Source organism: Chrysoperla carnea, chromosome 1 (genome assembly GCF_905475395.1).
Source record: "Chrysoperla carnea chromosome 1, inChrCarn1.1, whole genome shotgun sequence".
NCBI classification, from domain to species: domain Eukaryota; kingdom Metazoa; phylum Arthropoda; class Insecta; order Neuroptera; family Chrysopidae; genus Chrysoperla; species Chrysoperla carnea.
The window spans coordinates 41423452-41648252 of NC_058337.1; the positions used below are offsets into that span (position 1 = coordinate 41423452).

A 224801-nucleotide genomic window follows, 5' to 3' on the forward strand; every position below is an offset into this window, starting at 1 on the left:
AAACCCTATGATGGAACAAGTTTATGCATTAAATTATTGTTTTACCGAATACAAATAGCTTACAAAGGCCTTTTTTTTTTATTTTTTATTTTTTTTTTTAAATTTTCTTGAAATTGAAAATAAATCCACAAAAATAATTAATTCGCAATGACATGATAATAATTTCATTGAAAAGCTCATTTTTATGCCATTTGTGCTTAAAAATGAATTAAACCCTAAAGGTATCGTAGTTGACTCCAACGAAACGTAATTTGGAAGTCGTAATATGTTAGATTTTAATATTTGTGTCTTGTTTATCGGCGCAATATAGCGACTTCACATATCCAGAACTTCATAGAAAATAGTCTATTTTTGGTGAAATAAAAACCTAAGTCTATTTATGATGAAATAAAAACATATTGAGTCCAATTAATCTGCCAGGTGTGCAATCACGTCTCGTTAGAAGTGTGTCATGTGTGATTTTCACCATGCATGTACACTTTAGTATTCGAACCAGACACGGAGCTTTTAGATCCGACAAAAATGGTATACAATATCATTGTTTAAACACAAATGGTATACAATAAGCTTTGAAACGAAAAGCACCCTTTAAAAACAATAGCCGGAAATAAAATTTTTTTGGGTCATGAAAGACTTTCTTTTTATCGATATTATCAGTCTTTTTTTTAACGTTTTGTTGTTTTGTTTCCTATTTTCGTAACCTCATGATAATAAAAAAAATAAAAAATTTTTATCATTAAAATTCAGGATATTGTAATATTACAAAATATAACTAATAAGATACTTTAACAATGTACAATTGGACTTCCAATAGATTCATTACTTTTTCTTCAAAAACGTTCTAAACGTAATTTATAAATGACCTATTTTTTAAATACTTTCTTAAACAAAAGAAAAATGACTAAAATTATACGAAATAAGAAAAAAAACCATTAAAGACAAGATTATAATTGCTATAATTTATGGAAAATTTTTATGACGGAAACGTATGGAAAGAGAGTAGTGAATAAATGTGTTTTTATGTTAAATATTTATGGTTCAAATTTTATTTATTTGGTATGTATGTAAAATAGGTAGATACCTACCCATGTTAGGTTTATATTAAAAAATGTGATGTGATCACCACATGACTACCTTGTACGCTTATAAATTAGTCAAAATGGATTCACAACATGTCAAATAAACGGTCCGAAACATCGAACAAGACTTTATTATATTATAAAATTGATATATTATTCTTGTAATATTTTGATTGAAAGCAGCCAATTGTAAGAGTTATTTAAAAACAAGGAAAAGCTTTAGTTTCTTAACTTCACTAATTTGCCTTAATTAAGTTTTATTTATTTCTTTATTTGATTATGTGAACAATTTGAATAATTATACGATTTTATGATGCGATTTTTGAGGTTTTATTGCACTTGCAGTTAAATTTCCTAAGGGTGTGGACCTTCTCGAATTTTCCTGGATATGTAGCCTATACCAATCCTAGGAACACCTTAAGGTCTAGCCTTGTGCCCAGTTTAATCGAAATCGTTAGAGCCGTCTTTGAGAAAACCCAAAAAAAAGTTTTCCCCAAGAATGTGGGCCTTCTCGAATTTTCCCGTGTATGTGGCTTAAACCAATCCCAGGAACACCTTAAGGTTTAGCCTTGTTCCAAGTTTAATCGAAATCGTTAGAGCAATTTTTGAGAAAACCCCAAAAAAAGGTTTTCCCTAGGGTGTGGGTCTTGTCGAATTTTCCCGGATATGTGGCTTATACCAATCCTAGGAACACCTTAAGGTCTAGCCTTGTGCCCAGTTTAATCGAAATCGTTAGAGCCGTTTTTGAGAAAACCCCAAAAATCCTGTTTTGGCCTAGAAGGAAGTACCCTTAAAAAAGGTCTAGGGAAAAAATGAAAAATTGTCTGGAATTATGACCAAACTGAACCTATGTACCGAGTTTGAGAAAAATCAGTTGAAAATTGAAGGCTCCAGCTTGGTAACCGACAAACCGACATACCGACCTACCGACGGACGCAACATTTTTTAAAAACCACTTTTTTGAAATCAGGGACCCTCAAAACGTGTATTTCCGTTGAAACCCCGATATCAATTTTTTTTCGAACACAATACTTTATTATATTTATAATATAATAAAGTAAAAAGTTAAAAATCGAAAATATAAATTGTTCTACATATAGCTACGTACAAAAACGTAAGAAAAGCAGATTTATTACTAGGTGTTACTTTAGATTGAAAACCAAAATTTCAACAGGTGACTGACTATTGGTTTATGATTATCCATTAATGGTTCCTAAAAAACATGGCTCCCATCTTTCTGACAATGTGTACCTTCCATTTGACAATTTTTTAGACAAAATATCTCGTTAAACAAACAATCCTGATCCTGAATGTAATATTATTAAAACTCACAATTGTTTCAAAAGTATTTTGATGCTAAGACGTAAAACAGAATGAAAGGCAGATACATGATACATGATGTATGGCAGAGGCATACTCTTACATCAGTGAGCAGCAATCCATTAAATCTAAAATTTAGTCTATTAAATCTTCTTTTGGCAATACATTAGAAAGAATAATCAATTCGTCACTTTGCCATCTTTTGACACCTCAATTGTCAAAATAGAGATAAGTTTTTGAACTACGATAACTGGTTTAAGACAACACGCGTATATATTGAATGAATCAAATAACTTTCATACGTATAGTTTAACAAAAAACATTCGATAAACCCATACATTACGTACAAAGCCTATTAATTTCTTCAGCCTTCCTTATAGTCTAGTCAACAAGTTCACATTGGTATGATAGTTCGTTGGATTCGGGTTAATGTCTAGAAAAATGTGCCTGAGACGTTTTTCAGCACAATAAAAAATTCAAAAGCTATAAGGAATTGGCTGACCCGCCGATTTTCGTACCGCCTAACAGTCGATTCTTTATTATTATTATTATTTTTTAAATAATTTTCAGATTTCTTATCTGTAAAGGGAAAAAGTATATGGGCTATAATAGTTATGATTAATAAACAAACAACTGCAAACACTTATACAAACCTTAAAAGCTGGCATGAAATTTTCCCGAACTTCTTTTGTTGCTACAAATGAAGTCATTTGAAAGCAGTCGTTGTATTGTTTTGCTTTCACGGAACCCCTCTACTAACACTTAAACTTTATGGTATGGTAAATTATAGTTAAAATTGAATTTTAATTATTATTACGAATCTTCTGTATGGAAATATAGAAAAGTGTTGTTTTTAGACTTTGTCAGGCAATTTTTTAAATTTTTCTCTCCAAAAGGACCATCCTCGTACTTCAGGGAATATTATAAAAAAAAGAATTAGTGAAATCGGTTCAGCTGCTCTCAAGATTTGTGCTTAGCAACACATTCAGCGATTCATTTTTTAATTATAGAGATTTTTAAGAAAAAAAAAAGGCACTTCGTTTTCGCTAATATTACATAAAAAAGTATTTTCGCTAATATTACATAAAATAGAAATTTAAGAAAATATTCTTTAAAAGTAGGAAATTTCCAAAAAAAATCATAACTCCCGGAACACTGTCTATATTATTTATAATTTTAATTCAGATTTTTAGTCAGTCCGCCACCAAATTAGCAAAGAGTAACATTCACTAGCTAATTCTTACTGATGATGACTACTTGGTAGTCGAAAATACGTATTTTAAAAATACAAAAAACTGATCTAGGAATTGGGGCAAAAATCGAAATTTATTTATACATAAATGAATATTATTCTGCCTACGTCACACCAAATAAGTTTTTTAAGGTATTAAATATAAATTTGAAAATTTAGTATTAGATCAAAAGCAAATAATTTTACAAATTTCATAACGTCATCAAGAACAGTGATTAGTGATTCCTTAATTAATTCCAATAATTGTAAAAACTATAGGATAGCCACTATTCCACAACAATATTCAAAAAATGTCATCTTGTAAATATAAAATGTCATGTTTAAAAATTGAAAATGTGTAAATTATTCATCAGTGTACTTATGTACTATGTAAGGTTTGAAATGTTTACTTATGCTTCTTTTACCAATGAGCTAAATAAATCTAGATATTTCATCGAAGCGTCTATCAAACACAGTAATATAAGTTGTGTAAACAATTATTATTTTACAAACCCCACAGTTTCTATCTAGTGATAGATAATAATTTCTCCGAAAAATGATAATTTTTTTAAATAGATTTTCGATAAATGATAACATATCTTTAATGAGATAACAATTATTCTATTCAGAATTCTAAAGGTATTTATTAGTATTCAAATTATGAAAAGATTGAAACGACTAGTCTGTTTTCAATGAAAGTAGAGAGTACATATGCTAAATAAAGATTTTATTCTATAATCTGGAATGACGTAGGTAGAATAAATATCATTTATACTATTTATTTTGAAAATAGCGTAATTTATAAAAAATAGTCTACGAATATTTAATGAATTACCATAAAAAGCTTTTAACAAAAATCCTGTGTGATGCCAAACAACTTCTATATACATAAAAATCATCCAATATACCGACCGAAATTATACAAAAAGATCTCAAAAGACACAACGAATTAAATGCATTTAAAATGAAATATTTTCATCTTGGCTAACTCTTCTGATATCGTTTAGTTCATTTTTTGTGTAATGTCTTCACTTTCCCATATCTAAATTCGATTCCCGAGAGCTCTGTAGTTTTTTCACTTGTTTTTGTTTATTTATATTACAAGTAAAATTTACAAAATTTAAAAACCCCCCGTCAAATTTTTCGGCTACGGAACCCTAAATTCGAATTTGAAACATATCTAAGAACAGGCTCCATTAAATTGCCTTTTTCCTTATAAAAGCTTGTTCCAAACTGAGCCGATTTGGAAGATTACGCCAATTTTTAGTTTTCGGGTACGGAATCCTAAATTCGTAATTGAAACATAACTAAGAACTCTCGCCATTAAATTACCTTTCAAACAAAACCAAAACAATCAAAATCGGTTCATCCGTTTAAGCGCTACAGCGCCACAGACAGACACAGACACACACACATAGTTTACTTATAACACCCCTTATTTTTTTAGTTCGGAGTTTAAAAATCGAAATGTTCGTACGTCCATTCAAACGTGCAGCCTTGCTTTCATGAATAAAAAGGTATAATGTTTAACATAGCAAGTCTACTAAGATTACTGGGTGTGTAGCCTCGAATTATATCAAAAGGTTCATAAAAAAACACCTCGAATTAATTGCAATTAAAATGAATGACATTTTCATCCGGAATTATCTCGGCGTTTATGTTTAGTAACAATAACATACATCTGTTATTAACATACATAGCAATGACTTAAAATAGTATCAATGGATCCAAAGGAAAGACATTATGGAAAATACGACCTCATACATAGAGGTAAAAAACATTTAAATAAAATTTTTGTAACTATAATTCACAAAAGTTTTTTTTCCATTCTATTTTGATAATATACGATTGCAAAAAAATCTAATAACCTAGAATTACCTTTAAAAGTTACCTAACATTGTTCAAATTAACTGTAGATATACATGTATACGAGTTTAGATAAGGTATTGATCCTACAAAACTTTCAACATTATACAATAACATATAACATACACATACAATGATCGTTTATGTTCGTATATTTCCGTTCAATATAATACAATAACATCTCACCTATATATCTGAATGTTTGTTATTATAGTAGGACGTATGTCGTATATAGAACTCACTTTTATAATACCACCACCGAGCACCACGACGACCATCACCACCTTACTACCTCTCACCTTATTGACCTTACTCCTCTACCTTCAATGAACGTACAGACTACACTCGTCAGCTCCTAAATCTACATGAAGGTACACTATGTGCTGTGGTACTGATGTGTGGTTGTATGTATAAAGGCCAAGCATGTGGAGTGAGTGTACTATTGGGGGTGAACTGTCGTTTGTACTTTGTACTAGGTATACTACTCTACTGTATGTTTGTGTACTGTATCCAGTATGTTATGTTATTATGAAAACAGTAGTAGTACCATCAGTTATGATGAATATGACTGAAACTTTTACCATGGGTATGTTTTACCACCTATTTTGTGCAGACGAAATGTTTTTTGATATTGTATTTTTGGGTACAGTCCTGAAACTTTGCAAATCATTTATTTGAAACTATAATTTGAAATTTCATTAGATGTGACACAACTTTTTTCCAAAGAAAATGGTCATACATGCTTTTGTTTCCAAATGCATTCCGAATTTTAAGAAATGGAATAGACAAGCGATTGAAATAACATTTCCACCAATTCCTCTTTCTTTCCATTTGACACCTAGTTTAGTATGGGGAATTTTTTATCGGAGAATATTGAATAATTTTCGATAAATGGAAAGAAACCATCATGAAATGTATGGACCTTGTGCATTTCGACGATGGCCAGTCGAATAAAACCACCCCAAAACTCGCAAATGATAAACATATTGTTACGTTCCACCCCCGTAGATTCGATTTCAATACAAAGTATAAAAAGTCTCTTCCGTCTGTCTGTCCCTAATCCTTATGTATGCTTAGATCTTTAAAACTACGCAATGGAAGTGGTTTCGAATAGATATAGTGATTCAAGAGATATTGATTCAAGAAATGAGGGTTGAAAGGTATGTACTTCAAAAGCTTAAAAATAAGTGCATCGATTGAGCTCAATATTGACAAAATATACATCCAACTTCATGGATCGTTTTCATCTATTTTTAAACTTTGGGGGGTGGAAAAGTGGGGCAAGAAAGTGCGGATGAATAATCAAATATTTTCAAATATATCCAAGAGGGTATCAAATAAAAGAGCATGACCTGTACATTACAAAACTTTAACTCCTTTGCAAAGGGATATGGGGGAGAGGTGAAAGTGGGGATGTTGCCCATCAAAGGAAGTAGATCGCAGCTAGTAGATTATTATATAGTATTAATTATTATAGTATTAATTTTTTGAAAATTCAGATATATTTTATAGTTTATTGCAAAGTTACATGAATTCTTCAGCAAAATCAACTGTATAAAATAAAGTCAACTGTTCAAACAAAGTTTTCATATGGCCTGTTCTTTATTTCCGCAACATCCTACTGGTTTTACAACTACTGGTTTTCTATATACTGATTCAATTCAAACCGCATAGCTACCTCATACTCGCGACTTACTTTAATAGTTTTCTAAAAGGGACCCTGATAGCCACCCGATATACCAGACTCGTAACAATATTACAAAGTCTGTCGATTTTTCATTTGGGATGTTCAATTCTTACTATAGATTTGGTTTTATTTTTAAAAGTATTACCTTTTTAAAGTAAACCACACTAACTAAAACTAAAACAGTAAAGGTAAAACCACTCAAACAAGTTTAAAAACAGAACTACTATTTACCAGGTCATTATTGGTCTGAGTTATTGATATGTTTAGTTTTGAATATATACTATTATGCAGTACCTACCTACCAAAGTGTTCTTTTTCATTGATTCTAAATACAACACCTAATAATATTAAAGTATCTAGTTGTATATGCATAATTTTAATTTGTATAATTACATGTATGATATGGATCTAAATATAAAAATTATTTGATCATTTGCAATGAATAGATTCTGTAAAATAAGGCCATATTGATTGATCAAAACATTTGATAACTTTGATTTTATATTTTTTCTATAAATGTGAATTTGTTAATTAATTAAAGTATGTCAGTATATGGATTTTAATAGCTTGTTCAACAAACACACATTGATCAGCGCACATATGCTAGACAGATTACATCAATAAAGGTACACTTCTACAAATATCCAAATTAATATATTTATTAATTTTTAAATATATTCAGCTTTTAATATTCTAACACATTCTGGGAACATAGGACCTTAAGGAGCATTCTAGAACATTAAGGAGGATTCGGACCAATAGGGAATATCGATCTTTTTTTCTCATTTCATAACAAAATATGAAAATACGGTAAAAGAGATTACGAAAATAAAATAAAAATTAAAATCGGTCAAGATATAAGCATTCTAACCTACTAATTAGACAAATTAAAGCGTATATTTTAATAATCTTTAAAAGATACAAAATTACGTAAATACAATATAAAATTAGCTGATTAAAAAACCAGTCAATAAATATAAGACTGCGGCTTATCCAGGGGGCAATATCAAATCGAATGCAGATGTCTATGAATTTAACTTCCTTGCTAGTCTCATCCAGGACCATCAAGTCCAGACGGAGAGTACTTGTTTGTTGATGTTCAATACAGCACCTTTCAGAAGACGCGATCCGCGAGCAAGACGGAGTCTTGAACAGCGTTATGCCGCCGTTACCAATTGGTTGAATGGATGGTTCAATGATTCAGAACGTGTGGTAATGTCTCATTGAAATAACCACAACGTCGGAAACTATCCTCGTTCCCGAATAGCAGGTGTTAGACAGAGAGATCAGCATTGTCATATATTTGTCATATGAACTTCATGCTAAAGTCTGGGTTGCTAGAAATTGATACAAACAAATCTTTACCGATAGTGAATGTCAATTCTGTACCGAATTATATAAAATAGAGTTTAATCTTGAATCAATGAATTGCTTTCGTGTGTGGTCTTTCGTTAGTAATTAATCTCATAATTCAGGTGTTAGTATTTCATTTCTGACAGCATTTATCTTTTAGTTTTATATTTATTCTTGATAAACGATCTAAAAATCGTATAGTATCGGGCGATACTTCTAAACTAATACACGCCACATGTATAGGTAGGAAATTCATTAATTATGTATTTTCTTTAAGACATTTGTAATTTTAACAGAGCAAAGCTTACGTGGTGGTATTTTCTTTTAACCCCCGAACATAAAAAAGGGTTGTTATAAGTTTGACCGCTATGCGTGTGTGTCTTTGTGCTTGTCTGTCTGTAGCATCGTAGTGCCTAAACGGATGAACCAATTTTAATTTTTTTGGTTTCATTTGAAAAGTAATTTAACGGAGAGTGTTCTTAACTATGTTTCAAGTGCGAGATCAGGGTTACTTACCCGAAAAAAGTAAAAAATTGGCGATGATTTTTAAAATTAATTTAGTTTGGAATTGGCATGACATATTATTTTAACATATAAATAATTACTATGGAAAAGAATGGTCAAATAAACCTGGCTCAATTCATTTCGAAAAGTGAAATGGTAAAATAATTAGGTAATTCAAAACAATAATTCAAATGAACGAAGTCAACTCAAATATTTCAATTTTAAGTATCCTTTTCATTTCATCTGAAGTCCTTGACCATCACTTTATTATTATACTCTGTACCTATATATATAAGATAGCTTTAGAGCATTTTCTTTAGACAGATTTAAGTCGCCCTATATACTCTTTTACAATATCCAATAGTTAAGGAGTTATGTGCACTATTATGTCCCCAAAGATAATAATTAAGAGGAGTTAATTGTTGAAATACCATGTTGAAATACAATAAAGAAAGATAGTCACTCTTATACATAAAGTAAGAGGAATATCTTTCTTCTCACTCGCTCAGTGGACATAAACAAATAAACGCATACATATATACAATAAGTGTATAATTGTGACAATACAGTACATAAGAATGCCCTAATCTTATTTTCGCCCTTACGGGTAAACAGTGATGTTTACGAAAAAATGTTTCAAACAAAAGTTGTTTATTTTACTATAACATGTATATGTATATGAAATATATCAATATATTCTAAGTTTATTATACCATGTGTATATGAAATATATCATGGTTAAATCCCAAGTGTGCCACGCTTAAAATATTGTTGCTACGAACAAAATTTTAAGGTATTCGTAAAATCTTTTTCTGGTTGTCTGCTGGTGGACACGGAAACTCATTAACGAAATGAGATATCTAGCAGATATTTTTATAGAGTGCTCAGCACGTAAAGTGAGTTCGAGGAAACCGAGTTAAGAAATAAGCAACATAGGTCTATTGGGTCTTTTTGTAAACTGTTAGAGATAGAATAAATATAAAAAATATTTCTTATAAACAACTTTTGTTTGAAACATTTTTTCATAAACATCGCTGTTTACCCGTGAGGGTAAAAATTAGGAAAAAATTTTGGTGTCCATCTTCTCTAAAACTTCAATTGGTAAGGAGTTGAAAGTTTGCTTCATTTAATGGTGTTGTAAAAGATTCTCGAAAAACGTAAAAAAAAAAAAAAAAACATAAAACCGTTAGTCAAGAACTCAGACTATGGCTCACATGATAAAAATTGAAAGACACTACTTGCATTATTACCAATGTCATTACCAGATCCTAATATAGACTGGAGTTTTGGAGGCACATTATTTCAAAACTTATCATAAATATGCGTTTCGTACTAGGTCATTTTCGTCACAAAATCTTTGGTTTTCAGTTTTACAGCTTTACTTAAAATAAAAATTTTACATTTTGAATTTAACTTACGACTTAAAATTTTCGAATCTAAAATTCAACATTTAATCTGAATTCCTAAATTGCTGTAACATTAAATTCAATCATTATTTAAATTATAATTTCGCGTATTGTCTGTTTTCTCACATTGATTCTTCATTTCACACTTAGAGAGTAACATTGCACTTAAAAAATAAAAATATATGTCACAAAGCATAGCGAACAAACGTTATTCAGAATCAATTATTATGATAAATTAATGTTTGTTGCTAGAGAAGAATGAGAAAGGAAAATAAGGTAAGCAAATATTTGGATGGATATTCGTTTTGTCATGATATACTATCATATAGCTTGTATTCAAAAATATTGTATTGCACAAATTACTGTATTTTTATACCATTTATATATGTAATATACAAGGTATACTAAGTTTAGTCCCAAGTTTGTAACGCTTAAAAATATTGATGCTACGAACAAAATTTTGGTATAGGTGTTCATAAAATCACCTAATTAGTCCATTTTCGGTTGTCCGTCCGTCCGTCCGTCTGTCAACACGATAACTCAAAAACGAAAAAAGATATCAAGCTGAATTTTTAAATCATACTAAGGCCGTAAAAAGTGAGGTCGAGTTAGTAAATGAGCAACATAGGTCAATTGGGTCTTGGGTCCGTAGGACCCATCTTGTAAACCGTTAGAGATAGAACAAAAGTTTAAATGTAACAAAGGTTTCTTATAAAAAAATTAACAACTTTTGTTTGAAACATTTTTTCGTAAACACCACTGTTTACCTGTGAGGTTGCAAATTAGGCGCAAATTGTATTGTATATATTATATGGGAATATTTATAGCAGTTATGTATGTATGGCATGTATGTATGTGTAATGTGATATTCATCAACACTGTCTAAAATGGTATTTCAACAATTAACTCAGTCAAATGTTTGTTTTCACTTGTTCAGAAAATTTTTAATCCATATGACTTGATATTCAGTTTTATTTAAGTTCCTGATTTCAGAAATGATCAGTTGAGGTATGTGTACACTTGCGTTAGAATAACTACAGCCAAGTTTTTGGTAGCGATACTAACTTGTGTCTAAGTAGCATCATATACGTCAAAGCATTATATACGTTAAAGATTTTGGTAGCGGTTCTAACTTGTGTCTAAGTAGCATTCATTATATGCATTATATACGCGAATACTTTTTTTTTATCTTGTGTTTAGAAATTAACTGATTGTGACTTAAAGTTTACAATATGATATACTGTTATTATGAACGGTGTTTATAAATTAGACTCTGGTTTTTACGTAAATTTGTGGTACTTTTACACACTTTTGGACCATGCATATTTAAGACCATTAATAATCTCTACCTTAACTGTGATTGTTAGTATAGATGTAATACTTGCATTTTGAGCCTAGCCCAGTGTAACCCTGCAGGGACTTAAATAGAGCAAACTAGTGTAGTAAAGCTAGAACGAGTTACATTGTGTGAACTCATTAGTTGCTTTTCTACTGAGAAAAGCTAGCCTGCCTGGCAAAAGCTAGAGTAGGTTTGTTTCTTAAAAGTACTTACAATGAAAAAATCTGACATACTCTAATTGGCGTGTGATGTCACTAAGAGATTTCAGTTTCGATCATCTCTGGAATGGTAAAATCGGTAAAATTTCTGAAAAACCTGTAAAAATAATATTTTTATTCTTGATAGAAATTTTTTAATGATAATTCGTAGGTATGTGAGTAATTTTTTGTAGAAGTGCACCTTCATTTGTTCTAATATTGAAATAGTTATAGTGATCAGTTAGTATTCTGAATTTTAATTCCGATAAGATGAGCAGATTTAGTGCATATTTAGCGGATACTTAAGCCTTCAAATTGACTTCCCTAGTGGTTTACTAAAGAAATATTTTCAGAAACATTCCTTTCCTCAAATTTTATGAAAATATATGGTTGAATCAGTAGTTTTCGATAAAAAATAATGATACAAATTTTTACAAATTGGGGAAAAGATCCTGAGCTCTCACGAATTTGGTATCTTATTATCCTTTTTCCGATCCTGAAAATAATTTTTTCCTATTTGTCGTTTCAATTTATGGATTCCACAAAAAAATTGACGTTTCATGGACAAAAGGTTACAGAAAACATGAAAGGAATAGAAAATGTGTCATTTATGGTACTGTTTGCAGTTTTCAAAGAATAGATATCGAATAAAAGACAAACATAATTACACAAACTAAATATATTGACTAAAGAATGCAATTTCCGAGTTCCATTGTGTCTATTAAAACTTTCTTGCGTCATAAAAAATGTTGGTCACTGACCATTGGTCATTGGGTCAGATTGTAGCAATAATAGGCAGCTTTAACAAGCAAAATATAGTATCCAAATTCCATAAATTTCTATTTTCAAAGCTTAAAAATACAATCTGTCAATGTATTATATTTTACTTCACTTTCAAATATGACAAATGACATACAAAATTTTTTCGTCAGAATACTTTATATTTGTTATATAATGATAACAAAAGAATGGAAGAGAATTTTACTAGAACTGTCAACATTTTTTATTTTCAAACAAAATAAGACAGATATTTATTTATTTATACTCATAAAAATGGTATACGCTGCGTTGCGCTTTATATGTTTCATAAAAAATAAATGGAACCTTAAATGATGTAATATGTAATATTTTTATGTAATATATATATATACATAAAATATGTATATGGGTAATAACGAATATAATGCCCTTAAGCCTTTTATGCGTAAGCACACGTTCAAAATAACTTGAACTTTTTTAACATGATTTTATTAGCTTGGTATGTCTATGTAACGGGCTCTTTGAACGCGATTTTCATTCATCTTCAAAAGTTTGCTCACTTCCAAAAATTCAAGTTTTCCGATTATCCAGATCAAGATCTTCACTTCTTTGATGGTGGAAGCACAGATAACATTCTATAATATTAATAAATAACTAAAAATACGCTTTTGTAGGTGAACTAAAAAGTAGAAAATAAATAACAGTTCCAAAAAAAAAAAAACTTTTATAACTAGCTGCATTAAAAAGTAGTAAATAATTAAGTTAACTTGAATAAAGTTATAAACAAGAAATCATTTTATTGTGAAAAAGCATGGGGCGCTTTTAAAGATATTTTATAATGATTTTACTTTTACTTGCTGAACTAAAAGAAGAAAATAAATAACAGTTTTAAAAAATTTAAAAAAAAAAACATGCTTTTGTAACTAGCTGAACTAAAAAGTAGAAAATAATTAAGTTCAACAAAAATAGAGTTATAAAAAAAAAAAACATTTTATCGTAAAAAAACGTGGTATGCTTTTAAAGATATTTCATAATGACTTTACTTTTACCAATATCGTCAATGAAATTTTTACAAGAATTGAAATCTAGTACTCCACTTGTTTTTATTAATCACTCTATATTTTCTTTAACTTATTATTTTCCACTATTTAATTCAGGTAGTTACAAAAGCATGTTTTTCTTAAAGATTTTTGAGTTATCCCATAAAAGCTGTATTAAAAGGATAACTATAGTGGGATACTTGAACTAAAACAAATCTTAATAAATAAAAGAAGGGAGGGAGAAGCGATTGGAGGTAAAATGTATAAAATAAAAGTAATTTTAATTGAAATATTAATTAAATTTAAAGTTGAAAAGCGTGAGGAACTGGATAAAATCCAATATTTAGATTAGATATGCAATTTACACTTCTTAGTCCACATTAAAAACATGATCAGTTAAAAAAAGCAATTAAATTTAAAAAAAAGATTGGTATACTCAAAAATAGATGAAGGCGATGAAAGGCGAAGATATTTTTTTAAATTATATTGGACAATATAATATTCAGTAACAATATTTTATTGTCCAATTAAGTAGCAACCTGTAACTGTCAGTTTACCTAAAAAGAAGACTGTTAGAAGAGAGAAATGGAACGGATTTGACAATAGGCCAATCAAATCTTATGGAATGAAAGCAACCCGAAAAACTACGTCCAATTTGTGGCCGGAACATGGTGTTCCTCATTACACTCTACAATTTTTAACTGATTGGTTAACTACATAATGAGCTATTAGCCATTGTGGATTAAAATGGTCCACGCTGTATGTAATTAACTAGCAGCCTTTTTTAAATGTAGGTAATTTAAGAATTTTTGTTCTTAAAAATCCAATAATAATGAAATGTATTTCACTTGAAAATATAATTTATGTTATTTCTTAAATACTTTTTAAGAATTTTAAAAGAGACTTTATGACGTGAAGAGCTCGATTTCCCCAATTTTGGTGGTATATTTCACTTTTCAGAAACTTTTATAATTGGATATTTTTAGCGCTAGTTAAAGTAATGAGAGATAATAGGTAATGTTTTATAGAAACGAAAAATTCAAAATGTTAGGTAAGTATATTTATAAAGAATGAAAATTCTCTGGGCATAAGCAAACTTGATAAATAGTTTGCTTCACTTTTCTTGATTCGATGTGTTTTATATTCTGTAACCGTAGTTTTTTTCTTACCCTTCAAGTTTTGGTGTTTTGACTGGAAGGCAAATGAAATTAACTTACAGAAAAGGTATTTGAGAGCATTGTACTCTCTTTAGGCATCCATTTGATAAGGGATCGAACATGACGATATATTTAATGAATAAATTATCGTAATATGAATTAAATCTCCAAACGTACTGTTGTAAAAGTTATACAACCCGTGCCGCTAAACAACAAGGAAAGTCACATAATGGTCGACTACAAATTTTTATGGTTGTACTTGGATATCCTTATTAAGGAAATGTAAATTGGAATTTTCTGATACCCTGCCCATAGCCAGACAACAACCTTAGGTTAACCTAGACTAGTCTAAAATAACCTTTGTTGATGTCCTGCATATAAGGTAGGGAATGTACAGGAAAATGTTTCAAGAACAAGTTGTTCTTTTCAAAGAGAGGCATCTCATACAATTGGTCAAATTCTAGGTCAAGGTCAAGGGTTTTTTAATTGGGTAAATTTTATCTGTTATAAATGTCAACTTTCTAATTTAAGTTTTAGTTCTCTTTCTTTTTAGTTTTTAGATCTTTTACCTGTTACGAAATCGAGTAGAGCTTTGCTTTGATGGTCAAAGATCAATCATACACACAGGAACTACTTTTGCCTTAAATATGGCTTACCTTAGAAGAAACACCTTGTTAAAGAGTGGCTAAGGACTTCTGGGATAAACTGTATGTTTAGGTAGGAATAAATAAAAAACATTAACACTGTTAATAAAATTTATCGAATTATAACTGAAAATCTTTTTTATTGTAAAATATTTAATAACTTCTTACATGAAAAGGCTTTTATATAGAAAGCTCTACAAATGTTAAAATAAAAATTTAATATAAATTTAATTAGATAAATACGATATATTATATGTTATTTTAAAACATATTACTGGCTTTTATTTATAAGAACTGTTGCGATGAGTAGGAATATTACTCTACTAAGCGTATGAAGCTCTAAGAAAGGTCCAAATTCAATATGTTTAGATTTGAAATATTTCTATGGTTATTTTATGTCTGGAAAACTGTAATATTAGTTAATATTTCTCTAATTCTACGATTTCAAAGAAAATATTGGGTAAATATAGTACCTTGATATAAAATAAATAGAGTCGATATGTATCTTGAATCTTCTGTGGTTTCTCGATAAATACTGCCATTTGCGTGATAGCATTGGTATTAAAATAAAGGTATTTTATGGCAATGCAGGTAGGCTGAAGACTGATTGTCAATGTAGTTTTATTTTCAAATAAACTAAACAACGAAAATAATTGATTATTCGTTAGTAATGAGTTGATATACGTACCATATTTCAGTTTCTAATTTAACATATATATCTATGCGCTAAATATTACAATTATTACTTGCGTTTTATGGGTTTCCGAGTAATAAAATTGCTACAAGCAAAAAAAATTTCCATTGATATGCTATTTAAATGCATGTCTATAAAACCACATTAATATAAATTTGTATTCTATGTACTACAATATCCCCCGCATACCAACAACTGCCTTGATAAATTTTCGTAGTGTTTTAACTTCGCTCATTATTATTGATGAAATGCCTGGTAGAACAAAATGTAACTACATACTAGCTAAACAGCTACAAAATTTTTGTACCAACACTTACCTCCATCTACAAGAGCGAGCGTTTAGATCGTTCTTAGAAAATATCTTGCGTAGAATAACGGAAAAACATAAACGTTTCAAGCAAAATATGTAGGGCTCAAAGGTTGACATTTTTTCGACACCTTGAATTAAACTTTGACAAACAGGGTCATCTAAAATTGACCACGAGCTCGTTACTGATAAATACTGTTAATTGATAAAATACTACATTAAATGAGAGAGTGTTCCTTAAAAAAATCAAATATCTTTAGTTTCAAGTATTTTTCCGAAAATAGTTAGTCAGTAAAAACTAAATGCAAAACTAGAGGAAGTTTGCAAAAAAGTAAAACATCTTCACAATTAGAGACCATAAAATGTTTGCAATACAATTTATGAATTTGGTTAGCTTTGTGAGTTTTTAACCCCTGGACTAAAAAAAGGGTATTATAAGTTTAACCGCCATTTTGTTTAAAAGAAAATTTAAAGGAGTGAGGTGAAATTAGGGTTCCGTACCCGAAAAAACTAAAAATTTGCGATGATCTTCCAAATCGGCTCAGTTTTCAAAAGGCTCTAAGAAAAAAATCAATTTAATGGAGAGTGTTCTAAGGTATGTTTCAAATGCGTTTTTTAATTTTTGTAAATTTTACTTGTTTTTAATAACTTTTACCATACTTGTATCAGAAATTGAATCAAAAAATATATACTTACATGTATTGTTATATTCATTTCTTGGCAAATTTATTTAATTTAGGAAACAAATTTCCAACAAAATATGTTTTCTTCTCTCTTGCCATTGACGAGCTCGAGATGTGTTTTAGATGAGCCGGAGGGTCAAATTTAAATTCAAAGATGCTTAAAGTATAGATTAAAGTTGTTCAATCCGTATATCAATTACATGAAATAAGTGTAGCAAAGGGGCGACTTCGTGATCATTAATATTACATTCAAACTTAAAACGATAAAATATTTTTCGAAATATTTTATAAAAGGATGTCATACAAACTTGTAACAAAAAAAAACGTACATACTGCATTTACAGGTACCCACTACAAACAATTTTGAATATATACTTAACATTAGGTACTTGACTTAGTCAAGTGCTTGTCTAGAGATTGTTTTAAACAACCATTTTTATTTAAAAGAAAATTCTTATTGAATATTGTATTCTATACATATGCTATGCTGCTCAATTTATACATAGGCGCAGGTACATCAATTTGTTTGTCTACGTGACACGTGTTACTACTTCAATATTTTATACATTTATAGTTCCATGTAAAATTATATTCATTAATCAATTTTTGATTGAATAAATTATAGTTGGTACAAATATAAATATGTAATAATAACAGTGAAATGAAATTTATGATAGGTATATTTGATGTGCAATGTAAAGTGTGGGCAGACCACAACTGCTATACTTTAAATTAATACGCTTGACCATTAAGTGGGAAAGCCCTTGATTTATGCTTCAAATAAGCCTCGGAATTGAAAATATAAGGGGATTTAAGGGTTTTCATCTGCAAGTTCAAAGCTAACTTTAGGTAAAAAAATTCCATGGAAAAACAAAAGATTAACCTGAGTACGGTGGCGTGTTGCTCGGAGGGGTGGGGGGCTTGAGTCAATTTCATTGAAATACAGGGCGATTTGTTATATACTGCGGATCGTTGGTCTACAGAATAAGTTCGTAAAGACGAAGGAAACAGTTATTTATCAATTTTGGATCTGAGGCCTACTTTGCGAGATAATTAACAAAATAAAAAATAATATAATATTAATCGAATCACAGTTCAATAAAATTTGAATCGGTATTGTACGAGTATTATTACATAAACTAAGAAATAATAATAATAATAATAAGAAAAGAAGAATAAGTAAGATGTGTTAGCTATCCATTGTACATAGATACAATCATTCCCACTTCTATATTATATAATTCACACCTGCTTTTTTGAGTGTTTTTATTTTATGTATGTAAATAGAATATAGGAGAACCTCGTACCATCTTTCATTATTTTATTGGACTGTGATTCGATAAAGTTATTATTAATTTTATATTAATTTATTTTGATAATTATCTCGCAAAGTAGGCCTCAGATCAAAAGCTGGAAAATTACTTTATCCTTCGTTTTATGAGTTTATTCTGTAGGCCAACGATTTGCAGTCAATAACACAACGCCCTGCATGTAAAAATCCTAAAGGACAGAATAATGCATAGTTTGCTGAGTGAAGTATCGATAAAGTAACACTATTTTGGTTTTTTTTCTCTTGGCAATAAAACTTGGTCACTTATCTAAAAAAAATGTAAATGATTGTTTTCGATGTATAACTTTGTGCATTAAAACCTGACAATTTAAATTTTTAGACTAAAATAATTTTAGACATATTTCAATGAGATCGAAAATAAGTCTTTTTAAAAGGTATAAATCATACTGAACAAAGTATATTATGTACTTTGAAGTCAAGAATTAATATTAAAACTTTTAATGTTGAATTGTTAACAATTTTACATTTATTAATAAAAAAAAAAAGTTAGATTGAAAGAAAATTTATTTATTATTTTGATTATATTGTACTAAACAATTTTCGTACACCGTACCTTCGTAATCGTGTATTCAGTACTTTGAATAAAAGCGGTAGAAAGACCTTCAAATTTATTGCATTGTTTTTCTTTCATTTAGAAATACAACAGTATAAATTTTTCTACATAACCCTTAACCGTAAAAAATAAAATCAATATAATAATATCTATCCGAGGTATGTACACATCTGGGGTTTTATTGACTCAATTAATTTTTTACAAATCTAGAATTTGTTATTTTATATGTAAACCGTATTTTTTCTGATAATAATTCTTAAATAAATTACCTTTTAACGACTATTATATTGATTTTCTGATTTTTCTATTTGCTTTATTTAATGTTGTTTTAATGTTGTATTATTGTTATGATATTGAAAAATCAGTGGGTAGCTGTTATTCTTTCCAACTAATGAGCTGAAAAAATTAATATATAAAAATTATAATATTATTTATTGACAAAACAACAATACAGCTTATCAAGAATGTCAAGGATAATGTACATGAATGGAACAGGCTTTAAATAAGCCAAGTATTAAAAAACTTGGAGAAACCAATATTTTTTAATTTAATGTTAAATGGTCTTCAGAGTTGTCTTAGTTTTAAAGTCAAAGTTCAGACCAGTTTTGGAATCAGTGTGATTCAAAAGTTTTTACAAACTGTCTTGTTTTTCGAGTCTTACAATATATTGAAGTAGAGCATCTTTAAGTTTGATATTTCTTAAATGCATCTTTAAGTTCAAACTTAAATGAGCTCTGAAAGAGTCTAAAACCACTAAAGATTACAAAGTTACATGCCCGCAAACATTGTGAATTTAAGACAAACAAAATGACTTGCTTTTTAGTCTAAGCGTACTACTTTTTTTAAACAAAAATTCGTTACAGGTCAAACTCAGCAGGAAAGGGTCGATAAAGGGGTCACAAATGTGGGGAAAAAAATCCAACAGCTGAATGTTTGCCGGTGAAGAGGGGTGGTAAATAGTTTTTTATGATTTGCGGCGTATATACTCGTCCTATTAAAAAAAGTTAAATGTTATATTTCTACACACAAAAAAATTTAAAACTTTTATTTTTATCACATGTTAACATAATCTCAAAACTTTCGAGTAAAATGCCAAAAACCATTTGTAACCTCTTTATCGACCCTTTCCTGCTGAGTTTGTCCTGTAACGAATTATTATGTAAATTGACTACTTTTTCAGGTAGTACGTACGCTTAGTCATTTCTTGTTTACTACTATTTGTAAAATAGTTTTCAACCAAAAATTGCATTTATGTTGGGGGGTCCTATAACAGTTAAGCTTGTTGTTTTTTTAGTTATACCTCCACCCTTGTTTAAGATCAACCAATATATGCACATATACTTAACATAATACATTTCTAGCGTTTGTATATTTATTTCCCATGGGATTCAAGTTAATTCAACATTGTAGTTCGTATGCTATATTATGGTATACAAAGCACAAAAACAACAATCAGTCGTCAGTCAGAAAGATTGTCATGATGATCCCACCCAATAAATTGTCCCTATTTCTATCCTTAGAGATAGATGAATGGATACAAACAAATATACAAAACATAGTTAAACACTTTAAACTTCAAGTATCAACAACAACAAACAGAACAAACATTGACATTAAACAAAATTGTATGCAGACAATTGTACACGACGGAAAAAGACAATAACATGTATAGTCGCAGAAACGAAACAATGAAGTTCGAAAAATTTGAACAGTAAGTCGAATGTGAATGTGCTTTTCGGCATTCGATTAGTTAGAGCGTTAGAAAATTTTGTGACCTAATTTGATTTATAAGAAGTAAATATACTAAATTCACTATTTAATTCGATTAATAGTGCTGAAAATAATAACGACTTTGGAAAGATTATATAACGAATTTCCCGAAAACTAAAAAAGCCGACGGGGATACTGTTCACTCTGGACACCGTACCTCAGAAATCAGTTCTCACGAGATATTCATATTCAGTGACACCAAAAACTCCCAAGTAACAAGTTTGGAATCATTTTTATCACTACTATATATTAACCGAATTATAAAATGCATATTTTTTATGCAACTTGAATATTATACCATGTATATGAAATATACCAAGGTATACTAAGTTTAGTCAAAAGTTTGTAACGCTTAAAAATATTGATATTATGAATCAAATTTTGGTATAGATGTTCATAAAATCACCTAATTAGCTCATTTCTGGTTGCCTGTCTGTCTGTCTATCTGTCTGTCGTCTGTCTGTCCGTCTTTCATCACGATTACACAAAAACGAAAAGAGACGTCAAGCTGAAATTTTTATAGCCTGCTAAGGACGTAAAAAGTAAGGTCGAGTTCGTAAATGAGCAACATTACAAGGACCCATATTGTAAGCCAAACGTCACTGTTTACCCGCGATAGCGCAAATTGTATGGTATGTATTATATGTTAATATCAGCTATGTATGTGTAACATGTATTGTGTAATGTCATAGAGTAATCAACACTGTCTATACATGGTATTTCAACAATTAGCTCAGTCAATTGTTAGTTTTCACTTTTTTTAAATTTCTTTTAAATCAATTTAGGTCACAAAATTTCCTGGCGCTCTAACGAATTGAATACCGAAAACTGCATTCAAATTTTTCGAACTTTGACCGTTTTTAGCGTTTTGTTATATATACCCACCTATGTATGTATAAACATTGAAATGGTACGTGTAGCTCTAAAGACTTATCAACTTCTTTTTTAAGGGATGGTCTTGTACTGCTTATTATTATTTTTAGATATGAACGAAAAATAAAATATCATTCTACCTGTGATTCACCTTTAAAAAAAACTGTTCCGCTATTCATTCCCTGACAGACAACGAAACGAGTCTAAAGTCATGACTTTAAACCCTTGAATTGTGAACATGATATTTGAAATGCTTTCTTTAGAGGGCATAGAAAAGTTCTAAGAAAGTATCCTATCAATCTCTAACAATTACTGTTAAGATGGACTTAAGCACATGCCTTTATTTATAGTAACGTAAAGTCAAAGAACGGTACATGCTTCGACAGTAGGAATAGTATAACGAATTTGTTGTTTTCATAACATCTTTTCCTTTGTAATATCATTTTGGTATTACTACCCTCTGTTACCATTTGTTTAGGTGGTATTTGTTTTAAAATTGATGTTGAAATAAAATACGGTTTGTACTTTTTGGATGATTCCAAAAATTTATTTAAATTGTTGATTCCAAAAATTGTAGAATAGCAAAACAATTGAAATTTAGGTTATAATGACTAGTTTATGTATTGAATTCTTGAGTAATCGCAAACTGAATTCAATATGATCGAAAGAGATCACATGTAAAAAAAAATCAACACTTTTCAAACACAAAAATCAACAAGAAATCAGCCAGTAAGAAATGACTTCTTTGTTTGTTTGTTATTTTACAAAATTTTAAGAAAGTTCCATAACTTATGTGTAGTTAAAAAAATCGTTTTATCGGCGTATACAAACAAAAGGATGCATTTTCAATTTGAATTAAATTTTACTTATTAATTGATTTATGGTATTAAATTGGGTTTTGAAAGCATTTTCCCGCTTGAAATTAAATAAAAGAATTAAATTTTTAACATTCAAATAAAAATTTGGCATTTTTTGTTTTTATCGTCATTTTCCGCCATCATTTATACTTTTTAAGGTTTTGTTATGACACCCTCTGATTTAAACAATAACCTTACAATAGCGATTGGAGATAACAATTAACTGAGTTAACTGTTTAAAATACCTGAGTATTCAATATAAGCAGGTATTCAATTAGATAATTATTCTTATTTTCTACCTCAGATTATTTTAGCTTGTATTTTAACTTGTACAATTACCAAATTCTTAAAAATTTCTAGATGCCAAACATATACATCGAAAGTCAACAATGTAAAAGGTATTTAAACAATTAAGTTTGTTAGATGTTGTTTAATTTAAAAAAGTAATTTGTTCAATTTCTTTTTTAAATTAAATTTTGAGTTTGTATACGAAGTAACAATTTACCATCAAGTTAAATATTTGAGATGTTGAACAAATTTCATTAAAATATCAGTCTATTTTCTTGTCAAAGCTAACGAAACTATTGGGAATTCATATTTTAGATCTCTGAAATACCCACCCCTGCGTATTTATAAAAACAGACTGAATAATTAATGCAAAATTAAAATGGAAGTGCTCTTCATATACATAAGATGATTCTTTTAATTGTTTCCACCCTAATATTTCTATAACGGAATGGAAATCAAAAATCGGGAAATCGAGGGCACGGCAGTGCCTCCGCCAAGTCGAGCTGGAAGCAAACACTGCCGTACCATCCTTTACTGGAACCATTTCAGGCCCCTATTTGAGAATATCTGGATAAGACCAGATCGCAAAAATTTAACTATAATAATAAAAATCGCAGTAAGGAACCTTAGACTTGGCACGACTTTGTCTAGATTTCATTACTTTTTAGAGATAAACAAGCAGCTCCATCGAGACTTGACTAGTTTTTTACAGAATGTTTTGTGTTATTGATTCTATCTTAAAGAGAAGGAAAATATAGTATTTAGTTTTCAAACGAGAGAGCCTTCAAGGGCAAACAGAGCTCCGTTTCTTAAAATGAAATACATATTTCTTGCAAAATTTCTTATTCTTATTCTAATAGCAATCATAATCAGCATAATCAGCAAATAAAAAAACTCTTTTGTATGCAAATTTTTTTCCCTAGACCTCAATTTTTGGCACCTGATTTCAGAAATTTTCTGTTTAAAAAGTTTACTCCGAGAAAATTTTTAATCAGCAAATGCTCAAGATTATAAGTTTTGTTCACAAATTCAAATTTTTTATAAAAAACAAGTAACTTTTGCCCAGAAAATTTTTTTTAATACTTTTTACAATCTATTGCCTGAAATGGAAGAGCAAAAACTTTTTTCAATTTTACTCATTTAAAAAAAAAATGAGCAGCTCTGCCATATATATCCCTTATGCGAGAAAATCCTCTATACATCCACTTAGGAGCTTACTACGCGGCAGAGAGTAATGGTCCATGGATTTTTTTACGTGTCATATCCTGAAATAATAAGGGTGAAAATTTAAAAAAAATCATGCTATATATTTTATAGAAATATTTTGAATGAATATAAGTAATATATCACTCTTGATTATACCTAGTAGTTTTATGATAATAGTTTTCATTGTAGGATATTCGGTATCTTTGTAGTTTACAACGGAATGGTTGTATAAAATGTAGGTGCTTCTACTTCTACGTTTTTCCCGACGTATCTAAGTATTACAAGTTATACACTATTACATTAGTTTTACATAACTGCTATAAATAAAGGTATCTGTATCTGACATTGATACTTTAGTATAAGTATTAGAAACTGAAATTTAACTTGAAACTAGTTAAAAGTATATGTCAAAGTAACTTTTAGCCATGAGTGATTGCTGCGAGTGTCTAGAAATTGCAAAAATAACATTTCTGAAAATGTAATTAAACGTCATTTTCCAAAATTTCGCATAGAGCATAGCTAAAATACTATATAGAATGGTATAAGACAGGGTTATTTAACTGGTTACATCTTTGAAGGTAAAATTTCTCCTATTTGATGAACAACCCCGTATAGTACTGAAAAACTTTACGGGCTCATAAGTAGATGCAACTTAAGCAGATGCAGCTTTGCCAGCGATCGTAAATTTTATCGATCGAATAATATCGAAAACGTAATCTGCTTACAGATAATATATAAAAAGTAAATTTTTTTCCAAAGCCGTTATGAAGACATCTATTTTTTATGCTGATTTCTCTTTCCATTTTTATTATTCACGTTTAAAACAGCTAATTAAACTTAGTGGCTGGTCATTACGGTAGCTTTTTAAGCTTTTTGTAGAAATAAATTAGGGATCCATAATACACCTACAGCCAGATCAGACAAAATTGTTTCACTACTTGTTCTACAGAAAATTACACAATCCAAAGCAGGTAACTCTCTGAATTGTTCTTAAATTTTCGTATGAAGTCATTTTAATTGAATCCGATTGTTTCAAAAAATTCTTAAGTGTCTTAAATATCATGATATTAAAAAAGGTGTTTCCAGAGGGGAATGGGTTAGAATTTTATGAAACACAAAAGATTTGTCGAAAGTAATCAAAATCTGTTATGAAAAAATAATTTCGATACCTTCGAATTTCGATAACCATATATATGGCTGAATATTGAGATCTATGATAGAATTTGAAGACAAACAAATAGCATTATTAATTTCTTGTATAAGTTTCTCTGTATAACGTGTTTATTTAATATTTTACAAACAAAAAACTTGCCTTGTAAAATAATAAATGAATACGTACTAAAGAGAAACTTACACAAGAAATTTATACAAATAATTTTCGTAATTTAGTAAAAAAAAAAAACGAGTGCATTTTTATTACCTAAAACCAGTATACCACGACATGAGGTATCTTCAGAGGAAAAAGGTTAATTGCCATCGTGTGATGCATAAAAATCTACCTAGTAAAAATTTAATCTAGGGTTGCTTCTGATATATTGAATATAGCTATCTCAAACATTCTTTACAAATATCTGATATTATATTTGGTCACCATTTTTATCAACCATTCTGTATATACCACAAGGTATACTATAAATAATTAATATGAATGTTTTTAGCCTCTTATGACCCCTTTTTCAATTTATTGATTGCACATACAGGACATGGTTTTATTTATAGAAGAGACTAAAAAAGTATTGAATCATGTATATCTATGAAAATAACATCAATGAAATGATAATTAATTTCTTTTTTTTTACCACTGATATAATTAATTAATTTAACTTCTAAATTAGAAAACTTTTATAAAAAATCGAAAAGAAAAGTAATTATCTACATCGATAAAGATTCAATATCGTCACAAATTCCTCCTCAAAACTTTACTTAGTAAAAAGTAACACAAATTTTGTTTGAAAAGTTTTTTGAAAATCCAGTAGATTTCCCAGTGAAAGGATTTTGTTCAAAAATAAAAATTTCGTCGAAACATACAGGCAAGAATAAAAAAAAGGGCTTGTGAAAGATAGTTTTTACCGCCAACAAACTGAAAATAAAACATAATCCAATATATAGTTTGAGAAAAATGATGAAGCTTTTGAGTAACGAGAATGGGATGTAAGTGTATTTTCAGTCTGTATATAGTGCAATCAATTTTCATAATGAAGCGACTCAAAATTTACTATAAACTGTTTTCCTTTGGGGCTTTCAGAAATAATCTGTATGAGGCCGAACATCATACAAATCCATAGGGAATATTTAGGTAAATCAAGAGAACCAGGCCACATCACAAATCAATGATAAGAAGTAAATAAACTAATTTAAATGTGAAAGTAGGGAAGTTTGTTTGTTTGTTTGTTACGCTTTCACACAAAAACTACAGAACGGATTTGAATGAAACTGTACAGCTATATAGCTCATACATCAGAATAACACATGAGCTTTAATTTACAAAGATATATTTAAAAAAAAATTAAACTGACATTTTACTGCTCCATCTTTGATCAACACTTTAGACAATAAATTAAAGATTTCTGTAAAAATGGAAGTAGGATAAGTGAGATTAAGAGAAGTGGGGCTACTAAACAGTTGTTTTTATTTTTAAGCCCAGTGAACCTGGCGGGTATCATGCTAGTACTTTATATAACTGTATATCCAACTACTTTGCATAGTTTTAAAAAGCATTGGTCAAAACAGGCTTAAAGTTTGGCAAGTCAAGAATGGGGCTACGATTCAAAATACAAATAAACCAGTGATTTTAAACCAATATATGAAACAGAAAATATTTTCAAATCTTCGTTATTGAATAAAAAAGGTTGACAAATATTAAAAATTGACAGATAATTTATGATATACAAATCTGTAAACTACCATTCTTTCGAATTACTGAGGAACATTTCTGTTTGTTTATGGAAGCGGTTCAAAATTTATCATGAATCCAAGAGATCCGTTCTCGACATCAGAAAGTATTATTTATTTGTATAGTGTACAGATCATTAAGTTGAAAAAGTTGCTCACTTATTACATTATCGGTCGAGCTGGTAAGATGTTTGGCATCAATCTAAGAGATCGTGGTTGGATTCTTAGTAAATGTGTATTTTTTGCAATGTTATCGAGGCTCTACGGTAATACAAAATATTATTTATCAATTATTCATTTAACAGCAATAAAGTTGCATTTATATTAATTGTGAAAATGTATTATTCTGTTTTTATAAAATATAAAATTATAAAATATTTTAACATTAACTTCATTATTTATTTTAGTATTTAAACATAAAATATAAAATGAAATATTCAAGTTCTATCGAGTAAAATAATATTAATAATAAATAACATTCGAAAATTGTTATATAAAAGTGTTTTACGGGAATTTATAATTATCTTCACAGACTTCATTATTACTTATCTCATCGAATATTGTTAAAAGAAATTAGATAATTAAGTTAATTATGAAAATGTTATTATAGAGATGCTGTTCGCATACAGGGTGATTTGTAAAAAACTAGAGAGATGAAAAGTAGAATATCCTGGGAACGGAAATTATTCAATCTATAGACAGCTCTAACGACGGACATACTACATATTAGACTACGTCAGCAATTATGAGATGTTCTAGCGAAATAATAATATATATACATAAAATATATAAACCAAAATGTGGCTCACATGCTTTACATAAAACGAAAAAACTGCATACGTATTGGAAGGTACACTGAAAAAAAAAATCTGCATACCATCCGATATGAAGTTGTCTTAACCTCATCGCGGGATCATATATGGCGAATGGTGCCACGAATGTGATACAATCTCCGTGCGGGGTTGAGTGGTGAAGTTGACACAAACACATGTGTTGTTTGTATGAAAGTAATATACTGTCTTACAAATTTCAAATATTGTTTTTTTGAAGTGCAACATAGTCGTAAACAATCTTTTTTTTATTGGTTGTACCACTCATAAATATTATAACAAAATACTGATGTGATTGTCACAACTACACGAGCAGGTAAAAAAATAAAAGGTTTATTCCTGCTAATAGGTTTATTTAAAAAAAGAGACATATGAATTACGATGCTTGTTACAATGTTCCATAAAATATGGTAAATGTTATAAAAATGATTAATATATTTATTTCAAACTCTCTGTTAACTGAAACAACAATCTTTATGAAGTTGTCTCAATCACATATGAACTAGACATGATAGATATGCGATCATAATAAGCAAATACTCTATTCAAGATTTATCGATTCGCTTTATTTACACAATTATACACTCTAACTAAGTACAATTTTATTTTCAATAAAATGCATGAACAAAAATCAATTGCTTTCATAGAAGTAATGATTTTGTTTGTTGAACTTCAGTGATTCAGTGATTGTAAATACAAATATTTAGCTGTACTTGTTCCAATCGTTAGGCAATTGTTTGAAAGTATTTTTACTTTATTTCAATATGAAACGGCCAACTTCGGGATGAGGTTGTCATTATATTAATTTTTTTCAGTGTAGATACAAGATAATAGAACCATATCGTACATATTTACATTTAAATGCAAAGTTATCTGGAAAATTGCCATGTAGAGTTTTTAAATTAATTGAGATATTAGATTAGAATATTATAGAAATATAATGTTTCGTAGAATTTTTATTGGTTTAATTAGTACAGAAAACTTTATTCTAATGATCAACTGCAATGCGCTTATATTTATTAAAATAATATTGGACTTGATAAGAAATTGATAAAACTTGTGGAAAGGTCGTCAAGGTCAATCATAATTAAATTTTTGTAAACTTACGTTTAAGAAAGAACTTTTGAGAAAACCAATCATATTTGATTGGATAAAATATGAGAAGTTTAAATACATTGAACGACTTCATTAAGGATAAACGATCAATGATAAAGTATTTTTGGTACACATTATAAAAAAAGACATATTTTTTCAATTTTGATGAATTTATACAACTTGAGAAAGTTAGACGAAAATTAAAAATAAAATTTTTCGATATCTGGCTTAATTTTGAAAATATCGTAGTTTAGTATATATTTTAGTTTATCGAAAATTTCGATTTAATAATTCAGTCTTCAGTATTTCGAAAACTAATCGAAATATTAAATTTTATAACAATATTGGTAATGAAAGAAGAAAAATGATAATGATAAACAATTTTAACTGTTAAACTACTCTGCTCGTACTTCGTTAAATAACATTTATTATAAAAGAACGATTTTTAATAAATTTTCATTTCCAAATAAATTTTGACATAACTGTTCCATCTGGCCCCGGTTTTCCCTAAATTACATTTTCAAGCGGTATAAATTATAAAAAATAGATCATTATAAATACATTTGAATAAATGATTAGATAATTTGACAAATTGACTTTTTTGATAATATAGTTGACTGCTCTGAATAATAAAATTACGTATATATATATCGTCTAAAACGTATTTAACCCTTTTTATAGAAAACATAAATTTGTCATGATTATTTATTATCCTGGTTATATGTTGTACCCTATGTTTATGTACGCATGTATACACGTATACTAATATAATTGTTATCCTTATCCAGAGTACATACATAAATGTAGCTGTATATTGTCATACTGGTATCTACACTTATATTAACATCCGTACTTATAACAATAAGTTACCCTTATCTTTGATTGTATCATTGTCAATTTAAATTGGAAATAGTAATTTAAATGTAATAGTTCTTTTTTGAATTTTGATATTAATGTATAATTTTGGATTTCGCATGTATGAATTATTATTCGATGGCATTCTATTACAACAAAGGGGTTACTTCCAACTACATTGAACTGTGGTATTTTTCTTTCGAGGTTTTACACCTGTAGCCTTTGGGATCTTTATCCTTACCCACAACGCAGTGGTGTGTTGAGAAAAAATTCCTCAACCTTCGAGGCCGTTAAAGCTTAAGTCAAATTTCTCAATGTTGTGAAAACTCCTCACCTGGCTGCTTAAGAGGTAATGCCTATACTTATAGGTGTGCTATTTCACCATTGTAGCCATTGGGAGTCTTCGACGTTATCTGGAGGGAACCTTCATGAGGGAACCAAATATTTTTAAAGAGATGTTTCTCCTCTAGCTCTTCTTTTTATGGCTAGACCGCATCCATGCTTGTCATCGACAGTGGCGGAGGTTATATGATCAATTTTATTGCCCGACCGATCGTGGATATGACAATAATTCTGGTTCCCACGCAGAAAATCATGGAATATTAAAAGGGACTATATTATCGGGCCCCATGATGGTATTGAAGTAAACTCAACGAAAATTACTTTACATCATAATGAGTACTGCCATATTATCAATGCCAGAATCTGCTAAGTTGAAGATCTGGGGCTAATTTGGACACAATTTTGAATTTGTTATGAATTTAATAAATTTATTAGTTATATTTTCTGATAAAGTGTTATGCTGATGCTTCGTATGAAACATAATCATATCAATAAAGCTATGAAAGACCTGACCAATCAATCAAATGCTTACGAGCTGGTGATAAGGGCCAATTCTTTTAGTTTGATAGACTGAGGTCTTGATTGTAGTTAGTGAGAATACAATCCAGTTGGCCTTGAAATGAATAACCTTATAAACCAACCTGAGTTCTAGTTCTGTCGAGGCCCAGTCAAGATCTTGACCATTCAAGTCTTAACAGATTGCTATTTAGTAATCCTACTATGAGTCCTTAACAATAATTTGCAAGTTTTAGAATAAGGACGAGTCCCGAAATCCATGCCCACGGTTTTTTTGCGTATTTATGATTATGAAAAACTTTTGTTTTTCGATAAAGGTGAAATATAATGATGGGTAGTTAAGGCTTTGTTTAGGTGTATCAAATTTGAATGCAAGTGATTTAAATTTATTGTTCTCTTACAAATTTTAGAAATACACTGCATATTCTTTAGAAATGCAAATTCAAGCACTCGTATAATAAAAATTAACATTTATTTCTAATGAATAATTAGCAATTAATAATATAATATTTTGGAAGAAAACGTCAGTTTAAATAATGTGTATCAACAATCTGTATCAACAATATTATTACATAATAACAATTATAATATGATAATTTCATTTTATTTAGATATTCATCATAATGAAGATTATATCATATTATTTAATTGCTATAATTAGAGAATTTACTTAATTTAAAAATTATTTTATATTATTTACAAAATTATACAAAAAAAACTATTTTTGTTGTGGATATGACCTATACTGTTCTGAACTCATCCGTGAAAAATGTGAAAAATATTTATGGTAGCATAAAATGTAAAAAATTAAATCCGTAACAAAATACGAAAAAACAGTTGTAATTGTTACTCTTCTTATAACTATATCAATAAATATTCAATTTGAAATACTTTTAGAGACATTAAGATTTGCCAGAATTTGTCAATCTAGAATTCAATTTATAATGGTATTTTCATTTGACCTTTCAGGGAATCTATTAGTTTTTCATTAAATAATAAGTTTTCCTGCGGCTTTAAATATGTAGCACTGATTATAATTAATGTCAGATATCTATGTCAGATATTTACTGCCAAATCTATTCGACTCAGAAAATATTTTTTCAATAAAATATTTATGATTTCAAACAATTTTATTATTTAAAGTGGTAGTTTTTTGCCTCTAGTTAGTAAAAACAATGAGGATTAACTTTGAAAAAACTCTAAAGATGAAAATCAAATGCAACGTAACTTTTACATCCTTTCAAACCTAACAACTGTTTTGACATCTAAGTCACTATACAAGGTTTTGTCATAAGAAGTGTGGCGATTAAGTCTTTTTTTACTCATAAAGAATAAATCTAATCTTAGTGAATGCTGCTTCGTTCGGTATAAATTATTGCATATTCCATCAATTCCTCACAACCATCGACAATTTGATCTAAACGAGCAATTTGCGACCGACAACTATACTTATGATTTAAAAAAAAAATGAGTCGACCAGTACTCGCAGAAACAGAGAGCAGCATAATTTAAACAAAACTTCTGTATATGCTTGGACATTTTATTTCAATTAACTACATAGTATTTGAAATGTTCGGAGACATGGAAAGAAACATTCGACTTTTTTCTCGGTATTATTTTTATTTTGATTTTTAAATCAATATTCTTAAACGATTTTCCATGAGATGAAACTTAAATTTTTTAACGAATAATAAATATTTCATTTTTCAAGAAAGTAAATTGATATGCAAAACACGCGATAATTTGCATTATTTTTAGCTTTCGTAGTAGTAAGCATACTTAGTTGTACGAATAATATAGGTACCTACTAACAAAGTAGGTCAGTTAAAAAGAAAAGCTGTTTTCTTTATATAGGTACGTCATTAGACGATAATACCCTAACATATTCAAGTATATGTTTACTGGGTGTATACAAAAATTTCAGTAATAAACATAGCATGTGTGGCTATTATTTGCCACACACCAAACATTCGCATGGACGTAATCTTGAGGTAGTCTTGCGACACTGAGCAAGGTTGGCAACATTTATTGAACAAAGTTGTGCTTTTCAACCAAGAGTGATTAATTACAAAACAAACGATAATCGGTGAAAATAATTTTTATTTTCTTTCAAAAGAACAGATTATCAATAATTTACATCTGGTGGATGCTACGAAGTGGCTTTCTGAGTAACATGCCTATTCAGTGTTGTCAAGCTACCCAAGAAAATGTACAATATATCCACTGACATATCTAGAGAGGGGTAAGGAAAAATCTACCCCTGATTTGTGTACTTAACAATATTAATTTGTGATCCAAAAATCTTATATTTACTACTGTAACTATTCATTTTATAGACAAATCTTGATATAAGGAACTTAAATGATTTACGGAAGTTGGTAAGAAAGGAATCGCTTCTTAATCCATCTCGTTCGATACAAAACTTGCAAATTTTCGTCGGGTGTAAGATATAAAAGAAGCGCAGTATAATAACACAAAAATAGCCAACAGAAACTGAACTATAAGCTTAATTTTCATTAAACATATAATATAGATGTCATAATTAAATATTAAAGGATCCGAGATAATTGATAAATTTTCACAGACAGACGGGGGTTATTTTAAATAAGATCCGGAACAGTTAAAAAATTTAATGATAGAAACTGGATTCCTTTATATAACTTTCTCCAATCAGATGGTTTGTATTTTTATGCCATAAAACAATAAAAGTGAATTCAAGTAAAGGAAGTTTTGCCAATTATTTTTTAACCAGCCTAGACATCAATCTGATAAACACACTTCAAAATTTTAGTTATATTTGCCCAAATCCGGTATGTATGGTTGTAAACAAGGTAGGCTGATGTTTTTAAAACGGGGCTCATTTCAGCGATTTCGCGAGAAATGGCATGGGGGAAATCTTTTTTTGGCGCTTTTATGGCCTCTGTACTTAATTGGACATAACATCTGTACAGCCTTTGTACATTAAGCTGTTAACTTAGTTAACTTAGTGTTATAGATGTGCCTCTTAGAGTACCAACTTCTCAGCCTCATCAGACCCCTTTTTACTACAAAATCATGCTATTTGACAGTATTTCAGGATCAAGGCTGTATACTTTCACAGTCCCTCCAAACTGAGTGAGCAGGTTGAAAATCGGTATGTAAGTTTTAGTGGAAAGTTTCCAGTTTTATTTTTCACCAGTGTTTATACAAAAAAATAATCCATTGAAAATACTGGTAAAGATACAGTGTCGAGACTTGGCTTAAAATCCGTAGTTTGGAATTATCTAGAACTTTTCAATTTAGTATTATCAGCGAAAATCAGTTGTTTTCCCAAAAAACCCAAAAACCCGCCTTTTTTCATAATTTTACCAAAAACCCGAAAAAAAGAACGTTCCGGGACTTTTTGTGCAACTTTTTTGGATTTTAGTTTCTGATAAATTACGAACCCATCCTCGGTGATCACGACGTGTGTACCTCAAAAAAGGTGGCCTCCAAATAGAGGGATTGAACTACTTTCAAAATAGGTAAGTGTGCAAAACTGAGAGATACCCTGTTACCATATATGTTTGCATGCACGCGAATATACAGAAGAATTTAAATAATTTCTCAACCTTTCTATGTGTTCGATGTTTTGGTGTTTGTGGACGTGTTACATATATAAGAAGAAAAAAATCGTTAGAAATGTTATAAAATCATTTTAACAACACAAGCAATAGAAATTTTTTTATCACACTATATTGTGTGATGCGTAGTGAAAAGAAAATTTTCCATTGGCATACATTTTGTCACATTGTTAAAAGGATTTTCAATCTTAAAACTTTTAATGGGTTTTTTTGTTTTTTTTGGTATATTTTACAAACATACTCTCCAAATTTCGCCTCTTGTTAATGCTACCTTTATGTAATATATATATATATATATATATACCGCCAGCTTCACGTATATGGATTATCGAAAATAATAAAATATTTTGTATATTGTGTTTATTTTTAACAAAATATACACAAAAAGTTAACTAGAATACAGGGCGAGGTGTAAGTGGACACAAATTTATAACATTAGTTTTATTATTTATAGTATTAGTTTCATTAATATTAGTCGTCGATTTATATCGTGTCTTGATTATATCGATTTAATCAAAACGATTTGATCGAAATGAAAAATAAAAAATTTTGAATTATGGTTTGCTATAATGATTTGACTCAAACACTTTTGATGGAAATTGCAGAAAAATGTAGTGTTTTGATTTTGGTGTTAGGAAGACCAACAATCCAAAGAACCATGCACAGTATAAATCAACCATAACCAATAATAACAGTTATTTACTAGTAGCATAACAGCATTGTTAACATACGCCGGCGAAACTTGCAAAATGAGTGCGTAGCAGAGTTGGACATTCACAGAAATACATAACTAATGCATTATCACAAATGTATCGAACAAAACTTTATCTACACCCCTAAAATGTGAAAATAAACGATCTATATTATTTCAAAATTTGTAAGGGATATTGAAAAAAAAAAAAAAAAAAAAAACAGAAAATTAAAAAAGTTAAAGTTTGTGAATTCATTTCAATACTAGTGCCGTAATGAATTCATTACCACTCTAGTGAGATGGTATTAAACTATTTTTTCAACGCATACTGAGTGAGAGGAGTACTTATTACATCACGGACATAGATAAAGGTAATAGTACTATCAATAACGGTATATCCACTTAAGAAACCTATTTATAAGAAATTGGGAATCACATAACTAAAAATTAGTTTTTTCAAAAAGGTGGTCAGATAGATAGGAAGACTTACTGTTTTTTTTTTACTATCACATAGGGAAGCAAAAAAACCATAATTACTTGTAACAATTGAAATTCTTGAATTGAATTACATGCAAAAGTAAATCAAAAGTAAAAATTAGTATACATTTTTTTGTCCGTTATAAAAACATGGTAACTTAAAAAAATTTTTATTTTATTATTTTTAATGCATTTTCCTTGTAGATCAAATTTTGCCAAAACAATAACATTATTTATTGTATTTTATTTATTTCGCTCTTTTTGTTGAATTCAAACAAAACAAATCTATTTGCCAATCAAAATATATGAATATCTTTAACGGCATACAACTTTACAAAAGTTATTTTTATTAAAAGAGGTCATCGAATAGATACACTCGAATAAAACCAATATCCTGAATTTTAAAGTTTGGACAGACTATTCAACTCATGTGGTTTTAGTGTTTAACCTATTGTACCATATAGAACATGATTTAATTAAGTTAAAAGTAGATATAGACAATTTCCAAAACAAATAATGTACTGTTACTTTGGTAAGAAAGCTTTTTATTGATTATCGGTTTTAATTCAACCAAAAGTACTTACAAAGTTTATTTTTTTCCCAACTTTGTTATCATTTATTTAAAATTTTGAGAAATAATGTCTAAAAATGTCAAAAAAATTGGTGAGTATTCAGAAAGCTTTCACAAGTCTTTCAAAATTTTCTTCTAAAAACAATATTTTTCTAAAATCAACATCATTCTTTTGATAGCAAGAATTATTTTTTACTATTAATCAACCCCGCTACCCAACACTATGACTTTCTGTGACTGCCACTGTTTTTATCTGTATTTTCGAATCAGATGATGGTCAGATGAGTGTAAATGTATCATTTTATGGTGATAAGATACTAATTCGAACCCAGAAAAAATGACTACACGAACAACGAAGTACTATAATTTGGTTAGGAAACTGGTAAGAATATTCATAGAATTAAATAAACCTATCACTAAAATTAACTGCCCGCATTAAAGCCCGAGCCTGACACAGACATTAGACAATGCTATGAATCATAAATAGGTTGAATAGAAAAGTAAAGAAAACCAACGACGTTGAGATCTGGATACTTTTGCTAGTGCATTAGTGGCAAAAATACAAATTACGATCAATATAGATGGCTTTATTCCATTGAATAAAAAAAAATTTGAAATAGAATCATGGGTCACATAAGTTATTTCCACGACATTTTTATTTTTTTGAAACCGTTCACCGACATAACAATAATATGAAAAATTATATCAAAAATAAAAATAATAAAAACCATTTGTACAGCCAAAAACATTTATAAAAATAACAATGATATTGTTCAAACAGAATGTACATCTCAAGCTGTAAATTTTCATAAAATCGGAACATAAAAAGTTTATAATAAATTTACTTCTGTATGGTCGATTTATTTATTTGATAAATATAAAATTATTTAATAAAAAATCTAAAAAGAAAATTATTATACAGCTCTTGTCTGTTTGTAGCTGGCTGAAAATATTGAGCTTTCAGCTAACAATTTTTATGTATACTCATTGCATCTATGTACAAAACACACACATTCTACCATAGTAACGATTCAAAAAGACGAAAAACTAACGATGAATCGTTATACAGAAATATAATTTTGTATATGAGTGTACCATATATAATTTTATATACATGAATTCATGATAGGTCCCTCGGGCTATGACGTCAATAGTATTAAACACGCCTACCAATGAAAATATTTAATGCAGTAAACGCACGCGTCATGCCCTGGTAATGTTATGTTATATGAAATAGCTCTGGAAAACTTGGCTGGAGCTATATACATGTTGTATACATTATATATTTGTGATGTAATATCCTGCGCCTGCTCTTTATATATTATCAATGTTATTCAAAGTCGATCAACGGGAGTCACATCAACGGAATTCCCTATATCCAGGGGTTCCCGAAACAATCAAGCACCTACACATTTCAATTCACATATCCCGGGAACCCGTGTTTTATTTTTGAAAATAATAGGAAATATTCATTAAAAATTAAATTGAATTAAATATTTGTGATTAATTTTAAACAAAACATAATATTCTTTTTTTAATAACGTGTAAAAATTCTTTTGAATTTTATAAATTTTGTGTGTGGAATTTGAACTCAAAAATTAATCATCGTGGATTCAAGCAAGATTGATCAGGAGGGGGCCGCCAGTGGAGGAGCGGAAACGCATCTTCTTGGTGGATTACCGGAAACATTATTAGGAAGTTTATCAACAGCAGCTACTACGGCGTCACCACAACGTGTAGCATCCAATATTCGAGGATTTTTTGCGAATAGAATTGGAAACGCTATTCCAGATACAGGTAAAAATTATTTATTTTTTTGGAGTAATATTCTAATCGATATTCGTATATGATCTCTGACAAAAACTTGTATAAAACAAAAAGAGTAAAACGAATGAGTATACCCCTCACCCCCTTGAAAATATTCACACCTAAAATTTATCCAGAATATCCGTGGTCATCCTTCTATATGTATTGATTTTCAACGGCCATAGAAATCTAAATTATAAATCAATAATTTCAACTCATTAATTTGAATTAAATGAAAAATACATTTATTTTTTTATGATATCTATTTTTTTGCATACTTGATTATTTAATATTAATTTTTATTTGAAAAATATGAAATTAGAAAAATGTTTATGAAAAATAATAATCATATTTATAAAGCTTTTTATACACATGGTTCAAATAAAATCTAATGGAATAAATTAAATAAAAAAAGTAATTTTAAAATAAACAAAAAAAAAATATTTATTAAATTATGCCACACAAAAAAGGTATAAAACATGAATAAGGTTAAAAAGGAATAAAAGAAAAAAAATTATTTGGTGTGAGGGAAATCAACAAAAGAATGAGAAGTATTTTCTTCTATATATTTCTTTTTTTTCGGAATAAGAAAATATAGGTATTATACTTGTTTGTATTGACGAAAATAAATAATTGACCTTCTTTCTGCTCACGATATTTTTTTATTTAACTATATGCGTCGGTCGCAATCATATACTTTTGTTAATTACATCGATTAAATTAATATGAAACCAATTATCAAATTTTTCAAAAAATGGCTGAGTATAACCTTATTTCGAAAAATGAAATAAGACTCCAATTGGGATGCTATTCATATCAATAAAACTAACAGTTCCAGCCTTATTATTCGAGAAATTTTCGTTCACATTTACTTAAAAAAAAAACGATTTTTATCCGGCTGTTTCTCATTCGCAAACTGAATCTAAATGAATTACATACATCAAGCTAAATTGAAACACAATGGATTTTATGTTATTAACTTGATATTCAAATATGACTTCTACCCGTTTTAAAAATCGGTTCAAATTCAAAACACAACGATCAAAAATTCAAGCCGTTATAATTCTAAAAGTAAGCATGAATGAGAGTGCGTGAAGTACAGATTAGAGAGTCGACAATTTTTAAGCCTAGATACAAATCAAATAGGTGGAAATTGCTTGAGGATTAGTTTATATTTTAATTGTGTATACTGTATATGAAATATAAAATTCAATCGATGAGTCCAAAAATATTGCCATTGAATTTGAAAATTGCTTAAGTGATCAAGGAGCAAACTTGGTCTAAAAATTCATTTACAGAGATCTACTCTCTGATTCCTTTATTATTTTTCTCATTTTTTAAATTTGTCTAAGTAGTGTACGCTACTTGATAGTTTCAAAATAAATTTAGGTACTTAACAAATTGTTAAGTGGGTTTTCTACACTTACGGGTAGAAAACATTTAATTAAAACACTTACAGCTAAAGTTACGGACAGAATAAAGTTCAGCAGTTTGTTTTTAATAAAGTTTTATTTTGGCCGCATCTTTCAACCTTTATATGTTTAAATCACGGATAAATATGACAATCTAGAAGGATAAATATATAATATTCTCAAATTTAATACAACATAAAAAAAAACACATTTTTTGTCAAAAAAGTAGGAAAACATGGCTGCAGTTGAAATTTAGAAGCATATTACTGTACGGTGTGTGCGGTAATAATGGAGAAAGTAGAACCAACTTCAAAAGAATATTAATAAATTCAAAATAAATACTTATTAGTAAGCCGGGGCCAATCATTTTCGTAGCAAAAAATCGATACAGTATCATGGACTTAAAAAATTATATTGCTCATATGGAAATTATTAAGCGTTTCTTTTAAAATTATTTATTGTTTTTTGTACTATTTAGTAATTTAATCAAAGAGATTTTATATTATATATAGAGTGCATATTCGATTTAATTCATGTTCCAATATTCGAATGAGATACAAAGAATGCCTACGGTAGAATCATCTCTACTATAGATTAGCTCTACCTGAGATCAGAGGATGTCTCTTTCTAAAGTCTCTTTATACAACTTTTTAACTTAGAAATTATATGAATCGCGCAGTCTAGTATTACTATGTATTTGAATTTCATTAACTTTTCCATACATAAAAATATTGTTCCAATGGGTTTAACAGTTTCTTCCTTTTTATAGCCGGAAAATGTATCATTTTTTATAGTACTAAACCGACGCCATTCATATCTTTAGATAGAAATCGATACAGTATTGCCAACTTTAAAAAAGTTTATTCCTCACATGCCAATTATTAAGCGTTTCTTTTACAATTATTTTTTCCTTTTTTTGTACTTTTTAGTGGTTTTATTAACTTTTTCAAAAATATAAATATTACTCCAATAAATTCAACATTTGGTTTCTTAGGTAACCGGAAAATAGATCACTTTTTGAAGTAAACTAATTCGTTCCTTCCAAAAGCATTGCCGTTGGGGAAAAATCGATCGATGTACTATTGAAAAGATGCGTATGATTTTGGAATATGATTTTGGATTAGTAAATGTTTTTTGAAATCAGAAGCTAGCAATTTGTGCATTATTTCTACATTTCTCTAAAGTTTAAAAAACGAATATAATTTACCGGATTCTGGACCATAGATCCGATAAAGTACTCACGAATCTAACTCTTGGGAATCAAAGTTTACTCAAACATTTCTGTTGCCGCGTCTGTGTGTAGCAAATAAAATACTTTTATACATGTTGGCTTTAACCAAATCAAAAAATTAGACTTATAGGGCATACTCAAATCAAACTACTGCCGGTACGATGTAGCCCAATTGGAAAAAAATTCAAAAACATAATATTCTATGGACTTTTTGATTGTTATTGTTTTCACTTTGGTATTATAATAGTGAGACTAGCATAATTTAAAGGTTCACTTTTTTTCGAGTCGTCTGCAGTCTAATTGCCGTGGGTTCTGATAAAAATTATATTTAAGCGTTTCAGTTGAAAACAAAAATTAAAAGTTTTAAGGAAAAAAAATTACCAAAATTGGATGGGCCTGGCAACTTGCATTTGGCTCGCCGGTGATACGCCGACAAAATGTGAGTTAATAAATACAAATGAGGCAAAACAATATTTCGTTGTGGCTCACAAACTGCTTAACCGCCCCTAAGTAGTAATAAGAAATTACATGAGTCCCAATATACACTATTTATGTATAAGATTATATCATAAATAACAATCAATGAATGCATTTTATAGAAGAGGTCTACTATTTTGAATAGAGAAGAAGTGACTATTAAAGCAAGCGCTAGAAGAAGTTTCAAACGAAAAATTTATGGACCGTTTCTCGTGCATGGACTCTTATTCCTGGAGAATGCATCTCTTGCTATATACAGCTAAATTTTATGTTTTTGAACTAAGTAAAGCTATTTAAGTTTTTAAGATTATTTTTATCTTGATAACGAAAATTTACAGTAGACCTTTTTGGGCGAATAATAACCCAAAAAACCTAAAGTAACTATGCTTGGCTCAAAAAACTTACATTTGACTGTTTTAAAGCACCCATTTATTTATTTATGGCCCGGAACTAAATGGGTGGCCAAACAAAATAAGATTTTCCATTTTTGAAATACTGACTTGTACAAAGATGTACATTCAAGAGCTCTTCACAGACAAATACAGACCTCCATCAAAAGAGACCCAATAAAGGATTCGGAAATTCGCAAAGAAGCGTTGTACTTTCTCAACGCAAAAATAAGCATCTCTAGAATAAATAAAAATTTTAGCAAGTTATTTCTTACACTAACCGTAGTTTTTCTTGATAGGTCATAAAAGCGAGAAAAAGATTTATTAATGTTTCAAGTAAATAATTTTCAGTATAATAAATGTTAACATATTTACTCGTATTAAAGTTAATTAGATTGACGGTCAGAAATCGCTAGGGGTAACAACATAGGTACAACATATTCATTCATTTTTGTTATATGTCTTGGAAAACATGTGTGTTATTTCTGTATATCATGTCATGTCTGTCCACAATGATTTACACAACTAAATAATATAAAAACATGACATGAAAATAAAATTTTTATTCATCAATTCTTTTATTTTCCTACTATAATCTTCAGAACAGTGATATGACGACTTGCCGAAAGCATATCATGAAAAATTTAGAATTTTCAAGTGTACATTTTCCCTGGACCTACACCATATCTTGTATATCACGAATAAAATATAATAAATATATTTATCACGATTAAGAGCTGTATTTTTATTTGTTTTTACTCGATTTTTTAGCTGTAGTTATTCGTCTTGATACGACCAATAGAACCGAAGATATGGTTAAAATCGTAAACAAAAATGGTAGTGTATAAGGTTGGCGCTCAGCGCTTGGTTTGAAACGTAGATTGGCCAATAAATATTATTTTTGTACTTTAAAGTTCTCATTTTAACGATGTTCCAGCATGGTATTTGCAGTTTCTATGTTAAAGCAATGGTACAATTTTTTTTTCGACAGAATTTAACGAAAAATTAAATTTAAGAATTTAATAATGCTTACTATTAATTCCCAAAGTTTCAGAAATTTTGAACGTTTAAAATGGGAAATAATTATGCCAACGTCCCAATTTCGATCAATTTACGTCAAAATTAATATCTCGAAAGTGAAAATTAATTTCTAAATTTTTTTTTTAGAATTGTATTGTATAAACATTTTTTTCTACTTTTTCTTCAATATATAATAATATCATAAAAAATAGTTGGAGAGACCGGACATTTTACATGCTTTAAATGGGACATGACCCTCAAAATCGCGAACTTTGTCTTTAAATATCTCGCGATCTAAACGGTCAAAAATTATGAAATTTTAGGAATTCATAAATAAAGCTATTATAAACCCGAGAAAAAAAATTCGGCCAAATCTGTCGAAAAGTGATTTCATGCTGGTACTACCTTAAAGCTATGAGTCTACATTTTAATGTTATGTACATAGAAATACGTTTGATATAATAGCAACGAAGCTAGCACGATTGTAAGTATTAAGTTTTATCATTTTCCGCCTTTAATTTTTAAGTCGAAAGTGAGCCCTTAGCGAAAGAAAATCCTACATAATTATACAGAAGAAAATTGCAAATTTGTTCAAGTTTATGAATATTTTTTATTTTTTCAAATATCTCTATTAAAACTTGAGTTATTTCAAACGAACGCGAATGAATTAATCAATTCTAATTCAAGCAAATTAAAAAGGAAAAGGATGAACGTTGCATCAAATCCAAAAAACCTCCAAAATTTGGACCTGATTTCATTTTTTGCCGATTTTGACCTAGCAGGACTGGTTTTTCATCAAAATTTATTTCTATTTTATTTATTTCCAAAAAAGGAAAAAATTTAAATAATTTGAGATAAAGCCGGTTTTTATAGGACCGATAGTTTCGGAGATACAATTTTTCAAAGTTTGACTATTTTTAAGTTACACGTTTTTACGCAAAATTTCATCATACATTCACGTCATCATACAGCTACAATAACTAAAGTTTTAATCGAGATATTTAAAAAATAAAATAGATTCTTAAACTAGAAAAATTTTTCAATTTTCTCATATATAATTATGTGGGGTTTTCTTTCGCCAAGGACTCGTTTCGACTTATAAACTAATAGCGGGCCGGAAAAAACGTTAAACGTAATACTTACAATCGTGCTAACTTCGGTGCTATTGCATAAAACTTATTTTTATAAACTTAAAATGAGTATCTTAAAGTACAAAAATATTATGAAGAATAAAATGGTAGACCATTGTTAATTAAAATTTTCAATAGTTTAGGAGCTATGACCGTAAAAACAATTAATTTGTTGATAATAATTCCCCCCCCCCCCCCATTCTGATTAGCAAGATGGAAATTCAGATTCAGGGGGTCAAAATACGTCGAAATACACTCCTTGTTCGGCAGGACCTTTAAAAGCATACAAAGAGCCTAAATGGCCGAGCGGTCTAAGGCGTTAGTCTTTTACCGTTTGACTACTAAGACTTAGGTTGCGGGTTCGAATCCAGACGGCGGCAGTGTGAACAACCATAATTGATGGGGGTGGTAGAATTGATTACATTTTCGTCGCTTGGGTAAGAATGAAGTAACCGATTCCACCCACATCATAAATGAAATTGTAAAATATGAATGTAATTGAATAAATAAAGATTAACAAATAATGATGTGGGCGACCTTTGTTATAGGCGTATGTCATAAAAACGGAGGTTAAACTCTATTATTATTAATATAAAGCATAAAAATCCTCTCAGCGCCTACTACACAGTAATTAATTCATTTTAAAATATATGAATTTTTAATGATTAAGAAAAACATTTGGGTGTATGTATTTGTCAGAAAAATATACAGAGAACTAACCATAAGTAAAGTACACAAACACACATGCAAATACATTTAATTTTACTAGGTATCTACTTTGAAAAGTACCCTTCTATTTACAACAATTATTACATTTATATTCTATGTTAGGGGTGATTGTGGGAGTAAAAACAAAATATTATTTATTCATGTTTCTTAGTTTCACATTTTAAGATTATCAATCAAAAAATTACAATTACATGTCGTAAAAATTCGTAATCATTCGGTAGTTTTTTATATCCTACTTGCTTCATACTGGCCCGCTTCACTGGGATTAAAAATTAGAACCACCGCTTTATACCCTCCAGCTCTCTTGATCTCTCTTATCCTCATTCCATGACACTCGAAGGGATTGTTTCACACAACTAAAATATACGCACAGTTTTCAATTTTTGTAAATGTAAAATAGTCATAATTCATCGAGTATATCAGGCAATTTTACAGGAATCTTTAATTTACGGATTAAAATGATAATAATAAATGGAGCAGTAAAATGTCAGATTTAATTTAATTTTTTTAAATCATAGCTCATGTGTTATTCTGATGTATGAGCTATATTGTTCTACAGTTTCATTCAAATCTAACCGGTAGTTTTTGCGTGAAAACGTTACAAACAAACAAACAAAAATTTTTAGGGAAACATATAAAATATATAGGGAGAGCAAAGGTTCGGATTGGTAAGAATGATTGTAACAACTCGTAAAATTATGTTTGGAGGCAAGGAAAGGCAGTATATAATCGGGAGTTTAAGAAAATAGTTCAAAACTTAAAGTTCAAAACATTATTATCATTTAAATTGGACTATTTTTGGAGAAATGAGAATAAAAGAACAAAAAAAAAGACGGTTTTCCACCATTTCCTCTGAAATTATGAGATTATATTTAAAATGACTCATATAAAAGTTCTATATTTTGGCGTGATCAAGAACTATTCTTTTGAACACATTTCATTTTTTTCAGCCCCCAAAAACACCCTTCAACTTTTAAAACACCCTTCAACTTTTCTGCTGGGAAATAGGCTTATTTTATATTCCTTATAACCTCCTTCACCATTTCCAATCGTTTAACTGCTGTTTACAATTTATCTTATTTTTGAGTAAAATTATGTTAAAACATCTGGTCTATGTATTGCACTAAAATAATTTCTTGAACTATTAATTTCACTGATACTAAGTATCTGTAATCTGATCTAGAATTTGCTGGGGGACATCATGTTCTGACATCAGATTGGACCTAGTTCTTCGGGTTGTTTTCATACCCAATGTAGATTCTATACGGTAAGAGATAGAATAAAAAAAAATTCTTAAATTAGTAAGTTGATTCTGATAGAAAATTTAACAATTTTTGCTTAAGACATTTTTTCGAAAAACGTTAGCTTTCTCGATAATTGTAGGCCAAATAACTAGGTCTAATATGATGTCAGAAGATGATATCACCCATCAAACTCTGTAACTTTTGTTAAAGTTATTTTTTGATTAATTAACTACAAAACAAACTATTAGCCATTATCGATTAAAAGGCAAACCACCCTGTATAGGCAAATGATAATTTAACAAAATAAGGAAACTTGCTTGAAATGTAATATCATTATATTTCAGATTTTATAACAATTGTTTTTAATAAATACGAAATATATTATTTCATAAAGCAAAATTCTATTACAAAACGCACCAGGAGTTTTCTTCTAAAATGTTTATTATTAACTAACGTTTAAATTTTTTTTTTTACAATTGAATTTACCCTATCAAATTCAAAATTGTATGTCAGTTACACAACTACATTAAATTAAATAACTTTTGTAGTATAGGAATATGAGAATTGAAATTTGATGTGTAATTTGTAACGAAATTACATGTCTGTATCAAGGAAAACTATTCTGGTATCCATATATGTATATCATATGTAACATGTACGATGCCGTAACGAGATTTGATTTTGTTTGATGATATAATGTTGTATAACCTAGGGGATGCATGAATATATGAATGAATCAATCAATTATTACAGTCTATACCTATCACCAATTTTAACTATTTATTGATTAAATTGACATGGGTATAGGTAAGTATTCGCAAAATAGGAAAAAAATATAATATATTATTAACTTCTCATTATAGGAAGTTATTGTAAAGGGTCCGACTTTCAAAATCGAAATTTTCAACATATCTTTACGTTTCATGGTTAGGATAAGGTATTAACACTAATTTGAAGAAGTATGTGCGCGTGTAGACGTTTTGTACGTCGGCAAGGATTCGAAACGAATTTCATGGCATTCAATCGAGCCGTTTCGAGCCGGGCGAGCTTTTTCTATTATTTTATCCTTTTTGATATATTGATATAACGCGAACAAGAAATGATATCGACTTCGTTGAGGTGTCGATCGATGCTAATTAAAAGCAATATGATCCGAAAATAATTTCATAACATTAGGTCGAACCGTTTCGAGTCGGGGGAACTTTTTCATGAATTTTATCCTAATCGATATCGCGTGAACAAAAAATGATATCGACTTCGTTTAGGTGCCAATTCAAGAGTATTAACGGCAGTATGATCCGGAAATTGTACGGGGAAGTTCTTTGTGTGGACCTCTGGTGCGACCCGACTCCATCTACTTGTTTCTCTAGGTTTTAGCCACGGGTGAAACACTGGGGAATTCTGCACTAGTCGAGCAAGTAAGGCATAAAGCTAGTGAGTATTTTTTGAACTTATCGACAGCAAATCAAAATGCGTGAAAAAGTGGCCTTTAGATAGTTAAAAAAATCAGAAAGATTATTACTGAGAAAGCTACTATTTTATGTTTTAGGCGCCCACCAAATTTTAAATTACTCTCCCAGCTTAAAATTGATGAATATTCCCATTTTCCATCCTCAATAACAACCTTTCTTTTATTACAAAAAGCTACTTGCACACTTGCTTTTGGCTTGCTCAAACAAGTCCAAAAAACGAACAGAAGCTTTATGCTCATATGTAGAATTCGAGTCATGAATTACTTGGCGGAATTTTTTAATTAAAAATTGTTACTCAAAACTACGATGTCACGTTCTTACGACGTGCTTTATAATTTCTGATTTTAAAATAGAAAACGGAAAATAATGATTTAAAATTGACATTTAATTTCTAACTTTTATAACATAAAGATATTGAGCTTGTTACAGTCGGATACTAACTAAGCTAAGCTAAAATCTTTTTTGACTCAAAATTACACTTACATCTTACCGGTTAGTTAAAAACTTAATTCTAAAGTTGTCGCAACGATCAAAGTTTTTGGTAAATTCTTATTGAACTTTTCCAGGTGTGAAAAATTCTTTTCAAATTAAAATTACTTAGATCATCTGTTTTCACATAAACTTTCAAAATAGTACCTACTAGTTACGCGAGAAAAAAATTTCAAAAATTATGTTGGAAAACCAAGATGCTTCTAAGTACTGTCTCCACTTAGGCTACTTTAGTTCATTTCTTTACTATCCAACGATAAACGGTCTCTAGAAATATTCTCTAGGTCTCGAATATAAATCTAATAATAGATCCTATTACGCTGGAAGAAATATAAAAGACGCGTTGGTAGTTTTGATAATTTCCTTATTTACGTGTTAGTCATTTCCGACTTTCATGTAAACTAATTTACTATATTTATACCAGGTCAAAGTCAAACTTCACGAGATTATTGCATTTAAATAATAAATACCAATGAAAAAAGTGATTTATTATATGCAGGCTATAAATTTTTCTTGTGTGATATGTAAACAAACCATCATAAAAAAACTATGTTAATCACGCATAGAAAATGGTCATTAATTTGACCTACTTTCCAGCATAAGTTTAATAAATTGATAATAAAAATCAATTATACAAAAGATTCAATTTTGCAATATAAGCTTTATTCATTTCTAGCTTTATTGACATTTGACAGATCCAAACCAATACTGAATTGACCAACTTTATGTTAAAGGGCTAACATCTTTGTCTCGCTTATTGGTCTTGGTCTAAGTCTTATTTTGATCTTGCATGTGTGTAAGTTCAACACCATCATGCACGCTAAAAGCAGTTTATTATAGTTTCAAGACCAATGTGTAGGAAGAAGAGCTAAATACACTAGATTTGTAGGAAAAAGGCAAATAAGACTTGTTTTAGTTTTTATCACTAAGATCGAGTGAGATTTGCATTAACCATAATTCGATAGAATATGCTAATTATGGTTAAAATATTTAGTGTACAACGATTCGACATTCATTTGGCTTGATCAAAATATTTATTATGACAAAACATACAATTTCCTTGTCCTAACTCACAACTCATTTTTAGAATGAAAAGCATAAATTTTGGACAAAAAATATAAATTGACAGATTTTAAATTATTTTTAAAATATTTTCAAAATTCATGGCAAGCTGAATCGATGAAAAAAAGTTTCATAGGGAAGTATCCTCAGATTTTGGTGTCGTTTTAAATTGTTTCACATTTTTTTGGTTTTACCTCCCAACCAGCAAACAAATTATAACGTGCGATAAGGAACATAGCACCAAAAAGTTGTTAGCCTAGACCAGCTACTTTAACATTGCTACAATGGCTGAGGAACAAAATGGACCTAGAACTTATGCTTTGGAAAGATCATCCAAATACTTGAGGAAATCTCTTTTGACAGGTGGCAATATTTCACTGAAAATTATTATTTTGTAAGATTTATGAAAATTTTCGACGTATAATATTTAAAATAAATAATAACATACTAAGCTATATGCGGTATGTTTAGAGTAGATGGGTACATATTACAATGATGACATTACTATACACACATCGTTACCTAAATAATACGAAGTGAAAAGTGCGTCATCTGTGACGTGGAATGAACCGTAAATTATGTATGTGAGGAGATACACACAATAATAACATTATTTATTATTATTGTATATGATAATAATATTGTACAGGGGGAACCAACTTTAAATAAACAGAGTAAATTCGTCCTATACTATCTCTGATCAGCTATGTCTAACTGTCAGATAACAGATGCAGTTTGATATACAATATTTCTGATTATTCAATGCCGGAATAAAAACAATTTATACTACTCCCAAATCTTACGAAGAACTTTGGTGATTTGGAAGAAGATTTGAGACAATATTCGGTCCCAGAGGTTCGAGGAAACAAAAATTATCGGATAGTATAGCACAATATAGCCAGTGTTGCCAAGTAATAAAAAAAAAAACCGGATTAAAAACCTAACAAAAAATTGAAATTTTCAATTTTTGTACCTTGTAATGATGCAAATCTTTATTGCATTTTTGTTTTGTTATGTTTCGCCTCATAATCAGGTTTTGAAGAAAACTGAAAAAAAGTTAATATCCGATGATTTGCCTGAACTGTACGAGCTGTTGAAATTTTTCAGACAAATTCGTTTTTCTCAAAATTGAAGTTATGTGTCGGGCTAAAATTCACCACAATTGCAACTCAATTCCTTCATTTTTCGAAAATTTATCATAGACTGTCTAAAATATGAGGTTTTCTGCTATGTTCAAGGTGCCATACCAAACAAGATCGAAGCAGAAATTCTAAACAAACAATTTTTTATTCGTCTAAAACTTTTTTTTTATTCGCCTCAATTCGATAAATAGAAGCAGCGGTATTCAAGAAAAAGTCACGAAAGAAAACAATGTGGAGATAAAATTCGCGTGCAGAAGGTCGTGCGGATCCTTCTGGAATCGGAAAACTAATTTCTTAAGAAACTAATTTCGAAAGAAACCTATTTAAAAAAGTTTGCCATTTCCCCCAATTTACCGAATTTATTATCAAAATCTATATATATTTATCCAACTAATAACAGAATCTTTGAATAAGTATCATTTTTATCAATTTAGGATGCTTTCTGTGTGATGAAAATTAGAACTAACTTTTACTGCCTTAATACTGGACTATTATTCACATTATTAACTGTTAGTACCCATATATAAGTAGAAATCATAATTTACTATTTTCGAATTCCATTGCACGTTAAGCGAGATTTACTATCTGAAACTAAGATTTCACGAGGAAGAGGGTGCCATAAATATTCTTCTATTTTCTGCTTATAAATCCTCTATTGAGGTGACTGTTAGAATACGCCATGGGTAAAAATATGCTCTTTAAGCTGTTAAGAATATAGTGAGTATTTCACTAAGTTCTTAATAGCCAGTCAGTCATTCAAAAATTGGATAGTATTATTTATGCTGTTACTTGAGAAACCTACGCCAAGACATTACATGGTAAAATATGGAAAACATTCCTTACAAGTCACATTTTTGTAACATGCATTTAAGACAACTTTATACGCCTAACTAATAATTAATCTAGCATGAGTGCTCTATCAATTGTTCATGCATGACAAATAAACTTTTAACAACATATATTTAAAAAAAAAAAAAAAAAACCTCAGATTATGTAGATTCTCTTGTTATTCTCTATAACTCAAAAACTAGATTTCGATTTTCCTAGAATAGATTTCATATGGCAGGTTTTATACCAAAATGTGCTTCTTAAAAATGCGATTCCAATGAACTATATATAAAATTATAAGGAATCGTTTTCTAGAAATTTTGAATAATATGTGAAAAAAGTTTTGTTTGGAAGAGAACATTACTAAGATGCTATTTTTGGAATCAGGATATCTAAAAGCGTAATTATTCAATAGAAACTCCTCATCGTATTTGCAGGTATGGAAAACTTTACCACTTCATTACTACATCATATATGGAAGTAAAAATATTACGTGTCATTTTTTGCACAATTAAAGTTCACAACGACTAAGTTTACATAGTACAACGACAAATATAAAATAATTATAACTTTGTTTAAAAATAAACATTTATAAATTTTCCACGAAAAAAAAAACACAGTTTTCCTTTTCTAAATCATTCTGTATACCTTCTATACATACATATTATTGATTGAATAATATGAATGGGAAAATGTTGAAAAATATTCTATAGTTATAACATCTGTGTTGTTATATTATTATTATTTTTATTATTAGATAAAGATGGAGTAATATGAATAGTATAGTTAATAGGTTGAGGGCCAGGCGTTGTATCTTACTCTTACTTTAGTATACTTAGTACACTATCAACTAAACTTTTACGCTACCAAAATTTTTAAAGCAGGGAACTTTTTTCTTCATAGATTTAGAGTGCGCAGCAAGTTTTCATACTTAAAGAGTGGCTACAAAATTTTCATGAAGACGAGCACCCCACTTTGTTGGGTGCCGAATAAAATTATTTTTATTGTAAGTGTTTCATTATTTGAATACTCTTGGAAACTACGTATTTTGAACCGACTTCAAAAAATGGAAGGTGCTCAGTTCTACTGTATTTTTTTTTTATGTTTGTTACTTCGTAACTTTCGACTGGGAGAACTGATTTTGATGATTCTTTTTTATTTGAAAGCTGGTGCTTCCCGTGTGGTTCCATTTCAATTTGGTCCAATTATGACAATGGTATGCATGAGAAAAACATATAAGTCTTAAATTTGCGTTAAGTATGTGGCAAATGGACAAATGTCTCAATATCACGCCATCTGATTTCGATGATTCTTTTTTTTTGTGACACATTAGTTAGTGTACTTCAAATTCACTTAAAATCACAAAATAAAAAAACTTTTTACAAAAAAAAACCGACTGTAAAAAGTAAAAAAATAAAAATGCACTAAAAAGTAAACAAATTACGATAATATAATGTGGTTACAATTATTGTTGTTTTTGAACCAGCCAAAATAATGTAGCAAACTGTTCTGCCACAGTTGTTTCCTTGGCAGACCCCGACTTAAAAAATAACAACAATTGTAACTACATTATATTATCGTTATTGTTTTACTTTTTAGTGCCTAATAATTTGTTTTGGAATAGTTGCCATGTCATTTAGTCTAATTTTTACCTTAAACGGGGGACACTTTAATTTAACTTTTCTTTATAAGATATTTTATTAAATTTGGAATTGCACGTGAAAGAAATATTTACAAATAGTGAAAAAATGACAACCCTTCTACAAAATCAATTTTTACCAAAATATTTAAATGTACCATTCGAATTCATTACAACCATCCAAGGGTTAAATTTAAAATATTTTTGTTAGATAATTTGAAAATTGGAACACTTGATTGTGAAAAATTAGTGCATAATGTTGGACTTTTAGAAATACTTTCTCTAAGAAAAACATACTATAAAGATGGTTGGAAATATCTCAAACATTTTTAGAAATTGTTTTATAATTTTACAAATAATTTGAATCTTTTTCTTTGATGTTATGTTCATTTGTATTAAGCGTCCCAAATCTGTTTTTTTCTGCTCAATAGATGGCAGAAATAACTTATCTTTCAATGAATGTTTACGCTTGCCAAGAAAATAATAATTTCTAGCCGATCTGAAATGACTACCTTCACTACACTTGGCCCAAGTCCTATATAAACAGAGATAGATATTTGATACCATTTGTATTACATACCATGACTATATGATATAATGTAAGCAGTACTACATAGTATGGAAAACGTCTGGTAAACTTATAAAATTTTCACACGCCTACTAAATTATTCAAACGTTTAGTTTATATAATATACCTTGGTACAGTATTATAATAGTACACTCTACCTACTCCTTTTGTATAAATAATAAACAACTACAGCTGGCTGGTCTGTCTGTCTGCCAGTCGCTTTCGTTCGGTTTGTATTTCGTTATTCTAAGTTCTTATACGAACAAGATCATCTACTGGCTTTTTACACGCTTTTAGAAAACTTGTAAATATCTTTATAGAGTTTCTAGAAGTAAAGGTATTATATTACATTTTCTTAGTATAGTCCAATTTCTTTGACATAGAATGAAAACAGTTTTCTACATTTCTAATATCTGTTTGAAAAGAAAGTTGATGATTTAGGAGTAGTTAAAATCCAATATAATGTTCTCACCAGAATATGTTTTTTAGTCAGAGAGTTTCTAAATATTCATAAAATGAAACATGAATGGACCCAAAGATCTAATGCTAAATAGCTTTTACAACAAAAGTTCTTGTTATATTGTTAAGGTAGTTCCTCCGCGACCGTCCAGTCAAAAAGTTTTGGACTAATACTATCATTCAGTGCATTAACTGTGCTATGACTATTATACATATACCATATATTATTTTCACAAGACTGTAGTTCCTCACTACTGTTTCTAGTATACATATAAACACACACACTATGACATATGCCTTTAACATTAGTCTTCATATCTTTTCCACAAAAATCATCGCTAAAACGAGTTATTTATTTAAGTTTTTTATCGAAACTATATGGTAAATAATTTTTATTTTTATTTATATATTTTCTAAATATAGTATTCTACATTATATTAGTTTTTCATAGAGATGGTGGACGTCATTCATTGGTAAATAAATATAATATTTGTAAATTTGTGTATTTTTATACACTTCTCCCATGTACACGTACAAATTGCGTCACTTTTAATTGCTAATATCTCATGTATGGCATGGTAAATCATCTTCTAATTTTAACAGCAAGTGTATTATGAATTAAATATTTTATATTCTGAGTTTTGAGAAATTCTTGGAATATCACTTTCGTGTAGGTACTACCTTAAATACAAGGTCTCTTCAAGGCGAAATAATTTTGACAAGTTTTGTTAACAATTACAAAAGTTCTCCAATACAAAAACGCATTTTTCATTAAGAGAGTATTTTCTCAACGGGAATATACTCTTAGATGTTTGAATAATTTTATAATTTAAAAAAATTTTTTTAGTATTTCGTAATTGTGAGTTCATGTTCCCACAAGATCTTCTACTTTGTAAGTTCTACTCTACTTGACACGATTTAAGAAAGCTAGTAGAAATTTATCGAGTTTCTAGTAATAAATTTACTATATTATACTTTGTCGTATAGTCCAATTTTTTAGGAGATGTAATGAAAATAAATTCCGAAGAAATTTTTCAAAATATTAAACAAATAAAACATTAATGAGGCAAAGTCCGTTAGGGTGTAGTTTGAATTTTACTAACAGCTTATTTTAAGTATTTTGTTTTTCTTCAAGTAACAAAGCAACTCCTCCGATAAAATTTAGCAAGCTTTTAGTAGAAATTAATTAATGCAAAATATTATTTGTACATGATCAAATAGTTTTGCTAAAATAATAAGGATGAATATATTGATTAATGTATGATTCTGCTACACGATAGATATACATTATTTCGTTTCATTTCTAAACACTTTGTCACTAAAAAATAAGTTAGAAGCAGATTTTCACCACTAAGGCAATATTCTAACCTGAAATGAATGCTACGGATTTTTATATACGTTTCTTATTACTGGATGTTTTTATCGAAATGTATTTTTTATCTCTCCCACTCTATAAAAGAACTCAATTCACGTACATATTTTAACCCTTGAAACCAATTTGGAACTGAAATAAAAACCAGGATTTCCATAATTTCAATTTTCAAAATTTTTAACTTCCGGACATCGATTCTCTAACGAATTTCAATATAGATGGATAGATATCAAAATTTTCGGGTCATTTTCACTTCGACCGGACACTGGGAAGAAATCAATAATTAATAAAATATACTCATGGGCAGGAAAATGTACGAGAAAAATCCGAGTGAGGTTTTTATATCAGTCAATCTATTGTTTTAATCCAAAATTCAACCTTGAAATTTCAGTCAGGGAAGAGCTATAAATCACCAAGAACGTAATAATTGCGGGAAGGTTTTTCCGATATGTAGGTATGCATCACGAAATGTGGACAAATCAGTATAAAAGATAACCTAACTCTTTATCTATCTGGCCAAAACTCCCAGGAGTTTTTTTGCTTTTGGCATTTTGACTATGGTAATATTGATTCAAAACGGCAGATAAAACGGTATCTTGCATAGATTTTTCTCGTTCATCTCCCGGGCTACAAAATTTTAAGAATATATTTTTTTGTGAAAATGTTAACGAGTCCATTACATGCACTCGCTAACGTGACTTAAAATTGATGGTTTCCTCAATATTATTTTGTTTCTAGATAGCAGGCTGGATATTAACTGCAAATAGAAAAAAAAAACACAATACTCTTTGATAATAAACTATGTGACAGCTATTTTAAGGATAATACCAATTACTTACATGCAATATAATTATTTAACAATACCGACATAGAACCCTCAAAAAGGAAAATCATCTACAGATAATAAGTAATAAAGTGTAAAGCTTTAGGCACTTTATGTGTACAAAGCTTTTTAAAGTTTATTTTTTGTCCTGTATGTTGTAAAAACTATAGATACGATACGATATCGGTGATATTATGATAACAAAACGTAGGTAGTAGGTACTATGTATTATTGTAGTATATAGGGTGACTTTATAAATTTTAAAGCTTTTAAACATTTACCGGTTTCTTTATCGAAAAAGCTCGACTTCCACAATAGCTTCTTAAATCCGTGTTGAAGAGCAACCTAAAGACGCCTATCTATCTCATATACTTTATTTTAAGCCTTATACATCGGTTAAATGTCGTTGGAATTAGCCAGAAATAACTATTGAACCATGAACATACTGTCATTTTATTATAAAAATACACCCCTCTTATAACGCTATTGGCTATGGCCATCAAAATTGTTGGTCCCTTCAACGTCGATATAATCAAAATGTATTACGGGCCTGTTTTCTTCCCGGGTAAATAGTAGTTTGTTCTAGATTGCAATATGTCGGCAGTTGTTGTAGATTACGTGTACTATTTTCAGTAATGGAACATGCCTCTTTAGTGTATAAGTTTGCCTTTGCATTAATAAAGAAGAAACTAATTTTATAACGCTAAGAAAAAAGTTTCTCAAAAATTGACAAAACTTACGTTATCACTTAACTCCCTTCGATTTATCTAGATGTTTACTTCTTGTTTGAGATATCATACAATATTTTTTTTAACACGTACTTGGTAATTCATACCATATATTTATTAGGCTAAAACTCGAATGTCAATGTAAAATAGTACAATTATAGTAAGTTGTGGGTAAAAATATGGTAGAAGCGTTGTGAAGGAAATACCAATTTACAATTTTTAAATTCTACAACAACAAAGTATTTATACTTGAAATCTGAAGTGAATTTATTATTTTTCTATCGAACTTTCGCGGCCATTATTTAATTTATTTTTCCACAATATTTATAAAATATTAAATTGTATATTTTCATATTATTATTCAAATCAATAACATCTAAGGCATAGTATAAATCAATGGTAATTAGTTAATGGTTCTTATGGATAAATTCCTATAAATTCATTTGTAGCAATAGAAAAAAATCCGATGATATTGCTAGCAAATTAATTTTCTCACGAAAAGGTCCATTGATATTACAATTAGTTCGTTCAATGCACATGGCTAGTCTTATATATAGTACGACATGATTTTTTTAGAGATACCCTGTATCTATTAAAATAGGGATCAAGTTTTTACCTCACAATAGATAGACGAACGACTACATGAACTCGACACGGGCACGGTTGATGATGATGAGTCAGTCAGTCTCATCACATGTACCATAACTGTAGTGTAGTGTTGTTTTTATAAGGTTGATTGTTTGTATTTGTACAAGCGACCCTTTTATGTATTGTTTTTGTATGAATTTGATACGCCTATGGTGGTGTATGTATGAAAATATAGATAGATGCCCTTTGTATACTTTATAAACGCATCTAATATAGTACCTATGGTAACCCTTATTATTATATTTATTGTACATTTAGAGATGTACAGTGAAATAGCTCTATAAAACAGACTATACAAAACTGAGAAACTCCCTTTTTGTTTATTTTTAATATAAAAAGTTAATTTAATTGTAAAAAATCGTTAACATCAAATATTATAATTGGATCATTGGTCGCTATTTAGCTATACCTACATTCGTTCATTGGTCATTATAAAAATGTAGTAAAAAAACATCCCACGCTCTTTTACAATCAAATTAATTATTTTTTAGTTTTCAAATTTTAGTACGCGGGACAACACTCTTTTTGTTAAATGATACTTAAAACATACATACAATACATACTTGAAACTTCGTGAGTGACTTCCTTATGGCGAGTCTACCAAACTTTCTCCTTGCGACTTTGTTCGGCTGAGCTGCGTTTTCAAATGAGCATGGTAATGTCATATTTAAGATATCGGTCTGAATATTCGCCTAAAAAGAAAAGAAATCTGCTTTTGATTATGTAAAAAGTACCATACTCTATATCTTGATTTTCCATTGACGTTTTTTCTCAGACGAATATTACGCCAGATGTGGATGTATTATTACCTACATTTGAACTTCGACATCCCAAATCTTAAAAATCCTTGGGCTATGTGCCTGTGATTACTTTTAAATACTCATTTAGAACCAGCAGAGCTCATAGTTTGAATATTTAAACATATAAAAACTGACCGTTTTTACAAACGATTGTAAAATTTAGTCCCTATATGGCAAAAATCATGTTTAATCAGCATCGGATAAGATAAATATCTTTCCATTTCTTAGCCAATCAACGAAAGGCAGAAATTTTAAGTATGACTTATAGACTAGGAAATTGTTTTTCACAAGAAAACTTACCTTAATCAGACTCGATTACTCGCATTTTTTTAATTATTGAATTCCTCAAACATTGAAGGAGGGAAAATTATGTAAAATTGTGCCTACTAATAAGAAAAGACTTAACTTTGCCGAAACTGCTATACATTATTGAGCATTATTTCTCAAGCTAATTGTTTTTTATACTTATCTACTTGTTTTTTACTAATTTTCCTTGTGTCATTCAAAATATTTCTCTGCATTTTGTGTCGGTAAAATAATTTATAAAATTTATTGGTAGGCGAGCAGACAATGCTTTCCAGTGTTTATTTTAAGGCGGATGATTTTCGGATATTACTTTCATTATTTCGGATATTCCTGCATAATTACTAATGCAGGATAGTAGCTAAAGTAGCTAGTAAAGTAACTGGCAATTTTTATTCAGTTTTGAATACATAATCTGTATTTTTTAAACAGATTAATACAGGTTTTACTATAAAGAATATGAGATTTACCCTTGAAAAATAATTCACCCTATATGAAGTTATTTACATTAGAAGTAGAATGAAAGGTGTACTGTGTTATAATAATATTGTGTATATTGGGTACAGACTATTTTATTTACAATGAAAATAATAAATAATTAATTTGTAATACATACATTTTTAATTGTGATTATAAATAATAGATGATTACATTATCCGATATAGGACTGAATGGGAAATAAAATTGTTTAGTATTGTTGAATACTAGCTCACGTGCCAGATATACCTGGAAAATATTAAATAGTAAAGCTCTGTTCTCATAAAAGAGTGGTGCCATTATAAAGCGACCTGTATAGGCATTGACAAGGTCAGGCAATATACAAACTGTATCTGTAGAATTATAAAAACCTCGTATCAAGATCTGGTGTAGGCTAATGTCCGAAACCACGCTTCCAATTTAAAAAAATTTTGTATTTGTCTTTGCTCAAACTTCAGAGATAGGATCGTTTTTACTCTATAAGTGATATTTTTTATTGCGAATTTTATTGTCACAATATTTTTTGTTACGTTTAAGTATTTAAATATTTTAAGTTATTGATTTAAAAAGGTAAAACCGTTTTACATACAGGTGAGATGGTACAGATACAAAGACATCCGCTCCTCATGCGGAAGGTCGTGAGATCAAAACCCAAGAACTACAATATAGTTTTATTTTATTATATTTTTATTTTCTTTCCATAGGATAAGCATTATTAATATGTTTCTAAATTAAAATCTAATTCACTCAGAGATATTTTATAAATAAGTATTAATTTAAATTTGTTAGATAAATAAGTTTAATATTAATTTAGGCTATTATAACCGAGCCACAGCAACCTGTGGGCGGGAAAATAGTAGTGTGTGCATAGAGGCGGTTACATCACAACTGCTAAAATCCATTGCTTAGGGAAAGAATTCTACACGTCCGGATAAAAAATCACATAACTAAAATTCACATAAAAAGTACCATCCTAGTACATTAGATCTTGGAGTAATTTTTTTTCAGACATAATTCTAAATCATGGAAGTTTTTAAGTCAATTTCTTTTTATTCATCTTAAAGCTAGCGTTGTCTGTCTTGAATACCATGCTTTGATAAAAGGATGTATCCTTGAAAAGGTATAGGTACTTATTTGTATTCTGTTTTAAGTCTCCATATTGCTGTATTATATAAAGTGTTGTACAGTTTAAAATAGCATAGGGCTTAGGGTTGGCTTACATCTTTCATTCTATTTTGATAGATTGGAGTCTGATTTTCAAACATGTGTATGACGATATATTTTCCTCATAGTCATAAAGGTGAAAGTAATAAGGCTTTTTTTCTTAATTCTTTTTTCTATTGTATTGGACCTGTATACGCCATTATATGCCAGCATCATTGGTGCCAAGAGAAATTTATCGAATTTCTTTTTGTTCTTAGAAATTCTTCTTTAAAAATTCTTAGCTTCAAAGCAATTTACATTTGTTATTTTACATGTGTCAGCGTCATTGAAGTTACTACAAGTCTTATCAGAGCTTAATCGATTTTTCGATAGTGAAATACAAGATTTGTGGTCAAGAATAAAAATTTGATTCTCTTAAGCACTCTATGACCTATTCAAATATAACTAACACTATTAAGATGTCTGCATAAAATAACTTCATTAAACTTTCTGGATTCAAAAATCATAGCAGTCCTACATATGTAATGTTTATAAATATATCAATTGCTAATATATCCACACAAAACCTGCTCTAGTAGTCTACATTGGAATAGCAAGCAATGCCATTATCAAGTTAAGACTGCATACTTTCTACGCTTCGAAACATTTAGAACGATTCTGTTTTAGAATTCATGAATCAGATTTTTTTACTTTAAATTGGTAGTTTCTATCAACAAAGCCCATTTCAAATTAATTTAGCAAAATAATTTTAAAAATTAAAAATAACACTAAAAGTACAAAATTGAAAAGTCATCGTAATTGATTGATCATTAAATAAATCAAAAAAAACCGTATAGGTATATAACAAAATAAATTGGTTTAATAGAAAATTGGAAAAACTCGTGTACCATTACAACCTAAGGGTTTGTTTGAGGGCTATTCACATACGAGTACGCACCTATGTATGTATGTTGTGCTTGGTTAGGCAACAAGGGGGAGACCATAATGACTGACTAACAAAATATAATGTGTTTTTTTTTTATAGAAAATGAAGGTGTATTTATTTTTGGTCGAATATATATATGATAAGAAACTTGAGACATGCAATGTTTTTTTAATGATCGAAATAGAAAATAATATAAAATACATATAAACACACTACACAGTTTAAAGCAAAAAAATTGAATCATGTCAAAGTACATTCTATATGTATAGACAAAACTATTGTAATTGGTTCGAAATTCTAAATCGAAACTTTCAGCAACAAAATAATGTATTAACATCATTTTTAGATTGATGCCTGTTTGTACGCTCGTTTGTTTTTGATTCCTCGTGAAGAATTTTCTGTTAATATTAATAAATTCAAAATTTTCATATTTAGTAAAGTAATAGACAATCATTTTTTCTGTAAAACTGATATTTACACAAATATTTACAATATAATTTTTTGAATTTGAGTTATAAAATCGTTCGGATAATACACGGATGTTCCTTTTGACAGGACACAGAAATTAGAAATAAAGCTAAATTTTTAGTGTTCTAACTAATTTAATAAACCTAATCTTAGAAATGCAGAATTGTAAACAATGTATAGATGGGCATCTAGTTTTTTAAACACAATATTTATTACATTATTTTGTTTGATATATCAACTTCTGACCTTTATAAAGGATCAACGCGATTTTGTCTTGATACAAAGCATTTAGGAAGATAGTTTTTATTTATTTTACTTCTATAAGAAATTTCGGGAGTCCTTAGTGACACTCTTCAATAAGAAATACGTAATATTGTGAGTAAGTTACTCACAATATAAATTAAAATATTCCAAACTAAAGTGGGATATCTTAAAAATGTTTTTAATTTGACGTTTAATGAATAGATTCGGTAGAGTTTGAATCCATAATTGGCTCCTTTTATATTATGCTATACTTGTTTGATTTATTTCAAATATTTCAAGCAACAATTTTGTATCTAAAATATCCTACAAAATATTCCTGATTAAAGGATTGCGAAGAACTGGTGGAACATATTTCATAACCAGTACCGAACATCCCAGCAACTCCATCATAAGATACCACATGTACTTCGGTATAATTATGAAAATGAAAACTCGAGCACCTTTTCATGGCTTTGAACTTGATCACCCCATTCAGGATTAAGAGTGTGAAAAAAGTTATAGCTTATTAGCTATAAGTTTTGATTATAGTTAATAACCGATAAAGGATAAAGATAAAGTACCTAAGACTTTAGATTAAGTTTAAGTATGTTCCCAAAAAATCACGTTTTCTTAGGATCATCTACAAATCGTGTATATGCATTCTCAATAATGCCCTTTATTAACAGGTAAATGTTTTTATACCCCTTACGGCGTTAAATTTATTGATTTTATCTGTTAAAGTTTGCTTAAATTTTAGTCTTTATTTTCATCTAATTTTCCCAAGTGATTTTATCTGTTAAAGTTTGCTTTTTTTTAACATGGAAATCTTACTTCTAAAAAGGTTAATTTTTTTAAGATTAATTTGTAAGAGTATTATTCATTAGTTAAAAGCATGACAAATATTTTCCTATCAAGAAAATTATAACAAGCGGCACTCATTTACATTTATAGTGATGAAATGAATGTGGCATTTGTGTTAATTTCTTCGATAAGTGATTTTCTCTAAATCTTTAGGCATCAAAATTTCAAAAACTATGGTATATATCGGAAAATTTTAGACTTAATTTTCATCTTATTTTCCCAAGTGCAAACAGAACCAACCCTCAAAATATTTTCATTATTTTGGGAACGTCCTTTTCTAAAATATATAAAATCCTGCTCGGTTCAACTTTATTGATTTGATTGGTACATGTATGTATAAAATACATACTTAAAAACTCATTCATTTATACTAGTTTTAATTGATGAGTGGCACATTTACGTGCGTGAGTGAAACGAGTTCGTGTCTTATGCATATTAACAATAAAGCAAGTCCAACTCGTAACCTTTGTAGAAGACCAAATTAAAAAGAGAATAAAAATAAAATTGAAGCTATAAGTATGAAAAAAGTATTATTTTAATTTTTTCTATAAGGGTTCCATACCCTTGCACAATAATATTGTCGATAAAATAAAAGTGTATTTATTCAGGCAATTTTTTTGGTTGATCCAACTAAGTACGCATAGTTTTCTGTTATGGGCAAGCTGATTAGATTTTTACTCAGTCTATTATAGATTTCTGATTTAATTCGCGATTTACTTTGCGTCTGGGTGCAAAGAGGGGCTCATACCCCCCTAAAACCATTAACCAGTGATTATGTGCATAGCTGAAATAAAGCAGATTTACAAATCATCCACAAATGAGCTGATATAAAAGAAGAAAACCACTTAAATCAGCAGTTAATAAATAAATCAGCAATAAAACTTTTATTTCTATTTTTCTCGAATACAAAATGACATCAAACGCCACCCACATGTTTCTTTACACTCTAATAAGTATACTTTTTCTTAAAAGTTTCGGTCTCGTAGACAACATCTGTCAAGAAACTGAAGAGGGATTCAAGGTATCTTTTCATCAAGGCAGAACAATGTCCCTATTTTTAACGTACATAAATTAATAACGTGTACATTTAAGAGCTTGATATCGACCTTTACAAATAACAACACGTGTACACAATTTTATACCTCAAAAAATAAATGATCATTAAATAGATAATTTTGATTAATGATCAAAGAAACGAACTAAACACATTATATTAAGGGAGTAGTGAATATAATTCATTCTATATTTAGTATATTTTTATACTACTTTGTCACTTCAACTTTATAATTTAACATTATAAATTGATTATTTTAAATAATCATGACTTTATGAAATTAACTAAATTTTAATGACCAAAAATTAATTAATTACCAATTAATTTAAAATCAAAGTCCATAATGTATGAATTCATCATAAAATATAATCGATAAATATAATTATAGAACATATTTGAATACAACCACAGGCTCAACGAGAGGTAATCAGGACAATTATCTCCTAATTCCAAAAAGTAAAGGCAAACAGTTTTAAGTAATAAGCATATAACTGCCGGCTCCGAATATAATGTTCTTATATTTGGATAAAAATAAGTATTTTTTAACGAAGCTGTATTATTTGCGTAAAGAAAAAAATTTCCATTTAAAATAACTCTGCATTGTTTTAATTACGAATTGGTTGGGTTGAATTTTCGACAATAGAGGAATTGGTTGTATTCTGAAGTTTTTAGCCCATGCGTTCAAGAATGGACACTATTATAGAAAATGCATGTTAAATCTTAACTTAAACTTGTTTATATAGTCTACGAGAATATCTCCGTTTTCTGTAATAGTGTTCCATTTTTGGAATGCAACGGTTAAAAACTTCGGAGCCCAAGCAACTGCTTAATAGTCAACTCAACCCAACCAACTTGTCAATAAGGCAATACAGAAAATACAGAAAATCGTTTGGTTGTTTTTCCTATAACACTTAATTAGCACTTTATTTTGATGTTTTATGTAATGTACCACGCTTAGTTTATATTTGATTAAGCATTCGTCCTATTTTTAGAGACACCTGATGATTAGATCAGTTGTTTTGCGAAATTTTTCATTTATTTATAAGGTAATTTCACAATCCTGACCGTTTAGACACGGGTAGACTCAGATCCTCGAACTAATGTAAGCACTGCCACATCAACTCTTCAACATACATACCTACCTGTCTAGACTCAAAAAAACAAAAATATTTTCGATGAATGGATAAGTAGTTGCTGACATATCGATTAAAATCTTAAACGAAAAATGATATCTCAAAGAATTTTCTTTAGCTTATTTAAGTAACGATTAAATTACAGCGTGAAGATAGTCTTGAATAAATATTTAATTAAAGAATTATATATAGAATATTTAAGAAAAAAATAGCCCAAAATATTTCCAAATAGTCAAATCTGATACTGTATCAAAGAGCTATCATATGCAGTGATAAATTTTTGAAGGATTTTAATGAAATATTTCTTTCAGGAACCACGGTATTCAATAACATTGACCTTGTTTATGTTGAAACATGTCTTTGCAATACGTATAAATAATAAACCAACATTTAATTATACATACATACATAAATTTAAACAGCTGATAAAGTAACCCCGTTGTTTAAGGGCGTTGAAATGGTTTCGTTGCTGTATTAAGGCTTTATCTATATTATATAGGTTGTTTCGTAAATAAAGTGATAAGTTTCTACAGTTAGGCAACATAAAAACACAAATTTGGATCGAATCAACCTAAAAAGAAAGCAGTATTAATTTTTCCAAAAATAAAAATATAAAAGTAAGCTTTGCGAATTTCTGGCAAAGAAGATGGTTAACTGATATGTTCGTTCAAAAATAGAGGACAATTAATTCATAGGGAAAAGCTGTTGAAAAGGTTAAGATACAATAAAACATCAGGTGGAAAGAGATAAAATATATTATACATTACAAAATACTAGATTAGCTTCTATATCCATGCGTCAACATTCTGAAGCACACGTAGAAAAAACTTCGGAGTTAAGATATACCGAAATAAAAACACGAATTACACGCATGTGAATGTAGGATTCATAATATAGAAAGAGTAAATTATACAAGTGTAACTCCCTGAACTCTTATCGACTTATTGACCATACACAATTGTTAAATGAACAAAATATCCTTTTGTATATTTTCTTTTTAGCCTTTTATACGATGCTAAATCTATTGTGTGTAAAAGATTTTTATCCAACAAAAGCACATTTATATCCGCTTACAAATTTCGTGTCTATCTATATAACTATTGAACAATATCCGGTTTATAAATTGTGATAAGATTTTGTAAAGTGATATATTTAACTGGCTGTTATACTCATGTAACAAATCATATCGATAATGTTTCTGACAAATTCTTGGAAATTCTTTAGCGTCAAAGCCAAAAGAAATCTAAGAAATATTTTAATATATGAAATATATCAAGGTATACTAAGTTTAGTTCCAAGTTTATAACGCCTAAAAATATTGATGCTACGGGCGCAAATCAGGTGCAAATTATACAGTATATATTATATGGGAATATAAACGATTCCGTAATCAATACTGTCTATACATGGCATTTCAAAAATTAACGCAGTCAATTGTTTGTTTTAACTTGTTTAATACTGCAGCTTGACCCTAAACAGTGATCTAAAAATGAAAAGTGTACTTGTCGTCAATCATTTAAATGCACAAGTGAAATTTACAAAATTTAGAAAAATCCCTACAAATTTTTCGGGTACGTAACCCTATACTCGCACTTGAAGCATATGGAAGAACACTCTCCATTAAATTACCTTTTTCCTTAAACCCTTTTCCAAATTGAACCGATTTTGAAGATTATCGCCAATTTTTTAGTGTAAGAACATCATCAAAAATCGGTTAATCTGTTTAGGCGCTACGATGCCACAGACAGACAAATACACACACATAGCGGTCAAACTTATTACACCCCTTTTTTTAGTTCAAGGGTTAAAATGAGGAGAATGCAATTAATAAATTGAAAAACCATTTCGTCTGTAATTAATATTTGAGCTTGGGTTAGGCTCATTTTTGTGAAAAACTTAAATGATTGTGTGAAAATCTCAATGTTTTCGATATCTGCATAATTACGTGAAGAGAAATCATGTCGAAATGAAAATTTTGTAAAAATGGCAATTGAGGCAAAAATATGTGTATACTCTCTTGGGCATTTTGGCACGTTTCAATTGGTGCTTAAAACCAAATTCGTTTTAGGATAAGCAATTGATTGAACCTAGCCTGGATCAGTTACCATATTTTGGGCACTTCAGTGGTTGCAATGGTGATAGACTGCAGTACCATTTCTTAGCGAATCTCATATTGATAATATAATATTTTATAGATTGATAATTGGTAATCTCATAAGTAATGGCGACTTCCTTTAAATAATATAAGAAAAAAATAAATAAATATTCTATCTTTAAAGACCACTCAATAAAATCGTTCCAACATCGGTTTTACAGAACGTATACCATGCTTTTATAGAATCGAATATAAGATATGATATTATTCTTGGGAATCATCCTGTTATGTCAAGTCCCTGTTATTAATTCAAAAGCTCGCTGTTAGAACTATAATGAAAGCGGGCTTCAGAACTTCATGTAAATCTTTATTTAAAGACTTACACATATTAACAGTTATTATTATTATTAATCTATATAGACCGTGGACACAACGGTTTTTTTGAAATTATAAAAACAATCTTGAAACTTTGGGAGTGACTTCCTCTACAACTTTTTTCGAAAAACACTATGAATACTTCATGACACTAATAAATATAATTCAAAAAATATTTTCAATACATACATAGTTCATTTTTGCTGAATTTTTTCATAATTATTAATGTTATCAAGTGATCAGAGTATCTGACCAATTCCTTACTGGGTTTCTTCAGACCGGTAGCAGAAATATGACTTTATAGTACTCATTTGAAAATACAGCACTTTCAGAAAAAAGTCATATAGCGAAAGTTTAGTAGGCTCGTCAAAAGAGAGCCATTCACGAAGTTTCAGGTATATATTTATCGTTTTTTAAAAACCGTATTGTCCCACGGACTAATATCGCACTGGTACTTATATATATTTAGGCAGTTCATAATATTTACCAAAATTATTTGCCCGAAACACTTTTCATGGAAACGTTAAAAAAAAACAAACAATTTGGAATTTAAAATGTAGATTATTAATAATAAATAAATGTAGATTATTAATAATAAACTAGCTGTTAAACCCGCTTCGCTGGGTTGTTTTTGCACATTTAAATATCAAAATTGTTAAATGAAAGAATTAATGTCATTAGTTTCTGAAATAACTAAAATATCTGTGATTGGTACAGTAAAAAATATATGTTTCTGTTTTGCAAAAAAGAAAAACAAATTAAATAATTAAAATTTTAAAGGTCAAATGATATTCATTAATTTGGTCGGTTCGATTTTAATTATTTTCGATGAAGAATTCATGTAGGAGGTATCTTATTTTATGTGTGTATATATTATTATTATTTACAGAAAGTTGAAAAATTATCCTTTATAAATTTATAATGAAGCAGATCATTAAATGAGAAAAAAGTTCAGTTCGGCCTAGAGAAACCATAAAAAGTTGTTATGAGTTTTAAAATATTATTAGGAGAACATGTATTAAAATTAGTAATTATATGTCTAGAGAATTAGGAGAGCATCTGTAAAAACTAACATGTTTGCCTACTAATATTTTGAGTATTATATGTCTATAGTATTAGGAGAGTAACTGTAAAATCTAACATGTTTTCTTAGTAAACTTTTTCGTTCAAATTGCTTGCCTAGCGTGTTTTTTCCTATGCGGTACATTTTTAGACCGTTAGTATATTTTTCGTTAAACCTAGACATAATTAGCTTGAAAATGAGGCGTAAATCATGGAATTTGAAAAAGTAATAAGGAAGATAGGGGTAGGAGTGGAAAAAACTTCCTAGAGTAATAATATATAAGATTGAGATACCCTACGAAGGAGTGGTACCACGAGATGCCACTATTTCTAGAATAATTTTGAATTATTCAATAATTTAATCGCCACTTGCTGTCTTAGATGAAAACAATATTTTAACATAGTGGATAGCAACATCGTTAGTATAAAGTAATGAAATCCAAATTTTGCAGCATTCTGTATAACATAGATATAACAAAAACTTTCAAAAGCGTACTAAGTGTATCGAATATTATGTATGCTGCCATCCCATCGTTAATAGTTGTAATTTGATATTTTGTAGTATAGATGTTTGTTTTATGTACGTAAAATTTTCAATATATTTTCTATTTTCAACTTAAAATATAGGATGTTTTTAAATGCTAGTATTTAGTTTCACATTACGTATACTTTCACCCCTTCCTATACAAGGGGAGAATTTAAAGGTAAGGGTACCAAAACACTAAACCTAGCTAGATTTGGTATTGCTAGAGCAGAGTGTTTTTTTTGTTAGACTAACATAACTAGATATAGGTTTTTATTGATATTCCAACGTCCGTAGCTCAAAACTGCTTGTATTTGGGTCATTGTATCCATTGACATTTTTGAAGAAAGTGTCAAGATATTTAAAATATATTGCGATATAAGTAAATTTGTCCGAAATCTATTTTTCATAAAATTAGTGCAAGATCCTTCCCCACTTGTCATCAAATATTAAAATCTCACTTATAACACGCTTCTTTTACCAAACATGTTTGAAGTTCAAGCGAAAGAAACCAATACTTTCAAAAAATATATTGATTAATATTGATTCAGCCTCAAATGAACCTCTAAGAGTTACGCTTTATTAATCTGAAGACAAAATATATAGGGCAATATATTTTATATAAAGGAAAAACAAAATCTTTTTGAGTACAATCTATTATAATCAGAAAATCTGATCCCGTATATCTATACCTCAAAACTAGTGGGAAGTTTTGAAATTCTGTTTAATCATGACATGACGCTTTTATAGATATCTCTTTCTAATGGTTTCCCAGTTTTGTCTAATTCGTCTCCAAAAACTTAAAATTGAGGAGCACATACCCCCATTAAAAAAGCAACAACCATTTTGTAATTTATTAATAGAAATAATATTAAAAAACAAAATTGTTCCTTCCATTAATATATAAGTAATACAAAATGGAAGTTTCAAAAGTTAGAGGCACTTGAAACCCAATTTATAGTTTTAAAGGAAGAAAAAGAAAAATGAATCCTGCCATTCGACAGTCTGCTTCAAGAATCGATTATTTTTTTTATTTTTCAATGACGATAAATTTGAATTCAAAAAGCAACTGTTATATTATGTTCGCCGCCCTTAATTAATTGTGAAAAGTCAATTTAATTTTAAATAGGACTGTACACTTTTGAGCCAACTTGTATATGAATGTATATACAAACAAATTTTTTGATTTCATAAATAATGTAAAATATATTCTAATAAAATGATTAAATCCAAATACTTTGAGAGACTATGAGAGACGAAGAACAAAGCTTATAAAAATGTATTTGCCTTCCGTTGATATTTAATTTTATTAATCCAGATATTCATAATTATTATGTTTTGTATAAAGATTAAAATAACATATTATTTATAGGTTGAAAATTAGATGAAAATTTATTATTTATTTTCCACCAATATTGTTGTAATTCAATATCATGAAAATGATGAAAATTCTTCCTGTTACCTGGTACAGAAATACCTACACTACATACATATATAAAATTTTATACATATATATTCGACCATCTATATATAAACCATATTATCTATCTCTTACCTTATCCTACATCTATCTTTGTCATGACAATAACATTATATAATAATTCTATCCTATATTATTCCTTCTTGTTGGTATAGCCTTGTTTTAACAGGTTCTTCCGTTGTGTGGCGTTCGTGTTCACGTCGTACGGGTGGGAGCGAGTGTGCTGCACCTCACAGTGCTTTTACAATTATTCTATATTTGTGATGACTGAGTCTCTGAGATAATAACATAGCGGCGATAAATTTTTTATATTTAAGAAAAAATTGTAAATTATTTATAATTTTTTTATTCAAAAAAAAAAAGCTGCTGTATAAAATCGATCCCACCCAGATACAACCAACACACACACACACAAAAAACGCAGCTCTTTTGTTTTTCTTAAACTTAATTAAACGCACATTTCAAATTAAATTCAAAAAAACCGAAAAATTAATATAAAATTTTTAATGTGTGTTGAAGGTCTGATCTGTAGCAGTTCGTCACTGTGAGAGATGGCACTCGTTTCCACACCAACCCACACCAAACCCACAACAACAAGAACGACATCCATCATCAGCTTGCGGAACAACATCACCACGGAAATTATCAACATGGAAGAAATTTAAATTAAAAAAAGTGAATTACTAAAAAAATCTTTTAAATCAACTTTTAGAAACGTGTTGTTTTTGTTCTTGATTCTGTTTAAATAAATTTTGTTCAAAATGTCGTTCACAATACCGGTGATCAATTTGGAATTTAATGAAGTTAAAGATATTGTATGGGATAAATTAAAAGAACCGCGATATCAGCGTAGATTAGTGCTGGTAATCGTTTCAATTGCCTTGTTATTGGATAATATGTTGTATATGGTGATTGTACCAATCATTCCGGATTATTTACGGTATATTGGTGCGTATACTGATGAAGATGATGTGAATGTAACAATGCTTGACGGAACGGTACATAAATCACATCATGGACAAGATTCTGCGACGGGTATATTATTTGCATCCAAAGCAATTGTACAATTAATGGTGAACCCATTTTCTGGTGCATTAATTGATCGAATTGGCTATGATATGCCAATGATGATTGGATTAACTATAATGTTCTTGTCCACGGCTGTATTTGCTTGTGGGAGGAGCTATGGATTGTTATTTTTTGCACGTAGTTTACAAGGTATTGGCTCAGCATTTGCTGATACATCTGGTTTGGCTATGATTGCTGATCGTTTTACTGAAGAGAATGAACGATCTAAAGCACTAGGTATTGCGCTGGCATTCATCAGCTTTGGGTGTTTAGTTGCCCCACCCTTTGGTGGGGCCTTATATCAATTTGCTGGGAAGGAAGTGCCATTTTTAATATTAGCATTTGTTAGTTTACTTGATGGTTTTATGCTGTTACTGGTAATGAAACCCATCAAACAACAAATTAAAGAAAGTCATGAATACCATGCACCTACCATACCAATTTGGAAACTATTAATCGATCCATACATTGCTGTGTGTGCTGGAGCTCTAATGATGTCAAACGTGGCTTTAGCATTTATTGAACCAACAATTTCATTATGGATGGAAGACAATATTACAACGGATAATTGGAAAATTGGTATGATCTGGCTACCAGCATTCTTTCCACATGTGCTTGGTGTTATTATTACAGTCAAAATGGCTAAAAAATATCCTCAACATCAATGGTTAATGGCAGCCGGTGGATTGGCTTTAGAAGGATTTTGTTGTTTTCTAATACCATTCGCAAGTACTTACAAAATGTTAATGTATCCAATATGTGGTATTTGTTTTGGCATGGCGTTAATTGATACAGCGTTGCTTCCCACTTTGGGATATTTGGTTGATGTACGTTATGTATCGGTGTATGGATCAATTTATGCAATTGCTGACATATCATATTCGGTGGCATATGCAGTGGGACCAATAATAGCTGGTGGACTTGTCGAGTCAATTGGTTTTACAGCGTTAAATTTTGCCATAGCATTCTTAAATTTAGGCTATGCTCCAGTATTAATGTATTTACGCAATATTTATGATTTTAAACCATTCGAAAACGAGGCAAATATTTTAATGTCAGATCCACCGGACAAAGAATATCAAACATACTCCATGCAAGATCAGAAACCTATTAATAATGGTGCAGAATTTAAGAATCATCTAGAATATTCACAATATCAAAATATCGATGATCAAAATACAACACAAGAAACGAACATAGATTATGCTACTCAGGCTAATGAGGGAGGTTATCAAGGTGGCTATCAGCAAACAAATCCATACCAACAGCAACAGCCAGCTAATTATCAACAAGATTATGATTATCAGCAACAAGGTGGATATCAGCAACAGTCGTCATATCAACAACAAAGACCACAAGCTGCAGTAGCACCACAGCGACAGCTACCACAACAGCCAGCAGCAGCTACTAGTGATGTAAATCCATTTAGGAGGCCTGATCAACAACAGCCTCCAATACAACAGCAACAACAAAGCGCTATTAAGAATCCTTTCCGACAAGGATTTTAAACTTAAAATATTTTTATATACATTTATCAGTTATGTACATAATAGACTATTTAAAAGCTATGTACAGTAAAAACTGTTTTAAATGGTTATTAAACTACTTTTTATTATTAAGTTTTACTATATAATTTATTCATGAATTTACGAATAACCGATACCAAAACAATTTCGAAATATTCAAAATAATTTTCAGTTAATTTTTTAATTAATTATTTATAAATATTTTTTTTTTTTTTTAAATTCGTGAATGAATTATAATCAAATAGATAGAATTTCGAAAAAACTTGTTTTTATTTGTCTTGTTAAACTTTATTCAAATTGAATTGTTATATAAAAATTCTAAAAAAAATTCTAAAAAAATACATATCATATATATTTAAAAAACAAAATAAATAAATCGCTTTTATTATAAAATTATTTTAAAAATAAAGTTTATATTAAAACGAAAATATATAAATTATATATTAGTAGCAAATTTTAATTTTGTAGAATGCAGCATTTTTTTCATCCGAAATTTATTTATGATTAAATTAAAAAATTTAAACTTACTCCTGTGATCATGTAAAATTGTTTTTGTATTTATTTTCTGCAACAAATATAAAATTCTCAAACTAAAAAAAACGTTATCAAAATAAATTGTAGAATAGAAAAAAAGTGAACCAAAAAAATTAAACCTACACCATGCCTAGCTTTAAGACTAGATATATACTTGGTGCTTGGTTTTAATCTATCATGCTGAATACTTCTATAAAACTTTTTTTATAATATTATGACACGAATAATAGTTGTCTTTCTTGGAAGGGAAACCTGACATTGATTGGCTATTAAGGTCGTTAAAAAATCACCTTTTTATAACATAAAAATGCAAATATCGTTCTTGACAAATATTCATAAATTTGAGAAAAATTTAACCAAAAAAAAATTTTAAAAAAATCATTAAGAGAAATAAATAAAAGCAGAGAAAAACTTAAAATCAAAAATTTGTTCTTAAAATAATATCAAATTATTAAAAAAAAAAACCAGTTTTTGCGAGAAATATTTTTTTTATAGTCTAAAAAAGCGAGTTGATTTCGTAAAAATCAAATGCAAAAACAAGTAGAGAAAGATTTTAGCATTCAATTTTCAACAAATTATCCTGTTTTATTTTAAAGAATTTCTATATTCCGCATTCTTATCAGAGGTGACTTTTAAACTGTCTTGAAGGTCACTACAAGCAGTAACTTATACGCGTATCGTTTAAAAAAATATTAGCGGTGAACGATTAAAATCAGACACCCTGTATATAAAAATATAGATGTATTAATATAATTAGCTATTATAATATTGTAGATATTGTATTTATTTTTCATTTTCGTTGTTAAATAAAAATTAAAAAATTACAAAAAAAAAACATATTTTTTAAATTATAAAAATAAAAATCGTTTTTAAACATATTAAATATTGTACTTATTATTTTTAAACTAAGTATGATAAAAAAATATCAGCCAAGACCACATAAACATATCAGAATCGTAATGATTCAACAAACACATATCGTGATATTTCGATATAATTAATTATAGGATTAGGTTAGGTTTATTAATAAAGGTAATAAATGTATATTGATTTTAGGAGTAATTAAAAATTAACAAATTATTATTGAATAACAATAGTTTATTATTTGAATTAATTTAGGTAACATCGCGCTGTTTGTAAATTAGGGTTTATTTTTAAAAATATAGATACAATTTGAATCACCATACTATTTTGTTCGAACTATTGAAGCCACTTAAGTATAATAAAAATAAATTGCTAATTGTTAAAATAGTCCAATTGATCAGATCCACAAAACTATAAATGAATCACATTTCAAATTCAAAAATTACTTTATTTGTAACTTTTAGATAGTTAGATAATGAAACTGTTTGAAACAAAATTTTTAAATATCAAATTATTGAAGAGCAAAAAAAATATTATTATTGTCTCTGCATTAAAATATCTAACTCAGTATTTGCGCGAACTAGAATTAATATCTAGTTGCATCAATATTCCAATTTATGACACATCTATCTATATACATATATTAAAATATTGATATTTTTCAAACATGTGACAATATCTCATGAATGACTACAGCTCTTGAATGTTGTACGATATAAAATACGAGGGTACAGTAAATGTGACTACAGATGGACTTTTCGAATATAGAAAATACCCTAGAGACTGTCTATACTGTGTTGGGACAAATATTAATTTAATTTTTGTTTTTTTATATTTTAACGTCAACAAACGCTAATTTTATAACTAAATTATTTTAATTATCCTAATATTCATAATTAAATTCGTCTTTCATATTAAAATAAATAAAAAAACATGCGGAAAATTTAATTCGCCTACAAATAGAATTGTATCTATATTTATATAAAATTTGCTATAAAACGACATGATTTAACACTTCAAACCATATCAATTAAATTGTACATACATATAGCATGTCTATGAAGTACATTAACACATTTATTACATGTTTACACAGAACAGCATTTTTACACCATGAGAAAGAATATTTATTTCATCAGTTGATCCTACGAGCGAACTTAATCAGATTGGATTTTATTGGAAAATATAAATTTTATATAAAAATTTTGTAGATATAAAATATATGACGTATTCAACATAACAGAATACATTTTCAGTTAAAAGCAAATTAGTTGAAAAAAAAATAGTTAGTGTGAAATACGTTTTTTGGAAAAACCGCCGGAAATAATTGCTCAGCTATTGTGTATAGATTTGACAAAATTTTAAAAATATCAGCATGCGAATTAATTCCCCTTATTTAACCAAAACCCCCTTTTTTGAACAAAATCACACACATTGTATTGCATGTGCATTACCAACGAAATAATATTCACACCACCTATTATCCAAATGTAAATTTTCCAAAAATCCAAATTTGATAATTTAATAAATACTTAAAAACAAAATGTTATGGAAATGTGTAATTAAAAACATTGTATATGTTATTATGTTATAAAAATCACAACAGCAATAACTAACTACAAGATGATTTATGACGTTCATTATATTATTTATATGAACATCAATTATCATAGATCATTCTGTACCTTATATAAATTATAAATAAACTGAAAAATATTTTGTATTATACACATTGCGTAAAAAAAATGTTAACCATTCGAGTTTAAATAAAACATCGAAATTATAATATTAAATGTAAATTTGACTAAGTGTCCTCCTATTATAAAAAAAAATAAAAAAAGGTGCCTGTAGCGTTTAAAAATAACTAAAACAAAAGAAAAATGAAAAACAAAATTACACAAAATTAAAAAATGAAACAAAAACTATTTTCACTGCTCTTTCAGATTAAAAGAACATAATTATTTTGTTAAGTGTTGGTTTTATTAATTTTCAGCATTTTTTAATTTATTTTTTAATGTATGTATAATCTAAACATAATTAATAAAATATACTGAACTTGTACTGAACCGTTTTATCTTTATTCTGACTATGTTTAACGATGCAATTCTATGTCATTCAAGTCAGTAGGTATTTATTTTATACCCAACGAAAATGCATTGTCAGAAAGTTTAAGCACGTAAAAGATAATATCCTCATTCTGCTGGGGATTGCTTTTAACCAGCTTAGCCTTAGACAAATCGTACCAGAAATTTGAATTTTTGTGGAAAATTTCAAACCAAATAACGGAAGTAAAATTTTATTTCGAAAATGAAAAACTAAGGAATCTTCCTACTTCTTAATGGCTAATTGTCCGTTTTTGTGATTACCAGGAATCATTCAGTATGTATAACAGTTTATGGTCGAAACGTGCTTTTTCCACTTGTGCAATTATTGGCTTATGTTAAAATGGATAATTAGCTATTGACGAATTGAAAGGAAGTGGATCAAGTACAGGTACCTACTGAACATAACAAAAGAGTTTATGATCTTCTTTCTTGAATCACACAAGGCTCGAACTAGGAATATCAATAATTTTCCACTAAAATCTAATAACTACGTTTCGTTCCTTCGAATATTTATGAATCAAAACGGTCTCTCATTACTGCTACCTTTCACTTTTGACTTAAAAAATTTTGAGTAATTGTAATTCATAAACTTACTACAGAAATTTGAATCCAATCGTTATAATTTTTTCACTAATTTTTTATACCATCAAATACTCATCTAATTCCTTGGAGCTCTTGAATTACAGGCAGAGCTAGGTGTGGTTGTTTAAAAACATTCTATGTTTATAAACGTATTCTTACATAAGTAAGTTTAATCTCACTTGGAAATGCACTCACTTGGGGACTAAATAATCGACTACAAATAAATCCAATGTGTTTTTCCCTTGAAAGTTGGCATATCCTTGAGAACACGTCCCATGCAATTCAAATACACATTTCAATTCAATGCGATACGTGTATTAAAAAAGTTTTTATCTGTATTTTAAAGTTATACATAAAGTGAATTTTAGTTGGAGTCCTTTCACAAATTAATTTTATTTCTTATTTATCTGTATACCAGCATGACCTGGGTAAAAAACCTCACAGTAACTCTACTATTCTAATCCATTGGAACATTATATAAAAAAAATCAAGTATGAATGAGAGGTCATAAAATCCAGAGAAAGAACTTTAGACTCTCATAAAATTCAGAGACAGAACTTCAAAATTATGTTTAGATTTATATGTGCAGTTAAAAAAATAATAGATTTTCCTGAAATTGTCAATAATGTAATTAATAAAATTAAGTATTAAAAATGAAAACAAGATGTTATAATCAAGTATTAATCTCATAAAAAAAAAAACCTAGTAGTTGTGAAATTTTTGTGTCGCATTTATATAATATACTAATTATATATTATACGGCCTATTTTTAGTGAAAATTTACTTCAATTTTAAGTTTTCAAAGTAAAATCACATATTATACCTATACAAACTAAAAATAGAAAATATGCTCATTTATTTGGGATAAAAAAAATGTAATGACAAATTCGTTGTTTTGTCTTTTTTGTATAATGTAAAAAAAAATCTTAGTGAGGCTGGGAAATATATGCAATTTTCACAATTAAGTAAAAAAAAGCTTGTACATTAATATATAGATAGTGAATATTATTTTAAAGATAAATTAATTCTTATTTTCATCATATCTCTCTTACTAAATGTATGTTAATATTATATATATATATAGATTATAAAATAATATCTCCCTTATCACTAGTTTTAATTTTTGAAAATTATTGTGAAAAAAAAACTATGGTTACAAAATAAAAACAGTTGTGTAAAGTAAATATAAATATCCTTAAAAAAAAAACTTAGTTACAAAAATTTATTGTTGTTAAATTAGTAGTAGATCCTAGAAAATTAACTTTTAACACGTGGATTTTCAAATTAACACCAGAAAGCATTTTAAAAGGTAGTTGACTGTTTCCAAAATGTTAATTTACGAATATTTAGTTTAAACAAAATTAATTCGATTTTGGTATAGACAAAAAAACACTAGCTTCCCCGTGGCGCAGTATTCTACATACAAAATGCTCTGTAATATTATTTCCCCATTTTTTAATATGAAAATGAATGTAGGATATTGATAATCAAAACAAGAAGTGGACATGTTTTTAGTAGTTCCAATTTTGAGTACCAAATAGCAATATTTGTACTTCCCGTTTTTGAAAGCCAATAAAAATATTCAAATCAGATCAACCCCGCCAACTGGCGATAATAATTCATACTAATTAAAAAAAGAAGTGGGCCCGCTTTCAGTAGTTCCAATTTAGACGACCAAGTTACTTACCATTTATCAATACACAGCACATTTAATACCTCTAATAGTACTTCTACGCTCACTCTGTATATAACTTGTTAAAAATAACTTAAGGTGTATGGAGCGCCTTGCAGAAGGTGAATCCTCTAAGTACTGAAGCAGCACAAATGCAGTTGTTTGTTTGCATTCGCATGGATATGGTCCTTAATGAGTAAATGAATAGTCTTACACAAAGTCCTTAAAATTAGTATTTTTGATATATGGTAAGACAAAGTTTAAATGTAGGAAATCCTCCAGGATAAATGGCTTATATAGTGCTAAATCTTGGTGAAATATTCACTTAGGAGGAAAGTTATTGTTATATATTTTTCCCATTTCGATCATTGAGATTCCACACAATGCGATAATTGTACACGGTTATCACAACTATATTTAGCTTACTTGCTGTACCAAAGCCAAATTAACGTAGAAAATTTTTTCTTTTAAAGCTATTATTTTATTATTATTGTAGATATTATTGCATTTTTGTAACTAGTTCTAAGCAATTACCTTTAAATGTCTTGAAATTCACACTTTTTTCATATCAGCAGTATCATTTTTATGGATATTATTTCGTTTTTATATGTTAAAAACTACCATTGTTTCAAAATGTTAACACTTCTTCACTGTTAAAACTGTCTAAATACACAGGCATGCGTACTAAACTGCAATTTAGATATTCCTTTTTTTGAACAAAAAGATAACTTTTTAATGTAATTCAAGTCTACTAGAATTGTTTTATTTGACTGGACTAAAATATAATCAATGTTTTTTTTTTTTTTTTATAATTTTTTTTCGTGAAAGCGTATATGTGATCCGTATTTGTAAGGTAGTTGTTCAAACTTGTTTTCTGTTTTTCCTTCTTCGGAAACTTGATACCTTTTATAACGAAATAAAAAAATATAAAATTGAATGAATAAATTCTTTGTTTTAAGAGCTTTTCCTACAGAAAAAAAACTTCTAAGTAGTTGTTGTTAATAAGTTTATTCTATTTTATTTAAGTTACTTTTGGGAAAAGAAATGTTTACTTCTCTTTAACTAGCGTATTTTCTTCCCTCTTCATGTCATACTGTGTAAAATATTTTTATATACATGTTTTTCTTGAAATTTCGGAGCAAATTCTCTCTGACTTGAATGACATTTTATTATAAACTTCAACGTATCAAGAAAAAATATAGGAACATGTGTAACTCAAAATAGATGTATTCCATAACCTCTTTTATCTATTTGCTAAAACATAACCTAACTTATCATTAAAATTAATTATTTAATTATGTATGTATGTATCTTATTATGTTAAATTATTATTAAATAAATACTCTTATTAAAATATAATTATGATTAAATGAGAAAAGAATTTAATTTTATTAATTTTAACACCTGCAGTACAATATACTATTATATTTCAGAAAGAGGCAGTATTAAGCGAAGCAGCTTGGTTGATCAAAACAGATAACCCGAGAAAATTTGAATCATGAAGTGCGTGCATGATAGGACATAAAAATTGTTTCGAAGGAAATAATTTCAACTTTGAAAACTTAAATTAGATTGAAAAGAAACTAAGCACTAATTAGATTGAAACATGGTTATCTTATATCTAAAACCTTTAGAGCTTTTGACACCTTAACGTCTTACATGTAAAGCGCCCCCCACACACATTGAACTTGGTTGACAACATAGTTAACAACCAAGTTAAATTTCTTTGTATTACACGTACAAACCGAGTTGACAGCTTTAGTATCAACGTTATTTTTTCCAAAGATTCCGTAATTATAACTTAATGACTCATCCAACACTTCCTAAAGTGTTGATTATTTTAAATATTAGATTTGGACTATTTTAATTATTGAACTTCTATTTTCGAATGTTAAATGGCAATTCACAGAATTTTTTTTAAATATTTTACAATTTTTTTTTTGATTCCCAAGGAATTTTCTCGAATATTCTTCTTTTATAACATTATTTGAAATATTCTTGATGTAAAACTTGCAGAATATTCAATAAAATTCAATAGCAAAAGTTTCAGATAAGTAGCTGGCAGAATTTTCTGATATAGTTTCGAATCAAGATTTTCAACATGCTAGAAAAAACATTTTAAAAACATTAAACATTATAGAAAAAGTAATTACGAAAATTAATTAATAATCTGAAATATATTGAAATCAGTTTAGCCATACTGATTACAGCAACCAAAGGCTTTTTTTAATTGTTTTGAGAAATGGGTTTATTAACTAAAGAATAAAAATTTTACTTTTGCTAGAGTCCCGTTCATTCTACACTAAACTTTAAAACTGATGTTTACAACAAAGTTGTCAACCTATAGCCACAGACGCATCAACATTGTTGCCAATATAAAGTCACTTCTGCAAAAAATGTAAACTTTTTGATTTTATTCAACATAGTTGACAACATGCAATTTCAATCATCAACCTATCCACACACGTTCAACTTGGTTGTCAATATTGTCCACTATGTTATCAACTAAATTGAATGTGTGCGGGGCGCTTAAGGTAAGTATTATCGGTAATAGACTTTGCATTCAGACTTTAATGAAACTTGGCATAATTGTCCATATTAAAAAGTTAAATTTTTAGGAGCCTTCAGAGAACTGAAAAAAAAAAATATTTTAAAGATATTTTAACATTGATCCTTATGGGAAATCACAGATTTTATTTTATTTTACAAAACTGGACGTTCATATTTCAGTTCTCTGAAGGAACCTAAAAATTTAACTGGTTAATTATGATATAATAATGGACAACTATGCCAAGTTTCATTAAATTCTGAATGCAAAGTCTATTACCGATAGTACTACCTTAAGTGTTTTCATCGAAAGAAATTAATATAAGTGTCTTCATTTGCTCTAATACCAACCCAATAACCCATAATAACCCCATACTAAATAAACTTTATTCTGTTAAATAATCTCATAAAAAATTGATTTTCTTTCACAACTAAAATAAAATATAGAGCACTACTGTACCTTTACTAGATAGACATTAACTATTCCTACAAAAGAAAAAGAAAATAATAAAAAAGAAAAAAAATTGTAACATGACCTTAAATCTACTTGAGTCTTGTTAACAAGTATAAGCCGTACTAAAACTTCTTATAATTTTAATTACTATTATGTACATAACATATTATCTAAACCATACGTTAAAAAAGAGTACATATTCATATTTTCACACAAGTAAAACAAGGATGGTGGTATATAAATTTAACATAATTTAACCCACAATAATTGTGTACCAAAGTACATTGTACCAGTAATATAATATAAGATGGAAGCAACACTTTGAAAATAACAATTTTATATACATAAATTTTTTGTCTTTGCATTGGAAATTATTGTTCCATACGATAAAATGTTAAAACAGATTTCAGCAGGCGTTGAATCAATGCATTAAGAAACCATAGTAATTCACAACAATACTGTTCAAATGTATGAATTCAATATCTAGTCGAAAATAGCCCACTCGTAGAATGGGGTAGTCACTCATCTACAGTGCGAGCGCAGGCTGAATAAATATCTCTAGATAAAGTAATTTGACTAATATTGTACCATTTAATAAATAAAATTATTTAAAAAATAAAAAAAACCGACTGACTCGAAATAAATATAAACTGGAAAGAAAAAAACAAGTCCAGCAGTTTAAATTGCGACTTTAACAGTTGGGACCTATTATTGAGAATATTTGAGCCGGTGTACATTTTAATGGGTCCCGTCTGCTAAAGTCGCTAGACGCTATGTAAACTACTGGACTTTTTTTTTCTTTTCAATTTATATTTAATTCGAATCAGTCGGAAATTTTGATTTTTTAAATAATTTTTTTATCTTACTCTTTTTAGTTAGGATTTTCAAATACCTGTTCAACGAGACCCCACTTACCATAGTTTGTCGACTTTCATTTTCAGCCTATATATGTATGTATATGTATGTTTGGTTCTTTGAGACCAAATGCGTGAACCGATTTACGTTAATGATTATTACATTAATCGATTTGTCTATTTATATTAATACTTAGTCAATGATACCCCACTTCACATAGTTGGCATAATTCAATATGGCGTCTGTTGGTCGCCATATTGAATTTTCATTATTGCCATATCTTCAGTAACACTTGCAAGGTTAAGACAAATGGATTGACGCATAGAATCATCAAAATCGGCCCACGCGTTTGGTCTCTAGTGTGCCATAACACATATAGACTAATAAACACATTACCACTCCTTTGCGTTGCTCAGTTGGGTAAAAAGTTACATCTGTGTCAAGCTTTGTGACATCACTTTCATTGTCTATTTACTTATGCTGTAAGAATTGATAAAATTTCGTATTATCATTACATAGTATAAAACAAAGTCGCTTTTTCTGTCCCTATGTCCCTTTGTCCCTTTGTACGCTTAAATCTTTGAAACTACGCAACGGATTTTGATGCGGTTTTTAATAGATAGAGTGATTCAAGAGGAAGGTTTTTATGTATAATACATCCATATTATAGTAGAGTAAGGGGTTGAAAGGGATATGCTTCAAAAAATAAAGAAGTTGTGCATCGATTAAGCTCAAATATTGACACGATATACAACCAGCTTCAAAGATCTATTGTTTTTATCTAATTTTAACCTTCGGAGGGTAGAAAGGTGTAGCGAGAAAGTGGGAAGGAATTATCGAATATTTACAAATATACCTAAGTGGGGTATCAAATAAAAGAGCATGACGTGTACATTACAAAACTGTTATCCCACGCAAGGAAATGTGGAGGGAGGGGTGCAAGTGGGGATGTTGCCCAGCAAAGCGGGCAGTTCACAGCTAGTTATTACTATAAAACAATTTTATCTTATTTTAAGGAATTTTAATTTTAAATAAAAACACAATATTCACACATTTCATATTTCTTACCCATAACCTATGATAATATTCATGTTTTACTCACCATATTGAAGAAAATCAAAGTGGATATTCGTAGAATTTCTTACTATCTTTTCATGGCACCTTTGCAAAAATATATATTTGTATGCCTCATAACAAACACTTTTATTTGATATGCCAAATGAATTACTTGGATGAAGTTTTTTTTTTTTTGTCCTAGCTCCATGATAAACCTACCAAAATTTGATTTTGTTAGTTTATGCAATGATATTTCATCTTCATTATGCAATGATATTTCAAACTTCAACTTTAATCGGAGCAAATCGGCAAAATTTATTCGGATGCATAGATAAACTAACACTAGGTCATTCTAGTCCGGTTCCATTTTTTCATCGCTCATCCGATCTAAAAATATTTGAAATGAGAGGATATTAAAACGTAAAGATCCGCTGTCAAACTGTTGCACAAGGTGCAATTTTACAAGCAGACAAACGGATATATCAGCGCAATCTCAATGACCATTTATTGAATAACAATTTCCACAGTTAGAATAAGCCTTCTTTATCAATCAACATAAAAATTGCTCATTTAAATAAAAAAAATTTGACTCTATTTTATTATAAAATTAAATCCGGTGAAGGCATCCGATGGGTTACCCATTTACAATGTTCACAAACCTACAAATATTGTTAGTTAAATTATTTATTGTATTGTGCTTGTAGCCCTTTTTACAATGTATTAAGGGTTGTTAGTTCATTATTTAACAATGTATAATTTCGTTAGCAATGTGGTTCTTATACGTACATACGTAGTACCTACCTACTATTGTATACATGTATGTATGTGATGTATTAAAATGTGGGTTTTAGTACGTGTAGAGTAACGATGTTGTATTACCTCTATATCTTTTGTTAGTTACAAGAATTATATTCAAACGTGTTTACAATATTTAATTTTATAATATACAGTATGAATGAAGGAAGCAATAATATTATCGAGTCCGTGATAACAAGGATTTTAACGATTCCTTCTAACTTTAAGTAATGGACTTAATGAAGTCAAAAATAATTTGTGTTAACTTTTAGAGTCCAACACATAGAGTTGTATAGTATAGTCTCGATATCTGGATACATTTTGCATATATTCGCAGAAACAAAACACTAAAAACGTTCGAAAGTTCGAAAAATTTTAACAGCAAGTCGAATTTGAATGCGGTTTTCGACATTCGATTCGTTAGAGCCTTAAGAAATTTTGTGACCTTAATTGATTTATAAGAAATTATAAATATGCGATTTGCATAAATAATATGCATTTTATAATTGTATTTTAAATTAATAAAATATACTAAATTCACTTAATTCGGTTAATAGTGATGAAAATGATTCCAAACTTGTTAGCCAGAGGTTTTTACGGTGCCCAAGCTGGACGGTATCCCCAGTTTCCGGGAAATTCGTTGCATTATCTGTCCGAACGCGTTACTCAAGATTTTGTAATCACTGAACATGAAAATCACGACATAATGGTACCTCGTGCCCGGGGTACCCTGTGTACCCGGATTACCCTGGGCATCAGGTACCTCGGAGATCAATTCTGTCGCTTTATATAAGCGGTTTAGATTGATTATACAACGAATTTCCTGAAAACTCGGGATACCGTTTATCCTGAGTGCTAGGTACCTTGGAAACCAATTTTGACGCGCAATTCGAGTTCAGCGTGCAATTATAAAATGCATTTATACAAATTGCATATTTTTTATTTCTTATAAATCAATTTAAGTCACAAAATTTCCTGACGCTCTAACGAATCGAATGCTGAAAACCACATTCAAATCTGCCTTACTGTTCAAATTTTTCGAGCTTCATTGCATTGTTTCTGCGACATATAAAAAGCCGATTGCAAAAAGTAGGTGTAGCAAATTTACGAACTAAAAATTATTTAATGATAACTTCTATAGCAAAGAATACAGAATACGTTTGTATTCTTTGCTTATAAACAAAGGCTTCCAACAAGATAAGAAATAGTTTTCTTCTCATCAACTAGTTTTTTATTCCTTTTACTCCTCACTTTTTCTTCTTTTCAGTTTCAAGTTAATTATTCTAGTTTACTTATTTTATAATTTAAATTAAATGAAAATGTACAAACAAAAGACTTTTTCATATTAATTGTGTAAAACAATTAAATATGAATAACAACAATTATTTTCATTAGTGCATGGGCGTAGTAGCGCTATCGCTTAGTTTATCTAGAAATGACCTGGTAGGTTCTGATAAAATTGAATTGTTTTCTTGATATCAACACGAGTTTATTTAAAATGCTTAATCAACGAGATTTGAAGAGAACAATGTACAGATTTTTTGGTTTAAATAATTTGTTCAGATGAATGCATCTCTTATGGACTGAAAATTATATTTATATATTGTTCTGAGCATAAAACATTAAGGTATTTTCTAATAAAATTGGGAGATTGAAAAAGTGTCATTTATTTCACAAAAGTGTTTCAAGCAAATTTTCAATTATCTGAACTGTTTATATCGCATTAAAAGAACTTTGCTTTAAATTCTCGAGTCTATTATGAAAAATCCCTATATAGCAAAGTTAAACAAATTTTCATTATTTTCTACAAAATAGTTGTAATAATAGAGAGACATAATGTACAAAAACGCAATAGAAATTTTTGTTGGATTGATACATATCGGGCACACGATAGTGCCCCCGCCAAGTCGAGCGCGAAGCAAACACTGCCGTACCATCCTTTACTGGAACCATTTCACCGCATTTTCAGGCCCCCATTTGAGAATCTCTGAATAAGACCAGAACGCAGAAATTTTCGTCATCCAGTAAGCTATAATCACATACTTAAAATCCAAAATTTCAACTCTTTATGGCCACATAAAGGGAAAACTATAAAAGCTAGGATAATCGAAGAACTGGAGTAGCTGGTGACCCTGAAAAAAATAAATTAATATGCCCACGTTTCTACAAAAAGAAATGAAATACCACCAAAAACATTATGTAAAAAACTAGCCAAGTCTCGATGAAGCTGCTTGTTTATCTTTAAAAAGTAATGGAATCTAGACAAAGTCGTGCCAAGACTAAGGTTCCTTACTGCGATTTCTTTATTATTATAGTGAATGTTGTGTGACTTGGCCGTGGACGTTGACGTGGTCTCAGATTGGTGCAATGGTGTCATGGAGCACCTGGTTTTGTATCCTTGTGTACCCTTCAACGGTCAAGTCACACAACATTAACTATAATAATAAAGAAATCGCAGTAAGGAACCTTAGACTTGACACGACTTTGTCTAGATTTCATTACTTTTTAGAGATAAACAAGCACATCCATCGAGACTTGGTTAGTTTTTTACAGAATGTTTTTGGTGGGATTCGAATTTTCTAAAATTAGTTACCATTTGACTGTTAAAAGAACAAAATATTCATCCATATAGATAACCTGTGGCTGAAACCTTTTAAATTCAAAATAAAAGTTTTTTTAAATACATATACATACATAATGATTGCGTTAAATATTGTACTGTTTCACAGTATCATTAAGTGAATAAAACAAACTGGAAAATTGAATGAAAATGTTTTTCAGAAATAAAAGCACATAAAGCATTATAACAAACATAGCAACCCAAAAAGAAAAATTAAATAAATAAATAAACTAAACAAATACTAGGAATAAACATAATGTTTAAACACAAACAGACACTAACAATGATGAATGCTATTCATTCTGATGAAGTTGGTAGTACCGTCACTAACTACGGAGTGTACTTATTATTAAATATTTATTTTAATGAATTGTAAATAAATATAGGGAAAAAATATCATTCATACATTGGTGATTTTAGTCCAAGAGCTTTAACATTATTATCGATATTTTTATACCATGTACATATGAAATATACATAGTATATTAAGTTTAGTCCCAAGTTTATAACGCTTAAAAATATTGAAGCTACGAAAAAAATTGTGTAATAGGTGTTCATAGAATAACCTAATTAGTCCATTTCCGGTTGTCTGGCCGTCTGTCTGTCAACACGATAACTAAAAAACGAAAAGAGATATCAAGATGGAATTTTTATAGCGTACTCAGGACGTAAATGAGCAATAAAGGTCAATTGGGTCTTGGGTCCGTAGGACTCATCTTGTAAACCGTTAGAGATAGAACAAAAATTTTAATGTAAAAAATGTTCCTTATAAAAAAATTAACTTTTGTTTCAAATATTTTTTTGTAAACAACACTGTTTACCCACGAGGGCGCTAAAAAGGTGCAAATTTTATAGTATCTATTAATATGGACATATCAGTTATGTGTGTGTGGCTATTTAAAAGTGGATATCTTTTTTTATTTACGTGACGTCAAAAAACAAACGATTGCGTCATTAACACTGTCAATACATGGTATTTCAACAATTAACTCAGTCAATTATTTGTTTTCACTTGTTTAAAATAAAAACGATAAACTAGAGCCAAGAACGAATTAAGTACCTATGCAAAATATGAGGAAGATTTTCTGACTGATTCATATATCTGAGTCTTTCAAGGATCCAAAAACCAATGTTGCTACTCTACAACGTTAGGAATTTGTATAAACAAGCATGCCGTTAAACAGTGGCATTATTTTTTTTTTCATGATAAATTGTGATATTTTGCCAGTTATTGTACTTTAAAAGAATTAACAATTGATTTTGATTGAATTATTCATTACAAAATTTTATGTTTATAATTCGCACATGCACTATAAATATTTTAATAATTCACATTCATTCTTTTCAATTCATCATTCAATTTTTATGTCTAGCAAATAATAATTTGCCAAACATATGGACAGTAAGATAGTAGCGTGGACATATTATGAAGTTCCACTATTTTTTGTGGTCCTGATACCGCTATTTCTAGACGGCGTCTAAATCATAGAAAATTTCAATGTTTTCTTATAAAATCACGTCCTTGTTAGAATCCTTATATTACTTTATGCTTATCGTTTTCCGATGCAAGGTTTGATCATATAATTCATTGAGTGGATATAATAGAGAATTACTTTTCAGCTCTCTCCCAGGCAGAAACCAGAGATCGTTCGATCGTTTTCTGTAGAGTTTTTATTTAAGGACCATAGGATTCATCTATCAATTTTCATAAAATAAAGATTGTATCGCATGTCGGCACAAACAAAAAACTTAATTTGTTATTATATTCTAGCTTTTTTGTAGATTCAAATACAGCTTTGTGGTAGACTCAAATATTAATATGATGTTTTATTCTGCGGAGTTAATGGCAGCAAATAAGAGTTCCAATTATCTAAGAGAAAAATAAGTCTCTTCCCTTTAAAGAGTAACTGTTCAAAAAACCAGAAAATATTGAAAGAGATCATGAAAGTTTGTCTATAGTTTAAATAGTCGAGAAATCATCCCAAATACCGAGATTTCTGGATCGCTGTAGCACTTAGCAATATTTCAAAGGAAGTTTTATGCTAAAATTGCTTTGGTGTAAATTCCTTGGATTCAAATCTTTATTTATTTTTAACCCCCGAATTAAAAAAGGGGTGTTAAAAGTTTGACCGCTATGTGTGTGTGTCTGTGTGTGTGAGTGTCTGTGTGTGTGAGTGTCTGTGTGTTTGTCTGTCTGTGGCATCGTAGCACCTAAACGGATGAACCGATTTTAATTTTTTTATTTTCATTTGAAATGTAATTTAACGGAGAGTGTTTTCAAGTGCGAGCTTAGAGTTCCGTTTTCGAAAAAACTAAAAAATTGACGATGATCTTCAAAACCGATTCAATTTGGAAAAGGCATGACGTATAATTAACATAAATAATTACTATGGAAATGAATGGTCAAATAAATCTGGTTCAATTCATTTTGAAAAGTCAAATGGTAAACTAATTAGGTAATTCAAAACAATAATTCAAAAGAACAAACTCAACTCAAATTTTTCAATTTCAATAAAAATATTTAAAAAAATTTATCCCAAAAATTGATAGGACACTAAGTATCCTTTTCATTTCATCTGATGTCCTTGACCATCACTTTGATAATAATTTAAGAAGGAGTGTTATAAGTTTAAAATGTTGATCTGTGCGTCTGTGTGTTTCTCAGTAGCATCGTAGCCCCTAAACGGTCGAACGGTCTTGATTGAGAACATTTTATAGATAAGTTTCCAAAAATCGGCTTACTAGGAATAAATCGCATTTGTCGGGGGTTTTTTAAAGTTTGTAAATTTCTCTTGTAATGCCATTTCATTCGATATGTTCATCTATCTTTAGGGCTGAATCTTAGACTAAACACGTTTACACAGTACGTTATATATCCTCTACAATTGTACAGTATCGGTTCATTCATCCAATCAATCAAAATAATTTAATTAATTAATTGTTAGCTTGCTAGGTTGTTAATAAATATATACACATGAATTTTTTTTTTATCAATATATGTTTTAATGAATACTTTGAACCGCTATTTGAATTTTATCTCAGCTCTAAATAATTTAATTTGCAATCAATCTGAATATACAAAAAATAATAATATTTTCGAAATCAGAGCTTTTTATAATAATAATAATAATAATGGGGGTTTAACCTCCGTATTTGTGACATACGCCTTATCACAGAGGCCACCCACACAATTATTTGTTAATCTTTATTTATTCAATTACAAACATATTTACAATTACATTTTTTGATGTGAGTGGAGTCGGTTACTTCGTTCTTATCCAAGCGATGATAATGTGATCAATTCTGCACTCCCATTAATTATAAATTGTTCACACTGCCGCTGCCTGGATTTGAACCCGCAACCTAAGTCTAAATAGTGCATCGTTCTATGACTAACGCCTTAGACCGCTCGACCATTTAGGCTCTAGAGCTTTTTATAAAGAATAATTTTTTTCGTAAACCTTACTAAAAAAATAAAAAAGTTTTCCATATGTTGCCAACTTAGCTAAACACTCTATATAAGAAATATATCAAGGTATATGTGTTCATAAAATCCATTTCCGGTTATCCGTTTGAATGTCTGTCCGTTCCTCCGTCGGTCTGTGAACACGATAATTCGAAAACGAAAAAATATATTAAGCTAAAATTTTTATAGCATGCTCAGGACGCAAAAAATGAGGCTAAGTTTGTAAATGAGCAACATAGGTCAATTGGCTCTTGGATTCGTAGAACCCATCTTTAAACCGTTAGAGATAGAACAAAAGTTTAAATGTACTATATTATTGCTATACATTTCTTTATGTGTTGTTTATAAAATTTATTTATCTTTACTTTAGATAGATAGAGTAAAAATTTCCCCTCGATTGTTTTTGTACCAAACTTGTTTCATATATTTCAAAAAAATGAAATAAAGCTTTAATAAAACTTCATGAATATTAATAGATTGAATATTAATAATATATGTACCTAGTTTGAATGTTAACGTCGTAATGCCCGGAAGGATTTTCGTGGTGCATACATTACTAATATATACCTAGTGCACATACATATAATAATAGTAATCATATTTTCCGTTTGTATTGTTGTATATATTATTAGTATTCCACCCTCTATCAGATTCACTCCCTAGCATAACACTTGTGTAGAGCAGAGCTTCATCGCTAGGGTCATATTTTCCCTTCATTAGATGCTTCTTAATAGTTTTCTATTATGGGGGTTGAAATGGCGAAACTTCTCAGAGGCACTTCTTAAACATTAATAAAATATAAAATTTTAAACCGTTAGCCTCAATTTGGAGAAGTTTTAGGGGTGATTAAATCTAAAAGGCGGTGAATATACAAAATTTTTCCACAAAGTAAAATGGGGAGGGATTCGTCTGTAACTGTATTCCCCTAAAAGGCTCTTCCTTGACAATAGCTGGTTTTATAAAAGATTTTCATCATCCTTACTAAATTTCAAGTGACTGTGGAGGCGTACAAAGTTTATAGCACTGTTAACATCAGTGATATTTCACACAAGAAACTTTATAAAATACCTTGGGCAGCATCCTCAGAATTTCATAAATCGGGTTTTAGAAGTCATGTATTGAATTTATAACACGACCGACTTTGCTCCGTTTATCTCCGAGACAGAACAGTCTATATTTTCAGAGGAAAAATGACTAACATTTGTACTTACTCTATGCGTAGAATATGTAGTATATACATTAAAAAAGTATTAAACGAGATTTATGAGAATGGAGTGACAATCTAAGAATCTTCAAATACGTTAAACTCGGATGCTATGAAACAAAAAATACTTTAACTTTCGTTTAAATATCAGACTAGATATTATTAGTATCTCTAGTATTATAATACCTGCCAGAATTATATGAATTAGTTATATTAAAAAATTGTTAATCCTTAAGATCATGATCACGATTAAAACATCAAACTTAAATTAAATTATTCATACCAAGCAAATAAAAGCATGTTAAGAGCGCAAAGTATCCCAAGCCCAGAAATTAAAATGTGCAGCTCCTTCCTACACATCACCTTTTTCAGGCATCTATAGTAGAATTTTACTGTTTGATGTTCAGTTAAATTTATTTTGTGTCTAATTATAAGCTTGCTTTTATTTCCTGGTAGGAATAAATCATTTGTGTACTTCAAATGCTGATAACCAGTCTATACAGAGAAAAGAAGTCACCACACCGTGAAGTTTTAAAGAATTATGTTGCATAGCTATAGTTTCTGTGGATACAACGTTTCTAGGACAGTTATAAAATTCTCTAGAATAGTAAAAACTTTAAAATTGATTATCTCTTGGGAGCTAGTTTGTATATGAGTTTTATAATACCTATTGTATATTAAAACTCATTTCTTGTTGAAATTTCAAAGTTTACTCACCATTTCCTCTTTCCTACGATAAAAAAAAAACCCAATATAAACAGTATACAGGGTGTCGCACAAAAGTACAAGAAGCTGGTGATTTAATGAAACATCGAATTCTCACCAAAAAGTGCATTTGCATTTTTCGATATACTATTAATGAGGTAAATTATCGTTTCTTATTTTGACAATTTCTAGATTCACCATATACTGTTTATCCTTTTAAGATTTTTCCTTTTAAGAACTTTAATGTTTATGAAGACGTTTACATTCAAAGTTGTAAAATTATTAGCTATTAAATAATAGTTATTTACGAGACAAGTGAGCGGTGTGAGAGCATTATTAACGTACGTATATTGTACAAAACTTCATATACGCCTTTAAAATGTGAAAATAAACGGATAATTATAATTTAAAATTTGTCATGAGTTATTACGAAAAATAGAACAAGTGAAAACAATCAATTGACTGAGTTAATTGTTGAAATACCATGTATAGACAGTGTTGATTACGCAATCGTTTATTTTTTTTAAGTCATGTAAGTAAAGACAGATATCCACTCCTCTTACACAGAAATACAATACGTGTATACATACTTAACTTACATACAAGTATACATACTATATGTTCCCAACCAAATTTGCGCCCTCACGGGAAAAATATGGTATTACAAAATAATATTTCAATTATAAACTCAACGAAATCGTTGAGTTTATTATATGGAACACATTTTACATTTAAACTTTGTTAAATGTTAAAATAAAAATTAAAACATTTTTATATCTCTAACAGTTTACAAGATGGATCCTACGGACCCAAGACACAATTGACCTATGTTGCTCATCTTCGAACACAATCTCACTTTTCACGTCCTGAGCATACTTTTAAAATTTCAGCTCGATATTTCGTTTTTGATTTATCGTGTTGACAGACGAACAGACAGACGGACTAGTTTGGTGATTTTATGTATAACTATACCAAAATTTTGTTCGTAGCATCAATATTCTTAAGCGTTACAAATTTGGGACTAAACTTAGTATACCTTGAAATATTTCATATATACATGGTATAAAAACACAACATAACATCTGACATAATATCCTACTATGAAATTGAAATGAAATACTCAAAAACTGTAAAAATCTGTTTTAATTGAAATTTGATTTAAAATTGCTGGCTATCTTCTGCCTGTAATTTTCTAAGACACTCTGTATAAATACAATATATTTACATTTAAAATGACATACACACGTACATAGAGCTTACATATAAAGTTATAATAATAATAATATAAAAACCCCCCTCGGGTTACAGTTTTACTATTTTCGTTTGTTATGATGTTTTGTCCTTTCTTTGCATACAACATCCATTTCACAGAGTGTCTGAAAAAGGCATATTGTGGTTAATGTGTTCCTTTACCAAAATTGGCGTAGCAAGTTATACCATTCGAAAATCAAACCTGTCAATAATTGTGATGATGTTTAAATATTTTTGTGGTATGTTCAAAAAAGCATCAATCAATCAAAAGTCAATTTTAAAAAAATGTGTAGACGGTGCAATACTAAGAGACCAAGCTGTTGCAAAGTTATTTTTCAAAGAAAAGCTCTGGAATATTTGAAACCGATATAGCCAAAGAAATTATTTCAATAAAAAAACAAGTGAAGCGAAGCAACTGACTGAATACATTGTTGAAATACCCTGTATATGTTGAATATCAGTGCTTACATTATTTTTAATTAATTAGCAAAGTTTAAATAGAACACATTTATGGCAGCCTCCATTTGTTCTAGTTTTGAAGTAATTTCTAAGAATTTTTTAAAAATTTTTCGCAAGAATCATTAGTTGAAGCTGGCATTAAAGTTTTTAACTCCCTACCTTTTACAGTTTTGGAGAGAATGGACACTAACTACGACACTACGACAAAATGTTTCACACAAATGATTTTTATTTTTTTACATGAATTTAAACGTCATTTTTTAAACGTCAACTTTTCTTCTATCTTGAATGGATGACAAAATGGGTCCTACGAACCAGCATCCGATTAACCTTCGTTGCTTACTTGCGAAATCGAATTTATTAATACGTCCTGAGCATGCTATAAAAATTTTAGCTCGATATCTCTATTCGTTTTCGAATTATCGTGTAGACGAGTTATAAAAATTTTCCTAAATTGCTTAAGGTGTTTCATTAGTACCCAAATGAAGCTTGTATCTCGAACTGACATAGAAATAAAATAAATTATCATTTCTTATATTTATCGCACGGTTTAACGGTTTGACCACCCGAAATGTACAACTCTGCGAAATTGAAACAAGTTTTTGTAAATGAAACACAGCAAGCTCAAAATAAATGTTTTATATTTCGAAAGTTTCATCGTATCCTAAAAAGAGTTACATTTTTCACTTATTCCAGCTCTAAGCCCATATGACATAATCTTTTGAGACAACTTGTACTATATATGAATGATAATAGTACATCATTGTTACCATCGCATCCATTCATACATCCATCTATATATGTACTGTGCAGTATGTACTGTACTTCTATCCTATCCATCCACAGGGATTTAGTGAGACTAGAGGATATATAAAAGCATATTTATATTTTTACACTCAGCGGGATTCCATGAAATTAAGTTTACGTGTTGTAGGTAACCTACACTTTGTTATAAAACCAGCCATCCAGTCAGTGTGTATATGTATATGTACTTGTATTAATATACAGAGTGGGACATTTGTCGATATACAGTAGCTATTTTATTCAACATTATAAAAAATGTATTGTAAAAAGTATTTTTTTAGGGGAATAAATATATTTTTTTATTTCGATATTAAACACATAAAAATAATATTAATCGTCCCAATATTGAATTTCATATGTCATTTGTGTTTAAATTTGACTTTGGGCCCAGGGGTACACACACCGAGTCTGGTCTGAATGAAACGTAAAGTAAGCATGATGCGATAACCTCATATTATTCATTGAATTGACAGCTGACAGTTGATTTATGCTCAATACGTTTTATTATTATACTGTAAAAAGATCTACGCTAGGAACGTAACAAAAATGTGAAAAATTGCAGCATTAGTCTCACCCCTATGAACTATTTTCTGTGAGGAAAAGTCTCTAAACCCTTGTCGTAAGACTAATTGGAATACAACATTTGGCAAGATATTGCCGAAATACGCCCATATCGAGTCGACCGAATACGACTTCCAGATTACTCTTCATTGAAATCAATCGCGGAATAGCCTTAGGATCAACGTCATATTTAACCACAAATGGCATCAAATTAGTTTTCCAATGATCTCGATAGAATGGTGATTGGTAATGTTTTATTGCCTGTTTATATGAAATATATATATCAAGGTATAATAATTTTAGTCCTATATCTGTAATGCTTAGGTATATTGATAATACAAACAAAATTTTGGTATAGGTGTTCATAAAATCACCTAATTAGTCTATTTGCAGTTGTTCACCCGTTTGCCCGCCAACTCGATAATTATAATACAAAAAACGTATCAAGCTGAAAATTTGATAGCGTGCTCAGGACGTAAACAGTAAGTTTGAATTTGTAAATGAGCAACATAGCTCAATTGTGTCTTGGTCGTAGGACCTACTTTGTAATTAGAGGTAGAACATTAAATTAAAAAATGTTTCTTATAGAAGAAACCACAATTTTTGTTTGTGACATTTTTTCGTGACTATCACTGTTTACCCGTGAGAATGCAAATTAGGGCAAAACCTTGGTGTCCATTTTCTCCAAAAATATATATGATGAAATTGAAAAACGAAAACAGTTCTAAAATACTTTTCGGAAACCAAATAATTCTTTTGGTTTTTTAACTTCTAAAGTTTTTTAAAAAAATTTATAGAAAATAATGCAAGCACTGACATTCAATACTTTCTATACCGAGTATTTCATCAATTAAATTAGTCAATTGTTTGTTTTCTTTTATTTTAGATTTAATTTCAATTTAAGGTTGATTAACAACATCCGTTTCAAGAAATTGAAAAAATTTAGCCCTTGACCATGTGTGTTTATGACATATCTTTACAAAAAGTTATTCATTTTTTTAATTTTCTTATACAATAAGTACCGTGGGTTAATATCAATGAATACAATTGTACATCCCACTCTGTATGTATGAATAACGAGCATTGCCGTGTGTAAATTTTATCATCAATTTTATTAAAAAGGGAGAGAAATTTTTAATTTGAATATTATTATTTATTATTAATATATTTTATGCAAGGAGATTATTATATCTTTCAACTGGAATATATGTTGTTTAATATACTTTTGTTTGAGTTGATTATTATCAACACTTCTTCAATAGTATTAAGGTAATAAATAATATTTCTCTTGAAATTTAAAATATATAATCGGAAAAAAGCAGTAATGCTGCTTCGTACGTTTTACTTGGCCCGGTCTCCGAATAGAGCGAGTCTTACTCTTAACAATTCTACCCCGTTTCCGCAACTAATAACCGCTAGGCTATGGTCCAAGGTGGATATTTAAAGTTAAGTAACGGTTTTATTTGGGTGAATAGGATTGTTTAAACAATTTGTTCACTCCCTGTGTTGTGTGAAAGTGGGTGGTGAAAATCGTTTCAGAATATTTTCGAATAGATTCAGATGAAAACAAAGGTGTCGTTGTAGGAGGTAAAGATTTATTAACATGATAGGATCTTCTTATCTAAAACTGAACATTACAGCTAGTGGATATTAAAATTCGGACAAGAAAGCGCTTTTTAATTTGATATACTATTAATGAATAAATCGTTAATAGAGAAGATTTTTCCCAAATTATCATGTACCCTCGTTTTCATTTCTATGGTTATTATTTGCACTCTTTTGCGCTATCAGCAATAGATACTAAAGTATTTCAATGAAAATAGTGACGTGGCTACACTACATTCAATGTATAACGTTTATTAACAATGTTCCATTACTGGTATATCACAGCAAAAAACTTTCAAGAACTTCATTGTATTACTCTTACAAACAAAAGATGTTTGTTTTCTAATGAAAAATAACTTTCAAATTTGTATTATTATTCATTCTATCTCTTAACAATAAAAATTCTGAGGTAATTTTTAAGTAACCCCGAAGGTAAAGATTTTTGAAACATATTTTTTCCATATATTTTAGCTTCCTTACAAAATTTGCTCCCTCAAATAAAATGTTAAAAGTTGGCAAATCTCAAATACGAAGATATTGTAGAAAAATCGGAATAATACATATGATTAATTTACTATTTGTTTTATATCTTCAATTAAATTACTTACCATTTGACAGGGTCACAAATAGCAATATCAATTGAAAACTTTATTTTCTACAAAAATTACTGATGAACAAAATTGGTCTCGGTATTGCAATCTTGACCTTGGTCTTGCAAATTTTTTAAGACCAATATCAATACAGTATTACTTCGGCAAGATCAATACCAAGACCCTATCTATATAAATAAAGATCAAGACCAAGACCCAACTCTGTAAGATCGAGATGTAATTTTGCCCCCCTAGGGAATTTTTCAAGAAGATCAAGATTAAAAGCAAGACCAAGACACGATTCTGAAAGATCAAGCCATGACCAAGACCAAGACTAAAACTAAAAATGCAAGACCAATATCAACATATAATCGTCAAGACCAAGAAAACTGTGGACTTGATCCTGATCCTTGTCTCGTTCATCACTGACAAAAAATATTTACGGCCATTACAGTTTTTACAAAAAATGGGTAAATTTAACAGCATCTAACCAAAAAAAGTATTTAAATAAATTGCTGGCTCTTAGTTCATTATCAAATAGAATAAGTTTGTTTATAATTCCTCCGTAAAGTCTTTTCATGTAGAATTTGAACTTAAATAAAACTTGTTATGCACAAATTTCCATATAAATTGAACTGCAGAACCAATATTATTTCTAAACCATACCAAATAAATTGTAAGTCACATCTCATATACGTAAAGTATACTTGATCCTATTTTGTCTTTTAAGATTTTCTGTCGTTAACCATTTAATACTGATTAATACTGACAGTATTGACACATGCAGCGTATGGGATACAGATCTATCTACATAGTATCGTATGCTATTTAGTTAGATTCGATACACATTGGTGTTATGAATGAGTCAGTTAGTTATATTATGTTTGAAGGTATTCGAAAAACTTGTGTAAACTCAATTGGCCGTAAGCAATACGAAACGGCTTTACTAGGCTTTACTCTGTTATATATATGTTTTATTTTATAAGGGTTGTTGTAACCAAAACACAGGGTTGTTAAGTAAAACCACACAACCTACCACATACAATAATATAGACACACCATCCATCCATATATGTATATGTTAATGGGGGTAGTATATGTTGATTCTACCGAGTGGCTCGTATAAAAGCGTAGCGCGATTAATATTCCTAATATGTGAACCGCTGAAAGCATATTGAATTTTTACTTTTTACGCTATACCAGTAGTAATAGACTGGGATTCCAGAAACTCTTATAGATATAAAGATATGTCAGTAAATAGGTAATTTAAAAAATACAAGTGAAAATAAACAATTGACAAAACAGTTAACTGTTGACATACCCTGTATTAATACAGGTAATATAGAAGCTCATTATTGTTGTCCATAATGCACTAAATTACAGGAGTTATTTTTATATTTGCATAGGTTCAGTCTCACGTACTGAATTTAAATGCACAAAAACCTTACAAAAATAGGCGGGAGGCACTTCCCTCCATTTTAAGGAAAACCATTTTGCACTATTTCTCCATAACCGTGCACTTTAGGCCAAAAATGGCAATGACCTTTATTGTAGATAATAAAATTTCCTTTCTTTCCTGTATTATATTTGTATCACTAACCGTTTATGAGTTATACGACTATGACGATTTACTTATTGATAATTTGACCGATACTTTTTCTAATATTTGTTTAAACAATAAAATGCTAACAACTTAACTTTTAAACCTACAGATTTTCTAAAACTTTAACTTTAAACTTTTCTTTCTAAAATCAACCACCAGATGCAAGTTTAATAATTAGCAATAAATTTTTACTTGCAAAGGCAGCAATCGCTCCTTGAATTTTTTTTTTTAAAGATTAAGAAAATTAAGAAAAAAATTGACTAAAAAGATTTAAGTATCTACAAACAAGGTTATTACCATTTTTGGTTTAAAGTGCACGGTTACGGGGTTACAGTCCGTAACGGTTTTTCTCAAAATGGTGACACTTCCGTCCTCCAAATTTGTAAGAAATTTGTGCATTTACATTCAGTACGTGACAATAAAGCTATTTAAAAAAAAATAACTCCTGTAAATTAATGCAAGAAAAATTCTCAATTATTTGTAGCTGTAGTTCATCATTGAACGCGTTAAACTTCATAAATATTGATTTAAGAAAGAAAAATTCAGAGTAAAAGTTTTAGAATATTTGTAGATTTAAAAGTTAAGTTCTTAGCATATACTTTAGGATATTTATAATTAAATTGAAACAAATATTTTAGGATATATCGGTCAAATAATCAACATGTAAATGGTCATAGTCGTATAAATCATAAACGGTTAGAGACACAAAAAAAAAAAGGAAATTTAATTATCTACAATAAAGACTGTTATCAATTTTGGTCTAAAGCGCACGGTTATGTAGATATAGCCCAAAATAGTTTTCCTTAAAATGGAGGCATTCTCCGCCTATTTTTGTATGAATTTTGTGCGCTTACATTCAATAAGTGATATTGAACCTATGCAAATAAAAAAATAACTCCTGTAATTTAATGCAGAAAAAAATTCCCTGTAGTCTGAAGTATAAAGACAGTATTGAATATCAGTGTCTGCATTATTTTTAATAAATTAGAGTTTAGTTTAAAAAGTTTTCTTTTTTGGCTTTTCAAACATGCATGATTTTTCCTAAATCCATTCAATATAACTGGGTTCCGAGGTAAAAACCAAATAGTACTGGACTAATTCGTTTTTAACAATATAACAACAATATAAAAATGACGCAAACAGACCTGCTTTCAGCTAAAATTAAAAATACAGAAATAGACTTCCGAAAGTGGTTTTTTATGGGAAATATTGGCGAAAAATGAAGTGAAACTTTTTTTTTCATCTATAGTTGTATATATATAATTTTTGCAATTTTATGTGCTGAAAAACGCGTCTGGAACAATTTTCTAGACATCATCCGAATCCATCATTCCGAATCCAACGCGCTATTACACGTATTTTTACGAACATTATTGCTATATATCACCAAATTGTCCTCTTTATAACCAGACTACTTTAAATGTTAATTGAAAGTATGAGACACGTAAAATTTTTCAAGTATTCTAACAGATATATGAACTGTCACACAAATTCATTTATTTTTTGCATTGAAACTATTCATTTTTATCGATTGAAAGAAGCTGCCATTATTATATTCATGACATAGAAAACGTTTGTACAATCAATATCGTATCATATGATACGAACTTCCGACTATATTTATAGGTCAATTCTTGAAATATAAAACGTATCGATTTACTGTTGTTTAAACCCTGGTATAGTTAAAAGGAAAAGTAAAAAAAAAGTACGTATACCTTTAAAATTGTAGATCTAATTGACTGGATAATATTAAATCTATCGCGATGTATAGTCGATTTAGTACTATACTGTGTATGAATACTCTTTGCATTATCATACTTCAAAGGTTTCACATAATGACTGTAATAATACATGATTCTTTTACGATACGTAATATAATATATTGTACCTTTCCTTCTTTTCGAGAATACGCCCGAAATTATTTTATTTATAAAAAATACAAAATTTTATCTGAACAAAATTATATACAGGTTAAGAGATGCTATAATAATGATTCATACTCAACAAACTTCACATTGAAATTGTATATAAACGATTTTTCTACGGAAATTGGGCTAGCTCACCATTAATTTCTTAGAAGGGGCCCATAGAATTGCTAATAGAGAACGAAAAATCATTGCTGTGGCTTAAAGAGTATTATGATATCTTTTAATAAATTTCAAAATGTCGGACTACAGGCACGACACATTTTTGAGTGTTGGGCCAAACAATAGAGTAACAAGAAAAACATCATAGTAAAAAGAAAACCTTTTTACTTACAACACGTGCCTCATAAACATTCCATTAATATAATTATGTCATAGGTAATGGAAACAAGTTTTTTTACAACATAGAATCCAAATATTGTTTTTGATAAGATTTTGTAGTATCAATTCCAAAATGAAAATGAATACAATCTCCGGCTATAACAAGAAATCCACTTTCCTTTAATACAAACAAGAATACCGTTAATGAAATCGATAATAGAAACAAAAGGTAGTGAGGAAATAAAGTATCTTCGGTCAGTGAACACAAAATTTAAGTTTCCAGTTTGAATTATTAGTTTTTAAGAGATTTTGGGAAGAAAAAATGTTGCGAATTGAAGTAATTATCAATTGTAGAAAAATAAGAATTCATTTCTAGAATAAACTAAATACAAAAAAATTCAAAACTCAAATTCGGATTTTGGATTTTACTATACTCTTTCTCTCTCCAAATAAAAGAAATAGGTACCCTGAAAATCCAATTTCAAACATATGCAAATAGTAAAAATATTCAATGATAATTTTATACAAACACACAAAAAACGCAAAATATAAAAAACAAGTGAAAAAAAAAACAATTGTGTGTTAATTGTTGAAAAACCCTGTATAAAAAATGTCAATGCTTGCTTTTTTTTAAATAAATTAGAAGAGTTTAAAATAGTAACATAATTATAGCAAATGTATAACATGATAACCAGTTGAAGTTACCTGCAAATTTTCAACTCCCTACCTCTAATACTTTAGGAGAAAATGGATACCAAATTTTGTCTTAATTTTCGATCTCACGCGGGTATACACTTGTCTAAACTTTGGAACATTTTTTAACACTTTTGTCTATAAGTTAACAAAATGGGTACTACGGACCTAAGACCCAATTGATCTATTTTGCTGATCTACAAATTAAGCCCACTTATAACGACCTGAGCACGCTACAAAAATTTCAGTTTATATATCTTTTCGCTTTTGATTTATCGTGATCACGGATAGACCAATCGACTCACAGACTGGCGGACAAAAATGGATCAATCACTCTTGTATTTGCCTATTTTCCACTTGACGAAGATGAAATTTGGTACGTGTGTAGAGTTTAGAGTTTAGACACCCAATCACGTACACAAAGGAATTCTGATTTAGGAAACAAACAAAAAAATTGAACATTCTTACACTCCATCACCGAAACTGTTCAATTTAAAATTTTGCGGAAACTACAAAATATTTTCCATCACTCATTTACGGGAAACTATGAGTGAAAATCGTATAGCGGTAGTTTAATTTTTTGGGGGTGATATATTAAAGGGAGTAAAACTTGTTCCTTATGTATTACGTAACATATCAAATGAAAAATATCATTGTGCAAACACAGTTACCACAAACAATTTTGGATCCATTCAGAGGTTTAAAAGTGATTCATTTAGGACCCTTCTTTTCGTGAGTTTAACTCGAAGTACTTGGCCCGTCTTTTTTTAGATTTATAATTTCTTTTTTCTTTTCTTTTTTCAACAACTAAATTTAAAAATAAAACATTTCACCTACTCATACTATGTATGTTTAATGATCTATTGTAAAAATAATAAACATAAAAGATGCACCGCTATATTATACCGGAACTAAATAATGGAGCTTTGTACTTAAATAATAATTTATTAATGTTAGAAAGCATAGTATAATATAACAGATGTTATAATAAAGTAACTGTCTCAGTTCCGTATTAAATGGGGGAACGGAGTTTATGTGTTTATGTACACTGTTCAAATTGGCAGAGAAAATTATGAAGAGGTAAAGTAAAATATACGGCAGGTGTATCTCTAGGCGATCAGTACTCACAAAAATAAAATGGTGGCGACAATAACATCATAGATAACGTTAACGCAATATGTTACAGTGTGCGAGAAGCCCAGCTCGATATTATTGCTGCTCCTCAGTCTTCACAGTTTGGGTACGCAGGATATCTGATGTTTTTTTAATTTCCATTAACGTAGTCTGTCACCTTGATGCCCTTAAACTCGTTTTATCTAAGACTAAGTAAGTCTCGATACGGGAAAAAATATCCATGTATTTTCTCCTATTCTACGTACCAGCAAATTTATATGTGGATGGTTATTCGATATATATATTTCGAGTATGAAGATGTTAGTCACTGTAACCCTTCAAAACGGACGGTGCGATTTTGATGGTATTTTTTTATGTTTTCAAGTTAATCCAATAACGGTTTAGATTTACAATTCGGTCCACTACAACTGTTTTTGAGGGTTCCGCAACAAAATTATATTTCATTAAATGGTGGGAGCGCATATAAATCGTATATTATTACATTATATTACAACTTACTATGTACTACGTTTTTTTAATAGTATTGAGATATTATTTATTACTATTCAGGTATTGTGAATAGGTATTTATTAGAGCCATATGTGGGCGCTCCACTGCCGAAGGCTCCAGTCAGACTAAAGGTCACGTCGTGGTCTGTCCAATAGATAAGAGTAAGATTTTGGTAAAGTGGGATGAGATAAGGTTTAGCGAGATAGGTTTGGGTTTAGCGGAATAGTTAAGGACAACATCTATCGGGCCCGCATGTATTATATATGCTCTCCCAATTACAATAATAACAAAATTTCTTTCTATACAACTGCTAGCACTACAACTCAATTGTACTGCATCTATAATAAAAATAAAAACCTGTAGACAATACAATAATACGATCTCTATATCGGTGAAAGTGTTTTTTCATTGAGTTAATGTTTGAGAATTTTTTTTTGCCCTCGATTTTCGTCACCCTGCATATTCTCACTGAAATTTTTATGACTCACGCAAAACATCTTTTTAGAAGGATTAGTTTTGTACCACAATGCACAAATAAACAAAACGAGTTCTATACATCAGCAAATATCTAAAATATTTTTAACATATTATAAAACATCCCTTTCATATATTTATTTATACTTTGATGAAATACTATGATCTCATTGTTATTACATATGAAGAATATCTAGCTATCAAGTGATGTTTCTTCAATCCATAAAATTGTAACTTGTGTTATTATAAATCATATTAACACCAATTGTTTTCTTTATTATTTGTTTATTTTTTCATAAAAATAACGAAAGATTTATGTAAAAGCTATCAATTCATAGATGGTAATTATTCATTCTTATATGTTACCATGTATATATGAAATATATAAATGTATACTAAGTTTAGACCTAAGTTTGTAACGCTGAAAATAATTGATGCTACGAACCAAATTTTGGTATAGGTGTTCATAAAATCACCTAATTAGTCCATTCTCGGTTGTCTGCCCGTCTGTCTGACAACACGATATCTAAAAATCGGAAAAAGGTATGAAGCTGTAATTTTTACAGTGTGCTCAGGGCGTAAACAGTGAGATCGAGTTCGTCAATTGGGTCTTTGGTCCGTATAGAACTCATTTTGTAAACCGTTAAAGTAGAACAAAAGTTTAAATGAAAAAAATGATCCTTATAACAAAATAAACAAATTCTGTTCCAAATATTATAGTATGTATTATATGAAAATATCAGTCATGTGTGTGGGACATGTATGTATGCCGGGCTATCGAAGAGTGGCTATCTCTCTTTACTTATAACACGTGAAAAACAATCGATTTCGTAATCAAAATTATCTATACATGGTATTTCAACAATTTACTCGGTCAATTGTTTGTTTTCACTTGTTATATAGAAATTGTGTATTATTATTTTCGTACAATTATTATTAATACAGATAATAGAGAGGCCCGTTACTCTTGTCTGTATTGCACTAAATTATAGTCATTTCTTTAAAATAGGTTTAGTATCACGTACTAAATTGTAAATGCGCAAAATGATAACAAATTTAGAGGGTAGAAGTGACTCTTTTTTTAGAAAAATCGTTTCGGCTTATGTCTCCGAAAGCGTGCACTTTAGGCCAAAATGATAAAAGCTATTATTGTGGATAAAATATCCTCTCTTTTTTGTTAAATTTTTTGTTGTTTTTTTTTTTTGGTATTTTTTTTATTTGGTTTGTTAAATTTTAAATGGGTAGTCCTTGTTTTAGCAGATAAGAAGGTAAATTACTTATTGCTTAATATGCCATTCTCAGTAATATTTTTTTAGGTATTTCTTGAACTTTCATCATTACGAGCTATAAGGAAATCCTAATACTATATGCACCTTGTACTTATGTATAGACAAGCATTTATAATGTGTGTTGTACTACTCACGGTCATCACATGAATTTTAACACGTAAAGTATAGAAAAAAGTTTTCCTCAATCTGAATTCAAATACTGACTCATTTTTCCTTACTTTTCTCATACAGTGAACTGGGAATGACTAAAAATCTTCCGCTATTCGAGTTTTTTTGTGTACTTACACTTTATAATACAGGTTATATAGAAGCTAGTTCCTCTTGTCCATAAGCACTAAATTACAGGAGTTATTTTTTTATTTAATCCTTACAAAAATAGGGGGAGAAGTTTCTCTATTTTAAGAAAAACCGTTTTAGGCTATATTTCCATAACGTTGCACTTAAGACCAAAAGTAGTAATATCCTTTATTATAGATAATTAAATTACTTATCTTTTTTGTAAAAAAATTTTGTTTTGTATCACTAACCGTTTATGACTTATACGACTATGAAGATTTACTTTTTGACTATTTGACCGATATCTCTTCTAATATTTGTTAAAACATGAAAATGATAATAAGTTAACTTTTAAATCTACAATTTTCTAAAACTTTTACACTCAAATTTTTTTTTCTATCATTAATATTTATGAAGTTGTAACGCGTTTAATGTTGCAACCACCAGGTGCAAGATTAATAAAAAAGAAGTATACATATAGTGTACTGATAAAAATTCAATAAATATATGAAAAATGTTAATGTTAGTGACATAATTATCAATAAATAATTTGCCTTCTTACCTGCAAAAGCCGCGTAAATTGACTAAAAATTTGCCGTTGTCAGTATGTAATCAAATTAAATTTGTCATGCTAGTTCAGTTCCGATTATAATGTCACTTTCATCATATTTGATAAATGTTTTACACTAGCTTTTTTTTAATTAAAAAGTAGAAAATAATTATTTCCCTTAGTTCGTAAAAGCTCGAGGTACTCATCCCAAATATTTTTAATTGAGCGACTCAAACTTTTACAAATAATTATATCCGACTCAGGAAGAAATTTTTATTTATTTTCTTTAAGGTCGCTTTTAACATCTAGATCATTAGAAAGAAATTATTTTATACGATTTTTAAAGCTTGTCCCTTAAAAAGCATTTTTTATTAAAATTTTTTTATATATTGAAACAAATTTTAAAGCATGTTATATAATGAGTTTAAGGTTAATAAAACTATATAAAATGATAAAATATTATTACATATACCAACCACAATATTATTAAATTGTATTTAAGATTTATTACGATTAAAGGATCAAACTTAATTACATTAATATAATATTATTATTATTCAAGGGAAGAAAATAATAATATCATGTATATACTACTATTATGTTTTATATGTTATCCTGTTGTATCCTATTGGATTTTATATGATATTACAACATTGTACCTATAATGTTACGTTATTAAATATCGATATTTAATAATGTAATGTAAACTATCTATAGTTTATAAAATTAATTTTTTATTTTATATTTATAATAATATTATCTAAGGATCGAAAGAATGCTGTAAAGAAAATGATATACAAGTATGTGCTCAAAGATTGAATAATCTTTTTCTTTTTTTTAACCGACTTCAAACAAAAAAGGAGGAGGTATATTCGTCTGTATTTTTTTTTTTATGTTTGTTACCTCAGAACTTTTGACTGGGTGAACCGATTTTGATGATTCATTATCTATTTAAAAGCTGATGCTTCCCGTGTGGTCCCATTTCATTTTGGTCCAGTTCGGAAAACGGCATCCAAAAGTCCAAAAATTAACTATGTATCGATCCAATGTATTCAATTGGACAGTCGTTATGCCATGGAATAAAATTAAAAAACGAATCCCGATTTCTATAAAATTAGTAAAAGAGTTAAAGAGTCTATGCGTAACAGTTTGAAACCGGTCAATTGTATTTCATGCTTATTGTGGTCATTATATCTCAAGCTTTTGAAAATAATTGTGCCCTGTGCTGTGCCTTACAATGTGAGAGATTGCAAGGAATCTAGTCTAGATAATCGTAGAAGTATTTACATGACACTGTTTTGATAAACAATTGATGTGTCGATGTTTGAAACTTGAAAGACGACTTTTTTAAATTTTTGGACAAGGATTTTAGCCAATTGCCGAAGGAACTGGAGCTATTGGTTTTGCACTGATGGTGGAATTTTTAAAAAAATTTCTTCAAGTGTTCATGGATCCTGTTCCACCTAATAGATATAAAAATTACCATTGATAATATATATATATACATATTTTGTGTCTGTAAACTCTCTAGCGATCGCAATTTAAGTCCGATTTGAATACAAATTTGGTAACAAGAACGGTTTTGGTATTTGAAAGGTCAAGTTCGTTAATTAGAAAAATCGACAGAAAAACAAGGGGTGAAGAGGCTCAAAGTTGAATTTTTTCAAAATAAAATTTATTTTTTTGCAAAAAAGTACTTTTTTTCACTCTCTAAGGGAATTTGCTTAGCTAACGTAACTCCTGTTCTACGAATTTTTTTTTTAATAATCTTGAAAAAATTATGGTTATGAATATCGAGACAATAATGAGTTGCGGTAAAAGCTCAAAATTGAAAATACTTATTGAGTCTTTTAATTCAGAATAATTATTATATAGTTCCATACACCAATTATTGATAAAAGCTTTTTGATCATTTTAAATTCTAAAACAGTAAGTGTTACAAATTTGGATGAAAAACTTATAAACTAAATACTAAATAGCAATATAAAACCAGAAACCTTCTTCTTTTGTAAAAGTGAAGGCATGAGATTGCTTTGTTATTTATTACCCAAAATACAAAGACTACATTTTATGACATGCGGTTTATAAGAGGGAAAGTGTTTCATTTACTGTAAGCTGTTTTAATATTCAACAAACGTTTTTATGTCTATACTGTTGTTTATGTTTAAAATAAGTATTTATTATTCTCAAAAATGATTCTCCGTTTGATATGTTCATTAACCTACAAGCTTTAAGATAAATTAAAGTTCTTAAATTTTTGTTTATTTTTTTCATAAAATCTTTTGATAAAATTCTCGAGATATTTCACATATTTATAATATTATATTCTTTAAGTTATATTGTTATCTAATTTTCTTAAATATTACTTTAATAACAATATTAGTTTAATAACAATAAATTCAAATCAATCCATTTTAAACAAATTTTATGTTACTCGTACCCTACAATATCAGATCAAACCGGGGTGTGTGAGGATCAATTTTTGTGTTTTTTTTTTGTTTTTTTTTTTTTTTTTTTGGATAAAATCAACCATACTCTAAAATTTTGAAATAAAATTATACTCTATCTATAAGTTAAATTAATAATTTGCTTTTGTTGTTTTGTTTTGAGTGACTGTTGAAGTAGATTGCGAGCGTAGCAAGCTCCAAAGCCCAAGCTAGACAAAAGTTCATTTAGAAATGGAAGTAACGATTTTGTTTAGTTGATCAAAAGTTATAATCCAATAAATTGTAGATGAAACATCATCGGCTCCTATCTAGTATTCAATATACATAGGGTGTATTAGCCTAGACAAATAACACAAAAATATGAAATTTCAGGGAGAAGAATCTAAGAGTTTTAGAAATTAGTTTGATTTCACTTTGACACTTATTGTTATAAGGTACAATACATATGGTAAAAAAGTTCCAAGTGTTACAAGGCAAGCCAAGGGCATGGCGACTTAGAAACAAAACGGTAATATTAGGTTCAAATATTAATTATACTTTTTGGGTAAATTTTAATGCAGCACAATGACAAATCAACAACCACTTTAGTTCAAGATGATTAATGATCCCAGAAAACAGCGCATCTATATTTTCCAACATTGAGATGAAGCTAGGTAGAATTATTTAAATTATTAGAATATAATACACAACTTCTAAGACAATGAAAAATAAATCGAAGATAAAGTTAAGTTTCACATAAATATGAATATAGAAATTTGACATGAAAAGAAAAATAAACATTTAAAAACAATTAAAAACGAGGAATAGTCCATTTTAGAAAGCCTCCATGCCTCGCTTCGCTTTCTTCAGTTTGAAACTTATAAACTTGAATATATTGCAGTTTAAATACCATAGAGCAATTACACTAATTTCCAAAACTGGTATTTCCTTCCTTTGTAAAACTTGACTAGATCTAAGAATACAAATTATCCTAAGATTACAAATTATTCAAATTACTTTTCATATTAATTTGCAGAAAGCGATTATAATATATCGCCAAACTGTAAAATAAATTGCATTTCATTAAAAAAAAATTATAAAGGTATATATATAATAAATAAGCTGATAACTATCTTGTAATCTGATCTGAATAAATCTACATTGATTTGAGAAAATAAAAAATATACAAATAAATAGACTCATACATGCATACACTCAGAAAAGTCAATTTCAAATGTTAAAGCATTATATATTTTTCTCGTAACATGCACATAATAAATATAATCATATAAATGAGAAAACTGTTTCTTTGGTTAAGATATATAAAAACTTGAACAACATCTAGTCTAGAATGTATAAAGAGTGATTCTTTACATTCACAAATATATACCAATTGCAAGAAGAGTTTTTATGAACGTTCTTATGTATAAAACAAAGAGAGAATGTGTACTGTGTGTTATAGATTTGTGTTACTTTGTGTGATTGGTATTGTATGTGTTGCACTTCAAGTGATTAGTCTGATCGGCTAGGCTGTGTTCATGTATACACATATACAATCCCTCTTTGTTTTCTACATAAGAGCGTCCGTAAGAACTTTTTTTTACTTCATATATTATAAATTGCTAACAATATGGTTTACAAATTGTATATATCGGTAAAACGAAAGCCAGTGTCGGTGACAATCATTGACTTTAACCATTGTTATTTTCAACACGCCTTTATTAGCTTGACTTGTATTTAGAAGCGATTGCAATACATTAATATTGTCCGCTATAAGTGATATTTTATATGAAATTTAAAAAGTAAAAACAAACAATTGACTGAGTTAATTGTTGAAATACCCTGTATAGAAAGTGTTGATATCAGTGCTTGCATTATTTTTTATAAATGAGTAGAGTTTAAAAAACTACCAGAAAAATGGCGTCCGAAAGGCTAGTTTTTTTCAAAGTTGGTTTTCAAAGATTTCGAAAATTTTCTAGAATTTGTTTTCGTTTTCGATTTGATTTCAAAAAAACACTAGTGAAGCTACCTGCAAATTTTCAACTCCCTATCTTTTATAGTTTTGGAGAAAATGGACACCATTTTCTCCAATTTTGCCCTAATTTACGCCATCATGGATAAACAATGACGTTTACGTAAAAATGTTTCAAACAAAAGTATTTTTTTGTAAGGAACATTTTGTATTTTTGTTCTATCTCTAACGGTTTAAAAGATGGGTCTTAAGCACTCACTTGGTCTATGTTGTTCATTTACAAGCTTAGCCTTACTTTTTACGTCCTGAGCTCGCCATAAAAATTTCAGCTTGATATCTCATTTCATTTTTGAGATATCGTGTCCACAGACAGACGGACAGACAGACAGACGTGCAGACAAGCAAAAATGTACTAATTAGGTGATTTTATGAACACCTATAACAAAATTTTGTTCGTAGCATCAATATTTTTAACCGTTACAAACTTGGGACAAAAGGGTATAAAAATATAATACCAACTAGAAGTACGCATAGTGGATGTGATGGACAGGCGGTTGCATCCTCGCGGGGCAAAATGATATTTATGAAAAAATTGTCCAACAAAAGTCTTTTGTTTTTTCATATGGTATATTTTTTGTTTTTAAAATCTTGGCCTATCTCTTACGGTGTACAAGATGGGCTGGGCCTTAAGATTGGCTTAATTGATAGGTATGCGTTGATCGTTTACGAGCTCAAAGTTGCTGTTTACTTCCTAGCACGTTATACAAATTTTCGCTCTATATCTCATTTATTTTATGAGCACCAATTCCAAAATTTTGACGGTAGCTTCATTATTTCTAAGTCACAAAATTGGTAGAGATATACATAAATCTCATATATTGAAATGGTATAAAAAGAAAATTGATGTTATACATTGCTTTTGTCCACCAATTACTGTAAAAAATAAAGCCGGAATAAGGTCAAAACTGCAATTCTACGGAACAAGGTGACTTTTTATGGGACCCGGCTGAAAATGATTGTATAAGTGTGTAAAACAAAGTCATATTAATTAGGAAGTGTGCTTTTACTATGTACGCTTAATTTGCCCAAGCTAATTCTGCTGAAAAATTTGGGTAAACACTTATTAGATCTTATATTTTAGGGCATTTTTATTTCGTCACATTTTGTTTCCTAAAACTCACCGTTTATGAGATACAAATGATTGAAAGAAAAAAAACAAAGCCTAATTGTAATGAAAATTTGAGTTTGTCGAGATTAACGATTATTTTTTATTTCTCTTTTCCCCTCACCTCATCGTTTAAAAAGATATAACGTTATAAACAAAAATTTGTAAAAATTCACATTGGGTAATGTATGATATTTAAAAATCACTCTGTATAAAGTATGCATGTAACAGAGCAAATAACACAAAATAGGTTAAGATGTTGTGAATTACGTGTGGGGTAAAAATGTTGTTGGAAATAATGAAGAAAGGAAAATAAGAATTGTAAGCACAACCGGCACACATACATACACATACCTCCACACAGACACACACGTGCAAAAAAGGGCTATTACATTTTTATTCACGTACACACAATCTTCTATATATTGTAGCAGGATAAGCAAAGCATTACATGAATTTCTAAGGGTGTCTGTGGTACTACCGTCTTACTTTACCATGTAATGTGTGCTATGCATAACGTTCAAGTTGGGAAAAGGAAAATTAAAGTTGGATTGTATTTCAGTGCATAAGGGATTCGATATATAAAGTATAGGTATTTATGAGTTAATTGACTTTTGTATTGAAAAAATATTAAACCATTTTCTCACAAGAAAGTTACCCCAAAATAATTACGAAAGCTATGCGTGATTATTTGCAATTATCGTTTCAAATTCTAGAAAAACTAAACGAAATTAAAGGACTATTTTGCATTAAAATAAACGTAGCTATATAATTTAGAGATCAGATAAGACTCATTTCTATAAAAATGTCATTCCAAATAATTTTTTGAATTTTCCGCGCATTTTGGCCATTAGAGGTTATTAGACGGAGAGTAGTTTAATTATATAGCTTTGTTTGTTAAATAATGGATTCTAGTAACCATTAATGATTTGATCAAAATCTGGAAAGGCACAAAACATAGACACTAAGAAACCGTTCATTAATTACATCACAAATTAAATGGGGAGGGGGGTTAAAAATTGTAAAATAGATGTGACGTAATTTATGGATGGCCCCAAATACACAAATAGCCTATCTAACGATATGTCACTAAAAGGGGGACAAGATAATGCAAATATTGATTTGTCAGTTTTCTGTTAATGATTTTTTCTGAAATTGATTTTTTCCACTGATCCATTGTGTGGGATATGATTTGAAATTTTTTTTAAAAGGCCTTATAAGTATTTGCCTCGATAGTACAAAATATAAACTGTAATGGTTTTTTGTTCTCCAAATAAAGTTCAATATGCATACTGTTACGGACTCCTGAAAAATATTACAAAAATTTTCAGGTACACAGTTTATCATTTCTTTTATTCTACACAATACATACACAAAATTTACGTGAACAGGTCATATAGTAAAATAAATACATAGAAAAACACGTGCTCTTTATATATATTTTCTTGAAGAGAAGAAAAATTCTTAACATTAAAAAATGAAGTGAACCGTTCATCTTTGAAGATGAAATTGAATAGGCATTTAATTTTCACGGTAATTATTCGAATGTTAACAATTTTTTGATAGTTAAACAATTTTAGAATAATATTATGTACAGCGACGTTAACATTTCTTACAAATAAAAAAAATTATTAAAAAAAATCAAAAAACCCGAAAGTTAAATATAAACTGAAAAGAAAACAAGCGAACAAGTTCAGCAGTTTACATAGCGACTTTAACAGTCCGAGCCCATTATTGGGAATATTTGAGCCGGTGTAGATTTCAATTCCTGATTATTTGAGTCCCTATGTATACTGCTGGACTAGTTTTTTTCTTTTCAGTTTATATTTAACTCGGATTTTTTGATTTTTAAAATTTGTTTTATTTTACTTATTCAACAATACCCCACTTACCATAGTTTTAACGTTTATTACGTTCATCGATTTGTCTATTTAATAGCTATTCAATGATACCCCACTTTAGTACCACCTCATCCTTGGATGAGGTGCTATCATCCTTGGATGACATATCCCAACTTAATAAGAGAAAATTGAAATAATTATCGAAATACGTATTGCAATGGACATTAGGACTTAACTGAATTTATCGTGGAAAACTTCGGAAACTTAACTCAACCAAACTTCTAAATGATGATTTACGATTTTTATAGGGTTGCTACAATGCTTACTTTACAAATACCAATGTTAATACAATAGTTTTCACAATGATCACGCTAAGAGTAAACGTAGCTAATGATAACATAAATTTTGTATCAATAAAGTTCAAAAACTCAAACCAGAAGGCAAACAGCATAGATTTTACCATATGAATGCCATTATAATGATTGAACACAACTGAATGAAATATTCAATGAATATAAATAGAGCTTTTAACTAAAATAAAAAAGCTTTGGAAATGATACAGCAACATTAGATATGATTTAGTATCATATTTTATACAACATACAATATACATTAATATTAATTAATTAATTTGTAATAATATCAGTACCTACAACTGTAGATATCATAAATTTAAATTAATTAAATAAAACAAAAAATGGGACTGTTGGTTTGAGAAAAATATGATGTAAGCAACTCGATTTGTATTTGAAACTGCCATAGTTGAATACTGACCAGCAAATATTTTTGCTGATCAACAAATTATATTGAACTTCAATCAAAAATCTCAGGGAAGGAAATAATACAGTAACATTATAGATATTGTCGATGAAAAGAGGATGTTTGCATTAAATCGCAGTACCAAACTTGTTCGATCATGAATCGGACATGAATAGAGCGTGGATGGAAATTCTTCTATCGTGTTTTGTATAATGAATGAATTAGCAGCTTTTGCTCACGTTTTATTGTTAATCTGCTTGACTTCAAATGATGTGAAGGATAAATAAGGGAAGAGGGTATACTTCTAGAAATTCAAACCATGTGGCTAGTTTGTTGGAATTTTTCACTTGACTAGATCTTGGTAAACCGCTAGCACGAAGGTAGATAATAATCCAATCACTTTACAATGTATCCAAGAATTTAGTTTTTCGGTTTTCAGAAAAAGTACGAATCGAAAAAAAGAATCTGAACGAAGATCTATAAAAATAGAATCAATTTTCTTAATCTTCTATAAATTTTAAAGATTCAAAATATTGAAAAAAGTAGAAATAGTATTCTAAATAGTTCATCAATCAATATTCACAAAAAAATATTATTCATGAAGCTACCATTATTGGTTTTGCATTCTTTACTTGATGAATATATAGTGCCTTGATATTAACTATACTAGTTAGACTCCTTTCGAAATTATTCATAATTAACACTTAATTTTTTCTAGCGCTCATTTTCTCTAGAAGTGTTCGGAAAAAGAGCGATCAACTTCATATTTTGCCTTAATTCATTGTACAGTAAAATAAACCAATTATTTTCGTCTTATTGAATATAATATAATAGGATTTAATTGAATTACAGTAATAAAATAAACACAATATTAATTACAAAACGTGGAATGTCTGTGATATGGGTAACAGTATATGTGACGGCGGTAGTCTTTAGTGATACAAGTCTCATTTTTTCTTAAAACGCAATTCCTCATGCAACATTCACCTAATTAGCATTTGTCGTAATTGTCTTCGAGAAAGCTTAATCTTTTACTTCACGATTTTTTAATATGTAAAACCAAATTTTATTTGTTTAAATAAAAATAATTCAATTTTATATTGCTTTTCCATTGTGGTGTTAACAATTAACACACACATACAGTACAACTAGAATCTCTAGACAATTCTAAGAAGAAACAAACAATATCGTTTTATTGTAAAATATATGCAATAGAACATAGTTGGCAGTTCTAGAATTTGCTAGACTTATATATGCAATAGAACATACGAGACAGTTCTAGAATTTGCTAGACGATACGATAACAATAAATTGTAACTATATAAACAGCAGGTGCAATACCGTCAACACAGAGTACAATACGACAGATTACAATAGGTCAGATTACAATACAGACACTTCAAATTAACTAGCCAATATTTATAATCTATCAGAATAACACCAAAATAAAAGTATTGTATTTGTATGTAGTAAAAAATAACTTAACAATAAAAATTCGTGTATTTGAGTATAGACAGTTTATTCATTACACAAATTTGATTACGTTAGGTCCGCTACACCATTACTTCGACAATGGTAAAATATATATTTACCAATATTAACCAGTACATATCAATAATTTTATTATAACTTAAAAGCACATTTTCATTATTTCCTTACAAATATAAAAAAGTTACTTGTATCACTAGGGTTCTACCGTTCCCTTTTACCATATACTAAAGCTGTGTGTAACAGTACTAACACATACCAGATTTTAAATAACTTGATAATACGATAGAGTACTTCAATTTGCAAAATGATAATTTGAATGTAATGTATGATAGAAAATTGAAACTAGATAAAAATAGCAAAAAGGAAACTATTGTAATTCGATATTTAATTTCAAATAGACACGTTTGGATTTCGTAAGCGTAAGATCTAGAGAGGTAAGAACTTATAGCCGGATAGTTCGTGGCTGTAATGGAATAGCTAAAAAAAATTCAGATTTTATTTTATTTTATAACTTTTAGATTTTTGCAAAAAATATACTAATCGAGGGCCTTTGACGGCTGGACGTTGATTTCTGAGCTATTGATTTATTAGTTAGAAACTAATCGCCGTATTCGTATATAGTAAATGAAATAGATTAACGTGTTTTTTTTCTTCAAATAAACCAAAATTCCAATCCAATTCCATGTCAGCAGACATCAAAATGAGTTAAGAAAACGCAGTAATTAATAATTTTATCTGGGCCAACGCCTACCCACCCCCCCGCCCGTGCTTTAAATACTATCTGGACCCACGGTTGACTTTAAGCAAAGTGTTCTAGAGCCACTTTTTACCTTTTATCAACATTTTCTTGGTCTCTGTTTAACGAAAACTATTCTTCTTCTACTTTTCTCTTCTCAAAATTTATCTGTTGGTTAATATCCACCTGAGGCAATCTAGAATATCATTTAATCTTAAAAGTTATGATGAATATCTTCAGAGGGCTGAACAAATTTTTATTTAATAGCTAACAATGTTCATTCTAGCAGCTTCTAGCAGACTGTTATACTCCTAGGAGGGAAATTGCTTTCTCGACTTTTTTATGGCTCTGCACATCTTTACATCCTCTCAAATTTCTCAGAGTATTAAAAATTGGTATGTAGATTGTGTCATCATCTTCAACTTCCAGTGCCACACAATCTCCTTTTCTGTACCACAAAATCGTGTTTTCCCGTGGTTTTTAAGCACATCTTCACAACTCCTTTCAAACTGAGCCTCAGAGTAAAAAATTGGTACGTGACTTGAGTGAATATCAAGAATATACCTTTTGGTGCTGTCAATTTTCCAGCACCTTTAACCCTTTTTCGCTATGCGTATTTCACTACAAAGCATTTAACAATATGAAACATTAAATGAGGAGGAAATACGACTTTAGTGGTGGAGTTCTGTTACTTAAGAGTGATTTTCCACTCCCAAATATATCAGAAAGAATCAACCCAATGGTATCGTATTTATATTGACAAAATATATTAACTGTTAATATTATTTATGGTATGTTATGTGTGTGTAAAATAAAATGATGAAATATGTTAGTGTTAGGTGTCAACAAATATTTAGATACATAATCGTAACACCATAATAATACCCGTGTAACATAACGAATTATATTTGTTATACATATAATACATACATACATACATACATACATATACATGAATTCGAAACTGTAAGGGAAGAAATAGACAGCCAGGGATATGGAATAATACGATCATTTAACGAGAGCGAAAATAATTCGTATATTCATATCATGTCTAGTTTGCATGAATATGAAAGTAACATACCTTTACCATTACTATAACAAACTGTTTCTTGAACCTTATTAAAAGTTTTTAAAATTTAATACATTTTCTTGAATGCTTTTTTAGGTAATTTAACTGTAAAAAATTTCGAAAGTTTTGAAGCTTTCGCAATTTTTGAAAGTATTTTTGAGAATTTTTTTTTTTCGAGAATGATATTTTTGAAACTACATACAAATGTTCCACTCTTTATCTTTAATAGTTTTGGATAAAATGGCCACCGAAGTTTTAAACTAATTTGCGCCCTCACAGGTAAACAACGACGTTTACGAGAAAATGTTTATTTTTATAAGAAAAAATTTTTATATTTGAACTTTTGATCTATCTCTATCCGTTTACAAGATTTACATATTTTCATTTGATTGAATTTGCAAATGAATTTAAAATGACGAATAATTTGGCGAATTTAAAATTAGCAAAACTCAATTTTGAAGCTAAGAAATCGAAAAAAAAGTTCACAATTACTTCAGCTAGACCTTTTATTTGAACTTCTTTGGAATTTTTTAAAAACTGAAAACCTCTTTCAAATTTCGCATTTATTTTGCTCCCAAAAGTTATGCATATCTTCTGGGATTGGGAAAACTCGGATTACATGTATTTTGGGCCAAATGAAGGTATTAAAATGATTAACAGCTTGCTGAAAATTAATTCTTCGAAAAATTTTAATTTCATTTGCCTATTTTCTGTACTTTCAGAAAAAATAATTTGGAAAAGTGGTAGGTTTTACATTATATTTTAAAATTGAACAGAATTATATCATCCAAACTTTTAAATATGTAGACAATATCTCTGGCTCATAAAAAAATAATGTGTATAATGATAGTGGGTGAAATTTTAAAAATAAACCGCAGTCATACTCGCACGCGAAGGATTTGTACCAACATTCTCTGTTCTTTTTATTAAATACTTTTGCAAGAAAAGAAAAAAGAGAACTCTTCAAGTGCGTGTCCGACTTGCACTTGACCATAATACACACTCTGACAAAATTTCAGCTGTCTTATTATTGGAATTTATCAGTTTCAGCCCGATAGGTGGATGGGTAGACGGATTGACAACGTATACTTAGTAATAGTTTTCCGTTGGTTACCATTTGAGTACGGTATCCTAAAAAGGTTTTCGAAAACAAAATGCCATAAATGATTCGCTTCCCAAAGTAAAACATTGCTAATGTCTGGAAAAATTGTTAACTCATAGAAAAACATTTCTATCTAGCAATTCTTTCTACACGAGAAATAGGTTTTTTAAAAAATAAGATAAGTAATCTTTTCAGTATAACTAACTTAATAACTATAACCGAATTACATTTTTCCTATTTTCGGACAAATTAATTTTAAACCAGTTATTATACGTAACACAGGTTTGTGAGTTTTACTTGCAACATCTACCTATGGTGTTTGCGATGTATTATACAACAGAGATGAACAAATTTCGATCGATAGTTGATATATATGATAGCATACCTACTCATGTAGGTATTATCGTTTAAAAACTACATTTACCCTAAGCAGAACACCTGTCTGCAAGCATAGAACTAAACATACATCTATGTCTACCGAATGGAAAATCTAATAAAATGATAATCTCATTTTATTGTACAGTTAGAAAAAATTTTGTTTTCGAATACTGTGATTGCATCGCTAGATTTACCAGATTATTTGTAAATCAAAAATGATATTATTTTTTAGTTTCGTGAATTAACGCACTAAGACTTCAATCATTCTACCCAACCGTTTGATCAATATTTGTACGAAATATAAATCAATTCATCTCCGCCTATTGTATCAGAAATTGTTCTTTTTATCATGCATTCTTTACAGTTCATTCGAAGGATCACCATCATACAATGTATGTGACTAAAATGAGAATTTTGAAAATAAGAACGATACACTTACACAGTTACTTGTGTAATATTAAGAACAGACTAATCAGTATAAACAATAAAATACTTTTTATAAGGTTTAACTAGATAACTGCGATTCATTTCGCTAGATGCAAGACAATTAAATTATGAAAACTCTCCTTCACTTTCATAAAGCTGAGTAAACAATTCCTTCAAGTGTTTCTATATATTGTATACCATTTATTTAACAAGCCAGAGTTTAAAAAAAAGAAATCTTCTGCATCTTTAGGAATTGGTCCGTAAATTCTTATGAGTTTTGTTTATCCAAATTGTCTTATCACTCTCTATTTACAAGATGAACAAATTAAAATGATTATTGAAAATAGTATTAGTTCAATCAATCTGTCCAAAAAAATGGAACAAAAAAAACCCGCGTGATGAAAGTTGGTAAGTGGTTAGAAAATGATGTAAAAAAGCTTACTGTGTGGGTTTTTTCACACAAAAAACTCAAAAAAATTTTGAATCGCATTTTTCTCGAAAACTATGCGTTCTACAGAAAAATTTATCCAAAAAAAAATGTAGGGGACATTGTTATCTACAATTAATGTCATTGGTGGCGCTTAAGTGTCACCAAAAAACGAAACGAAAAAGTTTTTTTCGTAAACTTTATAATAAAAAAGTTTTGTATGTAGCCAACTTAAGTAGCTACAAATTTCTTAAGAATATCTTGTAAACGATTAAAGAATAGCCACAGATAAACTAACAAATGGCCAAAATTATGGTTGAAATCAACGAGCTTCTTCTGAGACAACTACAAAATGTATAGACATAAGCTACAAAATGTAGACTTTCAAACACAAGGAAAATCTAGTTTTTATTTATATACTCTTAGAATAACTACAATAATACTAGTGGCAGCACCACTTGGAGGTTCCTTGGGGATTCTCTTTATACTTACACTTTCTTCACGAACTTTTCTTATATAAGAAACAAGACCACACGTTGAACAAATGACACTTATACTCCTTTTTAAACCTCTTATTGTTATAGTGTGTCAATGGTATTTTAAACTTTACAGTATATAGCGTTTTTGAACATTTAAATTTTACAGACCGATTAAAGAAAAGTGTTTACAAATTTAAGACCCAGTTTTGAGAATTTGATAAGTTTGTAAGAGCCAGAAATCGCGAATAAAGTATTTTTAAGTGTTGTAAAATAATCATAGTCATAGTATGGTAACAGTTAATTTTCTAGGAAATCTTCATTTTCACACATCAGAACAACTCATTGGACTAGGTAATTACGAAATTCAAACCGACAGTGCTATAGCTCTTTGCATATATGCCATTTAACATAAGTGAGAGTAGCTAAAATTCGTTAGTAAAATCTACTCTAATTATTTGCTCTTATTTTGTCATGCCGAACTCAAAATAAGTTTTCGTGTTCAGAATGAAGCGTTGAGGCAAAAATCAGCTCAAAACGTGACGTGTCAACATTTGGATGCTGTTTTCATGATCGGTAAGTTCAAATTGATAGAAAACATATATTTTGATAAAGGGACCTCACAAAAATTTCCAATTTGTCGCATAGTATTTATTATTTCTTCCTAATAGTATTTATTCTAAATGAAACTGTTCTACCAAAAACGGACATTCTGTACTGAACAAAAGAATTTTCAACTTGCATTTTGTAGCTCAAGTCTACGGTGCGGTGTTAACAGGATTATTTATAAATATATATCGGTTGACAGGTATTATATTTTTCTTACTATTTGTAACTTCGTTTATAAGAGGAGATTTATATTCCGTGTTTGAAGTTAACTTTGTAATATACTAAAATTTTATATTCCCGGCATCAATTTTTCTGACAAAAGAATCATGTTCAACAAACATAAAAATGAAATGGGAGCTATTTTTATTCAAAAATAAAAACTTAATATCTCGAGTACCTAATTCAGGTTGGTCAAAATTTATTCAATAAAAGGTTTACTATAGTAAAAAGAAATTTTTTCTGTTTAATATTTAAAAATGTAGGTAAATTATCGAGCTCTAGTATACCTAAAGCAAATCCTAGAAAATATTCTTTTTTTAGTAAAGACTTTTTAAACTCTTTCATAAATATTACTATCACAAAGAATGGATTTACGAATTATGTTTTCATTTTAAAAGTAGGTAATGAGATATGATTGGTTTTTAAACAGCAATCGAGATACTCGTTAAATGCATAAAAAGATTTCAATGTTGGGTAAACACTATCGCTATTTTAAATAATGTGACAAATGATATATTAAAGACAAAAACAGTCACTTTTGTGACCTATAATGAAATTTTATGCTTTTTAATTAAATATAATTTAAGAAACATAATAACTTTTAACCATTTATAGTGTTAATATTTATTTTAAATTTTTCTTCTTTTTTTTTGTGTGTAAAATCGAAAAAATCAAATTCCAGGATACTAAACGATTTTAGTTTTTTAAATTATTAGCTGTTCTTAATTATTCAGAAATAGTATTGTTTAAGCCATTTCACCGCCGTAGATAAGTTTTTCCACTCTAAAGTAAAATGTGTATGCCTTAACCAATTGTTAGAAATCTCTATCCCTAAATATTATAAATGTGAAAGTAAGGATGTTTGTTTTTGTTTGTTTGTTTGTTATACTTTTACGAAAAAACTACCCAATGGATTTGAATGAAATTGTACAACAATATAGTTCATACATCAAAATAGCACATGAGCAATAATTTATAAAGATATATTAATCTAACATTTTGCTGCTCTATCTATGATCATCATTTTGAACCATAAATTGAAGATTTCTGAAAAAATTTGTAAGCAGTAAATGTCAAACAATTCATGGCAATTTAATTTAAAAAGAGGGAGATAAGTGAGATAAAGATAGGTGGAGACTATAAACCGGTGGTTTTTACTTTTAATCCCAGTGAAGCGGACGGGTATCAAGATAGTAATATATAAACTGACATTTAAAACCATGAAAAAGAATGAGTTACATGAATAAAAGTTTTTACAAATTGCAAACCATTTTCTTTAATTTAGATTAAACATGCTATTGCTAATAAAAATTTGTTAACTAGAAATTGTAATAAATAATAGAATGTTTTTGCTATTACTTTTTATTCTAAAGAAGATTAAATTAAAACAAAAATAAAAACGTGTTCGAAAATAATTACTTAAAATACATTTTTATTTTTTCATTTCTTTCTATTTCTTGACGATATATAAATATTATTAGATTTGAGTTTTTGTAACAACATTTTTTACTCCGTCTTTATTTTACTTCATTCTTTTCAAATGACAAGCATTAAAACATCGTTTAACTTCAATGTGAACAGTTGAGTCAATGGATGATTGGAAATCGTAATTTTTTCGGTATCATAATCTGTTAATCATTAATGTGTAAGTTAATGGTTGCTATCTCCAGTGATTACTTTATTGCGAGAAGATAATTTATGTGTGGTTAATTTTTCATTTTTTGTTTTTAGCAGAGTTTTTCGTTTTTAGCAAAGAAGACAATTTCCAGTAGTAAAAAATTCAATCGAAGCTTTATGGCAAATGAAAGCTAATAGAAATGTTTTAAATTTCTTTGAAAGGCTCATAAACCCAGCTCGCAATCTGTGCTTACCTCGTTCATTTGACTTGAATATTTAATTTATGTAAATTGTTTAGAAAAATCAAATCCTCCTTTAAGCTAAACAAAAAGTTCAAAATGAAGCACAAAAGAAGAAGATGTTTCGAATTCAAAGTTTAAAATTCTCTTCAAATTTAAAAGAAGTGGTAGTGTTTGTGAGAAAAAAAGCTGCAGGCAAAGTCATCAAGATATCTAGTACTTTAAAGGTTAGGAGTTGTAAGTTATAAACTTGTTTTGGAATCCCTCCACATTCACATCACAATGCATCGACATTTTGTGTATTAACCAAAATTATAAACTTATTTTGAACCTGAAAGTATGAAGCAAAATAAAAGAATTATAAGAGCCAAAAAGTGAGACAAAAAGTCATATAAACATATAAGAGAATCGTTTTTCACGTCTGCCTCACATCCTAAAAGTTTAATCGCCCTTAGAAATTAGACTACATTGCCTTTCGTATAGTGTATTATACTACTACTATATTTTGTAACTTTTTTATAGCAGGTTCTTCGAGAAATTGAGTTAACATGCACATATCAATCAATGATTGAATCTATACCGTTAGAATATTAACAAAATAAAATTCGAATGAAATCTAAAATTTTATATAAGCATATGGAAGTATATGAAAAAGGTGTTTTCCTCTTATTTTAATGACACAAATAATTTATATGGAGGTAGAAAATACAGAACATTAAGACATTTTGTTTCTTTGTAACACACCACATCTAACCAACCGCCCCTTCGTCAATTCATTTTAACTTCAGACAACATACAAACTTACTACATACAAACCAACAAAAGTTATTATGTTTTGCCTCATGAAATGATAATGATGATCATCATCATCTTAGTTAGGGAGAGTCTTTAGTATGTGACTACCGAGTGGTCCACCAACTATTGAACTTAGGTTAGATTACATTTGTCTCTAATGTTGGTTGGAAAAATTAGTCATTGAGTTCAAACGTAGAAAAATCAGAAATAGAGTTAGGATAGGTTCACACCAAGCTATAGAATTTCTAGTTCAATTATTTTTCCGATTGCGAAAAATGAAGAAGACGAACTCAAAACAGTTTCGCAAACGAAAAAAGCAGAAAGAAATTGTTAAAGACGAGAGTTTTAAACTATTCCTCCACTACGATTTTTAAATCAATTCTTACTTCACTTGTCTTAAATTTCGTTTTGTAAGTCAATTAATTGTATAGCAAAAAGCTGATTTCGAAGTTTCAAAAAAATTATCTTTTCTACGAATTTCCATCAAATATGCCATATTCACACATTTTTTTCTAAACCATAGGACATAAAATCCTATTTCCAAAGTGACTGACTCCACCCACATCAAAAAAACTTAATTGTATATCGAATGTAGTTTAAAATAATATAAAGATATCTGAAAAACGGAGGTTAAACCGCATTATCAATTTTTTAGGGCCAACCGTTTTTTAATCAATTTTTTAAGGCCAAGCATCTTTAAAAGTTGTCTTCAGCGCGCAGCGTATAATATTACGTATGAATACTTGGGTCTGAAATTAAATATTAATTCTTCGTTCAGTATTAGCGTAGTCAATTTTCCGAGATTGTATCCATTATTCTATTTCTTTTCCGAATATTTAATCTTTGTTGCAAAACAAACTATTTTTATCCACTTAAGATACCCTTCAAAATTCCATTCAACAGTTAAGAAAACTGTTATGTATGATCCAAAATTTAGAATTACAAAAATTCTAAAGTCAATGTCTGGAGAGTTTTATAAAATTTTTAATTTTTTTGTTAACTCAAACTCAAACGATATGCTTTTTCCAAGGTTTATAGACTAAATAAATTGTGCTTGTTTTAACTTTATATATAGAAATCAATACCATATTTGAACTTTTTTTTGTTTTCCTTATAATGAGGGAATAACCTAAGAATTTCCTAATAGTAGTCAAGATAAACAAAAGTTGTTAATCATGTTTTTCCTTATAATGAGGGAATAACCTTCCTTAACGAATTTCCTAATAGTAGTCAAGATAAACAAAAGTTGTTAACCGTGTATGCAAATTAATCTCGTTTTATTAGACCTTTGACAAATACAAGTTAATTTAATTTTCGAAAAATTTATGAGGCCATAGAACATTTCCATTCATTTTTCGATGAGCCATTCTGTATATATAGTAATGTTGAGTAAGTAGTATTTTTCACCCTAATAGAGGTAGATATATATTCTGGTGCTAATTTCTAGAAATTGGTTTCTTTCAAAATGTTTAATATCCAAACACGATACTCAACACGATAGATATCCCACACAAATATAAAAAAGATATTTCCTTTTCTTTAATATTGGTTACTGCTGTTATATATACATAAAACGATTGGATTTTATTTATGTTCTTGGCGTAATTCTACCTATGTTAGATTTATTATAAAACTAAAAATCCAATAGACATTAAAAATTGGATTTTAGCAATTAGCATTTTGATTGAAAACGTAGAGTAGAATTCAAATTAACAAGATATTCGAATTTCATTAATTTCATAATTAATTAGAAGTAAAGTTAAACTAATTTTAAATTAATAACAAGTGAAAACAAACAATTTACTGAGTTAATTGTTGATATACCATGTAAAGACAGTGTTGATGACGCAATCCTTTGTTTTCGGACGTCACTTAAGTAAAGAAAGATATCCACTCTTAGATAGCCACACATTCATAGATATTCCCATATAATATATATCATAAAATTTTCACCTAATTTGCGCCTTCGTGGGTAAACATTGAGGTTTACAAAAAAATGTTTAAAACAAAAGTTTATTTACAAAAAAAATGTTTAAAACAAAAGTTTGTTTATTGTTTAATAAGGAAAATTTTTATACCAAAACTTTTGTTCTCTCTCTAACGGTTTCCTAGATGGGTCCTACGGATCCAAGACCCAATTGACCTATGTTGCTCATTAACAAATTCAATATGTCCTGAACACGCTATAAAAATTTCAGCTTGATTTCAGGTTTTTCCTTTTTGAGTTATCATGTTCACAGGCGGACAGACAACCGGAAATGGACTAATTAGGTAATTTTATGAACACCCATACCAAAATTTTGTTCATAGCATCAATATTTTTAAGCGTCACAAACTTGGGACTAAACTTAATATACTAAGATATATTTCATATATACCTGCTATAATTAAAATAAATTTTCGCTAGCGTTTCATTAATAGAAGCAAAAAAACGAAAATATAACAGTTTTCTTCTTGAATAAACTGCATATACTTACACAGTTATATACATATATTGAACTGTTTTGTATACATATGATTAACTGCACTGTATTCAATGCACTTGACCCTCGACTAAATACCAACGGATATCAACTGCTTGTAAATGAAATGCATTTAAATATGTCGACCGCATGCAATTTTGATTTCATTGCATGTGAGAATATGTTGACCAGATGAACTTAAAACTAGGTCTGCACAATTTTTGTTCAGTTTATAGAAAAAAAAAACCCAAAAACTAACCTAATCTTTTCTTTTCTCAAACTTGAAATAAATGAAAAATACATTTCGTGCACTCCGGTGTTACCTATTTCAGTTTGTAGGACAGGTTATTATGGAATATCAGGGTCAAGGATGTAAAGCTTCAGTAGCTTTCATTAATTGACAAGAAAATTATTCAAACATACCGATCCCAGCAGTAGTAGAAGAAGAAGACGTTGAATGTGAAGATTAAATTGAAACAACAAACATGACTTTACCTGCTCCTGCTCAATAATATAGTACAAAGTTAAGTAACGGGGGAGGTAATCCAGAAATTAATGGCTCAACTGGCAGTAAATGTGAATGGTGATTTTTCTTTTGCAATAGAGAAAAAAACATTGACTCAATAAAATTTAATAAAAAATAATATTATAGTGCGAAAACTCATTGCATTCATTGGAAAAAAAAAATTTTAATTTGGTGTGCCTAATAACTGAAGTCCCATGCGACACAATACTTGCCAACCTCGGTATATTAATGATCAAAATTCAACGAACTTCATAATTTCAAAAATTAGAAAGCTTAACGTATTCGTTTCTGCTGTCAAGCATCCCTAAATGAAAAAATCCTTTGTATCTTTTTTTTTGGAAACATCAATCCTAATATGACTTTTATTCGATTAGGACTAAAATTTATTTTAATATTGCTAACAAAACTATAAATATTACATAATTTCTAAGTTTCAGCGAGTATTAGATTAAATCATGAGGGGTGTATAAAACTAATATTTATTATTTCATTTTACTAGGTAAGTTGTTCGTCTACCTATCTACCGTCTTCTAGTTTTTTTTTTACAATAATGTACGAAAAATAATTTAAACTTTTATTGAAAGGAAATATCACTCGAACGATCCATTTGTACGAGAATAAGAAAAAAAAATTGTTCATTCAAGGATGATTCAATGAATAGCATCCGGACGTAGAAGAATTGCAGCTACAAGTATTTATTAAAGAGCCCTTAAAAAACTTAATATACCCTTGGTATAACATTGAATATAATACAAATCCATAACTTTGTGATTATTTAAGATCGACCAAGATACATCACATATTAAGTATTGAAAAACATATTAACGTACAACGGGAGATTCTTATGCAATGTTTAAGTCTTATCTATCGATCAATGTAAATTGAACACGAAGTCTAGTTCATTTATATGGGCAGTAATAAAAGAAATGAAAATTATATTTATACTAAAAATTTATTCCATTATGAGTAAACGTGGAAAAAACAAAACACCCTGAACTAGTTGCATTACCCTAATATCCTTAAAGGTATCCATTTTTTGACATTCGTATTTTACAACGAAACACTAACGATTTTTGACTTTAGTTGTACAAAATAGTGTCTTACATTAAATTATTCAAAAAATTGCATTCGTGTCTAGAACTCGAATAGCCTAATTGGTAGGGCGCTTGACATGAATCCAAGAAGGCCGGGTTCGAATCCTTGTTCGAGTGTATTTTTTTTCAATTCTCTTTAATTAAGATTACTCGACAAGATATTTGTCAATATTATCCAACGCTCCAAATTTCAATTTGAAGGAGCGGTAGATCAGGAAACCTTTTAAAACGTTGAAAAAATACGTTTTTTCCCACCTGAGAATCTATCGAAACCTAACATCTAACATTCTTGAGTCATAGCTAAGAACATTCTTAATCCTCTTAAAATAAACAAACAATAAATCAAAATCCGTTCATCCGTTTGAGAGCTGCGTTGCCAAAGACAGATACAAAAGCAAATACACGAGCAAACACATAACACGTCTCTTTAGTTGAAGAGGTTAAACATATTATGTTCAATATATTCTACAGTAAAATCATTATAGGAATGCACATGAAAAGTACAACTAGATATTCTTCGTGAAAGGTAGATTTTTCCTTGTAAATAGTTGATTTTTCTTTAGGTCTATTCAATTCATTTTATTCAAAAAATCCAATATGATATGAAACCTTAACAAAATCACTTCAATCACATATTAGATACTGCAAAAAAATTGGATTAAATCCATAAAAATTATCCCTACATTTTCTTCAATAAAATCAATAATATTAAATATAATTTTCAATTTAATAACATTACTACTTACTTAAAGATGTTTTTTCTACAACTTAGATTAAAATATTCTTCTATTTTCTTAAAATTCATTAAAATGAATCCTTACCTTATTCTTTTTCTTCCTGAATTGAAAGTTAATATTCTAAGATCATAGCTTTTACATTTACAATGAATAATAATAAACTGATATTTTATTAAAGTTTTAAAATATTTTTATAGTTAAGACACGTTGCATGCTTTACTAAGAGACGTCGTTAGCAGTTAATTTTTTTAATCTTTTTAATTTGACCTTTTTTTGTTTCATTTTGTAAAAACTTAATTATAAGAGAGTCTTAAATCTTACACATAAAGCATATTCGAGTCATTAACTTCGGTACGACGTAAATTTCATTTTAATATCAATCGAATGACTCTGTAGACGCCCGATGCCCATCTAACGCCAAGTAAATAGAAAGAAAGTGTCGCGTATGGGTACATTCGATTGTTATTCATTGCGATTGCTATTCAACTCACAATATACCGAAATCACTGACGTACCGAATAACGCAAGATGTTGACACCTCTTTGAGGATAACTTTCTTTGAGTTAAGATACCGCCACATCTTTTTGTTATTTCCGAGAGCATCCTGATCAAAAAGCACTTCCTTTTTATGCTTCACTGTGTTAATTAATTTGTATAACATCACTTGACATTCAGGTGAGTCAATACAAATGTTGTTTAATGCTACAACCTTTTAATAATTAATATTTTTGCTTTATTAGTATTGAAAATAATTGATGGCTCGTTCTGTTTTCAATATAGACATATACTCCCTCGACATAATTAATCTATCTGTTATGTTATCATAAATAGTTTTATGTTATTATGGATAACTTTTACACAGGGTTGTTCCATAAGATACTACCACTTATTTTATGAAATATAATTTGAAACTTTCTATTGTTACAGACCAAATATATCTATTTTACTGATTTTGACAAAGAGAATGAAAGTATGCGCTTAGAAAGAATAATTTGCATCCTCCTTTTTTCCCAAAGTTAGTAGAGGGCATATGATAGATACGAAAAGTTACGTACTATCATATAAATGGTAACATCTTATCGATTAACTCAGTTCAAAATTTTTCGAGCAAATTGCTACGTTGTTACCGTTGATAACATAGAGGTCATACACTCTCTATCCCGACTCGCTAGGTTGCTTTTTTGACCGTTTAATCCCCTACAAAATGATTAGAATCAATTGAAAACAAACAATTGACTGAGTTACTTATTGAAATACTGTATATATATAAAGTGTTGAATGCCAGTGCTTGTATTTTTTTTAATAAATTAGATGGGTTTTAAAAACCAACACAATTAGGGCGGTTGAAAGGCTTTGTTTCGTAACCAAACATCGGCATAATATTTAATAGTAAAAGTAATAGCTGAGTGTTTTGCGACCACTTGTAGCACTTTCTACTTAATGCCAGAAAATTAAATGAGATGTGAAATTTTTAAATATTTCACATCGAAATTATTTCATCAAGAAGTATTTTTGTTTGGAAATATTATCATCTTTGATCAAGTATTAGTTTTGTTTTGAAACGAAATACATTCATAAATATTAGATGTTCAAATCATTAATAATGAAACGAATTGTCAGCATATATAATATTAATAGCAAATAAAGTAACTAATTGGCCAAGTTTCTTCATCATATCTACTAGAGATAAACATTAACTATGAAATCGATACTCTACAATTGATCTGATATTTCATAATAATTGTTACACCTCCATCCATTCAGAATCTAACATCCAGCATTACTAGATATATTATACTACCTAAGTTCTAATTTAATAGTTAATATAAATAAATCAAACAAAGTTTATTGATTACTAGCTTTTACCCGCGGCTTCGCTTTGCGTTTTTGTCTTTATAAATAACTGGTAAAGATTATGAAAAAGTAAATAAAATAATACGAACATTTTTTACTTGCTTAACATAAATATAACGTTTATTTAATCAATTTCTCTTTAGAATAGCCCAAAAGAGAATAATATTATTGGATGCTTCTGTATACTATATTCGATGTTCTTCCATCCGGTGCAAAAATATGAAGATTAAAAGTGACATATAAAATGGAAAAGGCCGTAAATAGTATCTTTCACCCTCTTTGAAACGTCAACAAAAAGTTTTTCAGTCATGGAGACTGTCAAAGAAAGTGAAAAATGAAAATCTTGGAATAACTTGCCTTCGGCCTTTGGCCTGGTTTCCTTCGGCCTTGGCTGAAGGCCAGGCTGGAGCCTTCGACAGTGAAACTCTCTGAACTCGCATATATCTCTAATAAACACCTATTCACAATACCCGAATATTAATAAATAATACCTCAATACTATTCACATAGCTGTTCACAATTCTAGATAAAAATGGTGGGAATAAATACATTTAAACAGTAAGATTTAATGTTATAATAGAGTTAAATTACAAACACCGATGACGATAGTTCCATGATTTTATTAAATAATTAAAAAACCGTTAAACCAACATTATTTTTTGTTTTTTTTTTTTTGTATTATGTAGAAATGATTATTCCTTTTAAATTAATTATTTTCAATGAATATTCAATAATCAAACGTACAGTTCTTCGATTGTTTTACACAGATAAAAGTATATGTCTAAAATAATTTTTTTTTAAATGTGAGAAATATGTCTGATACCCTTTTTAATACAGATGTCCTAAAATTGTTTTCCTTTACTCTGTCTTATGAAATGTCAAAAAAAATATAATTTTTTTTTATAAATTATATATTTATAAATTATAGCTCATGTGTTATTCTGATGTGTGAGCTATATTATGGTTAAGTTTCATTTAAATCTATTCATTAGTTTTTGCGTGAAAGCGTAACAAACAAACAAACAAACATCCTTACTTTCACATTTATAATATAAAGGGATAGCGATACGGATACTAAATCAATATACCTATTATTTTAACTAATTAATGAATATCGTATTATTTATGAAATTTGATAATTAATATAAAACTATACCGATCGATAAAGCTTTAACTGTGTTGATTCTATTTTCCTCTATTTTTGTATCTTAGGCACGTTTAATTAAACGGATTAGAAAATTATAAAAGGCGAAAACATGTATCTATGAGATCATTTTTTAAGGTAAATGATAGGTAAAAAAGTTATCACAATTATACAGTATTTAGTTTTTTATACCGAGACGTCTTCAGAGTCAAATAGAGGTAGTATTTTTTAAATGATAACTATATATTTTTGGAAGAAGATTCTTGTTCTTTAAGAATAGTATGGGGAAAATTTTTATGAGCACGATTTTTTCGAAAAAAAGGATAATATATATTTTTTTAATTTATTTGGAGTATTTTACGATTAAAAATTTTAGAAAACTAGAAAATATCTCAAATGTTAATGTATGTTTTGATAAATATGATTAGATTCTTTAATAAAATTATGTAATAGTGGCTGTATAAGACTGAGACACACTTATTCGGGATCCTTTTCGTAAGAACACGATATAACAAACCATTACGTTTATAAATAAACATGAAAATATATCCATTAGTTACCCATTAAAATTTTATCTACTTATACGAATAATACTTACTTAAGTTAAATTATTCATAAACAAAAAATAATATTCTATTTGTATATGATATTATATTCACGTATATAAACAAAATAAAGCTCTTTAGTAATTCCCAATGGAACTCAACGTCTTCTTCTCTCAACTTTATATTATGTAAATCTATATGTACAGAAATATAGAATATGTAGACAGGGTGTTTCAAATTTGTACGTCACTATTTTATATACATGTTCTGTAGCTCAAAATAATCATAAATGTTCATATAAACATTTGTCCAAAAATAATTTATTACCGAGATACAGATGTTATTCAAATACGATATCAGAAAGCCGTGATGTAAGAAGCTTTAAAACAATAACTGAAAATTGTAACTTGTTTGGTATATGATTAAAAATCATTTAATAATGAGCACTTCTTGAGTGAGTTATCAGTTTAACTAGTACTCCAAGTGTACTATGAGTGGTCAATATTTTATATTTATAGGAGATCCCAAAATTGTTTTCATTTTTACAGAACAAGTAGGCATGTTTTCTAATCTATGGGGGCGAAAAATGGTGCGAGAAGTCGCAACCACTAAGAACCTGCCTGATGCATTACTAAATCGTCAAAGAACCATAATTTCGTCATGCTGAATGATTTATACAACAAAAGGCGGCTACTTTTAATACTTACATTGTGAAATATCTTTTTGTTCCAATATGTCAGTAATAAATTATTTTCGTACATATTTTGTATGAACTTTTTTCCTAATTTTAATCTAAAGATCACGAAACTCTTAACATACCTAAAATAAAGCCAAACGATTTTGAAACACTCATCATTTAAGTATAGAATTCGTATTTTATCTGACATATGAAAATTTTATAAAAAAATTATATGCAAATTCTATACAAAAACAATGATTAAATTAAGATGGGTGGCAGATTTTTTTTTTACCTTGGTACAGTTTGATGTATCTGTACTTATGCCTAAGTACGTGTCTAACAAGTACTTTTACTTAAGAGCATTTGATGTGTATACCTTTATTGGATTTTTAGCGGACCTTAATAGAGTTTCTTTTCAGGGAGTGCAGAAGAAGTACAGAAAAAAATATTTATATAATCAAAATCAACTATTAATAATAATAGTAAGAGTAATAATTATAAGCTTAAAAGAATAATTAAATGAGGAATGACAAATACTGTTTTATTACAAAAAACATATAATACAGTTTTGTGAATGCTTGTTAATAACTTTTGATTTTTCAACATTTCTAAAAAAATTACAATTGATGTCCTTGAAATGATACGTCAATTGCGGGCTATAAAACCTATATTCTAACCCAATTTGAGGTCATATTTTTAATTAGAACGCGCGAAAAAAAATGCATGAAAACCACTGAACCCATCGGGGCTTACAAAACCTCATTTGACGTATATTTTTAATTCGCAATGTTATACATCAGACTACTTTTTATCTTCAGAAAGTAGTTTTTCTTTTAAAACGATAAACCGTTTTAGCCGCATTTACAATTTTCAGTTTGGTTATGCTAACTCAATTCAACTATAGGTAAATTTTGTAGGATTAGATTGCTTAAAGCCAACATCTAGTTACTAATACCGAAAATATAAATGGACTCAATAATTTGTTATTTTCTGTAACTTTAAAAGTCTACGCAGTAAAACGTTTTTAATATATTCTTTTGTTTACAGGATGGCGCGATTCAATTTTATCATTGCCCAAAAAATGGTTATCGGGTACAGCAATTATATCCAACAACAAAGATAACAGTAATGATAATGTAAGTAATTATGTTTTGTATTTATTCATAATTAATTCAGTCACGTGTCACTACAAATGTAAATATATTTGCATCGGTATACCATTGTGGTTGTATATAAGGGCTTTTTGTATTATGTATGTAGATTTCCTACTTGCATTATTCGCTTCATACTAGCCCTGTAGTCAAATTTTTTTATCTTATAAATAATTTATTATACCGACGCTGTGGTTTATCCGACAAACTACATTATATTGTGAATTTTTTCCAATCGAAAATTAGAACATTTTGAGTAAACATTTCATAGGTAGGTATGTGAAAATAACAAAAACAGAATCAACTGTATGTATGCTTAAATACGTATGCTTAAAGAGGTTCGGCTGTCACGTGGCTAATCAACTAGTCAACTAGGCAATTTGTATGACGTAAATGTAAGAAAATGCTCCTAAAATATCGTAAACTAGGCAACTTGTATAACATCAATGTAAAAAAATGCTTTAAAAATATCGAAAAAGTGTCAAAAACCAAATTTTTTTATATTTTCTTTTTGAAAAACGCCATAAGGTAATGTTTTGTTTTTTTTTTTTTGCATAAACAGAATCTGTGATAAATTTTTTTCATAACGAAATTCTTTCATAAGGTACTATGCTAAAAATCACAATTTTAAAATGAAATAATTCAAAATTTTGTCCCGCAAGATGTCCCAAAACTGTCTTTATTGAGATCAAAAAACTTTCAATTATCATTTACCGCAAAAAAAATGAACATTCATCGCACTTGCTTAAACAGCCGAACCACTTTAATTATCAATATATCAACTGTTTATAATAAACTAACGAACTCCGGCTTCACAGGGGAAATTTTCACAAGCCAAATGGGTTAACACCCAAGTTGGCACATCAAGTATCAAATTTCCAAGCAGTCACTCATCCCAGTACTGACTATCCGCAATGTTGCTTAACTTCGGCAGGAATGTAAAGACCAAAATTACGACCACGAGAGACGATACAGACACATAAAAACATAGATACATAAGCATACATACATAAATATATAATATATATATATATAAGTTTTAACGAGGGTCATTTTTGACATCTATTAGATATGATCGATGAACATGAAGAAATTTGTTCAAAATTCCACCATCAGTACAAAAGCAATAGCTGCATTTCCTTCGTAAATTCGGTAATATTATTTAGGTATGCAATTTCATCACTTATTTTCACAATTGCTAATGCAATAAGTTTCATTAATTGTCATTTTTCAATAATTTTAATTTGACATTTACTATTCTATTTACATGTGAACAATAAAAAATTAGTCATACTTTAAATAAAATGTATGAATTATTGCAAATTTTATAAGAAAACAGCGCTTAGGTGGATTTAGCTACCCCCTCCACCTACTATATACTCCCTGCCAATAAGAAAGTCATATAAAAATTGTATTTTCCAACTTCCAAGGTAACGATAATTTCGTTAGTAGGTAGTCAGTACCTACATTAGGCAAAGTTTTAGGAAATAATTTCACTGAAATGTATCAACTGACAAAAAATTGTGTATATTATAAAATTTGTATCCAAAACAATTTTTCAGTTATAAGTGGCTTTCATTTTTAACCACTGAACAAAATTAAAATTTTGACTAAACAAGTGAAAACAAACAATTGGCTGAGTTAATTTTTGAAATACCATGTAAAGACAGGGTTGATTACTCTATCACAATACACATATACCTATACATGTCACACATACATAACTGATAATCCCAAATTACTTAATACATACTATAAAATTTGCATCTAATGTGTGCCCTCGTGAGTAAACAGTGATGTTTACAAAAAAATGTTGCAAACAAAAGTTGTTTAATTATTTATAAGGAACATTTTTTACATTTAAATTTTTGTTCTATCTCTAACGGTTTACAAGATAGATCCTACGGATCCAAAACTCAGTTGACCTATGTTGCTCATTTACAAACTCGAACTCACTTTTAACGGCTTGAGTGCGTTGTAAAAATTTCAGCTTGATATCTTTTTTGTTTTTGAGTTTTCGTGTTCACAGACGGACGGACAATCGAAAATGGACTAATTAGATGATTCTATGAACATCAATACCAAAATTTTTTTTCGTAGCATCAATATTTTTAAGCGTTACAAACTTGGGACTAAACTTGATATACTATTGTATACATGGTATAAAAATGAAAAACAATTCACAATGATTTTCGTTTTCAACTTGTGAAGCTACGTACATATGTCTGATAGAATTTACAATACAAAAAGATGTCATCTAATAAAAGAAAATCTTGAATGACGTAGAATGAAAAATCGTTTCCTTTATGCTATCGACATATTATATCTATAAATCTATTTATAGACAGATGTTACAAAGACATTTAAAGTGTTGCCTGAAATCATTTGAGAAATATGTTAGGACACAAGTAAGACAAATCTCATTTGATTTGTTTCTGACACTATAGAAAAAGTGATCATAAATAAAAAGGTGATAGATGCATGTAACCACTATTAAACACTTTATATATGGTAGCCGATGCATTTAGAATTGAACTACTTTTCAATGGACAATAGAAAAAAATCAATATAGTAGAAAACTAATAATAGTATTCGTATAAAATATTTAGAATGTTGAATTTTACAATAAAAAGTTGAAAAGTACCTATATTAAAAAGATTTTAACGATAAAAACGATGCAGATGAATCACAAAAAGCGTTTTGTTTTACTTAAAATTTAAGTTTTAAAATTACGGTAAAAAAAAGGAAATTATAGTTTAAAAAAATTTTTTAAAACAAGTTTACAAAATTTAAAAAACTCCCGACAAATGCGATTTATTCCTTGTAAACCGATTTTTGGAAACTTAGCTATTAAATGGTCTTAATCAAGTCGATTCGACCGTTTAGGGGCTACGATGCCACTGAGAATAATGCCACTGAGAAGAGCACACAAAGCAGAAAAACACTTTAAACTTATAACACTCCTTTCTTAAATTAATGTCAAAGTGATGGTCAAGGACATCAAATGAGATGAAAAGGATACTTAAAGGACTATCATTTTTTGTGACAAATTTTTCAACTTAAAGTATGTAGGATACCAAGTATCTACAGACAGAGAGCACCAGCGATTATAAACCCAATTTCAACTCAAAAAGAACCTTTGCCATTTTTTGATCCTACATGCCATTCACGAGATACAGTTTCATTAATTATTGTTGAATAATATTACAATGAATCAAATAAGATGTATATACAAGCAAACAATATCATTTTTGAGTCATTGAAAGTATGTATGTTTACTTTATCCAAGGAAGTAGATAAGGTGGATTGAAGTCACAGGAACCAGCCCATTAGTTATGCACTGCCTTATATTTTCTAAATTTTCGTTTAACGTACACGATATACGAGGTTCAGGTAAAATAAATTGTACGAAAAAGCAATTTTGCACTCTTATGATATACTATGATACTTTTCAAATTATAAAAAATTATATAGTGCTAGAGGTGGAACTACCGACCTGCGATGAAAATTTTAGTATTACCAATTGTTTCTTTTTTCAAGAAATTTCCAAAATTTTGATTCTCGTCAATGGGATAAAAGTGTGCCTATAAATACGCGTGTGATAATACCCATATATAACTTCAAATATCCCCTTTATGTTTTGAATACGACACTAATTTCAATCACAATAATAATAAAAATTTCTCGAAACGTAATTTTTACATGTGACACTGATACCATATTGTATATCAATTAGTTATTCAAATGTAACTTAATTTGCCACTATTTAATTAACTAACCTAGTACATATACCTACGTCACAGACAAAAGGTGTTAAATTACGCATTCCATGAAGTCTATACTACATACAACTCAACTTACTCAACAACAGGTAAAATAAACGATCAAGTGCACTTTATACCAGCATTCAAGAACAATTTTACAGTTTGTTAAAGGTAATTGGAAACCGGATTATATAGCTCGTTTGTTCTTTTATCCTTGGTGTAATACACCAATGTACGTAGAAAAAGATAGACTGCTTTTTTATACCATGGATACACTTAACATATATCAAGGTATACTAAGTTTAGTCCCAAGTTTGTAACGCCTAAAAATATTGATGAATCAAACAAAATTTTGGTATAGGTGTTCATAAAATCACGTTTTTAGTCCATTTCCGGTAGGCCGCCTTTCTGTCTGTCGTCAGTCTATCCGTCTGTCAACACGATAACTCAAAAACAAAAAGAGATATCAAGCTGAAATTTTTATAGCGTGCTTAGGAAGTAAAAAGTGAGGTCGAGTTCGGTAATGAGCAATATAGGTCAATTTGATCTTGGGTCCGTAGGACCCATCTTGTAAGCCGTTGGAGATAGATCAAAAATTTAGTAAAAAATGTTCCTTATAAAAAAATAAACAACTTTTGTTTGAAACATTTTTTCGTAAACATCACTGTTTACCAGTGAGGGTGCAAATTATGTGCAAATTGTATAGTATGTTTTATATGGGTATATCAGTTATGTATGTGTCACATGTATGTAGGTATAATGTGACAGTGTAATCAACACTGTCTATAAATGGAATTTATTTTTTAGACAATAAACTCAGTCAATTGTTTATTTTTCCTTGTTTTCTACTTAGACTTAGTGTACATACCCATTCAAAAAAAGGATGTAATGTTAAAACCGAATAAAACTATGGCGTAAAAAAAATACATGTGTAAGTATAATTTTGGGGAATTTTGTAAAAAACTAGAGATATTACGTTATAACACAGAAAAATATATTAAACTAGACAATCCTAGAGACGTTGTCTTGCTGTTAGCCTATAACGATATATTCCGCTGTTTTAAAGAATTTTTATGCAAACTTTGAAGTAAATTGGACCAAGAAATCACCTTGTCTCCAAACAAAATTTGCCCCTTAAGAGTAGAATTTCGGATAATCGTTTAATGGCTACGTCATACAAAGAACACTCCGTCTAAGTTTCAAGTCTCCACGATGAGCTGTTTAGATAATCACTATACATATAATCGTTGATGCGCCTGTTTGTAATCGTATATATATTCAAAACGAAATGAATGATCGGGGTCAAATTCACAAAATACAACACCAAATATACTTATTTTATTTCTTCCCTTTAAAAATTTTTAATTTATATTTAATATCTTAAAAATTATTTAGTATGGGATACTCTTTTTTGACGGTATTATAACAGTCTTAAGATGACGCAAAAAGACCTATTTTCAGCGTAAAATTAAAATTATAAATAATGGTGATAGACATCTGGGAATAGGAGTATTTTATTGGAAATTTCCACCTCTTTAAGAATCTTTATGAAATATGAACGAAAAACGAAATACCTTTTTTTCATCTCTAATTGTTTATATTTTTGCAATTTTTTATGTGCTGAAAACGCTTCTGGCTCATTTTTCTAGACATCATTCCGAATTCAACGAGCTTTCACACATATTTTATGACCAGTATTTCTATATTTCACCAATTTGAACTTTAGTAGACTACAAATGAAATTGAACCCTTTACCATAACATAGCAAAAAAATTTTTCCTACGGATCACTAAAGTGAGGAAAAAACGCAATACTCTTGCATGGACGAGTTTATAATGAAACACAGGATATGTGTTTATTTAAAAATGAGAAAATCAATAGCGCATACTCCGTATAGTCTTGATTGTATACCTACAGGACTATACATTATTGTTTACTATATATATGTCAAACTGGAAAAAGGAATATAATTATTATCCTTTTGTGTTCTATGGATGATAATATAAGATAATGTGATTGATAAGTTTAATAGTTTAATAAAATTGTGTTACATAATACAAATAATTTATGTTATTGATATAAAAAAATTGATATGATCATTAAAAATTTATATAATATAACAGTTAATACAACATCTAAAACAGTTATATTTAATATTAGAATGTTGGTAAGACGGTATCTATTATGTGATTTTACTACGGCACCACTGACGACGGCACTAACACCACTGACACCATCAACATCAATGGCACTCTCAACAATTGTGAATGGCACCAGAAATACTACGCATGATCATTGTTGTTATATGTGTCAAATTACGCACAAATTGCACAAAATTCAAATTAAATTTTTAGTAATTGTAAGTTTTATATCAATTTCTATTAAATCGATGTGAGTATTGAACTCAAACATTCCTTGATATGATAAAAAAGGGAAAGGCACAGTCGAAATAGTTTGAAATAAAAATAGCACAAGCATGTATGCATAGTTAGTTTATCATGTTTTAAGAACCACTTCAAAGGGCAGTTCAAAAAACAATTTTTAAAGGGTAACTTCAAATTTTTAAAAAATTCCAAAAACGTCGAAAACCGGATTTTTTTTTGTTTTAAATTTTTTCTTATTATTTTATTTTTTTCTATGAGAAAAATTATGAAGATCCTGAAAATTTCAAGTCAAAATTTTAATATTGAAAGGTCGTTCCAAATTTTTCTAAGGAAAACATGATAAACTAACATATTTTCATGGGAGACTTAAAAAAAATATTCGTTTTTTTTGAGCCACCCTAATGCACAGTGTCACTCATAGAAAAAAAACCTCAATAACTGCCAGAGATTTTCGGGTCAATTTAAACATCCAATTCGGGTCAATTTAATTAGCACCCGGCTGAAATTTGGTAGGATTGATAAAAAAAAAAAAACTCTCATAAATGAAGTCAAACGGTAAGTTTTATCATAAAATCAACGGTAAGTATTATCATAAAATTAGTTCAGGCGAAAATTGTAGAAATATAAAACATGTCTTAATACTATTTTTCCTAAGAGCCACCTTTCTGAGATATAACGATTCAAAAAGTAAGAAGATATATTATTTTCATATGATTTTATGAATGAACATATAATTCCATGGTTTACATTGGAAATTTAATAATATTTTCTCACAAATTTAAGTCAGTAATTATGTGAATTTACATATAAGAAATTATTTTTACAATGTCGTATCTTATTTTCACAATTTTATTTTATTTCAACTGAATATTTACTACCAGTTACACGTAGAGAATTGAAAATTGGTCATAACAGCCACCTTTACGTCAAAATTATCCACTGGAAGCGCTGGCGTTCATTTGTTTCAACCATACGCACCGAACGGATATATGTATTAAGACATTTTTATGTTTAATTATCTGATAAAACTTAATTTAATTTTATGATAAAACTTACCGTTTTGTTGAAAATCATGAAAACCCATTTTTTTTGGCCTTTGATCCCACGTAAATTATTTTCCACGTCTCGGATCGATCAGGGCGATTTCATTTACTATGGTATTTTGGACAATCCTACCCAATTTCAGTCAGGTGCGAATTTTTGTACCTTCACCCATATTTTGTTATTTAATTTGACCGGATAAAAAAGTTTCAAAATTGTTTCGATATTGAATTTGATTTTGACTTTCAAGGTAATTTAAAGTTAATTTGCATGAGATTAAGTAACATTTTAAGTTCAAAAGCATTCAAAAATCAGTAAAATAGCGCCAATTTAATACGATACTGAAATCCTATTTACACAGAAATTCATTAATAAATACTTTAGCCACAAATCGCTAAAAACCATCTAACACCCTTTTTCACCCCCGGCGCACCCTTTTTCGGCTAAATTCAGCTGTTTTAATTTTGTTTCCTGAGTTATGTATATTATGTTCCACACAAAAAAACGGGGCCGGTCCTGCAACTATTGTTTTCCCCAATTTAAAAATTTTCAGAGGTATTTAGACTGGTGTATAAACCAGGAATTAATTTATTAGTCGAATGGAACTATTTCTAGCACTACTGAATAATATTTTAAGAACAATTTGGTCAAAATGCATCGTATTGATTTTAAATAAATTTATTCAATTACTCATATAAAAAAAAACATACAATAACTTTGACATTCAAGTATAGTTATGCTGACATTTTATTTATAAGCTCAGAACCGTGATTAAAACAATAATAAAATGTTACATGCATATCGTTATTGTTATTTCAAAAGGTCGTATGTCAAAGTTTTAAATTCACTTTTAATTGATTCTATTTATGCAATTTTACGTCCCCAGTGAGTTTTAATGAGCTAAAAGATTTTTGAATGCTTGAGGAACAAATAAATTCAATAAAAAATATATCAATTTTTGACATATTTACGATCTTTTACATATCTAATTACTGTGACGATTTGCTGTATTGTGCAACTTGGTTAAATATTATTTATAGAGGTTGGACCTGACATGGTTATGGTAAATTTTTTTAATAGTTGTTGCATTATTCATGAGAATCTAATTATTTATACATGAGAAGCAATTTCAGCCCGATAGGGTATAATCCTGATGTCGAATAGGACATATTTCCCATAAAACTGTAAAAGTAGATTTGATACCATGACAAAATTTGAAAGTTAAATTAAAATTGATTAAAAACCCCTCGTATGACGTCACTAGTATATATCTTCCTTTTTGTTTAATTAGGAATTTTAAACGTTATATCTTGCATACTACTAAAGATTTTTAAAAACCAGCTTCACTTTTCTGCACGTCCAGTGAAAATTCTTCATCTGAAGTGATAAAAAAAAATTCAGTCCGATTCCCTATTGCATAGGAATGCTAACAACAGAGGTTTGAGAAATTATTAGTCAATTCTAAACTTGAACTTGATACATTTTGGTTTCACTTGAATGGCAAAATAATTTACAAAAATTAATTTTTTCGGCCACTATAATGATATCTTAATGTATAGACTAAGATACCAGGCCTCTCAGACCATACTAATTTTCGACCAGACACCTTGTGGAGGCAGTATTAAATGCCAGACACTTTTTAATATCGAAAGTATAAAACATAAAATCTTGGCAATCACACAAAACCAATTCTACTTGCTAATATATCTTGCAAGACATTTTTCTAAAAAATTGATACAACTTTGACCATTCGGAACCCCACGGAAAATCGGAAAACATTACCCACATCGCAACCCTTCACAAATCGTGAAAAACGGCAAATTGGAGTGTTTATAATACAAAAACATTACCATATTATCATTAAATCCGGATATATAATTATTAATAATTCCAGACAGTTTCGACAATTCTTTGGTTTCGGTAATGGCTATAATTAAAGAATAGCTATCACCGACTGACATTTTCAAAAAGGTTTGTTTCCATAACCACAAGTCACAAGTGCACTTTTTGAAAGTTGGTTTTATACTTGTGGGTAGTACACATTTAAAAAATAAGCTAGTGTAACGCCACTTTTTCATAAATTGATCATGAACTATTCAGGCTTCCGTAATATTGTTCTCGGAGTATACAACAGTTGATAATTTATAAAATAAGAATGTGAAGCTTCAGTGACATAATTGGCAGAGATTTCTCTGTGGTTAAAAACAAAACAATGGTTTACTTTATGAGTAAACTTATAATGAATTTACAATATAAATAGACAATCTTTTCGCCTTTCACAATGTCCTTGTAATCAACTTAAAATGCCTTTATTAACTTTAAATAATTGCAAAATTTCTATATATGCAATAACGTCGTTCTGTTATGAATGACTATGTTTGTATAATCTTGTTCATCTTTGAGGTTCATACAAATCTCATTAAATTTATAAATTGATTGATTAGATTCGTTTTCTGTTTGTCTAAAGTAACATCATTATTATTGCATCATTTAGTTCTTAGACAAGATAACAACATTAAAACCGTAGATTTAAGATATCGCTGATTACAGGTATGACATTTGAAAATAAATTTGATGTATTAGTGTTTTAGAAACAAGAGGGTCAGGGGTGACGATGGAACATGGGAACTATTTCATTTCCATAAATCCGATACTCGAGCTAATGTTAAAATCTTAATTTTCTTTACTATTAAATTTTTAACAATCCTATAGAAGCCAAGAAAAAAGAATAATAGAATTTTCCACTCATTATGAATACACGATCTTTGTAAGTTTTGCAGAAATAATGTTTTTTTTTTTGTGCCAGCGTCGGGACATTTTAAAAATGGGATTTAAAGCTATTGCCTGCTTTGTAACTGAAATATATTCCATTCGAGGTGTACCGTTAAATAATACGTAATATACAAATACGTCTGGCACTGATATGTCCGCTTACTTCTCTATAAGCTCGATTTCAGGCAGGTGAAAATGTAACATAAATATTTTAAGAAAAATGTATTTTCACTAAAAAATCACGATTACGAAATGTGTAATCTCCGACACTTTAAGTTTATATGTTATTCCGAGACCCATATTTTTAAAGTGTCAAGTTGCGTCACTTTTTGGCTGTCAGTAGACTATATCAAATAGTCAATTATCTTCTTACTAGAATAAGAAAAAGAGAAAATATTCCTCAGTTTTAAGTTAGCGGAGTAATTCATAATTTTCCGGTCCAGAATTTGATTAAGATAGCTCTCTTAATAATGCTCTTTCTCAGTGCTAACGGACTACCAAAAGATGACGTCCACACAAATTTCCGACTTATTGTAAAGTCTAATAAATTACATTAGCCTTATAACTACTATAAGTTTTACATTTAACAGTTAATCTTCATTATAAGTTCACATGTGACATAATTACTTAATTATTTAAAAAGTAAAGAGACAGTTATATTGATTAACATTTGGTTATTTAATCCGTAGTAACCTCATTTTTCATTGTTTCAAATCAAATTAATAAAATTACAATCAAATTATGCCAGTCTAAATTCTAATTAAGCCATTTAAGCAATATTATAAACAAATCAAATTATTAAAAAAAAACATATGAGCAGCGGGTCTCCATCACTAAAGTCACATTTTCCCCTCATAATACATTTTGTATTATTAGGTGCTTTTATTATCTATTAAACACCAAATATCTTCAAAAAAGGGTCGGAAAGGAGATCCCAAAAAGCAATTCACATAAAAACTTGGAGAATGTGTAGGTGTATATAACATTTTTTGTTGAACAATTGATGGAAGGAATTAATTGATTAATATTAGAGTAGGTTGAGTATCTCGTAAATAACGCCTCAGATCCAAATTTGGTAAAGAACATTTTCTTCTTTTTTTTCTCAGCTTATTCAGGATGCGAAAGTTCTGCAGTCAATTATAGAACACCCTGTATAACGCATTTAAAAAAACCTATAAAACCTGTCCTAAGGGCCATCCACACCCTTCCCCGTTGACCGTCGATATAGTGCATAAGTCTATATTTTTATAGAAAATATGACAAAAAAAGAAAGAAGAAGTATCTAAAATACTGTTTCATACAATAATAGTAAGCGTTACCGTTTGCAATATGAGTTTATATTATTATTTAGGGGTTGTAAGTGGCATACAAGGCATGCAAGTACCTACAGCAGGTATTGTACTAGTATGTCACCCTAAAGTTTATTTCTTGTATGTGTGTGTCACAAAGCGTTCACTCTATTTTGATGACTTATCGTACCTTTGACTATCTCCTTCAAATTCCCATCCCCTCGATTTTATGTCATTCGTTACATAGTGAATCGAGTTCCATTATTATTTGACAACCCACTAAGTAAACTACAAATACTTTGTATACAAGTTGATTTACTATATTTCACAAATGGAATATACAGATAAGGTTGTTCAATAAGATGTTACCACATATATGATAGTGCATAATTTTTAACTACATATCACTGTTATGCCAATATGGCATACGATCAACTTTAGGTACTGCCTTCCTTCTCTCTTACAGGGCAGGCGAGCAGCCAAGTCTATAACGACACAAAATTAAAAATGACATTACCATATAAGTGTAAGCATAGATAATAAATATTTATATTATGTAAGTATACCAAGTTTGTAACGCTTTAAAAAATTGATGCTACGAAAAAAAATTCGGTATAGGTGTTCCGAGAATCACCTAATTAGTCCATTTCCGGTTGTCTGTCCGTCTGTCTGCCAACACGATAACTCAAAAACGAAAAGAGATACCAAGCTGAAATTTTTACAGCGCACTCAAGACGTAAAAAGTGAGGTCGAGTTCGTAAATGAGCAACATAGGTCAATTTGGTCTTGGGTAGGACCCATCTTGTAAACTGTTAGAGATAGAACAAAAGCTCAAAAGTAAAAAATGGTCCTTATCAAGAAATAAACAACTTTTGTTTCACACATTTTTCTGTAAAAATTACTGTTTACTCACGAGGGTACACATTAGGTGCAAATTTTATAGTATGTACATTAATATGAGATTATCAGTTATGTTTGAAAGTGTGTAAATGGTTGCTACACACAGCGTAAGACACACGGTACATTCGCGTATCAAGGTTGATCCCTAAATCTTGGAAAAATCGATTATATTTATAATTATTATCACTGTACCTACGTGCCCCCCCCCCTCTTGTCAGGCTTACTATTGACTGCTTACTTTCTGGTAAGTTTTAACAGTCTCATCGATAGCAATGTATTTCAAGAAACTGAAGGGTGATCTAGCATACAATGTCTCTAAACTTTACCCCATGTAATAAAATAATATTTCGATTTTCGGGGTTGAAAACAAAATTTTCCTAACAGAAGTTAATAAGATATAAGAAAATGATAAGACTGCACACCTTTATAAAGTTGTTAATAATACCATGTGTAGTATACCGTTATACGTTTCTCTTTACCGACAGGCAGGCATGCATGTGTTTGTTATGAAAATGTCATTAAATAAACAAGTTCTCTTTTTACAAAGGGTTTTTTTTATAAATAAATTCAACCCCTCTTAATGTAACAAGGTACACACGTATACATGCAAGGTATCCATATTTATAAATGAATAGTTAAGGTCATGACACAATATCTAGTACTCTAAATGACCTCTTGTTCACTTCATATGTATGTAGAGTACTAGTTTTTATAACTACCATAACTAGTTCATGCGAGTAGGAGTAGTGTAATCGGACGATATAATCAACCATGGCTTTAACGATCAAATAAAGGGAAGAAGATACGAGTTGAATGAAAAAAGTATTGGCTTTTGTTGTCTTTTTACTTGCCTATTTTCCATATTCGTTGTGTGCATAGTCATGGTAGGGACAATAAAATCGATGCCAGCGCTTCCAGTGAATAATTTTGTCGATAAAGGACGCTGTTATGATTAATTTGCAGTTCTTTGCATGTTAATGTTATAAGATGTCAAATTAAAATTATTGAAAAATACTAATTAATTAAACTTAATGCATTAAAAATTGTGAAAATAAGAAATCAAATTGCACAAATATTATTTTTCAAATATAAATTATCATAATTATTTATTTAAATTTGTTAGACAATAATATTTAATTTTCCATGTAAGTCATAAATGCAGTTCATACAATTATATATGCATCCATACAATTCTATAATTAAAGTAGTGTATCGCTGTCATGGAAACGAAAATCGCGCACGGTGCGAGTTGGTATATCCCTCCTTTGAATTTTAAGTTAGTAGTAAAAATCAAAATATCAGATACAGAATCTCTTATTCTTTCGGGAAATCGAAGAGCTCATAATTAATTGTTGTATAGTAGTCAAAGTTTTATTATAGACCACAAACTATGAATCACCATGCCTGAGTTTAGGGATAATCAAGATTTAAAAAAAAAAAAAAAAAATTTGCCTTGTATTGGTGTTGCTGGCAACGTTTTTCACCACTATAAACTGCGGTTCATGTATAGTGGATTTTGAGAGCTTCATCCTAGAGCTACTGGTGGTAAGAGCTGGAATATCACGAAAAAATTGATTTCAAGATGTCCAGCTTTTTTATACCTCTTTTCTTATTGAAATAAGGTATGGGTGAAGTACTTCTAGGACTTAATAGTGATTACAACTGTGTTTACTAGTGGGCGTTCCCAAAAAAAGCTCGCAGATTTTAAATCATTTAAAGCCCATTTTTATTTAAACCATTTTTCCTTACCCCCCCCCCCATCAAATAATATTTCAATAATAAACAAAAAGTATATTCGAAACATTAAAGTAGGATTTACTTTTATAATTAAACAAATTAAAACAAATAATTGACTGACTTAATTGTTGAAATACCATGTATAGACAGTGTTGATGACACAATCGTTTTTCTTATGTAACGTAAGTAAAGAAAGTTATTCACTCTTAGAAAGCCTCACACACACAACTGCTATCCCCATATAATACATACATTAAAATTTGCACCTAATTTGCGCCCTCGCGAGTGAACAGTGATGTTTAGGAAAAAAATGTTTCAAATAAAAATTTTTTTTTATTTTTTACACTTACACTTCTATTCTATCTCTAACGAGTTACAAGATGAGTCCTGCAGACTCAAAACCCAGTTGACCTAAGTTGCTCATAGGTGATTTTATGTATAACTAAACCAAAATTTTGTTCGTAGCATCAATATTTTTAAGCGTTACCAACTTGGGTCTAAACTTAGTATAACTTGATATATTTCATATATATATATTTATTTTAATTTGCCAGACAGAAATTCGAGTGCTTTACATGCGTGCATCGCGCGTTAGTTAACTAGACCGCTTTCTGATGAAGACGTTTTTCATCTCTTCGTAAGCCCACTAATAAAATAAATATTCACCTAGAAATTCACCTATTTTACAATAAACTCTTGAAAACGTGGCCAGGGTTAGTACAAAACTAGATGGTAATATAGAATTATATACTAGTATAAAAGGAATTTTTTTAGTGTTTTTAATCTCAAAAAGCATTTTATATATAAGTGAGATTATTAATCACAATTTAGTTTTAAGACCTAGAGCACGATTCAAAAATTTAAAATTTCATAATACAACTCTACAACTATATTATTTATTATAAAGATCTTATGAGAAAACTTTCTAATGAAATGCTCCAAAAATAAGAAGAAACCTGAAAAAGTAGAAATAAAATTTTCTGTATGTGTATTGAATTGGAAAATATAAATAAGCATTTGAAAATGTAGTTGTTACGATAATTTGTCAAATAACTTTCACTTGTATGCACTTGATATCTTTTCACAATTTATGCCTGAGTACGCATATTTAAATATACAATAAAAAAAAATGTTCTACAAGTGAAAATAATAATTCACCCTTCGTTTTGTGAAAAACAACATTCAATAATTAATAATGTTTTTTTTTTTTACATTTATTGTATCATTAATCCAGACAAATTTCGTTAAAGTAAAGTAAAATAACTGCAAATAATTACACAGGAAATTTTCACCCATTTTTCTTTTTTTTCCCTGTTATGTTTTTGCAGTCTTAGCTAAAGAATGTGGAGCCTTTTTACTTTCGATTATTGTAATTTTAATTATTTTGAAATATAGAAATAGCTCAATACAAATATCCAAACGAGTTTTGTTTTACGTATATACGTTAACGCAAAATTAGACAATAACACGGCGATTTACTTTCAAGGCTTAGTATTTTACACTTATTACGTCGAGAACATGGAACACTGAGCCCCTAAAATGTTTGCAGTTTGTAAATATTTTTATATCACGTATAAATGAAATATATCAAGGTATACTAAGTTTAGCCCCAAGTTTGTAATGCTTAAACATATTGATGCTAACAACAAAATTTTCTGCTCGTCTGCCCGTCCGTTAACACGATCACTCAAAAACGAAGAGAGATATCAAGCAAAAATTTTTATAGAATGCTTATGACGTAAAAAGTGAGGTCGATAGAACAAAAGTTTAAACGTAAAAAATGTTCCTTATAAAAAAGTATACAATTTTTATTACTTTTTGTTTTTGTTGTTTACTTTTAATCATGCATACGATATTTATTTACATCGTGGTGTCTTCGATTATAATTGATGTTTTTAATATGATACATACAGGCGTAAACTTTTGTTTGAAACTTTTTTTCGTAAACATCACTGTTTACCCGTGAGAGTGCAAATGATACGCAAATTATATATTATGTATTATATAGGAATATCAGTTATGTGTGTGTGTCTAAGAGTGGTTATCTTTCCTTACTTACATGACTTATAAATACCATGTATAGACAGCTGTCTATACATGGTATTTCAAAAATTAACTCAGTTACTTGTTTGTATTGTATTGTATGTATGGTACCAGCTCAGTGGTCGAGCGGTCTAACGCGTTAGACTTGGACCGTTTGGCTACTGACTATGAGGTTGCGGGTTCAATCCAAGCAGCGACAGTCGATAGAATTGATGACATTGTCGTCGCTTGGATAAGAACGAAGAAACCGATTCCACCTACATCATAATATGTAATTGTATATATAGAGATTTAGGTAAATAAATAAATAATAAATGATGTGGATGGACTCTTTTATAGGCATATGCCAGAGAAACGGATGTTAAAACCCATTGTTATTATTATTATTATAATAATTGTTTGTATTCAATTGCATTTCTTCGTCGAATAAAGAATTATTTATGATAAGGAATTAAAATAAAATTTAAAAATTAAATTTTTTTTTTTTTTTGTTAACAACCCAATTGCATAAATTGCTATTATTCTACACTATATAATCATAGCATATTATATCAAAAGTAATAATAAATTGTTTTATATTTTTATTACAGAGTACAACATTACCAAAATTACCATTACCAACTTTAGAATCAACAATGACAAAATACATATTAGCAATGCAACCGTTAGTTACCGCACAACAATTAGAAAAAACGAAACAATTAATAAAACAATTTACTTGTGGTCAAAATGCACATGGCACAAAATTACAATTGTATTTAAATGAACAACGAGAAATTAAAGATAATTGGGTAAGTAAAATGTTTATCTATTTTAATCGATTTCATAAAAGGAAGTATAACTATCTTTGTGTTCGATTGTAATAAGTCTCTTACATCCAATCTCAAATACTTGGAGGGGCAATAATGGCACTTCTACAGATTAAGGTCTTGTAATCTTAATCATGAATTTATCAATCGACATCGCTGTCATGTGGGCTTAGGCATAAATTTATCAAATTACATCATCAACTCATTCTATGCCTCCACAAACTTAACTTTTGTTATCGTTCTTTCATTTGTCTGATTTATTCGCATCTAATAAGAAAAACGTTTATTTTCCTAATCAATACAATTGAGTTTAACTGCCTGACATTGAGAAGCAGGAAACTAGCAAAGATATTGAAAGCCTTAATTTATAACCTTAAAGTTTTTAAGGTACTGACGTAAAAGTTGGAAGATGGGAAGCTAAGAAAATAAAAAAGTTTTCCTCAAATAAATTAAGAAGTTTGTTTTAACTAAAAAAAAACATGTACCAATAACAATATTGTTGGCGTAATTTTATATATTTTCGTTTTTTTCCAACTTTTTAGCATCGAAGCTGGCTAAAATAAACCATTGTATACGATGAGTACTTTTTTATGCTCGAATATCGTCTAGTTACCCGCGAAAAACCGATAAAGTTTATGGCTTCGCACATTTCAACGGGCATTCGCATAAAACAAGTACTTAACGCAAAAAAATCTTATCAAAAGTTATTTTCTAAAATTATTTAAATCAAAAAATTCAAATAGGATCCCTCTGACAATTGGATAAGTATTTTAGGAAAGATCAATTAAGATTGTATACGAGTGGTCATAATCTGTAACACTAATGAAGTCGGCACCACAAAAACCAGAAAATTTACGTTCAATACCAAAATCAACCAGATTATCGTGTCTATGGTCTATTAACAATAACTAAAATAAAATAAAAACAAAAACAAAAACAAGCAGCTCATTTTGTGAAATATCTGATATGAGTATCTGTATCTCATATGAGTATCCCTATCTTATATTAGTATCTATCTCCATTTCAAACGAGTTTTTTTTTTATTATCTACATTATTGCTCCGAAATAATAGCTTTTCATACGGGGGCTAGTGGGCAATATCCTAATAGCTACGAAATAAGAAAATCCAATGAAGATATTCGATTTTTTTATTATTTATTCACTAGTTTAATTTTTATTGACTAGTTTATTACGTTTTAAAAAAAAAATTTCATTAATTTCATTCAAATCCATCGAGCGATTTTTGAATGAAATAACTCACTGACCTTAACACGGCTTCGAGAAAAACGAGTTTTCACTCGATTTTTGTATAGAGTATGTTATGTTCAGCCGCCAGCTAATTTACTCGAAAATTATTCGTCGGATTCTCTTGAATGGACCCCGTTCACAATACATTGATCTGATCAAAACTTTTTATGGACTCAACCCTCAAAAACCCTTCCCTTCCGAGCTACGGCCATTCAATTGTTATGCCTATATGAGATATTGATTTTAGTTTTCGGTTACAATTTTTTGATGTTCATCAAAAGTTCTTATAGACTCAGCCCTCAAAAAACCTTCCCTTCCGAGCACTTTATATAGGCATAACCTTTGAAGGTCCGTAGCTTGGAATGGCAGCTTTACTCCAATCGGCACCACAAAAATCTAAAACTCAACCAAGCATACCAAAATCAAGCAGATTGTCGTGTCTGTATATTAATCAAAAAAAAAAAAAAAAAAAAAAAACGACCAGCTCTTTTTTTAAAATATCTTATATGAGTATCTATCTCATATTGAGTATCCGTATCTCAGATGAGTATCTCTATTTCAAATGAGTATTTTTTGGAATATCTTCATAATCGCTCCGAAATAGTATTGGATGTGGGTTGTTCTCATTTTGACAACCATCTGCCCACAAAAACACCTCGTTCATGAGAATACTTTTTCAATATGAGTTTTTAAAGATAATAAATTATTATGTTCCGACCTTACTACGTGTGCAAATCTAAGTTAGTCAGACAATTAGAAGTAGATTACATTGTTTGTGATATACAAGAGTTAAAATGTAGGTGCGCTAATTTTACTATTTTTTAAATATGAGGAGTAAATAAAGTTCGATTTTAAAATATTTAAAAAGCTAGCGTAATAAACCAGAAAATTGACCATGAACGTGTTACCATTGTTTAATCTTGTCACGTATCGTAAAATAGATAATAGAATATCCACATTTAAGAAACATAAATAAACACAAATAACTCGCACAACAAATTCAAGCAGATCAATGAAAATCATCTAAGCTTGGAATATAGATAGAATGCATGAATAGCAGCGATGTGAGAATAAGGAGTATAAAAGAACATACAAGTTATTAGTTCATACCTAAAGTTATTACAAGTTACACGTTACAGTAAATATTTTCAACATACAGAGTTTATCAGAAATCATTGATAAACTCTATAGTTTCCAAATCTGTCTAAACTGATACACGTTTCTGATGATACCATAAAGATCAAAATTCGATACAGTTGTTGGTCCTTATTCGAGTTTCAAATCGTTTTGCGTGGTCCTCAATCAATTTTCTTCAAAAAGATTAAAAACTAATTATATTCATATAAGCCCAAAGTTTTTAAGACGAAAAGAACTTTTAAATATTAAAAGACAAAATCAAAATTTTATGCACACACAAAAATTTGTTTTTTGTTATACCATGTATATATGAAATATATCAAGGTATATTAAGTTTAGTCCCAAGTTTGTAACGCTGTTCATAAAATCACCATAATAGTCCATTTCCGGTTATCTGTCCGTCTGTCCGGCCGTTAACACGATAACTCAAAAACGATAAGAGATATCAAGCAGAAATTTTTATAGCTTGCTCAGGACGTAAAAATGGAGGTTTAGTACCTAAAAGAGCAACATAGGTCAATTGGGTCTTGGGTCCATGGGACCCATCTTGTAAACTGTTAGAGATAGATCAAAAGTTTAAATATAAAAAATGTTCCGTATAAAAAAATTAATAACTTATGTGTGAAAAATTTTTTTGAATTCCTCACTTTTCACCTGTGAAGGCGCAAGTAAGCTTATAACATTATATAGTATGTTTTATATGGGAATAGCAGTTATGTATCTTTCTTTACTTATATGACGTAAAAAAAAACGATTGCGTAATGGACACTGTCTAAACATGGTATTTGAACAGTTAACTGAGTCAATTGTTTGTTTTCACTTGTTTACTGTAAAATTATGTTTTTGAGAGATTTGGAGTTTCTTAACTTATGACGGTAGTGTATGAATTAATTTTCTAAATACCGGATAATCCATTACCAGTTATATTTATAATTCGAAAAAATGTTTTCATATTTCGAAAAAATGTTTTATTTATTATAGAAAGACTTTCTAATTGAGTGTAGTCATTAAATTAAGAATCAGAGTATTCTTTTAAAGTTTTAAGGGACTTTGAAGGAGGCAACTTTAAAGTATTTTGATGATATTTGCCTTTGAGCCCAACATTTTTAATTCATTAACTTTTCTATGGGTTTTGCGTCTCCACCCAGGAACTTTAAGTTTTTTATATTTCATAGTTTTAAAATAATTCCATGGTACGGAACAACCAAATTTAAAAAACTTGTGATGACCTGGTACTTCTTAGTCCTCGTTGATCTTATTTAAGATAAATAGGATCCATGGTTTCCATATCTGAAAATTACTTTGGTTACGCTCCAAAGTAACGACCATCATACTCAGCTTGAGGATAATATATCTTGATTGTTTTATTTGTTCTACAGAATTTTTCTTCATATGCAAAGACAAGATATAAGCGGTTTAAAAATAACGCTGGTGCTTGTTACTGCTTCGATATTTATTTCTTTTGCACCCTGTATAAACAAACACAACACAAACTCACCATACTAAACAGCATACACTCACAAATCCAATTATAATTTTTAATCTCCTAAGGGTATATACAACAACAATTTTAAAAGGGAGATTGTGTAATATTTACTCAAGGGATTTTACTACCGTAGAATATATAACAGTACTTGACGCTTTTCTATAACTATATCTATATATACATAGCGTAGATGAAAGTTAGTCCTCAATAATATCTCTGTATTACTAAAAAGTTTGATACATTTTATCATGATTCTAGAATTCTAGATTGTATAAATACCTACAACACATCAAATATTAAATGTAAATATATAGGTAATATATTCACCATTTGTATACAATACATGCATACGTGTATAGTGTAAGGGAAAGTGTCCTACCAGTGGTGAAAAATTTACATTTATGTGTTTGTACCCCGACGACGGCGAGCGCTATGCGTTTGATCGTTATGTATGAATGTGACTATGTATATATGTTCATCTGTTCAGTCATAACTACTTATCATAATATGACAAATGAGGCTTCGTTGAAAGGTTCTTGATCGTCCGCTGGTTATAGGCTATGTGTATAATCTTGAAAGCATGGGCTAAAAACTACAGACTTCAACCAACTCCTCTATAGTCGACAAACTCAACCCAACCAACTCGTAATTACAACAATATTCCGGGTCTATTAGGTTTTCAGTCTATTTTTACCGGGTTTATTTTTTTCGAACTCCGTTGTACTTTAACACGAAAGTAATACCCCAAAATAGTTCAAATAAAATAAAGTTCAGAAGCTAAAACCCCGACAATTACAAAATCACGCTCTTAAATATATGTAAAACAAGAAAATATTTTCATATGAAATCTGTATAATAAGTAAAATTGTCATTCCAGCCTGGGGTTTTCCATCCTATGGAAAGATTTTCATCCTTGGTAGTCCCCCACTGTAATGACGAATTTACAGTCAGGGGACTGTAAAATGTACCTAGACTCACTCCCACCGGATTTGAAAGTGCTTTCTTCAACATTTAAGCTTATCCCACAGAACGCTCATCCCAGGGAACACCGTCATATAATTTATGCTATTGAAACATTGAAAACCTTAGATACCTTAGTTTCTCTTGTAAGACATCTTGTTCTCTAAGTACCTTTACTAAACAGCTTCAATTATTTGTATTGACTTAGAATAAATGGGATTTCTTATTTCTATTTATTATCATATATCGGTGGTACAGCACCTTCCTTGATCTGAGGTACATCATGTTGCATCTTTTCAAACAAAAAAATTATTAAAGGGAATTGAAAAAAATGCACACATACCAGGAGTCCAACCGGCAGGGCCGGATTTAAACTTCTGCCGCCTTTGGGCACTGAAAAAATGACGCCCCATCATTGAAACATCACTAAAAGTTATGTAGTTTTGATATTTTATTTAAAAAAAATTAAATTATCTAATGTATTGCAAATAATTTACTATATATTATATACTTTGTTTGATATGACATAAAAAAATATTATAATATTTTTTTTCACAGGCAAACACGCTTGACTTTTTTAATTGCGAATTGGTCGATTAAATCTTCACAATCTAAACATTGAAGCACGTTCGAATCGATGCAGAGAATAGCTAAGTTATTGGTAAACTATTTGCAAAAATAATTCAAAAACGTTCTTAATTTTTCCAAAAAAAAAAAAATTTTAATTTTAGGATTCCAGAAAATTAAAAAATCAAAAATTACCATTTCAAATCTTCTTAGAAATGAATCAATTAAATTATTTCGATTTGACAAATATTGTATGAGTCGAATTTCTTGAATTATCTATTAAATGATGTATAATTAATTAGAAGAATAAAAATTTCAATTGAGAAATTTTGATGACAATAAACAAATTTTCTTCCACATTTCAAATTTTGCCGCCCTAGGAAATTTGCCGCCCTGGGCACTAGCCACCACTGCCCCTAGTGTAAATCCACCGCTGCCAACCGGGGTTTCTTAGATTTATATCTCGCGTCTTAACCACCTTGACTACCCTCTAGATGAAACAACGTGCTCTAAACGACAATTTTAATCGAAATACTTTCACATTCAAAATTTGTATACAAAATTTAGTAAACAAACATGTATATTAAATTATACATTATGTTTAAAACTGAAATATAGCACTACAAATTACCACCAAAAAGTAGTGCTTTAGGTGGATTATGATTTAGACCACAAAACACAATAATCAGCTTGTGAATAAATGAATGGAAAAAGCAAAATTTTATACATTGAATTGCTAAAAAATGTTATTTTTACTTTATTTAAAAACAAATGTTTTAAAATATAGTCATTTTCGAAGTGGCTTGCCTTCAAGTAACGAAACTTTGTCATCATATACCTAAGAGCTATCTTATCGTAATATCTGTCGAAACATTAGAGAATGACTCAAGGTACACTGTACTCTTGGTACTACATCCTACCCGATATGTTATGAATGGGAAAGTAAAAAACAGAATACAAGTGAGATTTAAACTCCCATATCGATATTTGAAAGTTCCGCTGATAACAATGCATTTCGGTAATATATCCGGATTTCTTTTGGTATATATTCAATAAGTTTTGTGTTTTGAAGATAAAATAAGAGGAGGAAGTGGCAAAGATATACATATTTGAAAAAATTGCAAAAACTAGAACTTGCTTGACATTTTATCGTAACCAACATTGCAATCCTGTCCTTTACCTGTATGCCATAGTATTTATAATTTGTTGTGTTGTATTTGACACACTTTTAATTATTTTTTAGCTTTTTCAATTTCAAAGTTCTTTTTAGAACATATTAAAAGCAAGAAGTAAAAACATTTCGAATGCTTCTACAGATATTTATAATTTAAATTAAATATATAAAGTACAAATAAAGTACAAAGATACAAATACCTAAATCCCTTTTCTTTATTTTTTTTTTTTGATACGGTACCCTTAAACGTTCTCATAATATGATAGGTTTTCAATTTTATTTTTTTACATTTGGTTAAATAATTGAATCACTGTAATTAAATCATGTATAAAATTGTTATTAATAATTTATTTACAGATTATATACTTTTTTATATTATTAGAGATTTTATCGAACACCTGCAATAACTCATTATAACTAAAGCAAATTTTTTCTACCATTCAAAAATTAAAGTATAATGTCCATGTTTTTATGGTAAAGTCCATACAAATATTCTACCAATACTGGATTAAGTAAGATCAGGTCTCGTAGCAAATTCTTTTGAGAGGTGTTTGATCCAATATAGATCAAAGTATAATGTAATGAAAAATTCTATACTCAATACTTCTAAGCTTAGCTTTCTATAGGTTACAATTTTGTTGATTTTTAATAATACAGAGGATTACAACTAACTTTTCTGGATAATGCAATTTCAATTCTACTTATAGAATTTGTGCGTTAACCATATGAAATTCTGTTTTTTATTTTCATCAACGAAGTCGGTAACTGTATGTCTAAAATGGATTATCTTATTCGGAAAAGGTCGAAAAAAGTAAGTTGCACGTTTTTTGTGGCATAAGAAAGTAAATTCAATATACCACGTCTTAATATCCCAGATTTTAGAGGGTTTTTAAATTATTTCTCTGGACAGATTACAATTTTTAGTCATTCATTCACATTTTCAAAAATTTGAAACTCAAATGTAAATATATATTATAATAGGGGGCCTATTATTTTTAATTTTTCCTAAATTGCTAAAAATATATTCAAAACTCGGAACGTATAGCATTAATAGCATTAATACTATGAATTAATACCACAAAGAGATACACAAACGGATAAATTAAAATATTTATTTAAAAAAATAAAAAACCCGACTGTGTTAAATAAAATCTGAAAAGGAACAAACAAGTTCAGTAGTTTATATAACGACTCTATATCCCGTATTACTATTTTGCCTCAAAAATCCGCCATTTTGTTTCGTTTTGTCAAAAGCATATCTAAGAACATTTAGGATTTTAAGAAAAATATAATGATACCTTAAATGTTGAAATCCATTGAGTCATTTGGAAAATACGAGGTAATAAAGAAATTTACAAACAAATATACATGTACATACATATAAAATACGCGCGAAAAATATTACTCCTTGACAGTCGGGTAATTATAGTTAGAAACGTTGGGAATTGTTAGTTTAGTTACAAATGGAAATGTTGAATACACTGATCTTAGCTTACATGTGATGATTTCTTCGTTAAATTAGTGAAGTCGAACAAATTTCCATAAAGCACAAAGCTACTAAACCTACTAAAGCACAAAGCTTCTAAACCTACGAAACTTTTTAATATAAAGTATTTAAATAATCGCCTATATGTTTAAAATAATACATTGTAATGAAAATATACTAAATTATTATCATGGGAACTTCCATCTACATAAAATTACTGAAACATAAAATATTATTCAAATAAACATTCAAACATACATACACATATAAATCTAGAGTTTAGGTAAGACCCATCAAAAAAAGTATGTAATGAAAAGGGTGAATAATATTCGAATTTCCGAATCGATGATCAAACAATTTTCAGTTAACAAGATCATGTCAAAAATTTTAAAGCAAATAGAAAAAATAATTTTATATACAGGTTGTTCCAAATTGAACATTTATATACAAAATTTTTTTTCAATTAATGCAATTGCCATTCTTATCAAATTTACACTAAATGTAAGGTTAGGTTAGGTTACATTGACTGTCTATGAAGGACACACTTAGGCTATAGAGCCCATTGCGATACCATATATGTGTTTTAACCACCTTACCGCTGATAATTTCATTTATCAGCTCCTCAATTTCAGAGGCTGAGTGCACCTCCTTCATGCATATACCATGCACTACACCAACCCATCAAAACTATTAATTAAATTAATTTTGTTGCGACGGCGGCAATAATCATACCGCGGACGGAATTGGTTGCGCCTTAACCAACTGAGCTAATAAGGCGACTAAATGTAAACTTTTTCACATCTTTAAAATTCGGCTGCTAAGAAAAATTCTTCACGTTCTGAAACAAATATTTTGTTAGAGACTATTTAAAAGCGGATATCCATGAATTTTAAGGTTACTACATTTAAATTAAAAATTTTCCGAGCACTTAATAATGAAGTGGCTCTTCATAGCCCAAATATTTTAACTGAATCAAGCTATCTTTAGTTATCATTATTGCAATTTAAATTTTGATCATTATTAAAATTTTATAAAAGCAAAACAATATTTAAACATTACAAGCTCCTGCAAGGTGACATTTTGGCTTGCATTATTTTAAAATCGTGAAAGCTTTTTCTAAAACGTGAAAAAAAAACAAAAAAAACATTAAAATTTGTTATTATGTCAATAATATTCAAAATATTTTTCAAAGAATTTCCTGTTTTACTATTGAAAGTTCGAGGCATGCTGTTCTGGGTTTACTATACCATCTACATAAAACTGTATCGTTTATACAAAAAACTAAAAGACTTTGATTCTTGAATTGTTTTGTTGTATATAAATAAAACAGTATGAGATATCAGCATGATTTTTTTTATGCTAGATATTGATTTTATAACTGTTTTTATTCCAATTTAAAAATATTACTCTTATTTTATAACATTTTATAACTAGAGTGCCACACTACCTAAAAACATAATAAGTACTGAATTAATAATATTGATGACTGACCAAACTGACCAAATCAAATTTTTTAATTTAATTTATTTCTAAAGAATAATTAATTGCCTATGTTTCTTACTATTTACTTTTAGTTACTTTCCTTTCATATTTCCAATTCTTTTAAAAGAATTTGAACTGAAAACTTCAAAAGCTCATGAATTAATTTAAACCCACAAGGGACCATTTATTAATTACGTCACACGTTAAAGGGGGGAGGGGTGGTCAACGAAATGTGACATTGTGGGACAAGGGGTAAGGGGAGTCAAAAATTTTGTGACATGTTAATATAAAATATAAAAGCAAAATGTAAAAACTAAAAAAATTAATCCATAAAAAGTATAATAAAAAAGTTTTTATTATACTCCCTTATTTAAATTATTTGACTTGATGTTAATTTTTTTAAATGATTTTTATTAAGAAATTAAAGAAATTTAAAAAAATTTTAACTGATGTTTTACTTTCATTATTTTTATTAAATTATAAAATATGTGACGTCAAGTGAGGGGGGCTCAAAATTTTGACCATCTGTGACAATAGGGATGGGGTAGTTTAAAAATCATAAAATTTGTGTGACATAATTTATTAATGGTCCCCAATGGGAAAATAAACTACGACATTAATTACCATAAAGGCAGTGGAAGGCAACGTCCAGCCCCAAGACAAGCTAAGGATGAAAGCTACCTAAATCTATTTACCTTTACACATTAAAGTATTTATCTATATATTGTAATACACCCTTAACGTGAAACCTTGTATACAAATATACTTTATAATATGTAAATAAAGAATTTTACAGATGGTTCTCGCCCGATTACGAAAGTTAAGCAATATAGGCCATAGTCAGTACTTGGATGGGTGACCGCTTGAGAATACTATGTGTTTTTTATTATAATGATTTTTTATACCCACTGTAGGTATACATGTTAATAATCTCAATTTACAGTTTATGAAACATTAATAATTCATACTGTAATTAATTAAAAAATTTAAAAATAAAAGTTTTCACGTCTGTCGGCAGTCCCCATGTTTTTTTTTTATATAAATTAAATACAAATAACTTAATACTTCGAAGAAATGCCAAACTTATTACAACTAAAATTGAGTAAAGCAAATCTCATTGAGATGTGATTTACAAAGCTTGAGCTATAAAACGGGCATTCAAACTGATCGTTCTATTTAATAATTATTAATTCAATAACATTTTTTTCTTTTTAGGCATATGAATATTGGTTAAATGATATGTATTTGAATAATCCATTACCATTACCTGTGAATTCAAACCCTGGTATGGTTTTTCCACCACGAAAATTTATAACAATTTATGATATAGCTAAGTTTGCTGCTCGCATGTTAGATGGAATATTAGATCATAAAGAAATACTAGACAGGTAAGTCTATAGTAGCGGATATGATGATGATGGCGCAACCACCGCTCTAGGCTCTAGGTATCCTTAAAAGTATGAAACATCTTCTTAGGAGGCTTAGAATCTTTTTTGTATAGAAATTGTTTAAATCTTGTTTTGACCAACTGAGTTCACCAGATACGTAATTTATCATACTGCTGGAAGGAAAAATTTTTCTTTTGTCAATCCCAAATTACAAATAAAAGAATTAAGTGGTTCCCTTCCGATATGAGCAGGAGACGATATTATGCGCAGTCGATAAAACACGGAAAATTAGGAGGGGAACTCGTTTGTAAAAAAGAAATATATTATTACATACAATCTTTATAGGATATGACACAAGGAGTTTGGATGACTTTAAATACATCAACAAGTTTTGATCACGATTTTTAAATTCAAAATCAATAATTTGTATTTATAAATAATTAATTAATTTGAATTTCGATAAAAATACATTAATCTGTAATACATCAAATCATAAGATACCTTCAACAATACGAATATACAGGATAATCCAAGTTACAATAGCAGAATTTCAGCAAATGGTAGATAATAGCCGAGAATTCTTTTCTAGATAAAAGGTGTTGAAATTTTGGAGAAATAAACAATATCATTTTTGGAAATATTACCAAATCGGGTGCTACATTTTTATTGAAATTATAGCACACAACAGGCATTTGGCAAAACTCACACAAATGTAATTTTTTCCCAAAATTTCCACACCCTGTATTTAGAAAAGGATGCTTTCCTGGTTATCAATATATTCAAAAATTATCATTAATTTAACTTTATTTACTTTGACTGAATCGATTGTTATTTTAAGGTTTTCTACACTTTACTGAAGTCTTGCTGTTATAACTTGGACCACTCTGTATTATTAATAATTAGAGAATAATTAATACTGGTGCCCCTTAAATGTTGCCGTCCTAGTCGCAGACCTCACAGGCCTTAGCCTAAATTCACCACTGTAAATATATAGTTTGTTATAATTACATCGAGTGTCACAAAAGTTACCAAACAAATCAATAAATTTTTTTAATTAACAGTTCATTATATCCTATTTATTGGTTGAATTCGAGAAACCTTGAAAAAGTATGAATGTAAACTAATCTTGCGCTAGGAGAAGTTTACGGTAAGGGAGAAGTTGGTAGAAATACAGAATAAATTCATTTACTGTTTTACATTTTAATTATGATTTAAACACTGTTATGCATTTCAGGAGAGGCTTACCACAGGAACGTGCAACATCACGAGAAAAAGGGCAACCGTTATGTATGTCACAATATTATCGATTATTAACATCATATCGTTGCCCAGGGAAAATACGGGATTCTCTTTTATCAACTGAAAATGAAGATAGTGATAATGAGCATATTATAGTTGCTTGCAGAAATCAGGTAAGTCGAGAATTTTTGAAATATTGCTCTCCAAATTCAATATTAATTATTAAATTTATTTTGTCTAGTTCTATTGTGTTCTGGTTAAAGCTGTTGATCGTGGACGATTAACTGAAGATGAAATTTGTTCACAATTTGTGCATATTTTAAATGATGCACCATGTTTGGCAAATCCAACACCAGTAGGCTTATTAACCGGTGATAATCGTCGAAAATGGGGTGAACTTAGGGATTCATTATGTCAAGGTTTGTACAAATCAAAATATTATTACACTGGCTCACGTTAGTGAATGATCACAAGTCTCGTGTAAATAAAAATATCAGACCGAAATACTATTCTTAAATAAAAGTCTTCTCAGACTTACAACCATAATTCATTAGATTCTCCAATTTTTCCTTTTTTTAGATGACCAAAATCAACGTAATTTAGAATTAATTGCACGATCATTATTGGTTGTTTGTATGGATGAGCCATTACCAACGACATTTAACAAGAAATCAAGTTCAAAATCTCGCACTGGATCAAGTAGTAGTATGGATGGTAGTCAATCAGGATGGAGTCGTCGTGCAGGCAATGGTCATCAAGTAAATGGACGAGATGAAACAAATATGTGCCATCAAATGATTCATGGTGGTGGCAGCTCTTATAATTCAGCGAATCGTTGGTTTGATAAAACAATACAAGTAAGTGAAATGGCTTAAGGATTAATATATAAGCCATTAATGTACAAACAGCGACATCAAATTATCGGTTTACGGTTTACATGAGCTTTCTATAAAAACATACCTACTGCTTAGCAATGCAGCTTTTCCGAGTGTTAGAAAAGATTCTTTAGAGGTTTAGAGGTTTTCATAAAATAAGTCACGCAAACAGGGAAGAGGAGATTTGATTAGCGTGACAAAAAATGCCATAGGCGAAAAGAAAAAAAACGTGACGTTAGCCGTTGAATTTAATTTTTGTCTTTGCTTGTTTGTTTTTGTACATTTTTAATTATTTTTAAGAGAAGGTGTAGGTTAATGTCGTTATATATGCTAGAAGAGGTTCAAAACATGACGCTGTGCGACCAGAGGAGAGTTCAATAAGACGAAATTTTGCGTCATTTATTTTTAAAATAGCCCCTTAGAATAGCTAAAAAATTAAATATTTATCAATTTTTAGCAGTAAGTTATTCTTAGCAGTACCTTCCTCACTGCCATGGTACTTCCCAAGGGCAAGTAGGTACCACGTCTACACGTCTAATGTTTGATCTGTTTTAAATAAGTTCATGAAATTAAATCTTGATTTATACATAAGAAAACTTTTTTTTTGGGATGAATTTTTGAAAATATTAAATAATTATTTTAATTCAAAAGAAATTTCAAACAAGACTTGCAATACTGAAAATGTATATTCGAATATATTATTATATGAATATAAATTAATTAAATTCGTCAATCACTCTCATAAAAGCAATAGCCGTAAAGATAGTGATAGATCAGAGTGAAAAGTATTCCAGTGTTGACTAAAGCCAAGAAAAATTTTTCAAGTGAACTACAATAATATATAGAAAGAAAACTTTTTTTAGTTATTCTGAAATAGGTTATTTTTTTCGGTTTGCCATATTCAACTGAATAAATTTAATGATAGAACGATGTGCTAGAAAATGATAAGATATATACGTTTCAATTGAAAAAGTGGTGAAATAAGGACGAGCTTTTGGAAAAAGAAATGCCAATTTTCCGCAATTAAAAAGTTCATACAAATCGAAAGTATGAAAGTATATATTGTGAGGTTCACAAACTGGCGTAAAGTCTAAGAATGACCAGTTTAAGAAACCGAAAATCAAAGAAACAAAAAAGGTAAAACTGATTATTCGGAGTGCCATTCATGTTTTAACAAAAAAATTTACCGTCGTTTTAATCAACACCAAAATACTTTTCAGCGTCCCCCAAACTATGATTGAAAAGAATGAGGCACTCTAATATGTCACCTTTTTACGTTATTTAAACTTAATTTTTTCATTTTTATTTTAAAATAATAAATAATAAACCGTAAAATTCAAAACTTTGACATACTACAATCAATACACAATTTTATTTTATTTCCAACCACTCATTAGTTAGTGATCTCAAATGATGGTGTTTGCGGATTATGCTACGAACATTCTCCAAGTGAGGGTGTAGCCGTTGTTCAATTAATGGAAAATTTATTAAAACGTTGTGAGGATTTACCTTTAGCATCTAATACAACTTTAACAACAACTAATGAAACATCGTTTACTACAACTGTATCGTCGGCATCACATTTACCTGCACCCGAGCGTCTTGAGTGGAAACTCGACGCGAGACAACATCGTTCAATTCAAGAGGCTGCTATCACAATTGACAGGTAAATTTAAAGAGAATCGTATAAAATAAAATATCATCTAAGACAGTTTCAGTTGTCATCGATAGCAGGCCATAGCGTGATTCATATATTAATTTTAAAGAGCAAGTTTGTGATTTTGTTTGAAGAAAATAACTGAGAAACTGTTTTAGCCGATAAAAAACAGCATTTTTCATTGCACTCACTTGTTCTGTCTTTAAATTGGGTGAAACCTTAGACACTGGGGGTGGCATTGAAACTGACATCATAAAACTCAAGTCATTAAAAACTTGAGTTTTATGATGGAACTGCACACTCAGTTGTTTTTGTTTTTTTTAATTTCCCGGGGCCAACATAAATAAAGATCCTCATGTACAAAGATATATAAATTTCTTATTCACGAAGAAATTAATGAAGAAACTATGCGCTTCGCACGACTGTTATGTTCGGAAATTTTTTATCTCTAGCCAACTACAGCTTTTTTTGACATCAAGCATGTAAGACTATTGCTACGGTATTACTGCTTTACTCGCCTAAGCGTTCTGGTGGACTCCATTCAAAGAAAATTTCAGGGAGGCCTGTATCATGTTTTTGAAGTATGTACATATTTCAGTACCAATCGGAACAGTAAAAGATTGTATTATATGCCTACCGGACAGTATAAATTTGTGATTACCTGTGCAACCCATGCCAATTTGAGTAAGGGCTTGTCTCTAGACAAGTTTCAGAAACAAATAATAGAATAAACTTGAAGTTTATCTCGTTGGTATTTAAAATGCGAAGCTTCGCTCTTATTAAAAATTGTATTCAATGTACATGTGAAGTTAGAAAAACCGTCGATACAAATCTCAGATTAGATTATTTCCTTGGTTTCAATTTTCTAGTTCAATTTTGAAGCTGCTATCTCGCTCTGCAATGATGTCACGAAAAATATCTCTTTTAACTTATATTGACTATGAATTTATACAGGACATTCTTATATAGAGGGTAAATTAAATATGTATACGCGATAAACATATGTACAAAGAGGAATTTCAAAATTGGAAAACAGGATTATACACTTTTCGTGATTTTGTATTTTCTGTTTTCAATTTTATAAAAGTTTATTAAATTTGCTAAAGTAGCCAATATATGGAACTAATCATAGTAATTGTTTAGCTGGCCATCTGTCATATGCCAAATTAATTCTCGATAACGAAAAGAAATTCTTTCGAATAGGTAATTAAAAAATTAAATTTCGAACAGGTGGCGTTAAAGTATCAAAAAAAGGGTTTTTCACGATTTTCATTAAGAAAAAATGATGTTTTTGTAAAAGTGTAAATGAGAAAGTTGTTTGACTCAAAATTAGCTTCAACTTTTATTTAAACAATTTTTATGAAAAACTTACCGTTTCCGAGCTATAGTAAAACAATGTATGTTTAAAATAAACCAAGAAAATAAAAAGGAAATCAAGTACTCCTTTTCAAAATTTTAAAAAACTTAACTTTCAGATTTTTTAGCAAGCTGTATTTCAAAAACGGTAAGTTTTACAAAAAAATTGTTTAAATAAAAGTTGAAGCTAATTTTGAGTCAAACAACTTTTTTATTTACACTTTTACAAAAAAATCATTTTTTCTTAATGAAAATCGTGGAAAACCCTTTTTTTGATACTTTAACGCCACCTACTTTTTGTAATTTAACTCGTATGACGTTGCTCTAATGACATAAAATGTAGCTGACAGTGTCTTCTACATTTTTTATTTGAGAAACTTTTCCCTTAAATCAATAGATTCCGAGAAAAACGCATTCCAAATTTTTTTTTCCCATTTTTTTGGATTTTCTCAAAAACAGCGGAACGAAAAATTCTCTTAATTTTTTTTAAAGTTATTTACATGCCCCCCCTAACGATCTATAACCTGAGAGTCACTATTGTAATTTTTTCCAGTCAAAATGCCAGATTTACTGTACCAATAGTAGATATAAATTCAGAGAGAAATTCTTATATAAAGTTCAATAGCCCTCTCAAAAGAGTCATTCTCAGTGTGGGGCGTGTTTTATAAGTAAAAAAATTAATATTTTATGTTACAGTTTGGCTGATGATTTAGACTACTTAGTATATCGTTTTACTGGTTATGGTAAAAATTTCATAAAGTCTTGTCAATGTAGTCCAGATGCCTACATACAATTAGCATTACAATTAACATATTTCCGGTAATACTTTTTCTTATATTTCCTCTTTCGATCTTTTAAAATAATAAAAATATTGTAGATTATATGGCCATCTTGTAGCAACATATGAAAGTGCATCAACTCGAAGATTTTTATTAGGGCGTGTTGATTGTATACGATCAGCAACACAAGAAGCATTAGACTGGAGTAAAGCAATGTGTCAAGGAGATGCTACTAATGCAACTGGTGGGGGTGGTAATCTAAGTGATTTAAGCGACGATGAATTAAATATGGGGAAAAAGGTTACTTTCAACTTATACTCGGTATGATTACCCACAATAAAATTAGTTGTAGGTCACAGAAAGTAGTGTATTTTAGAGAAGTAGTTAATCCCTTTTCTTATTATATTCTAATAATTTTTACGAGTTCTTTACTATTTCGTAATGGTTTTTATAGAATGAAGAAAAACTAAGCTTATGGAATGCAGCAATGAAACGCCAAACGGAAATTATGGTAGATAATATAATGGGTCAAGGAATTGATATACATTTATTAGGGTTACGTGAAGCAGCTAGAGAAACAGCACCAACTGCCGCACATCCATTACCCGAACTGTTTACGGATGATACATATAAGATTGCCAATTATTTTCTATTATCAACAAGTCAGGTGACTATCACTAACAATATTACCTAAGTCAGGGTCCAATATTTCACTGGATTTTGCATTTTGTGTTGCATCATAGAGTTTTTTTATTTAATCATAAACAGATGCGGTTTAATAATAGCCCTTTGAACCAATTTTTGACTTTTTTTCGGTTATTTTTTTCTCCTCGAAAAACAAAATCGAAAATGATATGCCAATAGACTTTGAGGTGTCACAATACGACACCGAAAATAGCATTTTAATATTTTATGTAGGTAAATGTGTATCAGTAGTCAATTGGAATATAATTTTATGTATGGCAGTAACAAAGAAAAGTTTTGAGGCGGGAGCGGGGGTAAACTTTGGTCGAACTAAATTTATTTATCCCTTCAGATGAAAAATTCGCACTTCACGAATAGAAAAGTTAAGATGGTTTTGAAAAATCTTTACTAGCATGCAAAATATGTACGTTTAAAATTCCTAATTAAACAAAGAGAAAAAACACCCACTAGTGACGTCGTACATGGGTATCGCCATAGAGATTACATACAAAACTTTGTTTTGCTAAAAAGAGAAAGGAAATCTTTGAATGCAATCTTTGATTGCTTATAACTTCTTCGTTTTTGAATCAATTTTAATTTCACTTTCAAATTTTGTCATGGTATCAAGTCTTGTTTTACATCATATTTTTAAATAAGGTTCTTACATTTTCTTAACATTTTTATTTCCTACCTCGAAAAGTCATGGATAATTGTGTCAGTGTGATGGAATTTGAAATAACTTAAGGCGACTACAGCTTGCTTTGCATTGCTTGCTTTGCACAGTCCTTAGTTCGTCCATTTTAACTGTACCGAAAATTTTGAATTACAGAGGGATTTCCCCAAAATTTGTAACTTATAAGGGAATTACGGAAAAATTGATTATTTAATTCTAATAATTCACAATATTTTAATCACATTTTTATTTTGTTCCTATGGTTAAAAACCGTGTGGTTTTTAAGGATATGCTTTGAAAATCAAACAAAACATATCTAAATTCGTTCACTTTGGTCGATCCCTTACAAATTTTAGAGATGTATTATTAAACCGCCTGTCTACAACCTTACACAATCACTTTTATTTTTGTTTTTTCACAATTTTTTTTCAGTTTTTCATCATCACACACTTTTATACACTATGTTAGCATTGCAATCAATACAAACAAAACAAGATTAAGGAATTGTTTAATATCGGTAAGTTTTTAAATGTCATAAAAAATAATCATACCAGCACTCTTTCATTCCTAATCATAACTTAAATTTAGAAAAAATAAGCAGATTTTCAATACATACTTTGTAACAATAGACACTTCCAGTAAATTTTTCGATGTACCAAAAACACGTCGAATCGATTGTAGGCACCAAAAAAATGATTCCTATAATAAAATATTTACATTTAAGTAAAAGTGTTTTGCAATAAATATACTCGCTTAAAGAAATTGTAGCATTAAACCACTTCGGAATCGTGCACCATGAATCATGACGTCAACTGTTATGACAATTCATAGAATACCAAAGAGTTTATACAACTAGAGAACGACAGAGTCCAAAACTTGCGATATGATAAACGAAAGAGAAGACTGCCTGTGAGTTCCCCCTGTGTCTTTGTGTAACCTATTTGTCATTGGCTACATATTGTTTACATTATTGCTATTAAATAAATAGTTAAAAAACGATTTATGGAATATTATTTAATACATTAAAAGTTAATCAAAAAGTAGAAACGTCAAAAGAAACTTTATTTACATAACAAACACAATGTAAATAGTTTTAATAAAATTAACTAAAAGTTTTATTGAGTTTAATTATTATTTAAATTTAAGTGCACTTTCACCTATCACTATTGCAATTACAATATTTCTGAAAAAACAAATTGTGTACTCGGTATAATCTGCGACCACATATTAGAGAATATGCAAAGCATATTAAACACTTTTTCATTTTTCAGAAAAAGAATACAAAACGGTATATAGCCTTTTTGTATGAGACAAATATAATATCAGAAACAAAATCTCTATGCATCAAATGATTATGACATATGACTATGACAAGGGCACAGGGGAACTCACAGACAGTCTAGTCTTCTCTATCATTCAACATAGCGCATCCACTTACAGGCTCGCAGATTCCTCGCGTTCTCTATGTATATAAACTCTTTGGAATCAAAACTATCCATAAAAGATGTTTATATTACCTTGCAAAAATTTGAACTTTAACATAAAATTTTAAGACAAAAAACCGGCAAAAAACCTGTACCTTATTTGATACTCTAACTCTTCCTTAGCATTTATAACATTTCTATGATCTTCTACGTATATAATTCCAGAAATTTTTTGCGTCAACTTTGAGATCAACAACCTTTGCGCCTAGTCCTTGAAACAATATTCTAAGAAGGATAGGTCGTAAGCAACGGCTTTAACTATATTTTGACATACGTAAGAAGTGTGAAACTAACTGCTAATGTCTCAATAAAAAGAATTATTTCCAAATTCAGATCCTCTAATACTTAAAATTTTGTTAATATTATTAAATTTTGCATAACTACATTTTATTATAATTTTTCCAAATAGGTATCTACTACAACCGATTCTTTTATGGGCTATGGTCCGGTTGTTCCTGATGGATATGGTGCCTCATATAATCCTCACCCTAATCAGATTATATTTTGTCTGTCTGCGTTTAAATCGTCTGAATCAACGACAACCAATAAATTTGCTCACGCCCTGGAAGAAAGTTTATTATCCATGCAACAATTGTTATCAACAAATCAACAAAAATAATAAATTATTTAAAAAAAATTGTTAGTCAATTGAATTAGATAAATTATAGATAAATTTTATATAATGATAATTAATTTATCAATCGTATCATCGGACAAGTTAAACAGAAAAAATGGGATAGAATAATAATGCCTTCCCTTTGTACATCGAAAATACAGATTGTTCTTAATGCAGAATACGAAACTTTATGCGGCCGTAGACGTAGGTCGAGACATAATGCAGCGAGTTAAAAAATAGCACGTATTTGTAGCTGAAAAAACTTTCTTCGGTCGTATTTATTAAGTTTGCTGTTAAATGTTTCCAACAAAAATTGTTTGTTACTTTACAAAAAATTACGTTGCAATAAAAATTTTTCTCTATCTTTTATCAGTTACGAACGTGAATTATTTTAGTCTGTTACATACGCGAGCATTTTACCATATAAAATTTCGCATTTCGGCATAGAAACTATCTCTATTTTGAGTACCTATTCAAAAGGGTAGTCTTTCATTTTTGCTGTTAAAATCGTCCAATCAATATACATCATTGATGGTGATATATATATATATATATATATATATATATATATATAACATAATGGTGCGTGCGTTGTTCACAATAGAAAATTTATAGGTTTGGAAATATATCTTTTCAAAGCTCAATGTTTATCATCAAGAGCTTTATATATTTATATAATATTTGAACTTTCCAATCCTGTAAGTATTAAATTATAGCTATAATATAACAATATTTTAATTTAGTAAATAAATAAAAAAAAATAGTCGGAAAAAATGGGTACTTAAAAATTTATATATAGCTCCAAATTATCTAGTTTTCACGCGTGCCATCTATAGGCGTATAATAGTACTACAGACAAAATAAAATACGACTTATATAATTATATGGAACTTTACTGCTATTATTTCCCGCTTGAGACGCCAAACTAAAACTTGGTAAACAAAATTGGATATTCCTGACTATTTCACCTTTATATATGCAATAAAAAACGGACTAAGTATTGGATTTATAGGTAATTTATCATCAAAATACGAAATTTCATTGATTTAGCTGCTTTTTTGTGATGTTATCTTGGCTCGCTATAAAAACTTTTAAGCAGTACTTAATTTTTGTTAATTTTTTTGGGTAAAAGTTAATTTGGAAAACTTGATAGTAGATTTAATCCTAATAATTTTAAATAAAACAAAATAATAACTTTATTAAATTGATATTATATTTTTTAAATCAAAGTGAATACTGTCGATAATTTGGATATGTTTCAATATAACCCAAAATAGTTATTTTCCGTCAAATAAACATACATTCCAAAATTTGTTTACCCAGTATTACAGTAGTGTCAACTGAGCTTAGCTTTACGTAAGGTTCCACTATTCTAAAAAGCAAAAAGAATTGAATTTATATCATCTGATCAATTAAAAAAACACATATCATACAATTTATTAAACATGTATCAATTTTATTATGTGTTCCTAAATATGATATAATTATGAGTATATATAAGTATCAATAATGTTTTAAAACAGAACATATCAAATATACATATCATTAGAAATATATTAATAAATAGGTATTATTTGAATATATACAATAATACATTAACATCATTATAAAACATTTGCTATTATTGTTGTCTCATCAACAATATATAGAATGGTTCCAACATTACCGTCTTTGCCATAAGGGGCTGTTCATAAAATACGTTCGCACTCAAGTGGGGAGGGGTTCTGCTAAGTGTGACAAGATGTGACAAGGGGGGACAGGGGGTCTAAGACAATGTGACGTTCGCGGCTTATCAAAAATTTTTTTTCATTTTTTGTCATGATAAAAAGCATTCATTTCGAATAAGTAAATATACAGATAGCTAAATTAAAAAATTTTTATTATACATATCAGAGCATTTACAGAATCCTTGGAGTTCTGATAAATAGAAAACACAATTTTTTTTTATTATAAAAGAGTTTTGTTAATTTATTAAAATTTTATTGGAAAAAAAAATTAATATAAAAATCATGTATTATTAATCAAAATTTGCTATTTTTAGGGGGAGGGAACTTAGTTTTTGTGACGTAATATTTATAGAGGGTCACAGAAAGTGTGACACAGTGTGACAACCGGGAGGAGGGGAAACCATTCTGTATATTGTTGTAAATGAAGATTATGTTACGTTTATAAAAATAGTTTATGCAATGAACATTACGAATCTGTTATAACTGCTGCGTATATTTATAATACATGTCATACGAAAATGAATAAATTTAAAACTTAATAAATAACGAATATCAAGTTTTATTTAAAAAAATAACTTTATAATTTATTAATATAGTAAATGTATATAGATATTATGTAGATTAAATTAGAAGTGCGTGTATTAGCAATATTTAGATTCACAAATCCATTATTACTCTTCAAAAGTTCCAAAACTACTATAAATTGATATACTTTATTTATCATAAAAATATATTGAATTTTCTACTGAAGTACCTAGCAAATTTTGTTATTAAAATATTCAAATTCTATTTAATTTATATAAAAGATTAAAAAAAATTAAAATAATTTTCAATATATTTTAATAATTTTGGCTATTCTTTGAGTTCTTAAATAGCCACTCATCACAATCCACTGCAGATTTTATATTAACGTCAAATGAAAATGTTTTAGCACTTTATTTCAAAAGAACAAGGCATACAACTCGAAAACATATTAAAACTATTGTTTATTTAATAAGATAGTAAACTACAAAAAAAATTGATTAATTGCGCATGGTTTGCCTTTCTACTGCTCTTTCTATCCACAAAATGAAATTGAAATAATAAAATTTGATATTTTAATAATTGCTCCAAATCCTAGATTAAGATTATATTTTAGAAAATTAACCTGAATCAACAATAAGTATACAAAAGTTAAAGTCAGAGGAGTGAGTGGCTGTTTTAAGAAAAACAGTTAATAATTTACATTACGATTTGTAAGTAACAAGGAACTGAAAATTATGTGTGCAAAAATAAGGAACAAAAATAATAAGCCAAATGTATCGTTTTGATTGAAGTTTTCGTCGTTTTAGCATTCTTCAAAAATAAATTATAAATGACGATTATTGCAGATTTTGACAGTCAAAAATTAAAAAGCTTTATTTATTATCATTTTAATTTAACGTTGAAGCAGTGGCGGATTAAGTATTTTGCCGCCCTAGGCCCTGTCTGATTAGCCGCCCTTTTTAAAAGATGAAATTTTATTTTTTTGAATCCGTTTATATTATTTATCCGTTTATAATACTTATATCAATTCATATATGAAACACCAGAATCATTGAAAATAAAATAAGAAAACATTGTGCAATTCTAGAAGCGGCTTACATGTAAGATTAATTTTACTAAAGATACAAAAAATCAACAGAGCTTTGAAAATTCTTCAAAAAAAGCTTATCAATATTCAATTATTTCTGTTATAAAACATTTTTTATCAGTATTGCACTCACAAATAAAAAAGTTAATCAGAAAATAAATTCCATTCTATTTCATAGAAATTTATTTGTAAATTTATATAAAAAAAATTCGAATAGATCCTTAAAATGTATTGTCGTTACATTATATCAGATTTAAAATTTTGACATTCTGAAAAATTTGCCGCCCCCCAAATTGTGCCGCCCTAGGCCCGGGCCTCACGGGCCTAGGCGGTAATCCATCACTGCGTTGAAGGTAAATGAGAAAAATTCAGTCGCATGAATCAGATTATAGCCACCGCTAATCGAAGTATTCCTAATATTCTAGGTTCTAAGAGCTTTGCCTGTCTGTAGAAAGCTAATACCACCTTGTTGAAATTTGTTCTGGCCTTCTGTTTAGTTTAATCTGTTATGTACAAATGTTGCTTCGCCTTAGCTACTAAACAATCTTTGGAAAATCTCTTCCAAAGATTTTATTCTCTCAAAAAAAATTATAAAATTTAAATTTAATACGAAGACTGACATAATACAAACGACGCGCAAGTAGATATACAGTACAAAAGGTATTCGTTTCTTTCGTATTAGTTACAAGACATAACCAATTTTTATAACAAAAGGTCAAAGGAAAAAAAGAAATTTCTAAAAAATACAATTTGTTTTACAAAAAATTAATATAAACTTTGTAGGTACTTTTCCCTGCGCCAACACCATTATTTCAAAAAACAAAAAATTGTATAACAACTAACATCATGAAAACAATACAATTCCTTTAGATATTAATCTGTAATTTAGGTGAAGATCAATACAGATCTTTTAGATAAAAAAACTAATTACTATTATAACTATATCCCTACTTGTGCACCCCTACAAATGGATATTCATTCAGCTTCTTATAGACAACAAGCTCTTAGACTATAAGTTGTTATTAAAGAAAAACAGTTCTGATTTTTCTTTAAATATAAAATTTATTAAAAAATAAACATTAATTCATAAAATACAAAATTTACTTTGTTTAAAACTATATTTTTATACTCAATCGAGCAGAATACAAAACAAACTCATAGTAAAGGCTAATCAGATAAGAGTCATACATTTTTTAATTGGAATAAAAACAAAATGATGTTAGATATTAATACGATTTTTTTGGTTCATGAGATTTTTATTCAAATATAAGCTTAAATTTTATAAATTGAAATAAAAAATGATTTCGTATAAATAACTGATTATAAGGCGTAACCGCGTAAAATAAAGCTATTTAAAGTAATTTATGAACGGGTTGGTTTGTTGTTTAGTGGCAGAGAAAATTAAAGTGAAATTTTTTATCTCCAAATACTACAATTTCTGTGTTTAAAAAGCCATTATTTCATGAAAATGGCTTTTGATACTTATGATACTTATTTTTACTTGAATTTTGTACAATATTGATTTTTACATCTACAAAAATTAATAGTTTGGTGGGGAATTTCTGGCATGGAAGTAAAAATAAGCTTTATTTTTTGTAAAAGAAAATATCCTCGTTATCTCTAGCCGTTCTTATAAAAATAAATGATATTAATATCTCATACCGTTTTGTTTTTATTGAAAATTAAAAATGTACAAACCTTATTTGATCACCTATAGTAAATTTAACTTTGAGTTACAAAAATATGTGCACGCTTCGTATTTAAATAAACTATAAAAATATGTCTATACTCCTGTTATTATTAAAAATATCTGCATTTAAAAATTAAAATTCATTTTGATTTCATGTCAAAGCATCTTGTGGTATTAAAACGATAATTTCCAATTTATGGAATTCGAGGCAACAATACCCTGGTTTGTTATGACGCCCGCACAGTATCTCTTGTCCAATTATATACATAGATATAATAGGTTATTATAGAAACGAAAAAAAAAAAGATGAAATTTATTAAATAGTATTTATAAAACATATTTTTAAAAGAAATGTGTAAAAAATTAAAACAAACAAAAAATCTCTAAATAATGTGCTTGCGTTTCTCAATGTACGCGTAGTATACACATATATACAGTATGTTTATTCAAATAATTCAGCATAATGTATAAAGATAAACCTCTGTATATATTTTTATTTTGCAGATTCTTGTAATTTATTTTATATTTTTATTTGCCAATAAATTTAAAAAAAGAAAAGTTATCTTGAAGTTTTTCATTTAAAAAATCAATTTTAGGAATTAAAGTACCTACTGTTTTTGATACCCGCAGTCACAACATAAATTAATTTAATTAATAGTTGTGATGGGCTGGTGTAATTCATGGTACATTCATGAAGGAGGTGTACTCAGTCTCTGAAAATAATTGAGAAGCTGATAAATGAAGTTATCATCGGAAAGGCGCTAAAACACATAATGGTATCACAATGGCTCTTTGATCTAAGTGTGTCCCTCGTGGACACAATATAATAGAACCTTACCTAAGTCAGAAATATTTCAACAAAACTGAACAAAGGCATTTTTGAAGAACCACGATTTTGTGTACAGAGCTTGGTACAATTCGTAATTACGCCAACAGCTTAAAATTGGTGAATATCTGTTTTCTTTCTTTTTCTTATCAAAACGTAAAATCTTCGATCAGGACACTCTACAAAACGATGTGCGCATGGTTCGATTTCTTATAGTTTCGGGCTACAGATATCCTTGTAGGGCGTGGAACACCATAGGCTTCTTTTTTTTAAGATTTAAGCCTGCGTAGAACTGCCATATATATTGACTGCTTAACGTCATTAGTGATTTTTCCTGTATCTAATAATTTTTAATATACCGCGCAGAAAAGTTAGTAATAAAATATAGAGATAATAAAGATGTGTAAATACTCGTTTATTTATGAATCTATCCAATACATTTAATACAGTTCCTGTGTTTTATGTTTGTATCAATCAACTTAACAAAGCGGAAGTAGATGGGTAAATAATATTTGGATCGAATATCTTATTTGGTACACCAAATTCAATATCAAAACTTATTAGCTCTTCCATTGTTGGAAATAATCCACGTTTTGACGAATTAAGCATAGTAGATTCCATAAATAAAAAATTTAATTTTCTTACTGCCTAAAATTAATTAAACAAAATTTTTTACATGTATATTTAAACACTCTCAAAACAATTTTGTTTTATACTCATCAAAAGTATGTCCTCTAAAGTTCGCTGAAGCATGTCCAAAACGTGTTCTAGGGGATTGAGATTGGGACTCATTGGCAGATATGAGATCGCACTGATGTTCTTTTCTGACAAAAAGTTTAACTTAAATTACTAGAATACAGTTTCTGTATAATACACAAAAATTTTAGCTCGTACGTCAAAACGTGAGTAATACTTATTGTAGTGATGCAAAATTTTCGAATAGGACGTCTTATATCACTAGAATTGAATCATTGTTCTCCAAGATTTAGTAATTAAAAAAATTTGTTATTCTTTTATGAGATTGAACAAGTCACAGAAACCTACGATTTTGTATAGCCTTTAGGGATATTAACAACTAAAAAAGCCATAATAAAATTTTAGATAGATCAAAAACGCCTCAAGCATTGAAAAATGCTGTATTTTGATTGGAATAGCATTTTTACCATCCCTACCCTCAATATAAAACGGCAAGGGATGACAAGTTTTTGAACAATAAATGGGGTAAACTAGAAAGTACAAGTTTTTACATAAGCTATTAAGGTTCCAAAGGCGATGATTTTTCACAGAGATACATCAGTTTGAAATTTTGATTTTTGATCAGAATTTGACTGTGTGATTTTAAAATTTTCGTTTAATACTTTTCAGGATTAAATTTTTGCTTATATCAGTTTTTTTCTACCAAATATTCGATCTCCTGGCAAACGAACATAAAATTTACCAATTTAAATGAACCACATTTTATTCGACATATTTACCAGCGTAGTTACATGGTTTTTTATTTATTTTAGAAATCCTACATTCATCTCGAAAACTCGGTATTTCCTGCTCACCTTGCCGTTATAGCATTCTGAATAAGTTCTTATTTTCAATTCTGAATAAGTTATTATTTCTAAGCAAACCTCGATTTCAAAAGTCAGATATCTCTTTATTCATTGGTTAACAAAGTCTGATTTAAATACTGTGGACCAAGAGTTGAAGTTCAATTCTTGTTCTAGTGTACGGCATTTGGAATTGGTATACGAGTCCTACTCAGGTGTAAATATGAGGTAGAAATTAATCATCGAACCTACCAGCTTTATCTGTCCAGATTAACGATCTGTGAACATTTCTCTACTATAATCAATGATTAGGCATACCACTTAAAGCTGGGAACACATTACAAAAACTTCGCATAAGAAATTCTAATTAGCAGTCTCAGAAAATTGCATTAGAGACTCAATTTTAATTATGTCGAAGTACGAAGAAAACAAACTCCATATTAATTTAAGAAAAACTCATTATTAAAGCCTCAAATTAAAAATAAACACAGATTTAATTCAACGGCTATGTATGTACTTACTTCCCAACATGGAATTGGCATGCTTCCTTTTAAAAATGTGTACGACCTTCGAAACAACATTTCAATAGGTTCTTTTAAAACAATACCATATACAGACAAACAAGGTAACATGCCAGAATATAATCGTTCAGTAAATACTAAATCACTATTATACCATACTAGAGCAACTTTTCTTGTTAAATTCATGATTTTACTCCATATAACCTTTAAATTTGATAAAAATTAATCTAGAAATCTATACATACAATGTCCCAAACGGGTAAACGGACTTTGACAGGACTTTAACTCTCTGTAATTAAATTATCTTTCTTCTATTACAAATTTCGATGGGTTAACAGACTTACCTGTTCATACGGTATGAAGGGATCTACACCGAACTGTTAATCAATCAAAATTGGTATCAGAAGAAAAAGAAAGAAAAATAATGAAAAAAACGTTATAAAAAAATTTGTTAAAATTAATTTAATTAAAAATAGCCATGAACACTTTTCGATCTAGGCATCAGATCGGGCGAAGTTCGACCTTATACCGTCTCCTATAACAATATAAGGTATAAAAATAATAAACCTACATGAATAAATCCAGCAGCAGATCCTTCAATAAACAAATAAAAGGTTTTCCCATTATCAATATAAAATCCGGTAATGAATTGTTGATGAGCTTTTTCAGTTTTTAAAGATACATTGCGCGATAATTGTTGTTTCGCACAATCCATATTAACATCTATATTATCTTTATTATCTGTTCTTAAACTTGCATTATGTTCAAAGATCGTAGTTAACAAATCAATTATAACATTTATATCATATATCAATAAACCAATACGTGATAATGGCTCATTTGTACTTAATATGGTTAACAATTGCTTTGACAGGGATGAAGCTACTGACATTGTTATATTTAAAACTGTCTGACATTCTAATAATTGCTTTGTCTCAAGAAAACATTCTTCTTCCTCTTCTATCTTTTCATTTGAATAATTTATATCCATTGTATTCAAGTATTCCCGCTTACGAATAAAAGCTTGGTTGGGGAAATTTCTGAATATATTTTTCATAGTTGTACAAGAAATTGCACACGCACTTACCCATCCAAGATTCAATGACTTTGAATATGTATATTCGGCGACAAATAGCAATCGATCTTCTTGATTTCCACGTCTTTCATTTTGTTTTAATAGATCACTATACAAATTTTTGATAGATTTTGTAAATGGTTTGTTTAATTTAAAATCAACATCCAGAGTACCAAAGAGTGCGCCTTCTCCTAAATCTTTCGATTTATCACATCGTATTCCACGAATCTTTAAAAAGAACTCTAAGTAAACGTATTATAATATTTAATAGAACAAAAAAAATTTAGTCAAAAAACAAAATATTCGACATCTCAAAACTTTCTCGTTCAATTACCAAAATCGATTTTTGTATTTTTGTGGGTAAAATTATTTTGGAAAATGATTTTTATTCAAAACGGAGACAAATTTTCCCAATTTTTTAAAATTTTCACAACCCTTTGAAAAAATAGAAAAAATCACAAAAAATTTTGTTTTGAAGTTAAATGAAAATTTGTTCACAATAATTTTGACCTAAAAAATACAAAAATCGGGTTAATTTAACGATTAGGAGAGAAAAGAGGTACTAAATATTAGAATTTCTCATACTTTTCTTCAATTTTACCAATTCACAAAACTACATTTGGATTAAGAGCCAGGCCAAAAGAAATTCGTTGAATTTACTAAAGCTGACCATTTTAGGATTTATTATAGTAGTTGTATACACACACATACGATAGAACAGGGGTCAGATATATGCTATCGAAATGGTTAAGTTTTACGTGGTACTAAAATGAATTTACTAAAGCTGAATATTGTCATACAGCTTGTATATTGCATATAGATAACAGTTATGACAGTCAATCAGTTAAACAATAGAACAGGGCTGGTGAATTTTCAGCTTTAATAAATTCATTTAAATACCACGGAAATCATAAATGAATCTTATCTATTTATTGTTCATAAATAAGGGCTGACTGACCAGCCCAGTTCTAACGTTTAACTGACTGACTGTGATAACTGTTATCTATATGCAATATACAAGCTGTATAACAATTTTCAACTTTAATAAATTCCTTTAAATACTACGGAAATTATAAATGAATTTGATGTATTTAACTGACTGACAATCATAACTGTTATTTATATGCATTATACAATCTGTATAACAATTTTCAGCTTTAGTAAATTCATTTTAGTACCGCATATATTAGCATATATCTGACCCCTGCTCTAACGTTCGCTTGACTGACCGCAGTATGTGTGTGTACACAACTACTATAACCAAACCTCAAATGATCAGCTTTGGAAAATTCAACGAATTTTTTTTGACCTGGCTCTTCCATTAATTTAGATACATTATAATTATTGTAATAAAAGGATGTATATGGTCTTCCAATCCGAGTGAAGAGCGATTTGACTTAGTCATTGATTTTCATGTTTTTGGGTAGTTTTGGATCAATATATATAGGCACTAGCGTACCCGACAGGCGTTTTCCTGTGGAAACGTAACACCAATTCATTAATACCTATGCTATGCTTAGTCTGCCTTCTAAACCTACCCCGCTAAACCCATCCCGCTAAACCCATCCCGTTTAAAAATATCCCGTTAAATCTATCCCGCTTAACCATTCCGCTAAACTTTCGGCATTTGCTCTGGCCTTCGGCTTGTCTTGAACCTTCGGCAGTGGAGCTCCCTGCGCTCGCATATAGGTCTAATAAATACCTATTCACAATACCTGTATAATAATAAATAATACCTCAATACTATTAAAAATACATAGTACATAATAAGTTGTACATAATTAAATATATATATATGCGCTCCCACCATTTAATGAAGTTTAATTTTTTTATTACGGAACTCTCAAGTTGTAGGAGATCGAATTGTGAATCTAAGCCATCATCGGAGCCACTTGAACACACACAAAAAAATATCACTAAAATTAGTCCATCCGTTTAGGAGGAGTACATTGACTAACATCTACACACAAGAAATATACATAATAGGTATAGTTAAAAAGAGTCAAAAATACGAACAGGGGTCCAACAAATTCGCAACCTACTAAGTATCACTCTTAGTGAAAGACTTTATACAAAATATCTAAACGAATATCCAACAAATGAACCAACCTGAAATATTATATGCCCGGATTGTGCAAAATTTATTAGTTTTAATTTATCTTTTAAGTGAGTTAAAAATGATCGGCTTTCTTGGATATTTATGACTTTTTTTAATGGATACGTATTCGTTTGAACAGTGCCAAATAAAGAAGTCTCATACTGTACATAAACACGATCAAATCTAAAAAAAATTCAGAAAACTAGGAGTTTCTTGCTATAAATATTAAATAAAATCGTAAACCAAAAATGTTATGTATAAACTGTGATAAAAGCACATCAAGCTAGAACAACTGAGTAGTTTTTTGTTTTTCATCGATTTTCATGAAAGAGCTTTAAAAATCTTCAAATAATCAAAGGTGTATGATTTATGCACCAAACTTTTATGGAAAAAAGCGTAAAATTTTTAGTATACCATACATATCATACCCTTCCTCTCTTAAAATAGATACAGGAACATTTTCAATGGTTGATATTGAAATTAAAAATGGGTTCAATTGATTACATTGTTCTGGTGTTAATAAATTATTTACAGTGATTAATATAAATCCTCTCATATTTTTATTAGTATTCATATCGAAGAATAATTCTTTGCGATCTAAAATCAAAAATATTATTAACTAAATTTAACCACTCATATAGGAAATAACAGACGGGTCAATATTAGTTTAAGCCTGGCTGGAGATTGTTGAACACTGCACCAAACTTGGAAACCTAGATTGATCAATCTCGTATCAGCATCGAATGGTAACTTTGCATTTCAACGTCGCGAGTCAGATATAGATATTAGCCCAAGCCTGGGTGCAAGTGAAAAACACATAGGGTTGATTTTCAAAATCCTTTCATAAATAACAGTTACCAGGCTTTTAAATTTAAAAATAGTAGATATGGCAGAATCTTTTTATGGCACCCTATTGGTATACGCTCAGAAACATATACTTTTGATAAAATATAATTTTTATCTGGTAAGCAGATGAGTGAAAGTCGATTTTATATGGGATCTTAGACCATCTGTAAGTCTTTGCTCACACGATCAATCTCTATACAAGTATGACTGAATAAAACATAAATAAATATCACTTAACAACAAACTTGCTCTATTATCTTTCGCCAAGAATTAAGTAAGGGCAAGGGCTAGCAAGCAAAACTTTGATTTATTTACTGTAACTAAGGCTTAGGCAAGAGTTGACAAATCAATTCACGCCCAGCATCGATTCCATCGTCAACATTGACAAATCATATATGGGCAGTTGGTCAAACAAGGTTATTGGTTGAGCCTTGTTATATCTAACGGTTTACAAGACCCAAAACCCAATTGACCTATGTTGCTCATTTACGAACTCAAACTCACTTTTTAATCTGACTCACGCTATAAAAATTTCAGCTTTATATCTCTTTTCGATTTTGAGTTATCGTGATTACGGACAGACATACGGACAGACTCGCCAAATGAGTAGGTTTGTACGTTTTTTGAGAAAGGTTTTACTTAACATGCAATTAAAAATTGCATGTTAAGTAAATTGTTGAATATTGAATTGTTGATTATTAAATAAATTGAAGAATAAAATTGTTGAATATTTGAATATAGAGACGTATTTATATCCAATTAGAAAAAGTTTAGCTAATATGAATATTCACCTGTAAATATCATTTCACCAGGAAAGGAAAAATCACTTTTAATTAATTCCAAATAAGTTTCATTTGTTCCTGCAGGGGAGTGTCTCTCTCGTGTTTGGTGTGGAGTATTTTCTTTTAAATTTCCAGTGGCCGGAGCATGTTGTATTCCAAATGGTAGTCGAGATATATACGCATTAATATTTGAATGTTGTAAAAAATAATTGATAATATATTCAGCTCTTCTTCTATGTAATAAGCCTATAAAATATAATTTAATGTATATACGCAGGTTTTTACAAAATTTAGATGAAACAAGGCTTGTGTTTCTACATAGAAAAATTTCGTATTGACAGTTGGTAGAAAGCATTCTTCATCGATTTACGATTTTTATAAAATAAATATTGAAATGACAAAATCAAGAAATATTTTCTTGTTATAAGAATATCAACAGAAAAAATTAAATACGCGGTTAACTTAAATCCATAATAAAGAAATAGTTAGTTTCTTGTTATAAGAATATCAACAGTAAAAGTAAATTCGTTTACTTAAATCCAGTGATTTTTTCACTATGCTAATCAACTTAAAATCACTTGCTTATTGGTGATTGTTGATGACTTTCCCTTTAGAGTATTCGCATTGGAAGATAACACACATATGGTATTGAAGCATGCAAATAAAGTTTTGAATTTTTGTATAGTATTTTCAAGCACTTTGCTTATTTTCCAAAAAGAAGTTTCCCAACAACGACTTCATATTTACAACATTAATTTCAGTCATATTAAACCAATAATTTCAAATTTTGTATTCCCTTACCAGCTTCCTTTTCAAAATCACTCAAGGGTGTGTGAACAAAGTCCGATGTTTTTTTACTGTCCAATACGATGGACTGGCGTATTGTTGGTTTAGGGTGTGACACATTTGGTTTACTATTAACCTTATACACAGGACAAAATAATTTTTTTACATCCTCCTCATTTTCGTGAGTATAGATACCTGGTTGTAAACGAAGTAATCTGTAATTAAAAAGAAATTATTATTATGAGGAATAATTATAGCGTGATCCTCCAGTTGGTTTCTTTTTAAAGTGGGTGATTTTCCAGAGAGGAAAAACTGGCATGTATATGGTATATGGACGGATATAATATTTAGCCTCCAGTGTACGATGCTTGAACAATATTGGGAAATATTGAAAATTTACTTCCATTGTAAGTGCAGTGTTATCGAAACTGTAAGAAAGGTAAGGATAATTTATGATTCAAATGAAACCCCGCCAGCGTCTAGTACAATAAAATTAATTAAATTAACTGACTGATCCATTAACTTACCTTTTGTTTTTGTTTTTTTTGCCACGCGCTGATGGAGCTTCATTTCTGCCATAAATTGTTCTTATTTTTAACTTTCTCATACTTTCTATACAGTAGTCAAGTATTATATAATTTGCCAGGTTAAGCTGAAATTTTTACATCGTGCTCAGGACATAAAAAGTGAGGTCGAGTTCGTAAATGGGCAACATTGGTCAAATGAGTCTTGTAAGCCGTAAGATTTTGTAAACCGTTAGTAGTCTAGGAGGAATCGGCGCATGAGTACCGAAAACTATTCCACCTCAATTTTTTTATGGGATCCTCTTCAAATTGCCCTGCTAATGATATAAATGCATGTTGCCATGGCGCAACCCGGTGCCATATTGTTTAAACCGAAATTGTTTAAACAATTGCAAGGAATTGTTATTTTTCAACCGGACAATTTTTTTTTATATTCTTTATTGAAATACCAATAAAAAAGGTCCTATGACTTTTCACGATAAAGTTAATATTTTTAAAGATATGAATTTTTAAAGGTTCGAAAAATCTCAAATTTGGGTACTTTCGACCCATGAAAAATATATTTAAAAAAAACATAATGTCTAAGTAATATTTTTTTTAAATTCTCTATACAATAGTTAATAATATTGTTAATAGAGATTTAAAAAAATTTCATTTTTTATATCTTTTTTTTAATTGTTAATTTCGCGCGCTCACAAGTAATTTTAAGAATAACTTTTGAAATATAAATTTTAAGATAATTGGTTTTTTGAGAAAATTTTATTGGCCTAATAACTAGGCCAGTGTCAATAACTGGGTCTTTTACTTTAATTTCCGTTTTAATAACAAAAAAGTAATATAAACTGATAAAAAAAGTAATTTTAATAACATGTTCCAATTTATGCTTAAATAACTTTTGAAAAATTGATTTCAGAAAAAAATTTATTAAAAACAAATTGTAGACAATTTAATTATTAATAACATTGCTCTCCTTAACAATCTTGATAAAGTTGATAGTTTTTAAGATAAATGATAAATAATGATTCAAGACACAGAGGTGCCGATGCAACGCATAAGTCAGAGAGAGACAGCGATACTTAAAGGTAATTTTTTTTATATTCTTTATTGAAATACCAATAAAAAAGGTCCTATGACTTTTCACGATAAAGTTAATATTTTTAAAGATATGAATTTTTAAAGGTTCGAAAAATCTCAAATTTGGGTACTTTCGACCCATGAAAAATATATTTAAAAAAAACATAATGTCTAAGTAATATTTTTTTTTTAAATTCTCTATACGATAGTTAATAATATTGTTAATAGAGATTTAAAAAAATTTCATTGTTTATATCTTTTTTCTAATGGATGAGCACGACTACAATGTTTGATTTAAATAAGGCTCAACATTTTTTTGTAGGTTGACTTAAGAGCATTCTTTGGACAATTTTAAGACAAAAGTTCCTTATGTACTTTTGCCCAAAACCCAATATTTAATGAGTTATGTGCACCATTATGTAGCCAACGATAATAATCAGGAGGAGAAAACTCAATAGTAAATTAATCTGGCCATGTAATTGTTTCGCCATATTGTTGTTATGGTGACATTTGTTTGTTTATGGTTGTGTTTTTAGTTTTTTAGGTATAATTTTTCATTTAAAAAATAAACTATAATCTGTGGATTAATTTAATGGCTACGTTTACAAATCAAGAATATGCCGATATTTTTATTTACGGATATTGTGACGGAAATGGAAGTGCAAGAATATCAGCGGCGAGTTCCCAATCGAATAATTCCTTATTAACAAGTGCTCTTAATTATGCATCGTCACTTGTCAGAAAAAGGTAATTTTCTTACAGCTAATGCAAAAATAATGTCTCTAGCAGTGTATGAAAAAAAATTTTTAATTAATAAAACATTAAACTACCTTACTCAACAATGTTCTTTCTTTATTGGTTAAATACATTAATGCCCATAACTATTGGGACAGTTTCCCGGATATGAAGTAACCCGGTTATTAGAAATTGTCATTATTTCGCTAGTTTTCGTAATTTATCATCAAAAACCTTAAATCATGGAGAATAAAAGGCTTACATTATTAAATTTTCAATTTTTCTACGCAATCGTTTTGGCAATATTCCCAAAAACAACCAATTTCTTCCAAAATTTCACACCCTGTATCCAGAAAATGACGCTTTCCTGACTAAGTGTATTAAGAAATTTTCATTATTTTAACTTTATATGCCATTTGATGAAGACCTACTGTTATAACTTAGACCACCCTGTATTGCAGATTTTCCAAGCTTAATAACTATTTCTAACCATTAAAAACTAAGATTTTTTCTAATAATTGAAAACTTTAGTTCATATTATATTTTGTGTATAAAGAGATGTCAATAATACTTACTTTTCTGCTACACGATATCTTGAATTATAAACTTTCATAACAACGTCACTATCATGAAGTTTAATTATCTCTTTTTCAGTTAAATTCACTTCATGAGTAATCGTAAAGCAACACCAATGTAATCTACCTCGACGTAATGTTCGTTGAGCTTGTGGTTCAGATGTGGCGTAAAGCTATTTTAAACAAACTTGATAAATCTTAGAAAATCTATAAATTGATAACAAAACCTAAACATACAATTGCCATATTTTCATAAAATATAATGTCTAATGAATTTGATACTTTTCGTGGAATAACAGTGTAATCAACATGAACAAAATGAGTTAAATCTCCACAAACTATAAATTGTTGTGGTAGATTCAAATATTCATACTTTCTTCTTTTTTTTCTTTTTGCAAAGTAGATTCCCTCATATGCATGTTTTCGAAATCCCAAAACAAAAGAAATTGCAAATTTTGTCATATTGTATAATGAAAATACATCAAAAAATAAATAAATTTCCTTTTTGGAGTGCACACATAAAATAGAATAATAAACAATGCAATTGTTGGCCCATGGTTAAAAGCCTACTAGAAATTTTTGTCCTATCAAAGTTTCATATAGTTAACTGGCAACCTCACAAAAATATTAATGTTAAGTCTAAGATTGGGATATTTCTTTTTTATTGAAATTAAACATAAAAAACAAGAATAAAAAACAAAAACCTTACATTAAAAAACACATGTATGCATTTAGTTATACATATCTGTATATGTATTTGCCTCTACCCACATAGGCATATATTATACAAATAAGTACATTTTCCAACATTAATTTAGCTATAACATGAAATCCTATCATTTTCATGACTTGTGACCATGGGAGCTTTTCTTTAGAATGACTTAAAATATTATTTGTCAAAATTTGAATAAGTTTGACCGAAATGTAGATTACATCTAATTTGTGCGAGGTCAAGAACCCTCCCCTCTTTTACCCCATATAGGTAGACTTCTGAAATAAAAAATACCATTTTTTTGAAAATTTAAACCTTTTTAAGGAATGTAAGGGAAATTTTAAAGTCACTGATCTCAAATTTATGATCAAATTGAACCAATTTTCAGCCTCCTCCCTCTTATACCTTAAATAAGTTGGCTCCCGAAACAAAAAATATCATTTTTTTTTTTAATTTTAAACCTTTTTTTAGGCATGTTACTGGTATAATTTATTAAAGGGATTCACTTATGTAATTCAAAAGAGAGGGGGAGACTTACATTCCTTAAAAAGGGTGAAATTTTCAGAAAAATGGAACTTTTTATTTCGGGAATCTACTTATGTAAGCTAAAAGAGGGGGGAATGAAAAATTGGGTCAATTTGATCATAAATTCAACATTAGAAACTTTAAAAACCCCCTTAGATGCCTCAAAAGGGCTTATAATCAAAAAATAGTATTATTTATTTAGGGGGTCAACTTATGTGGGCTAAAACAGCGAGAGGGGTAACAAATTAAACATTTTAACTGAAAATTCGAAATCAGTGACCCCAAAAACTCCCTTATACGTCATTAAAAGTCTTAACTTGCAAAAAAATGGTCTTGCTATTTCATTTTGAGAGTCTTTAAGGCCACCGAAAAGAAGGAGGGGCGTGTATAAAAGAGTTTATTAATTAAAAAATCTTAAAATTCGGGTTACTTTAACATTTTGACCATTTTGAAAACTTTTAAAAGATTTGATTTACTTTACGATATAAACCCCCTTCTCACATCAACATGACGCGAGGGTTTAAACTTAAAAGTTTCGTTACTTTTTTTAGGATAAGGTAACTTCCTACCTGTTGACTGGAGTATAATAATATATATAATAATAATAAGGAAAATAGTGTTGTATCTTTGAAACTTGGCACAATTGTTTAACAACTTCGTTCCAGATAATCGACTGATGGAGGGGGGTTTAATACAAAAAATCAGCATTTCAATAAAAATAGCTGCTGAAATGATTATGCACATTTTCGTTTTTTATTCGACTTTCTAGCTCCAACATTAACTGAGATATGAAAAACTTAAGTATCGCGTATCAGATTTGTAAAAATAATATTTGAAAAAGATTTTTTATAAATACTACGTAAATTATGTAAAAAAACCTAAGAAGTAATAACATAGAACCGTAATATGGCCATCCAAACGGTTTATCGTTATAAAGAGAGACCTAAAAAAAGTACTCGTATAGCTGTCTTCGTCTGTCTTATATTACCTCTAGGAAATACACAGACATGCACGTGTTTATACAATAATTCGAAATATTAATATTCGCGCTTTGTCAGGCTGCTAGACAAAGAGGTAACACTGTTCCTTTTTTCGATCTCTCTTTTAGCGGTTAATAATTCACTTATTGCGTTTCCTATGCTTTTAAGCCTCTATGTTATATAACCTCTTTGAACTACCTAATAACCTCGCTTCACTGGGCTTAAAAATAAAAACCACCGCTTTATAGCTTCCACCTTTCTTAATCTCACTTATACCCCTTCCATAGCACTCGAAAGTATTTAACAAAGCTAAAATATATGCACAGTTTTCAATTTTTTAATTGTAAAATAGTCATAATTCATTGAGTGTTTCAGAAAAGATAGTCATCAATTTTTTACATTTACTATTTTAAATTTTTACAGAAATCTTTATGGTTCAAAATGATGATCATAGATAAAGCAGTAAAATGTCAGAATAAATTTAATTTTTTTATAAATATTTCTTTATAAATTATAGCTCATGTGTTAATCTAATGTATGAGCTATATTGTTGTACAGATTCATTCAAATCCATTCTCTAGTTTTTACGTGACAGTGTAGTAAACAAACAATCTTACTTTCACATTCATAATAGGGATTATAGGGATGTTTTAAAAAGAAATTTCTTTATGGCCTAGAATTAAACAGGTGAATTAAGTACCTATTGATATAAACAATTTTTTAAATTATCAAATCGATAAGTTTTAAATTAATTCAATTGTTTCAAATTAAACAGAATCACAACAGACCCGTGGAGTTGGTCCACCGGGGAAACCACGTTAAAAAACGCCCTAAGTATACACTACCTTAAAAGTGGCATGTGGCGTGGAAATATGTGCATATTATGAAGATTACAACTCTTCCAACTTTTTGAATTGTTATATCTCTTAACTGTGGCTCTTAGGAAAATAAGTATGTGCCTAACATTTCTTGTATTTAATTATCTGATCTACAATTTTCGTCTGAACTAATTTTATGATAAAACTTACCGTTTTTCTGAAAATCGTGAAAAACTCGTTTTTGAGACCTTTGACCCCGAGTCAATTTTTTCTATGTATCTGATCGATGAGGACTTTTTAGATTTTATTTATTATGGTGTTATGAAAAATCCTATCAACTTTGAGCAGGGTGCAAATTTATGTATCTTCACTTCCATTTTTTAGTTTAATTTGACCGGATAATTAAACATTTTATAAAAGTATAAAACATACTATTGTAATATTTTCAAAAAATTCGACAATGAAATTACAAGCCTTTTTTGGGAAGGGAAATATATTCAATGCGAACCTAACCATTTGGATCTCCACAAACCATAAACGGTTTGGGTACATATGTAAGTCATCTAACATTTTATCTTTGTCTTTAAATATTGATTGTGTTAGGGTTGGTTTTGCTTTCGAAAGCCCAATACAAATAAAATAATAAATTTTGTCAAATTATTCAAAAACCATTAAAAAAATTACTTTTCTAGCGATATATATCTACGTCAATGTATATAGGGTACACTTAAGTGCAAATAAATCCAAGTGTTTCTTTCAAACTTATATTTGAAAGCCTACTAATTGATACTCTAAATATTTTACCTTGATTAAACATAAGTTGCTAGAAATTTTTCAGGTATAATGAACTAGATGAATTATCATATTTAGTGACGTAATGTCTTAAATTTATTAAAGATCAATTCATAAAAATCAATGATCATTTGTAGTTTTATATTAAGATACTGAACCTATGTAGCTCTACTACAGCTTTCATTCCCGCGTAAATATTTCGTTAATATTTAATTTAATTGCACATGAGATATGATATTGAAAATTATGTTTTTAAAATTATATTTTCATAAACAGTATTATACAAGATTGATTTTAAAATTTTTGTTTTGAAATGTAATATAATTTACCTAATCAAGATTTTTACTAAATACGAACTTAATAATGTCAGCATTAGAAAAAGCTGAGCCAGTTAATTTTTTAATTAAAGCTGCAAGTAAGTAAACAATTAATTAAATTAATAATAATTGATTAATTTGTTGTAAATTATTTTAAAAATGTATTTTCAAAGTTTTGAAAATTCTTTGGATTCTACCGTAGAATGAATACCCTATTGAATGTAGCAAGCTGTCAATTGTTTTTATATCGTTATTGATGTTATTTTAAAATTAAAATAAACAAAGATTAAAACAGTTTTCGCGTGATTTTAGAGTGATGAACTCAACTTGTACGTAAATATTATATATATTATTATCAATTTTCAAACACATCTTATTTATTTTGTTTACTTATTTTCTTTGATTGTGAGGTTAAATTATATCACCGGTTGCCTAATAATTATTTTTCTCTAGTTGAAAGAGATCCCAAAAAACGGCGAGTAAAGCCAATTGAGACTCAAGCCTCATTATTGGATTTTGATCTTGGAGAAAGTAGTGATGATTCCGATTTTCGTATAGAAGATCATGCTGAACCCAGCGATGATGACTTGTCTATGGATTCAAGAGATGGTGGTTAGTATTGTATCCCGTTAGTTTAATTTATTATTTTTTGCGTTATTAAATAATATGCCGATTTAGGTGATAGTTCAGATGAAAAGGATTCGGAGGAAGATTCTGAAGATTCCGATGCTGAATCAGTTGATAACTTGAAGTTGGATGTACCGCATGGAGGAACTGGTGGCAGTAATCATCGCCTATCAGTTGCAGAGTTAATTGAACAAGCTAACAAAAATACGAATAATTTACAAGTAAGAATTTTTACACAATTTTTAATTGAGTGCAATTATGTTTGGCTTATTAATCAATATCAACTGTTTATATGCGTATGAAACTTGACTTCGAATTGAGGCATGATTACTTTGGTATTCTTCATTTTGAATTCCACAACTATTATATGGGCTCCCATTATATGTAATATTTTCCTCAGTGTCACTTACCTGGCGGTATATGGAGTGTCTCAAAACTATCGCATTAAAAGGACAGAATGGTTAGATAATGTGATGATTACTTAATTTTTTTCTATCACTTCAGGTGAAGAATTCTCACTGCACGGACAGAAAAGTGAAGTTTGTTTTTGGATTACATATAAAACTCTGATTTGCAAGAAAGAGACGGGCAACAATCATTGAATGCTTATAACTTCTACTCTTACAGATTTATGGGTAATTTGGCAAATATGATATCAGTCATCTACCAAGAAGGTTCTATAAAAAGTTTGCATTCTATGCGCCGCTGCAGTGTGTTATTTATTGTAACGAGCAAAGTTCTAGAAAATAAAAGTTACTACAATTTATCATCTTAAGTTTAATATTTACAAAGATATTTACGTTTACAATATATTCCGTTTAGTGCTAAAATACAAAATTGTATTCCGAAAAATTTCAAACTTTGTGTTCTAGAACAGTAAACGTAAATATTTTCATAAATATTAACCATACAGAAAAATAATAAGTAGATATAAATTTTAGGTAATTTATTTTTCTATAATTTTGCTTATTATAAAAATTTCAATTCAACTAATATTAATCAAAAAGTACTCAAAATTACAAACGATCGTTAACGAATATCTATTTAGTGGGGTGCATCGTATCCAAAAACTACAAAGGAATTTTCTTAAAAACACATTCTGTAGGTCACTCTGTCCTTGTTTTTACTCGAAAACGAATCATTAGGTAGATTAGGATCCAATAGACTTTTTAATTAGGATCTTTGTACGTTTAAATTCCAAGTGAAATTGGCAGAAATATAATCTTCTTCCACGTTCTTATAACAATTTCGAAAAGCAATAAATTATCGATTTCATCATTATCTGTAACTTATTATCTGATTTCAGTATGACGAAAAAGCTGAAAAGATTTTGATATGTTGCGGTTGTTTGGGCGATCGCAGTGATGATGCTAACGAAATTGTCGAGTGTGATGGATGTGGGGTAACTGTACACGAAGGTTGTTATGGTGTATCAGATTCAGCAAGCATATCTAGTACTGTATCAAGCTGTTCAACTGAACCGTGGTTTTGTGAAGCATGCAGAGCTGGTGTTATTAATCCAATATGTGAACTTTGTCCAAATTCAGGTAAAAAATAAATAAAGTAAAATAAAACTCTCAACGCGACTTTCTGTGGCATTATAATTCGGTAATTTTGACTTCAATACAACTCGGTTATCTTAAATAATTGTGTATATGTTGTTTTTGTAGGTGGAATTTTTAAAGAAACAGATGTTGGTAAATGGGTGCATTTGGTATGTGCTTTATATGTGCCAGGTGTAGCATTCGGGGAAGTTGATCAATTAACAAGTGTTACATTATTCGAAATGCCGTACAGTAGATGGGGTGCACGAACTTGTTGTTTATGTACTGAAGAACGGTTTGCACGTACTGGTGTTTGTATAGGATGTGATGCTGGAATGTGTCGAACATATTTCCATGTAACGTGGTAAGTGAAAATGTCCCCAATCATTGGACGTTTAGATGCTATCTCCTACTGCTTGTGATTGAACGTGAATAGCTTTTCAAAGAACAACGTTATTTTGATAAATTTGAAAATTTTTTTTAATAATTTAACAATCGTTTTTTTTTTTAATATGTGAAATAAGTAAAAAAACAAATCTAAACAAACAGTTGACTGAGTTAATTGTTGAAATATCATGTATAGACAGTGTTGCTTACACTGTCACATTACATACATGCCACAAATACATAACTGATATTCCCATATAATACATACAATATAATTTGCGCCCACACGGGTAAACAGTAATGTTTACGAAAAAATATTTCAAACAAAAGTAGTATATTTTTTTATAAGGAACATTTTTTACATTTAAACTGTTCTCTCTCTAACGGTTTACAAGATGGGTCCTATGTACTCAAGACCTTTTCGAACTCGAAACTCGCTTTTTACGTCCTTAGCAGGCTGTAAAAATTTCAGCTTGATATCTCTTTTCGTTTTTGAGTTATCGTGTTGTCAGACGGACACCACACAAACAGACAACAAAAAATGCGACTAATAAGGTGATTTTATGACCACCTATACCAAAATTTTTTTCGTAGCATCAATATTTTTAAGCGTTACAAACTTGAGACTAAACTTAATATACCTTGATATATATTACATATATACATGGTATTTAGAGCTTTGAATGCTTTGCCTTAAATTTATTAATGCCATAAGTTTAAAAAAAATTTAGATTCTTCAAAAATACAATAGGATAGCACTCCTTAGTTCCATCAACTTTCGCATGTACATTGAATATTTTAAATATTAACTGTTTATGTTTTAAAAAACTATAAAATCATTTTAGTGCCCAACGAGAAGGTTTTTTATCCGAAGCACATTCAGAGGAAGTTGATCAAGCTGATCCATTTTATGCACATTGTAAATTACATTCAGATAAAACATTAGTTCGTCGACGTAAACGAAATTGGTTAGCTTTACAATTACGTACACAACACCGTAAAATAAAATATGAACAAGAGGGTCATAGTGATACTCCAAACCAATTAAGAATTCAAAGAAAATTGGGAAAATATCGGCAGAAATATTTAGTTTCAAAATCAACAAAAATACCACCTTGGGGTAAGATAGTTTATTAATAATCTTAAGAATTCGGTTACAATGCTAGTTTTCATTTCAGTTCCAACACAAAAAATGCCACGCTTATTAACAACTTCAGCATCAGCTTGTCGTCGATTATTGAAAAAGGCTGAATTAATGGGTATTGATACTGTAGCATTAGAAATGCAAGAAGCACAGATTGCTGCATTAGTTGATGTTAGAAAAAAATGGCATATACCACCAGCATTTAGCGTTGAATTTATTGGTTATTATTTAGATAGAAATTCCAGATTGTTAACAATGAAACAGGGTTTAGAAGAATTGTTGGATACAAACGCAAAATTATTAGATGAGCAACAAGAATTACGCGCCAAATATGACCAGGTAATAAATTATGGCATAAAACTAACTAATGTCCTCCGAGAATTCCATGTCTACAGATCTTAAAAGATCGTTTCTGTTTGGATATTTAGCAAATATCACCTGCCTGACATTAATCAACGGTGAAAACACGACTCCATAATTCAGTATATTACATTTTTTAAATTATGTTAATTTCACTTGTTTCATTTAAAGAGTACTTTGCGATATTTCAAAGAATGTTTTATAATAAAAAATATATAAAAAGTCTTTAAATTTTATAATATTTTCAGATGATGAAAGCAAGTAGTGATCAAACTCGCATTAATGTATCATTAAAGCAAACGGTACATAAATTTCATTCAGCAATTTTAAGTGCTTGTCCAAATAAAAGTTTACCAGCTATTGATGAATTAGGACGGCCACCAATCGCACGTCATCAGTTGCATCAACCCAGTACAATGGCAGTGCCTACAGCTGCAGCACTTAAAATGGGTGTTGGTTTTCCATTAAATAACCGTTCACTTGATGCTGGACGTGTATTAAGTAGTCAAGCTTCGCGACAAGGTAATAATTTTTGTTTATATGCCCGTTTCTGCGGTCCATGCCTTTTCAGATATCTTGCATATTAAATTATTAAAACAACCGCAGATCAAAGAGGTACAGGCGTGATAATTGTCTTAGTCCTAGACTAGATATCTAGAGAACCTGATTCCGAGTACCGTCTTCTGTACAATTTTTCCACTTCTCTATTTGTTTAAATAAAAATACGTAATGTGCATTAATCCATGAAGTATGCAAACTCGCCCTCATATGTTATAAGGTATAATATGTTAGGACAGCAAGACTGTTAAGATAATAATAATACTTATAATAATGTTAACATATTATAAGTATCATGTTTCAGGAGCTTTGACTTTATAAAACACAAAAATATATGATTCAGTTCCTTACATAGAACAGAAATAACGGAGTTGGATACTTCCTAGGTCGGATATCTAGAAGACCTGAATTCGAGTCCCGTCTTCTGTGTTAATTTTTTGTTTCTTTTTATTTTGAAATTCTTTTTTTTATTTTCTCGATTTTTCAAAGATTATTCACATCTCTTTAAAAGATTGTAAAAAATCATTTTCTAGAGAAATTTTGATCCAGAAATTGGATATTCTTGATTATTGAAACAGTTCTCGATCAAAATCTCGTTTATGAGGGGTGATATCTGAAATCAATTTCTAAGAAATTATCGTTCAATCGATAATTCAACCAAATATTCGTATCTTCGAATTATCTAGGGTAATTAGGACCAAAAACCTTAAACATCTAGCCCCATTTGTTAAAAGCTCCGAAATAAAAGCTTGTCGTATAGAAATTAGTCGATATCTCAAAAACTACTCACTCAATCGTTATGTGAACCATTAAAATTTGAAACAAAGAAACGTTTTGTTTCCAATTCAAATAAGTCATGTTTTAAAAAAAAATATGTTCAATTGTTCACATTGCTCCATCCCAAATAATTTATTAGATCAACACTTTTCACTTAAACTGTAAATATAATGATTGTTTTTTAGACAACCTCATGTTAAATAATGAATGTGGAATTTGTCACAAAAGAAATGATCAACATTTATTAGCAAAATGTGATACATGCCATCTGTATTACCACTTATATTGTTTAAATCCACCGCTAACACGTTTACCAAAAAAATCAAAACTTTATGGCTGGCAATGTTCTGAATGTGATAAAACATCCGATTCGGAACAAGATATTATTGAAACAAAAACACCCCGGCGTAGTAGAACTAGAAACAGTACTAGTAAAGATGATACTAATAATTATTCGATGATTTCTTCTTCTGAAACGCAATCACATCGTAATTCACGACGAATGAGTCAAGATAATAATTTTGCAACACCGATTGTTAAAATTAAACCATTAGAACAACCAACGGTTATCGTATCGTCGTCAGCCGTAACAAATTCAAATACAATAACAACGACTAATAAAACGCAACATAATTCTAATTATTCTTCTACAACATACTCCACAAATTCAATATCATCTTCACCTAGTAATACAACAGCTAGTGGGCACCATCATCAAAATAGTAATAATCCTACAATCAATGAATCATCAACAACTGGTTCTCTAGCAATGGATTACCAAGCATCGTCAACATTATATTTAGATAATACACAATTGTCATCAAAATCTGCGAAAAAACGACGAAGAGAAAAACATCGTTCACGGTATTCACCAGATATGCTGAATCCATCGAGAGAGCATAAAAGAAAACGCAAAAAGAAAAGTTTGGATATCGAAAATCCAAATGTTGTTCACCCAAGAATTACAATTAAGGTAAGTTTTTTTTTTAAATTTTATTTTTTAACCGTTGCACTTAGTATCTCAAAATTCTATTCGAGTTTTATAAAATTTAAAGACTTTCCCTTTACCGGAAAACTTAAAGACCTATTAATTGACAAAAAAAAATTGTTGCCATTTTAAAGCCAATTGGGCTCATTTTTAAAAAAACGATAATCGATATTATATTATTTTATATCGTCTAAAATGTGTTTTATTAACTATTTTTATCATCTACAAAAATAGGCTATGTATAAAAAGAGATTGTTTCAGTATTTTTTAAACAAGTTTTTTATAATTTAAGGCCCCTCCACCCCTGATTAAGAAAAAAATAAGAACATTTTGAACTCGACATCCCCAAATGGTAACAAGTATGAATTTTCTTTTTATCCAACTGTTTTTAAAATTCGTCATACATTTAGGGTAAAAAAGTAACTAAGCCCGTAAACCATTTATTTATCAAACACTTTTAATTTTTAAATTCAAAACTGAATTCAAGTTACTGTTATGGCTAATTAATGTGTATTTTTCAACCACCAAATATATCTCATGTACTGCAAAGTGTTGCATTTCATTGTCCACAAGTATACGTTAGATTCACGTAGTTGTTATTTCGAACGAATGACCTTGAATTTTCTTTTGTAACTTTTCTTGTAAACTAATGCCTTTTCATTGATACAGGTATTTAGTTATTGTATACGATTAGCATTAATTTATAATTCCCACCAATGCTATTACGCGCAGATGGCTTCAAAAAACTCATGCCCATAACTGGTAATAAACACAGAAAAATGAATATTAGAACGTTATTCTTTGAAAATGACGCCCTAATATAAATTTTTTATCTCTTATCGGCTACTTACAAGAGCCATGTTTTAGAATTCTGCACTTAATATAACGGATGTGGATTGAGAATTAGTACCAACCATAATATAAGTAAGTATGCGGGAAGTGTTGTTTGCTGCCAGTCTAAAAGTCATTTCATGAGGAAATTTAATCATTATGACTTGAATTCTTCTTAGATTGTTAAATTATAGGAAATGTATTTAATTTATTCATTTTTAAATTTCTGTAGATAAAATCAATACCTTTACAACCTGGTGAGAAATCTCAATCAAAACCACAAATGTTCTATGTACCAAACGAGAACAATGAAATGCCATCAAACATCCAACAAAAAATGATAACACATAATACATTACGATCACCACCAAAAGAACATCATCATCATCATCATCATCACCATCATCATCAGCAGCAACAACAAATGGTTTTAAATAGTAGTCCAACATCTGGTCCATCACCTGCACGATCATCTAGACATTCTAATCAAAACTTTTCTTCATCAACACCTGATGCTCGAAATCGATCCAATAACAGATTAAATACATCAAACTCAAGTAATATTTCTATATCGGGATGTATATGTTGTGTTTGTAATGGCGATGGAACTCCACAAGATACTGTGCAGTAAGTTTATCGATTCTTTTTATATACGCCTTATCTATTCGTCCGAAATATAATAATAGTATCACTAAGAAAACAGGGACGCATTATGATGGCAGCTTGCTTAGCGGATAGTCCAATCATATTCGCTCAAAAAGGGCTGATTCTCAGAAGCGCATCTCTATCGAATTGTTTATATCTCAGAGTGTTCTTTTAGATACCTAAAATCGAATTTGACTAAAACGCACACTAATGACAACATGTTAGTGGTCATTCAAATATTACGTAAGCAAACTTTCAATGATTTTTACCATAATCAAATATAATTTGTTTATCTTACGTATGATTTATAAAATTCTCCTAACATCATGAGCCAGCAAAAGAAAGAATTGAACTCTTCCTCTCTCCTTAAGCCTGCTTACATTAAATTACGTAATAACCTGCTTATTAAATTACGACGTAATACTCAAAATTTAGGAAAATATAAAAATGATTAAAGAGAAAAGTATCTTCACTTTTTATTTTATGGAAAAATTTTACTAGAGGAATTTATTAATAATCAAAACTTGTCAAATCAAAAAAAAAAAAAAACAAGTGAAAACAAACAATTGGCTCAGTTAATTGTTGAAATACCATGTATAGAAAGTGATAGAAAGACCACCATCATTATGGTGGTCTTTCGGCCAATATTTATTTGATTTTCGAAAGTATTTCTAGAATTTTTTTTTCATTTTTCCAATAATATTTTAAAAAACCGTTAGTTGAACCTAACTGCAAATTTTCAACTACCTATCTTTTGTAGTATTGGAGAAAATAGACACCAAAGTTTTGTCCCAATTTGCGCCCTGACGGTCAAACAGTGACGTATACGAAAAGACGTTTCAAACAAAAGTTGTTTATTTTTTAAAAGGGGAATTTTGTACATTTAATCTTTTGTTCTATCTCTAACGGTTTACAAGTTGGGTCCTATGGATCCAAAATCTAATTGATGTATGTTGCTCATTTACGATCTTAGCCTCACTATTTACGTCCTTAGCACGCTATAAAAATTTCAGCTTAATATCTCTTTTCGTTTTTCGGTTCTCGTGATTACAGACGGGCAACGGGAAATGGACTCTTTAGGCGATTTTATGAATATTATTTTTAAGCGTTACAAACTTGGAACTAAACTTAGTATACCTTGATATATATTACATAATATATACGGTATAAAGAGTATTGACTTCGTAGGCTATGCTAATTTCTTAAGAAGCACTGATAGAAAAAATTCAATATAGATGCACTTCTGCGTTTTTGGATAATACGATTCAACTAGGAGTTATTTTTTATAACAAGATTGTCCATCTAATTGTATAATTTCAACGTCTGTGTTTTAATACAGTGTTCCATTTTAAACGAATCGTTCGTATATTTTATAGGTGTGTTGCATTTTTTTTTGTTTCATACAAAAGTTTACATATATAATAAGAGACTCGTCAGTAGCTTATTTTTGTCTTAAATTTTAGGTGCGATGACTGCAAAAAAAGTTATCATTTTACATGTTTGGAGCCACCAGTTAAGAAAACACCTAAGCGACGCGGTTATTCATGGCATTGTGCTGATTGTGATCCAACTGTAAGTATTCATTAAGCTTATAAATTTATTTTATTTTTTTCTTAATTATTTAAATTTTATAGGCATCTGATACCAATTAAACTGATGAAATCAACGTTAATTAAAACAATAAGTTCGTTCATAATTTTAAATAATGTACTTATTATTGAAACATTTCGAGACATTTTCTACATATTGGTGACAAAACATAGAAAGTTTGGATTTAAATTAAAATAATTACAATATTTGAAAAAGAAGTGAGATTATTAATTATTATAGAATTAAATTTTTTGTCGATTAACTGAATTTTAACTTTTTTTTTTAATATTATAAAAATATCAAACATTATTATGTACAAAATAAAAAACGAAAATAAATATTTTTTGATAAGACTAAAATTAATATATTTATAATAAATATTTGTATACATAATTTAATTATATGTATAATTAATATTATGTAATTGTAATTTTAATTTAAAAACTAAAAATACATTACGTGCATTCATTGAAATAAAGCCGTGGCGTATTTTTTATAACTTAATTATAAATTTGTATTGGTTAAATTAATCGCTTTAATATTATAATATATATTTAAATAAAAAATTATATTATCAATAAAATTTGTTTTTGGTTTACACAAGTAATAATAATAAGCCTATTCGAAATATTTACGTTTTCTTCATTTATTTTTCCAATTTTCCCGACATTATCCCAAACAAAATGTTATTTTATATTTAAATCGAATAAAATCTTATAAGGCTGTCTAATCGCCGACACAACGGCATAGATAGTCTAAAAGTTTGAAGTCATCATCATCTTTCTTTAATATCTACCAATAACATGTTATCTATTTGTGAAAATAGTTTTGGCAGCATTTTGAAATAATTTAATTAATCAAGACGTATAGATGAAATTTGATTGACTCCTGAAATCTCACCGTATTGAGATAGGTCAAATTTATCTGAGAAAATCCATCAAACCAAACGAAATACTATCAAATAGTAGCCAAATAATAAAAACGAAGCGTTCAATCAAAAAATTTCAGCGCTCGACTATGTAAATTTTCCCGCATTAGACGAATACACAATGCCAAAGATATAATCATACAGCTGCAGTTTTTTAAGTACTAGATTATCAATATATGGAAATAGAGACGGTGTGGTCATTTAAAACGTTTTTTGGGTCATCTAGCCACGACCGACAGTCTTCTTAAAAGTGTTTGTGTGGACTTGATTGTTGGGATCACAGACCTTTATTAAATATAGTCTGATAACACCATTTACAGAGGATCGGTATGCCATTAAATACGTTAGTTAATAATGAAAAATAATGTAATGAAGAGATGTGACGATACTATACAGTTTAATGTAAACCTCCCTAACAACTCGGGTTATTAATCAAGTAAAATGAACAGGGCATTTATTACTGTTTTATATTTAATATAGGTAGGTCTGTGATTGGAACAAAAAGCTTAAAATAATCGAGGTATTGGCTGCATTCAGGAATTGGCTGAGAGGAAAGATAGTACTGTCACCTTGTTTATCTTAAAGAAAACATGGATTCTCATTTTCGTATATGAGGTGTCGGACTGGCAATAGTTTTAGGTCCAGCCAAACTGAACACTCAGACAGTATCTAAATCCTTATATTGATTACCCACTTTTTCTTTAAGTTTTATAACTAATTACCGAGCGTTAGGTTCAACAAGACGCAGATAATGCTGTGTGCCAATTAGGGAGGGGGGGGGGGGTTAAAGGTTAACTGTGGAGGTAAGTTCTACCCTCCATAATCGTAACTATACAGAATGTTCGATTTACATCTAGACATATAAATATCACGAGTATGACAGAATACATGGGTTAAGCAATGCATTTAAGTGAGAGCCTATAATACCTCTTACTTAGATGCATTGCTTAACGCATGTACTCTGTCATACTTGTGATATTTATATGCCTAGATGTAAATTGAACATTCTGTATATTATGCTATGTAGTAGAAGCTGTAAATATAATTAAGACATGAACATGAGTACCTAAATGAAGGTGTTAATAAAAATATAATATCTTCAATAATTTATTATAGTTTTTATTTTATTTTCCATTATAAAGTTTGGATTTAATTAGAGGAATAATTATTATCACTGTTTCTTTTTGACTACGCAAAGTAACAAATAAAATAAATATTTATCATTTTCTATACTTATGTCTTCAATTATGTTTCTCGATGTTATACAATTTTTTTTTATTAGGAGTTCCTTATTATGGATGGATAATGATTTTTGTGTTTAAGTAACTGAATTAAGAACATTAAGAATTAACCGTGACACAGTTTTTAAATAAATTACATAACTCGCAACGTGGTCACGACCAATCAATTTACATTGTATAGTCGTATTTAGCACTATGATGATGATATTTTAGAAACTGACGTATTTCACGAGATTTCTGCGATGTATAATTTAAATAAAATGTGGAGCTATTTATAGTATTTACCTACTTTTTTTTAACAATAGAATGAATATATTTAAGTGTAAAAATGATAATATTAACAATTTAGTATGATTGAAAATAAAATCAATTTATTAAAAAATATCGTACAAATTCATTCATAAATTCAATACAAAATGGTAAGTTATTCGATTGTTTAGGTTATGTTTTATATTAAAATAATTGTAAAATAAATTTAATTTTAGGCTTTATTAGGAGCACAATTAGTGATTACACTAATTGTAATAAGTATCATACAAAAAATAGGACCACATTTTTCAATAGCCAAATGGTTTTTATGTTCAACGGGATTAATGCGCTACTTATATCCAACAAACAACGAACTAAAACAATTAGCTGGTGTGCCTAAAGAAAAACCAAAACATAATAAACATAATAAAGGTTCCGCAAAGTACAATGAACAAAATGGTAACAGAGAACCAGAAACATTTCATGTACCTAGAAATATTGATATACAATTAGAAACAGCTAAAGTAACACAATTAGATGTTATACATCTACGTTTTTATAGTGAATATCAATGGCTAGTTGATTTTACACTTTATGCTGCGATTGTTTATGTGATAACTGAATTATATCAAATATGGTTTTCATTACAAGATGAAATTAATTTGAGTATTATGTGGTGTATGTTAGTATTAGGTTTTTCTATGTATCCTTTTTAGAAAATTCTTATGTCTAGAAAACATTTAATTTCTTAAAAAGCTAACGTATGTTTTAGCATTTCAACATTGATAATAATGTAATAACCGTTGTGTACTTGCAATGTACGTTCTTAGTTAAGTGCAATCAAATGAGTTTTAAATTTAAAATAATTATCCCGTCCGGTTTTTCAACGGTATAATAATGATAAAAATAGTAGTTTTTAAGAAAACATACTTTGGAAAAAATCGGAGTGTAGGAAGTTGTTTAAAAACCATCGAAAAGTTACGAAAAACAGGTTTTTTGCAAATAAAAACCGGGAAAATGATTTTGATAAAAAACAAAAAATGGAAGGTTTAGGAGCTAAAAAAAGCGAAACACATGACACTAGCTAAAGTTAAATCCGATCGAAACTTTACGAGTAAACACGGTTTTATGGACGAAAATATCGCTTTTTTTGTCTATTAATTTCTCGGTTTGTATGAATCGCAGGAAATCCGTACTTGACTCAAATTGTTGCTTTTAATGGTATCTTTTTGTAAAAAAAATTTCGTCTCAAATTAATATAAGGTTAACGCACAATTTGCGAAAATGCAAAATATGAACACAGACAGTTCCGAATTTCATTCAAATCCGTTCGATAGTTTTTTCGTGAAAGACAGTAACAAACATCCATCCATCCATCCATCCATCCAACCATCCATCTATCCATCCATCCAAACTTCCACGATTATAATGTATATCAGGTGTATTATGGAAATTAAAAAAATATTAGAACAATATATTCCAAATATTTGAATATTATATTTTCTTTCAATTCGTTTCAATTTATTAAAAATGAAATCTTACTCGATTTTTCTTTGCGTTTCTCTTCTGCGTAATTATGCAGCAGTTTTCTTTGCGTAATTATGCAGAGGTTCTTGGGAAACTCTTAAAGAAGATAATCTTTTTTTTTTTTTAAATTACCGTAGGATGCTTCGTTAGCGTTTGCGCATGGCTTTTCGGAAGCTCATATTATAGCATTTTCGCAAATTGTACGGAAACCTTATATTATTTTGCGACGAATTTAAAAACTTATGTTATTAATCTGTCAAGGAACTAACCTGTTACGTTACAAAGTGTGACGGCAAGTTATTTTTATGCATTAAAAATCTGGATGTGAATATATTTTTCTTAACGTTAATACTTTAGGAAGATCTTATTTTCATTGACAATACAATATTTTAAAAGCGAAGAATCGATTGGTGAGCGTTCAACATGTATCGTTACAGGATTCGCATATTTATTAATATCTATGATTGTTTTAATTGTTGATGAAAATCATTTGGAAATTGGATTAGAAAAAGCGTATTCTAGTTTTAATGAAAATGCTGCAATATTTTTAAACAATCAAGGTTTAAATTCTTCGTAAGTTATTATAAACATTCAACTATATTTTCTGTAGAATGACTGTATTAGTCAAGTTAAAATAAGACAAATAGTCCTTTAGACGTTTACAGACTCGATGTATATATCATTTTAACTAGATCCGAGAATATCATTAGATACCAAATTTGAAATTTTTCAACTTTTATATTAAAGAATATACAAGCGCCGGGGAAATTTTGGATAAAAGGCTTGATGTTTTTTTATATGAAGTTGGATTAAATCTAAATTAATTCTGAAAATTTTAGGGGGGATTGCCCGATTGTTTAAATAAATAAATGACTTCAAAAGTATATTTAACATTGGTCTTATGGGAAAATGGTAGATGGATGATATGTTTTCATAGATTTCTCCAAAACTAGTCGGTGGAAATTGTAAAAAAAAAATCTATTTAAAGTTTAAATCCTTAATAAATTATTGAAAACATAAAAAAATCCGTACTAATTAAGGATGTCTGAGCACGGTAGTGGTGACACAAATTAAAAAAATTTATATTTTCGATTTTGATGGTGAATTATGATGTTATAACATGACAATATAAGACGAAAAGTAAGAATAATATTTTTCAATACCTTGAGTAATTTTCAGAATATCGAAAATTGAAAATTTTGTTTAATTATTTAGCTTTCGATATTTCGAAAACCAAGGCAGATATCGAAAATTTTTATTCTTATTTTTCGTCTACATTCATGAAGTTAAAAAAAAATTCATAATCTAAGTTGGTAATGAGGTACAAATAATTTCAACCCTAAGTCAAAAATTGCCTTGGCGCTCGTACTACCTTAAAACTTTGAATGAATGAATTTGAAACTTTGATCTTAGTACAGTATACGAGGATGAAACTTGTAAATTATTTCCGAAAACTCCAATCAACTAGAAAATTTGACGGTTAGTAGATAAGCTCAAATAGTTCTAGCAGTTTCGGATTTAGAGTTTTTGAAATATTGCAATTTTAATGCAAAAAAAATTTTCGAAACAACAAAAAAAATAGTTATAGTTTTATAATAGTTTTGAAATAGTAAAGTTAGAAAAAAAGTTTAGAGGGCAAAAATTTAGGTCTCTCTCCGCAGAATATATCACTTTCAATACTTGTTTTTGTGCCTATATTATTTTTCAAGTTTTTTAACAATAAAGACATTTTTTTTTTCGAAAATATTTTTTTGTATTTAAATTGCAATATTTCAAAAAATATATATCCAAAACTAGAACTTTTTGAAAATGTTGCCAGTACCTAAATAAAGTAAATTGGAAAGCGGCAAACCTTAATTATAGTTCTCGTGGTATGGTTCATCAGTTTTTATGCTGGATAAAACATAAGGCACGAGTAACTTTATTTTCATTATAACTCCGTTAATTTTCATGCGAATGACTTGAAACTTTTTTCATGCCAATTTTTCAGTTATTTGGCAATAAATACTGCGAATTTCAATCGACAACAACTTGGAAAGTATTTACTTTTCGAAATATACTCGAACGACACTTTTTGCTAATATTTCATCGATTTCCTTTATTTTCAAGATATATTTTCCACACCCCTAAAAGGAGTGGTTACCACCCATTAGGCAAGAGCACCATTTGGCACCATATAACTTTGATCGAGAGGGTGAACAAAGCTCAATCGCAAATTTTTATCGAAAAAATTTTAAAATTAGAAATTAATTTATTAATTCATAATAACGTATTTTCTTAATACATCGAGTAAAAATGTCATTTGATTGGTTATACTTGATGAATACATGCTCCCGAAATGTAGCGTGATTTATAATTGATAATACCACAATTGTTTAATTTAAATTTTATTATTATTTTTCTCAGCGGCCCAGCATCTAAAATCGTACTGAAAGCTTTTTTAGCTTTATGGTGTGGAATTATTGGAGCATTATTTACATTTCCGGGTTTAAGAATGGCGAAAATGCATTGGGATTCTTTAAGGTGAACATCTAAAAATTAATACCACAAATTCAAAAAAATTAAAATATATTGATTAAAATTTTATTTTAGATATTGTCAAGACAATAAATTGTTAAAATTACTATTAAATATAAGTTTTTCATTGCCATTTATCTTAGTAATTATGTGGATAAAACCATTATCAAGGGATTATTTAACTAGTCGAATTTTTTCGGGTATGACGGCTCCAATGTAAGTACATTTTTTGTGTGTTTTATAATATTATATGCTTGATAATTTTTTTAAATTATTAATTTTATTTCTAGAATGACGGAATCAACTTTTGAAAGTATGAGAATTGCATTAGTTGTAATTGCTGTTGTTTTAAGATTTTTATTAATGCCAATATACTTACAAGCATATTTAAATATGGCTTATCATCGAATTGAACAACAAAAAAAAGAAGCTGGACGCACAACAAATATTGAAATACAAAAAAAGGTACAATATAAACATAAATTTTCAATTTCTTACGAAACTTTCTCAACATCAATTCCTTCGTTTTAACGGTCAGATAGTGATTTTAATTATTAATTTATTTGAATAAATATTTGAAAATTATAAGTACGTGAAATTTCGACTTATTTTATATATAAGTTTGCTTATTTTATCTATAAAAAATTCGAGTTTTTTCAGTTCATCTCCTGATTTCCGCTCCTGAAATTTGTATTCAGGAGCAATTTAATACGTAAAAATCAAAGATGAAGTAGCGAATCCCAATCGGATAAGGGAATAAGCAAAAGTAGAGTGGCTAAAGAAGATACAGAAAACACAAAAAATATAGTTAAATTGACGACTAGATTAATAATTGTCAAGATATCGTAGTAAATCTTTCCAAAATGTAGTATTTCGTATGGTACATGAAAAAATTCGTCAAATTAACCCAATTTTTGTATTTTTCTGGGAATCTACACACACAGCTAAATTCCGAAATAATATAATTTTGATCCAAAAAATTATTGTATTTTGACTCAAAAAAAAAAAATACAACAATTTGATTATTTTAATGGATAGTTTCGAAATATGTGTCGAAATTCCATACGAAACCTCCATCCTCGAATTGTTTACAGCCAGTCTTTAGAAAATATTTGTCTAATAGTCAAATTAACTAAATTTTCGTTAGTTTTGGGTGTTAATTACTCTAGAAATTAAAAAATGAATATATTAGTTTCCCGAAAAAACAGAATAATTGGAACATTTAAGGTACAATTTTCGAAATATCGTCTGAAATTCTGTGAGGAAAAATACAAAAATCAAGGTAATTTGGCCAAAAATACTGCCTCTGTATGAATTTCTAAAAAATCAAGGAAAAGTTTGAGAAATTATACTGGAAAGTCGGAAACCATCAACGAATTTAAGATTCTTGTAGCCACTTTGCTATCATACCATTCATGTCGATACATAGAAGATCATTATCATCTTTTTTGAAGTATTCTTGCTCTTAAACATACCACAAAATTTTTATCAAAATTAATATTTCCATTTGTTACAGATTGCGGCAGTATTTTATTATTTGTGTGTTGTAACATTACAATATGTTGCACCATTAATAATATGTTTATATTTTACTTTCATTTATAAAACATTAGGTGGATATAGTTGGGTTGGTGGTTATTTAAATAATGATGAATGTTCAATTAATGATCAGAGACCAATTAGTCCAACAGCATCATCGTCCACATTAGAAGAAGCATCGGTTATAAAATCAGCACAAGAATTTCATTTAGCATTAGACTCATTAAAATCTGTATTTACAACAGATGTATTTCGTGGTGTATTCGGTTTTGCTACATGGTGGACATGTTTTGTTTGGTTTGCATCCACATCATTAGGCATGATTTATCAATCATACTTTTCTCATTCATAGCATCAATTTTATTTAATTTATAGAAATTTATTCATAATTAATAATAATAGTTTTATTACCAAATATGGTAATCGTTTTTATATAAATAAAGACTTCAATAATAATTGTAACTGTGTTCGTACAAATTATTATTATTATTTATTATTAATTATTACTTGTATATTGTAATTAAAAAGAGGTTGTTTTCCATGTTCAGATGTTTCATAAATCTTTATTTATTAAGGTCATCAAACCTCAATCGATTAATTAATTGGCTAGTCATTTCATAGATAATATAAATATAGGAAGTGTTTAACCACACGCTAACGTAATCATAAATTTTCATATATCTCACACGTGAATCATAAGGATGGAGTGTAAAATAAACGTTGCAATCTTTGTTATCAATTTCATTGCCAATATTGCTTTTTAATTGTGAAAGAATATTTTTTACTTAAAAAGTATTGAAATTGATTCACAAAGTACCATCAAAAAAAATATTTACAATTCCTTATTTGCGAACAAGAGCTTATTAAATTATGGAAAATAAACACGGAACGTTAAAATCAATCAAAGCAATGAACATTTCATTTTCATGATAAGAAAGTTTATTGTAATTCTTTACAAAATGCTGAAATAAAATTTTTTAAAAAATTTATCAAAAAAGTTTATAGGGAATTTAAAATTAGTATTACATTACCCATTTTACTCCACAAAAGAAAAATTCATTTCAAGAAACAAATCCATAATTATTTCACAATTAGAGGCTGATATTGTGTTAAGAAACATGGTGATTAATTTTGGAGCTGTAAACTAAATAATTCTCTAAATAATACTGATATTGTGAGCTAACTCGATAAATAATACAGAGACTGTTCAATGATGAATTTCATTTTATAGATTCATTTTAATATGTTTTTGGAAATAGAAATCATTTTTTGGATCAGTATTTTTCGCAATTTCTTATTTGTTTATTTATATAATGAAAAGTTGAGTTAATAAATCAACAATGTATTCCGAAAGTTAAAAAAAAAATTGAAATTAACAAATTTGTATATTCGAATACGGTATGAAAAATAAAACTTTCAAGTTTTCTGAGTATATATATTAAGTATTATAGAGACTTTACATGTTAGATCTTTTAATGATTACAATTTTCATTTTCTTAAAATACTTCGAAATTCAAAATAGTACAAGAAAGTTATTATTACATTAGCGTATGAATAAACACGGCGTATATAATATTCTAAGGCTAATTAATAGCTATCAGAGCAATAAACATGTTGTTTATCCCTACGATGCAGGGACATTAAAATTTAGTTATCGGAAATACTAATGCACAATCTTATTGATCGGTGTTAAATTTTCTGCATTTCAACTATTCAATATTGTATGTATTTAAGGCTGGATCGATTGTAAAATGGAATCGTGCTTTATAACTCGACAGAAGCATTATTAATTCTTAATTAAAATATTAAATAAAAAATATACTAATTTTTTTTGATTATTGCTCTATTGCTAAAATGATATTTCTCCAAAATTTTCATATAAAGATATGTAAAAATTATGAGGAAAATCTTAGATATGAATGAATGGAATGAATCTGGGAAAATTTACGTAATGCGAGCATAAACTTTTCAAGTTCTCATGCCCTCTGCATAGAGAATAAATGTTTTTAATAAGATTTCTAATCCGTATAACCTCACGGGGTCTAAACTGAATCCAGGGATAGTAATTTTGTTTTACATATCTGCAGATAGTTGTTTTGTTAGAATATACATCAAGGTTTCCATTGCTTTAGAAAACATGCAAAAGAGAACATGATTTTCACTTTTTAACATCTTTAAGGCTTGCTTAAATTTTCGGTACCCCGTAAAAAAAAGCTCGTTAAAACACGTAGTTTAATTTTGTTTTGAAAAATTATTGACTTATCTTACCAGATTATTGCATTCAAATTTCCGACTGATTTAAAAATTTTGCTCAGGATGAACTGATATACCGCTTAAGAAGTGCAATGCTTCTTATTAAAAAAATTTATTTTACTCCGAAAATATCAAGTGCGAATAATCATTTTTCTCAAATCAAGACTTCGCAGCGAACTTGAGCAGGCAGTCTAGGCTGTCTAAAGTAACTTTGTCGACCAATTTTAAAACAAAATTTCAAACATTCTCAATTTGTAAATATAGTAATTTGTATCATATAAAAACATTTTGGTTGCTAAATAATTACCATATCATTATCAATCATACGATTCAATTTCATTGTGAAAAAACATAAAAAACATCAGATTGAAAATTTTAAATCCATTAAAATATGTACAAAAAAGTGTACAAAATTTCATTTAAATTGATGTTAAATTAAAAATGCTTATACGACGAAATTAGAGCAAACATTCGAAGCCATTTCGAAATATTTCGAGGTTCAAGATAAACAATTACTCAAAAGTTTTTTACAGGCATACGTCAGTAAAATTAAAATTGAATTCCTGTATATGTACAGTATTGATTATACCGATCCAATAAAAATTGTAATAAAGACAATTTCTTAATTTTAAGATTGTAATTATTATTGTATTTTTTTTTTTTTTAATAGTGTAACTGTTGTTAGTTATAAGTTACGTTCTATTATCACAGCTGTTTGTATTCGAAACGGAAAGTTTGCTTTATTCGAATTTTAAATAAAAAAATATTTATAAATATACCTACATGAATTTAAATTTATATTTCCTACACATAGCCTTGAAGTCAAAGACATAATATTTTACCTATACAGATTTATCTAATTATTAATGCGAATGCATTTAAAAAAAAATAGACTGAGTTCATGGTGATTAAAGAAGTTTTTACTCCAACTGACGCCATACCCACACATTTTTCTAATGATTAAATAGAAAATTCTATTTTCTTGTACGTCATCGTACTTCTTAGATACTCAAGCGTAGTTTCCCGCCTTATAATATAAAAGCTTCTTACTTCTTTATCAAAATTGTTTTGAAGATTTTATATTTAATTAATTTTAGGCTTTAAACTCCTGATTAATTAATGATATAATTTATTGATTGATTTTTATTTTCATTTTGTTTTTGTAATCTTACAAAAATAAAATACTTGTTTTTACACCCCTTTAATAGTTTTTACAAAATATCGAACTTTCTAGATTTATATTCATAGTTTAAATTTTTAACTTAAAAAAGTTAAATAATGAAAGATAGATTAAAATTAAATAAGGCCTCAACCTATATTTTCTTAAGCATTGTAATACTTTAAATTAGGTAAAAACAGGATTATTAAATATACAAATTGGTTCTTGAATAAAACTATTTTTAAAAACAGTAAGTTTTGGGTACGAGATTATCAGAAGATAACCAATAAAATTCATTGAATATCAGTAAATTCCTTGAAACTGATTGGTTAAAATATGGAATATTCTGGAAGTACGTAATGCGTCGGCTTGCTATGGTGATAGTGGTCATTGGTATAAAACCAGCCATCTTGACGATTTAGTTCTATTCATTCATTAACATCGTTCGAGTCACAACGTTCATTTGTTTTTAAGAAATTTCATACAAGTTTACCTGCGAATATTAACATTAATTAGAACAAAGTAAGTTATAATTATTTATTTTATACCATTTCTAATTATTTAAAATACTAGAAAAGTCTTATTATCATTTTTTTCCCATTTTTTACGCCCACGAGGCGGTGTAATTTTAATGTATTTGAAAAGGTGGTGAGCATTAGTCATCGAATTCTCTAGGCTCATGACATCACATTTTTATTGATTTTTATTAAACAAAACGTTTTTTTTTTTTTTATTGTTAATTAGATGGCTGCAACAAAAGCACCCGCAGTTGGTATTGATTTGGGTACAACATACTCATGTGTAGGAGTTTTTCAACATGGAAAAGTTGAAATTATCGCAAACGACCAAGGAAACCGTACCACACCTTCATATGTGGCCTTCACAGACACTGAGCGTCTTATTGGAGATGCCGCCAAAAATCAAGTGGCCATGAACCCAAATAACACAATTTTCGGTTAGTATATAATTGATCAAAATTTATTTTTTTTATTACACATGTAACATGAAATGATGAAATTTTCATTAACAGACTAGAGTTTCTGACGCTAGAATTCCGTGATTATAATTTTAATCTGAAGAAAAAAAATTAAAAATATAATTTATTAAATTTTTTTAAAAACATTTTGACTAATCAACTTCTCTTTTTTAACAGACGCCAAACGTTTAATTGGACGTCGTTTCGAAGATGCCACAGTCCAAGCCGACATGAAACATTGGCCATTCGATGTCATCAGTGATGGCGGCAAACCTAAACTCAAGGTTGAATACAAAGGTGAAGCCAAGACATTCTTCCCAGAAGAAGTCAGTTCAATGGTATTAACAAAAATGAAGGATACAGCTGAAGCATATTTAGGAAAAACTGTTACAAACGCCGTAATTACCGTACCTGCATACTTCAACGACTCACAACGTCAAGCCACCAAAGATTCCGGTACCATTGCTGGATTAAATGTATTACGTATTATCAACGAACCAACAGCCGCAGCCATCGCTTATGGTCTCGACAAGAAAGGCGTTGGTGAACGTAATGTATTAATCTTCGATTTGGGTGGCGGTACCTTCGATGTATCCATCTTAACAATTGAAGATGGTATCTTCGAAGTAAAATCAACTGCTGGAGATACTCATTTAGGTGGGGAAGATTTCGACAACCGTATGGTAAATCATTTCGTTCAAGAATTCAAACGAAAATACAAAAAAGACTTAACAACAAATAAACGTGCTTTACGTCGTCTTCGTACATCATGTGAACGTGCAAAACGTACTTTATCATCATCCACCCAAGCAAGTATTGAAATCGACTCCTTATTCGAAGGTATCGATTTCTATACATCAATCACTCGTGCTCGTTTCGAAGAATTAAACGCTGATTTGTTCCGTTCAACCATGGAACCTGTTGAGAAATCATTACGTGATGCTAAAATGGATAAAGCTCAAATCCATGATATCGTATTGGTTGGTGGATCCACACGTATTCCAAAAGTACAAAAATTATTACACGATTTCTTCAATGGTAAAGAATTGAACAAATCTATCAATCCTGATGAAGCTGTTGCCTACGGTGCCGCAGTACAAGCTGCCATCTTACATGGTGACAAATCTGAAGAAGTTCAAGATTTATTACTTTTGGATGTCACTCCATTGTCATTGGGTATTGAAACAGCTGGTGGTGTTATGACAGTATTGATTAAACGTAACACTACCATTCCAACCAAACAAACTCAAACATTCACCACCTACTCTGATAACCAACCTGGAGTACTTATCCAAGTATATGAAGGTGAACGTGCCATGACCAAGGATAACAATATTCTTGGAAAATTCGAACTAACAGGCATTCCACCTGCACCACGTGGTGTACCACAAATTGAAGTAACATTCGATATTGATGCCAACGGTATCTTGAATGTAACAGCTGTAGAAAAATCAACCAACAAAGAAAACAAGATTACAATTACCAACGACAAAGGACGATTGAGCAAGGAAGATATTGAACGTATGGTGAACGATGCTGAGAAATACCGTAGTGAAGATGAAAAACAAAAGAACACCATCTCTGCTAAGAATGCATTGGAATCATACTGTTTCAACATGAAGAGCACAATGGAAGATGAAAAATTAAAAGATAAAATCACTGAATCTGATAAGACAACAATCATGGATAAATGTAACGAAGTTATCAGGTGGTTGGATGCTAATCAATTAGCTGACAAAGAAGAATATGAACACAAACAAAAGGAATTAGAAAACTTATGCAACCCAATCATTACAAAACTCTACCAAGGTGCTGGTGGACCACCTGGTGGTATGCCCGGTTTCCCAGGCGCTGGTGGTGCTGCACCTGGTGGTGGAGCTCCTGGTGCTGGAGGTGCTGGACCTACTATTGAAGAAGTTGATTAAACCATTCAAACATCTCAAATCACATGTTAATAGTCATTACGTCAGTATTACGTACTTTAAAATGCGCATTTTATTGTGATATGCTGATTTCTTGGCTAATTGTCGTTCAAATTTTTATTTTTAAAAAGCTCATGCGCGCAGACATTTCTTAAATTCAAATACAATGTTTTTTATTTATGTTTTTTGTCTATTTGTCTTTTTTTATTATTGTATTCATTTTTTATGTTTCAAAATTTTTACATAAGTACTAAAGTAATAATTTATCAAAAAGAATGAAAATTTGTAACAACAATCAATTACGCTTTTGTGTACTCGAAAAAAAAAAATTAAATGAATCAATCAATGTAACATCCCAGTTTTTATTGCATTTCTTTGATCAATAAAAATCAAATGAACGAATTTCTTGTTTTTATTTTTCTTATTTCTAAAAACATTTTATCTTTTTGAATTTTCAGTATGTTTTACTTAAAAAGAAAGAAAAGCGATGCGCCACTTACTGCCATAATTTCGCTTCAGTGTAATTAAAACGTCGTTAAATTAGGAATTAAACTACTGACTTATGTAGCTTCCTTAAGGACGTTCATGCGTCAACCTGTTTTGCGTTCATAGGGAAACAGTATGTAAATTTTAAAGAATTTTAAATTAATAGAAAATTATTTGAAATTCTATTAAAAGTTTAAATAATTATTAACTGGTAAAAGTTTCAAGTATGGTTATCGATATAATTTTTGAAAAATATCGATTTATATTTTTCATTTAGTCCCATGTTAAAACTTACTTTTAGTCATTTTTTAAACTTTAAAAAAATTTAAATTAATTCGATAACAGGTTATTTTTCCTGTCTTTAATCATAGAAAATCATTTAAATTATCGCATTATCATATTGTTTTTTATTTCTCTACTAATATTGTTGACGCATGAACGTCCTTAAGTGTTGCTCTACTGCCAAACCACAAAAATCGTTATTCTGAGGGGTTAAGGCGGGTAAATGTACCTATACCCTCCATATGAGGGATCAAGAAAAATTTAATTGGAATTTTTTGAGCCCATTTCAATTACCTACGAGAAGTGAATATTTATCCATTTGAATTAATATTAAATCTGTTCTTTCATATTTGGATTATTCATAAGTGATTAAAAGTGCAGAATTACACAATTAGTGTGAAAAAACGATTTGTAATTTTCCAACATACGTGTACTGTGGGAAACCCATATGCTAATTAAAGTCAAAATTCAGAGAAAACATATTTGAACAATTTAATTTTGTGCACAGTAAGCTTCGCATTATTCACGAATCAGTAGTACTTTGACCCGTAAATTATCAATATCATGATTGACGACGAATTTTGAATGATAACGAAATATTATGCAACATTTAATGAATCACCACATAGAGTTTGATTTATTGAGAATGTTGAGAACATTTTTTTGAGAAAGTTAAATTCCGTCAGTTAAATAATAAATTAATGTGCATGCTTTCACTTTCTTACGCGCATTTATTTTATATGGCTGAGAGGGATTATATGGCACTTTCGTCTCGCAAAGTAGAGACTGAAGGAGAACTTTCGATCCTGCGTTTTAATATACTATACAGTTAAAGGCATGCATATATACAGGGGTGCAAAATCATCGGGTCAAACACATACTATGAATAAAACCATATCTGCAGTAATTTTTCATTACCATGTTCATTGTTTTGGTCAGATTTATAAAATGTATGAGAATATGAGCTAATCATGACGGAACACTATCCATTCTATGATCCGTTATTCTATAACAATGTAATATTAAACTTCCCGGCCGGCTAATTTCATTGTTAATGATTACTTTCTAATATTATAATCTAAAAAATTTGTACATGTTTATTAGAAAACAAGAATACGTAGTATTGCACAATAGTATACGGTATTTATTATACAAATTGTAAGTTTTATGACGAAAAATTTCGTGTAAGGGGTTGAAAAGAGCAATCTTTTTTGCTTGGTTGATTAAGTAATTATTCTATGTGATTAAGTCTAGAAGTAATAACATCAGATAATATATCGGTAAAATTCTGATAATATCGGTAAATTTACTGATATAGTCTCTGATGGTGATAACATTAAGTCTCTTAAATGTCGGTAAGATTGGTGACTAATTAATTATATGAAATCGATTTTTACTAGTAGAACAACCTATTGAGCATAGTAAGAATGATTTAGACATTTAAAAAATTAACCCTACATTTTGATTGAGATCTTATGAATATTATTCAATTATCCTTTATTTAATCATAAAATATATGAGTGATATCGGTGAAGGTTTTTAAAGTCGAGTGTTTTCCCAACTTAACAATAATGATCCGGTAAAATATAATTTTTGTTTCTTATTATGTAATTTGAACAATCATATATTTTGTTCATAATAATTAAATGTATGTTTAAAAGGTTCGGATTGAAACTGGGTATTGCAGCAGGTTCCACTTATTACACAGTGGAACAGGGAGTGTGGAAAGACAGTGATACAACAGAAAAAATTTATAATAATATCAGTGAATTAGTTTCACCGTATATTACTCAAGTAACAAGTCAATCACCAATTAAAGTAAGAATAATTGTAAATAATTGAAAGTAAGAAATTACCTATTGCCTTATATTTGTATTATGATTAAAATTTACCATACTCTATGCATCCAATGTTTCTATAGTTTTTAGAGGTTTGCCTATTATCTAATGAATGTACCTAAAACAAAATGTTATACTATTGATGCGCCCTTCACCTACATTGCCCCTTTATCAACAAGCCACGGCTAGTAACAGTTGCCATAGCGTAGATCATTGTGGAGGAGCCTCTTTTATACGATAGAAATGAATCTTTGCTATTCAATGCAATTCAATTTGTGCATGACGCAAAATTCTTTATTTTTAAACCTTTCCAAGCCTATCTCTAAGTCAAAATACACGCAAAAGTTAAATCATTCCAGTTAATATTACTCTGTAACAGTACATGTAATTCTCATATAAGGTTATAGCTATAACACTTAGAATGATCAAAAACGTGCATTTTTTGTGACACAGAGATATCTTAAAAAAATTTCACAAATTTTATGCAATTACAGTGATTCTCTGGTGAAATGAAATATTCGCCCGCCATGATAATAGTCAAAATTACAATTAATTTCATATTAAGTAAATTGCTAGTAAAATGTAAGAAGTATAAATGTAAATTTTTTAATAAAATCATTTTCATTTTAAATATAATTTAATTTAATTTATACGCTAAAAAAGACATTAGCAATCTAATATACATGCGCTTTTTAGCAACGCTCTCTTTGTTTGCTTTGAGCGTCAAATTAGGGTTCTACTTAACTGAAACTAATTGTAGGCATTTAAATTGTCATATCTTATCGATAGTTGAATAAAAATTTATTTAAAATCAATCCTGAGAATAAAAAGCTAAACTATGGCACGCCATTTTACTATTTAATGTCCGAAAAAAAATGATCGTAATAATAATACATTATTATTATGTTATCATCATAATAATAATCATTTTCATTATGTACATAATTTTAATTCAATCATTTTTATTATGTACATAATTTTAATTCAATCATTTTTATTATGTACATAATTTTAATTCAATCATTTTTATTATGTACATAATTTTAATTCATATTAAATAGTAAAACGGCGTGCCATATATTTCCATTATGTACATAATTTTAATTCAATCATTTTTATTATGTACATAATTTTAATTCTCTATTTCCATTATGTACATAATTTTAATTCTCTATTTCCATTATGTACATAATTTTAATTCAATCATTTTTTTTTAATCTAATTCAAATAAAATTAACTGATTTATTATTATGTATCATCATAATAATAATACATTTTTATTATGATGATAACATAATAAAAATGTATTATTATTATGTATCATCATAATAATAATACATTATTATTATGATGATACATAATAATAATACATTTTTATTATGTTATCATCATAATTTTAATTCTCATCTCTCTTTTCTCATCTTATCTTATATCAATCTCTCTTTTACTAAGATTTATTTTACAAAATATAAAATTTCTGATTGAAAAAAAAAAATTAATTAATTTTTTTCTCGATAAAAATTAGCCTATTAAATAGTAAAATGGCGTGCCATACTAAACTGTGTTTAGCTTTTTACGATGTGATGCTGCTAAGTTTTTTTCCAGATGACAGCACGGCCTAAACTGGCCACGTGACCTAATTTGATCGCTCAAACTCATAATACAATGATCATTTTTTCGGAAAAAAAGTGTCGATAGTGGAAAAGTGGGGAAACAGCACCGCTTTGACTGAAACTTTTTGTAACGTGTTTATAGGATCCCAAGGAACATTCAGCCAACTTAACCTAGTCAGAAGAGAGCAAATAGTCCCCAGCGGAGGACAAATGCAGCCCAAATTATTTTGAAATTTTTATTTCACCTTAAAATTGTCAACTAGTAGATATTTTTGGTCGCTGAATACGAATCCGACGTCAGATTACGATGTCACGGATTCCGAAAATCATTTTCTTTTTCGCACAAAAAAAGGAAAATAATAGGTATTTTTGGCCGCTGATTACGAACCTGATATCAGATAAACGGATTCTGTCACGTATCCCGATAACTCTGCCTTTTTTTTTTCCATAAATTTCAATTTTTTGACATATAGGTACACGGCAAATTTATGCCGTCCATACTTTGCTCTATTAGGCATTTTTGGCCGCTGATTAAGAGTCCGATGTCCGATTACACGGATTCTGCTCATCTTCCGAAAATCGTGCCATTTTTGGTCAACAATATCACTTTTTTGGCACAGAAACTGCAAAGTAAGTATTTATCCTCTAAACTCTGCTGTAGGACGAATTTTTGGTTACCGATTACGTATCCGATGTGAAATTACACGAATTCTGCCTCGTCTTCCGAAAATTGTGCATTTTAGGTGAAGAATTTAATTTTTTTGCACAAAAACGGCCAACTGAGTGTTTATAAAAAATGACACGGTTTTCGGAAGGCATAACAAAATCCGTGTAATCGGCCATGGGATTCGCAAACAGCGGCCAAAAATACCTCCTAGAGCAAAGTTTGGACGATAAATACTTAGTTTTCCGTTTTTGTGCTAAAAGTGGAATTATGGGTAAAAAATTTACGATTTTTGGAATACGTGATAGAATTCGAATTATCTGCATCGAATTCGTGTTCAGTGACCAAAAATATCCACTAGTTGACAATTTTAAGTTAAAATAAGCATTTCAAAAAAATTTGGGCTACATGTGCCTCCGTCTGGGGCATTATGCCCCTTTCTGACTAGGTTAAGTTGGCTGAATGTTCCCTGGAGTCCTATAAACACGTTACAAAAAGTTTCATTCAAATCGATGCTGTTTCCCCACTTTTCTTATGCATGTCGGCTTATAAGTTGTACTATCAGCGTCAGCATGATAATACAACTAATACATAATAAGACATTTGAAATGGCACATACATAAGACATTTTACAAACCCATAAATATTTCTGTACCACCGAGTTAAACTGTATTAACTATTTAATAAAGAAAGTGCTTTCTTAAATTTTCTTATGTAATGATCTCATAACACTAAGAATTTGAAAAAAAAGGAACTTAACATACTCTACCACTGAGGTACAGATTTGTTCTTTATGAACAAATATATTCCATGGATGGGCTACTAACTGTTTAGAGAGCGTCATTGCTAAAAAACAAGTCGTATACGTATTAACGGCCAGCTAAATTTTTAGTTGCCAACTAAATAACTTCATTTAAGTTTTAAGTATATCAATCTTACTTTAGACATTAACAATTTCACTATATGAGATGTCATACGATAGACATTAATCACAATGGTTACTAATGTCGCAATGATAAGTTCGTCTTCATTAGGCTTTTATGTTTTTTCACGGAAAAAAAATTTAGCTTTTACACACAATGTAATCTTTTCCTACAATTTTAAACTTGCAACAGGTTTATCTTTATATAACTCTGAGTATACATTGAGGATGATGCTTGATAGAATAAGAATTAAATTCCGAATCTAAAAATATTTAAATTCTAAAATATTTTAAATAATTAACAACTTTTCTTATTAGATTACAGAAATTCCGACACCAAGTGTAGCTGTTGATCGAGCACCTGCATATTGGAATAAAGCTGTAAATAAGAGTTGTATATTTTTATGGCATTTACCTGAAACCGTATATGATAAGTCCGCTTCTTTATACAACCAATTAGTCACAAATCCAGATTTTTCAAAATTAGTATCATTCTCAAGTACTAATGAAGAAAATAAACAAAATTAATAAATCATGATAATTATCAAAATGTAGTCTCAATCAAATTGTAATTTGTTGTTTTTATTTAATAAAAAATATATTGTGAATATAAATTTAACGCGTCTAATTTTGGAATCTTTTTTATACCCTCTATATATAAAATATTTTTACCAATGTGGCACTATATTATTAAAATCAACACAAATACGTGTTGATTTTATTAACACAAATACGTGTTGATTTTATTAACACAAATACGTGTTGATTTTATTAACACAAATACGTGTTGATTACTTTGCTGATGACATCAGATTGATAGTACCTACCAAATCTAGGCTTGTAAAGTTATTCAAAAACTTGGAAGAAAAGGCTAAGGAAATCGGTCTCATAATCAATGAAAAAAACAAGACAAAATCGCGTCATCAGGGAAAAATGAAAACCTAGTGTTCTTGCAATTGATAACAGAAATTTCAAGTAACATCCTTCATGTACCTTAGAAATTTGATCGATACAAATTGGATTCAGGACCTAATACGCAAATATAAATTTTCTTAAATGATTCAGTCAATATAGACGAAAAAAAGGCCGGACCTGGAAAAAATTACAATAGTGACTCTGAGGTTATAGATCGTTAGGGGGGCATGTAAATAACTTTAAAAAAAATTAAGAGAATTTTTCGTTCCGCTGTTTTTGAGAAAATCCAAAAAAATGGGGAAAAAAAAATTGGGATGCGTTTTTCTCGGAATCTATTGGTTTAAGGGAAAAGTTTTTCAAATAAAAAATGTAGAAGACATTGTCAGCTACATTTTATGTCATTAGAGCAACGTCATACGAGTTAAATTACAAAAAGTAGGTGGCGTTAAAGTATCAAAAAAAGGGCTTTTCACGATTTTCATTAAGAAAAAATGATGTTTTTGTAAAAGTGTAAATGAGAAAGTTGTTTGACTCAAAATTAGCTTCAACTTTTATTTAAACAATTTTTATGAAAAACTTACCGTTTCCGAGCTATAGTAAAACAATGTATGTTTAAAATAAACCAAGAAAATAAAAAGGAAATCAAGTACTCCTTTTCAAAATTTTAAAAAACTTAACTTTCAGATTTTTTAGCAAGCTGTATTTCAAAAACGGTAAGTTTTACAAAAAAATTGTTTAAATAAAAGTTGAAGCTAATTTTGAGTCAAACAACTTTTTTATTTACACTTTTTCAAAAAAATCATTTTTTCTTAATGAAAACCGTGGAAAACCCTTTTTTTGATACTTTAACGCCATCTACTTTTTGTAATTTAACTCGTATGACGTTGCTCCAATGACATAAAATGTAGCTGACAGTGTCTTCTACTTTTTTTATTTGAAAAACTTTTCCCTTAAATCAATAGATTCCGAGAAAAACGCATTCCAAATTTTTTTTCCCATTTTTTTGGATTTTCTCAAAAACAGCGGAACGAAAAATTCTCTTAATTTTTTTTAAAGTTATTTACATGCCCCCCTAACGATCTATAACTTCAGAGTCATTATTGTAATTTTTTCCAGTCAAAATGCCAGATTTACTGTACCATAAAAACAAATTATTAAATCACTCAGCAAAGATGCAAATTTACACTTCACTAATACGTCCATTAGTGACATATGGCGGAGAAACATAGACGCTGACTGAGGATGATAAGGAACGATTGAGAAGATTCGAAAGGAAAGTAATCAAGAAGATATACAGCACAGTGAAATAAAACCACGAATGGAGAATACGATACAACATAGAGATAAATAACATTTTGACATTGTCCGTTTCATCAGAGCTCACAGAATTGAATGGTTTGGACACACACAACGCATGGGCAACTTTCGAATGCCTAAACAAGTAAAAATAAATGTCAAAGTTTACGCAAGGAGAAGAGAGATAGGCTCAAAATGAAATAGATAGACAATGTCACGGATGATCTCCGTATTATGAAGATCACAGGATGGTGTTCCAAGGCGAAAAACAGAATGCTATGGAGATCAATTGTTAAGGAGGCCAAGACCCACCCAGGGCTCTAGCGCCGTTTAGTCAGGATATATATGAAGTATATATCAAGATATACTAATTTTGGGTTGGTTTTGATAGATCCGTCCGTCCGTCATTACGATAACTAAAAAACAAAAAGATACCAAGCTGAAATTTTTATAGCGTGCTCAAGACGTAAAAAGTGTAAGTCAATTGAGTTTTAAGCTCGTAGGACTCTTTATTTCAACAATTAACCAAGTCAATTGTATATTTTCAATTTGTTTTATTACATATTTAAAATTTTTGCTGTTCCAATTTCTCAAACAAATTGGTATTATCTCAATAACTATGTCTTAAAGTCAACAAAAATTCATTCTTATATGGTATTTCTTTATTGTGCTCGGTTTGATTTTCCTTCCAACAACCTACTTATTTATACAGAATGTTTTCAATGTCCTTGAAAGAGGTTTTAATTTAATATACATCAACAATTTAAGCTATTGCAGTTGTATGTTTTAATTTTCAATACGTATTATACAAAAAAAATGTTGAAAATTTTCTCAACTTTTAACGTAAAATCAATATTCTCAGATAGATACAGAACTGATTTCACCCCATGAAATTAAAGCGATGTGCCACTTACTGTCATTTTAATTTTCTGTGTACTACAATATATTGTTAAAAAACTTTTTTCATTTCACTTTTAAAAGGCTAACAATACAAAAACTATTATAATTTGAGCAATGCTTATGTGCTTTTAACAGCCACAACTTACATCTCTCTTACTTATGCAGAATGTTTTCAATGTAGGACGTAGCTACTTGAAAGGGGTTTTACTTTAATTAATTTGCATCTATAGTTTAAGCTATTGCAGACGTATTGTCAAAAACAAAACAAAAAATTGAAAATTTTTCACGCAAAATCAATATTCCCAGATAGATACGTAATTGATTTGAATCCATGAAATTAATACGATGCATCACTTGTTGTCATTTTAATTTCGCTTAATTTCCTGTGTACTAACATATATTATTAAAAGTAAAACCTTTCAGGTATAAAATCAAATTTATTTTACTTATGAATTCTGAACGTGAGAATTATTTATCTAACGAATTTTTGTCCGTATCGAGCGCTATGATCGATCATATGGTGTACTCTCTGCCAATACTTTAAGCAATGTGCATATAATTTTCTTCTAATAGCTGAGGTATTTACTCATTACCCGACAAATAACAGTTTTTTCGGCGAAAATTATTTTACCAGTTTCTTTTCAGAAGGCATGAAAATTTGCAATTCCAATTACTCTTGTAGATGCTTTTCTTACAGGTGAGATCGGTTTAGTATTCTTTCTACCCTCTAACGATTTCAACTTTTCTTACAATTATGAACATGGATTTAAAAGGGGTACAGGAAAGGCAACTAACTACTGTAATTAAAACAAACAATTGAATGAACATCGATAGACGATGAATTTATACAAAAGTTAT

General features: G+C 29.2%; 6 protein-coding genes across 7 annotated transcripts; 5 read left to right on the forward strand and 1 right to left on the reverse strand.

The window, feature by feature from the left end:
* Positions 1–37633: 37633 nt before the first annotated feature.
* On the forward strand, positions 37634–170715 carry LOC123305003 (choline O-acetyltransferase). Its single transcript, XM_044886596.1, has 12 exons — positions 37634–37832; positions 133579–133667; positions 150203–150403; positions 161177–161349; positions 162584–162761; positions 162830–163007; positions 163168–163445; positions 164861–165129; positions 167173–167295; positions 167354–167576; positions 167710–167922; positions 170506–170715. Exons 3-12 carry the CDS (start codon positions 150248–150250, stop codon positions 170713–170715), a joined length of 2001 nt encoding a protein of 666 aa, XP_044742531.1. The 5' UTR covers positions 37634–37832; positions 133579–133667; positions 150203–150247.
* Positions 170716–177041: 6326 nt separating this feature from the next.
* LOC123305012 lies at positions 177042–187479 on the reverse strand. The gene is made up of 9 exons (XM_044886608.1): positions 187359–187479; positions 187122–187294; positions 184229–184428; positions 183437–183673; positions 182228–182396; positions 181811–181982; positions 179198–179590; positions 178627–178830; positions 177042–177215 (listed from the first exon to the last, which is right to left on the reverse strand). Exons 1-9 carry the CDS (start codon positions 187365–187367, stop codon positions 177042–177044), a joined length of 1731 nt encoding a protein of 576 aa, XP_044742543.1. The 5' UTR covers positions 187368–187479.
* A 3759-nt stretch (positions 187480–191238) lies between these two features.
* Positions 191239–200931, forward strand: LOC123305300 (PHD finger protein 14). 2 transcript variants are annotated; one of them, XM_044886985.1, is made up of 12 exons: positions 191239–191363; positions 191719–191877; positions 191944–192113; positions 193199–193439; positions 193563–193800; positions 194669–194943; positions 195002–195306; positions 195576–195849; positions 196848–197635; positions 198714–199108; positions 200590–200698; positions 200761–200931. In XM_044886985.1, exons 1-12 carry the CDS (start codon positions 191312–191314, stop codon positions 200776–200778), a joined length of 3024 nt encoding a protein of 1007 aa, XP_044742920.1. In that variant the 5' UTR covers positions 191239–191311; the 3' UTR covers positions 200779–200931. The 2 variants fall into 2 exon arrangements, with proteins under 2 accessions (XP_044742920.1, XP_044742921.1); XM_044886986.1 differs by lacking the exon at positions 191239–191363 and adding an exon at positions 191463–191594.
* Positions 200932–203245: 2314 nt separating this feature from the next.
* LOC123298512 (transmembrane protein 161B) lies at positions 203246–209069 on the forward strand. Its single transcript, XM_044880544.1, has 7 exons — positions 203246–203304; positions 203371–203837; positions 205019–205234; positions 207068–207184; positions 207254–207394; positions 207469–207643; positions 208695–209069. Exons 1-7 carry the CDS (start codon positions 203302–203304, stop codon positions 209067–209069), a joined length of 1494 nt encoding a protein of 497 aa, XP_044736479.1. The 5' UTR covers positions 203246–203301.
* Positions 209070–212493: 3424 nt separating this feature from the next.
* On the forward strand, positions 212494–215429 carry LOC123304792 (heat shock 70 kDa protein cognate 4). The gene is made up of 3 exons (XM_044886387.1): positions 212494–212651; positions 212874–213084; positions 213283–215429. Exons 2-3 carry the CDS (start codon positions 212874–212876, stop codon positions 215028–215030), a joined length of 1959 nt encoding a protein of 652 aa, XP_044742322.1. The 5' UTR covers positions 212494–212651; the 3' UTR covers positions 215031–215429.
* Positions 215430–217190: 1761 nt separating this feature from the next.
* On the forward strand, positions 217191–221446 carry LOC123290437 (MICOS complex subunit MIC13 homolog QIL1). The gene is made up of 3 exons (XM_044870612.1): positions 217191–217374; positions 217457–217613; positions 221151–221446. Exons 1-3 carry the CDS (start codon positions 217367–217369, stop codon positions 221358–221360), a joined length of 375 nt encoding a protein of 124 aa, XP_044726547.1. The 5' UTR covers positions 217191–217366; the 3' UTR covers positions 221361–221446.
* The last annotated feature ends 3355 nt before the right edge of the window (positions 221447–224801 follow it).

Excerpts from the sequence above, each read along its gene's own strand:
- LOC123305012 (XM_044886608.1), bottom strand. Across the intron at positions 184,429-187,121 it reads AGATATCGTGTAGCAGAAAA|ATTACTTCGTTTACAACCAG; the intron begins GTAAGTATTATT and ends TTTTAATTACAG. Across the intron at positions 182,397-183,436 it reads TGGTGAAATGATATTTACAG|ATCGCAAAGAATTATTCTTC; the intron begins GTGAATATTCAT and ends TTTTGATTTTAG.
- LOC123304792 (XM_044886387.1), top strand. The coding sequence starts at position 212,874 with ATGGCTGCAACAAAAGCACCCGCAGTTGGTATTGATTTGGGTACAACA. Across the intron at positions 213,085-213,282 it reads CCCAAATAACACAATTTTCG|ACGCCAAACGTTTAATTGGA; the intron begins GTTAGTATATAA and ends CTTTTTTAACAG.
- LOC123305003 (XM_044886596.1), top strand. The coding sequence starts at position 150,248 with ATGACAAAATACATATTAGCAATGCAACCGTTAGTTACCGCACAACAA. Across the intron at positions 161,350-162,583 it reads CATAAAGAAATACTAGACAG|GAGAGGCTTACCACAGGAAC; the intron begins GTAAGTCTATAG and ends TATGCATTTCAG. Across the intron at positions 163,446-164,860 it reads GGTTTGATAAAACAATACAA|TTAGTGATCTCAAATGATGG; the intron begins GTAAGTGAAATG and ends ACCACTCATTAG.
- LOC123298512 (XM_044880544.1), top strand. Across the intron at positions 205,235-207,067 it reads AATCAAGGTTTAAATTCTTC|CGGCCCAGCATCTAAAATCG; the intron begins GTAAGTTATTAT and ends TATTTTTCTCAG. Across the intron at positions 207,395-207,468 it reads TCGGGTATGACGGCTCCAAT|AATGACGGAATCAACTTTTG; the intron begins GTAAGTACATTT and ends TTTTATTTCTAG.
- LOC123290437 (XM_044870612.1), top strand. Across the intron at positions 217,614-221,150 it reads CAAGTCAATCACCAATTAAA|ATTACAGAAATTCCGACACC; the intron begins GTAAGAATAATT and ends TTTTCTTATTAG.
- LOC123305300 (XM_044886985.1), top strand. The coding sequence starts at position 191,312 with ATGTCAGCATTAGAAAAAGCTGAGCCAGTTAATTTTTTAATTAAAGCT. Across the intron at positions 194,944-195,001 it reads AACAAAAATACCACCTTGGG|TTCCAACACAAAAAATGCCA; the intron begins GTAAGATAGTTT and ends TTTTCATTTCAG. Across the intron at positions 195,850-196,847 it reads TAGTCAAGCTTCGCGACAAG|ACAACCTCATGTTAAATAAT; the intron begins GTAATAATTTTT and ends ATTGTTTTTTAG.